Raw genomic sequence first — 288,358 nt, 5'->3', positions numbered from 1 at the left:
ACCGTAGCAAGAATGGGGAAAAGTAGTGATCTAACGGACTTCAAATAGCATGGTAGTAGTTGCAAGACGTGCTGGACAAAGCATCTCTGGAACTGTAGTTCTCCTGAACTTTTCACGCACTACAGTTTCAAGCGTGTATCGAGAATGGTGCAACGAACAGAAAACATCCTCTCAACGGCACTCCTGTGGAAGAAAATCGCTTATTGATGAGAGAGGTCATAGGAGGATGGCTAGAATAGTGCAAGCAAACAGATGGGCCACAATGTCGCACATCATATCAGAATACAAGGTTGTATTCTGACGTGATGTGTGCAGAACAAAATATCGCAACGGACCACTAGTCGCGAATGGGCTACAACAGCCGACGGCCAAATCGCGTACCTTTGTTATCAATGAAGAAGAGAGCACGCCTCCTGTGGGCACAGCAACACTAGCATTTAACTATCGAGGATTGGAAAACGGTCTGACGAGTTGAAGCTCCTGGTGCATCATGTTGATGGAAGGCTCAGAATTTGGCGAAAACAACATGAATCCATGGACCCGTCATGTCTGACGTGCAAGGTAATTGGAGTAGCGTTATGGTGTGGGGAATGTTTTCTTGGCACGCGTTTGGTCTATTGATACCCATACATTCACGTCTGAATGCCACATCGTACCTAAACATCGTTGCTGACCAAGTGCATCCGTTCATGTTGACAGTTTATCCTCAGTTAGATGGTTACTTCTAACAAGATAATGCGCCGTTGCACAAAGCCCGAATCACTATGGAATGGTTCCAGGAACACAACAATGACTTTTCTTTGCTGCAGTGGCCCGCACAGTCCGTGGATCTCAATCCTATTGGACATCTTTGGGATGAGCTGGAAAGGGCTGTTTGCTACAGGCCTACATCTCCGTCGAATCTCAAGGAACTGCGTGACACACTGATGTCTGCATGGTACTCCACCCCTGCACAGCGTTTTCAGCATCTTGTTCAATGCATGCCTAGAGGAATTCAGGCTGTTTTGAAGGCTAAAGGTTGTTCAGGCAAGACAGGATCTCTGCCCATGGATCACATGGTGGTGTAGCTATATTGATTGACAGTAAAATCCCATCCAGACGTATTCCTGTCCAAAGCACTTTAGAAGTAGTTGCAGTACGCCTCGCTCTTGGCACAACGCTTACTCTCGTATCTATATATATCTCACCAAATCAGAACTGCCCGATAACTGAACTAGATGATCTTATCTTACAACTACCTTCTCCTTTCTGCATATTGGGTGATTTTAATGCGCATCACCAGTTATGGGGATCTTTACATACAGACAACCGGGGACGCACGATAGAGGCTTTTCTTTTAAAGCATAATATCACACTGCTGAACACAGGCTCCGACACCTATGTCCATTTTCCAACAGGCTCAACTTCTGCTATAGATCTGTCCTTATGCTCACCAATGTTATTTCCAGATTTCGATTGGAGAGTTTCAGAAAATCCATTAAACAGTGATCATTTTCCTATAATCTGTAAGCTCTGCACAAGAAGAAACTTACCAGTAAGTAGTCGAACCAAGTGGAAATTCTCAAAAGCTGATTGGAATAAATATGCATCAAGCGTTACACTAGATGATGATATTATCCATCATCACTCCATAGATGACGCCGTTAAACACATCACAGAAGAAATGCTGGCGGCAGCTGCTATAGCCATTCCTAAAACTTCAATTAAAGGATTCAAACACAAAAATTACTGGTGGAATTCGGCGTGTAACACTGCTAAGGCGGAAAAGAACAAGGCATGGAATCAGTTCCGAAAAAATCCAACCACTGCCAATCTGATTATCTACAAGAAACTTAAAGCCCAGGCCCGATACATCCGGCGAAAAGCTAAAAAAGAGTCTTGGATTCGTTTTGCCTCATCTGTCACTAAAGACTCAAGTGCAGGACTGATCTGGCGGAAAATAAGATGCCTTACCGGAAAGTCTCCATCAATTCTCTCCTCTATCATTGTCTATAAAGGACAAGAGGTAACCCTTCCCGAGAATATTGCAAACATCCTCGCGGAATCCTTTGCTCACCATTCTGCATCAACCTCATATGATCCAACTTTCTTAAAATGCAAATCAGTAGCTGAAAAATATAAAATAAATTTCAGAACGAAGTCAGCCCTCTCTTATAATGAACCACTTACCATATATGAATTAGAAGAATCTCTAAAAAAATCTGTCAATAGTGCATCTGGTCCAGACGGCATATTCTACTTAATGATAAAAAATCTAAATGAGAAATCTCGTTACTCTCTCCTAAAACTTTTCAACCGGATATTTGTCGCAAATTACTTTCCCCTATCTTGGCGCCATTCTGTAGTCCTACCCATTCCAAAACCAGGAAAAGACCAATCAGACCCACATAATTATAGACCAATCTCACTTACTAGCTGCTTAGGTAAGACCATGGAAAAAATGGTACATCGTCGCCTCACCTGGTATCTGGAAACTCAAACTACGGTGAACAACGATCAGTTTGGATTTCGTAAAAACAGATCTACCTTAGACCTCATGATAAAGGCTGAGGCAAATGTGCGAAATACATTCATAAAAAACGAACATTTGGTTATGGTGAGCTTAGATATAGCGAAAGCCTTTGAAACTACGTGGCGTCATGGCATCCTTTGTGACCTGCATGCCCTAGGATTAAAAGGACATTTACCAGCATTCATTCAGAGCTTTCTTGAATATCGAACTCTCCAGGTCTGTTATCGAGGTACACTCTCCAAAATCTACATACAGGAAGAAGGAGTCCCACAAGGGTCAGTCCTTAGTGCCACACTCTTCGCAGTTAGAATACACACTCTAACAACAACCATACCGAATTCAGTAGAAACTTATCTTTATGCCGATGACCTCACTATATCCAGTCACTCACAAAATATGTACTCTATCGAAAGGAAACTCCAACTATCAATAAATAAAATACAAACGTGGATGTCACAAAATGGTTACAGACTGTCACCAGAGAAAACTGTCGCTATACACTTCTGCAAGAAACGAAAACTGCACCCTGATCCTGAATTGCGCCTGGGAAACCATGCTATTCCAGTTAATGATAATATTAGATTTTTAGGATTAATATTAGATAAAAAATTAAACTTCCTGAAACACATACAGCATGTACGAACTATTTGTTTGAAGAAAATGAATATTCTTAGAGTGCTTTCTGCGATGTCATGGGGAGCTGACCGACTCTCCCTCCTTCACCTGTATAAAACTATAATCCGATCCAGACTAGATTATGGCGCACCCGTATATGACTCAGCTAGAAAATCAGCTTTACAGTCCCTAAATACCATTCAACATAATGCACTTAGAATAGCCCTAGGTGCCTTCCGAACGTCGCCAGTCCAGAGTCTTTATATTGATGCACATGAACCTCCATTATCGTTTCGGAGACAGATGCTGCTGCTTACGTACGCTGCCAAACTTCGGAGTATGCCCTCACATCCCATCTGGCCTTACATGTTTGCTCCGTCTTTCCAAAATTTATACAGAAATAAACCAAATGAAAATAAACCTGCTGGAATCAGATTGAAAGATGTTGTACAGAATTGGAGTGTCCCACTCGACAATATCCACCCAGACACGGAAGACATTGAGCCTCCATGGTCCAATTTTACACCTTTAATCGATGAATACTTTCAAAAGTGGGGAAAACAGGCGTTGCACAATCACAATATACAGCAGCTACATTCAACTCATGCATCAGCAAACACTCACTGTTTTCAAATTTATACTGATGGATCAAAATCTGATAAAGATGTAGGTGCTGCAGTAGTTCTTCCAACTTGTGCAATCTCCGAAAAACTTTTCCCAAGTTGTAGTATTTACACCGCTGAACTCCATGCAATAAAAATGGCTATCAAACACGTCAACAACAGGTCTAATGAAGAAATTATAATCTATACCGATTCCTTGAGTGCAGTAACGTCTTTACAACATAAATTTCCGAACTCTCATCCTATTCTGAAAGAAATCAGAGCTCAGCTAATTAATCTCGCAAAACATAACACAGAGGTAAGGTTCTGCTGGATTCCTGGGCATGCTGGAATCCAGGGAAATGAGAAAGCAGATCAAGCAGCAAAAAACCCAGTCAACCCCGTATCTTCACTTGCCTCGATTCCTTATATGGACTGTAAACTTATCATAAAACAGTTATGTATTGACCAATGGACATCAGTATGGCAGCAGCAAACCCACAATAAACTTTTCCAAATCAAGAAAAAGCCACAATACTGGAAATCTAGTTCACGACTACACAGAAGAGAAGAGGTTGTCCTTGCAAGGACACGCATCGGGCATACCTATCTCACCCACCTCCATCTGTTGACAGGGGATGAACCTCCTCACTGTCGCCATTGTTCCGCCCTACTTACAGTGAAACACATTCTCCTCGAGTGTCCTTACAATCATGCTGCCCGATTAACAAATTTTAAATCGGTTTTAACCCAAAACAATTCATTAGAGATGAACCATATTCTCGGTGATGACGCAAATCTATCCGATTTATTTAGTTTTTTAAAACAAATTCATTTATTTGAACTTGTGTGACGTACGACTGAAAAAAAAAAAAAAAAAAAAATTTTTTTTTGCACAATTACTGTGACAGGCACAATTTGGCCTTAGTTGCCCTTGTGCCAATAAACTTCCATTTAAACAACAACAACAACAACAAGGCTAAAGGAGACTCAACATGCTGCTAGGTAGGTGTACCTAATAAAGTAGCAGCACAGTGTATATATACATTGTCTGTATATGTTGTGAATATATACACTTAATGATCAATGAATTATGACCTAATACCGTGCAGGGCCACACACACATAACAGCCGCTATTTACCTGGGTAAGCATTTACTTCACAATGTCTGAAGACGTCCATAGGAATCTGCAGTCATGCTGTCTGCAAATCCCTGCAGATCCACAGTGTCGGAATAGATGACCACTGCGTGCCCATACGCCTCACTCCCCGTTCCAAAACATCCCACTGGTGGGATGTTTCGGAAGCCAGGCAAATTTGGAAGCCAATCAAGATGGATGATATCGTTTTGGAAGATTCAGTTTCTGTCCGGAAAAAAACAGTGTGCACTTGGTCTCCTAAAAGCTTCCGGTATGTATGTGTTTGTGTTGTGTCTGCTCGGATAACACATTGGCATTGTCACCACCCTACCCACACAGGGTGGAAAAGACCCGGGTTCAAATGCCGTCAATGACGCGAGGAACTTTTATGTGCACTTTTCACTCAGTGGCTAAATTAGTCGGTCTCGGGGATAGATAGAAAGATTTTTTCCTATGAAAACTCGCGTTTTATTTCCAGCAAAACAGGCAAATCGACCATTGTTGCTGCTAACCCAAGACCCATCCCTGGGCGGGATGATTCTTAGGGGCCATCCAACTAGGAGTGGCACCGACGCCGCTCCATGGTTCGGCGTGGGATCAAATTAGGATCCATTTCACTGAATTCTGTTTTTATTTTCCATCACATCACCTTTTGCTAGTCCACAGTCTTTCCCTTGGGTGCAACTCATTGTCCCTGGGCATATCACAAGATGCTTTTCTGCTGACGTTCGATTACACACCAACGTGAGTTTAGAGCCTTGACTATCTTACTGGCCCAGAATCCTCTCCTGGGCTGGATTTCCGTCTCCAGAAACAATTCTTTAGTGAAGACTTTTGCTGACGTTCCATCAACGTAGGACTAGGAACTGCTGACTGTCTGGCCCGGCTCCTCCTGCCAGTGGTCGGATGCTGGGAGGCCCCTTTCGGTGATCGAACCTCTCAGTAACGAAGCCAATCAAACAACACACTACTCACACAACTCACACTCCCACATTGATCGCTTTGCTGTGCAGCCTTACAGAGTAATTAACGCGGATTTCTGGGAAACCACAAGAACCAACAATAACAATAACACTGTGTCCAATATATTTGCTTCTGTTCTGTGGTGTCAGGAGTCTACCATGACTAAATCAATAACGGTCGAACAACCAGCCAAATATCACACGTGTGTTCGACCCACGTGGTGAGCATCGTGTTTCGTCTCGTAACACGGCAGCGAGGCAGCACAGGGCCAAACTGACCACGTAGTACCATCCATGTAGGAACAGCAAGAGTAATGTCCACTTGGACATACTAGTCCAAGTGGACATTAGTCTTGTACATTAGACTAGACAGTAGTCTATTTAATGTACAAGACCACGACTAATGGACATTAGCCTGTCTAGTCTAATGTCCACGACTAATGGACATTAGACTAGACAGTAGTGTCCTGTGTCGAGCGGCACCGGGGTCTCCCCCAACTCCGCGTAATAATTCTGTGTTCACTGTAAAGGCCAAAATGTGAAAGTGTAGTGTTGTTCGTTTGGCCGTTTAGCCACGGGGGTCCCTATTAGGTATTAGGTATGTTCGGGGTCTGACGGCACCTGGGATTTCTCCCATCTCCGCGTATGTTCTCTGTATCGGACAAGCCAGAGATTTAAAAGTGTGTGGGACATTTAAAAAAAAAAAAATATTATTTTAGGGTTGCCCGTAATTAAATACATTAACCCGTATTTGTGTCTGTAAATTGCGTATGTTCTATGGTTGATTTGCCTGTTTTGCTGGACGAAAAAACCCCAGTTACTGGGGAGAAAAACCTTGCTATCTCCGCCTGAGACCAACTAACTCAGCCACGGAGTGAAAAAAGTCCATTAAAGTTCCTCTCGTCATCGACGGGATTCGAACCTAGGCCTTTTCCACCCGGTGTGGGGAGGACGGTGACGATACCACTGTGCTACCCACGCAGACAGTGTGTGAGACATGTATTTGTATTGTATGTATTTATTTGTCTTGGGCGGCACCTGGAACGTTAGTTCATCTCCGCCTCGTTAACTTATACAACTATACAAAGATTAAATACTGTACAAAAGAAAACCTCAACAGATTGAGGTAAACACAGATAATTTCAAAGTAAACAATGAAAGTAATCTTATGCATATTAACATATGAAAAAAAAAAAAAAAAAAACCAGGTTCAAAGAAAATAATTAAGGATAACAGTACCATTCAACCGACAAAACTTCAAAACTTTGCAGAAGCCCAGAAGCAGGCGCAAACCTTAAAAACAGTTAAGGTTAAATCCAGTAAGTCCTGCAGTCATTAGTAGCAAAGTCACAGTCAATCACCAATAACAAAGTCACAGTCAGTTAACAGCCATCCGAGCAAAGGAGCACAGGAATTTTCATCGCCTAATTGAGTTATAGTTGTAGGACACTTGTAGAGGTTCAAAAAAAAAAAAAAAAAAAAAAAAACACAACACACACACACACAGAGCACAAGTCCAGAGTTGTAGATCTTGTTGAGAAAATGGACGTCATTGCAGTGAAGGTGAAGAGTCTTGAGCTGAATTTGAAACATTCGCATGTGTAGTCATTGCAGAAAGGATTGCGAGCCTTTTATTGAAGGTTGCCTTAGCAAAATCCTGAAGAGCGCGGTAACTGGTGGCATTTGATACAAAATTAGGTTCCAATCCTGATGAAAAGTTGGGAATTGCATTCTGCAGAATTCACACGTGTGTTCGACCCACGTGTGGGTCGAACACACGTGTGGGGACAAGAGTACAACACGTGCCCCCACGTGTCCCCACGTGTGGGGACAAGAGTACAACACGTGCTGCCAATCTTCCACACCGCCACAATGGCAGAGTTCCGTAGGAGATAAGCGAAATTTAAACAATTTCTTATTTAATGATCCGTGTCCTGATATCAAATAGGAGGTAAACAAGTCAAGGCTAAACCAGACTGTAGATTTTTTATCCGTAAGAGAGTCAACTTCAGGAAAAAACTTACGCGTTACACTGCCCAGTGTTGTGCCATCCCACCTACTCTGCCACAAGTTGATCAACTCTTTCCAAATTCTTTGTCGTTCAGCTTTAACATCGACTTGAGTGTTAATATACCCGCCACAGGGAGGCCGGCCGGGTGTACTCTGACTGGTCTTGCCACTTACTTTCCTGGGATTTCAGTGGCTAGGACCAAAAAAAAAAAAAAAAAAAAAACGAGGTTGATATTTAACAAGTTAGTATTAATAGTATGCGACGTGGGGCTGTGTGGTGAAAGTGAGTTTTAAAAACCAAATAGGTTCGGGCAAGAATTTTGATGTTTTCTTTTGATTTTGAAATGTAGGGCTAAACGCTGTGCAAGACAAAAGTTTGAGGGGAGGATGAAGACTGGGGGGAAGAAATTGGAAATAAGGGGCCGACAGAGTAGATGGTCCCTTCAGGTAGTGAGGCATGCCCGTGCCCCAACAGAGTGAGAAAATTGGGGAAACGAAGAGAGGCAAGCCTCTCCTTCCCCCCCCCTCCCCAGGAGTTCTGGAAGAAAGATCCGCTCAAGAGAGTGCGGATTTGGGTCGCCAATAGGCTGTCCCGGCAGGAGAGTGCTACCGTATGTCGTCCCATCAGTTTGCAGGCCCTAAAAAGCTGGCCGTTGAGTCTCATCTAGGTGGGACACTAATAGGGAGTTAAATCTGAGATGTCATCCTTCCAGACTGCATGTGGTCTGGGTCCTATTTTCTGGTCATTATCTTGGGGTCAAAATCAAGTCTACTGGCTGTCATTATGGGGTTTTATCCCTTCCGTGATGTTTGCTAGTCCTCACACTACCTTTTGTCATTATGTAGTGGGTCTATGCTGCAAGGTCTTGGGGCAGTGTCCCTTTGTTCTGATGTCACGACTATTTAAAGGTGTTTTTCGCTTCCATTGGCGGTAATCATGATTCTTGTGGTTAGACAATATACTGTCACTTGTCTTTTCCCAGTATATTTTGTAGTCAGTCCAATGTCTGTATAGTCGGCTCCTCTGTGTCGTCTCGCTGCTATTTGCAGGTTTGTTTTTGTCTCATTCCGTTAAGGACTTCTGTATATAGCGGTTAGTGTTTGGCGCCTGGTAAATAATCCCTGGGCAAAATCAGTTAAGGCTAAATCTTCTTCTTGTGTATCTAGTAGATGTGACTCAAGATCCCTCGGTAGATATTTGGTATTTGATATGTTGAGGGTCTTACGGCTCCTGGGATTTCTCCCATCTCCGCGGTGTTCTCTGTATCGAGTGACAGTACCCTGTCAAGCCAGAGATTTAAAGTGTGTGGATCGTGTATAGTGTAGTCTCTTGTGCCCATTGTTCATCTGGCTTATTGGCCATCGGGCCCCTGATGGGACCCGACGTTTCCCATACCGCGCCACGTGGAGGCTAGCCAGGTGTTACCAGTAAGGAATCAGTACTCTGGCAGGTCCTGCAACCTACTTTCCTCAGATTTCGATGGCTAGGACCTATAAAAAAAAAAAAAATTGCTTTAATCGCTGTTGATGCTTTGTTTGGTCATAAAGATTTGCCTTAAGAGCAAGAATGGATTGTACGCTGGATGAGTTTTATTTTTGGCCGAAAAGGGTCGAACAAGCAATTTTGGTGTAGTTACAATTTTGACATGTGGGGCTGTGCACTGTGACGGTAGACAGATTTGGGTGGGGAGAAGGAAGGCTGGAGGGTAGAAAAGAAGAAAAGGACCGATAGAGAAGGTGGCCCCCAAATGTTCAGTGGGCATGCCCATGCCACACCAAAGGGAAAGTGGGTTTTGCAGGGAGAGGAGGAGACAGGGGTGTCCCCCTGCTGGGAAAAGGAGATAAAGCAGGCCCGGAAAGGTGTCGGATCTGGGTCGCCATTTGGCTAGTTGGCAGCAGGGCTGCAATCTAAGTCGTTCACTTTGACTCTCGGTAGATAGTGAACTCTAGTTATTAGTCTGCATCTAAGGTCTTCGTATTGGGCACACTCAAACATAATGTGCACTCAGCTTTCTTGTTCCCCGCAAGTACAACGCGGATCCTCCACTATTCCCAATGCTGTAAGCTTTGCATTGAAAGCCCCATGACCTGTAAGGAGATAGGTCGTGTAAAGTCCGGGTTGCAGCCAGGTTGGAAGAATGGGGTATACTCTGTCTACGTCCGGGATGAACTTTTTGGTGATATTCCCTTTTGTTTGTCCAGCGGTATTGCCAGGTTTGTTTTAGGTATTTCTGCAGCCTGGTCGTTTCAGCCTTGTGGGTTGCATTGTTATCCACTGTGTAGTCTAGGTAGGTGCAAGGGATTCTTTTGGTTACGGGGTCCCTATTGGGACCCAAAGTTTCCCGTCACTCACCACGTGGAGGTAGGCCAGGCAGTAGAAGAGAGGCAATGGTACTCTGGTAGGGCCCCGCAGAGTCACCTAAGCTTTCCATGGCGGATCCTAAAAAAAAATTATTATAGCCTTGCACAGAGATATAGTGCAAGAAGAAAGTAAATCTGGGAGAAAGCGTAGCGGCCGTAGAGAAGGCAGCCGCCCGAGGGTGGAGCTTTGGGTAAAACAAGTGACACGCCAGGAAGAAGTTTTTTTGTTAATTAGACCCTTGTCAGTCTCTGTCCATCTGGCCTGCCAGGTCTGTAGACGCTTGGCTGTAGTTAGTTTTTTCTCAGTCTTGCTGTCATTGAGGGCGTTGATGATAAACCCAACGATGGAGGTTGGTAAATACCTTGACAGGCAGTAATAAAGTCCTGGACGGATGATCTCTAGATTGAGCGGAAGGACACACTCAAAGACCTGCATGGTCGCAGAGCTGACCGTGCAGCAGGCCCTGGTGGTGGTAGAATATATCGCTGGTTTTTAGCATGTGCTTTTTGCGTTTAATGCAGCTCGGTGAAACCAGACCTCAGAGCCATATGTAATGATTGGTAGAAAGATGGATTTGTAGAGAAACTTAAGCGTGCGGCGGTTCAACCCCCAGTCTGACCGGCTAACCCGAACAAGAAGGGTTGTATAATAATAATAAACCCGAAGAAGAAGGGCCTGACCTTGATTTGGAAAAAAGAAAGGTGTGAGAAAAAGGTAAACTTGGAGTCCAAAATGATGTCAGGCGTTTAAGTCCGGTGACCGGTTGATTGGTAGTTCTTTGGATTCTGTGGAGGTCTTGTTGTCAGCAGGGATCCCTTAAGGAATATGGACTACTTTTACTGTGGAGAGATACGTAGCTTATGGAGTTCGGGCCATTCGTGCAAAATCCGAATAGCGTGATTTGCGATGAATTCAAGAGATGCTCTTGAGTCTGCAGCGACCAATATGGTGAGGTCGTTGGCAAATGCCTGGGTGGTAACAGGGCCCAGGTCAAGAGAAAGGAGCTCATCTAAAACAATGTTCCTGAGGAAAGGGCCTAGAACCAAGCCCCGGGGAGGCATCCTCTGTGGACAGAGTGTGTGAGGCTTATGTATGGAGTGGAAATTGTGATCTTCCGGTTATTCCGATATATTTGGATACACCTGTACAGGTTGAGTGAGTATGTGCTTCCGCAATTTTCGTATGATGCTCGACCATTAGAGCATATCAAATGCCCCAGAGAAATCTATTGCTTGCAATTACCAGGTAGCATTTATGTTTTGTTGTTGTGGCTGCACTGTCCATATGGACTATGGGCCGGACATTAGCTGCTGCAGGTTATAGTAGTCGACGTGGACACCAATGCTCACTGCGAGACACAAGAAACTGCGCCTTGCACGAGCACTTCACCATCAACACTGGACTACCGACATGTGCAAATCTGTCACCTGGTCTATTGAATCCCGTTTCCAATTCTATTATGCTGATGGCGCATCAGCATTAAGAGAAAGCAACATGAAGCCATTCCACCTGGATGTACTGCTCATGTTTGGCAGGCAGGAGGCGGTGGGGAGTGGTATTATGGTTTTGGACACTGTTTTAATGGCATGCCTGGGTCCTTTGATCATCATTTGTCAACAGCTTGATGGAGACGCATACCTATCTATATAGATAAGCGTTCCCATCGGCGACGATATCTTCGCCGACCAAGTACAACCCTTCATGATGACAATGTATCCATACAACTCCGGCATCTGTCAATAGGACAAGGCCCAATGCCATAGGGCCTTGAATGTTGCTAACTGTTTCAGGAACATGACAATGAATTCTCCTTCCTTCCATGGCCTCCCAACTCGCCTGACCCAATGAGCATGTTTAGGACTTACTGCAAAAGGACAATCGGTACTACGACCATCCACCTGACAACTTGCGGGATTTACTGGACGCATTGTGCACCATGGGTAGCACCATCGCAGGACACTGCAACACCTTTCGAGTCCATTCCAAGGGATGTACCGAGTGCATTATGGATAAAAGGTGGCCCCACGAGATATCAGGTAGGTGTTGCTAATACAAATCGAACTTAGTGTATAATTGCTTTTATTTTGAATATTTGTGTAACTTATGATCGATAGTAATAATTCTGTGGGAAATTTTATTATTGTCCTTTTCTGCTAATTACGAACTGCTTATAATTTTGCAATTTTTGTCTGCGAGCTTTATGACTCGATGTATTTTATTTATATATACGCATTCACATACCTTTAATATTACGATTGCACTATTTTCAATTAATTCGAATTTAAATAAATGATACGTTTATACTCTGTACGACCGTGGCATCCAATGGAATTAAAAACTTCACTGTTTTATTGCGGCTGTTAATATTACAAAGACCAGAGCCACCAACGGGCCGCGCAGTTTTTGCGTTATCGCACAGGGTTGATAAAGTAATGTACGTGTTCTTTTGTCAGATTATTAACCCAAGACTTTAGTCTACCCATTTTTGGGTGGACCTCAGGTACCAACACACACTCAGGTAGTGTTATTATATTTTGCTCCTCGAACTTCATATTCCATAAAGTAAAGATCAGTGAGCAATTTATCTTTAATTGGAAGTTTGGCGCTTACTTTGCTGCTTTATTCGAAGTTGGCCAGACAGTTTTTATGTTAGGAATTTATCGCGCCATGCTTAGTATTTGCATAATTATGAATTTTTCGCTAGACTGAACACGAATTCTCCTTTGCCACGTGGAGGCATTAGTGATCGCCGTAACAGTATTCTGCAGAGAAGAATGGGCCGCTGGTAAACGTGTATAAACGAGGTCGTATACAAACCGCATGTACGTAATATCTCAACAAAAATGTAGAAGCGAATAACGAAGTTGAAAAAGGATTAAAGGCAAAACAGACATCACTATGGCATATGGGTTTCTGCCGAAGACGGTCTAAATATCTCATGAACAAAGAAAGATCGTGGAATTCACGAAAGTGGCTCAGGAGGGTTGATCTTCCTCAAGTTGATGAGTGCGTATTTAAGTGAAACAACTGTAGCTTGGCAACTATTTCACAGTGTAAACAGGAGCTACTCGAAGCGGTAGGAAACGTAGGGGAGTCATGTTCCCTTGTACAAAGAAAAAAAAAAAAAAAAAGTGAAATTGCTTTGAAAAAATGTAGTTTTGAAAGTGTAACAGGCAGTATCTTGGAACAACAGGTAATCATTGCTTTGATAAGTTTCCAATAGTAATTACATTTGCATAATTCACATTATGCAATTTTTAATTTATGTTTATGACATGCTTACTAAAAAAAAAAAAAAAAAAAAAAGCGGGGGTGGTGGGGAGATAATTTCAAGTTTGGATAATTCTAAGTAATTTTGGCGCCCCTTCAACTTTGAATTATTTAACGTGTGTGTATGTGTATATATATAACCGATATTAAATTAAAATGAAAACATATGCCAGTAGTATGGCAAAACTGTTGAGCGAAAATTCAAAGATAATGGTTAAATTAACATAAAGGTTAAATCAACGGGGAGGAGAAAGCGAAGGTAACAAGACTAAAATTGTAGCTGAAAGTCTCCGAATAAATTAGAAATTCAATTAAAAATCCAATTAAAAATAATTTCATTTAAACTTAAAGCCAATTTATATAAAATTTAGCGGCATCCCCAGTAAGGTGCTAGTTCCAAGATACGTGAAATATCACCAATAGAGACTAAACAAACTACGAAAATGTTTAGATTGGACTGCAGGAAGTTTTATTTTAGCCAGCGAGTTATAAATTACTGGAATAAGTTGCCTTCATGGGTGGTAGAGGCCGACAGTTTGGGGAAATTCAAAGGTCATCTGGATAGTACTTTCGGGTAAGGGAAGCGCATAGGATGATAGGATTAATTTCCTTTTTATTTAATTTTTAATTTCATTTTATTATTTTTATTTATTTATTAATTATTATTATTTATTTATTTATTTAATTTTTGTTTTTATCATTGTTTTGTTCGGATTTTTTTTTTTTTTTTTTTTTTTTTTTTGGCTGGTGCAGCATAAGCCATAGGCTTTCTTGCACCATACGGCCGTTACTAATACTAAATAAAACAAAGGAACAAAAATAGGACTGTCCGTTATGCCCCATATCGGCAGAGGACCACGAGGACAATAATGGTTATGGAATCGCTGCATTTCAATCGCTAGACAAATCTAGCGATTAAATTTTAAATGGAATGATTTTTAATTGAATTTCTAAATTATTCGGAGACTTTCGGCTACAATTTTAGTCTTGTTACCTTTACTATCCCCTCCCCGTTGATTTAACCTTTATGTTAATTTAACTATTATGGTTGAATTTTCGCTCAACAGTTTTGCCATACTACTGGCATATGTTTTAATTTTAAACTTAATATCAGTTATGCATTTTCGTATTTATTTATTTTCTTTATTTTTATAATTTTCTAACTGTCATTATTCAAATATATATATATATATATATATATATATATATATATATATATACACACACATAGATAACTGTGTCTATGTATCTGAGCATCATTCCTATTAATAAATCAGATAAATAATTTCTATTAGTCTTAGAAAAATGAGTTCATGATGCCTTTTAGCAGAATATTCTACCGATAAGTTGTAAATAAAATGGCTGTGCATTGCTGAGAAGTTCATTGGGTTGGCCTTTTATGGCGATGTTTTTTTGTGGCGATTTTTATCGTAAAACTTCAGATTATGGGTACACCTTCAGGAGGAAGTGGCTTCTTTTGCTTGAGTCCGTCCCGAATTACTGGAGTAAACTAACCTAACCTTTTTTTTACTAGCCAAAAATGAGTCTATCGAAAAACTCGCACTTCTTTTGCTTGAATCCATCCCGAATTTAGCCATGCCAGCAACGCGTGACAAAGTGTAACTATAATCTGGAGTTCAGTCTTCGTGGTATGCGTTAAAAAAAAAAAAATAAATAAATTGTTACGCTAGTGCAGATTTGGGGCCATACTCCAATATACGGTGCCCCCTTGTAATTGGTTGTCAGAACGGGGGGAAAGCAGTGATTGACAGGTTTTGATCCCGCCTACTGACTGCGTCCCCTCTTCGTTTCACGTGGATGTCACGTGACACGACGTCACTGGAGCGCTAAATGCGAAATTCGTTGCGTATATTCTTTCTTTTGAATGTTGTTTTTTAGTGCGTACGGAGGTGAGTTGTTACTTCTTCATTTTCTGGTTATTGCCTCGTGGTTTTCAGTTTGTCGTTATCCCGTTCCATCCTGCTGGTAAACTGTTTCTTTGTTTATTGCTGCTGTGAGGTGAGTTTAGTTTGTCTTGTATTTCTGTGTTATTTTCACGTATTATTAACGTAGTATTGTGTCCGTTGCGGTTTTTTTTTTTTTAAAAAGAAAAAATTCTATGTTGCCGTTTTGTGCTTATGCAAAGAGCAATTTTATTGTTCGTTGCACGTGTTAATTCAGATGTATTAGTGGCCATACAAAAAAAATGTATATTGGGAATTACGTTTTTAATTAATTGTCTTTCGTTTGTGTTTAATTAAAAATGGTAGGTTACCTTTTTCGGGACTTCGCCAGTTATTTGTCGAAAATTGGTCGTTTGCTGCGTCTCATTATATATTTTTTCGTTTTGAAGAACGTTTTTCAATTGGGAATTACGTTTTTAATTGTCTTTCGTTTGTGTTTAATTAAAAATGGTAGGTTACCTTTTTGCGGCACTATGCCAGTTATTTGTCGAAAATTGGTCGTTTGCTGCGTCTCATTATTTCTTTTTCGTTTTGAAGAACGTTTTTCAATTGGAATTACGTTTTTAATTGTCTTTCGTAACCTACCATTTTTAATTAAAAATGGTAGGTTACCTTTTTGCGGGCTTCGCCAGTTATTTGTCGAAAATTGGTCGTTTGCTGCGTCTCTGTTTTGAAGAACGTTTTTCAATTGGGAATTACGTTTTTAATTGTCTTTCGTTTGTGTTTAATTAAAAATGGTAGGTTACCTTTTTGCGGGACTTCGCCAGTTATTTGTCGAAAATTGGTCGTTTGCTGCGTCTCATTATTTTTTTTTTCGTTTTGAAGAACGAAATTAGTGTGTTTAATTTGCAATTATTTTGGCTGCTGCTCCGAAAAAATTACTGTTGCCGATAATTTCGTTATTTTTCGGTTCCGCCATACTGTTATGTCGCGTGACATTCGCCACGTGCAGTTGTCGAGAAGAAGAGGGGGAACGCAGTGAGTGGGCGGAGTTACGAACCGTACGTCACTGCTTTTCCCTTCTTCTTCTCGACGTAATTGTCAAAGGGGCACCGTGTTCTGGAGTATTACCCAGATTTGGATCTGATAGTACAACAGGTCCAAGTAGATTAGTTTTTACCAAAGCAGATTGATAAAACGTCTGAAGAGACTCGCGCATGGTATGACAACTAAAGTGGCGGGGAATGGAGTTGACAGAAAGAAGTGTGTACGAAAACCTTAAATCATGACGCGTGTACAAGAAGCAATTACTCATAATTTTGTCATATCTGAGAAAAATCACCTTATTTACCCCAGGGGCTTACATCTGGTGAGTATGGGCTTGGCACACCCAGGGACCTGAGCTGGATATCATCATTCTTCTCTTTCTTGATGATTTCCTGCTACTTCTTTCTCCAAGGTAATTCAGAAATTTTTTTTTCGGCTGGTGCAGTATAAGCCTCAGGCTTCCTTGCACAATATTTTGATTAGTGTATTTGTTTAGCCCTTTTTTGATTTTATTTGTGTATTATTACCCATTGTTCTGTATGTTTAAAACAATAAATATAAGTTACAGCTATCCGTGACTTCGTTGACAAAGATAAATCACTCTCCATTTGTGGCCATTTCGATCATTTGTGGACGACAATTCAGGAATTATTCGTGACATCTGGTTCACCGATATTCCGACTTCCACCTAAATAAAGAGGTCGGCAAAGAAAAATGCATCCGCAGAACAGGGAAGATTCCTAACTTTTCATGCAAACACTTAACATATAGAAAACATGTTACTGCATGATGTGGACGGCCACCTACAGTAAAATGCGATTCTGCTGTTTCGCGAATCTTTTCCCCATAGCTATCTGGCATCAATAACTTTGAAGTAGGGTGGTCCTTGATGCCGCACTCCCCTCTGGCGAAAAATAAATGTTTCTTGTAACTACATTAGAATCCGACATAAGCAACCAAAAGGGTCTTGTCAATTGTTCTGTATACCCAAAAGCTAAACAAAAAGAATATTAAATAGTAGCAAATACTCTGACAAGCATTATTGAAATTAATAATCGGTGTGATTTTTCAGCCTTTCTTTCCATCACTTCCGAATTCATCTTGTACATAAAGAGGAGTGTGAAAAACCCATTTAAGGGCTTTAGAATATACGCAAGACGATATTTGTACGTTCTTCGATGAAAAGAGGCAGATCACCATTCCTATTTAGTTTCCTGTTGTCCTTAAATGTATTAGACTAGTGTATTTCTTTAAAATTATTGCATAATATAATGTATTACTTACCACTCCCCCCCCCCACTAAACTAATTTAGCCTGTACCCAAGTACGCCCTTCGTGACAGCTTGCTCGGCACGATACATCGCTGTTTACCAAGCGTTTGGAGAGGCAGACTCAACTGAGAGAAATTTGTATTCTTTAATCGCAGCTATAGGTAGCCGAACTCAGGCAGAGGAAGTAATTTTTTTTGTTGAATTATTCTTTGTTTTTCTGCCCACACATGCAAATTGGTCCATAATTATACATACGGATATAAGCGAATAGTTTGGGTGACGTTAAGGTAATTTGATTATTTTTTTTGTACCGTATTTTTATTTCCATTTAGAAATTTGTATAAAATTAATTTAATTTAAATTTTAACCTACAGAAGATTAAAATTACTGTTTTTGAATAAATGCTAATGTCGGGGGGGGGGGGAGAGAGAGAGAGAGAGAGAGAGAGAGAGAGAGAGAGAGAGAGAGAGCTAGCTAGCTAGCTAGCTAGCATCGTCATAATTTCAGATTACGGGAAATCATTTCAAGAGAAAGATGGTGGTAAGCAGACTGTGAATATCATTGTGGAAGTGTTAAAGTAGAAGACACTTGCCCGACAGGTTGACTATTGCGTTCGGAAGTGCAAGTGATGTTAATTTTTTTTATTGTTCTTAGTACTAGCGTCAAAAACTGATCCCATTAAATATATAAATATTTTTACTATAAAGTTAATATAATTATAGAAATAGTTATAGTCGTTTTCGTATGATTTGTTTTGTATTGTGTCGCGTGCATTGAGGCTTCTCGCAGTACTTTAATTATTCTCAGCTCTTTTATTTTAAGTGCACTACTTTACTCGTACGTAAAACAAAGTCATAAAATAGAAAATTATCAATAATCGTTTTGCTATTCATCATGTGATATGTATACATATTAAATGATTGAGGCTAATTATGAGGTGAAACGTTTTAGAAGCGTTTTTGTTATATTACTTTTGTGTTTTTATTATTTCATGTTTTTTTTTTTGTTTTTTTTTTTTGTTTTTTTAATATTTAAGCATTTTATGGCTTGTATTCCTCGGTATCTGTTTAAAACACTTGTGACATTGTCCTGTAAGCTTTTGGAAAATGCACAGAATCCAAATGACTGTTTAGCTTCACTTCTGTTCTTTGTCAATAATCGTTTGCTATTCTTCCTCTCTCTCTCTCTCTCTCTCTCTCTCACACAAATTATTTCTCTTTTGGTTTCTTTTAAATGCTTCCCGTTAGTCACAGAAATACGACAGGAATGACGCTGCCATCCTCACAAGAAACCGACATTCTAAATGTGGTACTCCTAACGTGCCATCTGTAAAGGTTTGTACAGTTGAAAGATGCACTTTAATATCTTCTTATTTTCTTACCGTCACACTGCTCTCTTTCTGTAAAGATGCAGCTGTAGACTCTTGTGTACCTATTCTTGGTACCAATTAGGCACGAGGCACCATTCATTAGGACCACACAGGGACGCACTAGGAGGTCATGAACGATAGCGCCGTCAACAGCTAGCAATGGCAATTACGAAAGTCTGGTTGTGGTCTTATTAACAAGAAGAGTAAATCCCCCTCCCCTTTCCCCCAATGTCACTTCCTCTACATTGGAGAGACAGCTTTGGCTACAAATAACACACCAGCATCGCCATCCACTTGCAGCTCGTGGTGAAGGATGCTGCATTACATCTACCTAATTAACCGCGGACTGTCAACATTAACAATCTATTGTGAGGTTCGTTGGGTTGGCCTTTTATGGCGATGTTTTTTCATGGCGATTTTTATGAGACTATTTAAATGTGCATATTAAGGCAATTTTGAGAGGAAGGCCCGAGAAATTAGCATATGAAGAGAAACCGTCTACTTGGGGAGTCTCGAGCTCTACTCTTTTAAATTGTATTTTAAACCCACTTTATGGGAAACTCAGTTACATTTGCTAACTGGGATTCAAATTCGTTGAAACATGGTAAATTCCCCCTCCCACACAAAATTAGAACGAAGATTTTCCAAAATGGCTGCGTGATGTTCATTCATTAAAAACTTGAGATCCAAAACATCAGGATTTTTGTCATTCCCAATTTGGAAGAGTAGACCAGAAGAACAAGTAGCTGACCAGTGGCACTCATTAAATCGACCACGTTTTCTTGTAGAAACTGTGTACTTGATCACTCCCCTTGTAATGCGACCACCGGATGAAACTAGAAATCTACCGTCTTTAAAGCACTTTCAAGGGAAACAGCGCCTTGAATAACTTAGCACTGGACCTTAATCTGAAAGCCAGTTTCGGTATATGATGCGTTTTCTTTAACTTAGATATGTCAGTGACGATGTTGCAAAAATTAATGAGCAAATTGATTTATATAAACAGCGACATTGATGTTACTGTAAAATAATTTAGAAGAGTAGTTGTGGCAATAGACTATCACACAGGGTGGAAAATACTCTAGTTTGAATCCTGATGATACGAGGAATTTTTATGGGCCTTTTTCACAACGTGACTGAGTTATTCCGTTTCAGGCGATGGTAGCATGGCTTTTTCTTCCGAAAACTCGGAAATTTGTTTTTGTCCAGCAACAGAATCACGGGACATTTTACGGACAATATATACAAAGGAGCAATATGGCTTTAATCCTGATGCACCTTAAACCTTACAACAAACAACAGAATATCATTTTCGATTTATGCAATTTTGAGGAGAAAACTCATGTTTACATGAGAGATGAGTGGTTGTGCTACTTTTCACACATGTGGGACGGTGTGGGTTTGATTCTCCTTATCAGAATCCTTCGTGTAGAATAGCTAGAGACTTTTAATACCTTCCTATCAAAGAGCAGCGGAGTTGGTTGGTTAGGGAGGATGCGCAGAGTGTTTTCTCCCAGTAACTCTGGCTTTTCAACCAATAAACAGCTATAGCAAAGAATACAGTATAGATGCAGTTTATATAAATTACATACTGATGCTTTCAAACAGTAATTTCTCCTGTATTAACCGGAAAAGAATCCACGCTAGTCTTTCAAATAACTGAATATAAATAAATAAATCTTTATTTGTCCTACCAAATTTAAAATATAGGTGTACATTGGTAAGTGACAAATTCCCTTCACGGCAGACAATGCCAGGGGATTATCATAAAATGCGAATAAAAGAATGTCTAAAATATACAAGAAAGGTTAAATATACACGAAAAGATTACATTTAAGATTACATTTAAACTACATTCCTCTTCACTACATTTCTGTCTAGAGTCCTGGCAATTGTAATACAAAAGTTCATCTTAACATCACATCCACTGATCAACTTGTGCGAGATATACATTATTCAAGTGCGTACACACAGTTCGACAGAAATTCACACAACTACTAGGCAACAGTAGCCTCAGCGAGCCACACTGCGGTTTGTTTCCTATATTTCGGGTCTTCTATGAGCCTTAGTAGGTCAATTCCGATATGTGTTAGGCACTGAATTGATTCTAACGCACTGGCGGGTATAAACCTGTCGGCCATCTTCAGTCTGTTGGTCTTCATTCTCAAGGATTTTGTGCCTCTCAATGCAGATGGCGGGATGTGCCACTCACAAAGCTGCCAGAAGCACGGTGATGATATCGTACCAGTCATCATTTTGATTGTAGTTATTAATAGTTTCCAGGAAATGATGTCTGGTAAACGCTGCAGTTTAAGCTGTTCAGAGAGCTGCGTGGTCCTTAACTGTTGAGGGAGGTGGTGCTTATGGTTTGCCCACTTCAGCAGCCAGAATTCACTCGCATATATTCTCCTAATGTGGGTAGGGGTGGCTGACGCCCACAATTCAGCGCCATACAAAATGGCTGAATACACTGTGGTTCTTAAATATCGTGCGGTTGTTGCAGTCTGTTTCACGTGCAAGAGGTGCTGTTTTGTTGCCCAACGTAAGTAGTTCATTTTCTTTACAGTCAGGTCAATATGAGAGTTGAACGTAAGTTTCGTATCAAATGTTACTCCCAGATCTCTATGCGTCTCAACAACTGGGATAGGTTTGCCATTAAGTTTCGGGTGTACGAGCGTAGGCGATATTTTGAGCGAGTACACCATGATTACAGTCTTCTGCGGATTTAGGGCCAAGCCAAATTTGTCCAAGTACACGAATAAGTTCAGAAGCTTATAATTAATCTGCTCACACAATGCCCTGTTGTTCATGGACGGTTGGATGGGTGTTAGGATCTTAATGTCATCTGCATAAGTGCATACATCATCCCTACCGTTGCAGAACGGGATCATCATGGCGGTAAAGAGGAGTCCTGATAAAACTCCACCCTGTGGAACTCCTGCATGGAGTTGGCGTTGGAGGATCTGATTATCTGTGCGGTAATAAATGGACCGACAAGTAAGTAGGGCCTGTAGGAACTTCAGCAAATTTCCTTTTATTTGGAAGGCGTGTTGGAGCAGATTAAGTAAGGCATGTACATCCAGACTATCGAAAGCTGCTTTTATATCGGCATAAATTATTGCGATTTCCTTTCTGGCTTGGAAAGCATTTAGTATCGTGGCCTGAACTGTGAGGAGGTTAGTTATTGTTGATCTTGCAGTCATTGAATAATGAATTTGTTGAGGCTGCCCAGCCAGTATCTGATTCGACAACTTTGGCAACAGAGCTTTCTCCAGTACTTTTAACAGGGTAGATGCAGTAGATATTGGCCTATAGTGCTCCACAAAGTTAGGCTTTGTAATTTTCGGCATTGGAATTACAGCGTACTTATTCCAGTTCTCAGGGAAAACTCTGCAAGCAAGGATAGAGGTATAAATTGCTTGGAGTGGTTCAATTAGGTAAGGACTAAGACACTTTACCATGAAGTGGGGGTCTCCATCAACTCCAGCTGTGTTAGTTGGCCTGAGGGAGTTAATACTCTGTATTAGTGCTTCTTTAGTTATAGGAACAGACTCTATCTCATTGTCAACTAATTGATCCCACTCAAACTCCCTGACTTGAGACTCATGATATATGCTGGAGAATCTGCTGATGTGGTCCATCCACGCTTCTTTGTCAAGCCCCTGATTTGTGTCACTTTTATGTGTGCAACGAGGTAGCTTTCCCCTGTCAAGTGTGTCTCGGTTGTAAAGATTCTTGCTTTATAATGCCTCCTGAAAGCAATCGAAAATCATAACGATTATGAATACCTTTAGAAAATCACCGGTACAACGAAGGCTAGTCAAACGCCGAAGGTTTTTATACAACTTTACGTGGCACAAAAAGTCATCAGACTTTCATCAATTAAATGAAAGAGACGAACAAGAAGAAAACTGGGCCAAGGAAGTCCACTGTCAGATTCATCAAAATATGACCCCTAGTTGACATTGACTGCTCATTAGAAACCACGGAAGGAATGTCACGCCACACAACCGAAACTTTAATACTCTACTGCCATGGATAGGCTCCCATCGACTCAGACTACTGTACATGCAATTGACTTCCTCATGCAGGAGTGCCAACCGACCAATAGTTTCTGTTCCACTGGTCACGCATCATTGTGAAGTTAGCAGGGATTTGGACAAATAAAACCAACTTGAGTTCAAGTTTAGCTCGTAATCTGACTTCCAAGAAGTCTCCAATATCTCGTGCGTGAATATAATCTGCAACAGTTTTTCTTCGTGTTTATATGGCATAATGGACGTCTAAGTTGTTACAAGCGAATCTCCTCACTATATATATGATGGATCAGAGAATCCATCATATATATATATATATATATAGGCCAAGAATGCATCACATCCCTTGGAAAGATTAATTTTAGTTGAAAGTCCTGTCTGTTTGCACGCCTGGAGAAGAGCATGAGGGATGAAAGAGTTCGTTCTAAACCATCGACTCCTGCTCTTCTGATCTTAACACAATTGGGAATGTGTATAGCCTGGTGTGGCCGCTATTATTGCCGTACTGGTGCCATTTATGACTCTTCAGCGGTAAGAAAATGCGTTCGACGAAAGGTAGCATACTAGAACCCATCTTCACGACGTCAAATTACTACTTATATTCCAATTTTCTTTTCTTTTATACAATCCTCCGATTTTCGAAAATTGGACTGGATTTTTGACTTCAGTAAGAGGAAACTGAACTTAATGTAATAATCTGAGAATTAAATTAATTTTTTTGCAAAATGATTATATCAAATTTTAAATGTGTAAATACATCTCAAATTTGTTTGAAACTGGAAATATAGTTTCAGTATTTTCAAGATGAAAAATTCCTTACAGTAAATATGATTGACCTTTAGCTATCTGTAATACCACCTTTTTTCAAAGGTGGTTCATAAACGAATAAAGTCTTATCCATATTTCTCCATTAAGGAACGTAAGGATGCAAAACAGTTCTGGTGACAGCTCTGGGTGAAGGAGTAACCATTGTCTATAGAAGAAAGGCAAATCTAGTTTAATCTATAATTGCAGAGTATACAAAAGGTAAGTGCCAAGCTCTGTTTCTTAGAGCGTTGTTGAAACGTTTTTATTGAATTATAACATTAAGCCAGACGAAAATTTTATCACATTTTAAAGCTCAGTACGCGTTAATTTTTTTTTCATAATAGTAAGCGTATATATATATGGTGCAGAGCCTTCGATGAAAGTCGTGATTGATACCGTGGCAAATAAAATTCATGCTATGCGACAGAGAACGTCTGTAAATATCTTTTAATAAAAATAAATTCTATCTTAATTGATTTTCGAGGGATTATTTTACAAGTTATTCATGGATAATGTAAAGTACAATATTGTCAAAAATGCAGAGGTCAACAGTCTAAAGCAGTGATCGGCAACCTATGACCTGCTGATTAGGTGACCCCTCCAGCATTACTTGGTTAACCCGTAGCCGAACATTTTAATTCATTAAAAAATAAATTAAAAAAAAATCAACGAAGCAATATTTGAACAAATATATCGGTAAAATAGAATTTGAAAAAAAAATTCCATAATTTAAAATTACACGCTCCAATGTTTTCATCCATAATTAATCCTGAGGAAATCAATGAAATGGATGTTGCACGTGCACTTCAGTACTTTTAATTTTTAGGAATTGACAATTTACAGATTGAATTAATAGAATTTAAAAGTTCGTCCTTATGGATAACTAAAATTATTGTACCATAAATTTAAAAAAAAGATTACAATCAATTAAAATTGATATCTGAATGCTGGACTTCTCTTCCACCAAAGTTGATTTTGTGGAAGAGAAGTCTTTTCTATATGATTTTAAAAAAAAAAATTCAATCGCCATTCTGTCTGCATTTGGTTCTTCCTATATGTGCGAACAAATATTTTATCAAATTAAATGTGTTAAATGCATTATGAAGCAGGCTAACAAGAGACAATCAGAATCGTGTGTGCGGTTAAAAGCAAAATACCAAACAATTTAGTATACTTTTCTAAAGAAATTCAGCATCAAAGATACCATTAAAAATTCTTACACCTCGTTACTAAAAATTATATTTAAAAATGTGTGATTAAATATAATTATTAATACATGTTAAGCGCATTTAGAATTTAATTTAAAAATAAAAAAAGATTCGCGAATTATTTTTTATTTATTAATTGCATTCTACATAGTTTTCATTACCGATCGACTGTTATGACCCATCCAAAAAATTCGAAAAGCGAGTGTGACCCGCGGTAGTCAAAATTGCCGACCACTGGTCTAAAAACACTTTTCCACAAAAAAAAAAAAAAAAAAAAACCATCCCCGCACAGCCTTGTAGAATATCCTATAGTTCGTCGTTGAACTTCAATCATGCTAGCCATGGCTCGCACTGGCACTCTCCTTTTGAGTTATTGATCTCCACCCTATTCTCTGCGGTTTCTCTCTTGAACTATTCTTTTTTTTTTCTTTCTTGTGTACAGTTTTTCTTTTTTTTTTTATATTGTAGCTGACCGTGGTATGTTTACGAGAAACAGAGTGGGATTATTATTTTGAGAGTGCGGATAAGTGAATTAGTTAGCATAACTGTTAACTGAAGTTTGGCCCGCTTCTACGTGGCAGGAAAGGAAATTGGATGAAACACCTGGGCTAAGTGGCCAATCGTAAAAAACGTGCCACTGATTGGTCTTTACCGTCCACGGTACTTTCATACTGACACGGCGGGTGTCTTTTAGGACATAACCATTTACATGAATGAATGAACGAATAAACTTCCTCTATCAGTGTTTCGGAAGATGAAAATATTGTTCGAAGACCAATGCATGCCATCACTTTCCGAATGGCAGCACCACTAGAAATAGAACTTGCCCTTTGTTTAACTTCGTGCATTATGGCCTCTGCAGGTGTCATGAAACACTAAAAACCAACCAACACGAAATAACCAACCGATCAACCAATTTTCATCTCTGAAACGTTTTTACTCAATTAACTAACTAATAAATGAATTAGTTAGCACGACTGTTAACTTATACTTCCTATTATATATGATAAATATGATATGATACTTCCTATAGGAAGTATCATTTATTTAGTTCCCCTACTCAGCTGTACATTCTGCCGATACCCTCCCGAAACTCGAGATCCTCATTTCGCAGAAGATGAGGGAGGAACGGGAGTTTCCTCCAACCGTCATTTTCCTCCTTCCATTCATTCATCTTAACGATCATTGAATTATTGATTCATCATCACATAGTTCTCCCCCTATGCTAATTTGCTTAGGTTCTGTTTTTTTTTCCTTTCAAGGATAGTTTATACAATGTAATACACCACTTCATATAAACAATTTCTGCTTGTAATGTTCCTTAACAACGCTTTAGACACTGCAAGTGCTGCCATGTGATTATTTTGGGCGTATCTCTTCGATACTTTTTTTTCTGTTCCTTTTTATTTCTGAACTGTGTATGAGAGATATGAAATTTGTGACATCATTTGAATTATCGAGGCGTGGTGATGGAGACGGAAGCTGTAAAGAAGGAAGAAAGAAGTCTGATTTCTTAATATTCGCGATACAATTAGCGCCACGAAAATCGTAGAAGAGGAAATTGGAGCTATGTTATGATAGCTGGGAACGAGGTTAAATTATAGCGAGTGGATCTTCTCAGCCAACAATTAAGCTGTTTATTAGGTATTGGGTTACTTGATTTACTTAGAATTATCAAAGGCTTCTTAGAATTCACAGAGATATATTTCTTTCGAGAGTGACCCTATAAATCGATCATATCACCCCATGGCTGTGACAGATCTAACCTCATGGGAGTTTTTCCGGGTGGCCCGCCCAGTGAGACACAACCTCGACCCTGCTGTGCCTCTTCACCTTATTTTTATTTTTTCCCCTTCTTTTTTTCGTACAACAGGGAAGGTTATCGTCTTGAAGATGGAATACGATTCTCCCAGTCTATCTGTCGCTAGTGTTCATCTTTTAGTAACGCGACGGTTTTTATGTTCATTTCTGACTTTTTTCCCTTCTTGGCAAACTATTTCTGCTTTACACTTTCTCGTCTTGAACAATACACAACTCCACCCTGTGAGCTACTTAAGAGATTTGCCAAGAATAATTTTTTTTTTTTTTTATAATTAAATTTGGTCACACGAGGAAAGAAATAGATATCCTGTCCGTTCTGTAGGAGTTTGAACTCATGCGATGTGAAAATGATAACATTACTTGAACCATAAGTTTATATTGTGTATGTGTGGGGGGGAGAGATAACATTAGAAATAATATAATTAACTTGATCGACGATATGCTATACAAGTAATATATCTTTTGTATAGTCTGTATTTGTATGGAGAGAGAGTGAATAACAATATAACATCTTTTGTGTTGCTTATCAAAAAAACCAAATTGGTTATCTCTGGTTGTTTGATTCATGCTTGTTTATTTAAGAATGCCTTAAATTTAAGTTAAGATAGAAAGAAGGCATCCATTAAATTAAAATAAAAAAGATGGAAAATCTCTAAAGCACCGAAATTTGTTAACTTTCGTTCTTTCTTCTGATAAGACCTCGATTTCAATGAAACAGTGACTTAGAAACTTGCTGGATCTTCTTCGTTTGTAGAATATCCATTATATGTGTTATTATGAAGAAATCCATTTAAGGAACAACGAACATCTTCGGTGATTCATTAGTGGTTACACTGAGATAAAGATACTTTCTTGGATGGTCGTGTTATTTTCTAGATTGATTCTGCGCTAGTTGTTGTTCAAAACAAAAATCAACTTTATTTAAAAATATACACATTTTTAAAGTAATTAAAGGAAAAAAGAATTTTACATTGGAAAATAAGTATGCATATTTTGTCAAATCGTGGATAAAATTTGCAACGCAATTGAAGAAATCAGACTGAAGACTAGTTCACCAGTTTTGTTTATGAGCCTGTAAATATCAATACGTAGTTTGGTTTTATTGCTATTTTGTTAAACATCAATAAAAATGCTTTTAAAATACTGAAGCTCAGTAGATACTCAGTTTCAGAGTTCATTTACCAAAGTAATGTAAATACAAAGTTCCGACAAAAGAAATAAAAACAAGGTTTATTTCAAGGGATGGACAACCCTGTATGAGATCCCTGCTGTACTTTGTGGTGATTATTTATTACTACCTACTGAATTTCATATTATCACTTAACTATCGTGCCCTCGTTATTTCATCTTAAATATTATCATATTAAATATCTAATTTTGGCTATTATGTATTCACTGCAATAATGGTCAGTTATTGACACCGTACGTTTAGCTCATCAGTAACAAATTCTTTAAAATAAAATCTAATTTATAAACCGAGAATAAATAAGTTATAAAACAAACATGAATTTTTACAAGCTCTTAATGGAGTCCATGATTTGGCAATTGAAATTGAGCAGCACGAGCTCGAATCGGGAAATTGTGAGCCAATGCTCGTGTGATCTCTGTGAAAAGGAATTCGATATCTCTGTCAGTAATATCGAATGTTAAGAGCTAACGTTCGATATTACTGACAAAAACAGAAACGAAGTTTGAGAATCTAATGTTGTTATATAAATGGAGCTCCGCATTAGTCCCGGTGACAGGGAAATGATTTAAGGCAGAAGGAAAATTGTGCGCGCAGATGCTCTAAGCAGCCAAAAATAATACAGAATGCTAAATGTGTTTTAAGGATCGCCAAGTCTTTTCGATCACGATCAGACAACGCCAGCGCTAAATGATCACCTCCTGAAATAGGAAGGCCATAATGACGATCTCGTAAAAGGAGGTCCAGGTTGGAGATTCCTACCGATCTTTAAAAAAACAGAATTTAAAATTGTTTTATTGCATTGATCATTTGCGAACAGATTGTTGTTATCTATGTTTAGAAGGGGTTCTGAAAATATAAGCGTGGTTTGTATGACGATAATCTTATAACTTTATAATTTGAGAAATCGGTGCTTCTTATTAGGATTTCATGTCCTCTGCAAAATATTCGTTGATCCTAAGGCCGATTTTTCTAATTAGTCCCAATTATATTAGAGAAAATGAACACATACCCAATGACTTTTGCTTAATTTGGAAATGTAAGTTCGTATCTCATGATCAAATGCCAAAATCTCATCAGAAATGTCACTTAAACTTCAGATTGTTTCTTTTAAAAAGATAATGGGATTTCTAAAAGAGAAAAGATTTGTTCCCACTATTCTTGCTTCATAGTGGATTCAAAAAAAAAATCACCCGAGATCAAATAGACCTTCTGAGACTCAAACATTCTTACACCGATCTATCCTTTCTGTGTTTGTGCTTGTGAGTACTGCCATACTTTATAAAATGTGTTAATTTTTAAGGGTGTCCTAACACCGATAGTTTTATTTCAAATTAAAAGCTTAATTTATAAAAATAATAATAATTTATTTATTCCTATATACCGGTGAAATACCACCACTTTGCTTATTGGAGGCTTGAAGTGGTGAAACCCATGTTTAGTCTCTAGAGCAAAGTTTTCGGCACTCCCCCCCCTTCCCCCATACTTCTCCTTCAACCCATGCATGGTACTAAGTACTATAGGTTTTGATACCTTTCGTGTTTGGGGTTTTCATAAAAAAAAAAAAAAAAAAGTCCCACTTTTTTTGGGAGATGACAGCAAAAAAAAATTTTTTTTCTCAAACGTATTTAAAAAAAGAATTAACCGATTCTTCTGATAACCATTACTCATTCTTACATAAATATAGCGGTGGTCGCTTAATTTTGTAAAAAAAACACCATTGATAGTTTCTCGATCTTTTATAAAATAACTTAAGGTCGAATGTATTGAAGAGGTTGGGGCCTCTTGATTTGTCAAGAGGTTGGAGACTCGCAATGGCTGAGTTTAAAGCTGAGTCGATTTGTCAATCGAAACCGGTTTACTGTTTAAACCGGTTGCGATTGACAAATCAACTCAGCTTTAACAGATTCAGGTTGCAATCCAATCGATGACGAGATGCGTTTTGAAGCTGAGATAAGTGTCAGCTGTTCTCAAACGGAGTAAGGCTTTTCTAGAATTTTTTTTTTTTAATGATTCTTTATACCACAAGTAAAAAAGTAGCGTCTAGGAATGCATGTTAAATTGACTCTATAGGAGAAATTACACAATGGAAACATCACAATATACATCACAGGTCAGTCTTAAATATCATCATTATAATATATCGATTACTTTCTAATCGTCGACATTTAGTCAAATTGTGTTTTATTCTTATCGTCTCTTTCCTAATGTATTAGCTAAAAATCCGGAATTAGTGCGAGAACTCTGACACATGAGTCATGATGCAGTGTTATTTCGAAGCGGTATCTGTTGATTTGAATCTGTTGGATTCAAAATGTAACCAAAGTAAAATGGTACAATTTATATGGAGGATTTTTTTAACTGATTTAATTGTAACATTTCCGCGATCACTTTAATCGAGTTTGTATATTATTTTAGCAAACATGTAGTTTCATATATCCACATTTCGTATTTGGGTTTGTTCATAAAGAAACGCAGCCACTGAAGTAAACTTTCTTCATTTCTTTCTAGTTCCAATCATTAAGTAGAATGAGTGGTAGGCATCAAATAATATTCATTTTGTAAAATTATTAATATTTTATTTCCAAACGAAAGTCTCTTTACAGATGTGCAGCTAAGAGGACACTGGTTACATGAGTTAACATGGCTACACGAATGAAAAATACCATACTATATACAGTTTCTGTACAGAGTAGTCATGCAGGTTAATAAATCAGACTCGTTAAGGCTACTCTCTGGTTTATATACATAAATACATCAATGCGTGCAATGTAGCTTCACAGACATAATCTCACCCAGCGCTTAACGAGGGCATGCATATTTGCTAGAGTGGAAGGTTTGTAGGTTTTGTCGTTGCACAGCTTCTGGAAGTCTATGGATAACATGTTAAATATTTCAATAGAGTTAAATGGAAACACAGTCCAGGGAGGTCATGTTATGCAGCTTAGATCTGTATGGGAGAGCATTGGTACGGCTTCTATTCCGTCCTTACAATGGCAATGATCTCCCAGATATCAGGCAAATTTAGTTTTCCGGACAGGAGCTGAGCGAAGATAACGAGGTTCCTAAAGATGATGGGATACCTCCATGGTAGCAAATTTAGATTGGAGAACATGACAGATTTTGAAATAGCAGGTGGTAGACCTGCAATCTTATTCAGCCATTTTAAAATCCAGTATTCGAGAGATAAGAACCTGGTTTGGAATGATGGGGTGTCGAAGACCATATAGTAGAGGCATAAAAGGGAATATGGATTATGCAACGAAGAATATAGTTGCTGATAAGATGCGAATTATGAAAGGTAGAGATCTGTTTCACAGCCCATATAACTGAATATATGTTTTTCCGAGTGGCATTAAAATGAGTTAAGAACGTAAGCTCTTTGTCCCAGGTAATGCCCAAATCGTTATGTTGATTGAATTTTTATGATATTCACATGATTGACATTTCTCTTCTTGGTGAGAGTAAGTTGAGCAGGTTTCTCTTTGTTTCTGGAGAGCCCAATCGCATAAAGGTAATTTTCAAGTTCTTGTAGCTGTCGGTTGAAGGTCACAGTGGTACACTGGAGAGCCTGGAGGCATTTTGCGACAATAAAAAACTTTTACATCATCGGCGTATGGGGTAAAGTTCGCATCATTTGCGAGAAAGGGTTCTAAAGATGCGGCGTAGAGGATGGCAAAGAGAACACCTTCTTGGGTGAGCTCCTCTGGAGCAGACAATTCAGTGATGAGGGTCCTGGACTGTAGGAGCTTCTTGAGAGGATCTAATATGTGGCTAGAAAATTCGAAGTAATCGGATAAAATGGCGCGTAGTGAAAGAATGAACAAGTTGTCAAAAGTCGCCTTAATAGCGAGGAACAACTACATTTAGAGCTGGATGGAATCCGATTTGCAGTTTCGCGAAAGGGATTTCGTATTCTTTAATGTGACGATAAGCGATGAACGTTACATTGCATCGTGTATTGTACCTATGTCATACTTGGAATCCGTGTTTCATTGGGTAGCTTATTTCGAGGGGCTGGTTTTTTTTTTTTTTTTTTTTTAGCTAGTTTCGAGTCTGACCACCGGACTTTAGTGAGCTTGATATCTTGTTTATGGAGCTTTGTAAATCGTCTTCATTCACTGCAAGAACTACAGGTCTCACTTGAGTTCACAGTAAATAGCACATCAACAGATGCAATACGAATTCCGTAATATCATATGCCCTGTGCACCTAAGTGAGAAATACTGGTATAATGGCCACCATTTTCAATATTTCTGCAATATGCATCAAGTAATTTTGGGTCAGTTTCTTCTATGGGTTGCGTTTATTTCTGAACGTTCTATGCAATATACTTTTTTTTTTTTTTTTTGTCTGTTTTCATACTGGATCTTAGTGTAAGTCATATGTTACTTAAAGTATCTTATCATAACACCATTATTATTACATAATGTGACATTTATATAATTATAATATGTAGTAGTGGTGGGTTTTATTTATACAGGTGTATTCATGATTGTGGTATCTGAGCGGGTTACCTCGTTTAACGATATCTCATTATAACGACATATGAAAATCTTCACCAAGGCGACATCCCTCACTTTGTTATAACGACACCTTAAGAAATAATTTGAGTAAAGTGTCTGCCTGGCAACCCAAAGGTCTCGGGTTCGAATCCCGTCTCGGGCTTGGATCAGAGCATTGCATCTTGAGAGGTGCATTATGGCCACAGAAGCCGATGCGCTAACAAAGAAAGGGGAAAAGAATTTCCAGTAATATGAAAAACAAGGCGTTCTTCCAAATATCAGGGCTGCACGTTGCGGAAAGATATAAATGAATATTTTATCGGATTGTTTACCGCCGAACTCTAACGTCATTTAGAATAGAAGGCAGAACGTGTGCTGTTTTACTCATTTTGTGTTTACTTGATTTATTTGATTTCTTTTTTAATCTGTTTAATATGAGCCGAAAACTCTCATGGAACTAGAAGGTGTTCTCTTCCGGGATCAAGAGAACGAATCTGTTTCTTCGAATTTTCCTAATCTGTCTGAAATCCATTTTCACAAAGGGATCCTCTTCTAAATTTATTAACGATGAAACTTTCAAGGTTTTATTGTTGTTTTAGTAAATGCTTCACCAACAATTCACGATCTTTCATTTGCAGTACATTGACTTTTGCTAGTTCTGCGTAGCAGCTTAGTCAGTACGATACATCGCCGACTGCCACTCGTTTGCAGTCGATGAGTGGAAAAATTTCAGTCACCGACGAATTCGAAACAACCAGAAATCCCTACTTTTTCCGACTTCAGATGGAGTGAATATGCAAATTGGCTAGTGATAGCCGCATCTTTTTTTTGTACTTAAGTAGCGTACGTCACTAGTCACGTGATGCACAGGTCAGCTTTTAAATTCTAATCTTAGATGTAGTTTATTTTGCATAGTGATTGCATGTAGCACCAAGCACACTCTGGTGTCACTATTTGGAACTATTCTAATTTCTTATTTATTTTTGAACTTTTCGTTTTGACGAATTCTGTTTATCGTTATTCCAAAAAAATTGTAACGAAAAATCGCTATGAGAAAAGCGTTACGGAAGTGACGTCATCTTCAGCTTCCGCCAGAAGCGAATTATTGTAACTTGTATTGTTGCCATACTTGTATGATGGCAACAATAATTTATCTTCTACTGGACAAAATTTAATGAAATTTTCCACGGAGCTTCATCTTAGCTCTGTACTAGAGGTTAAAAAAAAAAATCCCACACCGACCAAAGTCGAGTTCAGTGGAGCTCATCATAACTTTCAAACCTCTGAAAATTGTAGCAGTTTTTCCAGAATAGTGGAAAATATGAACATGTGATCAAGGAAATTTTCTCACGTAATAAACGGGAGAATGTGGACATGTAGCACACCGTGGGAAAGATAAGGAATTTAGAAACAGAAATATTAAGGTTTTAAGATACAAAAAAACTTTCGGAAACTGAGAAATTTGTTAATTCAAAACGCATTTGGTTTCAAGTCACCTGGTGTTTTCAGATTGAATGTAATTTTTTTCTTTACAATTAAACTCTGAGGCTGCACATTTCATAAATGTTCTGCACATTTATGAAAACATTGTTCACCTTGGACATGTCATCAGATCTTTCGATAAATACTACACGTAATGGAACAACTACAGATGGTGTATTTAGTCGAACTAAAATCTCTTCAATGTAAAAATTATATATCCTACTTTAGCGATCACAGACCAGTACTTTCAGTAACAGATATGTAATTATTATTAATAAAATAAAAACATTATATTGTTATCCACGAATTTTTTTAATATCTGAAAATTAAAACGTTTTTAACGCCTGCTGCTGTCTCTTAAATGCAAAACACGTTAAATATGCTACGGCAGGACACATTATATACCTGGTACAGATTTTTTTTTCTTAGATACTGCCTAATTCGAATTTGTTCTCTGGGCGATTCATGGTGTATCATGGTATATCTACAGAAGGTCAAATTGACGCAATTTAATTATCACTTCTTAACTTTAATTATAACCCCTGTCACGTAGAGGTTACGTGTTTCAAAGTAGTTGTTTGAAGCAAGGAAAGGAAAACAAAAAAAAGCATCTTTTTGTTCTTTATCGAATTCATGAATCTGAAGACTTTTACTTGTTAACTTACCTACCGCCGTTTTAAAACCATAATGAATAAACAGATATAAAATTTGTTACTAACGGCCCCCAAGCGTGCACTGATAACCATATGTATGTATATTGCGTGTGTAGAAACATGTGTTCTCGAGCCGATTTGCATGATATGTGGAATGAAAACCCCGGAATAACTCACGTGGAAAACTCCATTCCTCCACCTGTAAACGGCTAACTACAACTTCGACAACACATACAACCTCGATTGAAGAGGACTTTAGAAATTCCTCTAGTCGTCGACGGGAAGCGAACACCGGCCTCTTCAAACGAGTGAAAGGCGACGATGTATTGTCTCGACTAAGCTGCTACGAGGGACTAACTATAACGAACAGAAGCAACTTCCAACCCGTTGTAATGGAATAGCTAGGAGAGAAGTCAAGAGGAGAAGTGTTCGAGTTTGATCGTGGTTATAGCCTATGCGACTACTAAATATGGTAATGGTCTTGTATTTTCTCTCTCCCCCTCTACTAGAAACTACCTTCTGATCCTGTGTGGTAGTCCCGAATTATAAACAGAAAATGGGTTTTTTTTTTTTTTTTTAATTTTTATCCGCTTTGGTAACTTTCGGGTCTAGGCTGAGTCGAGCCATAAAGGGATCAAGAATATACTTGTATAAAATCTCTTCGCCAAACTGATTCCAATATTACAAAAACAGTAGAATGGAGTACGAAACGTCAACAAAATTGAATAAAGTAGATGAATAATAATTAAATAAAGTATCGAAAGCGGTATGAATGTCTTCGTTTTCTTTGTTAGTTTATAAAGAGAGGAAAGAAGCACTTTTTTTTTTTTCCAATCACAGTATCAAATGTGCTTGTATCACTTTGGATAAGAGTCTTTTCAGAATCACCGGAATGTACTCTCACAGAGCTCAAAGCCATACATCGACGCTACACCAAATATTGTATATCAAAGGAAAATTTATTTTCTGTCAACCCCACCTCGTCTCGGAGGAGCCACAGAATTACTTGAAAATGAACAATAAGAAATTACTGCAGTAGTCTGTCAACAACATAGAACAGTTTTTTGTTTTTTTTTAACCAAAAATTTGTAAGATTAATCAAAAGAATCGCAGCTGAAGAAGCAAAGTTGAAGATGCTGGTTTGTCCTGATCGAATCCTTGCGCGGCATAATTACAGAGTGGTTCTAAGATTGCAAAAGTGTTGTTACCAGCTCATGTGCTGACTGGAATAGAGGGGTGCCACGAGTACACCTGTGCACGTGTCACTTTCGTACGTTTAAGTGAGCAGATTGAAGTACACCCTCCAGGCTGAAGGAACTAAATTGAAAACCAAATTACTACTTCCTCACGATGATCGCCGAACACTCCCCTTTCAAGCTTAACTTCCCCCCGTGACTGTTGAGTGACAGTTGAAAGAGAAGCAAGACAGTTCTCTCTATCTGTTAGGGGAAATTTCAACCGTCTTACAAATAGCTTTAATGATCACTTATTAGCAAATACTCATATCCCGCAGTGTCCTTTATGTGAAGAGACACTGGCAAAGAAACCTGACACGTGATATGTGTTTGTCTCTACAACAGTATTTAGGGACTTCATACGTGGTGAGTTGCCACAGATTTCCCCCCTACTTTGACCAGTTTCAACAGGAGATGCTACTAATTTGGCACTCTCTGTAGGTATACGTAATTTCTAGAGGAACATGTAAAATTCCAGTCACACTGTCATTCGGGTGAAATCCCTGCTGACAGAGGTGGTTTGGATACTGTCAGGTACGAAACGTTAAAGGTGTTCATTATGTTGTCAATAGTAGGAAGAGCATTTTTAGAAAAATAAGAATGACTGGCTAACGTTTGTCACGAATACATAAATGATAGGCCTATATGCACAGACATGCATTAAGGAGGAAACCGTGGATGAATTTAAAGACAAACAATACTTGATAATGCTGTCAAATGTTGTAGGGGTGGGGGGGAAGGATCCCCTTACGCATATCGGTGGTGTTGTTGTCTTTACTGGCATTTTTCTACATAAGTGAAAACTGGCATTCATCATCCTACAATAAATATAGCAAGAAAATTACGAATTCCGCTATCTGCAAGAATCAAGTGGATTCAACGCTAGTATGTATATATATTAATTCCCATCTTCCTCACAAATAGCTTTAATGAATGCTTATTAGAAAATATTGCTTTCCGCCTAGCACTGTTGCTGTGATGAACACCCTTTCTGTGTACGATAAATATTTGTTCATTGTTGAGAAGCTCCCAACACAACATGCTTTTTGTGTGTATGAGTATATTTTTTTAATGTACACGTTTTGTGCTTTTAATGATGAATATTATGTATATGCCGAATAATGTGGATAAACACTTTATTATGTGGATAATATGGATAAACATTGTATGAAAAAACAGTAATAATAAATTGAATATTTGATTGTTTACTGCAATCAAATATTCCTGTTCTCGTCATCGACCAGAACAGCAGAGATCATCTTACACTGCTTACTTGTGGTAACACTTCGTTTTGATTCAAGCAGATGCCGAGAAATCCCAGAGACTGATATATTCAAGAGAAAACTGTGCACGAATCGCTGTATCATACAAGGACATTTTTGTTTCTTTCTATCCACTTTCAGAAACAACAGGAGAAGGAATGTATAGATCTACCACTCAAATGCTATCAGATTTTAAACTTGATTTGTGTGCCACTAGGTGGGAAGTAGAGTTCAGTGTTAAATTTAAGAGTTAAATTTAACACTGAATTCATTTGTGCATCTGAAGCGAATTTCTAATAGCAGAAATAGAACATTTTAGCTCTTTGATTACCCTTTGCATGTGGAATGATATTTTATTAAAAATCAATATGGTAAGCAAATCAGTGCAGGGTTCTGACATGGACATTAGGCACTACAGTCATGCTTATAAAGAATTGTACAGAATTTCTAAGGCAATAGAAAACCTCTGGTTATGTAGAAGCCGTCATTAGCAAAATATTTGGCAGAAAGATTGAATGTAAAATGCGAATTTAGAAATACCCGATTCGCCAATCACTACAAGAAAGAGAAGAAAAATTATTTCAGAACCAACGCAATCATGTCCCTGACAGAATGAATGGGTACCTTTTTTAATAATTCATGTCCCATGATGAATTATTAAAAAGGTGCAAAAAAAAAAAAAAAACTTGAAATAAAACTTAAGTGATATCAATGAATGGGACGTAAATAGTGAAGAGTTGTGCCAAGAAATTGAGTCGTTGTGGTACTTTTGCCTGAAAATGTACCTGATAATGCTTTAGCTATTTCTAAGTTTATAAATCCAAACAAAATACAAGATGTGCAAACTTATGGATTGCATTGTGAATTATGCTAATCATTGTTATAAATGTGACAAGTGGTCAGAAGTTTCAGTAAACTAAAGTTAATTAAAACATACCTGCGATCGTCCATGACAGAGACAAGGTTCAATTCGCTGGCAATTCTGTCTATCGAAAATGACGCAGTAGCAAAATTGCATTTGTCAGAAATTAATAACTTTGCTGACATGAAATATAGGAAGAAGATAAATGTTATTGATTTCAGTTGATTAAAGCATTAATTAATGGAAATATTAATGTTTCAATTTTATTGTATTAAAATTTCATGTTTATGTAAATTGTGAGATCAAAGTTCATTATGTTATTGCAAATTTGTGGCTTAAAATAAATTGAATTAAAATTTCTTGTGAATTTCTTAACCTAAGAAGGAGGAGGGCGCATAAAACCTTTTTGCTCAATGCTTCAGGCCGGCCCTGTCAGATAGAGAGAGATTCTCTCCGGAATAAATGAACCGCTTTTTTTTTTTTTTTTTTTTTTTTTAATCTATTTTTTTTTTTTTTTTTAATCTAAAGTTGCAAAGTTCCAACTTAAGTTTTGGTCTTTGGCCGATTAAGCCCATCGACCTGTTTTACATTTTGTTTAATGTACTGATTTTGAGTTACATTTTTACATAATTTATTCACCTGTATTCTCTCTAAAAATCTTCATAATCGAATTAATTTAATTGCATGTAAGAACTGTATTGTTTCCAAGACTGCAAATGGTCAGTGTTACGTGGGTTATGTACCACGTGCGCTGCGTACAAACAAATTAACAAAATACGCCGTTTCTCTTTGATTGGAAGGAACTGCTGCTATACCAATTTTTAACGATTGCCTTTGCATAAATCAATAAAATTGATTCATTTCTAAATCAGTGTATTCATATCAGTTCTTAATTGTACAACTGTACAGTGTTTCATGCAGCTGTAGGATGCAATAAAATCAAAGTTCCCTATACTTTTATGCTGATGAAAAGTGGTATAAGTATAACACTTTCTTAGCTAGATAACATTGGATCTTCTGACGCATATCGGTGTTGTCTTTACTGACATTTGTCCACATCGGTGAACATTGTCTGGCTCTCGATTTCGAGGAAGTAATGAGTGGATATCTGTTGGAAGCTACAGAGGAGAGTTGTTTGGTACGTAATTTGGGAGGTTACTGACTATTCATTCGTACGAGTGGCTTTCGTTCCTGTTGGTGCGAACTGCACTTAGAATCAAAATCACGGCCGTTACTAAGCGTGGTCTTCTTCCGATGTGGGGTAATAATCCTCGGAACCGCATCCATCAACAGTATATATATCTCCGGACGGCAGCCGATTATAGAACCAGTAAACGTAATAGGCTACAGATAGTGCCAGGAGACTACGATCCGAACACATCCACGAGCACCGGTTCGCGTCTCGGACATCTCGACGATTGCACCCAAGGGGGATATAATTAAAGTGCGCGACGGGCTTCCCTTCACAACCAATTACATCGAATTAAGCTCTCGGCCATATACTCTCCCTTCGGGACCGTTCCCACTGCCTATGCGGTTGTCATAGGAACACAGCCGTGAAAGTGCGTGGAGGAAAAAAAGACGACTCCCCTGTAAAGGGCTTTAAATTAAGTTTTTACAGTCTTTTTTATGCACGTGCGTGCAGTCTTCTGCTGATTGGATGTAATGTCGTTTATGGCTCGGTGTTGTTTAATGGCATCTACGAGTCTTTAAAAAATGCGCCTGATTTTACAGCAGACCGAGGAACAAACTTAATTTGCATACATATACAAGAAGAATTCTTTTTTTTTTTTTTGAAAAGCAATCTTTCTTCGGAACAGATGCCACTTCGCGATTAAAAGTGTAACGCTTACGCAGTAATATTATGCAGCATTGAGTACAAGCGGGAAGATCCCATATCATGTGACTCCTCGCTAAGCACGATTTCATCTTCTTAGATGAAGATATATGCAATGTTTTTCTGCTGAGAGAGAGAGAGCGCGCGCGCTTTTCCTTAACTGATTTTTACAAATGATTTCTTAAATGAGATTTCATATAAGAGAAGCGAAAATCTTTCAAAATGTCATACAAGGAAACACAGCCGAAAATGATTTTTCCTTTCCTTCTTTAATCTCCCTAATCTTTTTGTAGCGTTAATGCAATGATTTTTATGCTCACAGCGGTAAAAAAGCCTTCGTAACGAGTTGCATTGGTATTGCACTACTTTCAAATAGAATACAGACAGACAGACAGCGATGCTCTAACAGTTACGCCGGTTCGTTATTTTTGAGAGGAACCTCACAGATACAGCGCTGACACAGTAGGATTTGTTTTCGTTGATGTGTACTGTAGCTGAAAGTGTTTTCACAGTTGGCAATAGAAGTAGCAGCCATTATGCACCTCGAAAATGCGGTTTCAACGTGATTTGTACAATAGCGCTTGACTGGCGTAGGTGTACCTAGTGCTGAAGCGAGTTCAGCTGACGAGAAACTAGCTGAATGCAGTGGTAATACCGCTCCATACTGAAAATTCACCAGAACTCAGACTTCTTAGGTTTGACTAGGAACACAGTTTTTCCAGCCACCATGATAAGATGCACGATAAATTGTCCTACTGATTTTGTATCGACCAATAAAGTTAATAAAGATAAATGAAAGCTTGTTGTTTCCAATACATGGCGCCTCTGTAGCCAGGTGGGAAGGAGCAGCAGTGCGCAGCACACGCTTTCTTGATTAGACCGGGGTTCGAGCCGGTCACCACTAAATACGGAAGATGCGGAAAAGTCAGGGAATGACCACCGCATATTCCCGGAACAATATGGCCTTAGTTGCTAATGCTCCTAAAAAAAAAAAAAAAAAAAAAAAAATCAAAATCGTATTGCAGTTGGTATTTCAGTTACAATTGTTTCCATCTGTACTTCACCATCTCTACCACTTCCGCATTCAGAACTTGATAGCCTGATTTCTCAACTCCAATTTGTCTCTTTGGTGACTTTAATGGACATCATCCATTCTGGGGGTCTATTGCAATGGATAGAAGAGGCAAATTGATGGAGGAATTTATGAACAATAATTGTCTTAATTTATTAAATTCTGGATCTCCTACTTACATACACCTACCAACAGGCTCTGCTTCTGCAATAGACTTATCAATTTGTTCACCATCTATTTTTCCAATCATGGCATGGTTGGTATTAACCGATCCCTTTAACAGTGATCACTTTCCAATTATTTGCTCACTACAAACAAGGGTAACTCCAAATCCTGTTCAACGATCCAACTGGCAGTTTAAAAAGGCAAACTGGGGTGGGTATTCTGCCCAAATACTCTTAGACAGATTTTACTCAAAGACAACATATTGATGAAATAAATACTTATATAACCAATCAGATTCTGACTGCACCTAATGCTTCCATTCCAAAATCCACGCCTTATCGCAAACACAGAAATCACTGGTGGAATACAGATTGTTTAATTGCCAAACAGGGAAAAAACCGCGCTTGGAATAATTTCCACAAGTATCCCATCTCTAGTAACCTAATTGCTTTTAAAAGACTAAAAGCAAAAGCTAGACAAGTTAGGCGGAAAGCGAAACGGGATTCATGGATTTCTTTTGCCTCAACCATCACCAAAGACACGGGTCATCTGGAAAAGAATACAGGCATTAAATGGCAAATTTGCTCGGCTGCCCTCTCCGATACTTCATTGGAAAGGGAAAGGCATTTATACTCCTGAAGAAGTTGCAAATGCATTAGCAGAATCATTTTCAAAAATTTCAGCTTCTGCCACCTATGCGTCCACCTTCCAGAACATCAAAGCAGGTGCAGAACCGTATAAAATCAACTTCTTCACGCGCCGCTCACTGCCGTACAACCAGCCGTTTACATTAAAAGAACTTCAAGAATCATTAAACAGATCTTCCAATAGCGCTGCAGGTCCAGATGGAGTTCATTACATTATGCTAAAGCACTTACTTGGGGAAGACTTGAGAACCCTATTAATTTTTTATAATCGGATCTTCTCTGAAAATGCCTATCCTTCATGGCGCCATTCGTTCGTTATCGCCTTACCAAAACCAGGAAAAGATCCTTCCTGTGTTGAGAATTACAGGCCAATATCTCTAACGAGCTGCATGGGAAAAATTTTCGAAAGGATGATTCATACTAGACTCACCTACATCCTCGAGTCAGAGAATTCTCCTTCCAGAACAACAGTATGGCTTTCGGAAGAATAGATCGAGGCTGGACGTGCTTATCAAAGCCGACTCTCATATCTTCAATGCCTTTGTCATGAAACAACATCTAGTCATGGTCAATTTAGATCTTGAAAAGGCATTTGATACTACATGGTGTCATGGTATTATTAGGGACCTTTACCATCTGGGGCTTCGGGGCCATTTGCCGGAAATAATTCAATTTCCTGCAATTGCATTCTTTTCAGCTCCGATATAAAAACGTACTCTCCACATCGCACATTCAGGAAGAGGGAGTCCTGCAGGGATCAATACTTAGTCCACCACTGTTTTCAATCCGAGTTAGCAGCATGACACATGATATCCCAAAAATTGTTCAAACTTATATGTATGCAGATGATCCTACCATTTCATGTCAATCTTAAAGTATGAATACCATTGAATGGCAGCTACAACTTGCCATAACTAAAATAGAATCCTGGACTTCACGGAACGGTTACAGACTCTCAGAAAAGAAATGCACTGTCACTCACTTTTGCAAGAAGCGAGCTCTCCCTCCCGAACATACAATTAAACAATACTCCAATCCCGCTTGTTTATACCGTTAAATTTCTTGGACTAATATTAGACAGCAAAGTAAATTTCCAAGCCCATATCACTTATTTGAGAACTTCATATATGAAGCATTTGAATATACTTCGATCGGTTTCGTCGATGTCATGGGGAGCTGATCGATATACTTTACTGCATCTTTATAGAAGTTTAATCCTTTCACGGCTAGATTGTGGTTGTTCAGTGTATGACCCTGCCCGAAACACTACTTTAAAATGGCTAAATGTGATCCACCACAGTGCTCTGAGGGCTGCGCTAGGAACTTTCGGGACTTCTCCGATCCGAAGTCATTATATTGAAGCACATGATCCCCCATTACACCTGCGCAGAAAAACACTACTGCTTCACTACACTGCTAAGATCCGGAGTCTACCATCGCACCCAAGCTGGGAGTATCTTTATAATACTCGTTGGGAAGCTTTTTTTTTATGTGAACCCCAAACACGAGAGGTATTAGAACCTATAGTACTTAGTACCGTGCTTGGGTTGGAGGTTGAGAAGACGAAAGAAGATATTTGTTGACATTGGACTTGAATTTCTGTAGATTGTAATTTTCAGGAAATACGTATGAAGGAAGGTTGTTCCAGAAAACGGCAGTTGAATGAATAAATGAGGAAGATGAAAAGTTGGTTCTGTGGGTTTGGAGTTGGACAGTAAATGGATGTTGGCTGGTGGCGGCACGTGTTCGGACTGTTTTGAAAGAGAGAGCGGGAATTATAGAAGCCAATTCAGAAGAACAGTGCCCATGGAAGTATCTGTAGAAGAGGCATGCAACACAAACAGTATGTCGATGAGACAGTGAGTGGAAAGGCTCTGTTAGAGATGAATCATTAATTAACCTAACTGCCCTCTTCTGAATGGAATCAAGAAGCCTGAGAGAGGTTTTGGGGGCACCACCCCAGATGTGGAAACAATATTCCATGGCAGGGCGGATTTGCGATTTATACAGAGTGAGCAGCTGTTCGGCGTTCCATTATGTAACGCCGAGAGCGAAAGAGAAAACCAAGTTTTTTAGATGCAGAGGAAGCAATATTTGTAATGTGCTTGTGCCAAGAGAGATTAGAAGTCAGAGTAATCCCCAAAAGAAATATATCATTTTGCCTAGAAATCGGAGTGTCACTAAAGATAAGCATAGGAGCAGAAGAATCCTTTTTACGAGTTATAAGACAAGACTGAGTTTTAGAAGGGTTGAAATCAACTAAGTTGTCTTTGCCCCACTGGAGAATTACCTGAAGATCGGCATTTAAGGAATTGGTAGCAGATTTTCGAGAAGTTGAAGCTGATTGAGCAGGACAAGGTTTCTCAAAATGGAAAGTTGAATGCAATGTGCTATCATCGGCAAACTATGGATAGGACTTCCAGTCAATGGAAGAAGGTCATTGATATACAAGAGAGGCGCCTCCGTAGCCAGGTGGGAAGGAGCAGCAGTGCGTAGCACATGCTTCTTGATTAGACCGGGGTTCGAGCCCGTCACCACCAAATACGGAGGATGCGGAAAGGTCAGGGAATGACCACCGCATATCCCAGAGCAATATGGCCTTAGTTGCTAATGCTCCCTAAAAAAAAAAAAAAAAAAAAAAAAATATACAAGAGGAAAAGAGTGGGGGAAAGAACTGAACCTTGGGGGACACCGGCATTAGTGGAGAAGCCTTCCATGAGAGCAAGCCAAATGAAAATAGACCTGTTTCGCTCAGGATCAAAGAGCTTGTTTACGGTTAATGTCCAATTAAGTGAAATATTTGAAGGCAACTGCACCTGTTCCACCTTGGACGTATGTGCCTGCCTCTCAAGATATACACTTCCTCCAGTGGGGGAAAAATATACCTCATGCAATATCATACAGTTACATTCAGCTCATGCTACTATGAATAGCCATGCCTGCCTGTAAAATTTATACAGATGGCTCCAAAACTGACAGCATGGTAGGTGCTGCGGCAGTTTTTCCATTATGTACAATTTCATCCACACTACCGCTAGCTTGCAGCGTCTTCACAGCTGAATTGTATGCCATTAAGTTAGCGCTTAGTAAGATTATTGAGCTTTCCATCTCATCTGTCATAATTTACACAGACTCCCTGAGTGCTGTCTCTGCCATAAGGAAGAATTTCTCCTCATCTCATCCTACATTGAAACAGATTCATTCCCAGCTATTTTCTTGCAGTATGTCCAATCAGGCAATCAGTTTTTGCTGGATCCCTAGGCATTCCGGAAAATGAAAGTGCTGACTTTGCCGCTAAACATCCTCAGGTTCCTAACTCTGATTATAAGTCTATCATACGCAAAGCGTGCTACCATAAATGGTCACAGACCTGGAAATATGACACGAACAATAAACTTTACCAGATAAAAGAAGATCCAAAGCTGTGGCTGTCTAGTTTCCGAGGAAACGGATGAGAGGAAGTGGTACTGGCAAGACTCAGAATCGGACACACCCATCGTACTCATCTCTTTCTATTATTGGGAGAAAACCCACCACAGTGCTCATCCTGTCAGACGGAACTTACGGTCCGTCATTTTCTGGTTGATTGTCCCTTACATTCAGCCATCCGGTCAAACACTTTTCAATCACTCTCCACGTTGAGTACATCACCTGATTTATCTCATTTTTAGGAAATGAAGCGAATATTGCTGAACTTTTATTATATTTAAAACATATTGGCTTGTACAGAAGCACATAATTTAACCTCTCTAACGATATGCTTGTAAATTAACGATGAACAGACACAACTTGGCCTTTGTAGCCCTTGTGTCGTTAAACCAAATAACAATAACAACCACCACACCCTTACAATGTTCTCCTGCAGCTGAATTTTACTTGGCTTCTGAGCAATTTTAGACAACATTATGCACCAGAAATTTTCAAGAGGGTTCAAATCTGGATTGTTGCCACAACCGTCTAACATTGTAATGCCAGCATTTTTGAGGTATGACTGCACTTTAAGAGAGAAAAACGAGGGAAAACATTGTATGTTTTAAGCCTTCTGAGATAAGAAGAAAAACTCATCAAATCTAAATAGCATAAAACCTACCAATTTTTCTGTGTGGCAAGGTGCTGAAGACAAGATACCCATGGTTACTATTAGTAACCATGGGTATCTTGTCTTCTTTAAATCAATTTTTTTGGTTACTGGATGTAATATTCATCAACGATCACATTCATTCACTTAGCCCAGACTTTTGACCACAATTCTGCTAGTGATTCACATAATACTTTAAAAACCTTTTTACAGTTTTTAAAATACAAGAAAATTCAGCCACTCCTTTAACAGAATTTCCTTAACCCCTAACAAATGCTATATGCTATGTTGAAAAATGCAGTTTTGGACGTCTGTGTGATAATCCTTAATAACGGGTTTCAGGCACTCCTCCAAGATAGCAGTGTAGGTTTCTGCATTCACCGTTCCGTTAATAAACTTAATTCGTCCAACCCCTTTGCTTGTTATGCATCCCCAGCCCATCTGACCGGCGGGGAACTGTGCAGTCAGGATGTTATCCTCCGATTTTCGTCTTCTGACATATCGCTTCCCACCTGAGCCATGGAGGTTGAATTTCGATTCGAATTCGCCAGAAAAAATGACGGTGTCCCATTGCTCTTTTGTCCATGAAACATGCGTTTTAACCCAAGCAAGTCGCTTCTTCTCATTTGTTGGGTCAACAAAGGCTTCTACTTGGGCCGATAGGTATGCAGATCACATTCTGAAAGCTGTCTTTGGATAGTTCGAGCACTTGTTTCAACACCAGAGGCCATATCAAAGTCCAGTTTTAGATCAGGAGTACTAGCATGGCGATTACGAAGGCATAGCTGTTTCAGATATCGACCTTGGGAAGGCGTAGTCACTCTCTTACAGCCTGATCCAGGTCTCCTCTTCACATCACCGGTTTCACGCTTTAATTGCAGCACCCGGGATACTGTTCACTGGTGGCAGCCTATTTTATCAGCGATTGCACGCGTAGAAACCCTTCCTGGGGCAGAGCAACAGCTACTTTTTTTCTTTTTTTTTTCCCCCTTAGTGTGAACTGAATATATGAAGCCATGCTTACACCTCTGCAAAACAGGATACTAATGAGCGTGTATACCCTTCCAACGCCGTATTTATAGAAACGGCTGATGCAATTACCTTGCAATTACTGTCTGATTCAATATAGGCGTTATCTGACGCAATACCTTTTGCTTTGCGACAAACAATGACTGTAATCAAACAATATCTTATACGTTTCACTACAAACGTTACTTTTTTCTTTTTTTAAAGGTGATGCGGTTTTTTTTTTTGTCCGCCATTGTATATAAGTAGCTGTTTAGGTTGCCAATGATGTGGGGTAAAATCTGTCTCAAAAAAAAAAAAAACCCCTTCGATTTAACGGACGTTCGGCAATATTGGACACCCTCTTTCCCCTATTAGTCGTAAAATCAAGGGGTTTGTTTTAATTGTATGTAGAATTTTTAATAATTATATACTTTATGGTGTTCTCGCTTGATTATTGTCTCAAGATGCCTATACCTAACTGCTGTTTTCAGCTAATGTGTAACCAGTCAGATGTAGCGTAATGTTCTATCGACTAGTTCACTTTCCTTCAAGTTATATGTAAATTGAAGAAAACTGGACTAAGTATATTATATTTGCGTTTATGTTTTAAGATTTATAAATTTAATTTTCGCCTAATTTCTCTCTCTCTCTCTCTCTCTCTCTCTCTCTCTCTGTGGAAAAGTTATTTCTCGTCCTCGGTTTAGTCTAAACACGTAATCAATACGATTCTGAAATGGACGTAAATCGATTTTATTTTATGAATTAAAAACAACAACAAAAAAAAAAGGTTTTGTTGATATTCGCTTTTTGTTAGGCGCGTTTTGATGTACAATGGAACTTTGGCGAGCCTCTTCTCGCAAGTTATAGCAAATTAAATAATATTCAGGAGAATTATTTAAAAAAAAAAACTTGGATGGAAGGAAGCAATTTTATGAAGTTAAGTAAAAAACCAAACGTGCAATAATAAATTCTTTCTGAGGAAAATGTAGATGAAACTGAAACGCATTGGATATTTCGATAGATAATTTAGGACAATTCAATATGCAACGGCTCTTTTTTTTTTTTTTTGTATTTGGTCAAATTTTTTTTTTGAATTTTATGTTCTAGTCTGACTAAGTTTTACCGTTTGTATTTTACGATTTCTAAATTAATTTTGCGTAATTATTTTTTGTCTCAATGGGTAAAGATGCTCCTCGTCTTGGTTTGGCTTAAAAACGTCACTGGTTTACTTCTGAAACGAGCGGGGGGGAAAAAAGAAGAAACTAACTTGAACGCAACTCAATTATCTCGTAGTTTTTCATTCCATAGAATTGAACGTGTATGTTGGACTAACATCACAGACACATTTGGGTTGGTTTTTTTTTTTAATAAACCAGTTTACGTTCGTTTCAGGACACCGTTGCGATTTTTTTTAGACTAAACCGAAGACTGGAGGAGTGGAGAGTTTCCCATCTGCGAAGAAAGTATCTCATTAGGCAAAATTTTAATTTAGATACTGTATTCTAAAATCTAAACAGAAATAATTAGTTAAATTTTTATTCGATATCAAATTCAAAAAGTTCAACCCAAAAACAACAAAAAAAAAAAAAAATCCAGCCGAAAAATAGCTTTGTCCTAAAGTAAACTGGCAGACCCCAATGTCACTTAATTGAAACACCCTGTCCGTTGACGACAAAGCGTTTTTAATATACATTCACATTAAATAAATATTTTTTATTACCTACAATGTTTGTACGGAGCAATATGGCCTTAGTTGCTAATGCTCCTAAAAAAAACAAATGACAACAATGTTTGTATTATCAATTTATTTCTTACCGTATATTATAAATAATATTTCGAATTTACTTGATTTTTCTATTTGAACTTATCGTTATTTAAGAATATGTACTTCATTTCCTTTAAAAAACTGAATAATATACTATAATAATCTACGTAATACTCGGGCTAAAATATATTCATAGTGGGATTGTGAAAACTATTCCCGCTAATTTTGGGGTGCAGCACAATGCAGTTTGTATACCAACTAGGGGCGCAGGTTATGCTGATACAGGACCATGATCATTAATAGTGGTCAATTGAGCTTGTCGGTGTCGTCATGACATCACATGGCATTACCGTATTTCCAAATGACACGCGTCGTGTGTTTGATATAAAAAGTATGGTAATATTCTTTACCATATTTTTTTGCCATTATTTCTGAACAGTTTTTTTTTTTTTTTTTTTCATGTTAAGCGTATTAAATAGCTTTCTCATAAAGTGCGCGTGCAGAAAAAAAAAAAAAATCTAATGAGACGTACTTTGTTGTCGACGTCTTTGTATTAATTTATACAAGTATGAAGTATATCATATTTCTCGTAATGTCCCTTTTGGCTATTTAACTGAGAATTAACGATAAGTTCTTATTTCTAAGAACTTATCGATATTAGAAATTCTCAGATAATAATCATATTTAAACTGATAATATTATTAATTACACTGAGTAATGATTCAATAAGAGATAGCAGTTTTATTCCTTGCAAGTGAAGCTTTCGATTATGGTGACTTTTTCAAAGTTCGTCAGTTAAAAGTGCTCTGTCGGCAAAGCGTGTTTTTCATGGAGTGTTCCACACGCACAAAAGCCTGTTCTTGTAATAATCCAATTTAGGACTCATAACTCTCCATCCACATTCCACCGGAAGTGAAGTTCCGTCGGCCATTACGGAGGCAGAAGCAGAAAGGCGGAAGAAGCAATAAACGACAAAGGCAGTATTCATTCTACCAGCTCTGCCGTTTCCACAACTACTCTTGCCGACTGGCTTCCAAATAACAGCAACTTCCGGCTAAAGAGGTCGCTAGTCACCACAACCGGAAGAACGGAAGTTTTCCGAAGGAGGGTTATGTGAATTTTCGATTAGAGCCTTCTTGTTTTGTTGGCAATTCAGAGAGCGATAGGGCAGGATCGGAAGCCAGCGGACGACCAGTTAGCAGTGTTGTCGGGACTATCGCTACTATTGGATTATCTGCAGCTCGCGCTGATTATCTGGCTTCTTGCGGCTTGCACGAGGGTAATGAGGCGTGCACACGAGCTGTGATAACGTCATGGCTCTGTGCACATGGCGGGCTTGTGGTGAAACAACCTCAAGAGACAAGCGCGAAAGGGTTTTATATTTTCTTTGTCTTTAGGCAAATACCATTATACGATCGCATTAAAACTATCTGTACTTGGGGGGAAGGATAACATCCCTGATGTGTTTGGAACTTAGACATTAAAATATTAATACAACTTCGCATTGCAAAAAAGGTTATTCATATTTACTTAAATGGTGTAACACTAACTCATTCCATATTCTGATGACAAAATAGCACTATATGTGAAGACTATAAATCCTTCTCTCACCGAACTTGGGATATTTTGCTGGATTCCTTCTTTTGTTCGAAAAAAACAAAAGGACATCTGAATAAACAATAAAACATTTGTTGATTGCTAAATGCGCAGTTGTTTTTACAATGTTCTACCTCGGAAATGGCGCAGTGCAGTCAATACTCCTATATCAGCCCACTCTACACTAAAGTATTCTTTAATTTTTGATCACTTGGTGTATGTATAAATGTATCACGAATGGAAAAGATCTATAAAAAGAGAGACAAAAAAAATTCTATTCGCTTAAACCATCTCAATTACAACTGCGAGCGTAAAGGATACAAAGCAGCTACGGCCGACATCTTCGTACTAAAGACCCATTAATATATGTCATTTGACCACCTTAATCACTTCATTACACAACTAGGACTTAATGGTCGCCCCCCTCGCCTTTTAAACGTGTCCTAGAATTATCAGAGCGGTCTAGTGAAGGAGAAAGCTGCTGACTTGCTTGACATTAAAATTGCACTCGTTTTGAAGTCCCTTTTGTGAACTCCCCCCCTCGTTCCCAACTTCGCTTCAGCGCGTGTAGAAACAGACGCACAAACACACCAATCATAAGGGCAGATTCTAAAAACCCTGTCTCCAGTGATAATCTCCCAGCCAAGTATGACAAATATCCTCTGTCACAGATACTCATTATTACCGGCCCAGGCTGTCTCAGTTTTAAGATTAAGATGTTTATACTCTCCTGAAGGGCACATATTCTAGAGATCCCCACATCAAGTGCTGTTTGCTCTCACTGATTATAGTACCGACGACAATCGCATACTTTCGGGTAGGGGAGTGGGGGGTTGGCTATTAGTTCCATTTTATTGCGTGACTTTTCTTACTTCACACACTCGACCAACATACTTATTACCAAGTGGAAGAGAGAAAGAAAGAAAAGAGAGAGAAGAAAAAAAAAGCACACACATAAAAAACATACCTTACACAGGTGGTTCCTTATAAAAGTTTCGTCGCATCTTCAAATTGTCTATTTATCCTGTTTCTTTTTTTTTATCTTGTGTATATTTATCTTTCCTTTATTAATACGCTCTATTTTGGGTGATAAGATGAACTGCACAAAACATCTATAATTAGTGATAGATATCGTCACAAGGTGTTGTCTTAAGAAGCAGGTGATGTGGATAAACCTAACCCCCTGTATCCATGCAAATCGATATCAATCACTAGTCACTCACTCGAAAGGGATATTTTGAAACATTGGATATAATCACTATCCCTGCCACGCCCATGCAGCTGGTCTGATGAGTGAAAATGATTTTAAGTAGATACTCGTTATGTCGCAAGTGCGTTTCCAAGGCACTGTTAATACAAAATAAATATAGTTTCTTATAAAATTATTTCCAACAAAAAAACTCTTCCCTCGTTTATACTGACTGATTATAATCGAGTGAAGATTGGGTTGCGTGCTTGTAGTTGTTATTTATTTTTTTCTTTCTCTCCCTGAAACTCTGGGTTTCTTCTCCAGTTAAACAAGAAAACTGTCTATAAAATAAACGCATTTTACACACAAAATGCAGTCATAATAAAAGCAATAATAACGTTTCGTGGCTTTTGCTGCCTTGGCGCAAATTAGAAAGAAAGAAATTGTGTACTAAACGAATATTAGGTACACATAAAAAATCTCTTCGCGGTGTAAATTTAATTAAAATATTCCAAGAACATTTTGCAATTACTTTAGTTTTTAATGTGCTCAATACTACGAATTTGGCCACCTAGTTGCTCTGCAATCGGATTAGGTAGTTTACTAGTGTGACTGTTGTGGTGTATTGCGATACATCCGTTATCTCACACACACAGTGTATTTAAACTGAATTCAATCTTCAGATTTGCCAAACAGCGAGTTGCTGTGGAAGATATATTCGTTCGTACATGTCATGTTTATTATCATTATTTTTCACAGTAAATTAAAATATTTTCTTCTAATAATCGACAGAGTTAACCTGTAAACTCAACTGAGAAAGTGATTGATCGAGCTTCTTGTAAATCGCTGCACTAATAATGTTCTGGGCACAGCGGAGCCCCATTTCTGATGGGAAAGACCGAAGGTTTCGGATGTCTTTTAGAAGGGAATGACAATTCTGAGCAAACGCGATACTTCAGGGCGTTCAGAAGTACGTGCGAGCGAGGGCAATTCAAGGCACGTATGCTATACAAATTATACGTCAGCCTTCACCTCTTTCTTAAAGTCCCCCAGACCTCCCCTCCCGAAAGTCTAAACAACTCTAAAATCGGCATCTATATATGGCTGTGGCCATTTCGCGACAAAGTTCTCCACTCGAGCATAACCGAAAAGCGTCCGTTGTTTCCGGCTGTCAGGCCGCTACCAACCGCTTCTCCCGCCTTGGTCTGGAGTTCATCGTTTTCTCGTTAGCTGTGTATCAGTCGTGGCCCTTTTCACTCGTACCGATTGACTTGACAACCGCAGTGTCCGGAATGGTTGACACCGCAACGACACAATAGCTCGTCCTTGGCATGGCCGACAGGATGATAAATAAACACCTATTGTGGGTCAGGTGCCTGAAACGTCAGGGGTTCACCGAAGGACAGCTGCGATGGGGAGGCTGTCAGAGAAAAAAAAAAAACAGATCGTTCTTAGCACGGTCCAGTACACGCACAGCTACGAATACAGCGTCGGGCATCTCTAATATTGTATGGCCGCCAATTTTGCGGCTTTTCCATACATTGGTCAATCTGTTTCTGCCCAAATTTGTCATTTCCTCCCCTTTTCTACTTCCCTCCCTCTTAGAATTTGCGGCCCCCCTCTCGTCGCTCTGCCAACTGACTTTTGCTCTTCCCATGTCGTTGACAATTCAATCGTGTTATCGGTAAGCTTTGGAGGAGGTGGAGGGGGACCCTGATCAAGTGAGATCATCTTATTGCGGTATTTAGTGAAAGGAACCCAGCTGCGAGAAGTCTTTACACAATAGAGTTCTTCTAGAACTGCTCGAGACGTGTGCAGATTTTTCTACCTAAAAGAATGGTTAAATAAATTGAAAAATTCCCACAAAATTTCAGCCGAAGTACACTAATTTTATTCCTTGTTCACGGGGTCTCATTTTTTTGTTTTCTATTAACAATTTTAAGCTTACAGATATTTTAAGCAAATGGAAGTATACTCTTAAATATTAAATCATACCTATCAATAATTATGAATTGTGACTTTTCAGTTAAGGAGGTTCTAACAAGCTGCGAAAAATTTGTCGCGTCGCGGTCATGTATATTCGCAATAAACATCTCTTCCTTCCCCCCCCTCCCAGGAGAGAAGGAAAAGAAAAGACCTACCCACGAAATGTGCTTTTGTTTTGATCTGTGAATAAATGTATCGGAGTGAGTCTGAGTTCACAAAGATATTAGAAGGTGTAGTGCCCCATCCTAGATTTATTTTGGCACGTTCGGCGCCCACTCCGACTCTACTATTAGACATGCATTTTTAAACCAGCCACTGCTTTATTTTAAAAGTAAGGCAGAAATACTTCAGATCGCCATTTATTCGAAACTATATAGTTTGGAACTCCAAGGAATTTACGAGCCATTATTCACTTTTTAAACCTTAAAACATATGCAATATATAGACAAAAATTAAACATCTCAGACCCTTATTAAAAAATATATATATATATATAAATATATATGGTAGCAATATACAACCGTTAAGAAGCAAAATAAGCAGAGAAAGGAAAAGAAAATAACAAAAATTAGCGTATGTCTAATGCTCCAAAACGTGCAGTGCAGCTGTAAAGGAAGCAACAGGATATAAATAATGTGTGGTTTGTAAAATATATAAAGTGTCTGGGGAAATGAAAAGTACACAAGGTGCCTGAACGAAGAAGTTTAAGGGATAGTGGAAGTGAAGTAGTGGTTAGACGGGAGGAAGAATTTGAAAAACCTAGTACAAATATGAACTGGGACTAAGGAAGCAAATAAATAGCATTATATTCAGATGATACATAGCCAGGAAATTCGTCAGGGGATTACTCCCCTGATGAATTTCCTGGATGAATGTATCAGGCACTGCGTTTCCAAACTTGTCTGTAGTATTAGAAAAAAGGGAAAAAGCAAATATGCAGCATTTATCGTAATACTCTTGTAAAAATAAAGTTAATAATGTAAATTAAAATAAATACAAATTTACAAAAGTGTAATGCGAAATACAATACAAATGTGAAGTGCGGAAGGGATGAAAGGTAATTAAATTAATGCGCTAGAAAATTAAAAATTCAAATATAAAGCAGAGAAATTTGATCGAAAAAGTGTAGACAAACAAATGGTAAAATTCTTGGGGAGGGGAAGGGAAGAAAAAGATGGTCAAAAGAATTCGAAAATAGTGACAGGATTGAGGATCCTCAATCCTATCGCCATTTTTCGACTTCTTTCTGGGGTTCCCCTCCCCCATTCGCCGCTTTGTCATCTTGTGGTGAGGTAAGCGCCATCGCTGGCCGTTTGTGTGTAGATGGAATATGTGAAGGTGCAACTTTTTTTTTTTTTTTTTGTGTTGAGTGGCCGGCGTCAGGCGATTTAGCAACCAGCGGGCGACAAACATGAGTTTGATTGCTCGCTGTCTCACATCTCTAACTGCGCAGAGGCAGGCCAGATTCACCTTTTAGCTCCTGCTGGGAGTCCCCCAGAACTGATGGTCTGGGGAAGCCCATGGAAATATAGAAAGGAGAGTGGATGTATAGAAGGGAGAAGATGGGGAAGGAGGAATGGGGAAATATAGTGATAGAAAGATGGAGATGATAGAGGCATCCCCATAGTAGTAGTTGTTAGTTAGTGATAGTCGAGCACTGGACAGTAGGTCTAGGAATCCCACCCCTCAGTAGGGGTCAGCAGGCAGTGAAGATCCCAGCCCAGTTAGGGGTCAGCAGCATAGATCCTGCTCCAGGCAGTAGTCAGCAGAGGATCCCATCCTCGGAAGATCAGGGTCTGCAATGTTTTCTGCCAAGGTGTGGTTCTGTAGGCCAAATGAAGAGTGTCCATCACTGGATATCACTATGAATAAAGTTAGGTAAGTCACAGTCGAAGGGTTGGTCCCATTAATTTGTCTGATTAATCTGATCTTGTTAGTTTACATGTCAGGATGTCAGTGGCGCTGCTCTTGAGTAATAGTTGTCCTACGCTTGAAGAGTAGGAATGCCCATTCGCTGGGTAACAAAAAGAGTGGACATAAAAAAATAAATAAATAAAAAAATGGAAGGTTAACGTTACCATCTATCTTCCATCGTACACCAATAGAAGTAAATTTTAACGCGGCTGTCATTAGCGGTGCTCAGAGCATATTGAGGATTGAAATGGATAGCAAGTGGAAATAACAAAGCAGTCTTAACCTTGCAGTCGTTGCAAAAGACCTGAAAGAGTTCGCCGTTAGTTGAAAATAATCTTCAACCAACTTCTGTATGTTCCTAAGCATACACAACTTTTTACTTATTGTTTTCAGTAATTTTTCCCAGAGTAAACTGAGAACTTGCGCGGTCCGCGATATATACTGTCTGTTACTGATTTTAAATCGTATTAACCTGAGAACTGACTGGTGCCAATGCTACGAAGCTTTAAATTACTTCCCCCCCCCCCATGAGCTCTATAAATATCTAGTCTTACATAAACGAACTGCATAAATAACTACAATTATTTTTGAAAACTTCGTTATTAGTTCTGAAATAGTAAACATTAAAATCGGAAGAAGGTAATCTCTCAGAAGAGTTGACCATATGCGTAATATTCAAATTTTCGCGCTTCATGCTCGCTAAATTTGAAATAAATAAATAAATAAATAAATAAATATACATATAATTAAAACAAAATTGGAACAAACTGGGTTCACGGTATGAAATGAAGGTGTTTATAAATGTAGAATGATATTACGTAAAGTAAATTTAACAGAACCGATTTTTTAAATTTAATAGAATTAATGCATCGAACCCAATTAAACGTTACATCCGACTGTTTGTTATTGGCAATTCTTGGCTCTATTGCTTAAAGCTTTACGCATTTTTTATCTAGTTCTCCGTATTTTGTGACGTTTCGCGTGATTAACTTTTTTTTTTTTTCTGTAAAATAGAGGGGGAGCGAGTTCATGTTCATATTTTTATGTCTATAATAATTTTTCTTTTAATTTATCAGATTAATGCATTTTTAACTAAATGAGGGAAAAAACACTTCATTTTTAAATACTTATATTTTATTAATAAATAAAAGCATACATGCAATAAGTAATACAACCCATTAGGAATACAATCCAAGCATAATCCAAAACAACCGAATTTTTCTTTTCATATTACAAAGGCCATAAAAAAACACGCACTTTTTTTTTTTTTAACTCTTGCAAAAAAAAAATAACCTGTTTTAAGTTAGATTTATGGATGCCATTAGCGTCACTAGTGTCACAGCAGTTAGGAAATTCGGAATCTTAGTATTCTTCTTATTCCATACTTTACTTTCATATATTTACAGACGACAAAAGACACAAATAAAAGTCCTTTATATCAATCTCAATGGATAATTACCTCCTCCTTACCCGACTTCTTCAGAAAAGGCTGACAAGATCTCCTGTCAACTTTGTTTCTTTTGAAAACACAAATCAGTAACGTACGTGTTTCTTACATGCGTAATGAATAATTTTTGCAGGTTCTTATCAGAGGTTTGTCCTCATATAGTCTTGAATATGTGTTATTTTCCATCTGATAAGGTTTATTATTACTGAGGTCTTCTTTTTAGAAGCCAAACTTTAAAAAAAAAAAAAAGTTACCATTTTAAGAGCCAAGATATTACTACAAGGGTGATCATTCAGAAATGTCGTCAAGAACAAATACAATAAGACGTCAGCCTATCATGCATTCAAATTACTCGTGTTTTATGGTCGGTGTTTTTTTCTGCGAGAAAAAACTAGAGGACACTCGTCCGAGAGTGACTAATTCGACCACGGTGTAAGGGGGAAAAGTTTCAAAAGTTCCTCCCTTCTTAATAGGCAATGAAAATCAAACTTAGGCCTTTTCCAGAGGAGAGGGAGGGCTTTACTGACAATAGGTGCATATTATGCACTGGAGAATTCCAATGATGCATATCCATTAATGATATCTGAATAACCAGATAAGATCCCCGAAAACTTAAGTCGAATTTAATTTCACGAATAAATATTTATGAATCCTTTGAACCTATTTAAAATTTTCTTGCGTGCAGCGCTCCCAAGAATATTTAAAATATAAATTCGGAGGTTAGAATCTCATCCCGCATTAGAAGACGAAGAGAGTAACTTGTACTTTGACTTCGGTGATGAAGCAATTGTGGTTTTTTTTTTTTTTAAGGAGCATTAGCAACTAAGGCCATATGCGGTGGTCATTTCCTGACCTTTCCGCATCCTCCGTATTTGGTGGTAACGGGCTCGAACCCCGGTCTAATCAAGAAGCAATTGGGTAATATACAAAGAAGCAGGTGACGTATTAAACAAATGTAGGAAACAATTTTAAAGGTTTCCTTTGTTCTGCACATCTTCGGGTTTGCTTTAACACAGGACTCTTGTAACGCAAGTTTTTTTTTTGCAACTATAACTTTGGATTCGCGGACAAATTTCGATCTCGTTGCCACATTATACTTGCACATGTGTCATATAGTTCCCTCCAAGAAACTCGTGTTTTTTTTTTTTTCTCCTGCAATAACACAGACCACCCGACCACGAGATGCAAAATAATTTACAACTACTATATTCTCGCCTTATGGTCTTAGTTGCAACAACGCGTAATCATCATAGTGATCGGTTATTCTAAACCTACCCCTATTCGAAAATGTTAACACTAGCAATGCTAATATTAGGCAATAAAAATGAGATTAAATATATTATTTGCCAAAAGTTTATAAAACGTATACAAACACCAGTTCTCGTTAACTCTGCCATTCGGTTTTCATGATTAATTACGAATGTTTTCGAATAGTAACCGGCAATGGACAGCTTACCATTAAAAGAGAAAAAAAAAAAAAAAAAAAAAAAAAAACCGAAACGCTTTAAGCAGTGAACTCGTGAACCGGAACGACGCTTTGGAATAAACGCAGAAGCAAAGCCACGAGGCATCGATACATTCTTTCAACTGCGTGATTCTGTGTTTGTTAAGTCTATCCCTCAGGACATTTTCATCTCTTAAGATAAAAAAAAAACTAAGCCATGTAAATCCCCCCCCACCTCCGAGAAAGATCAACGTTCATACACCACCAAAAAATAAAGTTCTTCTTGGTGGGGAAAAAACAGCCATCTTAACTGCTACATTAGCTCCAGCGCTGTATATATAGTCAAGCCCCTAGGTGTAGCTAACATTGTGAGTAAAATTGAAGAGGCCTATGGTACCGGGTTCCATAGATAAATAATTTAGTTCAACAGGTAAGAACAATAACTAAGTTTAATAATGTAAGTAATTAACAGAAACTTTCGAGATTGAGTATCCCTTCGTCAGCTGTGAGAATACATACATAAAACATTACAAATGGATTCTGCAGAGCGTGGTCGTGTTGAGTAAAAGAGACCATGCACGAGGATGTGTACGAATGCTAAAGCATTTCCTGGGCAGAACTAGGGTGATTGTTGTTAATGCAGGGTGCATACATGGGCTGAGTGCCAGCGTTTTTCATTTTGTAACACTACAGACTCCATGATTGGGTGTAGCCGCACGCCTCAACATGACCACGCTCTGCACATTCCATTTGTAAAGTCTTGTGTGTATTCTCACAGCTGACGAAGGGATACTTAATCTCGAAAGCTTACGTTAATTACTCATATTATTAAACTTAGTTATTGTTCTTACCTGTTGAACTGAATTCTTTATTTATTATATGAGTATACGTTATCAAGTTAAGTTATAACTTTGTTAACACGATCTACCTCACCAGAAATACTGAAAATGCGCATATGGTCATACAATCTAAATCGATGTATGGGGGTGGTTATGGATCCTGTTGTTTTAATTACCTTCGTTACTTACATTCCAAAATTAGTTCTTAAGTTAAATTATATTCTTACCTGATAATAAATGTTTGGCTACATTGGATTTGGATATATAGATACATTTTTGAATTTATCTTTATCTGCTGCTTAAATGCATTGAACTCTACACAAAGTTGGGGTGGGACAAGAGATTTACTTCAACTTAGCGAACTAATTTCAGTTTAAAACAATTTTAGGAAATAGCATGCTTTTAGTACGCGACTAAGTTGCTATAGTTTTTATGCGATTTTCTATTGACGTGGCCCCTTCCTCCCCTGATCGACTCTTCCCTCCTTTGATAATATATCATAAATCAACCATGAAGTTATGAATATTTGGCTGTTAAGCTTTATTCATTCAAAATGGAAAAGAAATAAGTTTTTGGCTTAATTTTCAGTTTAAACTCATCCACTCCCTATCTAAATTACTGTTTTGAAGACTGGTATCTTGAAGGATAGTCTAACGAATATTGCCTTGACGTCCACGATGATGGTCCCTGATAAAGTCTTCAAATGACATGCCGTAATGAGTGTTCTGGTGTACCAAAATCCCTATTTTTGACCCATGATTTCATGAAAACCAGCTGACCTCGGATTTTCCTTTATTGCGTATCCGGAAATTTTCGTATATGCTCGAAACAAGAGGTTTCAAAACGTTCGCTAAGATACCGTAACTGGTGATAGCTCACTCTAAATTTTTCTTTGTGGGAGGCTGAAGATCAGCGCCTCTATTCAACCTAAACAAAATTACTCAAATTTTATTATTATTTTTTTATTTTGTTTTTTTTTTTTTGTTTTAATTGGGTCATTTTTGGGACGGGCAACAGATCGGCGGCCACCCCATAATATCTGGAGTAGGAAGGGTGATCAATTTGCTCTACCGTTCTGGTAGAAATAATGACTGCAAAGAAAACATTTTTATTTTTCAACATGGTCTCTTGCAACACTAATACACTTCATCCAACGATGTCCCAATAATTAAAATTCCTGCCAAAAAAAAAAAAACCTTGTGATTGGCTATCCATCCAGGTGTCCACAGCATCTATCATAGCTGAATCACTTGCAAATTTCCTACCCCGAAGGTTTAGATTTAGGAATAGAGAAAAGTCACTGAGCCAAATTCGGTAATTGGGTGGATATCTTTATGAATATCATCAGAGACATGCACGTAATAACACATTTAAGAAGAACTTAACTAATACCTCTCGTCATTTACACTTATTCTGAATAGCAGTGTACTCTTCTAAAGTAAGTCGTTGAAACAGGGGATATAAGTTATTTCAAATACTCCCAGAAATTCGTAAATGGAGTTCTGCACCTAATTTATTAACTAGTCAGTAGCTGAAGATCCTGCAACTAGAACGTAAATATGTTTCCGTGGATCAATATGAAGGAGAATCTTCGATTATAGGACCGTGTCATCGGCAAAAAAAAAAAATTCTCTAACTTTATTTTATGGATTTTGCTGCTTAAATATTTTTAAGAAGCCAATTCATAAACTTTTTGCTGCGTTTTATGGGTAGCTCTTTTATATCAAATATTTTTGTATAATCATACGTCTTTGATAAAACAACTTCCAACCTTCAAAAGAGGATGTACAGCCAGGCCTGTTTATTTCACGTGTATAATGAATCAATTCCAAGTCCCTTTGATTTATAGCTTAAGACTTTAGAGTTTAAGAAGATTCGAAAACAGTCGGCGTTCAGTAACCGTATGTTTAACAGCACTCCCAAATGTTTTAAACATGTACCGAGAACACCAAGTATTTGGTATAAAAAGCAAAAGTAATCACGAAATGTGATATAGGCTAATAATAAAATATTTAAAATCCGTTTAGCTCTTTATCAACAATAATTAGGTAGTTGAAATGTTTTCTAATAAATCGAATTACCCGCAAAGAACAGAAAATTCATCTTTCCTTGCAACCCGATGTTGAGGAGTCTCTTTTGCAGCGGTTCTTTGAAGCTGAAACCAGTGCGCGAATCAATTCTAAAACCAAACGCTCCTGATCTCGGGTGCAAAGTTTACACCGGAAACTGACTGGTTTCAGCGATTCTAAGAGCAACACCGCACACACAGTAAAATGTATCACTGGCGAAATCAGCTGAAACAGAACCAAACTATGTTAATCAGCGGATTTAAAACTTTGAGGGCATCAAAAGTGGTTATTTTTTTATCGGGAATTTATAGCGCTAATGAAACAGGACTGTTTTTATCAGATGTTATCTTCTAAGACCATTTCCGAAGTGATAGGCATGAAGGGATTAAATCAAGCAAACAAACGCATTATGTTTCTTTTTGATTTAATATTTAATACGGTGTACTTTCGGAAAATAATGGAAAGAGAAACATTTGATGCATTTTGTGTATAGAAGAGCTGAAGGTTTAAGTCGTCCATCACAGCGTCACTGGTAATGCTGCTTTGAACGACTGGTAACTGCAGTTGACAACGAGTTTGTAAGCTCCATTGCAGATGTTAAAATCGCGGCTTTGTTTCTAGAACGAAACAAATGTTCCATGGACGATAGTGAAGACGGATCGCCAGAAGTCGTATATAATATTGTTTCTACTGCAGTAGCTGTCTCAAGTTTTAGATGCCTTTGAAACGTTTTTGATGTTGCAAAGAATGTACTCCCAAAAAGTGTACTAGGTAGTATGAATTTTTCTTAAACTTAATTGTAAGATGTCGTGAAAAGAGAAACAAAAAGAATGCAGATTAGATTATTGATTCATTTAAAAAAATAGGTGAGATTTGAACGTACTTAATTGAAATTTCGCGTTTTTGCAATTGATTTTTTTTTTTTTTTTTTTTTAAATCATGCTATATTGGATTTAATCCGTATTGTTGAACTTTAAGAACGAATTATTATAACATAAAAAGCAGTAGGGTAGCTAACCTTTTTCGGGCCCGGAGGCAAAGAACATGTTCGGGCCCATTAATGAAAATTGCAAAAAGAGGAGACAGCCAAAGACGCCGGGCCCGAAGGCAATTGCCTTGCCTGCCTACATTTGTAGCTATGCCACTGATAAAAAGTTATTATATTAATAACTTTGTTTTTATCAACTCTGTTTTTGGTTCTTGATGGTGTTCGATTGTATTCGAATTAGAATTCTTGTGTGTGCCCAAAACTAAAAAATAAATTGATAAATTCAGTAAAATTATTTAATTTTAATTTATCTAACTGTAAGGAGCTCAGCAGCTTTACTCTCTTACCTTCAGATATAATATCTAAATGCTATAAAACTAAGAAATACAGTATCAAAGTAATAACAGTACTAAAATTATTACAATATTTCACAACGCGGCAAACAGCGGGACGAGTTCCTCTAAATTACAGCCAATATCACGGCATTGTAGGCATCTTCGTAATTACTAAAGGTAGTCACTGCTTTTATTTACTGCAGTTTAATTATCATTCCTAAACTGAGTTTTTCCACAGCAGTTACCACACAATGCATTAAGCCTAAATTTATCTCTTTCCTGGTGAGTATTACTCGTAATTAATGCATGGGATATCAAGGTTCTCGGTGAAACAAAAAATCTCAGGGGAAACTCCCAATGCCAGAGGTGAGATTGATGGAGCTTAATGAACTTGAATCAGTTAATTGTTTACTCTGCGTTTCGAGTAAATCTGTAGTTAATAACGATAGAACAGTTAGACATTTGAAGAAGAAAATAAGGCAGACCATTTAGACTACTAAATGAGGGGGATTTTAATTGACACACAGTTAATTTCTCCTCTTAATTATATATCGTTTAGTTAACTGGTTCTTCGTCATAATGAAATTCGGTGCCATAATATCAAGTGGTTGTGGAATATTACTTTGCTCATTCTAAAGTGCTCTCGGTTACAAATTTACGCTCGCTCCTGACTACGGACAGCTTAAATAGTATGTATATATAATGTTGCATCCAATTTGAATTTATTGGAATAATTTCGCCATCCTAATTCCATTGGCATACTGACTACAACAATATAGATTATGCGTTGAATAGCAGATGGAATCACTCATAAACTAGTCATAAAGATATTTAACCGTACTACGTAAACCATATCTGTGTATTTTATAGCAGAAATCCTTTTCCTGGTGGGGAATTGCCTCTTCTGACCTCCAAAAATACATGCAATTTGAAAAGATATTTTGTGATAGTATTTTTAATTTGCCATGAGGCAAATTAAAAATAACAGGAGGATTTTTTTTTCTTTTAAGTGCAGTGTAGACGAACAAGTTGGTGCAAAGCATCATTTTAGTTCGTAGTAAATCGCCGAAGTAGATGAAATGGCATCATTTTTGTTACATCCCATGTTGTGAATGCCTTCACAAAGGGTTTCCTGGTATTGCACTACCTCGAATAAGCAACACTTCTCCAGTAGAGAAGACTAATATTACTTATTCTTGGCAGATACCACCATCCAGACTACACCGTTTGTAGGCACCCCTGTGATACAATGAATGACAACCCAATTAGAAGTTTAACTCCACAATATGAGTGAAGTTTTGCTGGATTCCAGCACATTCAGGCATAAAAGGGAATGAAGTGGCTGATATATCTGCCAAAAGTCCAAGTTCAGACATAACTTCTGTCCCTATTCCAGCGTCCGATTATAATATCTTAATTCAAGCAGCATGCCATGCACAGTGGACAGAATTATGGCATAACCAAACGAATAACAAACTTTTCCAGCTGAAACAAAACCCAAAGTTCTGGCACTCCAGCAATCAGACAGTGCGGCGGGAAGAAGTGGTACTCACACGAATGAGAATAGGACACACCCATCTGACTCACCTCCATCTACTAATGGGCGATGATCCTCCTCAGTATCCACACTGCTTAGAATATCTAACAGTCAAACACATTCTGATTGACTGTCCACAGTATCAACAACATCGAGCTGCAATACTTCAAAATCTGGCTAATTGTTCAGAACCATTGACATTACATCATATCGTTGGAGAGGACCCAAATGTTAACAAACTTTTCTGCTTTTTAAAACAAATTGGAGTATCATCTTTTATAAATAGGCTACAGAACTGAAACTAATTTAAACTGGATTATTTTTTAATATTCCTACGAATAGGCGCACTATAGCCATAGCAGCTAATGCGCCAATAAACACCCATACCACACACACACTCCACAATATGAGAGATGCCTGACGGTGTGCGATAGTGAAATATGACTATTGCATGTAGTACAATACGAGGCAATTCTTTGTGAAGGCATTCGCAATATGAAAAGTAACAAAAACGATGCCATTTTATATACTTCGGTGATTTAATTTACTACGATCTAAAATGATGCTTTGCACTAACTTGTTCCTCTAGTAAATTTCCCATAGTCTGAGGCGTTCAGCGATAAATCCTTTTCAGTCGAATTATTTCAACGATAAGGTCCTCCGTTCACAATCTCCAAGTGCATTCTGAAGTGTACCCGTTGACAGTTCGTCATTTTACGGATTTATCATCCGCAATGGCACGAATGGAAAGAGAGAGTCGCATGGTAATTTTAAAGATCATTTTACCTTCGGAATGGACCAACTTCGGAATCTAAAGAGAAAAGTTTCTGTCAAATATTTTGTACGTATTTAAATAGGTGCTATTTTTGAAATAGTATTTCGATGCCTTTGCATTAACTGGGCCAAACTACTCGTCTTTTATTGTGAACCTCCTTTCTACAATTATTTAGCAGAGTTAGTATAGATTTCTTAATCCTAACTTAAACAATGAATGGAGCAAAATTAGGAATAATTGTTCTTCAGTAGATATTTCATTTATCTTTATTTGCTATTTCCTTTTAATGATTTCTTTTTATAAATAATTGCGATCTCTCCCCATTTGAACCTATACTTTTAATACAGAAAAGAATTGCTTAGAAATATAATATAGTGTTGAAGGGATAGTTATTCCTTGAACGTTGAAATTTTAAACTAATGTCCCAATCTCGTGTTATCCAGATTAGTGAGATTGTCGATTTTTGCTCATTAATATCTGCTGCAAGTTATTCTCCGAAGTATAACAAGATATAAAGATAGGAAATATCCTTTTTCGTTTTTCTCTAATATGAAATATATTTGAACGAACCGTACTCGAAATGCGTGCCTCCTTTGATTACGAAACTTTCATATATTACTAAACTTCCAACAAGGGAAGGTCGCGGACTACATTTGTTTCATCGCTGATGACAATAAAACATCCAATTATTGCTTTTCGTAGTTACAATCACCGTTCAAACCTCCCGTCTGGCAGGAATTATATACGTACGAACGATGACCTAATCTCCGTGCATTCCCCTATCTATTTAAAAAGCCTATCCACTGAGGACAGATAAACAATGACTGGATTGATGTAACAAACGCGCATGTGCGTGGAGTGAGTGTGTGCCCATTGTCGCCTTAGTAACCTGATACAGCCAATAAAAGGGTCTTACATGTTATAATAAAGTAAGCGAACCAATAAAGCCTCCTACGGAAGCGCAAAACGGCAACGGGAAATGTCATAGGTTATTTTTGCTCGTGCCGCAAGCACATATGACGAAGGGATAGGCAAGCATTTATTGAGCTTTGTTGCCATGGAGAATTGAGACATTTATCTGCAGGAAATGGAGGACCATATTTGAGAGCAAACAAAGGAAGGGACTGTTATAGCCGCATGATTAATGCTTGTAGAGAATTTCTAAAAGCCTTTTTTCTTTCAGATCATTAAATCAGGGTAGAAAAAAGCTATAAAGACCGTCATGAAATATAAATGAAACAAACTGAGCTCATCGAAGAAATTTCGGATTATTTCAGGTTCAAACCATATAATGAAATTAGAGAATTGAATGCAAAGGTAAACAGAAGACTGTAAATATAAATTGAGAAAACTGAGAGGAATTTGTTTGAAGTTATTCGAGTAAACACTTTATTAATCAACAAGAAAGAGGATTTTTGATTCAGTTATTGTAATGATGGATTTTGAAAGAGGAAAAGGAACTAGGAATCACATGAAACTGTAGTTGAAAACCATTTTTTTTTTTTTAATTCTAGAAGTGGTTTCCAAACGATGGTAACTGCATGCTGTAATAATGCATGCAACACCGTTTCACCGCAGTGTGGATCAGCAGCGCGTGTCTGCTACTCTTGAAGGGGTAATGAAGTGTCGCGATCAATCGGAGGCGTCCAAACAAATGATTCTGCGTCATTAAAATCAGACTGAAGCATGAATATTAAACAAAAACTAATTAAATATTTTACAGAATTCTGATCTTACTATAAGAGTCAACTTTCCAATAAAATCTAAATCATTGAATTGTGGGGTTTTGGTATCTCTATTTTTCATTGTAAAGACTTTCTCATTTATAAGTCTTATGATTATTAATTTTTATTAACAATCAAGTTTTCTAAAGCAGACTTAAGGTTTTCTACCTTAGAATATTCCAAATTATTTAATTACTTATTTCAACGCTATTAAAGGATTATACGAGTATGTGGTTATTGTACAATAACGCGATACTTCTCATGCTTCAGGAGAAGCTGTAGTTTTATTCAGATTTACACTAAACATATTGAAGCCTGTGCCTATCACTACTTCAGCATCTGTTGAAAAACGATAGTTATTATAATAGATGCTTCTCTGCCTTCGAGACAATATTTAAAGTAGAAAGTATGAAAAATAATGTGAAAGTTGAACTAGCAATAATCTACAAGGGAATAACGGTAGAGAAGGACACCCCTGGATGGAGTTAACTGCACCCAGTAGTGTCCACTCACTACCGTTATTCCCTTGGATGCAGTTATATAACTGCATCCAAGTGAAAATACTATGATTTGCTACAAAAGCAAGCTTAATTCGATATGTTTGTGAACTTTAATGTGACCAAATCGATTGAGTAATTTGGCGCTTTTGTGTATCGAAAAAAGGACTTCTGGTAAACTTTATTTTGATTAAATAAGTGACGCTTTTTCAGAAGCAAAAGTTCGAAAAATGTTTGTAGCAATCAAATGGCACTAAGTTTTTATAACAAACTGCTGCTACCAACTTCCCTGATTAAGTGCGTACGATGGACTGCTCAAACGTTCCGGAACGTCAATAAAAATAGTTTACTGTTGTTACGCGTCCTTCTACAAGAGAACGATTATTCTATTACCAAAAGCATATCTTAAACCCTGTTTCGTTATCTCTTCCAGTACATTTTTCAGTTTTTACCGAAACCCATAAAGATCATTAAATCACCTTGAAAGAGTTTAAATGTTTGTCTCAGAAACTAAAAAAATATATTACAGGGAGCTTATCTAAGGAATTCGAGCATTGAAAAAGGGTTACGAAACCTACTTCGTAACCAGGAATCGTTAGACGAAGGGCGGGTGCGGATGAGGCCGTAACCAACTGCAGAGTGCCATTTCCTTTAGGCTCGTGGCAGTGACAGCCTACTACAGAGACCTCAGGGATCCTTTGTGAAGGTACTGATTGAATTTCGTTACCCTATGGAACTTGTGTTTTAAAATCCGCTGTACTAGTAAAACACAGAAAGCCTAATGATTACCGAACATGATCTTTTCTGGAAGGTACGTAAAATAGCATCGAAGTGGGTAGTCGAACGGAATCTGCTTCAAACTGCTCACAAATATACTCACTCACTTACTATCAGTTTATTAACACAAGGTTCACCCCCTGTACAGCAAGTGGGCTAGGAGGGTGTATACACTGACTATATCTGGAGACTTGGCTTGTTGAAGTAGATGGGAAAATACTCAAGATACAAAATTAAGCACTTATCGGTCCGATTATCCTCAAGATCTTCACTACCAGTGGGCAATTACCTGGATCATAGTGTATTAGGAGGTGGTGGTAGACACTGAAATAGTTCTGAGTGCAGAGTACAAAATTTGTCAGAGATATGAAGAACGTTGCTCGCAGTTATCAGGGTGACTGCGTGGTTAAGGAAAAGATCACTAATGCATAAAATGAGAGCAGTAAGAGAAAAAAAGGACACTTTCGGTTGCCCCAGCATTAGTCGAAACATTTTCAGAAGAAAGTGACACCCCCTTTCATTTGAGCAGTCAGTCAGAATATTAGTTATTAATTACCAAAGAGAGAAGATACCTCCTGCTAGAATGGGAACTTTAAGACCATTGTTGAATTTTGAGAATGTTTCCAATTAAAATATATTAAAGAATAAACAAGGCGATAATGATGTAAAATAGAAAGGAAAGTTTAAAACGAAGCCACCGAAATCTCTGCTTAAATGAACAGAAATTTCTTTCAAGCATACAGGATTTTCAGGCGAGTTAGCTTATTTGCATAAACATCTATTATCTTCACCATGTCTGTCTCTCCGTCTGTCAGTCCGCATGTAACAACTCTACACACAGTGAACGGATTTTCATGAAATTTTATATTTAGCTCGTTTAGAAATATTTGTCTGCCATTCCAAATTGCATTAAATGCAGACAGAATAGAAATCCGCTATTATTTTATCATTTTTTTCCATACAATTTGTATGTAAAAAAAACTAAATATAAATTCACGGATTAAATGAATTTTAATGCAGTAGTGATAACTTTAAACAGTCCGTGCACATTTCGCGTGTATTGTTATGTAAGACTCGTGAACATAGTGTCGCTTGTGAAGAGATGCGTGGTACACTGAGTGATCATTGAATTATGACTACCTATCTAACGCAGTGTTGGGCCACCGTTTGCACCGATAAAAGCCAGTATTTGCCTAGTCATCGACTCCACTAGATGTCTGAAGACGGTAGGGATTTGCAGCCATGCTGCACAAAATGCTATCCACAGCGTCAGAATAGATGACGGTTGCGTGTTCATGTGCCTCACTTCCCATTCTAAAACATCCCACGGGTGTTCTAATAATTGAAGTCAGCTTCACTGTTTCCTGGAACCACTTGTGCACAGTGCGTGCCCGATGACACGGCTCAATATCGCCACAGAAAATCCCGTTTCTGTCGAAAAAAAAAAAAAAATGCAGCATGGAAAATGTACATATGGTCTCCTAAGACATCTGGTAGGTTTCATCGGTGAAACTTTGGTCCGCACTAGGGGTCCTAGTTCTTGCCAACAGAACATGTCCCATATTAAGCAACCACCGCCACTTGCCTGGATAGTGGGCCCCTTGCACGACAGGTGTTGCTTGCAGCAACACTGTCCATCGGTGTGTTGCACCAGGTATTTGGACGCATCCGACCAGCACACTCGTTTCCAGTCTTGCCGTGTCCAATCAGCATGTTGTTGACATCAAACATTCGTTGATGATCAGCGGTGAGGAGAGGGTGTCTCTTGGGTCGCCAGCTGTGGAATTCCATATGTCTGAGTACGCGGCGCACCGTCATTTTGGATATGGTTCTTACATTCTCCATATTGTGTTGCAATGTCAACTCTGTGACCTGCCATTGATCCCGTACAACGCACACTTCACTCACCACGAACCTTGAGTAATCCTTTGTAATTCTGCCGTCGGGAGGTGGTTTGACCCGTTCGACACCTTTCTTTGTGCACCTTAACCACTGGGACGTGAGCAATCGAAAGACATCCATTTTCCGATATGGAAGCACCTAAAGCACGAGTTCCAAAATCACGTTCTTTTGAAACTCCATGATATATTTACTCCTCCCATAGCTGCTTCTTTTATCACTTTGACTTGCACATCCAGATGCAAATTACCACTTCTCTAGCGTCCGAAGCTGTTCGGCTTTTTATACCGCTAGCTATGCGGCATAGTCCACGATGGGGTGGTCATAATTCAGTGATCATTCAGTGTATGTAGAGAAAAAAAAGTGATGGGAGGATAGCAATAAATATCAGACAATTGTAATTAAACTGAATGGCTAAGTGTCAAGAACTATAGGGTTATATCAAGTGTTCTGTAAGGTTATAATCTTAATAATTAATTGAATAGGTGTATGTAGATAATTATTTATTTGTCACTTCAGAGTTAATCAGCAAAAGGGAAAAAAATCAGTTAATTTTCAGAAAAAAAAAAAAAAAATAGAATGGGCCTAAATGTAACACACTGCGTACGTTACTAAACAAGAAAAGTTCATTCGATATAACACTTTTGCAATGTTTCGTTGGTTCTTGGAAAACTTTTGAGATCAATAAAAGCCTCCCTTGCCCCACCGTACTTTCCACAAAAATCTATTCACATAAATGAAAGTATACTCTAGAGAGTCTAGACGAAATGTCGGATCGAGGCAAAATTTTCAACTTTTGTTCTGTTGGTCCTTAGAAAAATTTCAGATCCAGTCCCCCCCCCCCCCCCCCAACAACAAAAACGGCATTTGTTTTCGCATTAATCGATAAGAAAAATGCAGATTGCTGCCAAATTTCCAGCGTATATTATATTGGCCTCGGGGATGGTTCTAAGTTTAATTCCGATTTCATAACTTTCCCTCCCCAGTTTCCCCCATAGAAATATTATTGTAAATTTGGAACAGGTTTGATTCTTTTCAAAATCTGTTTACTTAGAATATTTTAGTAATCTTCATAAAGTTATGTCGATGAGTTGTATTATTTTGTTATAAATCATGATTATTACTACAATATTTTCTAACGCGCCTGAAATGTAACACTGCATAAATTAGTTTTTTCCCTTTTAATTTACACTAAATTCTGATTGCTCGCTAAAATTTTATACTGTCTACTTCTTGAAACGGCAGGATATACTAGGGGATGTGAACTCATTAGATAGGCCTGACGTAGCCGAGTAGTCAGAAGCAAGAGTGCTATAGCACGCGTTCCTTGAGTGGACCGGGGTTCAAGCCCGTGATTACTAAATACGATAAATATTTGTAGTGACGATTTATTGTAAACTCTACTGACTTGGTTGTCGTGCCGGAGTATAAACAGAAAATTTAATTTTTTTCTAATTTTAAATAATGAGCAAAACGGACTTAATATAGAAATATTCAGCAGAGTGCCAAATCCTAGAATGCAAAGACAAACCTCCTTGAACACAAAGGCAAAATATATGCATGGAATAATTTTATTCTCACATATCTGTTCACAGTCAACTTGGAGCTGGTTAAAAGTAAAGCATATTATATAAACACTTGGATGGTTGATTTTGGTTATCCAAGGTGTTAGGATATTTCCACCCTACTGTGGAAATAGCGTTAGAGTGATTCGTATATACCTATTAGTATACTCCCAGAGTGAGTTAGTATTAAGATAGTTAAATTTTACTAGAGGTCCATTCTACGGATCCTCTGGAAAAATAAGATCAGAGGATCGATCAAATGGAAGGGGAGTGGATACTTTGAAAATGATAAATAACGTTCCTAGGGAACGGTGCTCCACATCATCAAAGCATACAGGTTATACTACTACTGCGAATATACATCCAACAGCGTGCTGTATCAAAAGTGAAAAACTTTCTATTTTTGGCGTAAGGTTGAAAATGGCGAGTTGATAGTTCCAAAGTAGTTTTCGATTCGGGACTTTTTCGATGATTTGTCTCTCATCCGATTTTTATATAGAAACATGCTTTAAATAAAGAAGTCAACATTTCAGCGGTAAGGTGTTGGGTTTACTTTGGAATATTTAAATACCTACCAGGGGACTTCGCTTATAAGTTAAATTGGAAAATGGGCAAATACTTCTGTCCTTGTGCCATGTTGGGTTGATCAAGGTAGTATTGTGCGTTGAGCCGAAATATTTCTTATGAATCTTTCAATGACGTAACAAAATAGCGATAATTTTTTTTTTATATTGTACTGACACATTAATGCTGACAGCTTCAGGGCATGCAAACATCAAAAACATATTTTTAATGTAATGGTGCTCACTATCTACCAGTTTTATTTTTTAATGAAATAGTTTCCAAATACGAAAGATGCGGCGATATTGAACCAGATTTTCAATTTGACATTATTTGTCAAGAGAAATGAAGTTTGAATTTTTCATGCTTTATCATTGACTGTGAAATCTTTATGTAACATCTCTTCGTGAGAAAGGAACAAGTTCTTAATTTTCAGGCAATGACCAGCTTCATTCACTTTTCTTTGAAAGAATTGTTTCTGAGCACGTCTTACAATTTATTAATAACGTTTTAAGTAATTATTTTTTACGCATATAAAATATATTCTCATATTTACTAAAGTTCTTAATATTTAAGGAGGATTTGTATTAATTCTATAACAACTGATATTCATATATCAAGCACTTATTTTTTTTTAACTTTCATTATTTTCTGCTTAATCAAGAATCATACCAACTTCCCTGAAGTTCGGTGTATTCTTCGATCGGTTTGTTTGTGGTAAAAACCGAATTTTTGGGATTAAAAACGCAGTATTCGCCATAGAATAAGTAAACTCAACTACGGTGTGAAGAAAATCCCATGGTTCTTCCTGCCTCGTCGTTGTTATCAAACTTATTCCCTTTCTACACAGTGTAGAAGAACATCCTTTCTCCTTAATTTTCGAATCAAGACAACTGGAATATTCATTCATTACCGCATCATGAAAGGACAGTAGTTTTAGCCACGTGGGTGCGTAAAGTGTTGTTCAAAAGAGCTCAGCGATAAACTCATTTTGTAATAAAATGAGCCAAACGAATATATTGTGTTTATTTCATTTATGGAAGATTAATTTTTATGCACAAAAATAATTAACCTCATTTGCTCAAGTAATTCTTTTCTAATTGAAATATCGAAAGTGTGTTATTTAGGGAATTTGTCACGAGACGGAAAACCTCACTTATCAGATGATATACATTAAAATGCAATACATTATAAAGAATGAATTTGCATCGCTCTTATCCGTGCCTATAATAAATACGATTTTGGAGTGACGGTCATCAATCCAATTCTGTTTTATTTCATTATATTCACATTTTAAATACTGAATGTTTACAAATAGCAGCATGGGCCTATAAGATGCTTAGAAATATATACAATACAAGTTATTCAAGTTATGAAATGAAGAACGTTTATGGGACTTTTTCACTCCGTGGCCGAGTTCGTTGGTTTCAGGCAGTTGGACAGAAAGGTTTTTTTTCCATCGGAAACTGCTATTTTTCGTTCATCAAAACAGGAAAATCGACCAGGTAACACACGCAATTTATGGACATATATTAGACATGGGCAGATGAGTTAGTTCATGGGTAGCCCTAATACGACACTTCATACAGAGCCGTTTCAACCAACGATATGCTGACTTGTTTTGCAATGTTGTGCAATAACACAGTACTTAATGCGTATTTGTGGGAACCATAGATAAATCAAGCTTATGCTAACAAGAAAGTTGTGCTTATTTATTATTTTTTAAAGGGGGTCCAAGAAATGTTAACTTGCTGTTTACGGTAAAGTAGGTATATCATTATTTTAATTGTTATTTTTATGATTTAAGTTAAAATACATTGTATACTTTTATAAAGTACTGAATAATGGACAACAAATCACAAAACTTTCATTTCTTCGTAAGGTGGGAAATAATATGGCGTATCTAGAAAGCTGCATAAAATTATACGTAAGGACTGCAGCACGCAACGCACATATCGACCTGCCTGGTTCACAACCATCATAATTGGTTCTTGGAACGTTGGGTAGCCATGTTGAGGAGCGAGTGACGAATCACACTCTTTTCCGATGACTATGTACTGTTTTCGAAGGCACTAAAAGTCGTCTAAAATTAAGGTCGACTTGAAATAAGGCACGTTCTTAGTGCTAGAAAGGCGCAAATTAATATAATAAAGTTTTTAATAGCAAACGCGTTACCATAGGTACTGTTTGCAGAAATAACTAATTTGCTATGCTAAGCAGTATTATGTAAACTTTTAAAAGAAAAACCAGAAATAATTTAATTAAAACGTAAACAGTTGTTATTATAAATACAGATTTTACTCTATTAATATTCCACTACTCGAGATGACTTAAGAAAAAAAAAAAGTATTTACTTATGGTGAATATTATGACAAAAAAAAAAGTTCTTGTTTTTTTTTTTTTTTTATACTCCTACGCGACCAGTGAAGGAGTCACTGAAGTAACAGGTCAGTGAAGTTTACAATAAACCAACAATACAAACATTAATCGTATTTAGCAGTCACGGGCTTGAACCCCTATCCACTCAAAGAAGTGCCGGCCGGGCTAGCCGAGTGGGTAAAGTACCTGCCCGGCAACCCAAAGGTCGCGGGTTCGATTCCCGCCTCGGGCTTGGATCAAAGTACTGCAAAAACCTTGGGAGGTGCAATATGGCCACAGAAGCCGATGCGCCAACAACTACCAAATCAAAAAAAAACCACTCAAAGAAATCCTGCGATTGCACTCTTGCTTCCAATAAACTGGAACAAGTTGGAATTAATGGTAAGATCCTTCGTTGGATCAAGGGCTGGCTGGCTGAAAGAGATAAGAGACAGAAGTCGTAAATGTAGATACCTCAGTATGGACCGGTGTAGCAATTGGGGCCTCAGGGATCAGTGTTGGGGCAACTTCTGCTTCTTATTTCCCTTAACGACATTAATGAGGGAGTGTAGGGGGAAGTTGTCAAAGACTACTGATGATTTAAAGGTAGGAAGAGTAGTTAACGACCAGAACAAGACCATTTTGCTTCAAAATGACTTAGATCGGTTACTCAAATAATCTGAAAATGGCAACTGAAGTTTAATGCTTCTAAATGTAAAGTTCTGAACCTAGAGAACCGAAATCTAGGAGTTAAAGGTTAAGGAGTTTAGAGGGAAGGGTATTAGAGGTTATACGTGTAACTGTATAATTTTTCCTGTATATCTTAGATATACAGGAAAATGGCATCCTTTCCTCAACTTCGCAAGTTTTATAAATCTTTATTGCAATTATAATATGGCCAATAGCCCAGGGGTTTTACATCGAGAAAGCTGAATTAAGGCTGGAGGGCTCACATCGAAATCCTGAGTCTAGTCTTCTGGTTTAAATTTGCCAAATATTACATATATCAGGCCTGACGTAGCCGAGTGGTCAGGAGCGCGAGTGCGGTAGCACAAGCTCTTTGAGTGGACCGGCGTTCGAGCCCGTGACTACTAAATACGATTAACAATTTGTATTGATTTATTTATTGTAAACTCTACTGACCTGGTGGTCGTGCCAGAGTTATAAACAAGAACATTTTTTTTTTTTTCTAATTTAGAGAAGTAGACAAAGATGAAGCGTGTCACAAGTTTGAAAAAAGGATGTCATTGTCCCTTTACATAAGAAGATAGTGAAAAACATTTAGAATGTTTATTCATGGAATATTATGGAACATTAGAATGTTATTTTATATTATTCATGGAACATCAGAGTATTTTCAGGTCTGGAGGCCACTATGAAGAAAGACACCTTCATATGGACATCGATTAGCATTCCTCACCAATTTAATTGTCACTCTCTGAACCCTTTCTAGAAATTCTTCGTGCATCAGGGCCTTTTACGCCTCTGTCAGGATTCCGTAAAATGAATGAATGAGGTAAGTAAAATTAAGAAGAACCAGGGGTACAAATGCAATAGTTTGGGGAGAAACGAAAGGCTGGATCTCATGAAGATCCAGATGAAGAACCTTTGGGCAGTATGTTGTAGATCAATGGAATGAATTGCCTGCAACAGCGGTCGAGGTGGATAGTCTGATAAAGTTCAAAGCGGAATTGGACAGAATTTTTTGGCAAACAGGAAAGGCGTGAATGATGTTTTTTTTTTTGGCATTGCAGAATAAGTTCTCTTCCTTGCATTATTTAACCTTATAACACTGAAGTGCTGTTATCATATGAGCTTGGATTATCGGTCGTCGTTTCTGGAACAGTGAATGTCATGCAGTACTTGGATAATTTTGTTCTTCCAAATACTGGTAGAGCTATAATGGTCCCTTCTGTTTCAGCATGACAGTGCACAATATCATACTACATAGACCGCAGTGACTGAATTTAAGGACATTTGAGGGCATTACAAAAGCTTCATTGGCCTTCTCAAAACCCTTTCTTTACCCTTATATTTTTAAGTTGAGCTGGAACATTAACTTCGGGCGAGGGCAACGGTTGCTGAACTGGCAGGTGTGTGTGTTGAAGGGGGAATAAATCCAAATACTGCCTAAATATTACTAAATACCTGAAATTAATGAGACTTGAGTTCTTCAAGAGTAGTTTTAAAGTTCGACTTCGACAGAAAGGTAGATATTCCTGATTACTTTGTATAAAGTTTTTTGGGCTACTTTGACTTTAGGGAGGCGTCAGCTGACGCATAATCATTATGTAGTCGAAAAGGGAATAAGAAATGGAACCTTATTTTCACGAAGCACTAATATTCCTACTTTAGACCCACCCAAAAGCGAATTAGAAACTAACTTTTCAAGTAATAATCAGCTGAATTTTTTTTTAATAAATTGGATATAGGTAAAACAAAATATTGGTAAGAATGTGAAGCTAGGAAAGAGAAAAAGATGCCGCTGCTGAATTTTTATCGTTAGTCTCTAGCGAATCGCTAAAAATACTTCTGAAGTAACCCGGAGTAAACACACAGTTATCAGTAAAGTTGAGAGCTATTAAGGCCCCGATATACTCGGATAAATCTCTTTAACTTAAGTGAAATCAGCAGTATAGCTTTCACTTTTTTTATCTTACCTTGTTGGATTTCAGCTCATTTGGAAATCCCAGCAAATGAACACCATGACCAAGCCGCAAAACGTTCAACAAAAACCGATGTCTCTCGATTACAGATTTATTATTATGAAATATACAAATATATGTCAAATCCAATAGATGCAAATGTCGCAGACCCACACAAATAATAAACTCGTGCAGATAAAGCAAAAACCATGACTGTTTGAAATTGAGTATCCGGCTAAATAGAAGAGAGGAAGTCATCCTTGCGAAGTCACACCTGTCCAACTCATCCACACAGTATCACTCCTACAATAAAACATTCTCATGAACTAGATAGATTGTACTTTTAGTTGCTAGAGGCGCATCCTCCGTGATCCCATTATATCCACAGGAACTCAGAGTACTGCAATACATAACAAGATGTCAGTCTGAAAGAATATTTCATGTTTCTGATGCGAATTGGTCTCTGTACTTTTTATAATTGACATTTGTAAATTTATTTCGCCTTGAAAGTCTAGGCACTACACGTTTTGACAGGTCGTCTACCAATGAATTTACACTTGGTGTTTCTATCAATTAGTTTTCATCTAAGAAAGGGACTGTCATATAACTGTTGGTCACTGGAAAAAGATTGATGCGAGTTACAAAGAGGAAAAGAAGCGTCTATGGACAGAATTGGTAACAATAACATTGGAGGAATTGTATAAAAGAAGCGGTAACGAAATAAAATTTCTGATGGTAAATACTAATGGTAAACAGTGGGCAATTTGATTTAATCGCAGTCTCCATCCAACTTATCTTCTGACTGGACATGGTTCCTGTTTTCAAAATTAAGGGAATTTGGAATCACTGAGGGTAATCTATGTACTTGCGGATTCCCGGAAGATTGGAATCATATTTTATATGAATGTGTTGAGTATTGTGAGGGGACAATTAATCGAAGAAGCCCCTAATTTCCACTCCCTTACTCCTGGATGTGAACAATTTTTAGTACAAAAGATTTTTACGCACTTCCGAATTTTTCGGTCTAACTATTCAGAAGAAGGAGAATCTTGTTGCAGTTGGGGAAGTATGAGCCAGATTACTGAATGACAGTGAAAAGGGAATAACGTTGCTGCATTAGAACGGAATAGTATTATGGTAGATAGTCGACGGAGGATGAGTGGTATCGTTCTAGTGGGAGACTTCCCGTGAACACTATGGCTTCTAAAAAACTTCACAATATATCCTCCAGATGCCTCTTCCGCTAACAGGTGATTCAGAGCAGTTATTGAGAAGACCGCTGACGCTTTTTTTTTTAGCAAGATTGTATCGAAGAAATTGGGCTCTAGTTGGAGGGTTAGACCACCACTAGAGGTTTGAGGAAAGTTAACTTTCCTCAAACCCTTCATTGTGACCAAAACTCCTGCTTTAGATATCTATTTCCTGGATTGGATTTCTAATCATTTTGAATCTTCATGAACGTACAAGTGTTAATTGGAACCTTGGAGATCATCATAACCTTATGTTGAGACTTCAGTCTTTGGATACCTTCGTGGTATTGCACTGAGAACGAATTTCCCTCTGAGGGGATCTTAGATAATTGTACATCAATAATAATAATAATAAATAATAATAATAAAAAGTAAGTATGGTGTTGCTAATAGTAAAAGAAAATTATATTTCGGACGGCTGAATTGCGTCATAGGGGGCTTACAAGATAAAGACTAAAATAATGTTGCTGTAATTTTGCTATTGCGTGGATTCGAACACACAACTACTATACAGTATATGATGTCATTATGACAACTCTGCAATCATTGTCTAAAATGAATTTTCAGTTGAGAAAAGACGTGTATGTGTGTGAAGCAAAATTATATGTAAATGTGTCATTTAAAAGCCTAAATAAGGTTATTTGAAAATAAAATGTTTCCTGAAATCATATGACCGAGGGATGCTTATTTATTGTTATCATTTTCAAATAATTATTTCATTGTAAATCTCTTTGCAGTATGTGATGTCTGTACAGATATCCTAGTGTAATTTGATTTATAATTCCATGAAATGGTCTTCGCTTGGTAGTTTATCTTTTCCACAGCATGTATGAGCTTGTCGTTTTCAAGAGAGAGAAGTGTGGCATTTTTCGTCCACCAAGAGGACAATTCGACCACAAAATAAACGAAATTTACAGACACAACCTACTGACCCCTCAGACTTAGTTGCTTTGGCGTTTAACACACACACCGTGTGAGAGACAGACGCAGTCCACCTTGGACAGTTGGTAATGATTAGATGCATGTTTGTCGATAAAGATATAATAAAATGTATCTGCCTCGAATCAGATTTGCGAAACTCAAAGAAAGTTTAGTGTCTTTCTTATCTAGCTGGAGTGTCTGCGAAATAGTCCGCTTTATCAGTGACTCGATAAAGTTTCGTGTGCCATGAAGCCAAATGGGTGATGACCCGAAATTGTCTGATTCATGATTCACGACTCCTGTTACCTTAGCTATATCTTCCGTACGTGAGCGATGTTCAAACGCCCATATCTTAACGGTACTCGGTTCATTTTATGTTTCCAGAGTTGTGGGAGTCGAGACGCTAAATTCTCAATACGGAATTATCGGATGTTTTATTGCTCCGTCACGAGAGAATTGCTTAACCTCTTTAATGCACTGGCTGCTAGTAAAACAGATTTTAATAGGGATGAGAGTGGAACTGAACACCTTCTGTAGATTAGCGAGGCACACATGAGGGGGATGGGGGGTCAAAGTAATATCGTTGCAGCGATCATTTTGACTGCGTGTCAAAGCCTTAGCTGTTTCTCCTATTACGTAATCAACACCCACACTTTCTCTGCATAAAACTGCGCACATTTATTCCAGTGATTATGGTTCCCTTCTGAGACTGAGCTTGTTACTTTCCCTTCTCTCAGGTCTTGTTAACTGCTGGGTGAACCTCGCTCTCCGTGAGTGATGGCAAGCATTACACAAACAAGTATTTCAGAAGGCGTATGCACGTGGTCATATAGTGTGCCCACCTTTTAGTTATTTTTTTTTTTATTTTTCGCTGCCAGTTGTCAGGCGAGCTCTATAGCTCTTTAGTGGGCTGTGGCTCTTTTTTTTTTTCTTTGTTTCTTAAACAAAAAAAAAAAAAAGGCCTTGGACGTTACATGTTCTCCATCATTTGATGTCTCCAGAGGTAATGTGACGTTCGCATTGCTTTCATTTAAAGCACTGCATTTTTATCAGCCAAGTTGATAGCTGATAAACAACCTAGAAACCTGGCACATATAGGAAGATGGATCCTCAAAGTTCTATTAAATTGCGTGATGTAAAATGCAACCTTACTCACAAGTGAGTATCTGTTCTTGCGTGTCTTGTTTCAGAAGAGAAATAGTATCCCGAATCCCATTGCAGTTTGAATCTCGTGAATTTAGGTATTCATTAAATACATACTCTTTCACTTCACGGTAAAAACCACTTAGTAATTTTGTCCGAGGTGTGCTCATGTTACGATTTTCGGAGAGGAGGGTCCACACGAATGTTCATATTTTCCAACCTTAACCACTGGCGGAGTATACGTGATATAAGTCGCTTCTAATATCATAGAGAAGTTAGCATGGCTGGTCAAAGAGTAGTCTGATTGTTGTATTTTCTATCTTATTTTTTATTTTTACTCGATTAATTTAATTGTAGAAATTAAAATACAAAAGCCGTTCCGTAATTGATAAAGCGCAAGAGGTATTTAAGTTCATAAATCTACACATACTTCTTCACTTCAGCTTTTGAATCCCCAATTTGTTTTCAATTTAAAAATTAAATCTTTTACAAGTTATGTGATAACTATCAAGTTGGACTCGGAATTTGATAAAAAGTAGTTCTTTTTTTTCTATCACAAGCTGTACTACTTGACGTAATTCCTTAATGTCTGTAACGTTTGGCCAGCTTTTCTCTAATGAAACATTACATAATTAAAAAAAAAAATTCTCCTTATTCTCAGGGACTGACACATATATACAGTGGATTAAAAAATTAGAAGGAATACAAAAACGTCTCTGTTCACCTTGGACAGAACCATGTTCGTTAAATAAGTTTTATAGGGAAGTTGTACTTTCATCCCTTGTTGAAATGACTGAAATACAGCAAATATCTTTTTACTCCTATACTTTTATTCGAACGTGAAATAGAGAAGACAAGGTCGACTTTTTTCATATTGTTTGAATCATGACAGGCCTATTCCTTCATAAATTAATCCGTATATTCACTTAAAAAATTAGATAGGAGAAAACTGTGGCTATTTGTTGAAACATTCTGAAATATTGTTTACAGCAGGATAGAGGAAACTACGAATCATCAGAGTTCATGTGACCCAAGAAACGTTTCCATTCGTTCTTAAAAAGAAAAATGTATAATGAGGGTTGGGCCTTGTATAAAGTAGGAGAAAAGAATCATGTTATACTCCTCTATTCGATAACCTGATTTGGGAGTAATCCTTCCTGCTGGTGATCTTTGATTCCCAGTAGCAGAAACCACACACACACACAGGACAACACTGACAACACTTGCTCTAATAATATCTCCCTATTTTACAGTTTAGATTTAGCTTTTCTTCTTTATTTTAGTGTGCTCAATGGAACTTGCATATCGCACCGTTCTTTCTTTCCTAATTGTTAAATATCGTAAAAGCAATTTCCCAATTGGCTTTTGGTATCGTTAAAGACTGTCATCAGGACCCCGCTCCTTCCGAATGTTTAATCAAAAGAAAAAAAAAATGGACTGTAATAACAGTAAAAATATGCATATTTGCAAAACCAAATGCTAGTTAACGATGTGGAACAGTTATCTTTTAAGGGCACAAGGTATTCTTCTCCACATTGGTACTAATGATATTAAGAAAAAACGATCCAATGATTTAACAAGTATAAGGCCATGTTGCGGAAAAGCCACTAGTTAGGATTAAATTTAAAAGTGCCTGGAAATTTTCCAAACCTGATAAAAGGGAGTGTATGATGAGGACCTTGTCACTCAACTCTTTTTAAAGGAATGGGGTTGGCACCCTCTCCATTTAAAGTCTATCCTATCTCGTAAAAACGGTCTTTGTTAACAGTATGACTGGATATTCTTTGAATAGAAAGGGTGCAAGACTGTCTATTAATGATATTCAGGCAGCATTTTGTGGAAGGAAAACTACTAGCTTGGGTGGGGAAGGATACACAGACAACGATTTAACACTTTAACAGCAATCGCAAGCAAAAGCGAAATTGATTCTTGCAGTTCTCCTATTGGGTCATGCATCAACCCAAAAAGTTTTGAGAGATTAGAAGGTTTGCTGGGAGTCGTCATGGAACAAGCAAAAATATCAGTTGTGTTAGGGTTAATAAGAGCAAAGACAGGCACAAATGTACTTGCTTTACACTAATGCTAGAAGTACTGTAAATAATTGACGAGTTTGAAGTACTGATTTTTTTCTCAAATACAGGCGGCATAGAGACAGTAGAAACGTGGTGCCGCTCAGACATAGGGGATGCAGAATTTGAATATGATGATACAGTGTATACAGAAAGGAAAGACAGGAAAAGAGGCGGAGAAATCAAGCTCGGTTTTTCGTCCGACAAACAAGCACATCGACCACACAATGAACGTAATTCACTGGCACAGCACAGACGCTTCACGGTTTTAGTTGCTTCGGAGCTTACCAGAACCTTGAATCAGACTAACATTCGAACTTGGTTTTATTCCAGCCGATTTACTGGAAAAGCAGCTAACAGCAGGGTGTGCCACTTGTTGGAGAGGAGAGGTCAGGGTTCGAGTCCTGTCATAGGCCGGAAAAATTTCTAAATTCGTCTTCAGGCTGGGCTGTAGTTAGTTAGCCGATCTCAGGAAGAGGAAGTAAAGTTTTCAGCCAGAAAAACATGCAAAATTAGTACGTTAACCCACGCACACTTGCATAAATACTGAGGTGCAGCATCGTCTGAGTCGCTTATGTGCCCAGAACAGGCTCGATCATGCAGTGTGACAATTTGCGTACACGAAAATTTGCTTTGATATTGCAGTGCGAAAATTTAATCGTTATCGTGCTCCGGTTTGTTTATACGTTTACTGCGCGTTATCATTTGCGTCTATTACGCCAAGATTACTGTAAGCCTTAAAGCAACCAAGTATCACTTATTCTAAGTGATACCCTACATAAAGAAACAAGCCAATATTCTGAATTGTTTGGGTGTTCAGTAGCATTTTTCTAGATTTGAAGTGCTGTTTTTACCTTTCGCTGAGACGATGTTAATAGCCAGTGCTGTCTCTCTTTCCGGAAAGGGTGCAAACCGCCATTTTAGTAGCAAAGATACGTTGCGATGGAATAAAATGCACGCAACAAGAAGATACACAAAGTAACTTTCTGAGGGGATGTCTTCTTTTATAAATGTTAAGAAAAGTAATATATTAATCGTCACTTTTAAACACGCTCGTTTTCTTCCTTAATCCATTTCTTTTTCTTTACCCATTCGTCGTTCGCGATCCACACTAGTTTTTTTTCTCGTTGTCTCTCATCTCGCCCTTTCTTTTTTTTTTTTTTGTCAAGTGATTTTCCTGTATGCATCATGATTAACATTTGGCTTTTCTAAAAGCTGATAAAGAAGTACAAAACTCCGAAAGTACTTGTGCATATTCTTGTATATTTTATCGTTTTTTTGAATTTCTGTTTTTTTTTATTCTGTGAGTTTTTAGTTTATTTTTATGTTATCAGTAACTTTTTTAATAAAGCTTCTCCTTCGGTGTCGTCAGTTGTGACAAGATTTATTTTGGTACGCCGGTTTAGTCATTTGGGTTTAAAAAATGGATCGAATAAGACTTAGCTATCATTTGAGGACATTAATAATCAGGAACATTAATAACAGGAAAAAAAATGTATGGAAGTAATCAGATAGCATGCATAAAATCCTTCGGATCGTACGACAGATGTTATTAGCTTTAATAAAATCATTACGTTGTTATGACATTAAGATGAAATTATTTATTGTGAAAAATGGATATAATTATTTGTCTGATTGAAAACAAGAGCTCTCTTGTTAAAATCCATTTCAAAGAGAAGATTTAAACGGCACTTTCCTTGATGCTTGGCCTGATAGATGTGCAAATTCGCTGATGAGCAGATGTGCAGCAACCTGCAGTACATTCAGATCACAAGGCGGTATGAAGTATTGGCAGTCGGTTTATGCTAAAGTCCAAGTTTAAATTCAGATCATCTTCTCGAGGGAACACACAGAAGGAAATGAATTTTTGTTCGTGGCACGTCTTAACTAGTTCCGCATCAATGGCATAATGATATGTTAGAGAATGTCAGCAGAATCTGTAAGCATAAAATGCGGTAATAAAGAAGTTCATTATGTGGACCGGCCAGCGGAAGCAGATGAGTAACACGCCTGCTGTTTGAAAGGGACGGAACGAACTTAGTGACCAGTGGTTAGTGTTTGAGCTTTACTGATTTCAACATTCTCTAAATCACAAAATTAGCCTTCCTTTGAGCTAGTGAGGATACATTATAAAACAGTGGTCAGCCTGAGTAATTCGCAATTAACTAACCAGTGGATAGCGCCAGTTGGAGACACCAGTGGTGTCTCCAATGCCACCTGCTTATCGAGGCTTCGTTTCAAACAAAAATAAAATAAATAAATTTTTCTGTTTATACTCCGGCACGACAACCAAGTCAGTAGAGTTTACAATAAATCGTCAATGCAAATATTTATCGTATTTAGTAGTCACGGGCTTGAACCTGGGTCCACTCAAGGAACGCGTGCTATGCACTCTCGCTCCTGACCACTGGGCTACGTCAGGCTGCCGAGTGTAAAATTAAGCTTGAATTAAAGGGGTTTCTCACAAAAATACATTACTCACTTTTTAAACCCAAGGATTTGTTCGTCTTCTGTATCAGACGATAATAGTTCATAGAGGGTTTACTTGTGAAGTCCTCAAATTAAGTTTCAATATTGTCAATCTAATATAGAAAATTCGCTGCTATATTGAGGCGTTGTTTACCGAGAAAGCAGTTTACAGTACTGTACTAAACAAGCAAGAAAGTGGCTCGGTTACATAATCAGTCTCCCATGTATAACAGCATCAGAGTACGTCACTTGCTCCTATGCCCGTAAGGTGTGGTTTATTTGACCATCTGCATAAGGGAGTACCTCTATACGCTTACCGCTTTCTTTATAGTTCACTGCGCAGTGCAATAAAATGCAACTTTCTTTAAAAGAAAGCGCTGAAATAATTGAATTAAAAAGTAGACAGTGGTTCTTCCGTATCGAAAGGAGACTGCAAAAAAATTCGAGTTGTACGGTGAACTTTAGGACGATTTTAAAGGGGAAAACAGTCTACTTATCCACCGGAATATGCAGTCTTTATTTATTTTTTATACAAACATTTAAAAATATTAAAATCCAAACAGACGTGGAGATCTTAGAAGACCAGAAGGGCAGGCGTAAGAGGGAAATGGACCACTGGCAAGCGATACAGATATAAGATTTTTAAAACTCGAGTATGATAAGGAAGTGGGGGGGGGGAATGGAAACTGACATCTTTATGTAAAAAGTGGTCACGCAATTCGTTTTCAGAAGCCGTAGCTGAGTGATTGAACTTAAAGGCTTGACTGCAACTTTAGCAGTCAAGCTTATGCGACTGCTAAAGACTGGTATTCTTGTAGTCTCTCTATATAGTGGACTTCTCTGACACCTACGAGTATGTGGTCGAACGGAGCATAAACAGAACTTCCTCTTTTTTAATGAAACCTTTATTGGCAAATTTTTACTTTTTTTTTTAAATTGTTTTTTTATTTATGAAATCTACCAGACGAGAGCCACGTTTAGTGATGTCTGTGTACAGCTGATACAGCTTTAATTATGTTCGCCGGGTCCACTTAAGTCATTGTCCAGTACATTGTCAAATAAGATCATGGTTAAAAAAAAAAAGCTTGGAGCATGTTTCTGTTCTAAACTATTATCGAGAATTTCTATAATGGGTAACTACTGAAATGTTTGCAGCCCTTTGAAACCTGGACTTGAGAGTGAGGACTCTGATTTCAGGAACAGATTTTATTGATCGCTGGTATAAAATTAGATAGGATTTTTATCACAGTTAAATTGACTCTTAGTCATTGATTTTTCGCACGTTCTATTTAAGCTACTTAACACCTAATGCATATACACTGTAAATGTTATATATCCAGTATGCCTGTTACCTTTTCAATTACAGTATCTGTTTCTTACATTAGTCGAAATCCTGTGTTGAAAAATCCCGCGCGCCAGATCATCATGGCGTCTATGATAACCAGGAGCCCTAGGTCACTTTTTTGCAATATTCTATCTAATTTTTTTTTTTTTAAATAGGGCTAAATACATAAAGAAAGAACGCCACCGTGAAACCTGTCTTACAATTAACCTGCGTCGTAAATGCAAATAGAGGTTGTATGTTATTGGGGGATTGGTATCTAGTTATCCATCGATTTAAAATTAGTAGTAAACACCAAAGAAGTAGTTTACTATTCTGTGAGGGTATCACACTGGGTGGGTATTCTCCCAGGTATATCAATCTGGGCTTACGATGGTGGGACTGTTAGTAACCCTGGGTATAACCCCAATCCTGAAATACGGCACCTGGTATACTGGAGATGACCACTGAGACACCAACCAATGTAAACAGATGTCGAAGTGCTGCATCCAGACCACACGGAGAAATGCTGTCCCTCTTATCAGACAATACTGTGGTGTGGTAGATACTCATCAACCGGTGCAATGCACCACCCTTTACTTGCTGGAAGTGGTTGAACCCAATTTAGTCTCAAAGCAAAACTCCAGCAACCCCAACTCCCATCAATTCCCTCATGCAGTATGATTGATGTCTTTTGAGTTTATGATGGACATCTTGGCGAGATCCAATCTTCCTTACATTTTGAAGGTACAACTCTAAAATTTATCAGGCAGGCCTGCCACTAGATAGCTCAGGGGGCTAAATCTATTGGTAGCCCTCTAGCAGGCTTCCGGATCAGCTAGTGTATAATCTCTACCAGATAGTGACTGGAGGAAGTCCGAGTAGTGTGATGCAGAGACATTGTCGAGGCGACGTTATGTCAAGAAGCTGGGTGTATTCTTGTTGTGTGTACGCCATGCCGAAATTTTCATTTCTTCGTACAATGTGTCCTCCCAACTTTTTCTTACTACTGAATATATCGTGAATAGTCAAACTAATAAAACAAACATTTGTATAAATAGTAATATTTGTAAAGTTCCAATCTCAATGATGTCTGTTTCCACTTAGTCTGACAAACCCCACAGTGATTTTTCTGACAAACTCATTTATCGGTTGATTCAACCACTACTCTTTTCAGTTGTCCTATTTATTCACTGTATGATTTATGATTCTTTTCGCTTCAAAGGTGGTACTTGTGCATATGCCCTTTCAGATCTTCCTAATCAGAGACTCAGCAATTTGTAATCTCCTATTTTCGATCTTCTCCGTTTAAAATCTCTCTACCCCCCATTCTGTCAAATTCATCTGTTGGCTCTATCGTTATCCCAACTCCATTAACCACTTGGAACTTCCCTTGACTTCCTCTCGTTGAAACTTTACTTTCTCCGGTCCAGTTTTCCTAACAGTGAGGAAATTTCCCTTAGTGATTTTAATATTCACAACTCCAGATGACGTCCGTTTTTATAGTCACAAATTCAGCTGGTCGAGATGCTTCAGGTTTTAACGATTACTAATGATCTCGCAGAGGCTGTTCATTTACCTACCAGAAAAACAGCGAACAGTGCTGTTTGTTTTTTTTTTTTTTCCTCGCAAGCAATTCTATGTACACGGTTGAGGCGCGTTGTCCTCTTAGGCACTTCGAATCAACTTGGTGAAGGTCTCTTCCCCAGTGGAGTCTTTCTCTCCTGACTATTCACAACCACGTGTTGTTCAGCATTATGAGAATGAAAAATGGGATGATCTGCGAGATTTCTTTCCTTTTCTTTGGTTAGATTACTCTTTCAAGTCTTTCTGATATCAACATTTGCTCTGATCGTTTCAGTGAAATTATTCTTGTAGGGAAAAAAATCCGTTATTGCACACTCCATCTAGAAATCTCCTTTATTTAAACCTTTTTTCCAATAAATGTGCTAAAGCCGTTCAAGGTAAAATGTTGCAGATTAGAATTGCCTTGCATCCAAATCTCCAGGTTCATTTTCTGTCCACACCAAAGCTTACAACAATTGTAGGGTTTTAGGAGCATCAGCGACTAAGGGGTCCTGCTCCGTGTATACTGTCTGTAAATTGCGTGTCTGAGGTAGATTTTGATTTGTGTTTACTGGGCGAAAAATTAGTTCCGGGAGAAAAACCCATGCTACATTCGCCTGTGACCTCAGCCATATTGTGAAAAAGGCCCATAAAAATTTCTCCCGTCATCCACAGAAGCCGAACTCGGGGTTTTTTTCCATCCGGTGTACTCCTTGTCCAAATTGTACTCCAGTATTCTGGTATCTTTCCAAAGCTATTGGCCGCAACTTTTGCCTATCTTTATTCCTAACGTTGTCAAAACCGAATGGTTCTATTGCCACCTGAGCTAAAGATAATGCTAACCTGCTGGTATCCTACTCTTCTTTTTACATGTGTATTGATAATCTGGGTAAACCACCTCTTATCATTTGGAGTACACTCCATTCAATTGCCTCCTATTGTATTCCGTCAAAAGGATGCCGAAAAATTTTGAATGGTCTTGATACCAAGAAAGCGCCAGGTCCTGATTATTTCTCCACTTGTTCACAAAACGTGTTTTCCTTAGCTTACTCTTGTTCAGTATCGCATTTTCACACTTTCTTATTCCACTGATGACTTATTCCTTCTACTTGGAAATTTGCCCATATCCGGCCAGTTCCTATAAAAGGGTGATAAATCCCTCCCATACAATAATTGACCCATTGCACTTCTACTTTTTTAAAGTAATGTACATCTATAAACCACTCACTGATCAGATAGGTTTCTATCTAGAAACCTATCTGATCAGTGATCGCCAGTATGGATTCCGATAGTATCGATCCACCGGTGATATTATTGGCCTATGTTACCCATCCATGAACAAATTCAATGGAAATGTTTGGTGAAACTCAAGCAGTTGCTGTTGATACTTCAACGTGTGTTTGGCACATAACTATAATCTAAATAAGCTTTCATCTTGTAGTTTACTTTTTTTTTTTTTTTCTTTTTTGGTAATTGGGCCATCCAGCTTTTTTTCTGACCGATCACTTCGGGAGTTGGTAGATGGCCCTATCTTCTAACAGTTAACTCATATACAAGAGGAAAAAGTAGTAGAAAATTACTTTGGGAACACCTGTGTTAACTCCGTTAACACAGGTGTTCCCAAAGTAATTTTCTACTACTTTTTCCTCTTGTATATGAACTATCCATAGTTTTGCTGCTGATGATAGCACATTGCATTCTACCTTCAGTTTGAGAAAACTTTCTCTGCACAAACAGCTTCAACTTCTCGAATATCCGCTACCAGTTCCTTAAATGCCGATGTCCAGGTAATTCTCCAGTGGGGCAAAGACAATTTATTTGATTTAAATCTTTCTAAAACAAAGTCCTGTCTTACATCTTGCAAAAAGGATTCTTACGCTTAACTTCGATGACACTCAGATTTGAAGACAAAATCACATATCTCTATTAGGGATTACCTTGACTTTTAATCTCTCTTGGCTTAAGCACATCACAAATATTCCTTCCTCTGCATCTAAAAAGCTGGATTTTCTTTCGCTGCAGGCCTTACTTTTCTTCCAAAACAGCTGCTCACTCTCACGCATCTTAGTCTCTCCACTGTCTCATAGATATTCTATTGCATGCCCTTTCTGTAGATACTTCCTTATGCAGTGTTCTTTTGAAATGGCTTCTGTAATTCCCGCCCTCTTTTCCAAACCACTCCGAACACGTGCCGCAACCAGTCAGCATCTTTTTACTGTCCAACTCTAAATTCACAGAACCAACTTTTCTTCTTCCTCCTCATTTACTCCTTGAACTTCCGTTTCTGCAACAAACCCCCCCTTATACCCATTTCCTGAAAAAAAAAAAAAAATTACAATCTACAGAAATTAAAGTCTAACGTAAACAAGCATCTTCTTTCAGCTTATTGACCTTCATGCGCGGTACTAAGTACTATTGGGTTCTAATACCTCTGGTGCTTAGGGTTTTCTTGAAAAAGTGGGTAATGACATGCATTCCAATCGAGGCCTGATTATGCGCTCATTTTATCATTGGAATCCATAGGTTAGTAGTATTGGAAAATTCAATAGGTATCAAACTCCCAACATACAGAACTAACTTTTTTTTTTCCTTTTCTCATTTTTCCGTTATACTTCTGTTCCTTTGGAAAATCCTTCTTTCACATATATTTCTTGGAAATTAGTCTACAGATTGAAGTCTGTCAAAAGACTTGACATCTTCTGCCTTCTCATGTCTTTTTTTCGTGATTGAGAATTTTATAAAAATAAGTATTATTTCAAAGTTCCGTTGAATCTATCTGTATTCGCAACAGTAATGGAAGTTTATTTCAATTCATGTACAGTCGAACGAACTCTGCAGCATAATGTGTGCTAAAAAACACAAAATTGATAGTAACAAATTTAGTCATCGAAAAGGAAAAGTTCGAAGACATTTGTCATCGGAAACGGTCACTGAATGACAACATCTGCAGATGTAAATCTATATATTATTTTCAATCAGTAGAAGTGTCCTTTATATGCAGATGGATGAATCAGTCGTGTACCTAAAATTCAATCTCAGTACCTTAGCCTCAAGATATGCATCTTTTTTTGAAATATGAGATGGCAATTCGAACGCATTGAACTCTTTTATTGGAGATGATTTTATTGCATTGGTTCGAGCGGAAATCAAAAAATATTAATAAATCATTCGGCAACAGAACAATTGAAATAAAGCATTTAAAAACACAAATGCACTCTCCAGTATTTGTTAATAAAATGGCTCAAACGTTTTATATGTAAACCATTTTATCGTATTCTGTGCTGTTCCTAATAACAAACCCGTTAAGTGACATCGATGGGAGGGCGGGGGTGTTATACAAGCTTTATTGGTTCTGTCTTGCTTTTAAGAGTATAATAAAGATCTGAGTTATATAATTTATAAATAAGATTTTACATGGTAATTACCTGCGTTATAATCACTATAATAATACATTTAATCCCAGGGAGAATGACTATTAATATGCCGGCAGTCAGGACTGTGCAAACCCAGTTGCATCGTTGGTTTTGTGGATCCTATCTTTTGTTATAACTAAACTATAACAATTTAAAAAAAAAAAAATCTTTTTCAGGGAGTGGGATCTGCTGGGGCCAGTTTCAATATTTCTGTTTCTAGCCATGATATTTTAATATTTAAATACCATAGCTGTATTCGAGACATTTATTATTTATACTCCGTTAACGTTCAAAATCAAGTGAAAAACTTTAATATGGATAGGTTTGTTCCTTTACAGGCAAATAGAGACACTCCCTCCCCCTTTCCTTGATTTTGGATTGAATATTTAAGAAACCATTGATCATATTGCAAATCATTACTCCTAGATACGTGTTGGGACGGGAAAAAAAAAGAAAAAATGAAAACAATATAATAATGAAGTCTCCATTTTACCGTACGCCAGCGGTTCTCAATCTTCTTTGTTGACTTATCACTTTAAAAAGAATTCGAAAGTTATTGAACCACCACAGTAGAAAGTCAAATAACGTTAGTGTTATGTATTTGTATTTTAAATTTTTTATGGGTTCGCGTACCATCTGGAAAACGTGTGCTCCACCATCTTTTTGAACAATTGGTTCCCAGGTTCATTGTGAATAAAGAGTACTCTTGTTGTCCATCTTATATGGGCTTATAAGAAATACCTAAATGTATTTGCCTCATATGATTTCCACGGCTGCAGTATCAGGAGTCTTAAGATCAATCATTAATGGATCGTGATAGCTTAAGATAATATTAAAGGTGCCCTATGCCACGATTATGCAACATCAGGAATTTCGAAGTTATCGCTTACTGCTTGTCTAATTTGTGCCGAAATTATTCTTTCTTGCAGTCTTAATTGAGCTAACAAAATTTTTCTTACACGCGAACGTTACTGGTCTGCGTTAATTAGCGAATCGCTAATCGTTGTTCACGCAAAACATGATCCCCCACTTCGCATAAATCATCAGCTGAAGGTTAAAGAATACGTCGGCAGAGGGAGGCCGCGCAAGTTTTGCTTGTTGTTGCGCGTTTCTGTTTAATGTGTTTAAGTCGCTGAATACACTAAATTACAGCATCAGCTGCTTTGTGCGCGCGCATTTAATACTCTTTCCGTGATGTTTGTTCAGCTGACCCGCTTCTGTTCATTACTTCCTAGATTAAACAAGGCCGCAACAATTAACTGTTAGAGCCGCACTGTAAAGGGGGCGTGTTTTATGGCTGTGCGATGTGTAATGAAGTGGAACCTATTACGATAACCCATTAAATAATGGGACAATTTTGCCGTAATTAGTGAAACGTTGATGGCTCATAAATAAGGCCATTAGTGTCCATAATTAATGACCTGGGTGGTTGCAGGCTGCAGAAACGACGCTCAAGAAGAGAGAGGAAATTAGAACACTTATGAGATAAGAATCTCCGCTCAGCGTTTCCATAGTGCCATCATGTGCCGCAAAGACCGTGACTGCACTAAACACACCGTGAAGACAACGTGCACCTAAACATTTGTTGTTTCTCGGCTATTTCTCGAAACGCGGACACAAATTCACCCACGTGGTCAGCGAGAACAATTGATATCTGCTGATGCACGGAGTGAATGGATGGGAGTGGTGGATGGGGGGCAAGGAACTTGTTTCATTGCGTGATTAATGTAAATTATGTGCAGTTTAGCGTAGCGAAATTTCGTTCCCTGAACAACGGTCATTGGCAATTTGCCCAAACTATTTGAAGTTCAGCCAATGCGCAGAAAAGCTGCGTAAGTGAATGAAAGCACTTCAGTGAAAAAGCCAAATGAAGATAATTTATATCGTTGAATGGAAATGCTAGTTGGTTTATTTCGAATGCATTTCTAGTCAGGATCCTTGGATTTGACTCGCTAATAGCACCCGACCTTGAGACTGACTAACTCAAGATACTGAGGGGAAATCCACAACTACCGACAGCTGGTCTCGAACCCCTCACACTCCACTCAGTACAGCCTAGCGCTCTTGATAACATGGCTATCATTCGCTCTTCATCAGCACCCCATAGTAGTGGATGCTGATGAAGAGCGAATAATAAAATACTGATTAAGATGGGTTTTTTATGATATAATTCACAAAACAAATTGTGTATTCACAGGTCGTAGAATCTCCATATAGGATATTACTTTTACCACTGTGCGGTGTGACTGCTAATGAACTACTTCAGGTAGCAGCTGGCCAAATATCCAGTAAGACATTAAATAGCATGAGAGGATAAAAAAGAACAAAAACATTTATGTGGAGACTTGGATTACTTGATTATCATTATAGAACTTTATTTTTATGCACTCACTTATCCATTAAATGTGAAAATAAGTACGAATTTTGTTTTCAGATCATTGAAGGTATGAAAAATTATAGTGCCAATTAAATAGGTTTTAATTTAATTCATTAAATTGAAACCATTTTAATTCAATTTAATTCATTAAATTGAAACCAGATTAAAATTAAAACCAATTCAAAGCAAATACTTTGAATTGGTTTTAATTCTTGTTGGACATATTTCAAAATTGAATTGAAATATGTTCAACAAGAATCATCATGATTAACTTTTCTTAATGGCCTCGGATGCATATCCTTTCTGTGGCTATGTGATACTTAACAAGATACAGCTCATTGTGCTACTTAATACTTTATTTTTTGTTTAATGGTTGGTTATTTTAATTTAATAACATTAATATCAAATTAGCAAGAACGCGATTGGAAAGGTTTTCCTTTTTCCTCCTTTCCCTTGTTGTTTTGCTAACCTTTAAACACCGCTTGGCTATCAAGTTCAAGAACATTCGAGAGTATACAATGGACTGTAAGATCCTAGATCTAATTCTCAATAAAGAGCTAACTATATAAAAACCTTGAAAGTGGGGGAATTAATAATAGGCAGTAATCACAACACCATAAAATGGATTGCATCGAAAGAAAGCTGTATAGTCAGAAGTAGAGGCTAGAGATTCGATTTCAAGAGAGAGGGGACTATGAGATGTTTCTCGGGCTCGATTAACTGGAGTGGCTACTGGATGTTGTCGGATACAAATACGATATGGGACATATTGAAAGCTTTATCCTTGAAACCACGAACGTACCAGTGGTCAAATTTCATAAACGTAAGATGCCAAAATGAATGACAGGTGAGGTTAAGAGTTCGATTCAGCAAAAGAAGCAAGAATGGAACAGATATTCCAAGGTAAGCTGTCAAAGTTTACTATAATGATTTCAAGATGGGAAGGGCGGTTACAATTCTGAGCCAAGCCATATGACTTCAAAAAGACTTGGGTCGGTTGAATAGATGGTCCGAAAAAAATGCAATTAAATTCTAAATGTAGTATTATTTAATTTGATAATCTAAATCATGGAGGCAAGTATAAACTAGGAGGAGAGAAGCTAAAGGTGGTTCAAGATAAAAAAAAAAAGATTTGGCATGGAATTTTCCATATCGCGTTGAATATTCCATGTCATGCATTATATATAAACAGACTGCTAGGAAAGCGCATGGTGTTTGTGATTTATAGCGCCTTTGCTATAACTAATAACATAATCGCCTTTACAAGGCGATAGTTAGACTGCCTTTAAGGCGCATTATGGCCTCAGTTGCCGAAGCGCCATTAAACACCAAACCAACCAACAGCCTTTAGAGTAATGCATTGAGGTCTGGAGACCCCCTCCCCATTTTTCACACACACAGACACCCCTCTTGTGGAGAAGGTTCAGAGAAGGCCGATGAGATTGATGAATGGCAAAGCGATGTAGATATGGAGAAAAGTTTAGGTTAAACTCCGGACCGCAAAGTTTGGCAACTAAACGCCTAAAGGGAGATCTAATTGAGATGTATAAGGGTTATTAGGAAGGGTTATTAATAATGTATTCACCATTCTGAATGAGACAACGAACCAGGGGACAAAAATATAAAATCTTGTGGAATAACAGATGATTGGCTCTCGTGAAATTTATTTAATGGGCAGCGAATTATCAACATTAGAAGAAGTTTCCAGAGTGCTGGGGGCAGAGAGTCTGACTAAGCTTAAAGCAGAATTGGATGATTACTTTTTTGGATTGGGAATAGTATAAATATTTCGTTTTATTTGAATTTTTTTTGCCCAAAAATGATGTTCTAAGTTCGTTAACGAAATATAGTCTCTCAGTTATATGTCCAAAATCCATGAGAATCAGTCTCAGCACGACATTGTTTGCAGTTTGAATCAATAGCATAACAGAATTTTTTAAATACGTCGAAACATTATATATTTCCATTAATAAAATTGAATATTGGATGCCGCATAATATCTTCAACCTCTCATCGCAGAAAGCTCATGCACTGAGAGAGACGAGAGAGAGAGAGATGAGAGAGAGAGAGAGAGAGAGAGAGAGAGAAGAGAGCAGAGAGAGAGAGGAGAGAGAGAGAGGAGAGAGAGAGAGAGAGAGAGAGAGAGAGAGAGAGAGAGAGAGAGAGAGAGAGAGAGAGAGGAGGTTCAACTTCGCCTGGAAAGCCACCCAATATCAATTTCTATATCTAGAGGAGAATAAAAATGCTCTTATTAAATTATACAGAAATTCCGAAGCTTTCCTCCTCTTCTCATTGGCCATATCGTTTTTGATCCATAACAAATGGTTAACTGAGGTATAATGAAGTCAAAACAAGCAGGAGTCAGATTAAAGGAACTAATGACATAGAATTGGAATATTCGTCTTGATAACATATTTCAAACCACCGAACGTAGAATTCCGGGTTTTACAGATTTCACGCAAGCTGGAAAACCCGGAATAGGCTGAGGTTAAAAATTTCTACCCCTCCACCAAACTATAATCTCGATTGAAGAGTTCTTTAGAAATTCCTCGAATCATCGATGGAACACCAAGCCACACATCTTCAAAGTGACAGTTTCGAAACCACGATACTGTTACAAAAATTACTTCCATTATAATTAAAACAATGTTCAGTTAAAAGTTCAGAACAGTTACGTGAAATCAGAGGAGTTTCAAGGTAGAGACAAGAATATTACTGTGTCGTGGTTTCACGTGTATTCGAACCCTCCACGTAACTGTGCACTTATTACTCAGCTACGGTTGTCCAAAGAAGTATTTAGCTGTTCATGGTATAGTAAATACGGGTAAATAAAATAGAGATTGTAATTTATCCTCATCACATAACGATTATCGATGTGATGAAGATAAATCGTCGAATATGCATCATGTCTCTCTGTTCATGCTTCTGTTTTATTTATCTCAAATGAGTAGCAAACATCGTCAGCGACCCTTCCCAAAGGTAAATGTAATTTAACAAATATCGTTTAATCAACAGTTAGACTGTTGATTAAACTTGTCGCACGAGTCGACCGCCTTTATCTCCCCTCCTCTTGCGACAACGGAGAATAATTTTCTCACCAGATTGCGACGTGCCGCGCTGCATGTGCGAGACGCCGTTCGCTTCAGGTGCCGCTGACCCTGCACGCGCAAGCGAGTCTGAAATTAGTGGGTAAATTAGATTTAAAAGTGGGATGTGGCTCACCCATCTAAAGCGGTGAATGGATTCGGTTACCACGGTTGTTCATCAATCAGTTTTCCTGCCTGCATAGCTGGAATCATCACGCTGTGGTTCTCGAAAATTCTCGATCGGTTCGCACTCTCCTTGAGAGGTGACAAGAGCACCGTTGACTTTACTCTTCGTCACTTATTAGTATTTAATGATGAGAGAAAATGCTGTGGCACATCTTTTCTGTAAATATTTCTTAACTTGATAGAAGCACGGTGAAAAGATACTGCACCATTGATGGAAGGAACTGCAAATAGAGATCTGTGCTGAAAGGAGCTGCCTAACATGATCGAGAACGATGCAACAGAGAGAGAGAGAGAGAAAGAGAGAGTAATCCAAATTTTTTATTATTTTTAATAAACCTCTTGCAAGACATCTCATGGATTGCTCAAGGAAAAGTAGGGATAAGAATGAAAATCGCACTTGAGTGCTCTACGAAAACTGTTCACGACGATGAGAAAATTAATCTGAAATCTTTTTGCCACAACCTGTGTGCCCATGTGGAACTAGCACGCACACGTTGTCACAAAAGTGTTCAATTTTTTGCTAACTGTTGCGCTAGTATTATCTACTGCGACAAAACAGGTTCGTATCAAGTTGTAAATTCGGTTAGTCGTGGTGGCAACGAAAATTAAATTTCATCTTCCTCGTGTTGATAGGATTTGCCTGTAAGTGACACAATTCAGAGACTGGTGATGACTTTATGCGGTTAAAATAAAAATAATATGTCCCTTTATATCTCAGGGCGACCACGGTCAGAGGAGTTCATAAGACACAGAATACAAGGAGCCTCCACTAGAAGCTGAGGTTTGAAATTTCTGCTGGAGAGCCATCAACATCTGCCTGATACAGATACGTTGACAAATGAATTACTGATAAGGATTACGCGCAAAGACAATAAATTGTATTTGTATCTTGAAAATACAGTATATTGGTGCTTTAATATTTTAAAATAATTTTCGCTGATTTGACTGTTTGCATGACAGGATAAAAATCCTTTGCTTTTCCCAAGTTAAAGGGCAACAAAAAAAATTAGCGATACCTTAAAAGCTTCGATTCTTCACTCCTTCCACAAATAACTCTCATAGATACTGTTTATGGTACTTACCTCGGATGGCTTTTTCTCGATATTTAGATTTATTTCATGTTAGTATAATTTTTGATCATTTTACATTGCACGGAAATAGAATTACTTATTCGATTACAGAATGTTGCGATGTGGTCGTTATGAAGAACCGCCATATTCGAATCCCATATAGCGTAAAAGCAAAAAAAAAAGTTTAGATTTCGCAGGAATATATATTTGTTTATGCTCTACCTTTAATCAGATCATCGGCACAAAAGAAGAATTTGGAATGTTCAACGTGGGTGTTGCACGTTGCCTTTTACTGGTACAGGAAGCTATCCTTGATATAACAGGAGTGATCAAAATGCCGTCAGGGTAAGGTTCGCGCGCGATTTAATCCGTCCAAGTAATGTGAATATCTTTTATAATCCGACGATTCGTAAGTTTCTTAGCTCTTGCTCGACGAAGAAGCTGGTAATTGGGTATGTTTCACATGAAAACGTAAACCAGTTAGAACAGGTTTTATAAGAATTGCTTACTGCTGCGTTTCTTCTTCTAAAGAAGTAAGAAATATAAATTTGTCAAGTTTTTCTTATTTGCAGGTTTAACAGCTCATCACAATGAGCTATTGCTTATGGTGGGAAAGGTTAGCGAAACTTGGTAATTGCCCAATACATTTTCAAATCGCTTGATGCTCATGTTCTAATATGAACACTGGCATTTATTAAAGACTGATTAGTTTTAATTTTTAGGCTGCTTTAACACAAGATATCTCCAATTGATAACTGTAACCGAATACTCTTAATTTCACTATTTTCGTTTAACGTTGTATTCATTCAAATATTTGTTTTTTATTCCAAAGCAATTAGAAAGATAAAAGAAAAATGTAAATTTTCAAATTACAAGAATCGAGAGGTTTTTCCTAAGAGCCTGTTCTATCTGTGGCCACCTTTTGTAATTTTTCCATTCAGCCCTGAATTAAAATGCAGATTGTCCAATCCTATCGCACAATAACATGACAACAACGAAAGTTTGACTCAGTTTCATTGAGGACAAAGAATGCTCAAGTATAACTTAGCCAACTCTGCAAGAGATGAAAGTAGAATTCTTATCAATTTATTTTTTACTACAAAAAGTGAATGAACAACTATCTCATGGTCGGACGCAAGAAAATAATAAAATTGTTAACTTCAGTTGCTTGGTCTCATTCTTTAGTCTGTGAAATCTCAGGTTTCTCTACTTCCAAATATGTCTACTGAACTTGTCAAGAAAGTTGCTGCCACAAGGCGTCTCTCCTTGTGTGGAGAGGCGCCTTGCTCAATATTTTGCTGATGCTGAGCATTGTTCATCCCAATGTGGGATCTCCTGACGTTTGTTCATTGCCCTTCGTGGGATTCTAATCCCATTTGCGGGTTAGGATTCTGCACATTGCCGATCCTACGTCGGACTGCTAATTCCAGTGTTCTAGAAATCATCAGATTTCCAGAGACATTTCTTGTCGCATATAGTGCATATAGTTCTAGTCCTAAGATCGTTCATCTTCTCCACTCTTCAGTCACAGTGTTACCTGATGTCGGTAATACTGTGATGTAAGTGTCTGACGGTAATAAGAGACTGTGCATTGCCAAGTCTCTTATTACTGTCTTCTTGAGCAGGATTGCTTCCCACTACTTGGATTTACATGTTTCAGGATGGGACACGTGATGACACTGAGAACCCTCCCTGTCTTGGTGCGGGATGGGATATAGAAGATTTGCTACTGCTTTGGAGTTAAGATCTTTAAATCCTCTCTGCAAGTTTCCCTAAAGTCTATTTTAACCTTCCAGATCCTGTTTCTCCTTACTGATGGCATCTGCATCCTGCTCTTGCTCTTATTACTATCGGCTTAACTAGTTTTATCCCCCTGGTTATTATCTGTTCGCCAGATTAGTGTAACGGCCCGCCTCCTAGTGGCTAGGGACGGGAACCACAGAACTACTTTCTGGGTGACAGTAGCTCCCTTGGATCCTAGTGGCCAGTCACACAGCAAAAACAACATATTTGCACTAATTGACAAAAACATACTCCACATTAATGACCGGCTTGGCAGAGTTTTACTTCCACTCAAAATTTACTGCAGTTATGAGGGAAACCTTTGGGTCCACCTGGACTTGAACACTGCCGAAAATGTGATTGTAAGAGTAAGAACGTGGCTCGATGTCACAAAAGCAAAAAAATACGCACAAATCTTCGTCTCATAGTAATTCAGTTCTGCAAGTTTTGTTTTCTTGTTTAAGCTCCTCTTAAAATACCAAATTAAATTGTTTCAAGCCTCAAGTGGAAACTGTTTTGTCCAACTCTGAACACCAGTTTTATCTGAAGTTTCAAAATGATTCATTATTTTTAAACTTTAGTTAGGTTCGTTATCTAAATAACACTTCGTTACAGGACATTTTATTGTTCGGAATAATATTTACATTAGTCTCTCAAATTCTTTATATCGTTTACTTTGTTACGTTACTATGAATACCAGAAGTAAGTGGCAGACTTCTTATAATCATTTAACGAGTAAACGATGGCTTTCTCTCCCATCAAAAGAGCAACTGTTTTCAACTGTGTATAATGTTTTGTGATTAATGATAACTACGGTATATAAAATCTAATTTAAAACAGCGGTGTTTATATGTTTAGTCCTAAGACATGCTGATGTTATCTTAGAACAAATGACAACTGCTTTGTAGAATTTGGTGATGTTTGGGAAAAAAAAAAAAAAATAGAAGGAATAAAACATTAAATCCTTTCTTGCCATTGCCATCTGAATTCCCTGATAACAGAGCAGGAATAAGAAGTAAAAATACTTACAAAAAGCACTGCTCGAGAGGATGGCGAATTGTCTCCCATTTGTTATCTTATGTTTCCATCATTTCTTTTCTCTGTCTTTCCACCTTAGTTTTCTTGTTTTGTGACGCACTGAAGGCAGAAATTAAAATGCACGAATCGTTATTCTGAAACTTTGTATCAGATAACAACGAGACAAGATGTACGTCTTCTCTTTGAGCGAGGATAGTCATTGCACGTGGCTCTCCTGTTTCTCCCGTAAACGCACGCGTAGTTCGGGCATCCGCACTCTTGACACAGACATTTGTCACTAGAGGGCGGTACTTGTCAAGATCCGCAGACTTCAGCCAATAAGGTGTCCTTGAGCTTTCGGCACACGGGGTGTGCAAATATCTTCAATTATTCTTTCCCGGCAGCAAATGGTACGTTTCAAGCGACGTGTTTAGCCCGCTATCGACCAATAAGACAGCGACATTACAACCAATAACGTCCTTAGTAGCGCAATTAGCCTATGAAAATGCCAGTTGAGCGGGTGCATTAGCGACCTCCATTCACTGGCCATAGAAGTGCACGAAACATGGAGGTAGCAAGTTGAAACAACTTACCGTTGGAGGCTTCCCCCCCGTTTTTTTATCGCCTCTACGGCCGGTGTGCTGTCGGTGTCACAACAATTACACGCTTTCTTTTAATGTGCGTAGACTTTTCTTAATTAGTGTGCCATCGAACGACTGCGGAAAACGGTGTCACGGAGGCTGACGACACCCTGCGCCTTTCCTTCTTTCCCCTTTTTTTCCCGAAAGACCCCAAGAAGGAAGGCGATAGTTGCCAACGCGAACTGTGCGCTTATGATACAGCATGATGCCACTCGCTCCGATACCAGTCCTACCCGTTCCCACGAAACCCAAACTTGGCTTCTCCATCGAGGCGCTGGTGGGGAAGGACGGCGACAAGCAGAGACACAGCCCAGAATCTATCGTCATCAGCACTCCAACAGCGGTGTCCCGGGACTGCCTGGACAGTTTCGAACCCAAGAACGCCTCTTCCCCGCCGTCACCTCACCTGAGAAGCACTCTTCCGCGATCTTCGGAACAACCGCTGGCGCCGGTGCCGACGTTCCCTGCCACGGTGCTGCCGGCCACATCACTCTCGGGACTGTCGGTGAGCAGTGCTAACGCCGCCAGCAATCCGTCTGGTCTTTACCTGGAGTCGGTGTGCGCCGTCAGAACGGGACTCTACTCGAGCGGTCAGCCAGAGCCGACGTCACCAACGTACTCCGCCGGCCCGCTGTCAGCGGTGGGAATCGGACACTGTCACTCCCAGTTTCAGCCAGTATCTCCGTTCCTCCTAGGTCGGGAAACGTATCCTCTGTACCCGTGGCTTCTCGCACGGCATCCTCGCTTCATCCCGCATAGGTTACCAGGTAGGTGACATTTAATCGTACGTAAATCGCAGCAGCGGCAGAAACTGCGGTTGCAATGACTTTGAGGGTTCGTAATTGCTGACTCCAAGTTAGGGCATTTTAAGATTTTAGAAATGCAGATGGTTTATTTCGTTCGTAGTTATAGAATACAGGAGTATAATCATCTGCTTGACTGTCGGCAACCGCCTCCGTTTATTTTCGTAGTAATGGGAGAGAAATCCTGAGCCATGCTAGCAACAAGTCTTCATCTTACTAGATAATGTGTAGTTAGTAGTAGTTTGCTTAATACAGCACGTTGCTGCTAGTTTAGCGGCCGTGTGATCAGTTATTGTTTCTATTGTGCGATGTTAAAACGATTATAATTTATTTATGAAAGGTAGCGTCAGAGATCTGCAAAAAATAATTCTTCTAATTATACAGGTCACAACTTTATGACCACCCTGCATAAAGTAAAAATACAAATCAATGAAGTCCAACTCTATTTCTGTGGTGGAAACATCTTTATTTCTACATAAAAATATAATATCCATTTTACACGTTCATTCATGAACGTGTAAAATAAGTTCCGTGCCAGAAACAGAACTAAACAGAATATACTTTATATATTTAAAGGAATTCTAAGTTTTTCATCCAAATAATTCGCAATTTATGACCACCTTGTATTGTTATTCCTTGGCTTGGATATTAAGAATTTGTGATAAGTCATTTAAAAAGCCCTTATTTTCATTATCAAGAATTGCGCAGACGAATGAATTGACATAATAACAGGGTGGCAGAGTTCAAAACAGCAAAAGTGAATTCCTAATTGCACGAATTTCCTCGAAACTTCGTGTTTCTGTTCATTTCCGCCGATGAAATTTTTTAGATGCTCTTAGGTTTCCGCTATCTCCTGGGTACCATCTCACGCTCTTGTTGAGTAACCTCCTCCTACCCGAGTGTTAGTTTGTTCGGCCCATATTCATCTCTCATTAGATTTGTCAATTAAATGCCTACATTAATTACAGGATATTCTAATGAATATCCTGTAATTAATGTGAAAGATAAACTGCAATTCTTATAGAAATTTATAATCGTAAAAGAATCGAACTTAAAATAAATAATTCTGTAAAAAAAAAATTGATGTTTGCTTTCATGTTAATGTAATACAGTTAATGTTAGTTTCGGCTTGTACACTGGCACCGTTAGTTTGAACAAAAACCAAAACTTTTTTCCAAGTTTTGTATTTCTAGCTTTGAAATTCAGTGTGGCAGAAGTCTGCTTCATTTTTGTACTATCGCTGGAAGCTGTTTCTTCGGAATTATTTATTACCTCTTCTTCAGTCCCACACTGTATTAATTGAGGTTTTAATGGCAAGTATTTATCAATCAAGAGCTGTCAAGGCACTGTAGAAAATGCTGTTCAAATGAGACACTTTTACTGAAGGCGATTTTAAGTGAACCGAGGATGCTGTAGTTTTAGAAATTTCGGGGCAGTTTCTGGATGGTATTTTAGTGCAGTGAATATCTCATTACATCCACTGATCTGACCTGCGACTCTGTTCTCTCCACTCGTTAGTTTGCCTGATATCTCTAGCTGTCCCTACTGCATCTTAAAAACATCGAGATTTCGATCAGAAGACAATGCAAAGATTTTGTCATCACTTGATAATGCTACATACCTATCACAGAAAGTACGTAGATGTTGTCAAGATCTACAATCTCCTTTCGACGAAGAGTACAAGATATGGTTGTTCTTGTATTCTCTATCTTTTAAGCTCCTCTGAACGTGTGGCCGTTCCGGAATATAAACAAAGCTTCTTAAGTAGCTAAGTGGTCAAGCATGAGAATGCAACAACGCACGCGTTTGAGTGGCAAGTCGTGTAACTGCTAAATACGGTTGAAATTTGATTCGGTCGAAATGATTAATTGTAAACTCTGACTTAGACGTCACACCAGAGTATAAACGGTACTTTTTTAATACGGCTGGCTTTGTTAGAATGTTCACTAAGAAAGAAGCAGAGCATGAATGAATTCAGAGGTGCATGTGCGATATGAAGTAGCACGTACATGAAAATAAGTGAAGAGATCTGAATGAAAATTTTCCTTTAACTCAAAATATTTTTGTTATATTTGTTTGTTTCTTTATCGGCTAATTAATATTTGGCTACATACAACAACACGTTACCGCGCTTTTCAGAGTTGAATCGTCTACTCTGAGACGGGGAAACGAAAGATTTTCTTCTCCCCTTTTATGAGCACGGAATGTGCTGCCTCACTTTGTCTTGAAAGTACTCGATTTAGCTTCAATTAACCAGCACTTTGGTACCCCATGGCGGCTGCTTGTCAAAGGAAATATTATCATAATTATGATAGTAAACTTCCATTCAGCAAGAACCACAAACCAGGAAGGGATTCTACTGCGGAATCTTTTAGTTGGACAGTTAAAAATAGGCTGTAAACTTTAGACAAAAAAAAAAAAAAAATTTGAGACTTCGATGGTTAAAGAAGATCCACTGAAAGGAGTCTGGCTAGGTTTTCAGCGGATCTCCTGAAACTGACTTACCCACAATCGCAAAGCTTGGAGATCTAACGTAGTCTATGCAACGAGATTTCCTCATTAAAAATCCTTAATTCTTTGACGAGTGTTTTAATCTTTCAAACAAACAAACAACAACAAAAAAAAAAAAAGTTCTTGTTATATTCCGACCTTGTGGGTCAGCAGAGCGTTTGTATTTAACGGTTACGTAGTCGAACTACGGTGAACTCAAATGCGTATAGCACTATTGCACTCCCGCATTCACCACTTAAATATTTCATCGTATTTTATTTTCAATATTTGATTCCAAAAACGTTTTGTGGATTTGTCACGAAAAGGAAATTTTACGGATTGCAAAGTCGAGTAGTGTCCAGCCAAGAAATTTCCTCAAAAGAGAAAGGCGAGTTTTTGCATCTTGTGAGCTTTTTCTCGCAACGCCAATCACTCCCTTCCACACGTGTGCACTTTTCATTCATTATTTTTGTTATTCTTTCATTCAGTATGAGAAGAAATGTCAACCTAATACTCACGTGAAAATACAATAGCGTTATTCAGGTCTCTCAAATGGTAGTGGCAGTAGTCTTTTCAATGAATTAACCAAAATTTAGGTTTCGAAAATGGCCTCCTACCTACAATAACGTAGCATTCGCACCTTATCGAAGTTGGTAATAGCACGTGTGTATATTCGAACTTTAATATGCTTTAAATATGCAATTCAGTTATTGCATACAGGAATTTAGATTTATTGAGACTGATTTAGAGCTGTCCACGTTCAAAAATTAATGATGTTTTTTTTTTCTGTGTATCGTATTAATGCATCATAATAGTACATATTTATCACATACTTTGTATTTTTGCGGGGTCTACATATTAAAAATCTCCGCGCCACATTCATTTAGAATTCAGAAAGGCATAGTGATAACATCTGCTCGCGGTTTCTAATTAGACGTTTTCACCTTTGAGTTTCAGTGGTGAGTGACGGAACACATTTAAACAAGAACAGAAATAAAAAGAAAAAAGAGGTTATGTTAGCAGGACTCATCAGAAACTGTTAAGCAATAATCAGTTGATCGTTGACCTAAATGAACTAGTTTTTGAGGTTAGCGATGAGTGACCCTTGGAACTTTGGTGGGAGCAAAAACATTTGCATAATTTTGCTGAGACATTGCACCCCTGATTTGTCGAATACTCAGAGCATTCTAAAATGGTGTCTTCGGATGATGGTTATTCTTCTGGCTGAAATGTAACGCCGCAGGCAAAAACGTGAATCTTGTATGTAGTATACCAAGAGAACAAGTGTAAGTGAACTTGATTCCTTCATTTTGTGTGTTATTATGCACGCATGAGGTTTTTAACGCTTCACGTGCGCTTAATAAACTCCTTAATATTCAGCATCAGTGCTGCTCAGCGTTTTTTCGGGACAGAACGGAAGGCTGTAATGAACTAAAAAGAACAGGTGTAGATACAAATGGTGCACGTGTATAATGTTACTCCCAACTACCACCACCATTTTTTTTTTTTTTTTTTTCTTCAGTGAAAGCATTTTGGGTGGAAAGAATGCGAGACTGGCAATAAAGATGAAATAAAATACTTCTTTAAACAGAGGGCTGTAACACAGGACGTTTAAAAGCGGTTACGATTTTTCAGCGGCTATTAACTCATTTTGTAATAATCTTACTTAGCCACCAGGTTTATGCTGCTTTATAAGTAATTTATAGAACCCAAAAATGGGAAATTCAATCCTATTAGTGACTTAATATTCCTTTAACGCAAACCCAATTGTGACTGTTAAGCGATCTCGTGAAAAGTGACCTTAGCTGTAAACGTTTATAACTTTTTCAAGCGAGATTCAGAGTTTTGTGATATGGATCTTTCAAATGGAAGCTTTTGTACAACGGTATGATAGAATGACAAAGTAAAATGTGAATTCGTATATTGTTTCTTGACTGGAAAAGTGAATGAACCATTGGTATGGAACATTTTTGATATTTCGAAATTTTATTACATCAAACTGGTAAAAGTCCGAATTCCTGGCTTTTAGGCGAATTTTAGCGAATGGTAAATCCTAGGATTTACCCTAGTTTAATCTTTTACAGTACCATATATACATATATTTAAGGCCGCCGTAGCCAAGAGTAGTCAGGCGCGAAGGTGCCTAAGGCGCCTCCGTAGCCAGGTGGGAAGGACAGCAGTGCGTAGCATACGCTTCTTGATTAGACCGGGGGTTAGAGCCAGTCACCACCAAATACGGAGGATGCGGAAAGGTCAAGGGAATGACCACCGCATATTCCCGGAGCAATATGGCCTTAGTTGCTAATGCTCCTAAAAACCAAATAACAAACAAACAAACATAAGCCTTAAGTGACCGTAGTTCAAGCCCTTGTGGATGCTAAATACGGTGCTGTTTCCTGTATTTTTCCTTGTGAATTCTTCTGACTGTGTGGTCGTCCGGAGTATAAACAGAAAATTTATTTATTATTATTATTTATTATTATTTTTTTTTATATCGTTAATCCTCAGGTTCATAAGTAGCCATTTATTTCCTTTGTGGACGTGCTTAGAGCTCTCGCGGATAACACAATGGCTAAGACTCGTTTCCCCACAAAACCCAGTGTTAGTTTATTTATCACATCATAGCCCAGTCAGTCAGTCTTTGGAGAGTGATGCATGGTTTCATTTCTATATAAGAGTAGGATTTTTTTCATTCCACAAACAGGCAAGCTGTCCATGACTGGAGTGAATGTTACAAAACACCAATGCTTCGTGCAATAGCGAATTTGGAGAGTTGGGTTTAGGAGCACATAGTTTTAGAAACCTTCAAAATAAAGTTGCAGGCTCCTTGGTCCAACGCTTATTGCGTTGATCCTGGGTTCCCTGCTATCTTCGGCCGTAACTTAGCATCACGCCTAGTTTTCGTAATCGTAGTTGACGTTGACTGGCTCATGTTCGCGTGACTGCTAAGTACGGTTAACGATTGGATTCTTGTCAAAATAATTAATTGTAAGCTTCTCACCGTGCTGGAGTATAACAATAACATAACCAATCAACATGCCCAGAATGAAAGGCATCGCTTAGGTCTTAGTTGTCAAATGGACACGTTCACAGTGATATTATCTCTCTCTCTCTCTCTCTCTCTCTCTCTCTCTCTCTCTCTCTCTCTCTCTCTCTCTCTCTCTCTCTCCCCCTCTCCAGTATTCGATTAGAACTCTGATAAAGGATCACACTATGCAGAAGAAATGTGGCTCTGAAGGATCGAAATGTTCTCCCACGAATCTTATTGGGGCTTTCCGCTACGTGTTTATTTATAGCAAAAGACAGGATAAGTGGTGAAAATAATGCAGGATCGGACTGATTTGTTTTGACCCAACGGCTCAAAACAATTTTGGAAACATCCGAATTATGTCGTGGTTATTGGGATATCATTAAAAAAATTTACTCTTAGTCCATGCGACAATCGTCAGCCGACCCGCCTGGGCCAGTTGACTACTGACTGAGAAACTGGAAAAAGACATGCTTGGTCTATCTCTTAAGCCACTGGTTCCCAAACTACTGAGATCTACGGACCCCTTCAAAAATCAAAAAGAAAAAAAAAAGTTTGGGGACCCCTATATATTTCTAGTTCATATATAGTGTGTGTATATGTATGAACAATTGGTTTTCTGAAGAGAAAATTCAAAGTTTTATATTTAAAACAACTCAACTTTATTTTTATTTTTACATAAATATATAATAATTACTTTGATAAATTTGCTATACATTGAACGGATAGTTCCAGAGGGTTCGTTTCGCAGGCCCCCTGGAACTGGTATACGGACTCACAAGGGTCCGTGGACCCCAATTTGGGAAATGCTGCCTTAAGCTATCATGGTTTCATAGGGTCTCGGTACCAAGGAATCTTAGAGTGAAAATCTCGAATTCAAATAAAAGAGCAGTTCATTAGGAAAATAACCAAAGTCCGTGAAGGCGAGAAATGGTAATCACTGCTGTCGTGGGAGAAGGTTTATTGAAATTATGCATAGTATTTTTTGGCCAGGAAAAAAAATGCTTTGGCAGAAACTGGAACAAATTGTGGTAGAGAAGCGGAAAATTGGTGTTGTGAGGTGGCGATGCGTGTAAACAATTGATGGACACTAGACGTGCCATACAACATTTAATACGGAAAACTTTTAGTTATATTTTGAAATTTAATTTTTTTTTTTTTTTTTTTTTTTCCACTACCGGTGTCAAACGGGATAAGGTCACTATGATGCTTAGCTTAGTCTCTCTGTTCTTAAATGAGATCATCAGGACAACTCGTGATAACTCCATAAAACTTTAAACAAAATAAATAAATAAATAGGTATGTTTTATGTACTCCAGGAGTATGGGATTAGCTTTAGCAATTCAATTCATGTGATATTTCATGAAGGCAGTAATAGAATTTTAATTTTACGTATAAATAAATCTTTATTTGTCCTACCAAATTTAAAATATAGGTGTACATTGGTAAGCGACAAATTCCCTTCACCGCAGACAATGCCAGGGGATTATCATAAAAAGATACTCTTAATTTATTTTCACATTACTCTTTAGTGAAATCAGTTAAATTAATTTTTTTGTGGAATATCCGATCAACACAAACGTCATAAGACTGGCATTTAAAAATCAATAAATAAAATGCTTTAATTCTTCAGTCAAAAGCATTCAGACTGAGAAGAAAGGTTGGTTATTTCATTCTGAACCGACTGCTCAGTTTATTGCTAATCTCACTCTTGAATGACTGACCAAAAATACAGTTGTGGTCAGTCATTGCCTCTGAAAGGCAGAATTGGCTTACTTTCAGAATCGTACGATCAATGCTAGCTCGGATCGAGTGCACTGTGTAAGGCTCGATAACTCTACAGTTTCACCGAGAGTATGGCCGTTCTAAGATTCTAAAGCAGCAACGTGAATGTCTTCCACCGAAGATGGAGCTACCATGGCTTAGTCGGTATATCGTACACCCGCTAATTGGAATTGTTCAGAATCCTCTCCCAGACTAATACAGCTATTTCTAGGCTTTTATATGGTACTGTTACTTTAGTAGACCAAAGAGGATAGGGTGTAAAGATTTCTACTGAATTTAAAAACTAGTCTTTCGGCACAAAGAATTGACTTCCTCGTGAATTCTGTAACTCAGCGGCAGGTTAAAGAAAAGCAAGGAGAGCTTTCTCGTGAGCGTCAGTGTTTAAGATGGTCGTCGTCGACACGATCCAAATCGTCTTATAGAAATAAGGCGCACTGAAATTTTTGAATTGCGCCCTGTGTAAATAGGATGCATTGGAAATCTTTTCATTTAATCTGTATGCCGCTTTAAGAATTATTTCTAATAAGCAGCTGTCATTTGCAGATTAAAAAGTGTGATAAAAAGGCAGATTTTTTTTTGGGGGGGGGCAAGTTCTTCTGACTTGTTTAAGCAAGTTGATTAACTTAATAGTTTAATGCTCAAATATCTTTATTCAGTACCATATTTACCTCTTCATATTTTCCCATCGGATAAGATCGAACCCAAACATGTAACAGACAGCGATGTACCAACCAGCAACTGAGGGGAGGGGGGGGGTCCATACAGTATTTGTACTGTACATATGTGGAATGTAGAAGGAAGTCAGAAGTCAGTCCCACTTTTGAAAAGAAAATTGAAATAATTTCCGTTTTATTTTTTATCATGTTCACCAAAGAACAGAAGAGAACTTACGCGAAAATTATTTATATAGGTAATTGCCGTTATATACGTGTTAACATTCGCTGTGGGGAAAAAAAAAAAAAAATCTTGTGAACGTTTCATACCGTTCACTCTCTCCAAGGATTAGATAAGCGAAATCACACGAAGCCAGCTAAATAAGAGCAACGCTTGTTTTCAGAGCGATTTATTCCATTACATGTTATTAAACAACTTCGTTGCAGGTTCAACTTTAGTTCTTTCGTTTAATTATTCAGGTTAGTAAGCTAGAATAAGTTTCTTAATATTGGATTTTGAATTTCCATAAGTAATATTTTTATAGAACTACATGGAAGCGCTCCATTCCACTCCTTAAAACAGTCTGACTTCGACTTTCTCCTACATCCCACATATATACAGTACAAATACTGTATGGACCCCCCCCCCCTTCAGTTGCTGGTTGGTACATCGCTGTCTGTTACTTGTTTGGGTTCGATTCTCGTCGATGACTGGAGAAATTTCTGAAATCCTCTTCATTTGAGGCTGTTGAGGTGTTTCAGCCCTCACAACATAGATTTAGGATCATTAGCGCAGGCGTAGAGGACCGTTAATACTAATATTTATTATTTATTTCAGTTTCCAATTAATACAGCTAGTAAACTAGCTCTGCGAACGCGCCACCCAAGAATTTTGAGAGGGGCGGGTGGTTAAGAAAATTAAAATAAAAATTCGTAATTATGCACGTTCGTGATGAAACTACTAATAGGTTTCCATAGGGATTGACCTCTCCGGAATGATGATAATTGTTTTTTACAGTATTCGGTTTCATTGAACACTCATCACAGTAAAGGAGTTTTCCTAGTTAGGCGATTTTTATCGTGCGGGTGGGGGGAGGGGGCGGAGCTCTGTGAGCAGTTCCTAAAAATGAGCTATCTAGTATCAGGCGGAGTGTTTTTACGAGGAATTTATTCAGCTTTATTGATGTCTTAAACAGACAAACCAGCTTTATAACACACCATTCACACCATCAACTATGTTGGCCTCCCCGCCTTCATAACTTAAGTTGTCATTGCGTTAATTTAGAATAGTATCATATGATATTGATATAATTGACGATATTCAACTTGCAGACCACTATTAGAACAAAGAATTAAAGAAATTTTTTGATTTATTTATTTTTTTATCATATACGTTGACAGCTAACAGTATCGTTTATACGAAAAAAAAGGGCGATTTAAAAGCTGCAGTTTTTGTTTAATCCTACTGGACATATTGTATTTCATATATTCCCCAGCTATAGATTGGATTTACCTAAATGGCGTTCTTTAATATGAGAATCCTTCCAGTGGAATAAGAATTCTCCTGTCAAGAATTTAGTTACGTTAAATGAAATTGAACGTTATTTAATAATAATAAAAAAAAAAAAAAAACTCAGTTTCATTTATTACCCCGCATTCACAAACCTTTAATCTGCGTTGTAGTGGGGTTACATGTTTAATTAATTCGTGATCTTAATTTTTATGGATCGGTCTGTTAATGATAATGAGTTGCCTGCTTTGGGCAGTTTTGAAAGTGTCTCTGTGTCTGTATATATATTTAGCATTGTGCTGAGAATTCCCTTATTTTTATTCCGTTTTGTGCTATTTGTTAACCGCAATGTTAATTGGATGGACCGCAATGTCATTGGATGGACTTATTAGTTAATATATTCAATAATTGATTATAACGGCTAAGGAAGATACGTTACGAGTGTTTTAATTCGTTTCAGTCGCCCCTCTTCTACATTATTTATAGGAGTGAATATAAATTGAATATTTAACTGAAATATACGATGGAAATGGAGAGGGATATACTGACCGACTTTTGTTTATCCTTATAAAAACAAATAAATAAACTGTTTACGCAGGGACGACCACATAGGTCAGAGGAGTTTACAAGATAAAGAGAAAATACAAGACTACCACAGTATTTCGCAGTCACACGAGCTTGAACCACTGGCATTCGAGCGCGTTTACTTAGGTACCCTCGCGCTTGGCTCGGCTGCGGGGGAGGTGAGGGGAACTTCCGTGGAATACATTATCCACAAAATAAATTTTAGCATAGGTCCTTTTGGCTGAAATTACCTTGTAGAAATTGTTAATTATCAGTAATATTTAAAGTTATAGTGCGTAGCTTCGATACACATTTTATCTGTTTTTATCACTATTGTACACAAATTACGTTTAGTTTAATTCAAATTTACAGAATAATAGTTTATTGTACAGTTTATGTTGAATAACTTATTTATTTTTTTTTTTTTTTTTTGGATATTTTAAACCTGTAGTGAAGGAAAATTATAATATTAATACTCCCAGACGTACAGCCATATCCTGGTAACAGACCAAAGCAAAACGATGATGTTATGAGTAGCAGATAAAATTATTTCGGTATTTTTTTATAACATTGGAACAATCATTAAGAATATTTAACAATATAATAACAGAAAAAAATGACTTGTAGTATCTCATAAAGGTGCAGTAAACCGAAATTGGTATTGGTGGTCTGTTAAAGATATGTTGCGTTGCTTAACCAGCCACTTACGCAACTTTATGTGGAATAAAATAATCAGCCATGTAAGTAAGAAAAATAATTACATCACTCATGTGAAGGGGGAAAAAAAAGATTTGGTTGCATGAAGAGGTATGTGTGATATACTTTTAGTACGTTGTGGTGAATGGGAACTGTCTGCCATTTCGCTTTCCTCTCCATTCATGTGATGTTCATGGCAGCATGAAATATTATTCATCTGACCAGCACGCTTCCTCGCCGCTATAAATTGTTCACTGGATACTTTCATGCCTCCCCATTAGCAGGCCCAAAAGCAGACGGATAAGTAGTTCATGACTAAATGAGTCACACGAAAGCGAAAGTTTGGGCAATTAAATGGCTGAAAGAGAAGATCGCACTTAGAAGATTTAATGTGGTCGTGGAGATTGACGGTAAGGGAGCTCAATGAGGTGTATCGGCCCTTTTCTTGATGTGACATATTGAGAGAAAAAAAGCGTGCACCAGTATGATTGCCCAAAGTCGAGATTATTGCAAACGTACTTTACTGTTATATTGTGGAGGGTAAAAACATGACACATCACACGTTAACCATCCTTTCACCTTAATTAACTACGACATCCGGAATCAAATGTCGCTATCATAGAAATGCCGTTGTTATCCTGTTAAATTTCACGTGCGTTTAATGAGTGCAGAGTGACGCAACACACGCCCATTTCCCCGTGAGACACTGCTTGCATTTAAGTATAGGAAGGTAACAAAGTTTGGCGTTTCTGTAAAATAAAGCTTGCCACAGATTTCCTTTTTAAGAGATATTCTGTTTATCAGAAAATCTACCAGGCTCAAACACACGAAGCAGCTTAAACATTTACTTGAAGATGAACGGACCCACCCATGGAAAAAAAAATATCTAGGTTTATAGTTACATTTTGTTTTAAGATATCATTTAGGAGAATCATCAATAATTGGGAAACGTGCTAATGCGTAAAATAAAAATGTAATCTTGGAACTCAGTGAGGTATCTGTCATGCATCACTATGATCGCCGATTGCGTGGGTTGAAGGTTAAGAAGTTACTTTTTGGCATTATACTTGAATTTCTGTAGATAGTAATTTTCAGGAAATACCACTCCTCATGGAGTTTTCTATAAATAATTTGCATCCTCGTGGAGGTTGAAAGGATAAATGAGGAAGAAGTAAAGTTGGTTCTGTGGGTGAGTTTGACGTTAGACAGTAAGTGGATGTTGACTGGTTGTGGCACGTGTGTCGGACTGGCTTGGAAGAGAGAAGAGGAATTATAGAGAAAACAGGGCCCATGTATAGAAAGGGCATGCAGCAGAAAGAGAACGCCTATAAGACAGGGAGTGAAGAGACATTGAGACGGATCATTAATTAACCAAACTGCCCTTTTTGAATATAGTCCAGAAGCTTGAGAGATGTTATGGGGACACCGTACCCGATGTCGGAACAATATGCCTGGTAGAGGAAATTTGAGGTTTGTACAGAGTGAATAGCTGTTTAGAAGAAAAGTAACACCGAGAGCTAAGGAGTCCTTTTTTTTTTTTTAGATAGGATCAGAAGAATTTATTTTGAGAGATATAAAACAGGACTGAGTATTAGATGGATTGAAATTAATTGTTATCTTTCTCTACTGGATAATTACCTAAAGATTAGCATCACCTAGTCACGTAAAACGGTCGACAATCCATAAGATGGGAACTTATTTAGAAGACCTTTATGCCATACACGAGCCTTTGAAATGTCAAGACCAACTGCTTGAGTTTTACCAAACTTTTCGATTGAATTTGTGCACAGATGGGTAACACAAGCCAAAATATCACCGGTGGATCTACCCTGGTGAAATCCATATTGGCAATCATTGATCAGACGGACGGTTTCAAGACAATTTAAGAGTTGTGGTAGTTAATGAATTTCTCCACTGCTTTAAAAACACAAACAGTAAAAGTAAGTAAAACAATTTGACGATAATTGAGTGAGAGGGATTTATCACTCTTCCTCTTTTTAGGAACTGGTTTCATATAGGAAAATTTAAGCAGTGGGACAGTGGAACAAGTAAAACGCCAATGGTGGAACAAGTAAAACGCCAATGGTGGAACAAGTAAAACGCCAATGGAAAAATGCGAGGCAGAACAGAAGTTTGTTTGTTGTTTGGTTTTTAGGAGCATTAGCAACTTGGCATATTGCTCCGGGAATATGCGGTGGTCATTCCCTTGACCTTTCCGCATCCTCCGTATTTGGTGGTGACGGGCTCGAACCCCGGTCTAATCAAGAAGCGTGTGCTACGCACTGCTGCTCCTTTCCACCTGGCTACGGAGGCGCCTCGGAACAGAAGTAAGCTCAGGAACATAAGTTTTGAGAGAAAGCGGAGAAACACCGTCTTGAGCTTTCTTGGCATCAAGTTTAAAATTCTTCCTTTTGACGGAAGACCACAGAAGGCATTGAGTGTAGTGTACTAGAAATAGTAAGAGGCGGTTCACAAGATCATCAATACAAGAGTTACAAGAAAAATAGAATGCAAGCAAGTCAGATTTATAGTTTTGATTAGATGGCAATAGAACTATCAGGTTTTAACAGAGGTGGGAATACAGATGGGTAAAAGTTGCGGCCAATAGAAATCCATTGCAAGAGACCAGAATGTTCAAACAGCGTTTGATCAAAAAGCAAGTTTTCTATTCTTAGCATGTTCAAAATCTATTTCGGGTTGATTAATCATTGCTTTACAATTGTTGTGAGCTTTGGTGCAGGCAGAAATTTTAACCTGAAGATTTGGATTCACAATTACGATATGCAACATTCTTATCTTGAACAGCCATAGCACATTTAATGGAAAATCAACGTGTATATATAAAGGATGAAATTTTAAAGTCGAGTAATCAAGAATTTTGTTCCTGCAAGAATAATTTCACTGACATGATCTGAGGACATTGACATCGGAAGATTTAAAACAATGATCCAACGATGGAAATATCGCAGAACATTCCATTTTGCATTCTTGTAATGATAAACAATATGAAGCTGAGAATGGCCACGAAAGAAAAGCTCCACTGGAGAAAAGGCCATCACCAAGTTGAGATCGGAAATGCCACCTACCTTGACCTATACTTAGAATAGTTGTTTCAAGGGAAAAAAAGGATTGTGTTGACTGTGTTGTTAAGTTTGTCTGGTGTTCTAGTAGGTAAATGAACAATTTGTGCATGGCCATTACTATTTTCAAAAGCCCGAGCAGTTGGACCAGCTTGGTCCGTGAAACTAGAAAACTGAAACCAGATTATGAACATTAAAATCGCCAAGGAAAATTCTCACTGTTAGGAAAATTGGACCGGAGAGAGTTGAATTTCAAAGAAAGGAAGTCAAATAGTTTCAAGTGATTAGAGGCAAAAGAAGAATTTGATAGAATGGAGTAGAGGGGTATTGTCAGAGGAGATTCCAAATTATTTGTCAGAGGAGATTCCAAATTATATGACAAGAAATATCAGAGCTGACAAAATGCATAAATACAACCTTTAATCGAAAGGAATCGTACAATGAATAATTTGAACAACTGAGATAAGTAGCGGTGAAATCAACTGATAATTGGGATTCTGTCAGAAAAAGTAAATTGGGCTTGGTAAACTGAAATGTCCAATCATTGAGATTGGAATTCAGACCATGTATATTTTTTAAATGAACAAAGAAGGGTGCAGTAGGTTTAGATCTTTTTGTAGATAAACATTTTTTTTTCTATTAATTTGACTTTTCATGTTGTATTCATCAGTAAGAAAGGTAGGGAGGACATGTATGAAATTTTTGAATATAGCATACATATTGGAAGAATAAAGCAATGGGACTACGCTTATCTCATATTCAAAATATGAGATAATTAAAAATCAACCTTCACAACGAGTTGCCGACATATTGCACTGCTTTGAATAAGTAACACTTCACCAGTAGAGAATACTAAAGTTGCTTATTCTCGGCGGATACCACCACCACCCAGACGGCACAGTTTGGAAGCTTGTTGGCTTATCGGTGGATGGGCGGGCAGGCAGGCAGGTACCCTGTTGTTGTAATAGTGACAACCCAGTTATGAAGTCCACAATATGAGAGATGCCTGATGGTGTGTAATAGTATAAACAAAGGCAATTATTTTGCATGAAGCAATTGGACGCTTAAGATTCACTATTGAACGGGTCAGTATTGATTCATAATATGAGATACAATTAAAACCATGCCAATTATCGATTTGAAAAGTTCACTACGAACAAAACATGGTGTAAAAGCACTAAGCCGTTCAGTATTGGAAGAATATACTCAGCTCTTTGACATGTGTGCCTTCGACAAGCCCCCCCTGCATACACACCACGCTGACTCCCTCTAGTCACGATTTGGCAGAGACGCAGCGAGATTATATACTAGCTGATTCGAATGTATCCCAGAGAGTTGGCAGTAAGTTCGGTCCGGTGGAGTCCACTGGATGGACTATCTAGCGGACGACCTGAGAACAGTTTTACAGCTGTACGCTCGAAATGTAAGAAAAATTGGATCTTTCCACGATCACGAACCCCTAGACATCGCTGGTCGCCTGTCAGTTATGGTATCATTCAAAAATTCAATTTTATCACTCTTTGGTCCCAATGATCGCGGGTTCGAATCCAGCCCCTGATTTGGATCACAGTATAATGCAAAAACTTTGGGAGGTGTATTATGGCCACAGAAGCCGATGCGCCAACAACTCTTTGGTCAGTGTGCCTTATTAACCATATGGTACACGGAAGCTTGAGGCTTTTGTGTGTGTGAGAGAGAGAGAGAGAGAGAGAGAGAGAGAGAGAGAGAGAGAGAGAGAGAGAGAGAGAGAGAGAGAGAGAGAGAGAGAGAGAGAGAGAGAGAGAGAGAGAAGAATGATGAGATTCATCTCAGGATTCATCTAAACTCACCAGATGTGAGGCGCTGGGGTTATGAAATTTTTGAATATGGCGTACACATTGGAAGAATATACCCAGCTCTTTGACAGAGATTAATTGAACTGTATTATATCTGTGCAAACAAATGAATATTAAAAAATATAATTTCTATAATCTGCTCTTGAAACAAGTATATGCCTTCTCCTTTAATTGAGAACCTGTTGTTAAGGTATGGTACGCCAAAGTATTCAAATTGCAGTTCCAAGTGAATGTTTTATTAATCATAACAGCAGTTGAGCATTGTTATACACCTCATGACCACTACCTCCTTTAATTTCAGTGTACTTTCCGTTTATTCAACACAATATCAGAATACTTACTGTAAGATTGTGGACTATAGCAATGATCATTTAGATTCACTTTTACCATTGTAGCGCTTTCGAGATTAACGATAGGGACAAATTCTAAATAAGTTTGGAACCCGGACGTAAGTAATCCGAAATACTCGGGGAAACTCCACTGTCAGCCATGTTCACATCCAACCTCGTCTTTCTACAGACCTATTGCATCTTACGATTCAACTACTATTCTGTAGGCAGCGGGGCTACTGTCGGAGTGCCCTTTACTTGAGCTATAGAAATATGGACTACATGTGGTTTGTGTCCACAGTTTTGTCCATGGTATGATGTATATATCATACCTCATAACGAACATTTTAAAGGTGTATAATAAAACCAAATACTCTTACGGTACTGACTTGAATGTTTTATATTACGTTTAAAAGTATAAAGGAGAATGGACAGATGTTTCTCCTTTTCAGACTTGCCATAGACACAGATTAATATGGTTTCAGTAGTTTAATTTTAGAGGGAAACGCAAAACGTGCTGGTGCCCCACAAACCATTTATAAAATAGTTTCTATAGAAATTTGACACTAATAAACAGCGAATTATAATAACTTAGTAAAGATATGGATGTGTGGTCTGAACTCACGTAATCCTAGACATGGCAATATTTTTGTATTCTGTTCTTGAATGCTCTAAATAAACCCTCTAATCCTATGTGGCCATCGTGCAGTATAAATTTAAAAAAAAAAATAAAATACACAGACACTGAAAATTGAAATAGTGGAGACCAGGGTCAGTATGGGGGGGACGACAAGATCAAAGCATCGAAGGAATATGGAAGCAAGATAAGGCAGAAGAATACTGCCTAAATGTGAGGCAATCACTGAGATTTTTTTTTTTTTGTGAATCCAAATTTTATACTTCAGTTTATTTTTTGCTTTAGTTTAATGAAATTAAAGTTCCTACAGGATGCCATACAAACTTTGCCAAAAGCGCTGCAATACGATAGTAATGCTAGTACTTGGGTGTGCGAGTAAGAACAAGAATAAAATCTAGTAGAATAAATTTAGAATGGAAGATGAAAGAAAAATAATTTTATCCGTAATTACAGGTTATTGCGCCCTCCCATTATTCTCACCCAGCCCATTCAGTTCTCTTTCAGAGGAAGACATGACAGCGAGGCAGGGGAGAGGGACAGAAATTAAACAAATAAATTGACATAGTTAAGTCTGGGACAAAAGACTCGCGCAATGAAAGCTATATAAAGCGTGTCAGTCCAATTCCCTTTTTGTACATAACACGAGTCAACTCGGTTTGTTAGTGCATCGATCTCGAATTCTGATGGTATTTCGCTACAAGCTGTCTTGGTATTGTCCTGCTCTAAATAAAAGCACCGGTCCAATGGAGAAGTATACTGCTCTTTATTTAAAGTGTATGCCACTACTCAAAACCCCCGGTTTCTACCCTTTTGAAGCTGATGCGGCTGAACTAGGGTACTGAAATTTCAACGTAGCTCACGGGGAGGAATTCAATCGTTTTTGAAATATAATCGGTAGGCGGGTAGGCATTAGGAAGACGTGAGAATCTCAGTGACAAGCCTGCCGTAGCCGAGTGGTCATACGCGCGGGTGCATAAGTACACGTGCCTTGAGTGACCGGGATTCAAGTCCGTTACTGCTAAATACGGTGCTGTGTCTTGTATTCTGTCTATCTTGTGAATTCCTCTGACCGTTTGGTCGTCCAGGAGTATAAACAGAGAATTTATTTATCCACAATATGTGAAGTCCGAGATTAGTGCAGTAAGTAAAGTAGACAAAGTGTAAAGGTCAAAGCCTCCAGCTATGAAAACCATATAAGGTCACCGTGCATGTTCTTCTGTACATAGCAAATATATCATAAAAAGCGGTGCCTTTTATTTAGGGTAGCGCAATGCCAAGGCAACTCGTGGCGGAGTGCCTCCATATTACGAAACTGATGCACTAAGCAAGAAACGAAGTTTGCTCATAGGGATACGCAGAAATAGGCCATGCCTGACACGCGCAATGATAAATAAATTGAATGAAAAAACTATCTAAAACTGAACGCCACAGATAATTGTATGTAAAGATGCAGATTAGTTGGAGGTATCACTTTGTCCTCCGTACAGATGTATCGTGGAGGAAAAGAAGAGGATGAGGATCTGCAGCGACCATACCGAGAACTACTTGTTACATTTAACGCTGTTTTAACAGCTGGGTATGATATAATGAAATAGACTCGCGCGGTGCAACCGAGCTTCTTGATATCCCATCGGGGTGATATTAGGCGATATTTATTACGGAACACGACGACATCAACTGATGACCATGCGAGGTACAGTCCCGAAGTTTAACGCGTCTCATACGAAACGATCGCTAGAGAAAATTAACATAATTTCCCAAAAGTTATCTTTAAAATTTCGCCAATTTATTGTGCCCCGGGAATTATTACCCACCTACTGTGTGCAAAAGTCTGGCGGGAAAAGAGATCGCGATCCGCCCTTTGGCCTCGATGCGAGCCTTCTGCACTATAGACCGTGCGCGAGCATCATGCAAGCCAACGTGCCATTTGCCAGATGTCTCGACAATTACGTCGAGAGTAATTGTTAGGTTCGGCACGTTAGGCTTTGTCACGTGCGTGTGGAACATGAAGCTCGCGTGAAGTGTGATGAAATTGATGAAGTTGTGAACATTTCGGCTGGGAGTGCCTCTGCGCCATCAGCAACAGTTCACAGATAACGGCGTTTAATCTATCACACTTTCCTACCGTACAGCACATGTATTGACCGCCGCAAAGTTCGCACAAAACTTGCGGCTGCTAACAGCGTTTGCAATCAGCGGTGATTGTCAGACACAATGCTGCCTCTGTGGCAGGTAGAGCGCGCTCTTATCCACTGCGCTCACGACAATGAAGAACGTGCGCCTGGTCGACGAAGGACATGGCCGGCGCTTTGCGAGAATTGTAGACTTCCCCCACGCGTGCTCCAGTGGAGAAATGTGTACGAAAAACATTCGCCGAAGCCGCAACCGCCATGTTCCGGTGGCAGACGAACAGTTGGAAACATCGAAGGAAACGGTCCGTAGCTGTCTGTCGCGTTAGCCCCGAACTCTGGTGTAGCCTGATAACGTTATTGTGACTCGTTTGTGTTCAGATGCGCAGGGTGGTGCCGTTAAATGTAGCCCAGAGGCGAGCGTAATATAATTGCGCGGGACATTTCCAAGTGTACCACCCTGTATATGTAGATTGCAGTTATTATGGTTATTTTGCGCGGCTGCTACGCTTTGTGCGAGTGTGTAAATAAGTATATTTAAACTAAGGCATCTTCGAAATGTGTAATTATGTTGATGTTCCTTTCCGGGTATGAGCAGATTGTGCTTACTGAATACCGGTACATGCGGGAACTGAGTTCAGAACATGCTCAGCTCTCGTGGGGAAATAAATAAATAAAAAGTATCAGTCGACACTTTAAAAGAATTTAAATATAATTTACGCGCTCTTTTAGAGATTTCTTCTTATTTTTCCTCCTGAAAACAATCTGGCCATATTCTAGGAAGGCATCTTTGGAGCATAGTCGGGATTTCTCAGTCATAGAACAAAATAGATATAAGTTTATAATATAAGAGCCTGGAGAAGAAAAGAAACCTGTTTGTAAAGAAACCTTCACTGCGATTGAATCAGTACGTTCGTTCCACTTGTTGAAAGAGCAAGGTAGCGCCTGTAAGCGATTTTCTTACTGAAAAATCATTGCAAATGTAGGCTCGGAATAGCAGTTAATCTGGTGACATTAGCAGTTTTTCACCTCTGGTTGCATTAAAAAAGTCAAAAGAGAATGATATGGAACAGCGAGACTCCTTAATTATCTTTAAGTTCTTTTGAATGTGTATGTTCTTTGAAAACGAATTAAATCCCAATTCTTAAAATTCTGCATTTCCAGGCTTCCATCAATTGGTTAAATGCAGGTGGTCAGAAATGTGAATTCCAATAAGATTATACAATATGTTATACCTCCCTGCGTTTCAATGACTGAGAATGCTGCAATGTTTAAATGTCGTATCAAAGGGCTTTCGCGCTCTTATAATCGGAGTTCGCCAAGGTTGTTTTCTATTGGATTGTCTTGATGAGCATGCTTTTTGAAAACAAATTTCAAATTATTATTTAAAGGTAGCAGAGTTTAATCTCCCATTCGTATCATATATTTGTCTGCATGAGTGCGTATATTCAGGGCCTGTTTCATTTTGTACGTGATGAATAAAACCGGAATAATTCAGAGGAAACTTTAACATCTTCGCCTGAGATCGGTAAACTAGGCCTCGGCTACAGAGGACTTCAGAAATTCCTCCATTAACTGGAATTGAACCCAGACCTCTGGGTTCAATTCCAGTTCTGGGTCCAAAGGAGTGCAGGTACCCCTGCTAACTAAAAGCCAGTTGCCACAGAAGAGTTCTTCATTCACTTATAGAGAGTATTGCCATCCTTATTGAAAGCATTCTTAATGACATTTATTTACATTACTTCACATAATGTGTAAGCTTAATGCATTTTGACATTAGTGGTGGGTATTTCGAACACTATCGTGACTTACCTTTCTTGCAGAAGTTTTAAACGTTTCCCATTTTCACAATGTTTTATAAGACTACGTTGCTTTACGAAGTAAATGGTAGTCGAGCATTCTGTTCTCTGGCCAAAGCTATTGAACGCAACTTCTGTCCATCTTATGGAATACCGTCTGTTTTATTGCAATTGGCAACCAGTTTTCTATCGACTGCGGGTGATTGTACATGGATCTTTCTTCTAATTTCTTCACTACTACTATTATTCAATTCTTCCTTGAATTTGGCCAAACTCTATGCCTCTGCCACACTTGCAGGCAACTTATTCCAACGTTCCACAACACGCTGCCAGAAGGTAAAATTCATATTGTCTAATCTACTGTTCTTTACTAATATTTTATAGTTGCGCCTCCCCCCCCCCCACCAGTTCTTCTCTCACTGATCACTGAGAATATTCCTTCTTACCTCATTTTACGAATCCTCTCAGGGCCTTATACATTTCAGTCAAATCTCTCCTTCCTCAGGAGCAGACACTCTCCCTGCAGACCTCTCTCTCTCTCTCTCTCTCTCTCTCTCTCTCTCTCTCTCTCTCTCTCGCAAAATTCCTATAAATTAGCTTAGACTCAAATTAGCAAGTCAGAATAGCTTAGGAGCCACCTAAACTATTCTGACATTTCTGGAAACGAAAATGCTGATGATGCCCCATGATGCAAACCCGCAACCTTCTCAAGTGCCCTTTGGAAAGCCAAATTCTTATAAATGGGAATCGAGCTTCAAGCGTAAGACAATAGGAAGTGACAGTACTGGTGGGTCTTCGTATAATCTATTCTTTCCTAACTTTTTCCAAAAGTTAGGAACGAATGGATTATACGAAAACCCACTTTGATGCTCTTACTCTGTAAGCCAACTAAAAGTCAAAAGTATACCCTTCTTGGGTGTCCATATCATTTCAGCACTTTTTAAAACTAATTTTAATCGACTATCAAACTTTCAGGAAGCGCTAAATCCGTCACACATCCTGGAAATGATGCTAACCTTTTGCATTCATCTGTGTGATCGAATTTAACCATATTCTGGACTTAAATGCATTCAAAAAAATTAATTTATGAACAGGCACAAATCTGCCAAAAGAGGCCCTTGTACTAAACCCGAAACAACGTCCTCTTATCCTAAATAGGAGCTTCTCTGATATTATTGTCACATACTTTGCGGTTCAACTCGGCTTCACTATTTTTTCCATTTGGCACTAATGTGATTTCAAAGTTGAGAAATGCTTGTACGGCTGGATTGTTGATAATACCACCATTTTGACCTTGCATGTCAAATTAATTTTCGGCATTTTTGAAATCATCTATAAGAACTCCTTTTTTTTTCGCTGTTAATACCTCTTCGCAAACAATTTTTCGTGCCCAGTTTTTTTGTAAACTTTACTCATCACTTCATCAGTGGTTTTATTTACATATTCGGTTACAGGCTGTGCGTGACGCTCGCAGCGTCAAGCATAGCTTGTAACCATCCGAATGTTTTTAATTCTGTTCAATTGTCTTTCAATCCTGTTGTCACCCATTTTGTGCCCACCTGTGTTAGCACAGGGGAATTTAAGAACAGTGTTCCCCACACCGGGTAGAAAGTTATCATTTCGAATCCCTTCAATGAAGTTTTTATGGGCTTTTTTTTCACAATGTGGCTGAGTTAGTCGATCTCAGGCGGAGGGGTTCATTGTTTTTCTCCCGGAATTTTTTTTTTCATCCAGCAAACAGGCAAATCGGGTCTATAGGCGTAATACAAACGCACTGGCCAAAAAAATTCGAACCTTTGTATTAAGGCAGTCAACCCCACGACAGAAGAAATGTGAATAAGTGAAAATATATGCAAAGAAAACTGACGTGTGATGGCGTGCTACCTAGTTGAGTACAAAAACTGCACAGGCTGTTTGATTGCAGCAATCTGAAACCAGAATGGGGAAAACGCGTGATCTCTCAGACTTTGTAAAAGGTCTTATCGTGGGTGCACGTTTAGGAGGATTCACGAAACGAAAGATATAACTGATTTCTCAAAAGCATCCACCTTAAAGATTTTTAATAACTTGAAAACAGACGGTTCTTTCGCATCTCAAAGGCGTAAATGTGGCAGAAAAATAATACTTCAAGAGTGTCGTGCTCTAAACAGGATTGTACGGAAAAATAAGACATCAGAAAATAATATCCGAATTCAACCCAGCCTAGAACTACCCTATTTCAACCCATACCATGCGCAAGAATTGAATAAATTTAGATATTGACAGATGCCTGCTTATTCGCGTCCTTTGTTCCAGAGAAAACAGAAAAATCGCTTACAGCGGTGCTGAGAACGACAGAGGAACAATGGAAGAACATAATGCCAGATGAATCGCAATACACTTAGTTTTTCCTTGATGGTAGGTAGAGAATGTGGCAAGAACCTCCCCAAACGATGGACTCTGCTTGCCTTGTTAAGACAACCCAAACATCTGGAGGTGGTATAAGGAATATTTTGTTGGCATAGGCTGAGTCCGTCGATCGATGGAGGGTCGAATGTTATCCATGGAATACCTGAATTTTGTATCGGATCTACTGCACTCTACAATGTAACCTTTTTATTCCGAAGGTGATGGCCACTCTCATGGATGACAGTGCATCGTGCAAGAATGGTTCGGAGAACATGACACGGATTACTATCGTCCCTGGTCCCCACATTCATCTGATCTCAATCCTATGTTGGAGAGAGCTATTCGGCAAAAAAGTTCTCTTCTTTTAACTTTGTCGCAGCTACGCAATATTTTGTTGGGAAAATGGTTAAACTAAAACACCTAATAGAATCCATGCCGCGCAGCACATTTGCTGTTATTCGAAATATCGAATAACAACAAATATCGAATCGGGGTGGCCCGATTCGATACTGAATAAAGGTTCGTATCTTTTGGCCTGTGTGTGCATAGGGGTCAATATGATCTAAAACCCTATAAAAAAACAATCATCCATTTTGACATACTTCTTTTGAAATATTTCTCAAGAGGAACGATTGTTTGATCTCCAGGAAATTCCTTTAAACACTTCCCATAATTCATTAGTGTAAAATAATAACTCCGGTTAATAGAGTTCAATAATTGCATGAGTCCACCGTAGTCCGCTTTCTATAATTCCCTAACATTTGACCTCCTAAATTTTCTTTAATACTACCCATTTTATGACATTATGATCACTGTCTGCTATCGGTTTCTGAACTGCCATATTTTTGACTGGCAAAATCATTGGTGAGAAGTATGTCAAGGATATTTTACCCCTTTTGCTTTTACTAATGTGTTGAATTAAATAGTAGTCATGGTTGATTCAAGAAACTATTCCACTGTGTGTATGGCATGTCCAGGACTTATAGACTATCTATAAGAAAAAAATGAAAGTCACCTATAATGACGCACTCGCTTATACTTGTGTAATCTAGTGGACAAGGAAAAAGTTGCCCAAAGAGATTATCGTTCTCTTCGGAATCGATTAGCATGTAACACATCCATACCTTTCCTTTCCCACACACCTTAATAGATTAAGGATATTTGATTCCCTTTGTGCTTTCTCCAACTTATTGAAATAGAGTAGTCATCTAGTTGATTAAAGAAACAAACTATTCCCTCTGTCTGCTACATCCCCACAATATCTATTCTATTAGAGGGAAGGCCGCATTTCAACGACTATCTTCCACTGAGTGACAATCATATCCATAGTTTTCTGATGATAACACTGCTTTCCACCTTTCTATTTGAGAAACCTTGTCCTGCACAAACAGCTTCAACTTCTTGAATATCTACTAACAATTCCTTGAATGCTGATCTTCAAGCAATTTTCTAATGGGGCGAAGAAAACTTGGTTAATTTCAATCCTTCTAAAACTCAGTCCTATCTTTTTTTCTCACAGAAAAATATTCTGCTCATATTTATTCTCAAAAAATGATGACACTCATTTCTAAACAAGGTCAAATATCTCTATTTAGGATTATCCCTCTTGTGCATTAGCACATCAAGAATATTTCTTCTCTTGCATCAAGAAACTGGGTTTCCTTTTTTGCTCTCGAAGTAAATAAAATAATAAATAAATGAAGCATTCTTCTTTGCGGACTGGTGCAAAATCAAATGACTGAGTTACAGTAATGAAATATATATGGACAAGTTTCTTTCACTGCCAAGTATCTCCCAAGTTTCGGAATTACACTATTTATAGACTTCATTCTGATTGCGTGTAATATCTCCAGACCTATACCTCTTCAGATAACCTCAAAATAGTCTGAAGAGATATAATTTGGGATCACTTTAACCCTCCTATATACATTCCACCAAATTTTCATGTCCACTTACTGATCTTGATCATATAGTAGCAAAACTTAGACCTCCACTTTGTATTTTGGGAGATCTGAATGGCCATCATCCATTAACGGGATCCCCTTAATGGAATCTTTACTTGATGATTACCAACTTACATTGCTAAATACAAGCTCATATAACCGTATCCATTTCCTAACAGGTCCAGAGAAGAGGCACTGTTCATCTATCAATCTATCTGTCCGTCGAAATTTGGAGTGGTCAGCGCTAACGACCCGCACAACAGTGATCACTTCCCTATTATCTGTAAAATGCAAACGTAGTTAACCTCTAAGCCCTCAAGTCGCATTACCAGTAACTTTTTTTAAAGCAGATTGGAATAATTAGACTTGTCCAGTTTGATTAGATAATTTTGTCCAAATTCATTGATGTTATGGTGGACATCACTGACCAGATATTAGCAGTTGCTGCTACTGCAGTAATACCAAAATCGCGAGCTAACAGACCACGAGTCTAGAACTCTTTGTCGAATAGAATGTTTCATTGCCAAAAGGCAAAAAGTTAAAGCTTGGAATCAATCCCGCAAAATGTCCCACTACGGATAACGTCATCAATTACAAGAGACTCGAAGCTGAAGCCCAACGAGTTACTAGGGAAGCTGAACAAGATTCTTGGGAAAAAATTGCTTCTGTTAATACCAAATACACGGTAACTGGAGATGAATACAAACTTTGAAAGAAATTTTCAAAAGGATCCCTTGTGATCCAAATTTGGAGGAATAGTCATCTATCTTCCCCTGCTAAAATAGCAGAAACCCTCTCCGATTCTTTCTCTGAAAAAGCTTCTATAGCATATGACTCATTTTCAGAATAATAAAGCTCATGCTGAACGGCGCAAGATCAATTTTACTACCACAGTTTCCTATAACAAATAACGGATACAGCAAATATTTTACAGAAGAACTGAGAGAATCCTTAAGTAATTCCTCTAGCCGAGCTGCCGGACCAGATAGCATATCTTACATCATGTTACAATACCTAAATCACAAAACCTTGAACTCCCTACTAATTTTATTTTCTACAACCAGATCGTTTGGGAAAACGGCTATCCATCATCTTGGTGTTATTCACTTATGTTAGCCTTTCCGAAGCCCGTAAAAGATCTCTCTTTGCCAAATAACTATAGGCCAATATCGCTTATTAGTTGCTTAGGCAACACTCTTTAAAAATGGTACGACGGTGGCTAATATACTAGGGGTGATCATTTAATTCGCGGACTGGTGCAAGAATGAATGAATGTTTACTAAGCGAACCTTCCATAACTGCCGCTTCAGGCGCTCTCCCTGATCGCTGCTGAGGAGATCAGGGTGTGCGCATGCCAATACTTGTCGAGCTAATGTTGCATGAAGAGTTTTTTTTTTTTTTTTTTAGCCGCGTGATACTGACGATCGTTTTGAAGCAGGTATCATGTCGGACATACAGATTGAACAGTGATATGTGATTCCTTATTGTATCAAACGGGCTTAAATGCACCGGAAACAGTTAAAGAGATAAATGAGACGTATGGTAATGAGTGTCTTGGCAGGACTGCCATATTCCGGGGTGCAGACAGAGAATTGCTATTACATGTATCTGTATACATCGTTAATCAGATTACAGCTAGGTTATAGTTCTCCAGTGTATTCCTCCGCCAGAAAGGGCATATTACAACATCTCAATACTGTCCAGCATAATGCACTTCGAACAGCCATTGAAGCTTTTAGAAATTTTCCAAGTGCAAAGTTCGTATATAGAAGCAAGAAAATCAGGAGACAAACCCTCTTACGTCTATTATGCAGCTAAAGTACAAAGTGTTGAGTTGCTGATGCGTGTAGTCTGTTGAGAAACCAGTCTGGCACCTTATTTGGTATTTCCAAATTAGTAACCAGAGGAATAATGTAATGGCTAGAGGAATAATGTAATAAATAATGTAATGGCTGCTGTATCTGAGAGAGAATTGTATATCTGTAATGTAAAAAGTAACGCTTTATAAATATGTGGATCAGAACAAAGCGACAGTAATCACACAAAATGTCATCGCTAAGGAAACTTTTCCTACCCTCGTTGAAGCTTTCGATTTTGAGGGCCTTGTATGCTGCAGCAGCGACGGTAACAGGTATTCTTGATTGCGCTGTAGCAAAATCTCCACAGGAGAGATTATTTCAGCATATAGCAACTGTGTCAAATTTTCTCGTTATACTTCTAACATTTTGACAAAATATCTTTCCTAGGATTACTTTCTTCTAAACAACTGCTTACTCTGCTCAAACTGAAATCCGTCTTGCCATCAATATCGTTCCCACATCTGTGTTGGTGACACCAAAACCTCTCCTCAGTTCTATTCAAAAGAGAACAGTCATGTTAATTAACAAAAAATGGCCAGTCTCTTACGAATACGCTCTCCACTCTGTTTCAGAGATGTTCAGTTTCTGCTGCATGCCTTTTCTATAGATATCTCCATGGATACTCTCCGTCCGAATTCCACAGCGCTCTCTTCCAAACCAATCCGAACACGCACTTCAACCACACAATTGCGATTGGAGGTATACAATGATCATCTGTTCACTGTCCAACTCCTAAATCACAAAACTAACTTTTATATTACTTTATCCTTTATACCTCTATTCTTTGCAAAAACCTTCAAGTTATTTCTGAAATTTATAGGCTACATTACCAGACTTTAATTCAACTCTAACGTCAATAGTGCAGGATATTGAATACTGTCGGTTGGAGTTTCCATAAAAATAAAATAAATAAGTTTTGATTTTATAACTTTGGATTCCCTTGAATAATTTTAAAATGTTTTATTAATTGCAAGTACTGATACGTTCAATGACTTAGGTGTCCTATTTCGATCTGACCTTCATTCCACTTTCCACGTTGAACACGTAGTATCTCAGACTTCTAAACTTCTTGGATTACTCAAGCATTCTTCCTATATTTTCAAGTTAATTCTTCTCTACAAGCAGCTTTTACTTCCATTTTGATTATTGTGATATTATTTGGTCCTCGCAACAGGAATATCTTTCTCACAGACTTTAGAGAATTCAAATTAAATTCATTCAATTCTTATACTATTGAAATCGCCTTGCCTTCCACCGTGGTAATTATGGAGCTCTTTGTGATCGCTTAAAAATCGATCCTCTTCACCCTGGACGACAACACCATGGGTCTCTTTTTGTCTACAATATCATAAACTCTATTATCGATTCTCCATCCCTTCTTGAACAAATACCATTACCTTTGAAGAAGTACCCCGTTTGAAATCTCGTTACAAAACTAATTTCTCACTGCCTGTTCCTCGTACTCAACACTTACTTGGTAGTCCTCTGTTTCGTTTCCTTCAGGTATTGAGTAATTGCAATACTGATTTTACACTTAATTCATCTTGCTCCTTACTCTGTTTTCTTAATCTAAATTTTGTACATATTTTAATTCTAATTTTTTATTTATTATAACTGTTTTATATCGATTCTGTAACTCTCAGTATTCTCACCATAATTTAAGGTGTGTGCGAGAAAGCTGTATATAAATAAATACAAAAATGAAATTTAATAATAAAAATAATTAGTTCTTACAAAAAAATAATGTAAACTTAACATTAATTTTTTTGTTGAATTAAGATATTGTGGAAAATACATTATAATAAATCTCAGGAAGTCAATGAAATGAATATCGATCAATTGCAGACTTTACTTCGATTATAAAATGTTGTTGAGAATCCATTTTGATTATCCTTTAGTTGTTCATAATCGCTGCTTTCAGGAGTTCATTGTAGTTGTTCTTTGGAAGGCTAGATTTTTATGTATGTTCTTTGGCATCATTGCGGTTGTTGACACGTCTATATCTCTTTGAGTTTCCAAGGTGTGCATACTCGTTGATCTTTTTCTCTTACATTTTCTGAAGGTTGCTGATGTTGGGCACCGTTATGTAAATTAGATGGGTAGTCATTTCCTTGTCAGTGAGAGCGTTTTTGCTCCAATAAAATTAATCGGTCATCTTGTCCGTTCTTATGGCTCGGTCCTAGTACATCTTTTGGGTAGAGGTCTTTAGTGTGGCCTGAGGTTCGTGCTTCCAATACGGTATACTTTAATCAACTGATGTTTATTTTCTAGCTTCTGATGGCGACTTGGTCGCTTATGTGAGTATATATTCTCCGGATGATCATCCGCCATCCTGCCGTGATGAGCTGGATTGTTTCTGGGTCAAGGCGGTATCGTCGACATATGTCATTCCGGACTCTTTAATATATTATCTGTAGTTCCTGGTGTTGATTAGCTAGTCTTGGATGCAGAGCATGAATGCTTCGGTCGGTCTCGGGTGAGAGCATCCCGTTGGTGTGCCATGCATTGGAAACCTAATCTGTGGAGTCTTTGATGGTGGTTATTGTAATGCCTGCCATACAAAACCTTTTTTGCCTATCTTTCTGTCTTCGTTTCTTCTCTCTGGGTGGATGAGTTCACCTCGTTAAGGTTGAGCGGGGTGTGCTACTTGTTTATCTTCCATATGGCCTAATATATTGGCGCCGTGTTTTTCTGGAAGTAAACTTTCAGGTTCTCTATAGCTTTATTCTGTTGTTCCATAAGGTCTGTCAAGCCCTTCTCAGTGTATCTCAATGGCCGCTTTTGGATAGTGTTGGCCGCTTCTTCATCGTCTTGGTCCTTCTCATGTTCTCCACGGCTCAATATTATTCCACTTTAAGTTCCCGAAGGAATACGTTAGTAAATAAATAGTACTCTTTAAAGTTATATCCGTACTTATCAGTATTAAACATGGTGGATTGTAATAATACTACTATTGCTGCTAATAATAATAATTATTATAAAACCTTTCTCCTTTATGAGAATCTTTCCGCCTTGTGACGGTACTGGTACCAAGTTCATGAGATAGTTGGTTGTGTCCAGTTATTATTATTATGTAGGTGATTGTGGCTCTTAATGTGTTCCCTTCTAGGTGATTGTGGCTTTTACTGTGTTAGTTTTTCTTTCAGCAGCCTTCTGAGTCTCTCCTTATTTCTCAGTTAGGCGGGCCTTGAGCTCCCTTGTTCCAGCTGTTCATCATCCCCAGGTATTTTTAGGTATCTCCTTTTGTCATGGCTTCTATCTATTTACAGGTCTTCAGCTTTCTGCCGATTAGTTTTCTCCGTTACAATCCACAGGTCTTGCATTTGTCTAGGACGAATTCTATCCTGACATCAGTGTTGAACTCTTTGGTGATCCGGAGTAGCTGTTGGAGTTGTTTCTCGGTTGCTGCGTAGAGCTTAATGGGGCCCCAGTTATATCAGGTGGATAGAGGATGTATAGGTTCTTCCACCATTTTTTAAAGTTATATCCGTACTTATTGGTATTAAACATGGTGGATTGTAATACTACTACTACTAATAACAATAATTATTATTATAAAAACCTATCTCCTTTAAGGGAATTTTCCGCCATGTGACGGTACTGGTACGAAGTTCATGAGATGGTTGATTGGTTGTGTCCAGTTATCTACTATTATTATTGTTAATACTGTTGGTCGAGGAACTCTGTTAAGTCCTACAGTTCATGAATGCAGCTTTCTGGAGTTTTATGTAAGTGTTCTCTGGGAGTCTGTTGATGCTAAGTTCTTATGGAGGCTGCTTGGCGCCATGCCAGTGGTTGACGGTGACTGCGATTGTTATTACTTCTTCCATATCCCACATATCTTTTGATTTCCTGTCCTAGGTCTGTGTACCTCCTGCTCTTTTCCGCGTAGGTTTTCTGGAGGTTGCTGGTGTTGAGGTCGGCAATGTCGATCATATAGGTATCCATTTCCTCCTTGTCGTTGCAGCTATGTCTTGTCTGTTATGGCACGATTCCAGCATAGTTTATGAGTAGGGGTCTCCAACACGACCTGAGGTTTCGTACTTGTAATACGATACACTTTCTTGGATAAAATGATGTTTTTGGTCGAACTTCTGATGTAGTATCCTGGGGACCTGGTCGTGCCTGAGAGTACTCCGTCTAGGTGATCACCCTGCATCCCCTGGTAAAATGCTAGATCGTTTCTGGGGCCAGTTAGCATCGCCCGCATGTGGCATCTGTCACTCCATATCCCTTAGCAATGTATTTCCTGAGGATCGTCGTGTTGATTACCTGGTGTTGGATGTCGATCTTGAATCCTTCAGTCTCGAAGAAGAGCCTCCCGTTCGTGAGCCATGCAATGGAAGCCATATTATCTATGTAGTCTTGATAGAGGTGATTGTAGTGTCTGCCATGGAGCACCTTCTTCGCATATCTTTGATTCTTCTGTATGTGTGACTGGGGTCTTCTTGAGTTTGTGTGCCGTATGTCTATCTCTTTTCTGGCTTTGTAGATTGGTGCTATGTTTTCCTAGAGATAAACATAGCACTAATTTTCTGCAGGTTCTTAATCAGTTTCCTCTCTTTTGTGAGGTCAATCAATCCACTTCCTCCTTTTCTGGCTATAGTCAGCTCTCGATGGCCGACTTAGAGTGGTGTTTACAGCTCTTGGTCATCATTATTCTGTTGAATCTCATAATCTCCTCTAGCTCGGTGTTGGTCCAATCTATGATCTCGAAGGAATACGTTTGTACTGTGACTTGGAAGTGTTTATGGCTGTTACTGCCATTTCAACTTTGATTTTTAGAAGGCTTCTCAGTCTGATGGTATTTCTCGGTGAGGCTGGCCTTGCTCTCAGTGTGTTTTAACTGGTGAGCCTGTATCATCCTCAGATATTTGTATCTCTCTCCCTCTGTGGTGGGTTCAATTTCTTCATCGGGTTTCAGCCGGTAGTTTCTGCTGACTGGATGTCCTTGATACAATTCGTGGATCTTGCATTTGTCTAGGCTAAATGCATCCTGGTGTTCTCCTCGATCATTCGGAGTAGCAATCGGACTTGATTCTCGGTTGTGGTATACGATAGTTTGCCATCCATCCATCTCTCTCTCTCTCTCTCACCCTCACCTTACGTACATATTTTGTCATCCATATCTCTCTCTCTCTCTCACCTTACGTACATATTTTGTCATCCATATCTCTCTCTCTCTCTCTCTCTCTCTCTCTCTCTCTCTCACCTTACGTACATATTTTGTCATCCATATCTCTCTCTCTCTCACCTTACGTACATATTTTGTCATCCATATCTCTCTCTCTCTCACCTTACGTACATATTTTGTCATCCATATCTCTCACTCTCACCTTACGTACATATTTTGTCGGCGCCTCCGTAGCCAGGTGGGAAGGAGCAGCAGCAGTGCGTAGCACACGCTTCTTGATTAGACCGGGGTTCGAGCCCGTGACCACCAAATACGGAGGATGCGGAAAGGCCAGGGAATGACCACCGCATATTCCCGGAGCAATATGGCCTTATTTGCTAATGCTCCTAAAAACCAAATAACAAACAAACAAACATTTTGTCATCCATCTCTCTCTCTCTCTCTCTCTCTCTCTCTCTCTCTCTCTCTCTCTCTCTCTCTCTCCCCCCCCCCCCACTCCCGATGTACATAGTTTGATGTCATCATTGTACATCAGGTGAGAGGATGTACAGGTTCTTCCTCTCTTCTTTTAGGATATATCCGTACTTCTGTTTATTGAGCACGGTGGACAGTGGATTAAGAACTACACAGAACCATAGTGGGCTCAGTGTATCTCCCTGGAAGAGTCCTCATCTGATGGAATCGATCTGAACTTGCTGTTCACGAAGTAAAAAAAAAAAAAAAAAAAATCTGTTTATACTCCGGCACGATAACCAAGTCAGTAGAGTTTACAATAAATCGTCAATACAAATATTTATCGTATTTAGTAGTCACTGTTTGAACCCCGGTCCAATCAAGGAACGCGTGCTATGCACTCTCGCTCCTGACCACTTGGCTACGTCAAGTAATGTTCTATTTCACCATGGTTATTTCTAGGAAGCATGTTAGTATCGGGTTGACTTTGCAGATCTTCAATGGCCTTGTACAGATTGCAATGCTTCTTCTAGGCTCTTCATAATTGCTTCAATGGTCAATTTCTCCTTGAAATCTTTGCTCATCTGCTACCTGGCTATGATGTTGCGCCTCTACAAAAGGCCTGATATCTTATTTATACAGCTGGCCAGGATCTTGTATATTGTTGGGAGCCAGTTGATCGGTTTGTACTTCTCCGAGTTGATGTCATTGCCCTTTGCTTTTAGGTTGGTGATTCCTTGGTCAGAGAACCTGGGATTCTGTCAGGGTGCCTTATCCTCTGAATGAACTGATCAATGTGCTTCTGTGGATGCAGCTGAAAAACTTGTACCAGTTGTAGGGCTTCCTGGTACTGGTAGACTGTACGTCTTTTCCCGAAAATTCCCATTCTGCCATCTCTTGTACATCCTCAGTTTTCTTCCAGGGAACACTGCCTTTTTGGTTAACTTTGCTTCTCCACCAGTTACCCCAGCGCTCCTCGAGTGCCTTCTGGTTGAGGGGGGGGGGTCCCCTTGCTTTCCTTTTCTTTTCCAATTTTCCTGTAACTGGCTTTCTGGTTTTCATCAAATATCCTGTTTTCTGTTTTACTCTCCCCATAACGGTAAAGTTGCTTGCTGAGTGTCGAGTTTCAGCTTGAAGGTGTCAAGGTATTCTTCGATCCTCTGGTTATAGGTCTCATACGGGCTGTGGACGTTGTCTTTCTTGAGGGTGGTCTTCACTTTTCAGATCAGCTTCTTACTTCTGTTTCCCCCCCCCCCTTGGTATTGGGCTAGTTGGACTTTTTTCACTCTTACCTTTTCTATATTGTGCCTTTTCCAGGTTGGTGGTTGTTGGTCACAGGTTTCTTTTCCTTTTATGGCTGCTACAGCGGCACGGCACAGTAAATAGCTACTTAGATAGCGTCATGTTACGTCGGTTGTCGTTGAGGTTATTCGGTATTATTTGCTGATTGAGGTGGTCTGTGCTTCGATATGGTGTGGGCCTTTGTAAGGTACACGCTCTCAAATACTGCAAGGGCTTTCTTTTGCTCTTTTATTCTTGTTATCGCGAACTCGTCTGTTTTCACTTCGGCTGCTCTGAGTTGTAGTTCTTGTTCTAGATGTTCCTACTACATTTCTGGTTCGGTTGTGTCCTTATTCTTTCTTTGTAGTTGATCGTTCACATCCTGCTTGAATCTCCCCCCCCCTCCCCCCAAGATTTAAGGAGCTATCAGGTTCTTCGTGACGGTGGTTCGTCTCTGATCTGCTATTCGCTGTTCAGTGACTTGAACAGTTGGGAATCCTTCCAACCACTTGATGTGTAATTTCATTCTGTACATTATGTTGGTCTCTCCCTTCGTTATTTCTTAGTATGCTCGCATGATGAAAAGATTCCTTTCCAGTCTCCACTTCATTCGTTGGCTTTTTCTTCCTTCATGGTTGTCTGTAGCAAATTTGTGATGGAAGGTCTTGCCCTTTCCTTGTGGTAGCCACACGGTCGACAGCACCACTTACTCCACTGTTTTTCTCAGAGACCGCCTCCGACTTATCGATATCTAAAGTTAGGAATGGTCCAGCACTGACTAAAGTAATAATTTTCACCTTACTGGACATATTTTTTAGAGATTGATTTCTTGTCTGTGTTCAGTTTTGGATTTATTGAAATTTCATTGAAGTGTCAAAACACTATTGTAAACATACCGTTATAAAGTAAAGCTTCTGCAAATTGATATAGAATTTCTCGTTAATTATTCACGGAGATTACTTCCGTGCATTCCAGTTCACAGCAAATAAGGTATCACTGTTATTCCATTAGTAGCTAATTTTCACTTCTGGTTGCTAAAATTTATATGAAGTAAATTAATAAGTACTAATTCTTGAATAGAGGGACTCAGTTATTTTTATAGATTTCTTTTAGTAGGAAAGTTGCTATTAATGCACACCACATCTGCAAATCCCATACCCTGGGAAATGATTATGCAGCCACATGCGAACGTTTACAAAATGAGGGATTTTTCAACTTTTATAAAATTAAAAGTTGCAATATTGTCCCACCGTGATATAATTGGCCACACACAATCGTGCAGTGTTTCGCGGTATATTTTGGCATTCACTGTCTCGCTGATTGAAAAATCCAGCGATTGCGGATAATATGATACCACACTACACTGTCACGTTTGGATTACCTTGAGCCTTTTCAACGCACGTGTTTCGGTTTTCTGATGCTCAATAATGGCAGTTTGTCGATTAACAAACCGACAACGTAAAACAGCCTAGTCTCTCCAAACACTTCAAATGGATGGCTCTGGCCACTTTTCGTTCCACTCCAATATAATGTCCGCAAAATCCATCATTCTGTCGCAGCCATGAGGAAACAATTGCCGAACTTAATGTGGCTTCCATGGTTTAAAAGACCTGTTCTTTCCCGAGTATGGTCGCAACTGCATAGCGGGAGAGTCGCTTTCACGAGTTCTTTCACGCATTGATTTACTTTGGACTTCAGAACATCTCAGTGACTGTTGCAATGTTCTCTGCGTCTGCAAGGTTGATGGCGTTCTCTTCTGTCCTTGACAAAGCCTGTTGGCATCTTCTAATGGCAATTTTTTTTTTATTGTTTGCATCCAGTGTTTCATGGACTTTACGTTTATCTCTCCACCACCTTTGAACTCTTGTAACGTATCCGCAAACCTCGTATCTGACTGCTATTTTTGCCTTCTCAAAACTGGAGACTTGATTTACTTGTAAAAGAAATTAACTTTTTAAACTTCAAGGAGGTACAATAAATCATTAAACGTTGGTCTCCTTAAAATCGATTAACAAATAGGGAAGACAACTTAAAAGTAGGGAGTCACTTATCAGACACTCCGTGCAACAATTTTTGGACTTAATACAAAATCAAAGTATAGTCTACTTAACCAGAATCCTAACGATTCTTAACTTAAACGCAGTTCACAATTTTTCACTGCACTGCAGCCCATCCTCGTCTTTGATTTTCAGGCTGTAGGCTAAGAGAGCTGGTTATTAATCGTAGCGAAGTAACTATTAGTTCCATTTGGGCAGCCGCTTACTAAACTGGAGTGATCACTTTCATTTTTTCGTGAATCTCGGTTACCGCAGGTTTATCAGGTTTAATGTTATATGAGCATTTGGGCAGAGTGAAATTAAATCACACAAAAGAAAATAGAGTTGTATTTTTTCCATCTCATATACATATTTTTTCAACTTTTCTATATAGTTAGTCGTTGTCTGGTTTTAGGAGCCTCAACGACTAAGGCCATATTGCTCCGTGTATATTGTCTGTAAATTTCGTGTTTTCTGAAGTCGGTTTTCTGGACGAAAAACCAGAGTTTCCGGGAGAAAAACTATGCTACCCTCGCCTGAGACCGACTAACTCAGCCACGTTGTGAAAAAAAGCCCATAAATTCCTCTAGTCATCGATGGGACTTGAACTCAGATCTTTCCCACCCGGTGTGAGGAGGGCGGTATGCAATCATACATTCTCACCCAATCTGAGCAGTCCCTATTTTATCATAGGCAAGCTTGATTTTTGAAGAAAATGTGAAGGTAATTTAAGAAATGTTTTATATAATACATAAACAGCGAGTGAAATGCCACACTTACTATTGTAAAGCTATAAATAATTTAGAATTATGTAAAGAAAAATGCTTTGTCATAGATATATTAACTTTAGATCTAATCAAAATGTCAGTGTATTTTTTGTAATTGATTTTGACCTTGATGAAGTATTATTAATCTGAAATAAATCATATATATACAATTTGTAATGCTACAGTAGTTTAGAAAATAGTTTAATTCGTCAATTTATGTGATCTTAATGTATTGCTGTTGTATATAATTAGTTATTATATAGATAGATATTCATTTATTGCTTAAATACACACAGCATTTCTAGCAGGGAGGCTAAAAATTCCGTAACCTTAGGGCAGATTATTTCACCATACATGGTGACAGTTTTCCTTCCGAAAAGGTTTTTTTTTCAAAAATCATCGTGTAGATCTTAATTTGTAATCTGCGCACTTTCCCGTTTAGTATTGAGTGAGAGATGACATCAGTCACTTTGTCATGTGACTACCAGATTAGTCTTTAAGGTCTTCGCGACTGTCATAACATTCCTGACGTGATTAGGGGATCGCTTCAAATTCATCTTTTAGGAAACCCTCCCGTATTCGTTTGATCTAAGCTCAGAAGACAGACTGAAAGGAAATGCTTGGACTATAGGATTAGTTTTCTGCTGGATGACACAATTGAGAGGGGGGGGGATAGACGAGTAGCATGTAGATCAAGTAAAGTACATTGCATTCACTTTGGGAAAAAAAAAACAATTAAATTTCGTATAATTTTATGAAATGCTATTCTACATTGCAGACACTATACAGTCAACTTGTCGTTTACTAAGAACCGTTCACTGGTTAATAAAATAACACGAATAAATTTGAACATTTTTAAAAAATAGGATAAAACTGTTTGTTTAAAAAAAGTATTAATATCGTATATATATATATATATATATATCTGTAATAAAGTAAAAATGAATTGTGATTTTAATTTATATAGAGTAAAATACTGGAATATGAGCCATTCCTCATAAACCACAGCATGATCAAGGCTTATTGTAAGCATAAAGTATTCGATGGATAGACAATTGAGTTAACCGAAGTACGATTTTTGTGTTAATTAATTAATCAATCTTCGTGCCGATATTGTTTCTATTTTGTACAGATATTTCATATGTTCTAAGTAATTGAATCGAATGTCAGTGGCTTCGATAATTTGAGAAAAAGTGTTTACTGTATTCAGACAGGTTACGACAAAAAAAAAAAAAAAAAAAAATCATACTTATGCTAATTACAAGAATATATAGGGTTTTCAGAGCGCCCTCTGGTTTTTGTTAATAGTTCCAAATCGTTTGAATAAAAGGGAATGATATACATTGTGTTGCCACTTTATTAGGTACACTAGTAGCGTTTTGAAGCCTCCTTTAGCCTTCAAAACAGCCTGAATTTGTCTAGGCATGTTTTGAACAAGATGCTGAACACGTTGTGCAGTACCATGCAGACATGAGTGCGTCACGCATTTCCTTGAGATTCGCCGGAGGCGTGTAGGCTTGCAGTGAACAGCCCTTTCTAGCTCATCCCAAAGATGCTCAATAGAATTGAGATTCGCGGAATGAGCCGATCACAGCAGCAAAGAAAAGTCATTGTCATGTTCCTGGAACCATTCCATAGTTATTCGGGACTTGAGCACCGGCGTATTATCCTACTGGAAGTAACCATCTGACTGAGGATAAACTGTCAACATGAATGGATGCACTTGATCAGCAACGATGTTTAGGTACGATGTGGCATTCAGACGTGAATCTATGGGTATCAATGGACCCAACGTATGCCAAGAAAACATTCCCCACACCATAACACTGCCCCCACCACCTTGCTCAGTAGTCATCAGATATGAGTCCATGGATTCATGTTTTCTCCAAATTCTGAGCCTTCCATCAACATGATGATGTACCAGGAACTTCCACTCGTCAGACCAAGCAACTGTTTTCCAATCCTCGATAGTTCAGTGCTGGTGTTTCTGTGCCCACAGGAGCTCTTCTTCATTGATAACAAAGGTACGCGATGTGGCCGTCCGCTGTTGTAGCCCATTCGCGACTAGTGGTCTGTTGCGATATTTTGTTCTGCCCACCCAGGTTGTATTCTAACGTGATATACGACATTGTGGCCCATCTGTTTGCTTGCACTATTCTAGCCATCCTCCTCTGACCTCTCATCAATAAGCGATTTTCTTCCACAGGAGTGCCGTTGAGAGGTTGTTTTCAGTTCGTTGCGCCATTCTCGATACTCCCTTGAAACTGTGGTGCGTGAAAAGTTCAGAACTGCAGTTTCAGAGATGCTTTGTCCAGCACGTCTTGCAACTACTACCATGCTATTCGAAGTCCGTTAGATCACTACTTTTTCCCATTCTTGCTACGGTTTGTACGCTTAACTGATGCTAGAAAGGTCGTTCTGCTTCATTTATATCCACAACTGTGGCCATATGACTTGCAACGTTGTGGGACAAATAATTTGTGCGCACATCAGGGGTGTACCTAATAAAGTGGTAGCACAGTGTATGTATATAGATATAAATATACGTAAAAATTATTACGTACATTGGTAATAAATAATGATAATGGGAAAATATGAATGTAGCTTTCTGAGGAGGTAGGTTTCAATGCACTTTAAATTTGGTACAAGTTGGTTGTGTGCTAATGTTGGATGAAGTCCTTTTATTTTTCATGCCTGGATTGTTACCTTGTTACTGCAAATGCGTGCAGCACAAAGATAATATTCCTATGGATTTTTAGAGGAATAGTAGTAGAGGCATGTGATGCAAGGAAGCAAGATCACGTTAGCACCAGCCAAAAAAAAAAAAAAAAAATCACAAATCCATTACCTCTAAAAGTTTGTCCGGTTCCTCCTTGAATTTATTTAAGCTTCCAACCTACACAACGATAGATGGAAGTTTGTTCCCGCAATCAACTACTCTCTGGCTAAAGGCAAATTTCCGCAAATATATTTTACAACTGTCTTTCCTCAATTTGAACCCCCTTAGGTTCGTAATCTGAACTAGGGAAGAATCCCATCAGAATTGAACAGATTGTTCAAGACCTTATACACCTCAATCAGATCGCCTCGCAGGTGCCTAGTCTCCGAATATTGCAATTTGCAGAGCTGAAGCCTTTATTGGTAATAGGACGCCGTCGTTCTCCTCATCAATCTTGTTACCCTTCTTTGTACTCGTTCTAGCAACTCTACATCCTTCCAAAAATGAGGCCTCCAGACCTGTACGCGGTACTCAAGGCGTGGCCTGACCATTGCCTTATACAAGGGGTTAATCTCCGCCTTTTCCCTACTAGCGAAATTTCTGTATATCATTGATAATACCCCATGACCTGTTCTAGCAGCTTGTCTGCACTGCTCAAAAAACTTCATATCTGACTGCACAATTACTCTCAGGTGTTTTTTTCATTTTCTACCACACAACTGATGCGTTTCTTTGGGGTTAATACTACCCACTTGTACTACCTTGCATTTGTCAATGTTAAACTTCAGTTGCCACTTCTCAGCCCCATCTGTCCAACTTTTCTAAATCCTGTTGCAATAGAACGCTGCCGCCATTACTGTTCTTAACAACCCTGGTAACCTTCGTGTCATCTGCATAATTGAACATTTTAAGCCTGATATACCTTCATCAATATGATTGATAAATATACAAAACAACAGTGGGCACCGAACCCTCGGGGACTCCACTAATAACATTAGGCCACGAAGAGCGGTGTCCATTGATTACCACTCTGTGTCGTCTCCCACTCAGCCACCCTTTTATTTTATTCAGTGGAGTAAGAATCTTCTACCGACTCAACATGAAACAACTCCATGCCAGCCATATTCAGAGCTATGTTGATTTCCTGTCAATATATATACTCATGGGTCCAAATTTCACTCAATCGTTGGAGCAGCAGTGTTTCCTTCTGCCATAATTTCAGCTTCCCTTCCACCTGAGCATAGTTACTTTTCTGCAGGACTACATGGAATAAAATTAGCTCTCGAAAATCTGAATCTTTACCCATCTTCAAAATATTTAATTTACACACTCTCTCAGCTCAATTAGAGCAATGCAAAATCTCTCCTATACGAATCACCCTGTTTTAAACCAAATCAGGAGGTTCCTGTCGAAAATAAATTGAACATCGTCAACAATCAGTGAACCTTTTTGGATTCCAGCACTTTATCCGTAAACTTTAGATTTGACATCAGTCCATATTCCAGCCTTTGACTATGATGTCATCCAAGCAGCAGCATGCCTTGCACAGTGGAAAGAGCTATGGCACACCCATAATAATAATACATTTTCCAGTTGAAACAGGACCCATAATTTTGGCATTCGATCATCCAGACAACGAGAAGGGAAGAAGTGGAAGGGAAGGCAAAAATAGAGCATGCTCATCTGACCCGTCTCCATCTACTTACAGGTGATTATCCTCATTGTCCCCACTGCTCAGCACAACTAACAATCAAACATATTCTTATTGAGTGACCTCACTATCAACAGGACAGAACAGCAGTCCTGCTTTCTTTAACAAATCTTCAAGAACCGATATCATAAACCATATTATTGGCGATCAGGCAAATATTAACGAAATTTCCAGCTTTCTGAAAAAAAATTGGAATATGTCATCGATTCTGAATAGGTTTCTAAAATGAAATTGAAGTGGCTTTAATTCTGATTATTTCCTAACATATCCCTATGGACAGGCGCACTATAGCCAGTGTGGCTTATGTGCCATTAAACACACACACACACACACACACACACACACACACACACGCGTACGTAGCAACTTTCCCTTAATGCCGTACTGCTCCAATTTGTACAGTAGTCTTCCATGCGCAATAGTATCAAAAGCTTTCCTGAAATCCAAGTATATGATATCAAAATTATTTTTTGCATCAAGTTCCTTTGTGACTGCATCATAATATCCAACCAATCAAATTTGTCCAAAAGACTTTCCTTTAACAAAACCCATGCTGTGGCTGAATTATTACTGCAGTCTTGTCTAGATGATACTGCAATGCTTCTTTAACCAGTAACTCAATTATTTTACCCGGAACAGAAGTTAAACTAAGAGGTATGTAATTACTCGTGTCAGTCTTTTATCTCCTTTGTGAATTGGGGATACATTTCCACATCTCCAATCTGTAGGGACCTCCTCCGAGTTCAAGGATGCTCTCATAATTATGGCTAAGGGTTTGCTTACTTCCTTTTCCGCCTCCTTTAATATAACTGGAAAGATCCCATCCACCCCAAGTGCCTTTCCTATGTTTAACTTCAATTTTTCCTCCACTTTGCTCTCAGTTATTATAAAATCGTTTACCTCTCTGTTAGAGTTTAATAAGCTTCTGTCCTCCACTTCCCTTTCCTCATGTGTGAATGTAGATGCAAAATACTGATTCTGTTTGTCAGCTATCCGAGCAATATCATCAACAGTCGATCCAATCCATCGATATCAAGTGGACCAATCTGATTCATCCCCTTCTTTCTAGAGTTTTTATATAAGTAAAGAAGTCCTTGCTGTTTTTCTTAGCATCATTCGCCAAAGATTTCTCGTAATCTGCCTTCACTTACCTAACCTCATTTGTGACTTGATTACAGACTAGCTTATATCTACATAAGCTTCTGTGTCGCCTGATAATTTGTATTAGATGAGTGACAAAAGGTATGAAATTTCAAACTTAAATCAATGAATAAATTTTCAAAAAAACTAAAATTTATTTCATTTCTATTATTGTAGTGGCAATGATGCAAGAAAGCAAAGCTTATAGCATCAGCCAAAAAAAAAAAAAAAAAAACTTGTCTCCAATAATTTGTTCACGTACTTCCTTCAATTTATTCGAACCATCCACTTCCACATCAACAGATTCGAGCCTGTTGCAACAATGAAGCACTCGTTGGCTGAAGGCAAACTTCCGAATATCTATCCTGCAACCATCCTTCCTCAACTTAAATTTATGCCCTCCCGTGTGTGTAGTAGTTATTTACAGTTAATAAATCATTTTGAATTTTTTCTGCGTTATTTCTAAATCCAGGAAGATAAAGTGTTCGAATTGCCCCTTCTTTTTAAATTTTATTTATTTCTTTATACACTTACTCGTCATTTACTACTTCTAGAGTCTTACATTAGTCTGTATACTTAGTCTTATATTTACAATATTATACATGTATTTACAGTCTTAGCCGTTCAGTATAATTACAGCTGTATAATTAATGTTATACAGTTTTAATTATACTGAACGGCTAAGTTTAGAGAACGTAAAACTACAGTTTTATTTTGTTTCTGTAAAGTTATAATCTTAGTAATTAATTGATAATGGGATAACTATGTTAAGTTCACTTCTGTTAATCAGATAAAAAGGAGTTCGATCAATTTAACGAAAAAAAGAACTAACGGGTCTGGAATGTGTAACGTATTGCGTACATTAACACTTTTTTTTCCTTCACATTTATATACCGTATATTATATAATGTTGTAGCTAAAGCACTGGATATTGCACTTGCAGTGAATCTGATTGGTTCCTTGTGAAAAACTGGTTATTTGTGATCCTGTATAAGAATGGCGGTAGTCCTATTATTTATTTATTTATTTATTTATTTATTTTATTTTATTTTTTTTTTTGTTTTAGCTCTTGCGCAGTTCCATTTTCAAAATTCTATTTGTGTTTGCAACTTTGTGTCATTCTAATTTCTTTCTTCCATGTGTATGTTCAAATAGAATACTTTGCATAAATAAAAAAATAAAAAAAAATTACGAGGCAATTCAGAATAAAACTGACAAAATATAACATAGCGGCCAATCATTTAATTTTTGACTGTCTTGTCAACGTTTGACAATGAAATTATTGCGAATCCTTAAATATTACTTTTGAGTTGGTAAATTTGATGCCATTTTCTTATTGTTGCGATCCTTGTATACTAATTTGTTTGAAAATGGCATTGATTGTGGTAATAATCCACATCACATTTAGTGAGCTTCAAAGGGCATGGACGCAAATGTGAAACAAAAGTGCACAGGGTTGTAGCAGAGTTCAGGTTGGCAGCCTGTTCGAAAAATTTGAAGCAAGATCGAAATTTAAACAGCTCATTAATTTTCTAGTTGGTCCTTCGTACGATGTTTAAATCGTCGGTGATTATGTGCCTGTTGGTAAGACCTACGAGGTTGACAAATTCGGGGTCGTTATACGTGCACGGTATTCTTTAATTTTCCGATGTATCTTCGCCCACCATTAGGCAAATCATTACGCTTAGTGGTGGGCAAGTCTGACTAACATTACAGTTCCATTTTGTTTGAGAACTGCCTAAGAATTTGTCCCTGTTTGGTCATAGCAGAATTTAACATATCTACCGTATATATTATCTTTATATATTACTTGCTCTATATTACTGTTTAGCTTCTAATTGTTCTATAGTTATATAATATTTTATATATAATTTTAATTAGTTGAGCCAATTTACTCCACTATCGTCATCTTTTTTATTTTAATTTTTTTATTATTTATTTATTTATCAAGGCTGCCCAAGCCTTGATAAATGGCACCCTGTGGTATTTCACTCTCTCCAAGTGGAAGTTGAATGCGTTTTGTTTTTTTTTTTTTCCCTGTCCAATTTGGACAGTCACAAAATAGAAATTCGTTGCTTCTGCTAGCGAAGAGGCCGAACAACATTGTAATAAATAAATTTTCTGTTTAATACTCGGGGACGACCAAATGGTCAGAGCAGTTCACAAGATAGACATAATACAAGAAACAGCACCGTATTCAGCAGTCATGGGCTTGAACTCCGGTCACTCAAGGCACGTTATACTACGCAAACAACACACTATTGATACTTGGCCTATTTTAGAGTTTTGTGTCACCACGGAATTGAACTGCAGTTCCAGGTGACGCCGTACATAACCCTATAAAAAATAGACATAAAAAAAAGAGGTAAACTACAGCCATCATCAATTCACTGTACGATGGAAGCTACCTCAATGATTCATTCATGTTGAGAGAAACGGACCATAATCTGCCACGGTGGTCCTGTGCAAGTTGGCAGATCGACCGTATTTAGCAAACAAGGGCTTGAACCCCTGTCTACTATATATATGTCGTATGTAGAAAGTGTGAAGAAGATGATTTTTCTTTAAATCTATTGAATCTACGGTATACACCAGAAGTGAACTCGAATAAATGGATAAGGAATGTAGCGATATATGGTAGGATGAGGCGACCAGGTAAGATATGGAGAGACAGATAGTTAGCAAGAAATTAAAAATAATAAATGAAAAGTCCCCAAAAATCGTATCTCGTGGTCATGAGATGTGACAATAGAATCCCGATTATCCGAAACAGCTGGGGCCAAGAATATTTCAAATAGCAACGAAGTACAATCCAAAAGCACCAAAGGAGTGCGTGTGGATGAGAATATCTCATGAAATGTTTTGACAACTTTCTTCTTCGATACGATGAATTAACAAAAATAAAAGAACATTAAAAACTAACCGTGGGTTAATTAGAGCAGCCAAACTGCCGCAAAGACGGCAAACTTCCGTCTATTTAGAACCATCGCTAGAGATAATATAGACGTCGGCCGTTATTAAAATATTGATATTAGTTCTAACCTGGCGGTAATAATCCTTATGTCCACAATAACTGCATCTCTCCGACTTTCAAAGCTACCGCCCAGTCCGCTCTTTAAAGAGCAATGTCGTGTCATCTCGGCTCACTAAACTATCGATCCCCAGTGGTTATTTTTTTTCTGAGACTTATGGGTGGACTTGATAGCTAATATCCTCTGCTAGAGTATATTGATGATAGAGCCTGCAGGAGGATTCCGATCTCTTTTTCCCTTTAAGAAGTCTGAGTTGGTAGCTTTAATCCAATTGGCTTGGCGATTTTTTTTTCTTCGTTTTCTGAAAGAAATAAAATCCCATGTCAAGAATGATTTTTCTATTTCCCGAAAGAAATTATTACGTTAAATAAAAATGCAATTATCTCGATATTTATTCTACATGAAATTACGAAAACACTGCCTGGAATGCACGGTACAGTCTAGTACCACGCGTTCCAGACTTAAATGGTACTAGACCATGATAAAAGGGTTTCGTAAATTATTGATTCTATTTGGTGTTACCCAATATACTCCCCCTTATAGTCAAAGTACACTTATCATTTTTCTTAGTTATTTCTTTTAAGGAGTAAAGTCATCGTTCGATATGCGCATGTTCATCTACAAGTACAACTGTATATTTAGGTACAGATTTCTGTCATATTGCGCAACCGAAGTCAAGAAATGTAAGACGTCTGTAAATAATATTCTGATATACAATATGTGGGACTGCATTTAAGATTATAAGCAACAAGCTATGCGAAATTCTGAAGTCACCAAAGCAAGCGACGCACTTTTCATCAGTTGCGATTTACTAATAAAATAAGTAATCTGACGCATGGAGCAGTACACGCGTTTCAGTTGACCGAGATTGGAAACCCCTAAATGCGATTAATGATAGCATTCACTGTCAAAATGGTTATTTGTAAACTGCTGTGATCTGTGGTCGTTCCAGAGTATAACTAGAATATAAAAATTTCTTTTACTTCTCTGTATGTAGATATGATTTATTTTTCGTTTTAATACAAATTTATAATACATCTTAGTCAAAATGGCAGCTAATAAAAAGTGCACAGATTGTTTTGGTGACGTCATTATTTCGCATAGGTACACGCGTACCTGTAAGCTTGTTCGATATTCATACTTAATGACTGAATATGGTTGATATTGTGCCCGTTGCTGGGATGTTCTGTTGTCGTATCCGCAGTATAACATTGGCCGATTGCGTAAGAATGCCACACTCTTGGAAGAGTTCCAAACGTCAAGACGAATGGTTTGATATGCTGCACGAGACTGGACGGCACTTACAAGCGATACTATTTTCCGATCAAACCAGTTCCCGAGCGCTTGTTAATTATTAAACGAAGTGGTCCTTAAAGATATCCCGTCTAAGTACGGAGTTAACAAGGTCTTACGTTGAGTGAGACCGAGTTTGTTTATTTACTTAGTGTCAGTAGGTGGCGTTTACAAAGTCCAGTCCTGGAAGAGAGGCGTCCTTCGTGTGCTTCCTCTGCACTCCCCCATTTGCTTTTCTCAGTTACTGTGAGGTAGTTTGGGTTATGTTCTAAGAACATTAAATAAATCACTCCTTAGGTGTTTAATCTTTCTTAATTTGTTCATTTCTTGTCTTAAGATAAGCGTGTTTTTTTTTGTTTTTGTAACAACGGTTCACTACTTGTGCTCCTTTTAGCCTTCTTCCATGAATGAAAGTAATCTCAGACTGATTACAAAAGGGTTTCTGGGAATTAAAATTGCATGGTGAAGACGGTCAGCGGTAGGTGTGAAAGAACTCGTGTTACAGCAGTGCATATTGAGCAATCCCCTTCTGAAGATCAGAATTGAAACAGCATAGCGCTACTTAGAAAAGGAATTTGCATTTAGCCTACTCCGTTTTTAGATGTATTTTGGATATATATATACACACGCCTATTGTCTTCACCATTACCCGAATGTAACAGTGTCAGAATATAACAGACGGTTCAAATGGACAGATTTTCATGAAATTTTTTTATTTGTCAACCCATTACAAATTTACAATTTTTTTATTTTTTTTATTAAAATCGGACAAACAGAAATATGGAAAAAAGATAAAATAATTTTATCTTTATCTTTTTTCCATGTAATTTGTATGTAAAAAAAAAAAAAAAAAAAAAAAATCATATTAAATGTAGTTTTAATGTTAATTTTAGAGTCCGTGCACGCTTCGCATGTATTATGTAACACTTGTGAATGGGGTGTAACTTGTGAAGCGACATATAATTATATAGGGAGAAAATACTTAAAAACAGAATATACTGGAAGAAAGTAATTATATTATACAGTTGTAATTGAATATGGCTAAGTCTAAAGAACGTAAAACTATAATGGTTCTATAAAATAATAATTTTGGAAATTAATTTATAAGTAGATAACTATATTTACTTTTCACTCTTGTACTAATCATATAAAAAATAAAATAAATTTTAATGAAAAAAAAATATCGAAATTGCGAACTTATTTATAATTGATCAGGACACAGAATCTGATATGCAGTCCAAACTTAAGTTGCCGAAACGTAAGCTCTATTTGTGTTTTGTCTGTAGAGGTGTGTGTTTACTGATCGATTTGCATGTACGGCTGAAAAACTCGTAATAACCCACAGGGAATTCTACTCCCTCCTCCTGAGATTGGCTAACTGAGGCCTCCGTTGAAGAATAGAAAATCCTCCAGTCGGTGGAAGTCGAACCCAACCTCTCTTGACGAATGAAGGGCGGCAGTGTATCGTGTAGACTAAATTAAAGCGCAGACGCTGTTCATTATGACATGGCATTATTTAAAAAAATGCAAAAGGAAAATATAAACGGAGAATTAATCCTGAACATTCGTAAATCGCTACAAAATCAAGCTGCTGTTGTATTCTCTATGTGCAAAATTTCATCTATCAAAGATGAAATATACCAAAAAGCAAAAATGTCAAAGGAGTCGCGCAAATGTACCTGCTTTCAAATAAAAGAAAAAATGTTTTCCATTTAACAATAGATCTTGTATGAATACGAGAGGAGAAGAGATTGGGGGGGGGGGGGAGTGCAACATCTTAGTGATTAGAGTTGTAATTTCATTCCATTTCATAAATTTTCATAACTACTGTTAAAAATCTCTCTCAATGTAATGTGGGATTTTAGCTTAAGGCTGTTTGTAGGACCTTTTTATTTGTTTGCTTATTGTGCATTGTTCTGAAAACTCAAAAGAAATCGAAACTATTAATGAATAACAAGCTTAATGTTGATATCTCTGCTTTGGAACTCAGTGCTATTAACTGATGGATTTATGCAAGCGATTCCATCGATTACTTCTTTCCTTCTGTTAACTCAATTTATAACCATGTTTAAATAAGAATATCGACACAAACAATTAGACTGAAATGAATATATTAAGGCATTTTCCATAAGAAGAAAATAAACGATGGAACTGAAATTAAAATGTATTGGAAAAGTAACTCCTATTATGTGTTCCAGAAGATCGCTTTTCTATCGTAGACTACTGCGAATCAAAGCGTCAGTGGGTGCCCCTATGCTATCTGTATAAATGATAATCAAAAATGAACAGCCATATAAAGACCAAGGATTTAAAACATAATGTGGCTATAGTCATCTGTAGCAAAAATAAGCAAACGGAAATAAAATTTCAACTCAACTTTTGTATTGACCCTAGCCAATCGGCATATCTAACCGATAAGCACATATGCTAATTAACTGAAACGATTTCTTTTATGCTTTTTAGTGAAAAGAATGCCTCTTTGGTAGCCGCACAGTTGGTATAATCACATTCTCCCCACACCGGGCAGAAAAGACCTGGGGTTTGAATCCCGCCAATAAAGCGAGGAATTTTTATAGGTCTTTATCACGACGTGGCTGCATTAGTTGGTCTCAGGTTGAGGGTAGCATGGTTTTCTCTCCCGGAAATTTGGATTTTTCGTCTTAAGTTGCTGGATGCGCCTAAACCCTACGATAACCATCCAATTAAAAGAATCAGTTTAAACAACGATAGATATAAATTAAATAACTGAGTAATAGCATAACATTAAACCAAATAGAGAGATAATCGGGCTTTAACCGTTTTGAAGAATTAAAAAAAAGAAAAAAAAATCCAGCGCACGAAAAAAAAAAAGAAGCTTGTTAAAGGCATTGTCTCAAACACAAGAATATAATCATTGCAATGCCCTGAAGTGGAAGTAGAAAACCAAACCACAATTTTTCTTTCTGCCTCTGTTTTTGCACCATCGGGGCACAAATTATAAAATAATTGCGCGTCCAACAGAGTCATCGTCCGACACGGCATACATTGAATGCACAGCAGCAACAGGGCAAAAAGGATCAAGCAGTACCAATCTGCGTATCGGTACCAAATAACTCGTCTGTCTAAAAGTAAATCAGCAAGGAGTGACCATCGAAGTGTATCGTTCATGAACAAATATACGTAAAAGATAAAAGCTCCATTTCACGAGCTAATGCTGAAGTTCTTTGTGCAGGAAGACATGAACACAGGTCGTCCATCTTCCCTGTATCTGAGTGGTTAAGGTCCATGGAGGATGTACTACTACATACGATGATGTTTTGGTATTCTTTCTGTATTGTGAACCCATCTGAACTTGTGGTTTGTCCGGCGTATAAACAGAAAATTTATTCATTTATTTAAAGAAGAATCTAAAGTAGACAAAACAAAACCTTCACTCTATTCAAAGTCGACAGATGAATCCACCGAACTTAAATTGCAGAGCTTATACGTATAATGGGATTGTCATCGGAACAGATGCTGTCATGGCTCTTTTGCACAAGTATGAACCAGTCTGTATCTGCTTAAAGGAGATAAAAAAATTCTTCTGTTACGTTTAAAATCCTACAAGACATGTACCAAAGGATGTGATATGATAAAATTATTTCTTGTGCTGGGTGATTTTTCGGGCGTCTCGATTCGCTAATGGAACAATCTTCACGTGGAGGAGCTGTTATTATTGTGAGGAATAACGCAGCAAATCTTGCACACTCTTATTCTCAACTTTCTCTCCTGTTTCAATATTAGGGAAACTTAATGGATATACTGCCCTGTTTGGGAGTAGTAATGTTAATATCGGGTCTTCAAACGCATGCTTAATGTAATGATCGCTCTTTGAAAAAAAAAAAAAAAAAAGAAGATACTAGTGCGTATTATAAATGTCAACTTATACGCCGAATATACTGTGTAACCCAAACTTGAATTGAAATAATAGTATGTGCATAGGATTGTAATAATATGAATTGATACCATATACGAGTATTTACAATTCAATTTGTTACATTTATATTTTGTACTTATATGTATGCTCCAACCGCTTTATTTACAATTTACTGTAGTAAACTGTAAAATGGTAGACAATGGTTATTAATACAGATTTTATTGCATTTTAACATTATTATAATGGGGGTATAATCATCTTCGCAGGCAAAATTTAAAACTCTATGATATACTTCCTCTGGCATTGATTTATGTGCTTTCCTTCTCCCCAAGAGTATTAACTTGGAAAATTAACAAAAACCCTCTTGGGTGTGATTATTTTCAAGTGCAGAACAACTAGTAAATCTCCTGGGGTGACATGCGAAAGTTCAATCAGGCATCGGGCCACCTGCCGTGTTTATCATCAATTAGCACACCTCTAACACTTTAGTTAGGAAACAACCAGTTTTGCAGTAATAAACACCACCAAATTCATTTTTATAAGCGCAACAGGCACAGTTCCAAAATTTTCTGCAAAATCCCCGTGCTTTTCAAAGCTGTGGCGGAACCTGACTGTACTGCATCTAGGAGAACAGAGAATAATGCTGGGGACCGCTTCGGTGGTAAACCACAGTGGAAAATATCTTAACCGTCAAATGTACTTATGTCAAAGCTCGTTTTGTTAGAGGTAGCGCGACTCATGGCTCCAATTTCTATAGCACAGTCGTAGAATTGGCTGTTGGGATGATCTTAAAAAGAAGGAAAACCCCTCCCATTCAATCCTTGAGCATAATAGATATGCAATTGCAAAACCACCTGGAATTTCAGATATACCGGATAGGAGATACCTTAAATTGCTTAACTAAAATTTAATTTTAAATTTTAATTAAACCTTTTAAAACTTATCTCAGCAAGAGCATCTTAGACAACTGACTTTTTGTTTTGAAGGAACGAGATGAAGATTGGGGAATTTTTTTTTTTATTCTATAAAAAAAAAAACTTCCTCGCCATCCTTTCGCTAAAGAAGGTGGTTTGCTACGATATGCTTAAATCATATGCGTGTAATATAACATGATATGCATATCATATGTTTAAATGGCTCCCACAGGAGTCTCTGAAATGATTAAGTCTTCTTTATAATCAAATTATTGCTTGAAGGACACTGTAAGGTCCCAGAATAAAGCAATTGTCTTAGCTTCTCCAAACTAGGAAAGAACTAGCATATTCTAATATCCAACTGGCTTTGCGAATAAATTTTTTTGAGATATACAAATCTATTTACATCTTATATACAATTTTAATGAAATTCAAGAATGAGGGAAAATAAAGAAATTGAATTTAATAAAGCAAAGTCGCACGCCAAACTTAGACCAGCTGGTTCGATTGGAAGTCCGTACCTAAGATTCATTTATAAATTGAGTATTTGGCATCAGTTATATATATATATATATATATATAGAAAATGCACGTGATATGCTTGGCTCTTTAATCCCTCTTCGTTTTTATTGATTTATTAACCAACATTATTTCTGTTTATAAAAAAAAAGAAAAAAAAAAAAGTTTTACAGTCTGAAAAACTTAATAGAAACTAAGGGTAAAACCTGTTTCTAACTGGACAGTTGAAATGCGTGTCGATCCCATCTTTGCCGGTCATTCAGTCAAGAGGAGAGCGCCCCTTAGAGATCTGTTCTAAGTGCATCCTTTGAAATTAGAGTTAACTTCATGGAATAGCTTTCTTCAACTCTGCTGCCAATTATATTGATGATTTTTAGCTAGTCATGTAACAAGAAAGTTACAGAAAGTGAAATGCAGTGTGCTTCTTTCCGAGAATTCACTGCCCAATGAATTTAAATGTTCTACACAGTGCCGTACCAAGGTATTTCGGCGAGAAAGATATTTAGGCGTCTCCTTTACTAAGGCTATCTATATTTCATGATTTATAAAATATGGCGCCCTGGGTAAGGCCCTGCTAGCTCGTGCCCTAATCCGGCACTGGTTCTACACAAAAAAACGACCTGTATGCACTTTTTCGGAAAGAAAGAGGAATTTCAAATGGAATCATTGGCTAGATTGACGTATCATTTAAGTTAAGTCGTATACTAAATTCCTGTGAATTTGACCGAGAATTAATCTTTCTTAAGCATATCTCTCAGCTATAAACGAATGTTTGAGAAGCATGACTATCCATCCCTCTACATCCTGGAGGTAGAGATCGCACCCTGTTTTGTTTGAACCGAGTGCACTTTAGATTTAATTATACAATGTTTCCAGGTGTGTGTCTCTTTCCCAGAAAGTGTCCATCACTAGCTGTGAATCCTATTCATTACTTGCTATTCGAATTCTTAACCTGTATATTGAAGCAAAAGAACTACCTTTATCACTTGGCGAATACAACATGCGCATAAATTGAAATCCCTATCTGATCACTCGTATGATCGCCTGTATTTGAATGATGCTGGGAAAACTTTTATATAATGCTGGCCCAATCGACCTGTTGGCAATCCAATTCGATAAGATATTTAATATCACTGAATATAATGTTATGAACTCCACCTACCGGATCATTCCTATCTGGAACGTGTTTTTCAATGGTCAACTTTTCTATTTGAATCGGAGGACTTTCTGTTTATCAGCAATTTTACGCCGCACATAAACGCAATATAGCCTAAGTAGCCCTTGTGCCGGAAATTCCCACAGCAGCAACAACAAAAACAACCCACATAGAGTTCATTTCTTCGATTTATAAGATGCTAATAAATCTGTAGTTGCTACTTTTTCTCAGATTGTGGGATCGAATCAGTTTCCCGGAAAGTATCTGCATATATCATAGAATTATGTTATAGAACCTGCGTTGAACCTAGTCAAATCAAACCTATTCAAATAGGTTCATATTTTAACCTAATCAAATAATATAAAAAGCATCATTTGTTATGCACAAGTCCACGAAGTGCCTTCCATATATTATCAGGTCTAAGATATTATTCGCATTCAACAGATTATCGGATTCAAAGGGAGTTAAAAAACAGAAGCTAATTTTTAAATGTTTCTGCAGAATCCCTATCGCTCTATGTTCGAGCAAAATGATTTGGCCAAATAAAGCTGCCAAAACATAACATCCCTAAGAAACGTTCGCTCAATAGTGCTGCATATTTGCAGACATTCCGATCAAACTATTTGTCAATACAGCAACTGAATGTTTTACACTCGCTCGGATTTTGGCAGACAGCGAAAATATCTTAAACTTCTGTTTTTAATTACTCTCGCCAAATTTGAACTCTTTTAGGATAAAGGCAGCTAATACAAGATGAGACAAAAAAAATTCTGGGACTGAACTGATATTTGGAAAAACGAAGCTTACATGCTATTTGGGTGGATCTCCTTCGAAGTAGTTTTCTTAACACTGTACACACAGATTCCAATGTTTCTGGAAGTATTCCTGATAAACTCCTTTTGGTAATAATTTGTGTATCGCGTTCTTTAGTCGTTGCAAATCTGTCTCAAACCTTTAATCAGTGTGTGTAGAGGCATTGCCATGATGCAAGCGCCATTTCTCTGAAGCTTCTCTTTTTCGGCTGCTTTCTCTGAGAAGCATCGCATAATTGCTGCAGACTGTTTTGTATTATTCTTTCTATTTCTCATTTGTTGTTTGACTATGCGGGACCCTGTGAGTAAAAAATTGCGATAACTATGATTTTCATATTTGATTGAGATTGCCTTGCTTTTTCCAGGCCTTGGCGAAGATGGAGTCTTCCGTTGAAAAGACTGGGTCTTTGTTTCAGGGTCATATATCCACGATTCGTCACCAGTTACGGTGGAAGAAGCAAAGTTGGGGATCAGCGGCAACATATTCCTGACATGTTCCTGATCAGTAAGGATCAATAAGAATGCGAGGCACAAAATTGGCTGAAGCGCATCGTATTCTCAAATCTTGTGTTAAAAATGATTGAACATTTTCATAAGAAATATCAGTTTCGCTAGCAACTTCGCGGATAGCTAAACGTCAATCATTTCTCTTCAGAACACGAGCGATTGCATCAACCGTTAACTTACACGGTAGCATCCGACAACACACAAAACAAATTATTCCAGATTAAACTGAAATTACAACAATGGGTTTACAAGCTTCAGATCATGCAGACAGGAATCAGTAGTCTCAATCAGACTCCAGATAGGCCACAGACATTACTTACTCTGAGCAGATAAACCCTCACAACGCTACAGATGTAATACAGCCCTAACCATTAAATACATCCTGCTAGAATGCAAAGCAAAGGATCATCAGATCGCCTAGACTACCAACCCATTCATTCTTGAAATCCTCTCTGAAAACAAAGAATATTCAAGATACTTTTTTAATTCCTCAGATTGATTAACATTTATCACTTCATTTCAAGAGTACATAATTTACTAACAGACAAGGTACTATCATTATGATACCCGCTAAAATCAGTGAGCTACAGTATTATAAGCCATAGTTGCTGATGCGCAGTAAAAATCCACTGACAGGGTTAACTTCCAAGATGTGTCACCAGGGTTTATGAAACGTTACCTTTTCGATAGTTCGCTGGCTATAAACAGCTGTCCTTCCTACACCTGAAGGAGTGAGCAGTGTAGATAGGCAAATATAGCTTAATAGGGTTCCCTGGATAAGCACTTTCTTACAACCATGTATAGGCCTTTGTTAATTTATCTCAGCATATTGATATTCGGTATGCCAATATGCACGCTTCAGTCTGCAGAAGCAGCTTCATATTTTGTTGTGTGAAGTGGCATTTTTAAACTTTCTACACGCATGTGTTTAAATGTGTATCCTGTAGGGAACAAACAGTTTTCTTTTTCTTAAACTACAGTGAGTTTCCTGCATTTGAAATTCCCGCTCTCTGAACAATCACTGTTTTGCATAAAATATCCACACGCTCTCTGACCCCCACCCCCTTCCTTCTTTCCTTCCTCTCCATTAGTTAGCGCTCAGAAATATTTTAAGATAAGTTTCCATGACTCTCGATGACTTTTTGAGATAAAACAACCGTCCAACGACCCTTTTTGGAGAGATAGCTGGGGAAAAAAGAAAAATGCTTCAAAGTTGTTAGAAAACTCGAGCAAGTAGACTCGCCATAAAAAAGACGAAAGTGAGGTGATTAGCTCAACGCTTAACGCTCGTTTTCTTTTCTTGCAAAAACTCGGTTGATATCCGAGATATGACAGCTGACTGAAATTCTATATATAGTGTCTCCTCAAGTGGCTTGAAGAAAGTTCTCACTAGAGCACCGATAATACTTTAAAAGGAATTGGTATCTCATTCCGCATTCTAATCTAGGCCATTCCAATAACTGTAAACTGATTTGCGAGTCAATTCCACGTTGTCTGTTGATGGCAAATATTTGGAATCCTTCTGCGAGTATTGGCAATCTGAAGAAAAAGATTAACGAATCAACAAGCTAAGAACAACAGTTGTATGAATAACTGCTCTTCACAACGACAGTGTAAAGAACTGAATAGGTTTTCTCATAAAGGAAAACCTTACTTGTATTCCGTATCGTTTTGCTTCCATGTCATTTCACGTCCTCTTTCTGTAAATCTTTGAGTGCACATAAAAGGTTAGTAGTGGTGGTGACTTATAGGCAGAGTTCGGCTCGTCGCATTTCGAACCTGTAAATATGTCGAAAATAAGCAGATATTTTTCTAACTTGTACGTGTCCTAACAGTTACTCGTTAAGTACAGTTTTGGAGTAAGTAGGCAGTGTATGCTACTTACCAACTAGCTTCTTTTGGTCTGTGGTTCTAGACATTCGCATTGTATTCAGCTGAAAACATCCAAACCTCAAACGAAATATTTCATTAAAAAAAAATGACTGTAGTGCTTAAAGTTAAATTTATTGAATTAATTCAATAAACTTAACCTCAAGTACTACAGGAAGATACTGTTACAATACCAATGCAATATACAAATAACTTTAAGTTGTATTAATAGTTCCAATTTTTTTTTTTTTTTTTTACTTCTGGTTTAAAGCTGTTACATTTAATTACAATACTCGGGACTTGCTGAAGAGAATTATTTCAACCATGGATCCTTCTGTGTAGGACGGCTTCAGAATGTTAGTTCAGCTTCGTCATTGTACACGGCTGTGATACTGAAACTCTGTAGAAAGGCCAGAAATGTGTGTAATGTTATATCTGCGCAGTGCGTGTTGTTTATAGCCAAATATTAAAATATGTTCAAAGCGAGTTTAGAATCGATCTTAAAAAAGCCCGCATCAGTTTTTATAAAATGCAAGACCAGTAGACGCCAGAATCGGGTGATCAGGAAGCCCAAATTCGGAAGGACAGCAAAACAAAAAATAATAATAATTAAATTAAAAAAAATGTTAAAGTAAATGTATATATGTAAATATAAATAAATCCATCAAGAGAGCCTATTCTGCATAGCTAGCAGCAGTTACTCACGGACCACTGTGAGTAAAACAGAACTGTAAAAGATTACGCAAGGTGGATGTTCGAGTTGGTAACGGGTGCAGCATGTTGTACGAGCTCAACGGTAGTTCATTGTGCAACATTTGATACTGAAATACAATATGGGGAATACAAGAAAAATATCCGAAGTGACGATGCGCCGCACAGCCGGACGTTCCACTGCAGACACCCTCTCCTGGCTGCGATGTCAACAACACGCTGGTTGGATACTGGAGGACTAGAAACAAGTGTGCTGGTTGGATGAGCCCAGATACCTGGTGCAACACGCCGACGGACGCCTTCGTGTATGGCACAAACAAAACGAGTCCTTGGACCCATGGTGTCTACTCTCCAGGCAGGTGGCGGTGGTTGCTTATTGCATTTTTCCGCTCAGAAACGGTAATGGACCGGATCATCGGGCCCAAACGAGTGCACAGTGCGGACACAAGATATCACCCATCTTGACGGGAAATACCTTGCGGTATAAGGCATCGCCCATCTTGATTGGCCCCCAAATTCGCCTGATTTCAATCCATTTGAACCGCGCAGTTGTGGAAACCTCCTGTTGCGCCTTACTCTGAACACTGACTAAACCAACTGAGCACCCGTGGGATGTTTTGGAACGGAAATGAAGCGTATGGACACGCAACCATCATCTATTCCGACACCGTGGAAAGTCTTGCAGGTAGCATGGCTGGATCTCTAAAGACGTCTTCAGACCTCTAGTTGGAGTCAATGCCTAGGCGAACGGTGGCCTAACACAGTATTGGGTAGGTGATCGCAATTCAGTGAACACACATATATACACAGTGTGTGTGTGTAAAAACTGTTGGCAGAGCCGCATTTTCGTCAGACAGGTGTCAGATGAATCTAGTTGTTTGTATAACTCCAACTTTTAAGAATTTGAAACCTGTAGACTACGTGACTGTTAAACCATAATGAACTCCTCCAAAGACCATCGAAACGTTAAAACACCCATGTTTTGCAAAGTCCACTTCAATTTAAATGACCAAACAGAATTATCTTGTACAGGCTGAGAAGATTCGTCACAGCAGAACGCATTTCTGAGTGGTAATATTGGGTATCTGCGAATTGCAAAATCGATATTTATTTTTTGAAGACGATGGAAATACTTTAATAGCGAATGCAGAGCTTTACCAAAAACAAGAAGAAATACCAGATCACGTTACAGTACTAGAGATCTGATGGCCTTTTTGCTCCAAAAATTTTGTTAAAGGATTAATTTAAAGGGAAAAAAAACTTAAACTAAACTGAGCAGTTAAAAATGCTAAAAGAAAGATCAAATATAGAATCAGCAATAGAAAAACAAGCTGCCAGAATGGCAGTTTGATTATTTTCATCAATGATACAGAATTTGAAACAGGTCTTTCTCATACTAAGAGAGAAAAAAAAATAATAAATAAAAACTCCAAATTGTATTTTTAATTCTCTGTATTGATCTTGTATCTTACGTCTAAAATATATTCCATTCATCAGTTAAATCAGTTAGTCATGAAATTAAACTGTGATTATCCATCTTATATCTGTTTCTGTAACACAATTCAAAATCATTCTAGTTTTTATTTTTAAAATATTTCACATCTTCATCGGTTTGGGAGGAGGGGGGGATGATTTGCCTAGTCACCTTCCCTGGAAAATTCAGTCATATGTATGAATAATTACTAAATTTTCTAATTGATCACCTTTCCCGTCCCTAGGAAAGTTCCTGGTGTTGCAACTACAATACATAGATATTTTTAAGGTTCCAATACTTCGATGATGATACAGAGAGTAAGGGAGGACGACGATGCCATGAAATTAAACTATTTAGGTATAAATTAAAGAAATGTCTTAAAGACGTTCACACTTCTTTCCACATACGGTAGGCACCTTTCCAAATCAGGGAAGTCGGAAGGAAATTTTATGGAGGAATCGCTTAAGTTAAAATGCAAAAATAAGTTAATTTTTGCGTTAAAATGTTTAATAATAACACTAAACGAGTGTAGGCTAGTTGAAGTTTGAGGTCCTTAGTAATGACCCGTTTCAATGGTCTGTATCAGAAACATGTTTCAATTTTGCAGACTTTTTTCCCCCATTCCAGATGTATCAGCCCGAAATGATACGTTGCTTGCTTTACTTTTATTTATGGTTTCCTTTACATGTTGTAGGTACACCAGCCAAGATGCTGAGTAAAACTGGAAAAGATAGTTCTCGCCTACAAAAGAGCACATCTGTTCTATAGTACTGATTTCGTATTGTGCATTTTGAAACTGCTAATTTTATTAGGGGGAGGGTCCAAATGACTGCTCGACCCTTCTGTTCGTGTAACGATACAACGTATGCAAAAATTCCATGAATGTGGTTTGGCTCTCCCCAAAGTTCATTGCGCCGTCAAGTTACCCCAACACCTAAGTACTCCACCCACCTCTGATATTTTTTGTATTCTCTCCAAATAGATGGCACCGACGCACTAGATTTCTGGACGTCTTTCACTTTATTGAGCGTAGGGGTGGGGGAGAAACCCATTAATGCATTACAATCATCTCAAGCAATTATTTTTTCACGGATAAAAAAAAAAAATGCTTGAGTCGATTGTAAATTACTCGCGAGTTCTTGAAATATTTTTGAAGTAAATTTTATAACAGTGTATACGAAGAAATGCATGCGTGTAAATGCATAAGGGCACAATCCAACCTATTTTGAACTCCTAAATGTACTTTCTTTAGGCTGTCGTCTTTCTTAAGTTGAAAGAAAGTTAGTTTTCAACACTAACTTAAGAAAGTTTCTTAAGTTAGTGTTGAAAATCGTCTTTCTTAAGACGATTTTCAACACTAATGAATGCTAGAGGTGCTTGACTTAATAAAGGTTAATGCGTTCCTTTATTTATTTTTATTATTGTTATTATTATTTTTCGAAAGAACGAAATGTATCCACCAATCGGATTCTCAGAGTCCACTACCTGTTTTCTCCTTTTTTCAGAAAATTACACGTGCAGCTTTTTGGCTTCCAAACTAGTGATCGTCCAATCTTCCGAACGACGTGACACGTTTGCACCTTTATTGCCAAAAATGCTCATTTGATTACACTACAATAGGGGAGAGGAGGGGAACTTATCGCCTTTACATCAGTTCTAGGCTGCTAGGCCTAGCGCATCGGGTCAAATCCCTGTTAAAAACCTGTTTACAGATGGCTTTAAATTATAATGGTCAGTCGTAGCAGGAACGCCTCCAAAGGTCGAGCTAAAATATACATTCCCTGTCTTCTCACGTGTTCTGTCCCTGAGCGGAATACTAAATACAAGATCCGGTAGGCGAATGAATCGGAGTAGCCAAACCCGTAACGCAAGCTAGAAGGGCTTGTGTCTTTCAGCCACCTACTGTTAATACGCCACAAGTGGAAATGACAATTTTTCTGAACATTGTCTTTTTCTGCGCGTTGTGCTAGTAATCATTTCTGTAATAGTTCAGTTGAAGTACCGATGCTATCTGTCGCATAATTTCACAGCACTTAACACATGTTCCTGGTAGCGTGCTTTACAAATGAATGAGACTCACGCCATTGTTCGGAATGATTCGAAGGCACGATCAGGCATTGTGATGTCAAGTGCTTATCGCGATGATTGTTGCACTTTATCGAAACAATAGCAATTTTGCTATAATTTCTATCCTTTTTTTTTGCTTCCCAGTTGCTACTTCTTTTAGAGAAGTATTGTTTTTCCTAAGATCCTATGTAAATGTGCAGAAAGCATATCTGTGATTATTCTAGTTGTATTCACAAATCATAACTGGCTATCACACGCTGTCAAACTTTTTCTGAACACACGATTCTTTATTACAGTTATTAGGAAACAAACAATTTTATTGTCAAATCCTTGGTACACATAAAAATGCTTATCAAAGCAAGACATTTCATGTACCCGTCCTGTTAACAATTTCAAAATTGTTCTGGAAATGAATTAGTATTTGATCTATAAACTATAAAAAAAATTATTTAGGTTAACAAGAACAAGTCCTTTGAGTTGAAACTAATTATATGGAGCAAATAATTCCTGACAATTGTTTTTCTCTTTATTACTAGAAAAGGTTCATCTGCATTTTATCAGCAGCTCATTTCGATGGATTGAAAGCGGAGAAAAATAGTTTCGTAATCAGAAACTGGAATTTTATATTCATTTTCCATAAATTCCTCTTATTTGAATTTATAAGCAAGAACAACGGCACGGCAAGTGCAATCGGCACAGAACACAACTGAGAAGAAAGCGAAAATAAAGTTGCTTGCTCTCCCTAAAGTAAAATGGCAAGTGGAAGGTATAAATAGTCCATATTCACAAAGAGTGCAAAATCAGTTGGCTATGGCTCCGTTATCTACTGTAAATATTATTGAACAACTGAACACGGTCTATTTTTCGATTTCGAGGAAATGTGTATCTTAATAAATAAGATTCACGTGAATTTGTACCATATATTCCAGCGTATAAGTCTACCTTATAAACTCCAAAAATATCGTCTTGACTTTTATGCCGGTTACAAAAAAAAATCCTAAAGTTGAATTGAAGGGTTAGAAAGAAATGGATTAATACCAGAAATGTGCAGAAGTCTTTGAAGTCAGTAAAGGAAGAGCGTTAAGGGTTTAGAAGAATGGGAATAGAGAACCTTGGAAACTTTTCTTTTTTTTTTTTGTCAAACAAAAAAAATAAATAAATAAAAGTGCTATTGTACCAGAGGTTGGCGAATAGGATTTCTATATGTTGACTTTGTTTTCAGGAAAGCCAGAGTGAACCTTAGAGATGCGATGCGGGAGTCATGGGAAGTGTGTGGATATTTATTACATATTTCAGTACGTCAGAGAAAAGTGCAATAGGCGAAAATATCCGCTATTTATTTATTTAGATTTATCGCACACAGACCCTAAATAAAGGTGAGAACACTAGGAGTTACAGAAAATACAAAATAGTAATAATCAATAGAAACTAGAATTAAAATATATATACACAATTTAGATTTAAAAAAAAGAGTAAGGAGCAAATTCTTATAGATAGATGGATTAAGAGTAAAATCAGTATTGTAATTATTCAATAAATGAAGGAAATGGAACAGACGACTACCAAATAAGTGTTGGGTACGAGGAACAGGCAGTGAGAAATTAATTTTATAACGATGTACAGTGAAAGGTACCTCGATTCGAGTTAGACCCATGGAGTTGTCGTCTGGAGTGAAGAGGAACGCTTCTGAAGCGACCACAAAGAGCTCCATAATTTCGACTGTGAAAGGCAATGTGATTTCGATAGCATAAGAATTTAATGACTTTAATTTGAATTCTCTCAAGTCTGTGAGAAAGATATTCCTATTGTGGGGACCAAATAATATCACAATAATCAAAATTGGGATTTATAAGCTGCTTGTAGAGAAGAATTATAACTTTGTCACCTTTGAAAACAGAGGAAGAACGCTTGATTAATCCGAGAAGTTTAGAAGTGTGAGATATTATGGTTATTAACGGTGAAGAGGGATGAAGGTCAGATCGAAATTGAGCATCTAAATCCCTGAACGTATCGGTACTCGCAATTAAAGAGTTTCTAATACAATAATAATCAGTAAGGACGGAGTGTCTAACTAAACGATTCGAGCGAAAGCGACATAACTTACATTTTAATGGGTTTAGAAACAAGTTATTTTTATTGAGCCAGAGTGACAGGGAATCAAAATAGAAATGGAGTTTATCGCTGTCGGTTGAAGAACAAATAACTTTGTAAAGTTTAATATAATCTGCATAGAGTTGCCACTCAACAAACTACGGACTGAAATACGGTTGATAGATCGTTAGTATAAAGAAGAGCGGACCCAAGGGTTAGCCTTGAGAAACACCTTGCGAAACAGTAAACGGGGTTGAAGTACCATCAATTATTACGGATAGTTTTCGATTTCTGAGCAGTAAATCTAGTAAAGGGAATCGTAGACCATAAGATGACAGCTTGAACGGCAAAAGATCGATGTGGACAGAGTCGAATGCATGTAAAATATCAAGGAAAAGGGAATCAATTTGATTTCCTTTGTCCAAATTAGTTTGTAGGAAATGAGAAACAAGACAAGATTTGAAATAGTTGATTTCCTGGGAAGAAAAGCATCATACTGATGATTATTAATAAAAGGTTGGAACTAAGATATAAAGTAGGAGTTCAAAAATTTTTGCAATTGTATTCAGTATAGTAATAGGTCGGTGGCTTAGCTTTATCACCCCTGTTTTTTATAAATCGGGATGATATAAGCCTCTTTGAACGATGAAGGGTAACAGCCATGAAGAAGACAGTAATTGAAGAGATTTTTAAGAACTGGACGAACTACTTTTCTTGAAGAAAAGAGCAGGGAGGGTATCGAGAAGTGAAATCTTTAAGCCGAGAAATGGCTGACTGGATGTCATCAGTAGTGAGAATTAATCTATCAAAACTGTCATTACTATTATATTCAAACGGATAACAGGGAATAGAACGTTACTGTTCGGAAGAAAGTTTCGAAAAGTGCATAGCAAAAATATTACCAATGCAAAAGAGGACAGTTGATAGAGATATGTGAATCATTAATTAGCATAGGAATTCTAGAGGATCTCGATAGCCGTTTGAGATAGGATCACAATGGTCTCTAATTGAAATTCCGAGTAAGTTCGGCTTCAACTGAGTGAAGATAATGAGACTATTGAGATTTAATAATGTTAAGATTATGTTAATTTAGTAATGTTAATTTAGATTAATGTTAAGAACATGACGCTTAAATGAAGAAAAGGAAAAGTAACTAAACTTAGTTTTGAGTTTTAAATACCTTTTGTGGAGGTAATTTTTGCGACGAATTAAATACACAAGCTTGTTCGACATCCTGTGAGGAAAGTCACTACGAACAGGTGAAGAGAATTTGATGGGAATGAACTCAGAAATTACAGAATGGACGATTAAGTACAAATAATCAACATGATCGATCGATTCAAAATTATGGATTGGAATCCAGTCAAGATTGCCCAGAAATCGATTTAACGAAGTCCAATCTGTGTGCATAAAGCTAAAAAAGTATCTGTCAAAGGAAGGTTCAGAAATAAAAGAAAGGAAATCTACGACAATAGGGAAGTGATCTGATCGGATAAAATTATCACACTTAGAAATTGAGAAGAGTTGATTCATGGGTAAAAACTAAATCAAGGTAAGAGAAGTTCCGAATGGGAAAGTTACAGATTTCAGTTAGGGCTTTACTAAGCCAAATGCTGCAAAATTGCTTAGTCAGTGAATTTGGTGAACGATTGACTTTGACCAAATGATGGGAAAGACAGCAACGCCACCACCCTTCGAGCCCGATCCAAACGATAGACAGAACAGGAGAGAGGTGAAATTTCACTGTCAAGTACGTGTGGTTTTAACCAGGTTTCAGTAAGGGCGACTGTTGCAGAAGGAAGAGAGACGAAAACCAGTGATATATTTTTTTTACAACACTTCTACAATTTACATAAAATAGTAACGATAATGGTGACGACCTTAATAAAATATCGGGAAGATAACTGCTAGTTAGTATGAGTAGGTCTGACAAGATGGGCAGCAGTGCCAGAAAAGGATCTGCATGGCTTAATAATAGCATCGACTGGCCAAATATCAGTATCTAATATACGTGTTTGCTCAGATGAATTACTTAAGATTAGAAACAACGCATAGTCTGGATAACTTCCTCACAGAGGTGTGAAGACCTAACTCAATGTTGAGAAAATCCTCAATATCTATGGAAGGAGCAAGCCGACTGACGAAAGACCGGGCCTGGCGAGGAACAGCTTGAAATCTCGAGCTCGTATTAGTTCCGAAGGCAAATAGGGGCGCTTTACTTCCGTTTAATGAAGAACAAGGTAGTTCAGCTGATAGTGTGGATTGTTTATTAGATAGACGCTGATTTACACAAAGCTTCAGATCATCAATGCGACTGACTAAACATCTTTTGGGACTATCATTTAAAAGTGAATTTGTGGGTCGAAGACTGTTCTCAGGCGCTGAGGACAAGAACTAACCTGTCAAAGCGATGGGCTGAGGTGCTTTTATACGGCCATTCACATTATTCGGCATGAGTATTCCAGAAGAGCAAGTAGAATCGAGAAATATATTTGAAGGCGGTAGTGAAGAACTTGACATTATCAGACAGAGGACTAGGTAACTGGGCAGCATCCAAAGACAGGTGAGCAACTTGACTGGAAGTAGCTTTACCATCCAAATGCAATGATAATGACGTGACAGGACTTACAGATTCAGCTGATTTGATGAGACTCACTGAAGGAAACCTGCTTACAATGTAAGATAGAAGGAACTGGAATAGGTTCTGGGCGATCATTCTGGATGGACTCTTTCACAATCAGAAGCATCAGCAATGGAAGATTGATTGATCGATAGTATTTGTTGGGTGAGGCTCAGGATCTACAGTCGTCCCACAGTTGAAGGATGATGTAAAGAACGAGCTTGGAACGCTACATTGTATGTCATGAAGTGGAGAAAGGCCTTTGCATTTCCCAGTGGGCATAGTGTTAGACTGTAGCAAAGAAGAATCTGAGGGGTGACAGTTTGTGCAGGAAGAGGATGAGACCGAAGCTTGCATAATTTCAGGATTGGCTGCTGGTTCGTTCCTGAGAGCCCTGGAAAGAAGAATTTTGCAGAGATACTCAATTCTGTTAAAGATGAGATTGTAGAGGCAGGAGGCCTATTAGAACTTGATACAGATTGAATATGAGACAACGACTGATTAGAGATTGGTGCTGAATGGGAGACACTCAGAGGGCCAACAGCAGATGAAGAAGTAAAGTAACACTTAAGGCAAATGTAAGATCCAGGGATCTGGTGTGTACGAACATCGTTGGGCAGAAAGTTGAGGCAAAGCTGACATGTATAGTTTTTACAGAGTGTGCACAGGACTTCAGTAATAACATTGTCAGAACAGTAGACACAAACACGATGAAATGACAGATGTACAGTCTTCAGTTCCAGTGGAACTGGAAATAAGTTGTGAGTAAGTCGAAGCGTCATGTGTAAAATCCGTACTGTGCATTTTTGAATAAGTTTCCTACTTTTTGTAGTAGACTATTCATTGATCACAAGAGATTACTTGTTACATCAATTTGCAGTTCGAGAAGGCTAGATAACAAAGAATTACTGCACTATAAGGATAGCATTTCAGATGACATTTTTGTTAGTTGATTTTACAAGCTTAGAAATTGTTTGCTGGATGCAGATTTATAGCCTCACAACGTTCTCCGACAGAATTAATTTCATTAAAAACAAGCTTCAGATCATCAATGCGACTGACTAAACATCTTTTGGAACTATCATTAGAAGTGATATCAGTATTAGATGAACGAAAATTGGAAGAGTAGGTGGAAGACTTAGGGATGGGAAGGCAGTCCCCCTCCATACTTCCAACGGTTGCGGGCTTTTCCAATTAGCTTGTGATTGGAGCGAATGCAGCTAAAACAGTAAAGTGCGAACAGATGCTACAACATAGGTATTCATCGCATATAATCACAGATAATACAAATCTGCGGCTCCATTTTATTCAAAATAATGATATAAGAAAATGTTCAATATGTACTGAAAAATACTATGCAGCCCAAACTATATTACTTTAACTTTATAATATTTCACACAAAGTGATTTGACAATTTCTAATAACTACAAATAAAATACAATCCAGGCATGTAAGTGATGTGGAACGCAACTAAGCCTAACGAATATAAATCCGGTGTAATCAAGATAAAATCACTTATCTGACGATCAGTAAAGCATTGATCACGAAGGCTGGGAGAAACAGTTGCTGTAGAAACAACTGTTACAGTGCAAAATCGGCTGTAAAATAATTAAACTGTAATTAATAATTCACAAAAGTCAAACGCAAACTGATGCAGAACACGACCACAGCGCCACCCTTCTCAAGAATTCAAGCACTATCAAAGTTATGATATAGGAGTTATTAGTAAGTATCGACAGCCATTTCATAAAATGCATAGTATTCAGGAGCTTATTGCTAAGAGCATGCACCCTGGTGCAACGCCACCTGGTAGTGCTGAAGGAAATTTCCACATTAAATCATATTTTCCTTCTCTTCGAGAAACAAAGTGCATTTCCTTCTCTCCGAGAAACAAAGTAACATTCCTTAAGGAATGTTACTTTGTTTCTCGGATATATAGGAATGTTACTTTCCTATATATCCTATAGTGTATATATAGAATTAATCCGTAATCTAGTGATTATCCTAGTAACATTCCTTAAGGAATGTTACTAGGATAATCACTAGATTACGGATTAATTCCTTTGGATTGGAGAAGTGCAAATGTCTCTGCTACCCATAAGGAAGGGGATAAATGAAGATGAGTAACTACAGGGCAAGCAAGTTTGGCTTCTGTGGTTTGTAAGAAAATGGAATCGGTGAGTAACGATACAATACAGAAAAGTCTCGATAAAAAGGATCTTAAGGGATCACAACATTAGTGTGTGAGGGGAAAGTCTTACCTAACAAATCTGTTAATTACCATATCGAGAAAACATCAAAATTTTCTCGATGGCGAAGGATGTTATTACCCCTGTAAAACGATGGCAAGAGAATTTGGAATATTGCTTTCAGATCTGGAGGCCTCACATAAAAATGACATAACTCCCATACGAGGTCCAAAGAAGAGTATCTGGTTGGTTGATTGTGCCGAGGGTTTTACGTATGAAGACTGTCTTAGTAGATGTGGGCTGTAGAGACTGAACACCTCACTGCTGACCCGATCGATGTGTTCTTGTTATTAAGTGAGGGATGTATATTCGTATTGGCAGGTGAAATTAGAATAAACGGGTAAAAATATAAAATTTGGTCGGAAAGGATAAGAGTTGATTTAATATACCTTCGGGCAACGTGTTGTTGCTGCTTCTCAGTAGCAAAGTGGACAGAAACAACTAAACAACACACACACTGTACTCATTTCTGGCCTTTTTACGGTTTTGTATATCATCACAGAGTAACAAGGCGGAGTTGAACTAACGTTTAGGGACGGCGTACAGTTCCACATGTTGTTGATCACTGAAATCAGTTGCTTTCCAAGGTAGTTGAAGTAAGGAATCTCATAGTTCAGGGTAGAAATGTTGGTTACTTTTTAGCAATGGGCAAATTGCTGATCGAGATATTATTTTTAAAAATGCAAAATACCTTCACTTTCCTCTGTACCTTTTTGGTCTGATTAATACTTAATGAAATAAATCAGAATATAGGCTGGTTACTGAAGTCACAATCTGTACTTTCGGTAAGTAATCGCAATTATTCAGCGTTTTGAATTTCCAATAAAACTTACAAATCAAACCTTATTTATCTTCATCCTCCCAAATGGATTGTATAAACTCGCACAGCTTTCAATCGCATCCCAAACGTAAATGACAAAAGGGCACTAACACCTTAGCAATTATAATAGGCATAATTAGATATCACAAAAACGAAGGATTAATTTTATTTTGATAGATAGCAATCAGGAAAAGATTCATACAGATTAATACAGCCTGTAAAATACAATCTTGACAAATATCATTCTGTGCACAAATATCTACAATGATCGAAATTATTTCAATAAATAAACTATTCTCCGAACCCAAAATGAAAGAAATATGCGAAATTTAATTTTTTTACGAGAGATTCTGAATAGTCTTAAATTAAATTATCCTTTTTTTATTTTTTGAGAACAGGTCTTTATACGATTTTTTTTTAACAGGTCCAGATGCACCAGGTTTCCTCCTTCATCCATTTCGAAAACCTAAGAGGATCCGAACAGCATTCTCACCATCGCAACTTCTTAAACTGGAACATGCCTTTGAAAAGAATCATTACGTTGTTGGAGCTGAAAGGAAACAGTTAGCACAAAGTTTGGGCCTCACAGAAACCCAGGTAAGTAGAAGTACTTGGCAAACACATATGATCAATGGTTTCTCTTTGTGGTTGAGCAACAATTCTTTAACGTGTACTGTTGTGTAGGTGCCTTTCCACTTTGAAGCTTCAGGAACTCTCGTTACCTTAAAAGCCATTCTATGTTCTTAATGTTGTTCGAGAGAGTGGCTAATGCGTGTTATTTCCCCCCTTTCTATTATTCACATCCCTGGTGCCGTAAACTTCAGACCCAAGTGGGAGAATGAAACTGGTTTAAAGAAGTAGCAGACTCTGTTGTCTACGAAGTCTAAAGATTATAATCTGTGTTTCTGCGGCGGAAATTTTCTGTACACTAATAAAAAAGCGTTTGTGTCTGTCCTACTTAAGGTAGTTATCTTTAACTAGCCCGCTAATTGCACCATTTAAATATAGCCAAAGACCCCTTATAGTTCAAAGTAGCCCTTTTATTGTGTTCCATCTTACAGTCACCCTTGGTGGTTCCCAAACTTAGCGACCTATTTTTCCCCCTAACAAATTCTAACTGCTGATAAACTGATAACGAACTAATTGCCGTAACCGTTGCGTCTTTTGTGATGAACGAAGGCCACAAAATGTTAACAAAAGCCATGATTATTTGGTCACTTAGAAGCGAAACAAGTATAACATTCAGGTGTAGCCAGGTGGAACGCCGAGCGGCTGTCATAGGTGCGGAAGTGACTATTATTAGCAATCCATAGGCAGCGTACCACAGAGATATTGTCCTTCTGCAATGGCATTCATTAAGAGATTTTTTAATGAACGTGGGTTGCTGGGCTTTCTTTGTTGTCTCTCAGCTTCTGCAGTTTCTCAGCGAGTGTTCAAAAGGGCTATTCATTAATGCCTCTTTTCGTTCTATGGTGGCATCTTCTTTAGCGACAATTACACTCTTAATGAATTTTAAAACCTCTAACTAAAATCGAAGTACCACCTGGTGGCCAGTTTTATTTTATTGTTATTATTATTATTATTTTTTTTATACAACTTCGTTTTGTTTCTTAAGTGGTTTACAAATATAAATAAGTAACCTTTGGGTTTAAGAATAGGTTCGCAGTCATTAAGAATAATTTTGGTTTTATAATTAAGCGAACACAACGAAATGTTTCCAAACTTGCTTATAAGGTGTACAAGGGATAAAACTGTCAGTCAGATACAGGTAATAATTTAAATGTTGCCCTAAATTTCCTTACAAACCTTCGTTTGTGATGTACACACGAAGAGTGCTCGAATACTCGCAATCCTGAAATGCATGTACGTTGAGATATAATTTAAGCACTTAGTGATAAGTGTCGGGAGGAGTTAAGTAATTTAAGACTTTCATTTACAGATCGGCTTTCTTGAAATATGACACTTCTTACTCTAATGCTTCTTTGCCGCACGCATTCCGTGATTGGAACAAAGTACTGAAGTAGCCTTTCCCGTGTGACCCTGTGCCATATTCCAAGGGCTTCCTTAAGTCTAACGAATTGCCTGCTAAAATGGGATACATAAGAAACATGTATATGAGTTAAGTGTCTTAATTATCAGTTTTTCTTCTGTGAATCGATTTATTTTTAAAGTAGCGTTATTTATTCAGTTGATCTTCAGTCTTAACCATAATTCTTGATAATTTAAAGAAATAAAACGTCTTATAAGGGACACAGATAAAATGCGAAGGCCTGGTACGTGTGCCTGAACTCATTTACCCACATGGATTATTCTCTCCAAAGTTTATTCAATCTGTGGTTAATAATAATTTAAACAAATTTTCTGTTTATACTACACAATTTCAGTAGAGTTCACATGATAGTGAATACCAGAACACTAATTTATATAGCGGTCACATGAGTTCGAGCCACGGCCAACTCAAACACACGTAGGACTGGTGTGCAAAACTTAAGGACCAGTCCGGTTTTCACCTGTAGCTTCTCATGTGAGTGGCCTGGATATGGGAAAAGCATACCAAAGGAACCTCGTGAGGTACAAAAATGATGAAGGAAACAACGCCGACACAAAATCGGAGACAAAACGGTACAGAGAGACATTATTCAAAAATGGCAACATAGCACTTTGCTGCCATGATACAGAGGCATCACTGCTAAAGATAGAACAAAGGGAAGAGATGGTCCTCAGTAGGAAATATGGCCACCCCTAATGTCGATGCAGGCTTTGCACCGGCTGTCCATACTTCGAACAATGTTGTTGATATGTTCTTCCGGTAACATCGTCCATTCCTCTGCCAGCGCCGTCTTCAGCTGGTGAACATTTTTGGTGGGTGTTGGACGTGACGCTAGGCATCTCCCTAGAGCGTCCCATATGTGTTCGATGGAATTGATTGGTGGGAACGGGCAGGCCAATCCATATGAACAATGTCCTCACTTTCCAAAAGCCTATCAACAGCTGCAGTGCGATGGGGGTGGCGTTATCATCCATAAACACGAACTTGGGGCCAATGGCACCTCGGAACAGACGCACACGAGGAAGGATTACTTCAGTACAGTAGTGTGCACCGGTTACAGTACTGCCTTCCAGTATCTAGAATTGTGTACGTCCATCCAAGATAACGCCTCCCCAGATTAGAACACCTCGACCGCCATATCGATCCCTTTCAGTGATGTTTACGGGGTGATACCGTGTGCCAACCTCTCGCCAGATTAGCTGAAGTCCAGAATCGCTGCTGAGACTGAATCTACTCTTATCAGTAAGGAGTACCTTATGCCATTGCGCTGCTGTCCAGTCCTTGTGTTCGATGCACCACTGTAAACGGTTTCTCCGATGGGCAGGTATTAAAGGGACACAAAACATACTGGCCGTCGGGCAAGCAGTCCACCTTTGTGAATTCGCCTGGTCACAGTAAACCGCGATATCCTGCGTCCTGTGCAGCTGGTTTGCAATGGATCCCGCTGTCTGGTGTCGGTTCCTCTTGGGCTGTAGGAGTGTATAGCTGTTCGAAGGACCACCACTTGTCCTTCGAACAGCTGTATCCGTCGTTCTGAAGGCCGACGATGATATGGGCGATATCAAACTCTGCAGCCACGCACTTCGACCTTCCTTGAGCTTCTCAATTATTCGACCCGGGTAAAGTCATCTAGATGTTGTCTATTGTCCATTTCGTTGTCTGTAGCACTGTATGAAACCGATCGAACGTCTGTAACAATCGTGCTCACCATTCGGTAATTTTCATATAACTGCTGACCTGCTGCTTTATCTGTTTGAGTCCTCATCATGATTCAAATTTTTGCATGTGCACCAGCTGTCTACCGAATGGTCACAGTTATACAAATCGCCACAGGCTGTTTCGTTTGATTTTTGTGGTTGTAACCTTTAGAAATAGGTGTTGGTCCTTAAGTTTTGCACATCAGTGTACTCGTGCTTTCACTACTCGGCTTTATTATACAGGAAATTTAATACTTTCCGGTGGCTGAATTAAAATCAGTTGCTACCTGAACAGCTGCTTTAGACGGTGTAAGTTATCCTCGTATAAATACAATGTACAGTTCTTTAAAAAACGAATTTTCTGTTCATACTCCGGGATGGCTACGTAGAGTAAGAGGAGTTTACAAGATAGACGCAATACAAGAATATCAAAGTATTTTTATGTGTTAGAACGCTGGTTAATAATTGGTTACTTATAATTGCTTGATGCCATAATCATAAACTGCCACCCGCACGAAAAGAAAAGGAAAAAACAAACTTTAAATAAAAAGTGAACATTCAGTGATTTTTCTTTTTTTTTAATACTCGAGAGAAATTCTGATTTTAAAACTAAATATTTTATTTAAAAAATAGACCTAGAATTATTAATATAATTCATAATTATAAATATTATTCATATTGTTAAAAAGTTTTTTTTTTTTATTCCTTTAAATTAAATAGTTTTGTTTTTTTTATATCTAAGTCTTAAATTTTCTCATCTCAAATCATAATAGATTTTACACAATTTCCAAAAGATAAATGATTCAAATAAAAATGCCTCACACCGTTATATGAGCAACTGAGATACATATTTGAATGCAGCTAATTATAAATAAATAATGCTGCTCTCACTGGCGTCACTTTTTAAATTACGATTCAACAACTAGAGAGATATCCCATATGAGAGAGTGCAAAACAGTAATATTTCTGCTACAAAGTGCATTAGATGCATGGAAACTTTCTTTCTGTGAAAACTTTTTCCACGCTGTATATTCACATATAGACATGGAGAGTCCGTGTTTTTTTTTTTTTTTTTTTTTTTTTTGTATGAGGTTTCGAAAAAGAATGAAAGGTTTCATAATAAAGACTAAAAAAAGAAAAGTCCGTGGTGAAGGAGTTCCTATTTCTAAGGCCAATCAAGAAGAAAATGGGCCTCATGGAGATAGAAATGAACAGCAGGTCTAAGAGCAGGTGTAACAACAAAAAAAAAAAGCATAGAGATATATACAACAGAAGAAAATTTAGGTTTCTGGACTAGACTACTAATGTAGACTGTGTAAAAGATGTATTTTAATTGGTTCAAATCAGTGGGTCTCAACAAGAGTCGCAGCCCCTTAAAGGTGACATTAAAACAAAAAAAAAAAAAACCTTCAAACGAAAGTAATTATTGTACTTCTCAGTGGCTCATGGAAATTCACGTTGTCACAAACTTCGCTTATAAACAATTTCTCCCCCCTGAAACAGAAGGTTCAGAAACACTCGTCTGTCTTCCTATTTAAATAATTCTCGATTATTTTTACTCTTAGGCAACCAAATTTTATTTGACCAAATAGATAAAAGATAGCTTCTTGGAAATGAAAATGGCTAAAACTGTAATTCAACTTCAAGTGCTACATTTCTCGTAGGATTGGCCTTTTCGTAAGCCAAAAGATGTTTGGACGAACGGCTGTAAATATGTTGCAGAATTTCGAAGAAAGAATTCGATGAGAATAAAAATGAAAGGGGACCGAACATTTGAATTTCTGTAAATATGGAGCCAAGCCTCAATGGCTTTGTGCTCTGTCTAAAAACTAAAAGTTGATCCACGTTATCATAGCAGACGTTCAGATATCAGAATAAATCGGGTTAGGCTAAGAATTTTCTGGAAAATCAACTCCCGCAGCACTTATCACATGTGTATGTGTCAGAAGTAGGCAGTGCAAAAGAAGAGGTGTGCATTGGATGCGACCCCACCCGAGCCAGTACAGAGGGAAATTCTCCCCAACCCCTTAACGTTTCTTAAATGGTTTTAACATAATTTAACAAAAGAAATCCCAAAAACCAACCGTACACCCGGGCTCCATGTTATGGAGTTATGATTCCAAGGTTCTGGTTAGAAGAAGCAGAGATATTAAAGTTCAAGCTTTGTTCTGAGTGGCCAGTTACATAGTTATTGAATTGCAGAACAATTAGAAACTGGAACTACTCAGCAGCTAGTAGTACAATAACTAGTACGACTCTCCTGGGTTATTTCTAGCTTATCAACTTCTCGACGTTCTCCATCTCGACAGAAGAATGGCCTAGTGGTGGGGATAGAAATCAGTGGCCTGTTTGAAAGATGTATTTGTGTTTCCCACGCAGGATAGAATAGGTAGTGTCCTTTGTGGGCGTGTCCAGTAATGCATCATCGGGCCATTCCTAGTTGACTACCGTATCTGCTTACCCTCTTCATCAAATTCCTGTTAAGTTGTTAGCAAATGCTTAAGAAAACTTGTTCAAGCTGTCAACACACCTGATCGATAACCTTTCACGTTTGACCCCAAATTTGGATAGGAGATATTTGCTATGAACAAGTGGGATGATACAATACAGACAGCAAGACTGGCCCAGGTGCTGCACTAATTATATTTATCGCTTTCACTACTGATTGCAGATGTATTATTAGTGAGCGAAATACTTGAAATACTCTTACCTCAAATTAAACATATCGGTCTGTCTGTTTACTGATGTTTATCTGTATGGATCCATCATGCTCTGTTCCTTTTTATTCAGCTTATCGAGCTAAATTTCCCATTATATAGTTAATGAATGTAATTTATAGTATGTCCTGATATTTAACTTTAGCTTTCACCCCCCCCCTTTATTTTATTCTTTTTTTCATCCCTCCTTTTTCTCTTTTCTCCCTCTTTCCCTTCATCTCCTTTTGTTCTCCAAATTTCTCTCCCTTCACGTACATACATACTTTCTAGAATACTGGCTCCTCGTGACTTTTGGTCCTTCACTTTAACATTATTTGCTTCCGTAGCATTTTGGCTGCATCACTTCGGGTTCGAATCCTGTCGATGACAGGCGGAAATTATTGAAGTTTTTAATTGCAGTCGAGTTGTCTGTCTCAGAGGTGCAAAGTATTTTTTGCTCTTTTTTTTTTATTTTTAGAGGATTATCCTGTTTTGTTTTTTTTTGTTATAAACAATTCTTGTTATAGAAAACTCATATATTCCTACAAACAACCAACTCGGCTATAAAACGCATGCAGTTTACAGATAGCTAACATTAAAAATTCATAACATGAGTTGTCTGGACGGTCATCCAAAACCCAGACTTTCTTCTATACAATTTATTAATTACGTCATTGTCAAATCAATATTAAATTTACTCTTCGATAGTCATGTTGACAGTCTTCTGTAGCAATTTAGTGCACATAATACATCGCTGCCCACCATTCCTTCGAGACGTCTAGTTTCAATTCCCGTGAATGACTGGAGGAATTTCTAAAGTCCTCTTCAATCGAGGCTGTAATTAGCAGATCTCACGGAGAGAAAGAGTACTGTTCTCTCTTGAGTTATTCTGGAATTTTCAGCTCATTCAGTATGCAAATCGGAACAAGCTCGGGTACCACTAAAATAACATGTATAGTATCTTATGTAAGACGGCACCTGAACGTCAGGTCATCTCCGCCTTTGTACACTGTTGATGATTACAGAAAGCACTGTAAAAGGCCAGAAATGTGCGTAATATTATGTTCGTGCAGTGTGTGTTGTTACTGGCCGTTTTATCGCCAGGCAGGCGATCACCTGGAAAGCCTGCCCAGTGTCCGTCTACACCATGGAGAGGTAGGCCACAACTACGTATGTATCGCGGTCGCCCTTCAAACCCTCTGGTTTACCAGCTTTTACTGCCCTAGTATCAGAGCGAAAAAAAAAAGAAAAAAAAAAAAATATATATATATATCTCGTCCCGCACTGGCCAAAGGCCTGTGCCAGCAGGAGTCTCCACTAGGAAGGCTATGAGGTATTCCGTAGTTGAGTGAGAAGGCGTCTCCGGCGATCAAAAGCATGACGAGCAAATTCCTGCAGGGTCTGGAAATTTTCTCTGGTGCCCAGAAAGTCCGGCTCATTTCCGGGGGCAGTGATACTAGTGGAGGGAAGAAGGTTCTGCCGTCTAGGTATTGATGGTAGTGGTATAAAATATGTTCCCAGTCTTCTGGGTCGCAACAAGAACAAAGAGGTGATTCAGCAAGATTGAAAGTTGTAAGTTTGGCATTAAGGGAGCCATGACCAGAGAGTAACTAGAGTGTACAGACCAGGATGAAACCATTTCTGAGTGGACTCTAAAGTGGCAAAGGTGACGTTAGGGATGAACTTTAAAGTAACAAGTCCCTTAGAAGTAGCGGACCATCTGTCTTGCCAACGCTGCACCAAAATATTCCAACAGCGTCCTTTTCTCTGCCTTGGGATCTGCAGTGACATCGATAGTAATACCAAGGAAAGTAACAGGGACAGCGTGCCTAATGTGAAGCGCAGGCTTCTACATTAGGCACGAAAGAAGCGTACAAAAGAACGATCGAGGGGCAGACAGCGGTTAAGGACCTGCAAAGCAGGGGTAGACACAGTCCTACAGGCCCTGCACATTGCTAAAAGCATTTTACGTTGAATGCTATGAAGTTTAGTGTGCACTGAAACCTTCTTAACATGCCAGAACCAGGCGGCCGCGCCATAGGAACAAATTGGTAAAAACACAGCTTTGTAATATAACCGTCGAGAACGAGAATTAAGACCCCACGATTGTTAGAGAGACGCAGAAGTGAGAAGGTAAGTTTTCGACTTTCTCTGAGAGATCCTCCAACTGTTTATTTTATTTATTTTTTAAATCTGTGCTGACGTTAAAACGAAAGAACATTAATTCTTAATGCATTTACATTAAAAAAAAAAAAAAAAAAGTCGCCGTAGCCTAGTGTGCAAACGCGAGAGTAGAGTGGAATGTGTTATAGTTGACAGAGGTTAAAGCACATTAACTGCTGTTCTTTGCAGTCATATAACTTGCGACCTTCCCTTAGCCTAAACAGAATATTTATTTATTTTATTATAGATAAATAATAATAAAATAAATTAATATTCCAATTCCTTTGACAAAACTCGGGCAAACTTGACGCAGCAGAAGTATCTTTCTGAATCCAACCCATCGGTGCGAGACCCCAAAATTCATTCACAGCCGTTGCAAAAAGCATCTTCATCCCCTGAAATTTCTAAGAGGCGTATTTTATCAATTCTCTCTCCTACCTTCATTGACTTTCCTATGTACAGAAAATATAAGATAAGAGTACTATATACGTTCCAGTGCACTATGAGCTACGTTACCGATGCACAGGGCCGTGCAAGGGTACTTGCTACCCGGATGCAAATGGGGTTAAGGGGCCTCGGTTATTAATGTTGATTCTTTGATGGCTCCCTCGATCGGGGACCCTGGTGCCATGCATCACGCATCCAATGTACCCCCATTTTCACGGCCCTGCCAATGCACACAAAAAAAAAAAAAAAAAAAAAAAAACAGCCGACCGACCAATATTCCAGCCCAGTTTTCGAATCAAATTTTTACATACACCCATACTTCATACTCTTGTCTGTTGTTGCAATATTCTTACATACATTTTTTGCAGTTGTTTTAGAAAGTGAGATTGTAATCTACAAGAAACAGCATTTTGGTGGCTCAGTGAGCTAATGCTTTTTCAGGGCAGATTTTAGAAACACAGTGAACATGTATGTAACTTTCAGCGCATATAATTACATATTTGGAATCCGCTCTGCCACCTTTATCAGCCAGATCTACTTTTAACAGTACTGTATAGTGAGCTTAAGCCGCGGCATTCGCTTCCCCAACTTATCCATCATCTTTCCATCTCTATTAAGCCCACTGCTCTCTGCTATCACAAAGCAACTCAGATTCTGTTCTCAGATGAGTTGCTATAACACCACGCAGTTCAGTGATGAACGTCTATTGCTGCCACACGCGTGACTTCTCGTGACATCAGATCTCTATTAGAAGCACCCAACAATCGAATGCCCATAAGTGTCCCTAGTGTATGTAAATTAAGCGCATTTACATACCTTATTACCTCGAACATTATAGCCAAGCTATTTTCTTGACCTACTGTTTGCTTTCAGTCGCTACGAGTTAGGTGGATCGTGGCAATGCACGCGCGCAGGTGTATTCACGGCAGCGACTTCATCAAATCCAATTACTGGCCGGAGGTAGAGAAAAATGTAGCTGTTCTCCGTTGCCCTCTCTTCATTAGCATTCAAGCAACGAAACCAAAGAAGAGTTGAATTGTGGAGGGGGGGGGAGAATAACCACTGGAGGCGTTAATTATACGTAGCGCCTATTACTAGCGACTGGAGCCTAGTGGATAAAGAACACGTACATGATCGGTCTTGAAAGCAGGGTTAATTTTATAGACCGGTAGCTCCCTTTGTTCGGTGATATAGTTGTGTGGGAAGGATGTGAATTGATGACCATCCCCAACAATTGCTTCCTGAACAATAGATCGAGGCTGGACTTGTGCCTATAATTGAGATAAGTCCGATAGTGTGCATTAAAAAATCAAGAGACTGTGAAGTAGGCTTAATCATTAGCGTAGCACATCACCAACAATAAAACAACGATATAATACTAATAGAAAACCTGTTATTAGTATTGCGCTGGAAAATATCTGTTATGCCCACAAATGGCCAGTGTTGATATTGATCGTCTTCAAATGGTTAATAGAGATACGTATTTAAGATTAAAATTCCATATACAAGTAGCGTGCTAGCCATTAAGGCATAAATGTTGGGACCAGACACTACCTGTTCCGCTTTTAGAGCACGACGAGTTAGACAACACAATACTCAAAAATTCTAGTGTCCAACCGCTTACGTGTACACCTGTTGCTGTTTCGCATCTCACCTGCTCACGAGTAATTTTAATTTTCGATTTGTTTTTTCGATGGAATTTTATAGTCTAAGTTTTGTTAAAAAGAGTAAGAGACGGGGCTAATTTGAAGAAGGGTTTCTCTTTCGGAAATAATTGCAGATGCCTAGACGACGAGTGGTATCGCGTGGCCTGACTGGCTCCAGATTTGAAAGAAAAAAAAAAAATTATTTGAAAAAAAAAAACTATTCTTTGTTTTTAAATCGTGCTTGAGCATAATTTTAATTAGCTTTAATTATTTCTTGATAGATTCCAATTTTATGTATTTATATTTTTTAATAATTTAAAATATTACATTACGTTTTTTAGCCAATGAAATTGCTCACTAGTTTAATGAAAAATTTTATTTGTAACATAAAAAGGAAAACATGAAACAATCTCTGCCAAATTTAAGTATCCGGTTGCATTTATTACTCGAAACTTTGGCATTACTGAAATACAACAAATTAAGCCAACATTTTCAAAAAAAACCTTTGAAATTATATTTCGATAAGAAAAAAATAAATTTCTGTTAATTCAAAATAATTACCATGACAACGCATATTATAAACATGAAATAGTAACATGACAATAATTCATATCCTTTTTTCTGAGGTTCTTATAAGATTCACTACATTTTTGTAACATTCAGTACACTTTTCTAAAAATAAGCAATACGTCGTTTTATTTTGTTTTATTTTATTCTATGTTTTTTTTCTAGTAGCATACTATTGTAATATCTTCCCAGATGTTACATACAGTGGAGTAATCTGATTTACTGTTCATCGCCAAAAACTTTAATCGGAATTTCTCTATTTTTCCTAATAATACCAACATAGGAGAGTGATTTTTATTTTTTTTTTGCCATCTAAAGGTTCTGAGGAAGCCTTTTGATATTAGAAAACGAAAGATTGTTATGAAAGGCATTACCACACAATGGATTAACGAAAAAGGTATCGCGTGGTTTCATAGTCCTTCCGCTCAGTTTATTCAAAATTAACTGTAAAGTAGTTTTAAATGAGGTATAAACGACAAAAAAAAAAAAGTAGCACGTACAAGTGATAAGGTTATTGTTAGAAAAGTACAAATAACTGCAACCACTAATTTGAAATCAGTGACTATCGAGCCATAAATATTTAAATATTTTTCTGCAGGACCTGTCGGGTTACGCGATACCACAACAGCAGCGTTTAGGACAGATGTGCGCTTTTAGAGTTCATTTTTAGTATCGTGGATTCCAAATGCTGTTGTCGTCGCGCTTTCTTTTTAATTTTTTTTTAATTACTGCACGGTATTGTTGTAAAGAACTGTTTATTGTTCGGAAATTTTGGTCCACTTCATATGAACAATATTAAGTGGACCAAAATTTGTCGTGTTATTTGTAAAAAGGTTTGCAGTCTGATTTTATATTCTTCGTGATGAAAAACTTTTAAAATAACTCCCTAGAGGAAACTAGACCTGCGCCTAAGATTGGCTAACTACACCCACGATTAAAGAGGCTTTTAATAATTCCTCCACTCTTGAGTTGAATCCACGATGAAAAAGGGAAGTCAGCAGTGCGTAGAATACCGTAATAAGATTTGATACCTGTTCCGTATAACAGTATGTAAGTTAGTACATAATCTTATATATATATATTATTTTTTTTTTTTTAATAGTGCACTATTAACTCTAACAGGGGATATTATAGTCATTTTTTGTCAAATCTACGTTCTTGCGATATAAATTTTAATAATAATAACAACAGAAAACTATAAACTTGTATAAAAGGTACAGAAGGAAGTCTCAATTCACTTTCGATAATCTTAAGTAGTGCTAATGAAACTACTGATATACGATTACTACTGATACACAACACTGATATATCAGTGTTGTGTTTTGGCAGCCATTACAAACAACAAACTGGTCAACCAGCGCGCGTCGTGCTCACTGCATAAGGCTTTCTGCGCAAGGCTTTACGCAAAATGGCCCCGCCCGCTTGCTATCCGCGGTGCCTTGTAACCAACGAGCCGATGTAGACCTTATGAAATACTTACGAGTACAGTACTCAGTACATCACGGCTCTGCTGACCTCGGCGAAACTTGTGCAATAATTAAGCTACGATTGCTATGGAATGATTATTTTGAGGTGATAGCGGCGTGCTGCTGTCTATTGCAACGTAAACTAAACGGAACCACCTCGAAAAACGAGATCGAACTGCACATCAAACACTGCTCACCTCGTGCATCGATGCCCAGAGACAGCAGATGTTTTTAATATTCCAGCAAGTTATTCTCATTTAATAAATTTGTTATAAACGTTGTGAAAACGGAAGAAGAATAACAGAAGTGGTGATTAAAGTATGTGCAGTGCATATATTTTATCCTCCTTGTTCATTGTTTACGCCGGATGACCACCAGAAAAGATTGCTTACACGAAATCACGAATACAATCGTTAATCGCACAGCAATCACTCTTTGAATGAACCGTGGTCTCAAGCGAGCCTGGTGCACGCAAAGAACGTATGCTATTGCACTTTTTCCCCTGATCACTCGGCAATGTCAGACCTCTTATTATCTAAGAACACTCACAACACGTATACTTCAAGAAACCAACTTATCTCCTTCAAAGAAAGCGCATCAATTCAAAAATGAAGTATTTAAATGCCGTTTAGCATATGGGCTTTAAAATATTATTCCCCCCTCCTCTTACTCCCGTTACTATAACATACATATGTTATAATAACGTAGCTCTCAAATGAAACTAAAATCCAGGTGGAGCAACACATGATTATCTGTTTATTTCCATAAGGAAATAAATAGATAATAATCAACTGTCATTCTGTATTCATAAAAGCTGGCCGTTCGATCCAAATTGGTTTTTATGTGAAATGAGAAGTCACTACGAATATTCTATATTTAGATATATTTATTTTCCTTTATTTTTTTTTTTTTTTTCGTTCAATTTTAAGAGTTTGGCAGAAACTGAACGTCAAGGATACTTAATTATACAAAAACTAATTTAGCCTAATTTACGTTTTAGGAATTTTTACATATTCTCATTGTTAGGATAATTGGGATTGACTGAGAGTCATCTTTCCAGCAATGGAGTTATACGAAATCATTGGAAAGATATTTGTGATCGTTATTTTATTTTTTTTTTTTTATTTAATTCAGGTAAAGTAAAGGTTACCTCGACAGCAATCAAATGCTAGGAGGGTAAACAAAACCGTAACATAGCAATACAATATATCTGTATTGGGTGATATAAAGATACAAAGGCGAAGCCAGAATATGTTCGACATAAACGCTCAAAATACATTTAGCGTCGGTCGAAGAAGAGTGCCAGGATGCTGTAGGCTGATTGACAGGATGAGCACAGATCATCCTCTAGTACAGATGGTGAAATGAAGGTCTAAAATTGCAAGATTGCGTAGGAATCTGCAAAACCCTTTGTTCTGTAGGCCTTGTCAATGCAAATTGCCCCAGGGTTGATTTTTAAGTCGATGAGAAGTCCAATCGTGTTTGCTGGGAACATATGACTGAGCGAGCTGATTTGGTTCAGGGCATTTCGGATCACAGATGTTTGCCACTTACTTATTCTTCTGTTATTCTTAGGCAGGATAATGCGGCTATTGATGCTGGGAGCGTCTAGTTTACCGGAAATATTGCGAGTGGTGATGATCTGCATCCAAGGGGTCATTCCATGCAGCGAATGTTGTATACCCCTAGAGATAGTAAGGGGATGTCCTGAAGTCCTATCGAGGGATCTAAGAAGCCAATACTCAATCCCCAAGAACTGCCGCAGGTAGGTTGGAAGGGCAAAGGACCAGATTTCCTGATGCATAGGGAGCCACCGGTACTACACAAGATTGAATGTACAGTAAGACCACCGTATCCATGTGGGATACTTGTTGTTATTTGGTTTTTAGAAGCATTAGCAACTAAGGCCATATTGTTCCGGGGATATGCGGTGATCATTCCCTGACCTTTCCGCATCCTCCATATTTGGTGGCTCACAGGCTCTAACCCCGGTCTAATCAAGAAGGGTGTGCTACGCACTGCTGCTCCTGCTCACATGTCTACGGAGGCGCCGCGGGGGATACGTTCCAAGACCTACCGTGGATGGCTGAAACCGCGGATATAAACGAACAACTGCTGACCCCATATATAACGTGATTTTCTTGTACGTACATACGTGTAATAAAGTTTAATTGATAAATTAAACACACAGTAAGACATTACCAACATTAAATACGGTAATAATAAAGTACAGCAGACTCTCGATTTACCGGGATTGGATTAACCGGGACACTTCAAGACTCCAAATAAAAAAAAAAAAAAAAAAAAAAAAATCAACCAGGAATCATAAAATTCAAGTAATAAACTAGAATAGTTATAAAGAGATTTTGCAAGTTGGTAACGCTGATTATAATCTCCATGGCCAATCCTGAAATACAGCACCTTGTATACAGGAGGTGACCACCCAGATACGAACAACGTAAGGAGGAGTCGAGGTGTAGCACCCAAATAAACGGAGGAATGCCACCACTCTGTGTTACCAGACAGTACTAATAAGCGACAAGAATTGGCGTTATAAGTCGTCATTGGGAGAGTAGTGTACCTATTATCTTGCAACCCCCGCTGTCTTCGCACTTCGCTCAAAACAAAAAAATAAATAAATAAAAATAGAGACCAAATTATTTAGTTTAATTTAGTGCGCCGCGTCGATTGTTGTTCCGTCACACCGCAAAAGGAAAAATTGTTTCGTTATTTGTCAGGTATGTCGGAATTTTTTTTTTTTTTTTAATAGTAACTTTTTTTTTTTTGTTTAGAAATCGGCGAAATGGTGGGCAAACGCAAGAGTTGTGCTTTGAAATTATTCAAAAGTTTTAAAATGGTGCATCCGTTAAATCTCTAAAGAACCATTATAATGTTGGTGACCAAACCATACGCGACATTGTAAAAATTAACGTTTTTTATAGCCGACCGGGCTAGCCGAGTGGGTAAAGTACCTGCCCGGCAACCCAAAGGTCGCGGGTTCGATTCTCGCCTCGGGCTTGGATCAAAGTACTGCAAAAACCTTGGGAGGTGCAATATGGCCACAGAAGCCGATGCGCCAACAACTATCAAATCAAAAAAAAAAAACAAAAAAAAACGTTTTTTACGGATTCGAAATCGTAAAAAACAAAAGGGAAGCATCGTATTTGGACACGCGAGTAGTACGTGTTAAGTGTTTACTTTTTTTTTTTTTTTTCTCTGTGATTAACCCCGAGCAACCAAATCAGCTTACTATTGCGGTAACTGACCAGTTCCTGTCGAGCTGTTCCGAAGGGCTGAGAAGAATTTATTCTTCTTACTCCCTTGAAGCGCTCCTGAAAAGACAGGTCCGAATCCCAGACTAAGCGTAGGTCCTTGTGAGAGTTGACAAGTTTAATTTGATGTCCATTAATGTGCATTGGATTTATTATTCTTTTTTGTAAACGTCATCCGGGCAACTTTTTCGGCATTTAGTTCAAGACCAATGTATTGAAGAAATGTGCTTATCTCAGATATTTGTTTTGTTGCAGCTTTTTGGATAGAGAGCGCTTGCTCCGGCTAATGCAAATGAATGAAAAGCTTCAGATCGTCTGCGTACGATATCATGTTTTGGAAAGTTGTTAGTAAAGGTTCAAAAGCTTCTGCGAACAGCATTGTTGACAAAACGCCACCCAGTGGAACCCCTCTGGATTGATTAATTGCTATGAAGCAGTAGCAAAGGAAGTGAATGCAAGAAATAATCCGCTGTCACGGTTCCACATGAAAGACTTCTGTACAAACTGGAGCAGTGTGGCATTAGATGCAAGCTACTGCTGTGGTGCAGTGGCAGAAGACAGACTGGTTATAAAGGGCACTGCCCTTGTTGGAATAATGCTATTTGAGTAGTCCCTTTGGGTTCAATGCTGTGCCCCTTGTTTTCAATATTTATTACCGATACTGATGAAGGCATGCCACGCTTATTGTCTGAGTTTGCAGATGATATAGATATCAACAGGGTGGTTAATGATAGAAAACGAGGCATTGCTACTCAATAAAAGCTATAAAAATTAGGCAGGTGGACTGCGAAGTGGCTGAGTTGGTTTAATTTATCTTACTGCAAATGAACAGCAGTAATCCCAAAGAAACATATCCATTTTTCGGTGATAGAGAACGAAAGAGACCTAGGGGTTACTGTACCGTCCAACATGAAGTTAGTATTAGTATTAGTAACGGCCGTATGGTGCAAGAAAGCCTATGGCTTATGCTGCACCAGCCAAAAAAAAAAATCGGAACAAAACAAGGATAAAAACAAAAATTAAATAAATAATAATAATTAATAAATAAATAAAAATAATAAAATGAAATAAAAAATAAATAAAAAGGAAATTAATCCTATCATCCTATGCGCTTCCCTTACCCGAAAGTACTATCCAGATGACCTTTGAATTTCCCCAAACTGTCGGCCTCTACCACCCATGAAGGCAACTTATTCCAGTAATTTATAACTCGCTGGCTAAAATAAAACTTTCTTCAGTCCAATCTAAACATTTCCCCCCGTAACTTGAATTTATGTCCCCTAGTTCTAGCATCATTTATAATCTTGAAAATTTTGTCCTCATTCATTTTACTGAGGATGCCTCTCAGAGCCTTAAACACCTCAATCAAATCTCCTCTAAGGTGCCTAGTTTCCAAACTCTGCAACCCACATATTCGAAGTCTTTCTTCATAAGGACGCCCTTTTGCCGATCTCACCAGGCGAGTTACCCTTCTTTGCACCCTTTCAAGAAGCTCGATGTCTTTCTTTAGGTGCGGTCTCCATACTTGAACACAGTATTCCAAGTGTGGTCTAACATAAGCCTTATATAATGGGATTATCACATCCCTATCTCTACTTGCAAAAGTTCGATAGATCATCGATAGGACACCATGGGCCTTCCTTACAACCTGTTTACAATGCTCAGAGAATTTCATATCTGACCGTATCGTAACACCCAAGTCCCTTTCCTCCAGTACTGGGTTTAGTTGAACTCCACCAAGTGAATAAGTTATTTTGGGATTACTGTTTCCCAGGTGTAATACCTTACACTTTGTTGGATTAAAGCACAGCTGCCATTTTTCTGACCATTCTTGAAGTCTATCTAGGTCTCTCTGAAGAAGCTCAGCTTGACAGTGATCATTAACTACTCTACCAATTTTAACATCATCTGCAAATTTAGACATCACGCCCTCTATCTCTTCATCAATGTCGTTTATGAAAATTAAAAACAACAGTGGTCCTAATACTGATCCTTGGGGAACCCCACTTCTTACATCAACCCAATCTGAGGAATAGCCATTTATCACAACCCTCTGCCTCCTGCCCTGAAGCCATCCTTCTATCCATCTAAGGATTTTCCCAGTGATTCCAACCTGTTCCAGCTTATAAAGCAACCGCTCATGTGGGACTGAGTCAAAAGCTTTGCTGAAATCTAAATAAACAATGTCGAAATTATTCCCTAAATCCAGCTCGTGAGTGACCCTTTCGAAATAGCGAACCAGATTTGTTAAACATGATTTTCCCTTTACAAAACCATGCTGAGTATCCTTGAGAATTTCAATTCGATCCAAATGATCCTGAATTCCACCCTTGATCATTGCCTCCATGATTTTTCCTACTACTGAAGTCAGACTGACAAGTCGATAATTTCCCACTTCACTTTTAGAGCCACCCTTATGTATGGGAGATACATTTGCACTTTTCCAATCCAAGGGAATCACCCCAGAGTCTAGTGATGCTCGCATAATTAGCTTCAGTGGTTCAGTGCACTCGCTTGCCGCCTCTCTTAAGATTATAGGGTATATTCCATCAACTCCAGGAGCCTTACTGGTCTGTAGGCTTGAAAGTTTTTTTTTTCATTAAATAATCTTGCGAAATTTCAATATCATTAATTACATATTTTTTAACTTCGCTCCCACGATTTCCCATTGCCACAAAAGGCTTCATTTGTAAATATCGATGCAAAATAACTGTTGAGTTCATCTGCAACGGCAGCTGGTGTATTTATTACTATCCCCTTTCCCTTACGTAAAGGTCCGATCTGGTTTGTCCTGCTCTTCTTGGCATTTATATATGTGAAGAATTCTTTATCCCCCCTCTTTGCTCTGTTTGCTAGTGTTTTCTCATAAACTGCCTTTGCCTGTCGAACCTTTTCTGTGGCTCTACTACACATCACCTTGTAGCTGTTATAGGCTTCAGTACTTTTTATTGCTCTGTAACCTTTCCATGCCACCTTTTTCTGCTCAAGTAATGTGGCAACTTCACTATTCATCCAACTTGGAAACCCTTCTCGTGGAGTATTTTTTTTAATGGTATATACGCATTCAAGTTTCCTGATTAGTTCAGGAAACTTGTTTAGGACAGTGGTTTAGACGAATTATAGCCATCGTTGCTAATGCGACTATAAAAACCATTGCCACTTTGCCCTTATTTGGTCCTTAAGGTTGTCATAAACATCCTCTCAGGTATGCCAAGCTGGGCTTGCTACCTAGGAATCTAAGATGCTGATAGACCTGATATTCGGGTGACATTAAAGTCAAATGGACCTAATTTCGACGAAATCCGATTGGTCTGTGACATCCAAATCTTCTGCTTGCACCATCACGATAGTAGGGCTGTTGGTAACGCTGATTATAATCTCCATGGCCAATCCTGAAATACAGCACCTTGTATACAGGAGGTGACCACCCAGATACGAACAACGTAAGGAGGAGTCGAGGTGTAGCACCCAAATAAACGGAGGAATGCAACCACTCTGTTACCAGACAGTACTAGCCGGTAGGTGAGTCTCATCAACCTGTGAAATACCACTACTATGCCTATTGGAGGCTTGTAGTGGTAAAACCCATGTTTAGTCTCCAGAGCAAAGCTCGGGCACCCCTAATCACTTGCATCATGGCGAGATACAATCTCCCTTACATTTCGATAATACAGCCCTCAGGTGGTGTTCGCAGGCCGGATACTAGATAGCCCAACGGATCGAACCTATTGGTAACTCTCTAGGAGGCTTCCGAACCAGCTAGTGTATAATCTCCCTGCCTCCACTCTGCCGGATAGTGAGTTCGAGTAGTGTCCTTCGGGGGGATTGTCGAGGCCACGTTATGTCAAGGAGCTGGGTACATTCTTGCCATGTATTCAAGGGGGTTAATGCCTTTGGACCATGTTTTGTTAGTAGTGAACAAATTCAACAGTAGGCATCGTTTTCATTTGCATCTCATATCGTGAATACCTTCAGAACGAGTGGCGAAAATTGCATTGCTTTCAATAAGTAACGCTTCACCAGTGGAGAAGACTGTCTTATTCTCAGCGGACACCACCACTAAGACTGCACCGTTTCGAGAGTTGACTGGCTTGTCATCGGTGGCTGGGCTAGTGTTGCAATAGTGACAACCCAGTTATGAAGTATGAGAGATGCCTGATTGTTTGTAATAGTATAAACTATTATTTTGTATAATTTCTTTTATGTAAACCCCTGACTTGTAGCTGTGAAGGGAGTTGTATACAGCAATGTGCCTTCTGTATATAATAGTTCTTCTAGTATAAACTAAGGGGATTATTTTGCATGAAGCATGGGACTATGCTTAAGATTCACTATTGAACGGGCTAGCGCTTTTGCACCATGTTTTATTCGTAGTGAACAAAGTCAATAATTGGCATCGTTTTAATTGTATTTCATGTGGTGAATACTTTCATAACGAGTGGCCGAGGTATTGCACTGTTTTGAATAAGCAACGCTTCACCAGTATGGAAGGATAATGTTACTTATTTTCAGCTGATGTCACCACCCAGACGGAACCTTTTCGAAGCTAATTGGCTTCTAATCGGTGGGTGGGTGCACTGGTGTTGCAATAGTGAAAACCCAGTTATGGAGTACACTGAATGGACGGAATTCATGGGATCCCTGGGCAACTCGACGCTGTCTACCCCTTGCTAGTGGACGAACCCAATGTTTGGCATGTATATAGGTACACTGCATCCACATAGACGGTAATTCGATGTAATCATGGATAAACGTCGTGAGTTAACCGACTTTAAAAGAGGGATGATAGTAGGTGCCCGACGCATGGGTCAATCTATCTCGGAGGTGGTACAGAAATTGCACTATCCCCGTTCGACGGTATCAAGAGTGTATCGGGAATACGCCATTTCCGTTTCAGTGCTGTCCACGATGAGATGGATAACATCTCATCGTGGACAGCACTGTGGATGTCAAGTGTTTTGGTGTCAAGCGGCACCAGGGGTTTCTTCCATTTCCGCGTTGCTTGCTGTGTGATAGGTGTGCCAGTTTGCTGGAAATGCCAGAGATTTAAAAGTGCATGGATATTGTACATGTGTAATGTTGTGTACCGTTGTTCATCTGGTCATTTAGCCGCTGTACCCCTGCTTGAGGCCCAACGTTGCACCACTTTCGCCCCATGGAGGCAGACCAGGTACAGCAGTATTATAATTATTTACGCTGGCAGGTCCTGCCACCTAATTTCCTGAGACTTCAGTGGCTAGGACCTAAAAAAAAAAAAAAAAAAGAGCATTTAATTAGTTTTATTTCAATTGCAAAACGTAATGTTGCTGGAATAGGAAAGGCCTAGAATGTGGGCGAAAGTTAATTCGAACGTATTTAAATTTTGTTGTGTGGGGCATTCGCTTGAATTAAGATAGGCATGGTAGTGTTCCTCACTTTGCAACACGAGCTCTTCTTGGTTTCTGAGTGTGAACTGAGTCTTTGTTATGAGGATGCGGTGCGGTTCTTCGTAGGCAGGACATTGATGTATGAGGTGGTCCCAGGTTTTCCTCTCCGCAGTGACATTGCGGTGAATCTCAGAGACCAAAGTCGTAGAGTTTCCTCCTGAAGTACCCATGACCAGTGAGGAGAAAGGTGTAAAGGCCGCCTGGAGTGAACCATTTAGGCTGGCTTCGGTATATCCGATGTACCTCTGGGAAGAATTTGTGTTATGGCTACTTTGGGGGAATCGGACCATCTGGCCTGCCAGGTATGCAACAGATGTTTCGTTAGACGCCTCTTTTCAGCACTTGTTTTTGTTGGATCGGTGGTGAAGCCAATGCAGGTGGCTGTTATCCCTTTGAACGGGTGGTGAAGCAGCCCACAGCGCACAATTTCCAGGTCCTGGGGAAGGTATCCATTGAAGACCTGGAGCGCGTGGGTGCTAACCGTACAACACGCTGTGGAGATAGCCAGGAGGATAGAGCGCTGTATGGTGTCTAGTTTTCTCCTGTTTACTGCAGTGATTGCTTTGTTGTACCACACACCTGCGGCACAAATCATAGCGGGGTTATTCCTGATTTTGGTACGTAGGTAATTGAGATGTGGGATGAATGACGTTCTTATCCAGGACTGTCCCGAGATATTTTAGTTCCATTTTTAGCTTTATGGTTGTTCTGTGGATTTTTATCTGTGGGGGCCTCCTAATATCCAAAGAGGATTTAACTCGTTTTTTCTGACGAAATTCTGAGCTGGTTCTCTTGGGTCCAGTGCAGCAGTGTTGAGATGGCTCGATTGTGGATGGAGAAAGGTGGTGGATGATCGTGGACGTCGACGTCTGTCTCACATTGTTTCAGCCTACCGGAGAGCGACAGTGGCACAAATCACCGCCGACTTCAACGAAGGAGGTGCAAGAAACATCTCCACCAAGACCATGAGGCGATCATTAGTCGCAATAGATTATGGGAATGGTCGAACCACTAGAGTCCCATTGCTAACACCACGACACAGGACTCTACGCATCAAATGGGTGAAAGAATATTGGCACTGGACCTTGGATGATTGGAGACGGTCCTCCTAGTCCGATGAGTCCCGTTTCCAGTTATTTCGAGCGGACGGCAAGGTGCGTATCTGCCCAAAACCGCAGGAAGCTATGCACTCAGTTCAACAAGGAACTGTTCGGGCAGGTTGGATGGTCGGTAATGGTCTGGGTCATGTTCAACTGGCACACGTTGGGACCTCTGGAACGTTCAGACGCATCTCTGAACGGTCCAGGTTACGTGTCCATCCTTGCAGACCATCAGCATCCCTTCATGGTCATCGTGCACACAGGGCAATGGACTCTTCCAGCAGGACAATGCACCTCCCTCACAGAGTCGTGGTGACTAGAACATGGTTCGAAAGCATTCCACAGATTTTAGCACCATGGAATAGCCTCCCCGTTCACCGGACATGAACTCTGTGCAGCATCTTTGGGATGCTGTGAAAAGGTCCGTTTGAGCTTTGGACGCGATGGACATTCTTGCCATGTGTATGCCATATCCAAAAATTTCGTTACTTCATACAGAATGTCCTGCCCAGCTTTCTACTACTGAAAACATCATGAATTGTAAAACTAATAGAACAAACTTATCTGCGAAAAGTCTAAACTTTCCAGTTCCTTGTTCATTTCACAAATATACATGATCTCAGTTCTAATTTTAATTATTCCTATTTCCATTTACAGTTTGCCAAACCCCATGTATTTCTTCAGACAGAATCTCAGTTATTGGTTGATTCAACAACTGCTCATCTCAAGTGTCCGAATTATTCAATCCGTGATTCCTTTCGCTTCAACGGTGGTACCATGATCATATGGTAATTTGGAATCTCCTCTTTTCAATATTCTCCAGCTTAAAATATCTATACCACATTCTGTTGCCTCCATCGTTCTTCCAACTCCACTAATCACTTGGAACTCTTTGACTTTCTGTGTTTGAAACTTGACTTTCTCTCCAGTACAAATTTCCTAACAGTGAGGTAATTTTCCTTGGTTGATTTTAATGTTCACAACTCCAGCTGGCTTCCGTTTTCTAGTCACACGGACCAAGCTGGTAGAGATGCCGAGGTTTTGCAATTAACGTTAGCATTAGTAGAGGCATATGATGCAAGAAAGCAAGCTTATGCAGCATCAGCCAAAAAAAAAAAAAAAAAAAACCCTCCCATTTAACCCCTCCATTCGTTCAAAATTGCTGTCCAGCTCATCCTTATATTTAGGCTGTTAGCTTCCACAACAAAAGCCTGTTCCACCAATCAACTACCCGCTAGCTAAAGGCAAATTTCCGCCCATCTATTCTACAACTATCTTTCCTTAATTTGAAACTGTGATCCTCAGGTTCTTAGTCTGAGCAAGAGGAAGAATCCTATCAGCATTCAGCTTGCTCAACCCATTCAAAGGCCTTGTACACCTCAATCAGATCACCTCGCAGGTGCCTACTCTCTAGGCGCTGCAATTTGCAGAACTTGAGCTTTTCTTGGTAAGAGCACCCCTTTGTTCCCCTCACCAGTCTTGTTGCCCTTCTTTGTACTCGTTCTAGCAACTCTACATCCAGTAGCGTAGCTACCCTTTTTCGGGCCAGGAGGCAAATAATATTTCGGGGGCCCCTACTTAATTAATGAAAATTACAAAAAGAGGAGACAGCCAAAGATGCCGGGCCCGGAGGCAATTGCCTTGCCTGCCTAAATGGTAGCTACGCCACTGGGCCCAACACCGAACCCTGGGAAACTCCACTAATAACATTTGTCCACGAAGAGCAGTGTCCATTGATTACCACTCTGTCGTCTCCCACTCTACCATCCCTTTTAACCATTGTAGCAACTTAACTTTAATGCCATACCTCTCCAATTTGTACAGCAGTCTTCCATGTGCTAATTACTAATGACCTCCCACAGATTGTTCATTAACTTATCAGAATACCAAACAATCTTAACCACACAGCCAACACGTTTGATCTTTTTTTTTTTTTAACAAACGACCGTTCTAAGTACACGGTCGAAGTGAGTGGTCCTTTAGGAACCTCAGATCACAACTTGGTGACTGTCTTCTCCAATGGAGCTTTTATCACATGGTTATTCCCAACCTCGTTTGTTTGGCATTACAATAATGAAAAATGGGTTGACCTGTGAGATTTCTTTTCTTCTTTTCCTTGGTCGGATTACTGTTTAAAAACTTCTGATGTCAACATTTGCTCAGCTCGTGTCAGTGAAATTATTCTCGTAGAGATGGAATCCTTTATACCACACACTACCTTAAAATCTCATTTATCTAAACATTGGTTTTCCAATAAATGTAGCCGACCGGGCTAGCCGAGTGGGTAAAGTACCTGCCCGGCAACCCAAAGGTCGCGGGTTCGATTCGCGCCTCGGGCTTGGATCAAAGTACTGCAAAAACCTTGGGAGGTGCAATATGGCCACAGAAGCCGATGCGCCAACAACTACCAAAAAAATCAAAATCAATCCAATAAATGTGCTAAGGCTATTCAAGATAAGAATGTTGTGTATCTCAATTGGCATTTATCCAAAACTCCAGGTTCATTTTCTGCCTACACCAGAACTCTGAAAAATTGATGAGAATAATGTATTAATTAGTCCAAACTAGATTTCGAACAGGCTACGAGTAGAATTTCCCTGCCATTCCCAGTACTCTCCGTTCAATACCTTCTGTCAAAAGGATGTGAGGATTTTGAACAATCTAGATGCTAAGAAAGCTCCAGGTTCTGATTGTATTTCAAAACCTGTGCTCCGGAGCTTACTCCAGTTCCATGTCGCATTTTTTAAAATTTCTTATTCCAAAGGTGTTTTTCCTTCTGCTTGCAAATTTGCTGATCTCAGCCATTTCCTAAAAATGGAGACAAATCCTTCCAATCATTATCGCTATTGCAATTACTTCTACTCTTTCTAAACTAATGGAGAAATCAATAAATACCAACTCTTAAACTATTTAGGAATTTTCAGTCTGATCAACAATTGGCGGTGTGATTTCTGTCAGTGTCGACCCACTGGTAATATTCTAGCTTATGTTACCCAGCTATGGATAAATTCAATGGAAGATTTTAGTGAAACTCAAGCAGTTTCCCCATGATATTTCAAAGTCTTTTTATCGTGTTTGGAATCTTCTAAATAAGAATCCACCTTATGGTTTTCCAACTTTTTTTTTTTTTTTTTGTAATTAGCTATCCAGTTTTCTCTCTGATCGCGTCCTTTGGGTGATAGATGACTCTGTCTTCTAATTAATCCACTAATGCTGGTGCTCCCCCAAGGTTCAGTTCTTTCTCCCACTCTTTTCCTTTTGTATATTTATGACCTTCTTCCACTCACAGGAAAACCTATCCATTATTTTGCTGACGATAAGCACATTACATTTCACCTTGCATTTTGAGAAACTTTGCCTTGTACAAAGAGTTTCAGTACCTCGAATATTCGCCATCAATTCATTAAATTCTGATCTTCAGATAATTCTCCAGAGTGGCAAAGATAACTTAATTGATTTCAATCCTTCTGAAACTCAATCCTGTCTCATGTACTTTTTCTGACAGAATATCAGTTATCGGTTGATTCAACTACTGCTCATCTCAGATGCCCAAATTATTCGCTGTATGATTCCTTTCGCCTCAAAGGTGGTACTTGTGCATATGTCCGTTCTGATATTCCCTGTCACAGACTTGGCAATTTGGAATCTCCTCTCTTTGATCTTCTCTGGCTTAAAATCTCTCTACCTCATTGTGTCAAATTCATCTGTTGTCTCTACCGTTCTCCCAACTCCACTAATCACTTGGAGCTCTTTGACTTCCTCTCTTTGCAACTTTACTTTCTCCAGATAAACTTTCCTAACAGTGAGGTAATTTTCCTTGGTGATTTTAATGTTCCCAACCCCAGCTGGCTTCCGTTTTCTAGTCACACCGACCCAGCTGATCGAGAGGCTGAGGCTTTTGCAATTACTAATGACCTTGCACAGATTGTTCATTTAGCATTAGCAGAGGCATATGATGCAAGAAAGCAAGCTTATTCAGCATCAGCCAAAAAAAAAAAAAAAAAAAAAAAAACCCACTCCCATTTCACCCCTCCGTTCGTTCGAAATACCTGTCCAGTTGAGCTTTAAATTTGTTTAGGCTATCAACTTCAACAACAAGTGATGGAAGTCGGTTCCACCAACCAAAGAATACCTACAATAATACCGGACAACCCTAATCATACAGCCAACACGCTTGATCTTTTTCTCACAAACAACCCTTCTAAATATAGAGTCGAAGTGAGAGGTCCTTTAGGCACTTCAGATCACAACTTGGTGATTCTCTTCTCTAATGGAGCCTTTCTCATGGCTATTCCCAACCTCGTGTTGTTTGGAATTACAACAATGCAAAATGGGATTACCTGCGAGATTTCTTTTCTTCGTTTCCTTTGTCGGATTACTGTTTCAAAACTTCTGATGTCAACGTTTGCTCAGATCGTGTCAGTGAAATTATTCTTGCGGGAATGGAATCCTTTATCCCACACTCCACTTTAAAATCTCGTCCTTTATCTAAACTTTGGTTTTCCAATAAATGTGCTAAGGCTGTTTAAGAAAAGAATGTGGCATATCGTAATAGGCTTGTTTCTAATTCTTCAGTTTCATTTTCTGCCTACACCAAAGCTCGCAACAATTGTAAAGCAGTTATTAATCAGTCCAAACTAGAGTTTGAGTAGGCTAAGAGTAGAAAACGTGCTTCTTGCCCTAATGGTAGCCGGGCATTCTGGTCTCTTGCCAAAGCTATTGGCCGCAACTTTTGCCCATCTCTGCTCCCACCTCTGTCTAAACCAGATGGTTCTGTTGTCACTTCAGCCAACGATAAAGCTGACCTGCTTGCATCCCATTTTTCTTCCAACTCGTGTATTAATGTGGTAAAACGCTTTCTACCATTCCCAACACGCTCCATTCAATGCCTCCTGTGGTCTTCCGTCAAAAGGATGTCAGAAGGATTTTTGACAAATCTTGATGCTAAGAAACTCCAGGTCCCGGTTTGTATTTCTCCACTTGTTCTCAAAACCTGTACTCCTGTCCTATTCTTTGCCGCCTTTTATTTACTTTCTTATTCCAAAGGTGTTTTTCCTTCTGCTTGCAAATTTGCTCATATCCAGCCAGTTCCTAAAAAGGGTGACAAATCCCTCCCATCCAATTATCGTCCCATTGCAATTACTTCTACTCTTTCTAAAGTAATGGAGAAATCAATTAACCGCCAACTCTTAAACTACCTAGAAACTTTCCGTCTGATCAACGATCGACAGTATGGACTCCGTCAGTGTCGATCGACTGGTAATATTCTGGCTTATGTTACCCATTTATGGACTAATTCAATGGAAAGGTTCGGGGAAACAGAAGTAGTTGCTCTTGACATCTCAAAGGCTTTTGATCGTGTTTAGCATAGCATAAAGGTTTTCTAAACAAGCTTCCATCTTATGGTTTGCCAACTGTTTTTAGTAATTGGTTATCCAGTTTTCTCTCTGATCGCTCACTGAGGGTGAGGTATATGGCTCTGTCTTCTAACTTTTCCACTAATTCCGGTGTCCCCCAAGGGTCAGTTCTTTCCCACACTCTTTCCTCTTGTATATTAATAACCTTCTTCAGTTGACTGGAAATCCTATCCATAGTTTTGTCAATGACAGTACGTTGCATTCCACTTTCCATTTTGAGAAACCTTGTCCTGCTCAATCAGCTTAAACTTCGAAAATCTGCTACCAATTCCTTAAATGCCGATCTTCAGGTAATTCTGCAGTGGGGCAAAGACAACTTAGTTGAAGGCGCCTCCGTAGCCAGGTGGGAAGGAGCAGCAGTGTGTAGCACACGCTTCTTGATTAGACCGGGGTTCGAGCCCGTCACCACCAAATACGGAGGATGCGGAAAGGTCAAGGGAATGACCACCGCATATTCCTGGAGCAATATGGCCTTAGTTGCTAATGCTCCTAAAAACCAAATAACAAACAACAACTTAGTTGATTTCAACCCTTCTAAAACTCAGTCTTGTCTTATATCTAGCAAAAAGGATTCTTCTGCTCCTATGCTTATCTTTAGTGACACTCCGATTTCTAGGCAAGATGATATATCTCTTTTGGGATTACCCTGACTTCTAATCTCGCTTGGCACAAGCACATTATTAATATTGCTTCCTCTGCATCTAAAAAACTTGGTTTTCTCTTTCGCTCTGGGCGTTACGTTTCTTCCAAACGGCTGCGCACTCTGTATAAATCGAAAATCCGCCCTGCCATGAAATATTGTTCCCACATCTGGGCTGATGCTACCAAAACCTCTCTCAGGCTTCTTGATTCCATTCAGAAGAGGGCTGTTAGGTTAATTAATGATTCATCTCTAACAGAGTCTCTCCACTCGCTGTCTCATAGACGTACTGTTTCTGCTGCATGCCTCTTCTACAGAAGCCTCTTCCACTTCCATGGGCACTATTCTTCTGAATTGGCTTCTATAATTCCCGCTCTCTTTCAAAACAGTCTGAAGACGTGCCGCCACCAGCCAACTTCCATTTACTGTCCAACTTCAAACTTACAGAACCAACTTTTCATCTTCCTCATTTATTCATTCAGCTGCTGTTTTCTGGAACAACCTTCCTTCATACGTATTTCCTGAAAAATTAGTCTACAGAAGTTCAAGTCCAATGTCAACATATCTTCTTTCTTCTTCTCAACCTCCAACCCAAGCACGGTACTAAGTACTATAGGTTCTAATACTTGTTTGGGGTTTACATAAAAATATATATCTCGCAAAAACCATTCTTCTCTTCTGCTTATCTTCGATAATACTGTGGCAATAAAATATCTCTACTGGGGGATTACCCCGACTTCCAATCATTCTTGTGCATAAGCACATTACGAATATTTCTTCCTCTGCTTCTAAAAACTGGGTTTTCTCTTTCGCTCTCGGCGTTACTTTTCTTCCAAACAGCTGTTCGTTCTGTATAAATCGCAAAACCGCCCTACCATGGAATTTTGTTCCCACATCTGGGGTGATGCCACCAGAACCTCTCCGAGGCTTCTAGATTCCATTCAAAAGAGGTAATTTCGGTTAATTAATGACACTTCTCTATCAAATTTTCTCCATTCTCTGTCTCATAGACGTTCTGTTTCTGCTGCATGCCTTTCTATAGATACTTCCATGGACACTGTTCTTCTGAATTGGCTTCTATAATTCCCAGTCTCTCTTCCAAAGCAGTCCGAACTACCGTGTATTAATAACCAGTCAACATCCATTTACTCCCTAACTCAACTCACAGAACCAACTTTTCTCCTTCCTCATTTATTCCTTCAACTTCCGTTTTCTGGAACAACCTTCCTTCATTCGTATTTCCTGAAAATTGCAATCTATAGAAATGTAAAGTCTAATGCCAACAAGTGTCTTTTCATTTATTCAACCAGTGCATAGTACTATAGGTTCTAATACCATACGTGTTCGGGGTTTTAATTGAAAAAAAATATATATATGAAGAAAAAAAAAAAATCCAAAAATATAAGATTGAAAACAGTGTCCCCTTTCCTTGGATATATTGACAGCAGAATGGATTCGACTGGTACTCTAGATCCATCATCCACCTTCCAAGTTGGCCTAATAACGCATCACAGTTCCATCTGTGACAGCCTTCGATGCAATCAAGTACCAGGGAAATCACATAATGTTCATGCAGTCTAGGTAAGACAATCACACTAGGCCAATATACATACGCACCATATGATAAACAAAATGAAAGGGGTACTCAATCTGATGTATAAGATGACAATGGAGACTGGATGTTCTCTTTTTTAAACAAGAATGCAGAAGTAGGCACGGAGTCCAGACGCCCCATTTTTCAAAGAAAAAGAAGAGTAAACCTAAAAGGAGAAAGCCGCTCATGAAAAGCAGATAAATTCATCTTCTGAAACAATGCAACAAATCATATAATAAAATTGCCAAAGATTACGCAGCAATACTATCTATCAATTTCTGTGATCTGTCGATATGATCCAGCAGCCTTTTTGCTTGCTCTTATTTAATTCCTCAGGTGATTCCCAAGGTCACGACTCACACATTGTCTTCGATACCGGCAGGACCAGCACTAGGGGTAGGCAAGTGAGGCATTTGCGACAGGCGCCGCTAGATGCGCTACTACATATATAACTAATATATATTAGTTACAAAGGCGCAGTTACAAAGTTTTGCCTCAGGTTCTACAAACGCTAGCACAGGATATAGGAAGGCAACAGACACTGAAATGTTCTAATTACTTTTTGTGTATCACCAATCATATCTGTTCCACTAAAAACCTGAAGAATTTTTAAAGCAAATAATGGATCCCAAGATTTTACCGTCTATTGTATGAAACAGCGGCGACGCTCTCCATTACTCTTTCCGCGTTACCAAATCCCTCCTCTGGAGCTTCCTGACTTAAATTCTTTCCGAAACACATGTGATCAGTAGTAAATCCAAAAAATTAACTATTTCAACTATAACTTGTTACACAATCCCTAGACCCTGGATTCTTAAATGAATATGGCTCGCCTCCCCTAGTGGAGATGAGGACATCTCCCTTAAATTGAATTTTCAGATTATATATTTGTCGTTATCATTCTTTTAGTACAGTGCAGCAATTTGTGGCTGTTGTAGGATAGCGTTTTTGGAATGGCTTTTGTTCGAATTCTGATGGTGAACAAAGGAACTTATTCATCTTTCTCAAGTGGAGTTGAGTTAACTGGTTACAGGTAGATGCACGGGTGTAGGATTTTCGCGATATTTATATCCTTCGAACAGACACTGGTTCGAGAACACACCCCAACTTGCACAATCGATAAACAGATGCCTCGGCACCAATCTCAAACAGCTTAATTTAAGTTAGCATATTTTGATATAATGAATGTAGATTCATGACAGTACATTTTTCTGCAGCATTTAGGCAGGTTTTAACTTTTTTAGGAGTACGAAAATCTATTAAACCGCAGTCTGTATTGCTCGAATGGCTGAACGGACAGATCAGAAATCCCAAAGTTTAGGCTTTGTGGTTCCTAATTTGTAACCACTGACTGGAAGACAAGCAGTATCAGTCGCACCCGCTGTTCGGTTGCTGTATAACGCTCATCGAACAGGATTTATTTTGCTTTATTCGACATCGAAATGCATCACTTGCTTATGCAAGTGATGCATTTCGCTGATACACCCGCCAGCTAAAAAGACATGCTGCATCTTTTTGACGTAACAACAGGTTAACACGACACCACCGTGACGCTTTTATTATTTCTTATGGTTTTCCTGAATATGAAATTTTAATGAGCCTGCATTTCTCTTATTCCTGAAAGTAGGTAGAGGTTTGTGCAAGAAAAAAGCTGATTAGCATTCGATCTGGATTTCTGAAGATGTTATTTTCATGAAATATATTATAAAAGACAAAGAAAGAACTGCTTCATAAAATAGAAGCGAAAAGTATGAATGAAGAGGAATAAAAGTTTATTCTGTGAGCTTGATATTCAGTAACGAAAAAATGTTGTCTAGATGTCAGGTGCCGCATCTAGACAACTCTTCCTTTTGGATTTAAAGGAGAAAACTATAATGTAAATGTGAAAGAATAATTGCAAGGGAAATATTGGTAGAAACGCTTTGCAGCAGCACAAGGCCTGTATGAAGAAAAGTAAGGTCATTGTTGTTCTGCTCAGAGTCAAGAGTCCATTCAGGTTGTTCGTGTTATTATTACGATATTTAAAGCGCACCAACATCCAAAGCCATATTGTGCCTCATTAGGTCTGTACCTAATGCAGCACAATAGTGTGTTCATGCCGAACTCCGCCTGAGATCGGTTAATTTCAGCCCCGAACAGGTCTTTAATAATTCCTCTAAGTCGAAATTCAAATGCAGGCCACTCCAAACGACTGAGTGTGAAACAAGTATACTGTTACGAATGAGACCATTACGGTGGTGAGAACAGTGTTCCACGTTAGAATAGATTCAGGATTTCTTAGTTTATAAGAGAAGTACCGCTAAAAGCCAATATGTATAAGTCTACTTGCAAATTGGTTGGGAAAAAGGGGACAAATTCTGGGTGGTCGTTGGGAGCGGACACCAGTTTGTAAAACAATTATCTTAAACCAAAAACTTAATATAAACAGTATCCTTCTCTGTTAATTCTGTTTAACAGAGCAGAGAAAATTTCGTGTTCATTCATTTTACTAACCCCTCTCAGAAATTTATAAGCCTCAATCAGGTCCGCTCTAAGGTGGCTGGTTGCCATACTCTGTAACCCACATAATCGAAGTCTTTCACCTCTAGCAGATCTCGCTGTACGAGTTTCCCATCGTCAAGAAGCTCGATATCTTTTTTTCCTGATGAGGTCTCCACAATATTCCAAATGTAGTCTTACAGTTGGATTATGACTTCCCTGTCTCTACAGGTAATTGTTTCATAAATCATCGACAGGACATGAGTTTTCCTGGCAGCCTGTTTACACTGCTTGGAAAACTTCATATCTGCCCGTATCACTAGAGGGATCCCTTTCTTCCTCTATTGTTTTTAATTCAACCCCACCAAGTGTTATAAGTTCATTTGGTATTGCTATTCCCCAAGTGTTGAGAGCCTGCATATTTTGGCATCGTGTCTTTTATCCCTTCTTAAATGCCATTCATGAAAATCCGAAACAGTGGTTCAAGACCTTATCTTTTGCGGACCCCACTTCTGCCATTACACCAATCTGATGAATATCCATTAATCACTACCTTCTGCCCTGCAGTCGCCTTCTAATTCATCTTAGAATCTTTCCAGAAATCTCAATATGTTCTGACTTATACAGTAACCTTTCGTGAGGGACTGAATCAAATGCCTTGCTAAAATCCAAATAAACTATGTCGAAATTGTTCCCTACATCCAGCTCATTAGTAAATGTCAATTAGCTTACCAGGTTAGTTAAAGATGATTTTCGCTTAACAAAACCATGTTTTGTCTCCTTCATATTACCGTTTCTTCCTAAATGCCCCTGGGCTGCACTCTTAATCCTTTCCTCCAAGATTATCCCTGCTACTGAATCCAGGCTAAGCGATCTGTAGTAACCGACTTCGTCCTTGAACTGCCTTTATGTATGTATTGGTGATACACTGGCACTTTTCCAATTCAACAGAAAACCACCCCCCCCCCCTCTTCCCCGAGTCCAATGATGACTTCATAATTAACTTCAATGGTTCACTCTCTGGCTGCCTCCAACAAAATTACTGGATAAATTTTACCAACTGCAGGAGCTTCACTTGCATTTAGGCTCGAAATTTTTTCTAATAAAAAGTCATCTGTAATTTCGAAATCACCAATTTCATATAGCTCGGCCTCACCAGCACAGCCTCTCCTCAGCATATGAAGGGTCTTTCGTCAGTGAAGACAGATGCGAAGTATCTATTCAATTCATCAGCAACGTCAGTTGGGTTATCTAAAATTTTGTTCCCCATTGGGAGTTCCCTTCCTACTTATTTCAATTAATTGGGGGAAGAGTGAAGTCCCCCATAAGGAATTCATACCTTGCTTTCCCATTCTATCTCAATGTAGTGATTCTCGTCATACTCTTCACAATCATCTGGTTTGTAGATTACTTCCACTTTCATTATGCCTTTGCTTCCAACTAAGTCACGCCGCACAGATTTTATGCTGGCAGGCGTAAGTTCTGACTCGGCAAAAATTACTTTTCGTGCTCAGGCTGCTTTTGATAAGAAGCATGACCCCTCCCCCATTCCATATTCCCTGTCTTTGCTAAATGGCGCATAGGGGGGAAACCCTGGTTACCGCCAATTAGTCAATCATACTTTGCCTTTCCTAAATACATTATACATACCGTAGTGGAACTCGTCATCCCCAATTTCCGGGTTGCACCATGTTTCTGTTAGCCCTATTATATCACAATTTCTTGTCATAACCAGGAGTTCGAATTCACTTTTTTTTTTCTTTTTTTTTTTAACAACACTCGTGACACTACTCTAAACACAGTTAAGATACACCCCTTGAAGTTACTTGGTATGTTCCCCTAGCTTTATCTTTTCGCTCATTTAAAATGTTGCCATCATCAGAATATATTGCAGCAAACGAACAAGAATTCTCGATGTGTGCCAGCATTACTTTTGCCCATATAATCAGAAAAACGCGGGTGTATCCTTCTCCCCCCATAACTAGCAACCTCCCTGAACACTTAAGGTATCCTCACTGACACCGGCACCACCTTTGTTTAAATGAATAGTCTCTACAAAACAAATTCCTTCTACGTACAAGTGCAGGCTAGCTGATGAAAATTTCCTTCCTAGTGCCTTGTAGACTCAAGTCCTGAGTTAATCTACAAGGCTTTCGGCATATAGTCCCTCTTATCATGTCGGTGCGGAATTGCCGAGACATTGTAACCTAACTCACGGCATTTTTTCAACGTGGTCCTGTATTATCAAACAAATTGTCAGGTCTTGTTTGTCTAACATTCTTAGGCCCCACATGAATAATAATGCTCTTTGACACCTCACCTTAAATTCTGAAAATAATCAGTTAGTAACATCAATTGTTGCTCCTGGAAAACCCCCTTGTTCATCTATCTTTATTACAAAAAGTGTTATCCTTTTTCCTAGCAATAGAATCTAAAACATAATCTCCATCCAGAACAGTATGCACCTGACTATTATTCCACGATCCGAATCGGGTGTTCATACTTGATGTATTACGAGATACTTGAGTCCATGACAAGTTTCCAGTTACATTTGTTTCTAGGACAGGCACCCATTTCCCTCGACGTGGGCACCTGTACGTGGTGAGGGGACTCCCAGTTGGCCTTCCAGATGCTAATCTGGAAGGCCAACAGCATCATTGGGATCTAACGCCCATACATTGGTTCCAGGGTTACATCGTTGGAATCCGGCATGTGCAGACGTGCATCGCTACCCGTGGAAACTCGGGAAGGCGGCCCAGCCTTAATGCACCACTTCGGCCCCTGCTTCGACAAGATGGGTCATCCCGGACCGACTCGACTGGGATCAATCGGCGGGTGGTTCTTACTGCTAGGGTTAACTGTGTTCCAATAAGTCTCCCTCCCTTTGGTCCTGGAACGGAATAAAGTCTTATCGGAAACGTGGGTATGTTGCTCCTAAGCGAACTTGGCGTTCCATTCGTGTACGCAGTACCTGCTAGTTCACGAGTGGGCGTCCCCTCGTAGGGCTCCGTGGTGTATGAGGTACTTAGAGTAGCGGAAATTTTTATCTTACTCCTATGAGTAATGTGAATCCTACTTCTTCTGGGGTCCCAACAAGGCCCCTATCTAATCGATCATCAGATGATAATGACACCAATTCTGTTAAAAAAAAGCCAGAACTGAGGAGAAAACGCCATCTGTGACACCTCTTTTCCTCATTCTCCATTCCACCGGAGAGCAGTCGATTGGGAAAATGTCACCCTTATTTATCCAAAAAGGATTAGAAGGGATGGCAGGATCACCTAAATCCGTAAAACGGCTGCGTTCTGGAGCTATTTTACTCGAAGCATCAAATACAATGCATGCTGAAAAAATTTTGAAAGCCGCATATATAGGAGGATTACCCATCATCGTAACCCCTCACAAAACTAAACTCGTCATATCAGAGTGGGATTTTCGCGTTTCTGAAGAAGAGATCTGCTATGAATTAAAAGACCAAGGAATGGCAGCTGTCAAGCGAATATTCATGCGAAAGGATGGGAATCCCGTCCCTACCCGAGTTCTCATCCTAACATTTAACACCCCTCTGCCTCAAAGTTCCGTCAAGGCAGGGTACTTAAACTGCCCAGTGAGGATTTACGTTCCAAACCCACTGAGGTGTTTTAAATGTCAAAAGTACGGCCACTCACAAACAGCTTGTCGTGGTAACCCTGCCTGTGCTCGATGTGGTTCTAAAGATCACGAGAGCAAGGAATATCTAGCTCCTAAGCCTAATTGTACTAACTGTCAAGGAGAGCACCCTGCATACTCTCGAGTATGCCAGCGGTGGAAGGACGAAAAGGAGATTGAAAAATTAAAAACATAGCTGAACATCTCCTACCCAGAGGCCAGAAAACGCATCCAACCAGTAAATAGCAGGAAGCCTTCATACTCCCAGAAAGTGTCTGGTAAGAGTACCATCGGGACCCAAAGGACTCTTTCACTCCCATTGCTCGCTATTTATTGAGTTCACTAAAGCCCACCAAAAAATCTTAGTCAGCTGCCACTCCAATATCGGTACTTCCCAGTGCTCCAGCATTACCAACAGCGAGCACTAAATTAATATCACAGAAAAGTGAACTGCCCACTTCAGGGCAAGAAATAATGGATTTCGAAATCAAGGAAGTACATGATGTCAGTCTTGGAACTCTTTGCGGAGGAAGAAATGAACATAGAACAGCGTCCATACTTCCCCAGGAAAGATAAATCCAAGACTGACAAAATTAAGCCCTCAGCACCTCGGAAGCTGCCTGACGGACCCACCAAGCCAAACTAATGGCTAAATTCCTACAGTGGAATTGCCGTGGATTCCGGCAAAATATTTGGTATTAGATATGTTGAGGGTCTAACGGTTCCTCAAGCCAGAGAATATACGCCGAGATGGGATTTCTCTCATCTCCGCGTATGTTCTCTGGCTTGACCGATACAGATTTAAAAGTGTGTGGGATATGTATTGTGTTGTGCCCATTGTTCATCCGGCCTGTTAGCCGCCGGGCGCCCCTAGTGGGGTCCGACGTTACCAATACCAGCCACGTGGAGGCCAGCCGGGTATTACCAGTGATTTAATCAGTACTCTGGCAGGTCCTGCCACCTACTTTCCGGGGATTTCAGTGGCTAGGACCAAAATAAATAAAATAAAAGTTAGGAAAATGAATAGTCGCGAGGATGTATTGTTGCGAGTTTGGGGCTTTGCTTTAGAAGCACTGTTTGGGGTTTTACGCTGAAGGGTTTGATAAAGCCTCATTGGATCGTTAAAGAATTTTGGTGTAGCTTAAAATTTTGATATAGGGCTTATCGCTGTGTGAAATAACAGATTTGATTTGGATGGGTAGGCAGAAGGTTGGGGGGAAATTGGAAGCAGAGGTGTCGATAGGGAAGGTGACCCCCGTTTTTCAGTGGGCATGCCCATTCCTCGCTAGAGGGAAAAAGGGTTGGTAAGGGAGCGTGTCTCTCCTCCCCGCCACTGATTAGGGTTTTAAAGAGATCTCGCAGGTGCGAGATTTGATAGCCAGATGGCACTCTAGTTCTGATGTCATTCCAGTTTTTTTTTTTTTTTCATTTTCAGAAACTTCATCGTTGTGGCGCGTTTGTATCAAGTCCGAGGTGGTCGGTCCGCAGGATTCTTGCTTTGGTCTCTCCCAGGAGGAGTAGCCCTGTGCAGGTCTCTTGAGGCTCAAATGTCTATTTCTTCATACTGAGATTTTATTCTTTTGGTCTTGCTTTGACTCTTCTTTGTCTCTTCTTTATTTTTAGTTCGTCTATGTCATTTGGTTTGTGATATATCCATTGGGTGTTATTGCCCTCCCGAGGATCAGGTTGCATTGCAATAATTGTTTTCCTTCTTGTGAATAATTCTATTGCAAGTTAGTTGGTGCTCTATACTCTTCCTGAGTGTCCAATAGTCGGGACTCTTGGTGGATTGGGTTATACTGAATTCTTACAATAAGACTTGCTCTTATGTCTTCATAGTTGTCGCAGTCATGCATGACGTGTACCCATGCTTGTGCTTTTGGGTACATTTTTGTTACTAGGGGAAGAAATTTGTGTTATTGCTCCTTTGGTGGTGTCATTCCACCTTATCTGCCAAATGTGAGTTAGGTGCGCATCAAATCTTTTTTGTTCCTGCTTCCAATCACTGGTAACATTGAGGGTTAAGCTGTTAGTTGTGATTGGTATTGGGTATGTTGAGGGTCTAACGGCTCCTCGGATTTCTCCCATCTCCGCGTACGTTCTCTGTATCGAATGACAGTGTCCTTGTCAATGCCAGAAGTTTGACACTGTGTGGATCATGTAGAATATACATTTGTGCCCATTGTTCATATGGCCTGTCAGCCTCCGGGCCCCTAGTGGGGCCCGACGTTACCACATCTAGCGATGATAAGACTAATTGTACTCTGGCAAGACTAATGATAAGACTAATTGTACTCTAATAAGACTAATTGCACTCTGGCAAGTCTTGCCATTTACTTTCTTGAGATTTCAGTGGCTAGGACCTAAAAAAAAAAAAAAAAAAAAAAAAATATTCGCCGTTTGCTTAATAATACGATTTGTTTAAACATAGAGTGGAGATTTTGCTGAATGAGTTTCTCTAGAGGTCTAATAGTTCGGGCAGTAATTTTAGTGTATTAGATTTGGACCTATGGGGTAATACGCTGTACAGGAAAAGTTTTGGGAGGGAAGGCAGAAGACTGGGGGGTAGAAGTAGAAGAAAGGGACTGATAGGGAAAGCAGTCCCTCGTTTTTCAGTCGGCATGCCCATGCCGCACCAGAAGGAAAAGTGGGGTGGCAGGAGGGGGAGTAGACAGCGAAAGCGTCGCCCCCCTTCTCCTGAGAAAGGGGGAAAAAGCAGACTGGAACAGATGTCCAGCCCCGTTTGTCAGATGGCCTTCCTCGGCTTTCAGGACAACCTTCCAAGGTTCAGAGGATGTCCGTTCCAGTACTTATATTTAGGTAGTCCTTTCAGGATCACCACACCACCGGAGTACTCAGTGGTGCACGCGGAAAGAGACCGTTTGTCGTTTTCATTTAATCATTGCGGTTTTCTCATTTTGTCTAGTCCAGTTTTCTGGTTGTTGTCTTCTCTGGTTTCACATTGGGAGGGTTGGCGAGAACATAGGCATTTTGTTGCGTTGTTCTGTATCACCATTTTTATGTCACTCTGTTTAAGGTGATGAGTGTTCTTCACCTGATGAAGAGTTGCTGAGCAAAGTTTGTTAGTGCTCCACATTCTTTATTGTAGTCATTAACCTACATCGCAGGTCTTCATAGTTTGGGCAGTTATACGTGACGTGTGTCCAACTCTCCACTTCACCATACACGCATCTTTGGTCTTCTTTCAATCCCATCTGGGCCAGTTTTTCTTTGAAAGCGCCATGGCCTGTCAGTACATATGATGTATGAAGTCTTGATTTGAACCAAGTGGGCGTTTGCAGGAATATTTTCCACAGGTCCGGGATGAATTTTTTGTTGATGCAGCCTTGGTGGCTTCAGTCCAACGACGTTGCCAGATCCGTGTGAGGTGGTTCTGAAGCCTATTCTTTTCCTCTTTGCATGGATGGCGTGCTGTTGTTAACTGTGTAATCTAGGAAGGTGCAGGGGAGTCCCTTCACTATATGCTATTTGATTCCACTGTTTGCAATTACCAAGTCTAGGGGTACGACCCCTGCCAGAATCTGCAGGGCGTTAGTGCTTGTGGTGCTAGGCTCGCGTGATAGTGAGCAACACAGTTCTTTGGATTGCAACCAGGGTCCTCCGATTTACAACCATTGCTGTTTTGGTGTACCAAGCCGGAGCTGCGTACAAGATGGCTGGGAGGAAGACTGTTTTATTACACAGGTTGAGAGTATGTTTTGATAACCCCCAGTCCCGTCGTGCGATTTTTCTAGTAGGCTAGCGTAACTTTATTTTTGTGCGAATGTAGGATAGGTGATGCTTGAAGGAAAGATTGTTATCAAGAACAACGCCAAGGTATTTCATTTTGTCGGTTAAGCCAATGTCTTGGTGTCAATCTTAATTTGGGGTGGCCTGCGGATGTCAAGTCTGCCCTTGAGTAGAATGGCTGTAGTCTTTTCCGACGATACTTTTAAGTCATGAATCCTAGCCCAGTTTTCGAACTTAGTCATGGCCTGGTTTGATTTTTCCTCAAGCTGGGCCCTGTCATTCCCAGCAACCATCAGGATCAAATCATCCGCAAAGGCCTGGGAAAGCACGCACTGCAAGTCACGGGTGAGGAACTCATCAAGGATAATGTTCCACAAGAGAGGCCCCAGGACCATCCCCTGCGGACCTGTTGGTGAATTTTACCATATGGTGCAGTAACCTGGATTCTTCTGTTGTCAAAGTATGATTTAATGGTACCAAAGAGGTTCCCAGGCAGCTGAGCCCTTCTGAGACTCGCCAGAACGCTCGGCCACCATAAGGTGTCAAACGCCCCAGCAAAGTCCACGGAAATCGCTAAGAAATATTTCTCTTGGCATTCAGTAGTAGAACTGATGAGATGACGCAGGGCTTCGGTAGTGGACGATCCTGGCTTAAATCCATATTGCATTTGGGCGGTCAAGTTTGCTGTTTGATAGTGGTGGCTTATTCTTGAGTGCAGCAACCTCTCGAAGAGTTTACTAGCAACTGGTAGGAGAGCAATGGGTCTGTAAGAACTTGGTAGTATAGGTGGCTTTGTGGGATTTTTCAATATTTGTTTAACTCCAGCAACCTTCCAAGGGGTGGAAAAGGTACTGGCATTCAGACAACTATTGTATAATTGGAGTAGTAACTGCCGAGCGTATTCTACCACTTTTTTAATTATTTCTGGCTCCAGGAGATCGGGACTGGGGCATTTTTTATTTCTAATTTGTGTTGCAGCCAAGTTCAATTCCTCCAGAGTGAAAGGTGATTCCTGCTGTCCGCTGGCATATGCGTCATTCTCAGCACAGATGGAAATTTGTTAGGCAGAGTTGGTGTTGCTGGTTCAGGATAGGTAAGCTTCCAGTATGTTGCTCACCGATTGACGCCAGTTTGTTGTCAGAGTTCCTTGTGGAATCTGTGTTGTGGTAATAACTTCTCCCCAGGGGAGCTTGTTGGTGGTGATTTTATACACCATTCCCCAGGGTTTCCTGTTTCCAATTTCAGTAACTAGATTTTCCAAGGTTTTGCGTTTGCTTTGGACTATTTCGCTAGTATACTTATTTCTCGCCATTCTGTATATATTCCTTAATGCCTCCACTTCAGCTGGCGGCCAAGTTCGTCTCGCTCTCTGTAATGAGTTTTTCATTTTCTGATGACATCTCGTTTAAGGTTTTGGATCTCTTGGGTCCACCATGGGACCAGTCCTGGGGTTTGTTTTCTCCTCTGAATGGTCTTTTGGCTTGCATCCGTAATGGCCTTTCTGACGCTTCTTTGAATCTCATTGAGATCTGTCAGGCGTTGTATTTGCTCCATTTGCCTAGCAGCCGCGGGAATAAGGACTTCTTTGAAACATTCCCAGTTCGCCTTTTTAACCGCAAAGCATGTCTCCATTTGTCTGGGAATTTGGTTGCGCTACAGGTTCCTTTGTAGGTGATAAGTAATTACTCTGTGGTCGGAGGTCGTCTACGAGTCCTGGACCCACCAGTTTAGTGTAGCCCGCCAGACTTCCAGTGGCTAGGATAACATCGATAGTCGACTACCACAGAGTGTTGCAAAATGTTGCCAGTTGGTGCGGCCTGTTTATTATGACCAGTTGCGAGGTTGAGATGTATTCTTGCAAGATTTGGCCGTTTCGGGTTCCGGTCAGGCTGTGCCAGGTCGGGGGGAGCGACAATTTGCATCAGCTCCAACCAATATTTTTTGACCCGAGAGCAGATTGAGCATTTATTACAGATATCTGATGGTAAAGGTGATTTCTTCTCCCCGTCTGCAGTAAAGTGAGACCGCATAAAAAGGGCCCAGTGGTGTCAATACTTGGGCACAAGCTGCCCAGGGGGTGCATAGCTGAGTTATTTTCGTGACGGTGTAGTTCGGGTTTCTTACTGCTATGGCTGCCCACGGCGTTTCTTCCTCTGTCTGTACGATTTTATAATTGATTGAATATCCACACACTCGGTTTTTGTGTGTGTAAGATTCTTGCAAAAGCAACGTTTGCTCCTTCCTCATCAGCCTTGATTCTGAGCTGCTCTGCGACAGCCCTTACTCTCTTTGCGTTAAGCTACATTAATTGAACTCTGGTTGTGTTATCTGCGTATACGCAGATAGTGTATATCTACACTTCTACACTATGTGTATAGTGTTTACTGCGTCTCTCCATAATGTTTATTGCGTCTCTCGGTTCTGAGTTGGTAGAGACTCTTGGTTTTGAGGTAAATGGGACATTTTGGATCCCTTACTGAATGTGAACACTAACTTTTCAGACTTACAGTTTATGCATGTTGGATTTTGTTCTCTGTTTGGGCATGTCTTGTATTCGTGGCTTTACTGGAGCAGTGGCCACAGGTGGGGGTATCCTGATTACAAGTGTGGGTGGTGTGGCCAAACCTGCAGCACCGAAAGCATTTTGGCACAGTGACGTCCTCCCGGAAACGGTGGGAGCCCCACTCGATGTAAATTCTATTCTGGTGCTTAAGTCTCTGTCAGGCGGCTGAGGCCAATTCAATAACCCCGTTTCTGTTAGATCCCGCATTTGGTTTTGTGAAGTATCTGGGCATCTTCCCTGGCCTCCGTTTCAATAATAATACCTACATTTCTGGTTTTTCGTATGGATTTTATCTGTGTGGTTTTTAAGTCCTTCAGTTCTCTCATGACTGTGGATTTTATTTCTTCGCTGGTCTTAGCTTTCTCAGTATTTTCATCATCAGCGGGTCTGAGGACGACCAGGTTCGGTGTCTTCAGTAGTGGTTGGCTCTTCCTTTGTGGGACGCTTGTTGTTTGCTGCGGTTGGTTTTGATTTATCCTCAGCGCATCGGCATAGGTGGGCGCACGCTGTAGCATTTGTTTTGCCCCACATTCCATGTAGGCTTGCAGCCTCGCTGCAGTTCTCTCACTTTCAAGGTGAGAGAACTGCATCTTGTTAAATATTGTGACGATTTGTTCTCTCACTCCTGCTCGATTGCTCCTTAAAAATGCTTTCAGGCTGAGTGCCTTTTCGTGTATTGTTCGCTCTGGGAGAGCAGGGTCCAGAGAGGTCTCCTGTTTGTCCTGCTTATCATCTGAGGAATCGTTCAAGATTGGTGTTTTCTCCACTGTGTTCCTCGATTCCGTCTGCGACCTCGTTTCCCTTTCGCCTTTTGGCCCAATTTGCTTCATGCCTTTTCTCTTTGCTTGTGGGGTCCCAGTTTGGTTATCTTCATGTCTTCTTGGCGATCCAAAATTTTTATGTTCCCCCCCCCCCCCCTTGTAGTTGGGATTCTTTTGTTGATTTCTGTTTTCCTGCTTTCCGGATAAGCGAGATTTATCCGGAAAAGTGAATTTTTCCAGTTGCTATGGTAGGAGGGATCTAAATGTGACCGAACATCTCAAATCTCAAGTCTGTGGCACTGTTTGCTGCCGTCTAATGCAAAATTTAAGTTTTTGAGCTATTCCCCTCGGGGAAGGATTAATCAAATCAAGATATTTACCCGGTTTAGGGTTTATACTTGTTTATCAAGTGGGTAGGATGTCAACGGCCAATGGCTAACCTTCCTGCCGATCACGTGACCAAGTTGTTTTAATGTAGGCTGGTGAAGGAGCTATGGCACCCAACGATGAACATAATTAGATCACACAAAAACAAAATCACCCAGGATTTTAAAATATGAAGATATATCATTATGTAAATTATATAGGTAGTAATCGGAGCTCGAGTACACAACTTTTCTATCTTCTGTAACAATATTAAGCAATAAAAAGACTTGTTAATTCACCAATGCCTTCAATGTCCGAACCTATATGGCGTACGTGAGCGGCATAATGCGGAAATTTTAAATAGTTCCATAGATAACAAACGCCTTAGAAATTCGGGTAAATATTAATACCAATAGACTCACCACAGCTAGAATCCTCAGGTCGTCACGAAAATCCAATTTGGTCACTTTTAACCACTTTTAAAAGTTAAAAGGGAGCACAGATACCAAGCGTCTGACCGGAATCAAGCCAGCGCCCTGTCTCAGTTGTGATTGGTATTGCCTTTTTGTAATAATACATTAATCCAGTTCTTACTACTTCTAAGTCAAGGGGAAATGCACAAGCAATGACCTGAAGCGCCGCCGTACTAGTTGTACTTTTTGGATTTTGTCAAAGTTAGTAATATGTTCCTTTTATTGTTTTTAGGATTTTCCTATTTGTTACAGTGCTGGTCTTCGTCATCCATACGGGTGAGCCGTAGACTCACCCGGTTTAAATAAGGCTTTATAATGTATAAGGAAAGGGTCCTCTTGTTTAGTCCCCAGTCCTTTCGCGTTATTCTTAGTAAGAGTCCAGGACTAATAGATTAACAGTAGCCACTGGCAGAGGTGGAAGTGATTCTTGCACTGCTTCTATTGAAATGAGCAGAAGCCTGGAAAACAAGATGCAGGATATTTCAGAGACTGCTGGTAGTCATTGCGGTACAAGTAAACAGATGGGTTGTGTTAGGGTAGCTAAGAATAGAAACAGGTGCATGTATACCTGCGTGTACACCAATGCTAGGAGTTTGGTAAATAAATTTGATGAATTTGAGGTATTGCTCAAAACATCAAAGGCAGATATTGTTGGGATATCAGAGACGTGGTGTCACACAGATATAAGTAATGCGGAACTGGAATTTGGGGAATACAATGTGTATAGAAAGGATAGACAGGACAGGAGGGGAGGAGGCGTTATGCTATTAATTAAGAAACACAAAGTCCAAGGAAGTGAAGCCAGTCGACATCGGTGGACAGGGCAGTGTCGAGTCAGTTTGGTGTGACATAAGCATGGGGAAATCAAAATTGAGAGTAGGAGTGTGCTATAGGCCTAATGACTCTGATGAGTATAATAAGATATTGTACAGGGAAATAGTGGGCCAGTAAATCAGAGAGTCTTATAATGGGGGATTTTAATTTCCCAGATATTGACTGGAATTTGTGGGTTGGTCACTCGCACACTAGCAAGGCTTTTGCGGATTTATTGGATGATTGTTTTCTACATCAGCATGTTCGTGAGGCAACAAGAGAGAGCAATACTCTTGATCTGATTATCAGTAGTGATTCTTCATGCATTAAGAAGCTGCAGATAAATGAACCACTAGGTGGCAGTGATCACTGTGTTGAAGTGGGATTTACTCAAGGAGGTAACTACCATCAGAGGTAAAGGGAAGGGTTTTTGTTTTCGTAAAGGCGACTATGATGGTCTGAGACAGTATTTAAATTCTATACAGTGGGACCAACTGATGATGTTACCAACAGCAAACTCAAAATGGGAAGCATTCAAGGAACTAATCTTGGAGGCTACCAGGCTTTACATACTAACTAAGAAATATTGTTCAAGGTTTAGGCCTAAATGGTTGTCAGATGAATTAATGAGACATGTGGCAGAGAAGAAAAATGCATGGGATACATACAAATTAATGGGTGACATGGAAGCCTATGATAGATATAAGTTGGTCTGTAACCAAGTCACAAAGGAGATTAGGCTGGCAAAGGCAGACTACGAAAAATCCTTGGCAAAGGATGCAAAGAAAAACAGAAAAGAGTTCTTTACATATTTGAACTCAAGAAGGAAAGGGATGAATCAGATTGGTCCACTGGATATTGATGGTTCAACAGTTGAGGATCCTGCTCAGGTGGCTAACAATCTAAACGAGTATTTTGCATCTACATTCACGCATGAGAAGTTATTCAGGAAGGAGAATGATGTAGGTAAAGTAAACATTGGCAGTGAGCTGGATGATTTTGTAATAACTGAGAGGAAAGTGGAGGAGAGATTGTTGAGGATAAACATAAAAAAAGGCACCTGGGGTGGATGGGATCTATCCAGTTATATTAAAGGAGGCAGCAAAGGACAAGGCGTCTCCGCAGCCAGGTGGGAAGGAGCAGCAGTGCGTAGCACACACGCTTCTTGATTAGACCGGGGTTCGAGCCTGTCACCACCAAATACGGAGGATTTGGAAAGGTCAGGGAATGACCATCGCATATTCCCGGAGCAATATGGTCTTAGTTGCTAATGCTCCTAAAAACCAAATAACAACAACAGCAGCAAAGGAAGTATGCAAACCCCTAGCCATAATTATGAGAGCTTCTTTGGACTCAGGGGAGGTACCCATAGACTGGAGATGTGCAAATGTAACCCCAATTCACAAAGGAGGATCAAAGGCTGACACAAGTAATTATAGACCTGTTAGTTTAACTTCTGTTCCAGGTAAATTAATGGAGGCACTGGTTAAAGAAGCACTGCAGGATCATCTAGACAAGAATTCAGTTATAGCTCAGACGCAGCATGGTTTTGTTAAGGGCAGGTCTTGCCTGACCAATTTGATTGGATACTATGATGTAGTCACAAAAGAACTGGATGCAGGGAATAACTTTGATATTATATATTTGGATCTTGGAAAGGCTTTTGATACTGTTGCACATGGAAGACTGCTGCACAAATTGGAGCAGTGTGGCATTGGAGGCAAATTGCTGCTATGGATAAGGGGTTGGTTGAGTGGCAGAAGACAGAGAGTGGTAATCAATGGACACTGCTCAACGTGAACTAATGTTATTAGTGGAGTTCCTCAAGGTTCAGTGTTGGGTCCGTTGTTGTTTTCGATGTTCATGAATGATATTGATGATGGGATATCAAGTTTAATGTCCAAGTTTGCAAATGATACAAAGGTTGGCAGGGTCGTTAAGGACACTACTGACGCTATGCTGCTGCAACAGGATCTGGAAAGGTTGAACAGATGGGCTGAGAGGTGGCAAATGAAGTTTAACATTGACAAATGGAAAGTACTACATATGGGAAACAGTAACCCCAGAGCAACGTATCAACTCTGCGGTACTACACTGACAGTGGTGGAGAATGAAAAGGACCTGGGGGTAATTGTGCAGGCAGATATGAAGTTCTCTGAGCAGTGCAGACGAGCTGCAAGAGTAGCTCATGGTGTCTTGTCAATGATATACAGGAATTTTTCTAGCAGCGATAAGGAGGTGATTATTCACTTGTATAAGGCAATGGTTAGGCCACATCTTGAGTACTGTATACAGGTCTGGAGGCCTCATTTCAAGAAGGATGTAGAACTGCTGGAACGGGTACAGAGAAGGGCAACAAGATTAGTGAATGGAACAAAGGGTTGCTCTTACGAAGAAAGGCTTAAGTTTTGCGAATTACAGAGTCTGGAGACTAGGCACCGGCGAGGTGATCTGATAGAGGTGTATAAGGCTTTGAATGGTTTGAGCATGCTCAATGCCAATGGGATTCTTCATCTTGCTCAGAATAATCACCTCAGAGGGCATAAATTCAAATTGAGGAAGGACGGATGTCGGATAGATGTGCGGAAATTTGCCTTTGGCCAGCGGGTGGTTGGTTGGTGGAACCGACTTCCATCACTTGTTGTTGAAGTTGATAGCCTAAACAAATTTAAAGCTCAACTGGACAGGTATTTCGAACGAACAGAGGGGTGAAATGGGAGTGGGGTTTTTTTTTTTTTTTTTTTTTTGGCTGATGCTGAATAAGCTTGCTTTCTTGCATCATATGCCTCTACTAATGCTAATGCTATTTTCGTATTTTCTTCCTGAGGTAATTTAGATGGGGTTTAAATGAGAGATTGCTATCTATAATTACCCCTAGGTACTTTATCTGGTTGGTTAGTCTGACTGTGGTACCTTCTATTTTGATTTGTGGCGGCCTGTTTAAATGAAGCTTTCCTCTAAGGACGGACGGAGCTGTCTTTTCCGGTGTTATTTTTAGATTGTTTATTTTGGCCCACTCCTGTAGGGTTTGGAGTGTTTTGTTTGCTTGCTTTTCCAGGTTTGGTCTTGAGTCCGCTGCTGTGGATAAGATCAAATCGTAAATAAATAAATTTTCTGTTTATACTCCGGGACGACCAAACAGGCTTGAATCCCGGTCACTCAAGGCATGTATACTTATGCACCATCACGCCTGACCACTAGGCAATGGCTGCCTTCTATCAGCAAAGGCCTGTGCCTCCACGTCTCCCAGGTCCTTGCAGAGAAAGTCATCTAGAACAATGTTCCACAGGAGCAGCCCCAGGACCGATCCCTGGAGGCAGCTCCTGCGGACAAGACGAGTGAGCCTATCATAAAGCGTGAGGATGTGCACTTCCCTGTTCGTAAGATAGGATTTTAGGCTGTCAAAGATTTTGTGGCAAAGATGCAGCACGGAACCTTGCCAGGACGCTCGGCCACCAGAGGGTGTCGAACGCCCCAGCAAAGTCCACTGCAATCACTAGAAAATACTTGCTGATGCATTGTCTGGCTTTGTTGAAGAGATCCAGAATCGCATCTGTGGTTGAAGAACCCTGTTTAAAGCGATATTGTTTTGGAGTGCTGAGATTTGCTTCTGTGTAATAGCGTTCGATTCTCTTGTGCCTTTCGTAAATCTTGCTAACTGTCGGTAGCAGGTCTATCGGGCTATACGATGTTGGTAACTCCAGTGGTTTTGTTGGGCTTTTTGGTATCAATTTTAGTATAGCTGTTTTCCATTGAGTTGGGAAGGGGGCTTTTGCCAAGCAGCAGTTAGTCGCAGAAGGAGTTTGGAACATATTCTGCTGTCTTTATAATCATTTCTAGTTCGATTAGATCTGAACCTAGACATCGCTTGTTTTTTGTTCTGCTCGTTGCCTCTTGTATCTTTTCCAGGGTTCTCTTTGGCTGTTTGCATATTGTGCGTTTGTTTGGCATAATTCTGTCTGCTCCAATGTCATCTCTGTTGGTGGTTCTTGTATGATTGTTGCAAGAATTGTTACTGAGTCTTTCCATGTTGTGGTCATCGTGCCTTGCGGCGTTTTGGTTGCTGTTGTCACTTCGCCTCTGGGGGAGCCTGCTGGTTGTGATTTTGTACACTACTCCCCAGGGGTAAATGTTTCCTGTTGTTTGGACAAAGTTATGCCAACTTTCTCTTTTCTATTTTGTCTGTATACTGGTTTTTGAGTCGACGATATCGGTTTCTCAATTACACGACTTCCGCTGCCGGCCACGTTCTTCTTGCCCTTTGGAATTATTTTTGTTTCGCTTGTACTATCTTTTTCAGTCTTTGGAGCTCTGGTGTCCACTCTGGTGTTGGGTACTCTTTTTTTTTTCATGGCTACTTCGGCTACCGTGGTAATCATTTCGGTCACTTCTCTTTGCAGTATTTCCGGGTTTTCCACTTCAGGAGCCAGATTTCTGTGCGTTTCCATGTAGAGTTGCTCCTGGTGATGAAGATTCCCTTTAAATATGTCCCAGTTAGCTTTGTGAACATTGAATCTACCCTGCATCTGCCTTATTGGTGTTCTTTGCATGCTTCTTTTTATGGAGTATGTAATTGTCCTATGGTCAGATGTTGACTAATCATTTTGGACTGTCCAGTCTGTGATATAATTCTCTATTTCTTGTTACCATAGTGACGTCTATGGTTGCCTCCCAAAGCGTATTGCAGAATGTTGGGAGACAGAAGGGTTGGTAAATAATATTGAATATCGAGTTTGTTATGAAGTCTTCCAACTTCTGTCCATTAGCCGTTCCTCTGCGGTCGGGGGTGCGGCTATGCCGCGGTGGTGATCTGCAGTTCACGTCTGCCCCATAATTATCTTGTGTCCGGCTAAGATTGATTGTATGTCTCTAAGTACGCTGTCGCAAAGTCAATTTCTATGCCAGGTCTACAGTACAGAGCTATGAGGTAAATGGTTCCAATCGAGGTGATTAACTGGGCACAGGGTGCCCAAGGCCTGCAAGAGCTGCTGGATTTTTGTAACAGTTATAACCGTATTCCTTACGATTATTGCGCCCGAGGCGTATCCTCTGTGCAATGCACAATTTTTTAAGGTATGGGGTATCCTCTCACCTGTTTTTGGTGGGTGTACGTTCCCGTACAATTATGAGGTCAGTGTTTTCCTCGTCTGCTTTCTTTCTGATCTGCTCGAGCACGCTGCGCATTAAGCTGTTGTATTTTTAGAATCCCGGTGTTGAAGGTTTTTTAGGGATTGGTATAACTCCTTGGTTCTGATGTATGTTGGACATTTCGGGACTCTTAAGGGTGCGCATGCTCTAATTTAAGGCTTTTACAGTTGGCACGGACAGGTTCGCTAGCTTTATTTGGGCAGTTTCTAAACTCGTGCATTTTTTTCGGAGCAATGGCCGCAGGTCGGTTCCCTCTGGTAGCAGTTGCGTGTCGTATGGCCAAACTTACAGCAGCGAAAGCACTTTGGAATGGCCACGTGCTCCCTATAACGCAGACAGCTCCACTCGATGAAGTTTCTTGATTGTGCCTTGATCGCTTGCCAGACAACTGGAGCCAGCTCGACTGTGCAGTTGCTGTCAATTCCATTTCTTGCTTTTGTTTTAAATTTTGGTATTATAAGATTTTTGGCCTCTTGGTCTGGGATCTCATGTTTTAGATTCTTTTTGTAGATCTCTTGTGCTAACTGTTCAGCTGTCATCTCGGAGTCAACGTCAAACATGACTATGGAAGGACCCTTTTTCTTCGGGATCCCCGCCCTTAACCCGAGCGTTGTTATTTTGGTATTTGTTAGGATCTATTCGGCTTCTTCTTTACTTGTCGTTTCTATTACTATCCCCGGGTTTCTCGTTTTTCTTATTGATTTAATCCTTGTGTTTTCAAAATCTCTCTTCATGTGTGTCAATTACCTTTTTGCTTAATTTGTTTACTGCTGTTGTTTTCCTCCGCTGTGGGACGTAGGATTACTTGATTTGGTGTTTGTAATAGCGTTTTCCTTTTCTGAGTCTGGACATTGGTCGAATTTTCTGTCTCTGGCGGTGTGTTCCTCAGCGCATTGGCATAGGATGGGGCGCGCAGTTGCATTTGAATGCCTCCATCAGCCTTGTATGTTTCCAGAGCTGCAATATCTTTCTGATGTTCTGCATTGGTTTGCAGTAGAATTGTCTCCAGCTTTGTCCATTGTAGGACTATTTTAGCTCTAATCTCAGATGAAATTCTACTGCTGTTGTCTTTCATTATGGTTTCTAGTGCTGCTCTGAGTACCAGCATTTGATCGAGTACTGTTCCCTGCGGGAAGGTCGGTCAAGGGGGAGGATCCTTTCTCCCCTTATTTTTGCTTTTGGGCTCCCTTAGCCTCTCTGGTGCTTCTTGTTTCTCGGTCTGATTTACCCGAAATAAGTTTTGGTTTTATTCTTTTGTCCTTTGTGTTGATTCTTCTGGGTTTTCTGCCCTCTCATTAATATCTGTCTTGATCCGTGTCTTGTCAGTAAGGTATCTGGCTGGGTTTGATTTCTGTTGCTCATTATTTCTGTGTCTTCTGCTTCCGAAATATACGTGAAATACGTATATTTCGGATTACCGAGTTATGATTTAACGAGTTTAAGAGTTTTTATCCGTTTTGTAGGGACTACGAGAGCTTTCGAACGTCACCTTTCACAAGTCCGTGAGTAAATTTGGAGAAGCGCAATGAGGTTTTGAAGTTTTGGGCTATCCCAAGGTCACATGGGGGGGGTGTAGCCGGATGTGAAAATGCTCCTATAGATTCAGGAATACTGAAATGGTGCAGTTTGGTTGAGCTGGGGTGACGCCGATCAAATTGTAGTTATTTCGGTGTGGGAGCAACGGAAGAAAAGTTGCAACTCGCCCATGTAATGTCTATTGGTAAGGGAGGGGGGGAACTTGAAGACACATTTATTTCACTATATTGTTTACAAGGTCATAGAGTTGAGAGAGCACAATCCTACGCTATAGTAGCACACGGGGGGGGGGGGGGGATACTAATCCCTAGTCTAAGTGTGATTCAGGCGTGGTCACCGTATGTTGTCACGTGGTCACTCTCCAATTCTAAGACAATGCCGCTTTTAACGGCAGACCCATTGTCGTTAGCGTTGGATAAAGAACGCAAATAGAATCTCACTTCTACCCAAAGAAAGTTCAAACAAAACTCACCAAGGTGTTCCAGTTCCATAATGGCTTTGATCCAACACAAATCCAGAGGTTTGGCACTAACTTTAAACTAGTAAACCAGGTCACAATTTACGGAGCTGTTACACACACGTGCACGTTTGAAAGCGGCCATTTTAACATCCCGGGCAATTGATGACATCAAGGCACTCCTACAAAAAGCACAAACCAGCTTGCTTTTGCATACAGGAAACTTATTTAAAGACAAATGATGACCCCGCCATGTATAGTATTACCATCATAAGGATTGAATTGTGGATGGTCCTGCTCATGGAGGAGTCGCAATCCTCGTCGGCAACAGATCGCATTTCAGCCTTTGCAGCTTACAGCTAGCATTTGAAGCTGTAGCAACTCGCCTTACAGTGGGGTTCTTATTAACTGTCTGCTCTGTTTATTTGCCACCTGGGATTTGACATCCCCCAGAAACACCTTGATGATCTTATCATGCAACTTCCTTACCCTTTAATTCTTAAGGATTTCAATGGACATAACACTCTGTGTGGTGGCGCTAACATCAATGAAAGGGGATGAGTCATAGAGCATTTGCTCACTGACAATGACCGCCTCTCCTAAAAGTGGAAATAAACACGACCTTCCACATGCCTACCCGTACATTCGCTGCCATTGATTTTTCTATCTGCTCCCCTTCTCTCCTTCCTTCCTTCCTTCACTTACTTGGGAGATGGAAGAAAACCCATATGGAAGCGATCACTTCCCCGTGATAACCACCATAACTAGTGGTAGACCTTGTCTGCCATTTAGTTTACAGGAGTGGAAGATTGATTATGCTGAATGGAAGGTGGATGTCAAGATTTGCCTTTCAACATCTGGCAAATCTTGACATCGTTACAGTCAGTCAGGAGCCAATCAATGATGCAGTCATGTATGTCACAGAAACAATTTTCCAAACAGCTGCAATTGCAATCCTAAATACATCCAGCCGGTTCGCACTTTTTCCCAAACCTTGGTGGAATCAGAATGCACAGCAGTGAAAAATAAGCACAAAATAAAGCTTGGGAGATATTCCGCCGATATCCCACGACTGAAAATTTAATATCATTTGCACGTTCTAAAGCACGTTATGTCCGTCGTCAGAGCCAAAGGAAATCTTGGATCCGGTTTACATCATCCATAACTCAGGTGGGTGGCTCAAATGTAATCTGGGATAAGATCAGGAAAATGAAGGGGAAATATCCACCAAGCCCTTCAGTGATCCTCGAAGACAATGGATGTCCAATTGCACATCGAACTGCAGTTGCAAACACTCTAGGGGAAACTTTTGCAAAAACCTCTCCAATAACATCATCCCTCCCACAGTTTTTGGCCCCGAAAGAGAAATATCCATTAAAATTCTCTTCGAAAGGGCTATAACCATATAACAAGTCCTTTACACAGGGAGAGTTAAATTCAGCACTATTTCTCACGCGTGCCAATGCTGTTGGGCCAGGTGACATTCACTACGAAATGATAAAACACCCTTCACCACAATCTAAGGATCACCTTGTAATTTTATTTAATAGAATTTTTATTAATAAACAATTTCCGGATTCCTGGAGGAAGGCAATCGTTCTTGCCTTCCCAAAATCAAGAAAGGATCCTAGAAATCCAAGTAACTATCGTCCTATTGCTCTGACAAGCTGTTTGTGCAAGGTCCTGGAAAGAATGGTTAATTCTCGCCTCATATGGTAATTAGAAACATATGGTCTGCTTTCCAGGACGTTTCGGAATCTAAGAAACAGATCCACTTTGGATCACTTAATCCGACTTGAAACTTACATTCGTGAAGCTTTTATTAAATCCGAGCATCTGGTAGCAGTTTTCTTTGATATTGAAAAGTGTACGACACAGCCTGGCGATTTGGCATATCAAAAGACCTCATTAACTTTGGTCTTAGGGGTAATCTACCACTTTTTATCAAAAACTTTTTCTATTCGACAATTTAAAGTCCGTTTAGAATCCACACTCTCTCGAGTATTTTGTCAGGGGGAGGGTGTCCCACAAGGATTCGTCCTAAGTGTCACGCTTTTCGCAATCAAAATAAATTATTACCGAACAACTTCCACCCACTGTAAACAATGCCGTCTATGTTGACGATTTTGCTTTTTTTGTCATTCATGCAATATTGAGGGTCATTGAAAGGCAACTGCAAAAAACTATTGATCACCTTACATCTTGGTCATTGGCTAATGGGTTCAAATTTTTATCGCAGAAGACCACTTCTGTGATACTTCTTTGTGTACACTTCTGTCGCAAACGTAATCTTCATCCTGATGCAGAATTAAGGCCTGGGCAAAACAACATCCCAGTTGTAGCAAAAGTCAAATTTCTTGTACTTATTTTCGACAAGAAGCTGACATTTCTACATGTTCGTCAGCTTAGGACAAGATGTGCTAAAGGGCTTAACATCCTTCGTGCCCTTTCTCAACTTCATGGAGCACAGATCGTTCTACCTTTCATGCCTACTGAGCCCTTGTCCGTTCCAAACTTGATTATGGGTGTCAGGTTTATGGTTTTGCTAGAGATGTGTACTTCGGTGGTTAGATCCAGTCCACCATCAGGCCATTCGGGCCGCCTCCGTAGCTAGGTGGAAAGGAGCAGCAGTGCGTAGCACACGCTTCTTGATTAGACCGGGGTTTGAGTTTTTCTTAATAAACTGGTTTGAGCCAGTCACCACCAAATACGGAGGATGTGGAAAGGTCAAGGGAATGACCACCGCATATTCCCGGAGCAATATGGCCTTAGCTGCTAATGCTCCTAAAAACCAAATAAACAAACAACGAACAGGCCTTTCGGACAGCCACAGGAGCATTTCGCACTTCATTGTAGCATTTGTTGTTCTGGCGCCGTTAAAAAATGACACCACCACCACCATTACAAACAACAAGGAAATCAATCGTAAGAAATTTTCTACCAGATAAATAGGGCATAGTATACTAAGCCAAAATGTGAATCGTTTTATTTACCAAATGAAGTCCAGTTTCGGGGAAGGGAGCTGGCTCCTCTTGCATGACTATGCTAGGAAGCATTCTGCCCTAATTAACAAAGTTTTTGGCAAGTGATTATGGAGCTAAATTACTTCCATTATTCTTATGGCCTACTTGTTCCAAAAATCAACACAGTCTTGAAAGTAGGATGATGATGTGACCGTGTAGAGGAGTATCTATGCGTTTAAAATTACTTCCAACAGCTCTTCGAGCAATCTCATAAGTGTGTAACTGTTAAAAGCAATTACTTTTGAAAAGTATTATTTTTTTAATTCTAACATCTGGTTTCCTTTAAATTCACACCAGAACTTAATTGTCTAACCTTGTATATATTTATTCTGGTTGTTAATAGGTAATATTGTTATTTGTTTTGTACAATCTGTTAGTCATAGTACGAACTATTATTCATAGAATCGTTAGATTTAATTAAAAACCTTAATTCTTTCTATTCATTATGGGCTAATTTCATGCTTCATTTCCATATATATATACTTTATTTCTGCATTTCTCATACGTCTTCTTAATGTCATTATCACTCTCTATCGTTTTGTGCGATATGGTAGAGTTCGGAAGTAATAAAATCGATTCCATGTCCAGCCCTACTCCTTTGTAAGTTGAGCACAACTATCATTTTACTTGATGACTCGTCAGTAACGTGGAACTCATCTCTTCCTCGATTAAAAATTAACACCGCTCGAGCAACCCGCGTTCTTCTTAATTACACCTTATTAATTTCACAAGAGAAAACACGAGTTAATCTCATTAGCGAGTTCCCGTCTGTTAATTAGGAACCAATTAGGTTTCTTCTGAAAATAAAGAGTCCTATTAGATAATACAGCGGACTTAATTAATTACTGACTGTTCTCAATTACAAAAAGTCTTTAATTAGAACGCTGTTAAGGGTGTCGGTTATTGATTGCGGCTTAGACTTTTGCATGCTTCTTAGCAGGTACATGGGAACCTCAGATAGTGATCACATTAATGAAGTAGAACATCTCAAGATATTGACAACGTAAAGAAAAGGGACGATGAAAGCAAGGGAGTTAAATGAAAATAGAGGGCGAAGTTAAGTAGCTTGCTAGAAGAGAATAGATAAAAATTAAAAAGAAATGCGATGCAGAAATAGATGGAAAAGATTGGAAATATGGTGGCATCATTAATTAGGTAGACGGTGGGGGAAGAAACAGCTGAAACGAGTGGCATGCATAAATATATAAATAAATTTAAGAAATTTATTTAGAATTATTAGAGAAACTATAAAATAGCCTGAAAGTGGACGAATTTGTTAAATATCCATCCCATAATTATATTGTACAGTTACTGTTTCGCTAAATGCTAAAAAAAGTTAAAATATTTTGTCTTATGTTTTTAACATTAAGCTTTGTTGAACATTGTTAAACATTTTTTTTTAATTTGAACTGATGTTTTAAGAACACAGTATTGTAGGCATGTGTACAGCTTGTCGCGCCTTTTTAGCAAATAAGCAAGAAGTCAATAATTCTGGATTATTCATGATGATCATGAATAATCAATTCTAGAATTCATAATCAGGAATTCTAAGTAATAATTTCCCCCTTTTTTGTCCTGAAAGCTAAGCTCCTGAACTTCAGATTTCTGTAACTACTGTTTTCCGCATCCTTTGGAGGAGTTCGAGACTGTCTGGATGAAATGAACACTTCCTTTGTCGAGTTAGACTTCCTAAGGCAGGCATGGCTTAAATTAACTGAAACAAAATTACTGTATAATTATTTCTTTTATAAAGATCAATTCAAAATGAATTGAACACTTTTTCAAAAATTTATTACTCAGTAAATAGGTACATAAACATGTACTCAAAATCAATTTGTAAAGGAACTATTTCTAATAATCTTACAAATGCTCAGTATGCACTCCTCTTGTCACACGGCACGCATCAATCCTGTAGGCTAATTCATCCTAGACCCAATTTTTGAAAGTATTCACTTATTTTAGCATCAGTGTGTGTGTGCGTGCGCGCGCGCACACACTAAATTAAATGTTTTTTAGATGTCATAAAATCGTAACTATACTGAAGGTTTCTAATAAAAAACGTCGTTGTAGCGTTATTTTGGACAACGTAAAACAATTTATCTCTGAAATATAAAAAAAAAAAAAATATATATATATATACACTGTATATATATAATTTAAAAAAACATTTAACAGTAGTCGCGTGGCGCATATCTTCTTATGATTATTCCCTTCCAGCATGCGTTGCATTGATTCTCTTCGCTGGCCTAAAGAGATATTTGCATGGTTTTTTCATCCCAGAAACCAGTTTTTTTTTTTTTTTTTTTTTTTTTTAACCAGTAACCACTTATGCAATATATACAATTTATCGTAAACGACAAAAATGTGTTATTTCTGGCACATATATTTCAGAATTGGCTCGATATGTTCTCTCGATGCGCGACCACCCTATTTCCGACCCAGTCTAGTAGGTCGAATCAATGACATTCCAATTACATTCATCCTAAAATCACATCAACTCTCAGCGAGACCATAAATACAAGATGCAGTTGTGAGAAAAACAAATTCAAGATGGACACTGACGATACACCCAACAAAGATGGAACAGTGCTTGATCTGCACGCAGATGAATTGAATACGGGATGTCCTTCTATTCTAAACAACAATGTAGAATATGAGCTTCCTCCTATTTTAAATGAAGAATAAACTGAAAGCTACCATCACAAATAAACCACACATAAAAAGCAGACCTACCCAACTCTCTCGCTTCTGCAAAACAGTTCTTAATTCTATTACTACTTAAAAAAAACTAAATTATGCAGTGCATCAGGCATTGGAATTACGTAAGTGTGTGTAGAAAGACTGATGCTGGCAGTGAGGTTAATCTCTTTATGATCCCGTAGCGGGGAGTTTGAAAAACTAACTTTAACTCCGCAGGTTATTTCTAACTTCAAAAATCAACCGCTTCTTTCTGCAAGAGTCCAGAAGTCTTTTAAACTTAAGAATCTCAAGATATAGTTTATATTCAAACCTCCTTGGAAGCAGATGCTGTTCATATTATGCTCGGAATTGCTGTAGCTATTTTTCTATATATCTTTCAACAAATGAAATCCCCTCTTCCCACGTGGACATCAGTTTTTGAGCCATAATGTGAAAACATTACACACGGCACCCCGCCAGCCTTCCATTTTGGTATTCGTTACAATCTGGTATTCACGTACCTTAGTACAACTTTTCCCGTAATAACTGGAAGAATGATGATGCTCTGACTTCTTGACCGCTCAGTGATTAAGCAATTAAAAATGATCTATAGTGTTTTATTAAAAACACATTAGCTTCTAGTTATTCAAGCAGTACACTAGTCTAGAAGAAAAACATACCTTTCTGCATTTCTCTTTTATTATTAATTGCTAATTGAACTAATTTCCCAGCTGTTTGTCACTGCTTGGCATTGTTCCGACGTGGCAGGGATGGAAACCTCGAAGTTTAAGTAACCCTCCAGGACTAAACGGAGCAACTATGGACTTCACAAACCAGATACCATCTCAGTCTGTGAGTCATTCACCACTGTGCTGTTAGGTTGATTCTCACCCATCTATTGACAAAATGCAAAAGAAATAAACGAACGAAGAGTTCTTTTTTTCATTCTTGCTGATCCACTCACTAACAGACCATCCTTCAGCAAACTGTTTCTGTTTGTTATGCAAAGATGTCCGGACAACATAACTTAGTCCCCAAACATGGTTTGCCTTCTGAAATCTGGCGATCTGTTGGTATAATCATGCATCATCAGAGCTACTTATGGAAAAACTGCTTCAGAGCTATTTATGTAAACTACAATTCTTTGTCGTATTCCCATCAAATTTGTTCCTCATTACACACTGAATAAAAAAGGGGTTATGTTAGGGTTAGCAAAGAGCAATTTCATCCACCCACGAGCTCCATAAATTGTGTGCTTTCTGCTTGGTTTGCTCATTCTGCTGGACAAAAAACCAGAGTTTCCGGGAGGAAAAACCTAGCTCTCCTCGCGTGAGACTGACTAATTCAGCCACGGAATGAAAAAAGTGCATAAAAGTTTCTCGCGTCATTGACAATATTCGAACCCAGGCCTTTACCGCCCGGCGTGAAGAAGGCAGTATTATAACAACTGGGCCACCCGCTAAGTAATGTGTGCAATACAATATTTAACGGAATTGTCGTGGTCTCCGAAGTAATATCGATGACATTAAAGATCTTTCACATACATATAATACTGCCACTGTATTTTTACAAGAAACTAACCTAACCTCGCAAATATTTCAATAAAGCATTATATGTCGAATAAACACAAAGGAGGAGGAGGAGGAGGAGTAGCCATTTTAGGGTCATAGAAATTCCTCGAAACATATCCAGCTCAAAACATAAAGCAGTTGCAGCACACATCACGATAGGAATTGCACTTATGTCAGCATTTTTGTCTTCCACCAAATGATCCCCACTGTACATCAAGAATTAGAAACCCTAGTGAAACAGTTGAGTTTCTTTTTTTTTTTTTTTCCTTTTTTCGATTACTAGGAGATTTCAATGGAAACCGCTCTTTATGGGGATCTCTTCACCTAGACAAAATGGGGCAAATGATAGAAAGGCTTTTCGATGGAAAAAACTATCTTTTCATACTTATGTGCAGTTAGCAACAGGGGTAAGTTAAGCAATATAACTCATCTGCTCATCAAGCTTGTTTCAGCTTTTCGATTGGTCAGTTTCAAATGATCCATACAACAGTGATCCATTTATTTGCAGAATATTAATGAGTGAATATACTACAAAATACGAATGGAAACAAATGGAAATTTCCCAAATATAAATGGATAAAATATAAGTCCCATGAAGCTTTAGGTCAAGAAGCCATAACGTCCTCAGATATTGAAATCGCAATTACGTAAGTCACGAAACGCGTACTTTCCGTAGCAGGGATTGCCATTTCACAGGCATCCGATAAATATCGTAAACAGACTCGTAGAATGAAGAAGGCGACATGGCAAGAAAAGAGAAAAATAAGGTTTTAAATCAATTCCCAAGATTCTCTACTATTTCCAATCCCATAATATATATAAAAAAAAAAAAAAAAGGAATGTAGGCATAATAGAGGCAAAAGCTAAAGTCCTTTATATCAAGTGAAATGCCAGAATGACTCCTGGATGTCATTTACCGGTAAGATTACAAAAAAAAAAAAAAAAGACAGTTCTAATGCAGTCTGGAATAAAATCGCACATATTTGAGAAGTGTTTGAGAATATTTTAACAAGAAACCTGCAAATATTTGAGAAGTACAATATATAATTAAACCAGAAATAATTACAAATTCACTAGGGGACACTTTCAGGACCATCATATGTGTCAGTCGTCCAAAAACATAAAACGCAATCTAATGATACAAACTTTAGCAGAAAATTCAATTATGGCATTCCGATACAAGTATGAGTTATGAAACTGAAAAGAAAAGGGTAGAATGTAATTATATAATTAAATTTTACATTTACTTTATAGAGAATATTATTATATATTACTATTTTCAAGTAATCATGAAAAATCCAGCAAATAAAGGTTCATTTACATGGTGTTAGACCATAAATATCACGAAAAGAAAAAAAAAAATTGAAAATGTACAAATCAAGATGGAATGCAAAGAGCACTAATAAATTTTGATGTGTTAAAGTTAACTATAAATCATTAGGTGTAGCCGGTCCCTCCAAATCGTATTTTGTTTTTTCCGAAGAAATCAAATTTTCTCTTTAGTAAAGGTCCTGTATTTTTATTGCCTTCATGCCTTGAAATTTTCATTGCAATTAAAGTTTCCTTTTAAATAATTTTATTTCTTTTACCAAATGATTGAAAAACCAATCTGAAGTAAGTTTGAAATCATATCATTCAATTTTCGACTAGTAAAGATCCCTGTTCTGCATAAATAAAATGAATACGTAAAAAAAAAAAAAAAAACAGTACGCATTATAGAGATTCGTGAATTAGTCAAATCCTAATTAAAGTGTTATAGAAAATTATTATTATTTATTCAAGTAAAGGAAAAGTTACATCCACTCATAGACCGCAAACATAATAACCAATTTAACAATACAGTATATACATAGAGAAGTACAAAAGATACATAGATCCAGTCAAATTATTTACAACAGGCTAAGACAAATGTGTTCTAAATAAATTCAGCATCCATACAAGCATGATGCTGGGGTGACAGCAAGTTGTAGAAGTCTGTCAGGAACAGGAGACGGAGCGCAGATCATCTTCAAACACAGAAGCCTACGGAGGAGTCCTGAAACATCTAAAATTGCAACATTACGTAGATATCAGCAAAAGCCTTTGGACCTGTAGATCTTGTCCACGCAAATCGCCTCTGGATTTTTTTTAGGTTCGTTCAAGAGTCCAATCGTGTTTGCTGGAAACATGACTGAGCGAGCTTATTTGATTGAGGGCAGGTGGGATCTTAGTTTGTTGGTTAGTTGTTCTGGGCAGAATGGTGAGGCTATTCGGGTAGACTAGATGCTGGGAGCATCTAGTCTACCCGAAATGAGCTTGGAGATGGTAACTATTGCGAGTAGTGATTTTTTTTATACTACATAGAGATACCCCCAGAGATAGTAAGGGGATGCTCAAGCCCGAAAAAACTGCTGTAGGTAGGTTGGAGGGGCAGAGGACCAGATTTCCGATGCGTAGAGAGCCACCGGTACAACACACGTTTGAACAAATCTAGTTATCAGCTTATAGCCATAACCAACCAGTTCCTGTCGAACAGACCAAAGGTCTGTGAAGAATTTGTTTCTTCCTTCCTTGAAGTGCTTCGAAAAAGACAGGTTCGAATCCCAGACCAAAACGAGGTCCTTTTGGAGAGATCAAGTTTGTTTTGATGTCCATTTATAGAGATGTGCATTTGGTTTATTCTTTTTCCTCTTTGTGAACGTCATCCGGGCAGATTATTCGGCATTTAGCACGAATTCAATGTAATTCAGAGAGGTGTTTATCTCAGATATTTGTTTTGTCGCAGCTCTTTGGACTGAGAGCGCTTGCTCTAGCTGATCCGAATGAATGAAGAGATTCCGATCATCGGCGTACAATATATGGACATGTGTTGTGTCTTACGCAAGGCGGCCCTTAAACGTTAGTTCATCTCAGCCATGGTTCTCTGTGATGGTATACAAAACTCTGCACAATGGCCAGAAATGAGTGTAGTGCTATGTTTGCATTGCGTGTGTTGTTTAGCTGTTTCGGGCCGCTTTGCTACCAGGAAGCAGCGATCACCAGGAAGGCTGCTTCCCAGTACTTCACGCCACGAGGAGGCGGGCCCAACTATACATGTACTAAACTAAATGTAATATTTCCAGCCCCCATAGGAATAAGCGCAAGTCCTACAGGTGCAGAAGACTAGTATAATCACGTATGGTGGTGAATACCATAAAGAATCCCGTATCCACTGCAGAAAGTGTAATAGCAATGGATGCCAGCAGTTTCCATTCCCAGGAAGCCCAAATCTGGGTACAGGCAGTTTAAAATTCCGTCTCTAATAAACTGGAGACCAGCGAATCCTGTCTCTAAGGGATTAAAAAACCTGCTCCCAAAGGAGTAGCATAATTAACAATTCTAGGAAAGAAAATTTAATGGACAAAATATTATTACGTTTAAATAAAAATAAATAGCAAAAAATAAAACAATAAATAAAATAATAAATTTAATTAGATAAAATGTTAAAATAATAAAATAATTATTATTAAATAAATAAAATAATGAAAAAAAAGAGAAAAAGTAGTTTTGTTGATTAGGAAGTCAACTCAGTAATCAGCGTCGTCGTCTGTTGAAAATCTGTGTAGCAAATTCCTGTAGAGCTGAAAGAAGGCATTTTGATTTGCAATAAGATATCTTTCATTTCCAGGAGAGAAATTATGCATTGTACTAGATAATGGTTGTCTTAAACCTTGGTAAACTGGGCAGAAGAATAAGACATGACTCCAGTCTTCGGAGGCGCCGCAGAAACAGGTATCTGAAGTTGCTAGATTGAATTGAGGACGAGCGTTCAAAGAACCGTGGCCAATTAAAATGTATGATGTGAGAAGGCTTGGGTAGAACCAAAACTGATTACTTTTCGAGTAGTGAATTTAATATCAGGTATAAAACATCTGGTCACTGCTCCTTTGGTTGAGGAATTCCATCTCGCTTATATTTTCTTTTATGAAGCTCAGTCCAACATTTCGCTTTCTAAATCTTTGGATCGGTAGTGGGATCATGGGTCAAATCGGAAAACGTCAGAGAATATCCTTTGCGAATATAATAAACAAAGCCTGTGCAAGCCTGCGATGACTTGCATAGATGAGGTTGAAACTGTTCTACAAGTTTTCAGGAGAGCTAGCAAAAAGGTTCGTTGGACACTGTCTAGTTTGTTTTGAACTGTAATAAGTTTGGTTCTGTGAAACCATATGCTGGTTGCATATGTAACGATTGGAATAAACACTGTAGTATAGAATTCTTAAGGTTCCTTTTTAAACCCCAGTCCTGCCGAGAGATTTTGAATAACATGGCTGTAAAAAGTTCACTTTTTTTGAAAGATTCTGGATGTGTGGTAAGAATGACAATTTTTCATCAGAAATGATACCAAGATGCTTATGAGTGTTGACAAGTGGCAGAGATACACCATTAAACTTGGCAACTGGAGGTCTAGTATGGTCTATTTTTCCGTGAAATATCATCATCCTGGTTTTAGATGGTGACACTCTTAATTTATTTTTCAGAGTCGAATCCAGCAAGTTATCCGAGTACAGAATTAGCCCGTTGTTCCAATTGGGATCTGGAGTTACCATGTACAAAGATGGAGAGATCGTCGGCAAAGACAATCATTTGCACATCGGTCGGGTTGGAGGGAGAAGACGTCCAATCATCAAGGACGAGGTTCCACACAAGGGGGACCAAAACTACTGATGTTTGGTTTGGATGTAGACGTACTGTCTACATCCAAACCAAACATCAGTCGGTATCTAAAGCTGTACGTTCAGCAACATTCCTTTTTAAACAAAAGGAAGAGATGTCTAGAACAACGAGCGATTCTAAGGCGCCGTAAGACACTCTCCCACTAAATATTGTCGAAGGCGCCTTCAAAATCAATAAAAACTGCCAGTGTATATTTGTAAGTAGAGCTAGCAATTAACTTTTTCATTTCAAAAAGCACATTTCACAACTGCAACCAGGCTTAAATCCATACTGAAGAGAGGAAGATAGATTACTTTCCAAAAGAAGTTGATTACATCAGTATGCTATGAATTTTTCTAGTAACTTGCCTAAGTGGCATAATAAAGCGATAGGCCTGATGATTTAGGATCACCTGGTGTTGGAATTATTTTAATTAGAGCAGACTTCCAAATAACAGAGAAATTCCCAGTTTCAAGAGTTTCAAAAGATGGTTTGGCATAATAGAGAAGAATCTGTTTATGAAAATGGTTTCCAGTAGATCAGTTTCTAGGCATTTGTTATTACTCATAGTAGAAACTAGATTTTTAAGCTCTTCCATAGAAAATAAAGGAGTAGAAATGGGAGAATCATATTGCTCATTTTCTTTCCTAACTCCAGAGTGGTAGGCAGAATCAAGAGTTCTATCATCATTGGGAGGGAAAATTCTCAAGTATTTGATTGGCAGTTTGCGTCCAGTTCATAGTTTCAGTATTATTTGAGATTACTGTATTAAAGATATCACCAGGAGTTAATTTATTTCTACTGATTTTATACATAAGACACCACGGATCTTGGTTTCCAGTCGTATTTACCAAATTCTGCCACGATTTGACCTTACTATTATATATTGCTTTAGTATATATCCTCTTCTCATTTTTATAATTTAAATGTAACCTATTGACCTCAAGTAAAGGCTGTCTATTTCGGTTTGCTCTTTCATAAAGGCGCCTAGCGTGATGAACTTTGCGACGTTGAATTGTTAGCTCATTTGTCCACCACGAGGTACATTTTGTACGGAAAGCTTTCCTTTTGGTAGATTTTGTTATTGCTATAAATATAGTGTTTTTAACAAATTTGGGAATTGATTATCGTCAAGATGGCCCGCAGTCTGTAGAATCAGATGAGATCGTTTTGGAAATTTTACCAGCAGAGGTTCCAAAGTAGTTGCAAACAGTGCTGTTGTCAAAACGCCACCCTGTGGAATCCCGCTGAAAGCAGTAAAGGATCGAGAGAGACCATTGTGCTCTACAAGGAGCCGTCTTTCCTGCAAAATTGAGTACAGTGAGAAGATCACTGTACTCAATTTTGCAGGAAGGCTATCGGAGATCCTGAAGTACTTCAGGATGTTTAGCAAAGAAGTGATGGAAATCTTATCATATGCAGATTTAACGTTAAGAAAAATTGTCGAGCTGCGTTCGAGAATTCAAAGCTTCCTGTATGTGAAAGAGTTTGAAGGAGATTGGTGGTAGTAGATCTTCCAGATACCACAGTGTGTGAAGGTGGCAAGGTCTGTGACGGAAACAGTGCTCAATAAGTTGAGTTAGGATTGCCTTTTCAAAAACTTTAAAAAAGCGAAGAGCCCACTGAGATCGGACGAAACTCCTTCGCAATTTTTGGCCTCTAATTCTTCGGAATGCGTTTGACGCAGTAGTGAGTCCAAATCTGGGGCACCGATGAGGTTCGCAAAATATCATTAAAGATGTGTAAAAGAGTCCACAATGAAGACACAGGACATTTTAATGATAACTTCGTTTGGTATCTCGTTTACTACTTTCATCAGATTCTCCTTCGTGACGTTAAGTGTAGACAGGGGAGTCAAATCACGTAATGGGATGGAAAAATGGGAGGAATTGATTTTCTTTACGCAACTTTCATCAAAAGTATTATCGGCCCACTCAATGAAAAGGATTTCATCCATCTGAATATCTTTGTAATGCATTGCAAATGGCCACTTTGAAAATACTAACCTATTAGCTGTGTATCTATTCTTGGCGTGTCGTTTCTGCTTCATAAAAAATGCACTTTTCTTTTTAAAGCTAATGAAATCACTTAAACTAGTACTCTTCCATTTCCTGAAGGCACGTTGCTTATCCAAAGAAGCGGGCTTTGGGTCTCTTGAGAACCATGGTTTTGTCCATTTAGAGATTCTGATGGTTTTTGAAGCTCCTTGAATTGCCATTGCCGTCAGGATTGAAGCAAGACCATTAGTGGTTTCTTCGATCGGCAGGGTAGAAAGTGCTTCCCAGGTGGTTGAGGTGAGAAAACTCAATAACATCTTGCTTGATGAAATTAACTGAGAAAATGGTTTTGTTTAGGACATCACCACCTTTGGGATGCATCGCCGGGAACGTAAAAGCAGACATGATTGGTTTGTGGTCTGAATTAAAAGTGAAAGTCGGTTTGTATGACCTGACGTATCGCGGCTTGTATCTCTTCCAAGTTCTACTACCTGTATCCAGGTGTAAAAGCAGCTTTTAAAAAAGTCTGTGTGGTTGATTCTCTGCTCTTTCAGAAGCATAAAAAAGAAGAGATTTTTGTAAGTTCTCAGAAAAGAAAATTGAATCTAAATGAAAAGTTGGAAAGAAAACCTGTTGAAAACGAAGTATGGATTTCTTTATAAGAATATTATTAATATTTTTTAGGAAATATCAAGTGGGCTAAAAGTACGAACTATTTGTTAAGTTAAAAACATGTTCATTAAATTCATAGAGGTGGGTTGTAATGTAATCTTAACTTCATTTCTTACCCTCACGATTGGGTTTTTCAGCTCCGAGATTATCAGGAAAATTCTCTGAGTTAATGTTAGTGACGAACAAATGCTGTTGAATGTTACAACGTGGGACTTGCCTCAAAGAACGACAAAAAAATGCGCTTTCAGAATAAAAGATGCGGAGTTTACAAATCTAGTCAGGACAAATAAAGAAAAAAAGTCAATTCGCATTCATTTGTAATTTTTTTTTTAATTTCCTTCAAGAATGATTATTAGTTATTATAATACAAAATTCTCGTTATGTTAAAATATAATTTAATTTATATTGTTTTATTTCTTCCGAATTAGTAAAACTTCCTTACGTGATTGGAAAAATAAAAAAAAAGAGACCATTTTCGAAATAAGAATAGGTGAATATAGAAAATCGCGTATTAAGAATAAAACAACTTTTTAAAAGTTTAAATTATCAGCTTGTGCGCAATTATTAATAGCTTTTGGAGAGTTGCCGTCTGTACTTCTCGAGTTAGAGAAGGAACACTTCAACAAAGTTTTTTCCTTCTCTAACTCGAGAGAGAGATAAATGAAATGGATTGGAAATTTGAGTTTATTTTCTATTCTGTTATGTTCTTCCGAGAGTGCAAGTCTAAATACTAAAGGTTTTAAATCTTAAGTAATCATTGTAGCTTCTGTTGACCTATTTGGCCTCTTCGTTAGTGGAAGGAATCAGCGATTCCGCAGGAAAGGTCTTCTGTTTAAAGGCCGCTCGCAGAGCTCGTTTGAACAGCAGGTGAAGAGACTAACTACCTTGCATGTCATGTACTAAACTTGGCATCACTTCTACCTTCCACCCTCTAACCCCCTTTGCGTGCAAACGACTGTGTTGAGAGCTAAAATTGCTCACTCGATTATCTGTGTAATTTATACTTTCGACTGCGAAACACCTGTAGTCGTGTTCAAGGAATGTGGGACTGCCATATTCCAGTCCATTACATCACCCTCATGCCATTTCTTTAGATGAGAGGCCTACCTCTCTCTCTCTCTCTCTCATCGTATGTGTGTGGGTTTTGCATTTTCAAAGAAATCAAACTGAACACTAAGTTTAGATCAATCTTTTCTTGCAGTTTCCTTGTCTGTGAAAAAATTGTGTGAGAGAGAGCTGAGGAAACCAGCAGAGTATTTTTACGTTTCAGAAAAGTCCGAGCAAGAAAATACCCAGAAAGGGTGACATGACGATCTTCAGTGGAAGGGGAAGACTCCTTCACATGTCCCATGCTTCATTCCACGTGGTGTGACCTCATTTACCCGAAGCAATAAATATTCAGTCATTCGAAACCGCTAGATACCACCCACAGTGTAAATTCCCATAACATTTGCCGGCATGTATCGTCTCCTGTTTGAAAGCTTCACTTCTGCGGCCACCATAGTAGTGGATTCTTTTATTCTTACTGCTCGTCCTCTACGAATGATAAAATATTTATATTTGATTTTTATTGCAGTAACGTACACTTGCCTTTCAAAACAGGATAAAGAATTTACATGGAGGACACAGAGTTAGTAGACCTGCCTAGCTCGGTAAACACGGAAATAATCGAATTCCGCCTATTCTTTCTTGGCGTAAGGTTTCGGCTGGTTGTTCTGCTGAGTGTGTAGAACTCAGGTTCAGTAAAATTCCTCCTGTATTCTATGAGCTTTCCCCTCGTTAACAGCATGTCAGTTAAAAAGGGCATCTATGCACATAGAGCTGGTTTTAAGAGTTCTGTTTTATAGAGATTTGAAAGGTTGATGTCCAGTGTCCCATAAAACTGTCCGATCATTGTCTGTAGGATCCTCTAAATTACCCAAATAGTCCAAAAGTAAAACTTGAAGGAATGGATATGATATAAATTATCCAGGAAGAAGAGGAAGGAAAAAGCAACAGCAGAAAGATCAGAATGTGGTTTATATTTGAAAAATATTAAGCTATATTTTTATACGAAGTAATATTAAAATATTATTTCGTATACTTAAAATTAGAATAACGTGATTAACATTCAGTTCTTTTCGGAAAGGCGTATTTATTATTAGCTTCTTTCAACAAACAAATTGTATGAAATGTTAACGTTAAACAGAGTTGAACGGTAGGTTTTGCCTTCAGAACTCCGGAACACTTAACCAACAATCTCAATGCAGATTGAACTTTGAAAGAAAACATCAGATTTCATATTTTTCCCTTGCCATTACAGAAGGGGGAAAGAAAAGAAAAGCTTATCCCCCAAGTATTTCTTTTGTGTTAGAAAGAGTCGCATAGATAGAAACCATGGCCGCCGTGACAAAGAGATCAAGCCAACAGTATAGAGGTACTCAGTGAATCGAAAAATATATGGTGATGCTCCTGTATTATTTCTATCTTGTGAACTTATCTGACCTTATGTATTCGTTTCCGTAGTACAAAGAGAAAATTTATTTATTTAGAAAATAGGGGACAGCTGATCTCTCTCTCTCTCTCTCTCTCTCCCCCTGGCGCATTATAGCCTAAGTTGCTGATGCGCCAATAAAACTCAACTAACTAACTAACTAACTCTCTCCCCCCCCTTGTTTCTTTCGCAGTTCCATGGTCCAAGAACGTTGAGCTAGGGTAACCGGCCTCCGTAGAAATGTAATGTTCGCTGGTGTGATGTGGATCTTGTGAGCAACAGGTTTTCAATGAAAATCCATGCCGTGTAACCCCTTCTGGCCCATAGATGCACTTACGAAAACTCCATGAATATCTTAAGCTCTAACGACACCTTCTTCAGGAATAGGCGATTCGTGTCCTTTCTTCCATCTTTTCACATTGGCTAGGTTGAATTTTAGAAGTTCAACGTTAGTGATTGTCGCACGCATTGACAAATTTCTGAAGTGGCACTTGATGATTAATCCTCTGAAACTTCGAAAGCGTCTTGCCCGACTCATGTATTATACTTGTTCGATGTCCCTGCTATTGCTGCTCTTACTCGCATACTTCTCAATCTCTTCACTACATTAGTAGGAGATATTTTAATATTGTGGTATGCTGATGTACATTTATGTTTCGTTATTCTACATAGGCTGTAAACAAAGAGTAAATTACATTATGTTAGTTTAACTATTAGGATTAAATTCAAATACTGAACAGTATTTATGTTTCTCTGCTTCATATAAACTCAAATTTAAATTGGTAGAGTGTTACAGAGTTAGAAATACAAAAAATAATAAAAACACAAGTTCAAGATAAAGAATTACGCTTAATCTTGAAAGCTTCAATCTCCCTTTTGAAACCTTAGTTTATTGATGAACAAAAATCCCAGCATTTAACTGAAATCTGGGCAGCGAGAACTTTACATCCAAAACTCATTCTTTGAAATGTACTACAGCTGTTTTTCCAGCCCTGATATGTTCCCGGAAGGAGTTTTAGTAATGAAATACAGACTTCCAAGAAACCCGAACAAGAAGACGATTATAGTTAATAATCTGATCTTAATGAGTGCGACTCTCTTAAATTCAATTTTAACTTAGTTGCCTAAGTTTTTTATTTCCTTGATGTGGATAATTAAAACTATTTGACGACGATATCTGTGAATCAATTTGGCTCCTTATCAGTTTGTTCAGCGGGCAGAAATTCAGAAGCGTACGTTATCATTTAAGTGAAAATAAGTTATAAATTTGATACAGATCAATAAGTTACTGTTGGTATGACAAGTTATAGATCTATTAGAATATCTTGTCTATTATAATATTTATCTATTCGAATACCTTATAGTCCTCTAAGGTTTTTATAACATAATGTGTAATATTACATTTTTGGTAATGTTTCTTAAACTTATTTTAATAAAAACATTTTCTGTTTATACTCCGGGACGACCACACCATGAGAGAGAGAGAGAGAGAGAGAGAGAGAGATGCACACTCGCATCTGATATCAAACCAAGGCGTTTGGATTCTTTCTTAGCAGGATGGCTAAATAATAGTCTAAAGCCAAAAATAAATAAATAAAATATATGTTATTTTTTGTCATGACTCAATATTGCTCCTAAAGCCCACTTCATTAAACTATATAAATGTTTATATACAGTATATAATCAAGGGATTTGGGGGTGCGAGATTACTTATGATTTCCTTATTCACACAGCGTGATCCACCTATAGCTAATAAGAAATCGTTCTTTCCATTAGTAATTAGTCTCTTCTGGCCCAATCACATACCACCACTCATACTAATCCAGCCTCGCATCATATCTGAATGATATATTTTTTGTAAATGTTTTGCGATCTGCAAAGAATTATTATATGTTATATAATAACAAATAAATTATGGTATAAATACTTTCACTGTAAAATTTAATATTGTGCATACAACCCTGATAATTACTATAATAAAAATTGCTACTGGAAGCCTGCTGCTGCTGTTCAAGATCTAAATGGGAAGCCAAAAGTGCCCATTGTTTCATTTATATTTGACTACTTATGCTGGTGTTCGCGTATTGCTTTTACCGATTATATTTATTTTATTAAGTTGTTGACTTACTGTGTATCTATTTACGTATATATTCCTATACGTATCTATTTATTGAAACGCCCATAGGGAACAATCGTGCGATTTGTATACCACCTTATTACAGTTGTTAGTTGGCCACGATTGTTATGGAATTGATGAGCAAAAATTGCCATTTTATTTTTGCTTTCCTGCATAGTTCTTATATTTATAATCTACGAAACATTGAAATGCCGATTTAATAATGGAACGGTACACTTATATTTGGTGTTGCGCTTTAAATCGCAGTTGAAGTAGGGTTGCTCGAGTCACAACTCAGAATGTGAAATGTAAATAAATAACAAATCGAAAAACTTTCTGGGAAAAAAAAAACAAAATTACAAGAATAATAGTTATTTTTTTTATTTATTATTTTTTTCCAGTCTCGAGAGAGGAAATTTGTTCTAAACTGACGAAAGAGTAAGAAACGGTCCGTTGACTGCTTCCTGCTCTGAGACCAACGCTGTTTTTGACCACCTGTGGTTTCCGAGTAATTAGAGAAAAGTTTTCCGTCATTTGCCTTTCCGTTTCTTTTGACGTCTCCAAAAGTGTCTTGACCGTTGCTTTCATCTTCATAAATCGCCCACTTCGGTCACCGCTTTAGCCATTAGGTCTAATAAATTTCTTCCGTCCGAGTGACATCAGCAGTTGTGTTTATTTTGTTCTCCAGGCTTTACGAGCCACAAGGGCATGTACACTTGTTAAGGGATAGAAGTAAGAAGGGGGATATGTGGCTGGACTATGTCTAGCAATAGTCACTTCTTTACACTTGGGTCTTCCTCTGGCGTACGTGTGTGTCGCGAGACGTTGAACATCGCTTCGCTAGCAGACACGAAGGCAGCCATTAGTCAGATACACAACGCGATAACCCCAAGGGGTGTTTTAAACAACGTATACAGTTCATCTTATCGATAATTTAAGATTTTTCAAGCCTATCAGTGACTGTTATTTAAGGCTTCAGTGGGCACCGATCGTCTATGTCAGCAATATACTGCGCTTGTTTAAATAGCAGAGCGTGTTGATCCCACTACTCAGAGTTCCACTTTTAAAACGCGGTGCAGTAATGCGCGCTATTACAGGAAGTATGTAAGAGAAGTAGAAATGGAGTCTTAAATATTTTTTCTGTTCCACGTTCCTATGAATATGAATGCATATGTGAATTGCTTTGTGAATTATATCTTATAAAGGGGTCTGCAATTATTTTAATATGGCAGAGAATGTCTCTGGAACTGAAAACTGCTGAGGCATTTAGTTATTCTCTAATTTCGGTATAAATTTTCAATCGAGATTACACAAGTGCCATAATTTGTAACCCTTTGAAATTTGACATACATCCTCTGTGTTTAGCTGGATTCAGTTGCACGTTTCTTCATGTAGAACTAACAAGATTTTTGTGTATTAAAATAGAATTTTTTAGAAATGTTTGGATATAAATGAATTCCAAATGTCTTCTGCGCGATTATAATAGTCATTCTACCACACCGGATGTAAAACGCCTGACTTCGAATATTCAATGACCTGGGGAATTTTTATGCGCTTTTTTACCCATAAAGTGGCTGAGTTAGTCGGTCTCAGGCGAGAGCTGCGTGGATTTTTCTCCTGGAAACTGAGTACACATAGTTTTAAGCACAATATTACTGTCGCCTCATAGCCTTAGTTGCTTTTGTGCTTAACAAACACCTAACCTTGTGCTGGGTGCATTATTTGTTTAAAATAAATAATAATAATAAAAACAGTGTGAAAAAAAAAGTATAAACACATGTTAAATAAATCAGTCGTCTACTGAAAAGATTGGCACTCTGCTAACTGCCAGTACTGATTATATTTCATTTGTGCCTTAAATGAGTTTTAATGCAATGGCCTCAGTCTTTATTTAACTGGACTCATAAAATGAGTGTCATTTAATAAAAACTGAGGTTAATTATATTCAATATATACACTTCCGATTCAAAATGTTCTTGTAGATTTAAAACAAAATCAAATTAAATGGTTTGCTACCTGTCTGTAAATCGAACAACGCTGTAGTATAGACATAACATTTTCTTCTGCAGTTAAAGATCTTCCTTTCGCTAGAGCAGAGTCAGTGCTGGGATTGGGTCGGCGATTGAGGCACCAGCGTCGTGCTCAATGTTGGAAGTGGTGGAATAGGGATGGATTGATTTGGTATTTTAAGTTCTTATAGTATAGTTAACTGGGGAGGAGGGGCATACATCCGAATTGCTGCCTGAGTGCAGAGGAGCGTACTTTTGATCTTGCAATAAAATTTCATTTGTCTAGTTTCGCAAAAGGTATAAAAAATGAAATGAATGATAAACATGGATTAAGAGAACACTTTTTATGGTGTATGTTCCATAAATACCAAATCTTAATTGTGCACTAAGTAACTATTTTTTTATTTCTGTTTACATTTAGAAACTGTTAAACACAACGAGCAGATACGAGTACGCAAAATCAACACATCCTGTTTTTAATTTTATTTGATGTGTCAAGCGCTTCTTTGCCATCCTTCTCCGAAATAAACGTACCATTCTACATGAATGAAGAACCATAAGCCGGATTTTATAATAAAATTAACCTTTAGTTCTACTTGTTTTATACTCATACTAATCAATTTACTCATATCTGTCTTATATTCATACTAATCAACCAAACACCCAAGTGAGACGTCTTTCAGTGAAAGGTGATTTTACTTTGAACTAGCGCCTTGCAAGAGCTTTTTTTTGCTAAACATCAAGCAACCCTGCTGTCTGCTTTCAAATGCCTGCGGATGTTTAGAATATCTGTGGGTGGAAGTATCAGCGGGTTTATGAAAATTCTCTCGAAGAGTACTTGATACTAAGCGCTAGCGCATGCATTTTAATAGCTTGATTCAAATGAAAACTTTAAGCCTTCTTCTCTCCTCTCCTCTCTTCTCTTCTCTTAGAAATGTCTTCTGTGGAGCATCTTGGGATCAGCATGACACTTTAAAAATTAATATTCAGAGTAAAAAATATATATATACATAATACGATGTCGTCCTAGAGGAACTTAAAGCTTTCAGCTGGATTAAAATTCAACTACTTTTCCTTGTTGGTAATGTTCGGGGGTATTTCGTCTAAAAATGCATTAAAGGTATAGAGAAATAAGCGTATGTACTCTTTATAAAATACAGAAAAATTAAGTCTGCACTTAAGTAGCCTCATCATATAGAATACTGAAATAAAAACTGATATTACTGTAAATTACTAGAACTTAATTTATAAACAATTTATTAGTTAATAAGCAATAGCTAATATTAGCTATTGTTTAATACGCAGTTCTGTTTTTTCTAATCGACAGCTTTTAGTTTTACAAGCAGCAAACTAGAGCCCAGAAAGAATTTTTTATTTTTGTTACTAAATCACTGACGATCCCAACGAGTGATTTTTACAATCGATACCACCGGCTGGTGGTATCGATTGTAAAATTGTATAAATTTCATTCTGTACAACGTTAACCCCATTTTTTCCGGGTCATTAAGTAACAAACAGAATAGTAAAAATCAAGCATCGTGTTTTTATTCTCAGAAAGTGTTGGCAAGCAAATTAGAATTCTGTTGTAGTAACTGAAGCTTTTGTTTGTCTGTTTGCAACCTTCGGTTCGAAGTGAGTAACAGTTGAGAAAAATTTACGAACTGTTACACAAGAATTCCTCCATAATCCTTAAAAATGATGTTAATTACAGAAATTTTAAGTCCAGATCGCAGTGTGAGGTATGTTACGTACACCATCCTCCAACACGCACTGGACCGCATCATCTCTGTGTACTACTATGACGTATAGCGTTTCGGCACTTATCACTCGTTTGGAGAGAGGTCTCGATTCTATTCCCGTTGACTACAAAAGGTTGGTGATGTTGTAGGATATTAGGCGCTTCAACTCTTAATATCCTACAACATATTGCGCCGTATATACAGTACTGACCACATTGCGCCCTATATATAGTACTGCGTTTGCCTGAAAACCTGAGTTTCCTGGACACCTACTAACCACGAAAACCTGAGTTTCCTGGACACCTACTAATTGAGTCGCATTCTAAAAAATAAAAAAAAAAACAAAAAAAACGATACAGGGACTTTTTATGACAAATTCCTCGCATCATTGATTGGATCCAACTTCAGGTCTTTCTCACCCGATGTGGGGAGGACATTGATTACATCAACTATGCCACCCTCGAGGACTCCCCACTGAGGGACTATGGTGATTATATCAACTGTTCTACCTGCGAGGGCTACGACTTGAAGAATTTCTAAAAATCCTTTTAATCAAGGCCAATCTCAGGCTAAGGAATTTGAATTTTCCCGAGTTTTTAAGCTCGTAAAATATGAAGACCCGGCTCTGTGTGTGTGCGTGCGTGCGTGCGTGCGCGCGCGCACACACACACACACACACACACACATACACTACGTAGTGAGGAGGCGGGGGATATCTCGGTGATGCTGGTCCTCTAGATAACATTACTGGGATCCAGCGCCCGCAATTTAGATTCCATTGGAGTGCTTGAACTGTGTTGCGAACAGTGGAAGTTAGGAAAGGTGGGGGGATCTAATGCGTGTGGGGCTGAGTTTGAACGTGCCACTTTGCCGTTACCTCAAGATAGGAAATTCTAAGATGGTTCCCCAGGATCAATCGAGAGTGAGTCCACCTGTAAAAGCCAAATGTTCCGATGTCTGCATTGTTCGAGAGACGGGATTCAGGCTGGAGTAAATATGGGTGTGATGCTTAGGTATCTATCCGTGGCGTTCCACTCTCCAGTGCATTTATTGCTTTCCTACCTTTGTACCAGAATGACAACGGTTCATGTTAAAAAGTACTGTGAGTAGAACAGTGGTTTGAGAAGAGTCATGTGGTCGCCCTTCTGTTTCCTCCCTAGAGCTCGTATCTAAATTTGTAAGAACAGTTGAGAACTAAAACAAATCATTCCAGTTGAAGTAGCTATACCCTTAGGTCAAGAACGCAGCAAGATTCCGGTCTCCATATGCCAAAACCTTGTGTAAAGTGTGCCCCAGATGGGTTTTGATGTTTTCTTTATATTCCTCCATTACCACATAAATCAGAGAAGATTCTTCTAATTCGACATTTCACTAGAATATTACCAGCAATAATATTGATACTGTTGGCTCTTTTCGCTTGGTTTCTTCCAATACACAGTGCATGATAATGTATATTTCGTTACATTAGTAAAAATGTAATGAGGTGCGACTGGGCTAAAAACGAATGAGAGAGGGGGGGGGATTGATCGGTTGATAATTCGAAAACAGCCATGAAATGAACAAGGAAAAACGCACAAATCAGAAAAAAAATTACTGCTCAGTTTTATAATACTCATCTATTTGTACAAAAGGAACGAAATGATTGATCAAGTTTTGACGTTTCCAATAACAATGTAAAAGGAAGACAGCAGTAGTGATTTGCAACGTGATATATAGAGGCAGGAAAGGGAATGATGGACAGAAACACAAACTATGTCACAATATTGCCTCGCTCCTCCAGCCGATCAGATAAAGATAGCCAGCAGGAGGCTGAAATCCAATCTACAACGTGTAGGCGTGGACCACCTTTTTTTGAACTATAGTACGTAAACATTTGAGTCGGCTGGGTCACCAATATGTACTGCTTGTCGCCGCGCGTGTAGACATCTTTACGGCTTCTACGTAAATAGGCCGAGTGTAATAATGCGAGGTCGTAGAAGTTTTTAAAAGATATGAAAATGTAATTTAGGAGGCAATTTAAAGAGCATTGGGAAATCAAAGTAATAGAAGTTATTAAATAATCTTTTTTGATGCACCAGTTATCTTTAACTGTAATGGATGGTTTTCTTTCTCAGTAGTGCTTATCAGTCTCCTTCAGACAGCGCGAAATTCACCCAAACTTTCAGCATTTTTCGAAAAGAGTTTTCCTGAAAGGCGAGTTTTCTGTGTAGTTCTATCCTATAAGTCGCGATTACGAACCGACTGACAACTGCAAAAAGTTCAAATGCCAAAATCATTTCTACAAATTTGATGAAAACGTGAGTCTGCTTGAGACAAAAAAACAAATTCCATTAACACATTATCTGATTAGCATGACTAGAGTCCTTGGGTTCTTCTGACGCGTAACCATGGGATATTTAGGTACGGGATGTTAAGTACGTACTGCAACATGACAGTACTTAAGCCTCCCGGAAAGCAGTTTTAGTAGGGCGGAAGGATGGGCGAGAAAAATTGTAGGCATACGAACCGATATAACTGGCATGTCTTCTGTGGCTCTGTCACAGAAATCCACTTCATATGTCAGCGTCCGATAGAAGTGGCGACTTTGTTAATCCCGTACTCATAGTGAGACATTCTCTTGCTTCAGCTGCACGACTCTCCACTTCTGTGTTTTGATAAGGTTCTATTACCAAATGTTTGGCTCCCTGCTTCAGCTCTAATTCCAGGCCAAAAGCTTGGCGAGTAAAGAGCTGTCAGTAGTGTATTCACCATCGAGGGGACGTTCAACGTGTTTTAGAGACCATAGCGCCATCTATTGAATATTAAGAGCCCTTGACTTTGAGGTGACTAAAAGTAGGAGTCACTATAGAAACATCCGCTTTGCTCTCGTAGCTGTCTCTGATTCCATTGTGTGGCATATCGTAGGCAGCGTATTGTTGCTCAAAAGAGGTCATGAAAAGGGATCCGAACAGGGGTCCTGCTTCTCACAAAAGTGGACGAAAGATTACAGAAAAGCTTGTGTGTAAACGGGATTGAGTTGTAGAGAGTGGCCTGGAAATCCTAGTTTAAAGAAGATGGTGAATAAAATGTATTTTAGGGAAAGTCTCTGAATGTCTCCCACTCCTTTTCCCAAAGGTTGCGGAAGTCAACAAAGAATCTACGATGACAAGAAGTCAGAAAGCTGCCACTGCTTATGTTGAAGTCAATATTATGGGATGTGTAAGAGACATCCACTGTATTTGGCTTCCAAATTCTTTAAATTTTTCGACGGAGTTTTAACATTGAAATCCATAGGGCGATATTATAAAATATATTCGCGGTACTTATCGGAAAACACTTTAGTGCGCTTTATAACTGTATTCCAAAGATATGGAACTTTCTTATACGTTCAGATCACGCGCGTTTAACTGCGATTTCGTTCTCAAGGGTTTATATGAGTTTCTAAGTCAAGTATTCTTTTTTTTTTTTTTTTTTTTTTTTCTAGAGGGGCGAGAGCGAAATAGAAGTACATACTGTGCCAGGATATTTTGTTGGCTGGTCTGTGTCAGGGAGATTTTAATATATTTTTTTTTTCTCAAATATAAATAATTAAATCCGTTTTTCTTTATCAAAACATTAAACATATTCTTCTCTGCCGTCATCAGTCTTGTAGAAGGTACAAGATCAGTTATCTCTGATTCATTTAATAAATAACTTTTCTAATAATTATCAGAAAATTTAATATCACAACGTGAATTAACAACGTTTTAGTAATATGCTCCGCAGCAATGGGATTTAGTTTTAATAGTGGCATATGATGTAAGAAAGCAAGTGATAAAGCATCAGCCAAAAAAAAAAAAAAAAAACTTTCCGTATCTCCTGTCCAACCCGTCAATAAGTTATCTAGTTTCTTGAATTTATTCAAACTACTTCTACACCAACAGATGGAAAGTTGTTCCAACAATCAACCACTCGCTAGCCTCAGGCAAACCTCTGTACAATCTAACCTGCAACCATCCTTCCACAATTTCAATTTGACTTCTTGAAAGGGTTAAGGGTAGTCTTAACTTAATAAGACTATCCTTTCATACTCTTCTCACTGATCTCGTTGCCCTTCTCTGCAACCCTTCCAGCAGCTCTGCATGCTTCCTAAAATGAGGCCTCCCTTCAGACCTGTATGCAGTACTCAGTACTCATGCATCCTAACCTTGTGCAATAGGACATTCGCCTCCATTTCCCTGATGGCAAAGTTCCTGTATATCATTGACAAAACTCTATAAGCTGTCTGGCAGCATGCCTGCACTCTCAGATAACTTCATATCTGACTGCCCAGATCTTTTTCGTTTTCCATTACTATGAGGTCAATGCCACACAGTTGGTATATTAATCTGAAATTACTGCTACCCATAGAGTCCCATGCAGTTGTTAATGTTAAATTTCAAGTGCTATTTCTCAGCCTATCTGCCTAATATTTCTAGATCTTGTTGCAGTAGCATACCTTGATTACTGTTATTAACCACCTTGCCAACTTTGTCATCTGCAAACTTGGACAATAAGCCTGACATATCTTATCAATAAATATAGAAAGAATCAATAGGCCCAGTATTGAGCCCTGGGGAACTCCACTAATAACATTATCCGATGAAGAGCAGTGTCCATTAAAAAGTACACTTGTCTTTTCCCACTCAACCATCCCTTTATATTAACTTGCCCATAATACTACGCTCCTCCAATTTATATAGCAGTCTTTTATATTCAGAAGTATCAAAAGCTTTCTGAAATCTTATCAACAAAAACTCTAGGATGCTATTTTAAAATGTTGTTCCATCGTTAGGCTCTTGGGCCCAAGCTTCTTTGCAACACTGCTATAAATAGCTTATTCTTGTAGTAATTAAATAGGAATAACTCAATGAACGTGTCAGTATGCAAAAAAATAAAAAGGCACTTTTGACCAATATGGATTTAATCCAAACTACTGTTGTATGGTGTAATGGAAATTGTGTATTTGTGAAAAAAACAGTAAGTTGGTGAAACAACAGGAACACTAGTATGACGCAGTCATACTAGTATTCCTGTTTCCCTATACACATACGAAGTTATAGCACACCGAAGAACCACGTTGATAAAAGGTATCATTCATTTAACCCTTTCTCATTGTTCTACTGAGCGTTCTTGATTGAAATGACCCATGCGGTCTCTCGCGTGTTTATTAAGGAACATCCACTCTCCAATATTTAGCTGCATCATTTACCCCATACGGGTGGCCCATCGGTGCCGGATATAGCTTCCTTCCGTCTACCGGATGTGCATTAACGAAAGGAAAATGACCAGTGGTCGAACGTTTAACTCCAGTAGTTTATCGGATATTCTTCATTTTCTCTTTCGACCCCCCTTCCCCTAGTCGTACTACGAGCACTTCTGTGTGTGCCCAATTTTGTGTGGCGCTGCGTGTGATAGCAAAAGGCCTTGTGCCCAATCTAATTCAAGGGTTAAAGTGTATTGGGAGCATAAGTATTAGTGAAAGGGCGACGATTCGTCCGTCTATTGCCTAAAAATCGATTTTTCTTTCTTAAATCGGTTTGCTTCTTTTATGGAAATAAGAAACCAGAATTAGAGCGACGAATTGTCGCCCTATGTCAAATTAAGACAAAGGGGACAGCTATAAAATATCTTTCTGTCACGAACAGGATTCTAACCCAAATTTCTCCATTCAGCAAATACTTTAACAAAGAGGAATCACCAAGTTTTGTTATCTTCTGTTTTGTTTAACCTGATGTGAATGTAAATAAACTATATATATATATATATATATATATATATATATATTTTTTTTTTTTTTTTTTTTTTTTGGTAGTAATCTGAGCTGTATTTCACGTCAAATATAAATATATTTTCTTTAATATAAATTTAATTTTGCTTCTGAGTACAAAATGTCTATACCTCAGAAAAATGTGCTGTAGCCAGGGCAAATAATGTTAAACTTTTTAAATATGTTCATGATATTTATACTTTTTGATGCTTTTTAAGATAATAGTTATATATTAATATCGAGGTAAATAAATAATTGAATTTACTTTAGAGAATTAATTAAAAATTTTATGACTTAGAAATGGTATTCTCAATGTCTTAAATTTTAAAAATAAATGTCGCTCTAAGACGAGTGGTTTCCGGTCTCTACGTCGTAAACCAATGCCAATTATTATTATTATTAATACTTTAAATAACACCACTCAAGATACAAAAAAAAAAAAAAAAAGTTTGCATTAAATTTTAAAGGAGAGGAGAAAACGCAGTGAAATATATGAGAAGCCGATCCCTTAAATTTACACTAGAATTCTGCCCGTTCACCAATCCGAAAATTTGTGAACCACAGTAATGAGAAGTTCGTCCCCTTTGCCGCACGGCACACTTTATACCCTAGCTGCTATTACAATGTCACGATTACTATTTTCCCCCACCTTGTGAAAAATGCTAGTGTTCGACTCCCATCTAAGAGGGAAGTTCCTTCTCTCTTAGATGGAAGTCGCAGAGTTGCCAGCGAGCGTTGCACCGGTTTTTATTCCGGTTAAATAGTCAAACCGAGCATAAATGCCCATTTTACAGACAATGTCGTTACCCACCATGGCCGTGTGAGTGTGTTGTTATTGCCTTAGGCATGACCATTCATTTCTGTAGGTTATCTCTTCTACTTTGTTCAAATTAAGGCATAGGAAGTTAATCAAGCGCTGAACTTTCCACTATTAATCTGTGCCCATCCTTATCGTGAAGCTTTTTAAAAAAATGTTCTTTATATATTTCCATAAATATGTATAAACCTGTGTATGTATCGTTGCAGGTCAAGGTATGGTTCCAGAATAGAAGAACGAAGCACAAACGTCAGAAACAAGAAGAGGAACAAAGCGCCCGCCAGACGGAACAAAAATCTTCCTCTTCTTCCTCCTCCTCTGATTCCAAAGGTTCCCTTCATTTGACCGAAGACCGAACATCGCCACAATCGCCAAAAAGGAAGCTGTCTTCTTCTCATCTCGCAGACAAATGGGCGTCAGACCAGTCACGGGCTGATGACGTGGAGGTCGAAGTTCACAGTCGCAATGATTCTCCGGCAAGCAACTCTTGAACTCGTGTTAGCATGAAGTGGAACTTTCAAACTGACCGTTGTGTGTGTGCATTCGCTCCACGAAATAGCTACGTATGGACTTTTTTGTTCGTACAAGTAGCGTGACCGTTGTTTCGTAGTGCCTACTACAAACGGAGGAGGATGGCGCGGGTCTCCCCTCCTGTCTCACAGTGTTGATCTAATGTCTGAAGGTCCGAGTGAAACTCTGTAACAGTCAATACACAGTCATTGAATGCACTGTACAATGCGTATTATTCCTATTGTCAAAGAAGTAGTTTGTCTGTATACGATTCTAAGAAACAAGAAACGCTGGTTGACTGCAGCCAGTATGTACAACGTGACTTGTAAAATGCTTCTTGCGTTTCTAGATGACCCGCGAATACAACTTTTTTTTTCACCTTCTTTCTCACCGCATGTAGAAGTGCAAGAAAATGCTGAACGACAACAGCAGATGCACATCATGTTTTCACGCAAGATGTATGGAACTGGAAAGCAACACATCGCCATGAACTGTCTGTAAATATCGCACACTCAGCATCACAGTATTAAATGTACATTAGAACAGAACATAGGACTACAATTGTAAAGTATGGTATCCTATCTTTATATTACTCATAACTTTTGCTGAAAAACTGCTAGAGATGAAATTCTGAATGTATATTAATGAAATTCTTTTTGTGTGTGTGCGCGCGCGCGAAAGAGAGAGAGGTAGGTTCGTAAACCATGCAAGTTTTATTACAGTGAAGGCCTATGTTTAACAGACAAGTAGCGTGATCCTTGAGCTCGTTACTACCTGTACAAAGACCCGTTGAATGCCGTTTGACTAGTGCCACAATGCAAAGTTCCTATTATGCTATGCGATCCCTCAGAAAGAACTGCAAAAAGACAGTCAGTCCATACAAGTGTCATATTATAGTAATACTGAACATAAATAGGATTTTAATTGCAAAATTATTAATATAGAAGATAATCCTGTTTTTTTTTTTTTTTTTTTGACAGATTCTGATTGTTAGAAATGAATGTTGATTGAATTTACAAACGGACAGACCAGGTAGCAAATTGTTTATTCTGTGACAAATTACCGCAGTGTTTCTTATACTAAAGAAACGCAGCACGTAATTAAATTCCTACAAAGTACTCTGGCCTCAAAATGTTTGTTTGGACCATCCTACTAGTGTGTTAAAATAGGCGCTTTCGAACGTATCCCAACCTACAGACTCCGCCCTCCCCCACACTCATCCACACTTTACTGTATTGCCATTGAATAAACCCACTTGTTTATATTTAGCCTTAATTAGAAATTCGCTTCGGTCTACGCATTTTATTAAAAAGAAGGAATTATTGAAATCTGTTCCTCCAAGAAGTTTATTAAAAATCCCCCTGCAGACTATAATCACTGCTCATTGACAGTAGCCTTTTTTATAATTTTTTTATTTAGACAAGGGACAGAAGTCATAACTCAATAGAAACAAATACTCATATAGAAACTATACAGCAACACGGATTACTGTTCAAGTTGAAAGTCTGATTTCCAGGTAGATTCCATTCGTTCTTTTCCATACGCTTAATTTCTTTTAATTAAATACAAAGAGTCATGCAGATGATTTCACCTTAACCAGAATCGCCACTTATTTTTATTTGCTTAAACTTGTTTTCCATCGTATTTAGTTGTCACATTGATCATTCAAGTGTTGTTCTCTTCACTTCGTAATCAGGTTTACTTAGCGAAAAATATGCTTGTTCCCTAGGTTTTAATATTAATTCAAGGAGTTTGTGATGAATTTACAAAAGTCATTGTCACTTAATGTTTGTGAAGGTAACTTGAAGACGTGAATATCATTTTCCTTTGCTGTTACTTTTCTTCCTCAGAGTAAAAGTCAAAATTAGAGAATACCGGTTTGAAGAAATCTTTGTAATGGTGTCGTATTCCAGCGATTAAAAACCTTTTGGAATTAAACTGTACAGGAGGTTTATTTTATTTTAATGTGATCGTTTTAATTTATTTTCTGTAATTTTATAATCATGCAGTTATGTTCTCTAATACAAATGCTTATTGTTGGCTTCGACGAGTGCATTAAGTAGGAAAATTCAACTTCAAAAGAAAACTCAAAGATGAAATAAATATGGTGATGCCAGTTTGTAGAATCATGCGACTTTTAAAAATTCTACAAATTTGGTCATTGGTGGTTCAATGTCCTGAAGTTTAACCAGAAACAACCATGCTAATCTTCAGGTCTCGGTAGCCTCTGATTCATCTTGTTTTATTTTCGGTACGAAAGCGAATGGAAATTCTCTGTGTGGTGCTTCTTTCCCTCCTCACTCTTCTGTTTTTCAGACAAAAGCTATTTCGTATTAAATGTCTTGGAAGATAAAAAAACAAATACTGTAATAGCGTTTGTTAATATTAACAGTACGACATAAGAAAGTGAAGCATATGTAGCATTGGATGCTGAAGAAAGGAACAAAACGAATTATTAAAGTAACCTGTGTAACTTAATTCATTGTTTTTATTCATTTAATTTAAGCATTTGTCAAACCATATATATTTACATGTCTCTCAGTTAAATATATTTAGCTGGGAGTTTATTCCGGTAGCCAATGATACTCTTGTTAAAGGTTTCTTACATCTAGTCTCCGATCATTCTTCTTAATTTGAATCTACTCCCGAGTGTCATTTGCTCGAGAAAAAAAAAAAAAAAAAAAGATACCTTCATTGTGTTTAGTTTCTATAAAATTCATTTACCTCAATCAAGTTCCCGCATCGGATGGAAAAGACTAGTTCGAGTCCCGTCAATGACGCGAGGAATTTTTATGGATCTTTTTCACAGTGTGGTTACGTTAGTTGGTCTCAGGCGAGGGTAGCATAGTTTTTTTTTTTTTTTTTTTACTCAAGGAATCTCGGAATTTTTGTCAAGCAAGGAAAATCAACCACAGAACACGTGCAATTTACAGACATATTACATATGCCCTAATATAGCCTGAGTTGCTGATGCTTCTAAAACACTGCAACAACCAACCAACCTCAATAAAGTGACCATTTAGATTCTTTGTTTCAAGACATTAATTCATTGAATTTGAGTACCTTCCAATACGAAAATTCCGTTGTATCCGCAATTAGTCTCATTGCTCTTGTCTGTAGCTTATCCAGCAGGTCCACATTCTTTTAAAACTTGGTTTCCAAATCTGCATGCAATATTCAATACACTGCCTAACCTTGCAGTCATAAAACAAAATAACCCCGTAATTGTTTCTGCTGGCAAAGTTCCTCTTAATTAATAGAACCCCAGTGCAGCCTGTCTGCACTGATGAGAAATCCACTTACCCTACCTCTTCCGATACCTCTGTTTGTTAATTTTTAGGTTATAAATTAACCGTGCTTGTCATCCAAATCCATGAATTTGCATTTACCAATACACTACTATGATTACATATTATACTAAACTTTAATAAACCTGATTATTGCTGCTGGCTACTTTGTCATATCGTCGTCATTATCACTAATGTATATTAGAACAAATAGGGAACTTAACTGACATTCGTGACATTTTCCCGTGCAGATAGCAATGGCAATTTATAGCTGTTTCTTCTACAAATTAACCATTAATTTATCCACAGCAACAATTTACTGGCACTGCAGTATCACATTCACGTCGAACTCTTTTGAAAGCACTGCGGATTTTTAGGCACACCGTGTGATATTTATTCTTTGTATCCAGTTGTTTTTTTGACAAAGTCATGTTATCTTATCAGATCGGTTAAACACTTTAACCCATTAAAAAAAACTATGCTGTGTTTTCTTTTATTATTCTATTTCTGTAAAGATGATTCCAAGGATACTACGTTATCATAGCTTAAAAATGCTGTGACCTCTTGCCTCTTCCATTAATATAAATGGATAGATACCATCAACCCCTGGTGCCTTGCTCACTCTAAACGTAATAATAATAATTTTTCCCAGTTCCATTTCAATGATCATAAAACTGATCGTAAATATAGTTCAGTTGTCACGATTGGTATTAGTTATGCTAGTTTCATAGGGTTTAAAAACATGTTCGCACATTAATAGTGACACGGTTGTATACTTATTGAATTATCATTTGGAGTCATCGGTAAGATCTACTAGTGCTCGCGTATAAGAAATCTTACACTTTACCAAACTACAAACATTGCCATATCCCAGTATACATTTCGCAGCCGACGTCGCACCTTTCACACTTCTTAAATCGCTTCCGGAATGGCCCACTGTTTCCTGAAATAACTTTTTTAAATTAACAGAACCAAGCATTAGAGACTATTGTACAAAGAAAAGTCCTTCGATGTTTGTGTGTACATCTGTGTTTTATTTTTCATAAGTGCTGAAACTTTTTTGCCAACTGAATTCTAAAGTTGAAAATAAAACGATGTGAATAGGTGTGAGTAACTGTGTGTATTTGCTTCTTTAGTCATTGAAATTGAACGTGCAGGAGGCCTTAGATGCTTATGAATTATTCAAACACTCGTACAATGATTATAACGAGTTTGTTGACCAAGAGAATGCGAACACATTTTGGCCTTACGTTAACTTCAGAATAGAATTATAAAGTCTATAATCCTATTGCAACTTTAGTTCTCTAAGTGGTACTGTAATGAGTTACTTTTTTGCTCTGCTTAAATAAAACTGAAATAATCATAATAGTTTGGTAGTTGCTATTGTATTCAGTTCCCGTTGATGCCTTTGTCCCAAATAGCAGTTTAATGGACTTTGAGTCTCATAATAAATTAAAACTGTAAGTTGTGATTTAAAACTGTCTGTCATTCGTTTCATTTGTTTTAACAGAACGTAAGAGATGGATTATTGTTGTAAACTTGAATATTTATTACAAATAAAGCAGCACTCTAAGTATGGAGAGATTTTATTTTCATGACTATTTTATTATTATTTAAGTAACAAGACATAAATACATGTGGGATATACAGAATGTTGAAAACCACACACAACAGACAAAATATTAGTCACTGCGTAATCTCTTAATTTCTCAATTAATAATGTGTAACCCTCTTTTAGCACAATTTTTTCAAATAGAGCCAATTTTGTCAATTATATACAAGATATATATATATATATATATATATATATATATAGATATATATATATATATATTTTTTTTTTTTTTTTTTTGCAATATACAAGATTATTTACAAGCGTAGATACAAGATGGAGTGGTATCACGATATAAAATTTATGCAAGGTTTGGCTAACTCAGTGAAACTGTTCAGAAGGGGGGGGGGCAAATTGCAGATGATTCGGAGAATGGTCTTTCTGAACAAATAAGTCAAAGTCGAAATAGATTTGTAGTTTGAACCAATTACTCTTGTTTTCTTCACTAAAATGCTACAGAATACTTTGAGGTCTAAGTGCATTCACTACCGATAATAAAATTGATGTAGTAGAAACGTAAATTAGACATCGCGTAAGTATCAAATTACTAATATTTGATAAAAAAAAAAAAAAAACTTCCAAGAGACATTTGAGGAAATATCCCAAACTTTAACTGCTTTAACGTCAGATTTAGGTGTTTGCAGTGAACAAGGCGTTGCTTGAACTGAATATTTTGCTTAGGACGGTCGTAAAAATCAAGCGCGAAACGTATCAATCAAAGGGGAGGTTCCATATGTAGATGCATTTTGAGTTAACAGTGGTTCAAGTCTGCATACTAAATATGGCGTGATCTCGTATTCTCTCCATTCTGTGAACTCCTCTAACCCTACGTGGCCCTTCCTTCCTTCTTTAGCAAAAACAGAATTTATTTTATTTTTATCCGTTAATGGAAGCGATTTCTTCTCAAGTTATTGTAATATGCAACTTACAGCAAAAACACATTTTTAATGTCAAGCACAAACAAAAGGTATAAATGCTTTAGTATCTCAGTACAGTACTTAGGCTATGGGTTGAAAGCTGAGAAGATTGAAGATATTGATATTACACTTGAATTTGCCCACGAGTGCCAAGCGTTTCAGTGGCCAAGCGATTCTTGCGTGTTTATAGTGTTTTTCTTCCCAGCGACAGTTTTTTTTTTTTTTTCTCGTATTAATAAAATTTTCTGTTAAGTAGCTCTACTTTTTTAAAAGTACTAAGAAGAGAGCCCAGAAGAAGGCAAGTACATTTTTCTTTAATTTAGCTAGTCGTATTAACTTACTAACCTCTACGCTTGGCCACCAAGCGGCACTGCTCCTGCCTCCCCGTGGCGGGGTCGGTAACCTGGGTGGTAAAGGCAATCCCCCAGGGCCAAAAGGAGCGATCACGGGTAAAAATAATTATCCGAACTTACGAGCTCAAGTGCAGAAATTTCTAACACTGACTATGACTTAAGTCAACCTGAAAGACTGCGAAGAAAAGCAGAATGTCATGACGATTTGGAAATTTCCTGGTGATTCATTCCCTATCCGCCCAATCTGTTGGTAAGTTATCATCATTCTTAATTCAGAAAACCTTCGAGTCTATTGCTAGGCGGCGTCTCCGTAGTCAGGTAGGAAGGAGCAGCAGTGCGTAGCACACGCTTCTTGATTAGACCGGGGTTCGAGCCAGTCGCCACCAAATACGGAGAATGCGGAAAGGTCAGGGAATGACCACCGCATATCCCGGAACAATATGGCCTTATTTGCTAATGCTCCTAAAAACCAAATAACAAACATCTATTGCTGGATCACCAAAAATGGTTAGAAGACTGCAATCCGGAGACCTTCTGATTGAAACAGCCACCTCAAATCATTCTGAGCGGCTGTTAAAAGCATTTGGTGGGTGGACAGTATCAATCACTCCCCACAAAACACTAAATTCCTCAAAAGGTGTCATCAGCGAATGGAATCTAATTACAGTCTCCGAAGAAGAACTACTCCAAGAACTCAGCAGTCAGAAAGTAATAAATGTGAAACAGATCATGACGAAAAAAGATGGAAATCTCACTCCATCTAGATTCATCATTCTGACATTTAGCACTCCAGATCTATCCTCGATAAAGCTGGTTATTTAAACTGTCGGATTCGACCTTACATCCCGAATCCTGTTCATTACTTTAAATGTCAGAAATACGGTCATTCCCAGCAGGCTTGTCGAGGGGAAGCCATATGTCCCATCTGTGGCTCTAAAGATCACACCCAAGCGGATTGCTCAGTCAAAACCCCTATTTGTCCAAACTTCTAAGGAAGCCATCCAGTCTTTTCCAAATTTTGTAAGCTATGGATAACAGGAAAAATACAAAATTGAAAAAGTGACGTTTCCTGAGGCACGTAAAAAAGTTATGTCGACCATGCCTAGTGGTCGTTCTTATGCAGCTCGCACTCGAAACTTTTTGTTTCTAGTGCAGCTCAAATGGATGTATCAGTTCAGCCTAACATCTCTAGCGAATTGGCTTAAATCTACGCTTTCAACCTCTAAAAAAGATAATCTTCCAAAAAAAACTAGGGGAGCCACAAATACTCCCAATCAGCATCCCTACTCATACCCCACCGGTCCCATTTGAAAAATAACAAAATCTGAAATCTCCCACCAACAGCATGGATGTAGATAAGCTGCTAGATAATGAGGAGCCCATTCTAGAACTCCATGCAGATGACACCATGGATATTGGACGCCCCACATTCCCAAAAAAAGACCGGAAAAAATGTCCCGTGTACAAAAAAACAGTCAGATGAATCACCCTCAGGTAAACCTAAATAATGCATAACATTATACAATGGAATTGCAGAGGACTAAGTAATTCTGATGACTTAAGAGATTTAATAGCTCACTTCAATCCCATAGGTGTATGCTTAAAGGAAACATTCTTATCACCTCAAGTTTTGCCAAAATTTTCAAGTTATACCATTTACAGACGAGATAGGAACTCAGAATCACCTGCACGTACAGGAGTAGCTATTCTTGTTAACGCTAACATACTATCAGGCCGATCCAATTGAGAACTACCCTAGAAGCTGTGGCAGCTTGCATTGCAGTTGGTACCTAATTTACCATTGTTTCCATTTAATTTCCGCCATCTACACCACTTCTGCTTTCAGAACTTGACAACCTCATTGCACAACTCCCAGCTCCAGTTTGTCTTTTTGGCGACTTTAATGGACACCATCCATTGTTGGGGTCCGCCACAATGGATAGAAGAGGCAAATTGATGGAGGAATTCATTAATAATAATCTTAATTTATTAAATTCTGGATCTCCTACCTACGTCCACTTACCAACCAGATCTGCTTCCGCAATAGACTTGTCAATTTGTTCACCATCCATATTTCTAATCATGACATGGTCGGTATTAACTAATCTCTTTAACAGTGATAACTTTCCAATTATTTGCTCGCTACAAACAGGGGCAATTCCAAATCCCGATCAACGATCCACTTGGCAGTTTAAAAAGGCAAACTGGGGTGGCTATTCTGCCCAAATACTCTTAGACAGATTTTATGTTCAAAGATAACATATTGATGAGGTAAACACTTACATAACCAATCAGATTCTGACTGCAGCTAAGGCCTCCATTCCAAAATCCAATTTTGGCAATTTTTTTAATTTCCAAACAGGGAAAAAAACCGTGCTTGAATAATTTCGGCAAATATCCCACCACTAGTAACATAATTGCTTTTAAAAGACTGAAAGCAAAAGTTAGACAAGTTAGGCGGAAAGCAAAACGGTATTCATGGATTGCTTTTGCTTCAACCATCACCAAAGACACGGATACACGGTCATCTGGCGTTAAATGACAAATTTGTTTGGCTGTCCTCTCCGATACTTCATTGGAAAGGGAAAGACATTTCTACTCCTGAAGAAATTGCAAATGCACTAGCAGAATCATTTGAAAAAATCTCAGCTTTTGCCACCTATGCATCTACCTTCCAGAACATCAAAGCAGGTGCAAAACGGTGTGAAATATACTTCTTGGCGCGCCGCTCATTTCCGTTCAACCAACCGTTTACATTAATAGAACTTCAAGAATCATTAAACAAATCTTCCAATAGCGCTGCAGGTCCAGATGGAATTCATTACGTTATGCTAAAGCATTTACTTGAAGACTTGAGAACCCTATTAATTTTTTTATAATCGGATCTTCTCTGAAAATGCCTATCCTTCTTTATGGCGCTATTCGGTCATTATCGCCTTACCAAGGAAAAAAATCCTTGCTGTGTTCAAAATTACAAGCCAATATCTCTTACGAGCTGCATGGAAAAAATTTCGAAAGAATGGTTCATACTAGGCTCACATCCTGGAGTCAAAATCTCCTTCCAGATCATCAGGCTTTGGAAAAAAATAGATATACCTTAGATGTGCTCATTAAAGCCGAATCTCATATCCGCAACGTCATGAAAAAACCTATAGTCATGATCAATTTAGATCTTGAAAGGGCATTTGAAGGTCCATAAAAATACCATAAAAGGTCCATAATAATACCATAAAAGGTCCATAATAATACCATGACGTCATGGTATTATTATGGACCTTTACCATCTGGGGCTTAGGGGCCATTTGCCGTAAATAATTCAATTTCCTGCAATTGCGTTCTTTTCAGGTCCGATATAAAAACGTACTCTCTGCATCTCACATTCAGGAAGAGGGAATCCCGCAGGGATCAATACTTAGTCTAACAGTGTTTTCAATCCGAGTTAGCAGTATGACACGAGTAATCCGAAAAACTGTTCAAACTTATATATATGCAGATGACCTTACCATTTCCTATCAGTCTCAAAGTATGAATATCATCAAACGGCAGCTCCAACTTGCCATAACCAAAATAGAATCCTGGACTTCATGGAATGGCTACCGACTATCAGAAGAGAAATGCACTGTTACTCACTTTTACAAGAAACAAGCCCTCCATCTCGAAGCTGAACTACAAATAAACAATACTCCAATCCCGCTTGTTAATACCGTTAAATTTCTTTGACTACTATTAGACCTCAAACTAAATTTCCAAGCACACATCACCTATTTGAGATAAAGCATAAAGATAGAGATCTTGTATAAAGCATTTGAATATACTTCGATCGGTCTCATCTATGTCATGGGAAGCTGATCGGTATACTTTGCTGCATCTTTATAGAAGTTTAATCCGTTCACGGCTAGATTATGGTTGTCCAGTGTATGACTCTGCCAGGCGCACTACTTTAAAACGGCTAAATATGATCCATCGCAGTGCTCCGACGACTGCGCTGGGACCTTTCAGGACTTCTCCGATCCAAAGTCTATATATTGAAGCGCATGATCCCCCATTACACCTGCGTAGAAAAACACTACTGCTCCACTACGCTGCTATGGTCCAGAGTCTGCCATCGCACCCAAGTTGGGAGTACCTTTATAACACTCGTTGGGAATCCTTCTATGAGAACAAGCCAAATGAAAATAAACCTGCCTCGCTCAGGATCAAAGAGCTTGTTCAGACTTCGAATGTCAATTAAAATGAAATTTTCCAAGACACAACTACATATGTTTCTCTTTGGACATATGTGTCTGTCCCTCAAGATATGCACTTCCTCCAGTGAGGTAAAAATATTATACCTCCCTGCAATATCAAACAGTTACATTCAGCTATTATGAACAACCATGCCTGTAAAATGTATACGGATGGTCCCAAAACTGAGAGTATGGTAGATGCTGCGACAGTTTTTCCTTTATGTACAAATTCAGCCACACTACCGCTTGCTTGCAGCGTCTTCACAGCTGAATTATGTGCCATTAAGTTAACGCTTAGTAATATTTATTTATTTTATTATTGAGCTTTCCATCTCATCTGCCGCAATTTACACAGATTCTCTTAGTGCTGTTTCTGCCATAAGGAAGAATTTCTCCTCTTCTCGTCCTACAATGAAATAGATTCATTCCCAGCTATTCGCTTGCAGTGTGTCCAAGCAGTCAATGAGATTTTGCTGGATCCCTGGCCATTCTGGCATTCCGGGAAATGAAAGTGCTGATTTTGCCGCTAAACACCCTCAACCCACTCTCCCACAACATCCTCAAGTTCCTTACATTGACTATAAGTCTGTCATATGCATGGCGTGCTACGATAAATGGACACAGATCTGGAAAATTAACACGAAAAATAAACTTTACCATATAAAAGAAGATCCAAAGCTGAGACTGTCTGGCTTCCGACGAAACAGACGAGAACAAGTGGTAATGGCAAGAACGAGAATTGGACACACTCATCATACTCATCTGTTCTTATTATTGGGAGTAAACCCAACTCAGTGCCCATCCTGTCAGACGCAACTTACGGTCCGTCATTTTCTGGTTGATTGTCCCATACATTTAAATATTCGGTCAAACACTTTCAGTCACTCTCCATATGAATATGTTACATGATTTATCTAATTTCTTAGGAAATGAAGAAAATATTAAAGAACTTTTAATGTATCTAAAACATATTGCACTGTACAGAAGCATATAATTTACCATGTCTAACGATATGCTTCTTGTGAATAACCAACGAACAGACACTATTTGGCCTTAGTAGGCCAAATGGTCTGTTCGTTGGTTATTCATTAATACCGACAACGACAACACTTGAATTTCTGTAAATTTTAATTTTCAGGCAGCATTTGTGAATGATAGGTGTTCCAGAGAACTGTAGTATAAGTGAAGAGGAAAAGTTCTTCTGTGAGTTCGAAATTGAACAGCAAACGTTTTGAAGAGTGGGAAAATTACAATGTCAATTCAGAAGAACAGTTTCCATGGAAGTGTCTATAGAAAAAGAACGCAGCAGAAACTAAAAGTATATGAGTCAGACAGTGGGTAGACTTTGTGAGACATGGGCCAATAATTTACCTCATAACTGTCTTTTGAATGGAGTTCAGAAGCTTGAGGTTTGGAAGCATCGTTACAGATGCCAGAACAATGTTCCATGGCAGAGCGGATTTCAGATTTGTACAGAGTGAGTAGTTGTTTTGAAGAAAAGTTACACCGAGAGCGAAAAGAAAACCCAGTTTTTTTTTTTTGATGCAATAGAAAAATATGTGATGCGCTTATGCCAAGAAAGATTAGAACTGTGGATAATCTCTAAGAGAGATGTATGATCTTGTCTAAAAAATTGACTGTCACTGAAGATGAGCATAGGAGCAGCAGGCGCTCTCGCTCGCTCGCTCGCTCTCTCTCTCTCTTTTTGCAGAAATAAGACAGGACTGAGTTTTCTTCACCCTACTGGAGAATTACCTGAGGATCAACATTTAAGGATTTGGTGGAGGATATTCGAGAAGTTCAGACTGGAAGGCGGAATGTAATGTGTTATCATCAGAAAGACTGGAAAGTATTTCCAATGGAAGATGGTAAAGTGTGTAAAGTAAAGAATGCTGATGTGAAACGGCACCAGGGGTTTCCCCCATCTCCGCGTTGCTTTCATTGTAGGTGAAACAGTTCACTGGGAAGGCCAGAGATTTAAAACGTGTATGGATATTGTAAATGTGTAATGTCAAATACCGTTGTTATGGAAGATGGTTATTAATATTCAAGAGGAAAAGATTTAAAGAAAGAACTGAATATTGAGCAACAACAGCATTAGTGGAGAAGTTAGAAGACTGAGAGGTGTATACTTGTCAGAAAGAAAACCGGATACCGAATTGCAAAAATGGATGTTTCCGTTTGGTTGATAGATATTTTCATTACTTTGAAAAGAGTAGAGGTAAGTGCAATTGAGCCATAATTGGAAGGGAGGGATTTATTATCCCTTTCAGGAACTGGCTGGATATGAGCAAATTTCTAAGCAGAAAGTAATACTGCGGAATAAGAAAATGCAAAATGGCGACACCAGAACGGAAGCAAGCTCACGAGCATAGGTTTCTAATGGAGAAATTCCATCAGAATCTGGAGCTGTCTTGTCATTGAGATTGTCCATAGTTCTAATATCCTTCTTTCGAAAGAACATGGGAGGCATTAAGTTCAATTTATTCGGCATGCGAGGTTTACCAAGATCTTGGCTACAAGTTAGAAGAAAAATAGGATGCTTTGAAATTAGCTTTAATCTTTAGCTGAGGATGCAATGAACCATCAGGCTGTAAAAGAAATAGGAACATTGACGGATTCTGGTCCTCTACCAATAGCTTTGACAAGCTAAAGCTCGGGGTTGGTTGAGCTTCCTGACAGAGGCCAAAGTGTAAAAAAAAAAATCGCGTGTGTACCCTATACACACGAAAGATGTGTTATGTGTAAACATCTTTGACGACACCTACTAAATTTCGAACAGCTATAACCGAAATCATGAACGATGTAATTTATGATCACGCCCGCTACTTACTCTACCGAATCAACGTTTGGAAGAAATTAAGCCAATAGCTAATTACCCATTTGATTGTAGCCATTTGTTGAATAATACAATCGCAACAATACAAGTATTTGTGTTATTACACTCATATTATCATGTTTGACCACGTTACCCTGTCATGCTTTGTCGCAAATTACACATGGAGCACTACGGGATCTGCAAGGAACGACAGTATACACGCATAATACAATATCTAAACTATGATTTGACTCAGATTCTCAACGAGTATGAGAGCGAAATGGTAACACTGTACATTTCATTTCGTAATGAGGAAACAGAGATACTGTCAGAGATGAAATATGTTAAGATCTACGACGACAGTAAAGAGCTAATACTAGATCGTAAATTGTATGAATTGGACATTCGCAAAACGATTGAAATATGTAAGACGATGTGTCAAGACAACGACGACGTTGACCCTGACGAAGCCTGCTATAATGACTGAATAGCCTTGTAACGCGATTGCGAGAAGAAGACTCCTTCGAATCTTTTACAGTCATTCGAACAGCGAGATGAATGAGGAACCAAAGTTCGCCACTCTAAACCGACTCAGCACAATTGCACAGAAACGCGAAAACTTGATGGCAACGAGGACTTCTGCAACTTAATGAGAATGACCAATGACAAGAAAAAGATTCTACTGATACATGTAATTTGGAGTCTGTTATCTCCCAATCGCGAACCGATTCAAATATTCTTGATCGGCCCAGCTGGTTGAAGAAAAACGTTTAGGATTCGCCTCTTGATTGAAATATACAACCGCTTCAGTAATTCAGACGGGTACTGTAACGCCTACATTACATGCGCTTCAACTAGTACGGCTGAAACGCATGTACTGTAACGCGCTACATTACATGCGCTTCAAATGGTAAGAGAGAATGTGAAGATAGAGGTATTGAGAAGTCGGGTCCAACAGAGGGAGAAAAGAGGGGGTGGACTGATTGTAAAGTGCATTTAGTATCAAACGGCACCAGGTGTTCCATCTCCGCATTGCTTTCATTGTGGGTGTGTCAGTTCACTGTAAAGGCCAGAGAAGAACAACATAAGGTATATGTTTAATGTTGTTCTTCTGGCCATTTAGCTGATGGGACCCAAATTTGCCTACACTTGGCCTCGTGGGAGGCAGACCAGGTACCCAGTAGCTCTATATTTTACTCTGGCAGGCCCTGCCACCTAGTTTCCTGATGTTTCAGTTGTTATAGCCAATGTAAAAAAAAAAAAAGGGGGGGGGACTCTAGAATTGGAAAGCCAAATATCGTTGATCGCGGTTCAGTTTTGCGTGAGTAAATTTTGACGTGTGGGACGTACGCTCGTGTATAGATAGAGTAGGGGAAGGAGACTGAAGGCTGGGGGAAAGAGAAATATGGGGACGACAGAGAAGATGCCCCCCAGGTGGTCAGTGAGGCATGCCCATGCCTCACTAGGAGAAAAGAGGAGCAGCAGGGAGGGGTAGACAGTTGTCTCCCCCTGCCAGGGAATGTGAATTAAAACAGGCCAGGCTAGGGCCTGGTTCGGATTGCCAATTGGCGCGTTGTTAACAAGGTTCATTGTCCTACGTTGGTAGTTGGTCTGAATCTTGTGGTTGTCACGTCAGGGCGAATGTCATACTTCAGGCGATTGTTGGTCACATTCAGGAGGTGTTGTCCACTATTATTATAGGTCCACTTCCTTGGGATACGGTATTAGGTTTTATTTTCATCGTTGTCTATGTCTTGTTACTGCTGCTGCTGCTCTTCTTCTCTTGAAGAGGTCTTGCGCATACTTTGTGATCTTGTTCTCCTCACAGGAGTCCAGTAGGTGTTTTTCCCAGTCCTTGAGTATGTAAGCAAGCTATGTGCTGAAGATTCTGCGTAGGTAGGTCCACATAATTTGGGTATTGGTGCATCAGGTGATTCCATGTCTCTCTTTCCCCACATAAGCGTTCTGGGTCCTCAAGCAGTCCGAGTACTACAAGTTTATCGTTGAAGGGTTCATGGCCCGTTAGAAAATATGTTGAGTATAGGTCCTGATTGGAACCAGTGTGGTGATCTCGGATAGAATTTGTCGACATTGGGTAGGAACTTTCCCGTTATCTCTCCTTTGATTGAGGTTGTCCAAACGGTTTTGCCATTCCTGTATCAGACGAATCGCAGTCGATTCCCATGAATGAAACCCATGAATGTCGTTGAAACTCCTTTTTACAAGTGATAGAGCAGGTCGCATCACAATCTCCGGGTCCAGGGGAGGTTCCCCGCATGGACCTGCAGTGCCTGTGTACTGACAGTGTTACATGCTCGGGTCATTGCTAGGAGTATTGGTCTTTGGATTGAGTCCAGGAGCCTTTTGTTTACTGCCATCATTGTTTTATGGTACTAGATGGCTGCCGCGTAGAAAATCATTGGTAGGAAGGGTTGCTTTGTAGTATAGGGAGAGTAATCTCCTATTCAAGCAATTTGACTGCTTGAGGCCCAGCAGATAGCGATTAGTCGGCTTTCTTGCTTGGAATCATTGGCTATGTCAAGTTGTAGTTTTAATATCTGTGTCGGAATTCCTTTCTTGAGACGAGTGAATAACCCTCTTCTAATAACTTCATGATGTGGTGGAAACCAGTTATAACTTGCAGGGCTGGGGTGCTGACAGTGCAGTACGCCCTGCAGATGGACAGCAACATGAATCTTTGGATGGTGTCTAATTTAGGTTTATACCTCTCCATGGGAGTTGTAGTACACCAGACCGTAGCTCATGGCAAAATATCGGCACCACCACCACTTTTTATTATGGCCGTGTATCTGATGCATCTTATCATGGACGTGTTTTTTATTTTTTTCTGACAGATAATTGAGGTGGGCATGGAAGGACGGCAATTTGAATTTCCAAGTACTTGACCTCCGGATATAGGCGGATTGGCACGTTATTTAACTTTATTGTGGGTGGTCTTTGGATTTGCAATTTCCCTTTTAACAGGATTGATTTTGTCTTTTCACACGAGATCTTCAGAATGTTGCTGGCTGTCTAAATCTGGAGTTTGCGTTGTGCGGCGTTGACTTTGAATTCAAGGTTGCTTTTGTGCTTTCGTAATTAAAACAAGGTCCGTTGCAAAAAATGTGTGGGTGCAAACCCGCCCAAGTCCATCCCCAGGAACTCGTCCATGACGATCGATCATATAAAAGGCCCAAGGACCGATCCATGGGGGAATCCTCAGGGAATTTGTCTGACAAGGAGCTGGTGTTTGTTGATTACCTGTACACTTCGGTTGCTTAGATAGGACTACAAGCAGCTGTATAAGTTTCTGGAAATCCTTGCACTCTTCGAAAAACACTGGGCCACTATAGGCGGTCAAAAGCCCCGGCAAAGTCCATCAACACAGCTAGGGAGTAATTTGAGGTAGATTGCGTGGCTTGATTAATTAAGCTATGTATGGCGTCCTCAGTACAGAACTCTGTCTTGAAGCCAAATTGGTGCGGTGAGGCTAGATAGTCAACGTAGGAGGTGGTGATTCCAAGCAATAGGAGGCGTTTCTGTGGGTCTGTCGAGAGTTGGGAACATCTACTCTTTGAATGTACTATCTACGAGGACCAGAGACAACAACTCCAGGCAGCAATTTTGGGATTTTCTCCTGACCAAGTAGAACTCCATGTCCATTCCAAAAGGAACTTAGGTGCACTACAGCACTTTGCGGCAGAGGTATTCAAGCGTAGAAGGAGGATCATCCTAGAAGCTTCTGCAATTCAATAACTAGTTATTTATTTTTATTATTTTTTACTCTCTCTCTTCTTCTCATAATCTGCTAGCACTAGTAGCCCTAGCACTCTCCTGATAGCCTTTTCCTATCCACCCCGTGTGGGATAATTATTTAAAAGAAAAAAAAAATCCCTCTTTCTTTATTTTTTATTTATTTGTTATTTTTTTTTCCCTTTAACATCATTCTGCTTACTGACATCCTGGCTCTATTCCTTTCCTTGACCAGATTGTGGGATTTAAATCTTTTTTTTTTTTTTTTTTTTTTTTTTTCGCGTTCTGACCTGGGCTGGGGCTCCCCAGACCAGAAAAGCTCCTCTCTCACACAATTTTTTTTTTAAATTTAGTTTTTTTATTTATTTTTTTATTTTTTATTATTATTTATTTATTTATTTATTATTTATTTGTTTGCATTGTTGTTCTAGCTATCCATCCTGGATTGGGACTTTCCTGGGCCGGAATAGTCCTTCTCCTCTTTACTCCTTCCCTCTCTTCATCTTATACAAGTTTTTCTTTCTTCCCTGGGAACTCTTTCCCCAGGGAGGAGGGCTTGCAGATAGTAGGGGAGGCCTTGTCCTTCTTCTGCTAGGGACGAGTACCTGGAGGAATCGTCCAGGTGATCACTCCTTCCAGGTAGCCAATAGGCCAAAACACAACATCACGCTACAGAACACACACACATAAGCTCACAAACACAGTTTTTCTTTCCTATCACTTTCTCCCGTGCGGGATGAAAAGCTTTTTCTTTTTTTTTTTTTTTTTCTCTCTCCCCTTCCTTTTCATCTATCTTCATCCAATCTGGGATATTCCTGTGTGGATTTGGTTTGAAAAAAAGGGAAAAAAAAATATATATATTATTTATTTTTATAAGACACACACCGGCCTTACCTTTACAGAGTCTATAAAAACTGAACAGAGCAACGAGGCGGAGATGAACTTCTGTTCTAGGAGCCGCCCATATAAAAACACAAAAATAAAAAAAAATAAAAAAATAGGAGGCGTTCTTGTAATTTGGCTAGCACAGAGAGAAGAGCGACTGTTTTGTAGGAGGCAGGGTTTGGGAAGACTTGTTGGGGCTCTTTAAGATCAGCTTAAGAGGGGCTGATTTCCAGGAGTCGGGGAAGATTCCGTTCGCAAGGCATTTGTTGAAGAGGCTAAGAAGCTTGTTGGGGTAGTTTTCAATGAACCTTTTTGACCACCTCTTTTGACAACTTTTTTGTCCACCTCTCGCAGATCATTACTTCTCCCCTTGGCAACCTATTCGTTATAACATGGAACACAATGCCCCAAGGGTCTGTTGTGTTCCCTTGAGGACACGAGAGTGTGCCAGCATTCCTTTTTACATTTGCGGATCATATTTATATATGTATTCCTCATGATTTAATATTCTTCGCGCGCTGCCGCTACCTCCCTGGGGAGGGAGTTGGGTGACACGCAATCTTTGGAATATCTTTCTTACTTGGTGCACTCTCCTCCTGAGATCTCTCAGTTCGGGGTTCCACCAGGGTATAGTCGTCTTCGTGGTATAGAAAGATCACGTGCATGTCTAATAGTCGTGGTGATGTTTCTTACACAGTCATCCTGCAAAAGAGTAGCTGCAAGGAATTGTCATCCAGAAGCCTCGCAGGGAGTTTCGCCTGGAATCGCATCCAATCAGGTTTCTTAATTATAACGGGCCGTATCTGTAAGGATTAGTGCAGCACGATTTACAGAACAAAAGAGAGAGAATGTTATTGCTCTGTGGTCAGACGTGGTCCAGGATTCCTTGACCGTCCAACTTGCAAGGATGTTGGTATTGCAATAGTAATATCAGTTGTGCTCTCCCAGAGGAGACCACTATAGGTACTTAGATATCCAGGGCGGTTTATAACCCGTCTTCTTCTATCGACCCCTTTGTTCTCTTTTCCTACCCCCAGTCGCCGCCTCCCCTCCCAAACACATTCTCCTTACAGTGTACTGCCCCACGAGTCTAAATTTAAATAACATCAAAATTCCTGCCCCTTTTAGGCTCTTAGAATTTATCATTTTAGCGAACAACTCCATCTGGCGTTTCTAATAACTACTTACTAAACAAAAAAAACAACCCAACCTTGATAATTTTATCTTTATTTTATTTTATTTAGGTCCTAGCCACCGAAATCTCAGGAAAATAGGTGGCGGAACGTACCAAAGTAATATATTAACAACTGGTACACCTGGCTAGCCTCCCCGTGGCGAAGTATGGAAAGGCTGGATCCCACTAGGGGTCCGGCGGCTAATAAGTCAAATGAACAATGCGCACAGCATACTCCACAACACATGATCCACACACTTTTAAATCTCTGGCTTTGACAGCGTACTGTCCTCGATACAATGAACATACGCGGAGATGGGAGAAGGCCCTGGTGCCGTTAGACCCGAAAATACTTCATACCCGTTTAACCCGTTTAGAGATTTAAAAGTGTACGGATTTTGTAAGGGTACAATCAGTATCATTTTTGAAAATCAGAAATAGATGGGATGCAAGACCACACTTGTTGCGCTATTTCACCCTGAAAACTGACCCTTATGAAAACCCCCCTGTCTCTTATCTTTCAGGAAGACTTCAATCCAACGTAGGATCTCACCAGTAATTCCAGCTCCTTGTTCCAGTTTATACAGGGTGTCTCAAAAATATTGGTACAAACGTTTAGGGGAGGTAGGTGACATCTAAAGGAATGTGAATCGCCTAGGAACCCATAACCAGAAACGTCACCGTAAGTCGGTACACGGCGCTGTTCATCAGTTTGCGAGAGGGAAAATTTCTGGTTTACTCATTCAAAGCAGTAGTCGCCGCACGAAGAGCATGCATCGATATACGAACTGTGAGCTGGCAGACATGCACCTAGTGTACGGATTAGCAGAGGGCAATGGACGGCTCAACGAATTTATGGAGAACGCTTCCCAGACAGACATGTACCGGACCACCGTTTGTTTGCGCGTGTGCATCAAACTTTGTGCGATTATGGGTCATTTAGAGGTAACAGGAGTAGTGCGCGCAGACCACGTTAGACGCGAACTCCCGCCATGGAAGAAAGTGTGTTGAATGCCGTCTGTAATAATCATATTACTAGCACACGTGCCGTTGCCTCTGCTTTAGGAGTGTCTCGTTGCAGTGTACAGCGTGTCTGGCACTACGATTCCTTAAACCCCTTTCATCTCCAAAGGGTTCAGTTACTGCTCCCCCAAGATCATCCTGCACGTGTGGCTTTTGCGCAGTGGTTTCTCCAAGAAAGTGTTCAAGACTTGAATTTTCCAGCCTATGTTTTGTTCACGGATGATGATTCTTATTTCACTCGGGAAGGCTTATTCAATCAGCACAATGCTCATGTGTGGGCTCACGACAACCCACACGGTGTGCGCCCGTGTGGGTTGTCGCTTCGCAATAAATGTGTGGACAGGTATGGTCGGTGACTGCTTAGTTAGCCCATACCAGTTACAACTCCGCTAAATATCGGATCTTTCTTGAACAAGTTCTACCAGGGTTTTTTTTTTTTTTTTTTTTGGTAGTTGTTGGCGCATAAGCTTCTGTGGCCATAATGCACCTTCCAAGGTTTTTGCAGTACTTTGATCCAAGCCCGAGGCGAGAATCGAACACGCGACCTTTGGGTTGCCAGGCAGGCACTTTACCCATCCGGCTAGCCCGGTCGGCCTACCAGGGTTACTTGACGATGTTCTAGCAAATGTGAGACGCAACATTTGGTTTCAACATGACGGGGCGCCTGTCCATTATGGAAGGCGTGAACCATTTGAACAGGCGTTTTTGGCGTCGATGGATTGGCCGTGTTGGACCTGTTGCCTAGCCCCCACGCTCACCTGATGTATCGAGCCTTGATTTCTTTCTGTGGGGGGGGGGGGGGCTCAAATCTATCGTGCATGAATCGCCTGTGGAGACGGAAATGAATCTCGTGGCGAGACTCGTCTGCGCTGCTGCTACTGTCAAAGAAACTCCAGGTGTGTTCGACCGTGTCCGCCAATCCATGCTGCATCGGTGTCACGCATGCATCGCGTCTCATGGGGGAACCTTCGAGCATCTGTTGTAACATCATGAAATGCATCCATCTCGTACTCCATTGTTAATATTATGTCAAATAAATGTTTGCTACTAATTACTGTCTTGTGTCATTTCTGCTTCTTGTGCCTCTGCTACTACTTTCCCGTGACGTTTCCGGTTATGGGTTCCTATGCAATTCACATTCCTGTAGATGTTACCTACCTCCCCTAAACGTTTGTACCAATATTTTTGAGACACCCTGTATACTGAAGTCACAGACTAGCTGATGAAGAGGCACTTCGCTTTGAAAGCTACTATATATTTTAGCTCTTTTATCTTATTGAATTTTAACGCTTTTTTTTATTTATGTTTTATCTTATCTATAAATTATATTTTTATTTTAATAAATTTATTTTAACCAGTTAGTCGGTCGTCGCAAGAAACTTTGATGATATAATGCAACTCGACGCACAAGGCCTGTTTTCTAATGAAGGAAGAATTTTTTTATTTTTTTTTTTTTATTTTTCTCTTTGAGAGGACTGGCTGAGTGTAGCATACGGAACGCCTTTATTCGAAAAGAACATCTTGTCATGGTGTGTCTGGATATTGATAAACGTTTGATACCACCTGGCGCTATGGTATTCTGCTAGACCTTTATGCCATAGGACTCAGAGGTCGACTCCCAATGATCATAGAGAGTCACCTTAAAAATAGAACTTTTCAAGTGAGTAATGCCGTTTCGCAAGCCCTTGTCCAAAGAGAAGGTGTACCGCAGGGATCGGCACTCAGTGCTACATTGTTTGCACTTAGAATAAACAATTTAGCGCAGAACATTTGCAAGGTCATCAGCATCTTTATGTCAATGATTTTGCAATATTTTGCCATTCACAGATTATGCATTCCATTCAAAGACACCCGCAGCTTTCAGTAAACAAAATAGTGTCATGGACTTCACATAATGGTTATCGTCTGTCTGCAACCAAAACTGAAGCCATTCACTTTTGTAAAAAACGCCAACTACCTACAGAACCTGAATTATCACTGGGAAATCAACCGATACCAATTACCAACAATATCCGATTCTTGGGCATGATCCTTGACATCAAACTGACATTCCAGAAACACATACTACAAACACGAACTGATTGTATGAAAAACTGAATATACTTAAAGTCATCTCATCTATGACATGGGGAGCTAATCGCTGTACTCCCTCCACCTATACTGGACCTTAATCAGATCTCGATCAGATTATGGTGCCCCTGTTTATGATTCTGCCCGAAAGGCTCTGTTAGCTTGTTTCAACACAATACAACATAGTGCACTCAGGATTGCTCTTGGGTGTTCAGGACTTCGCCGGTCCAAAGCGGAGGAGCAAAAAAATATAGAGGCCAATGAACCTCCACTCCACCTTCGGAGAAAATGATGCTCTTCAATTATGCGGTTAAAATAAACAGCCTTCCATCTCATCCTATCTGGTCATACCTCTATGATCCTCAATGGGTAAACCGTTTTAGAAATAAGCCTCTTGGAAAGAAACCTACAGGAATCCGTCTACGAGAACTCATTCAGCAATGGAATATGCATTTGACCAATTCTCATCAAGACAGAGAAATTGTACAACCTCAATGGAAATTGTGTGATGACTTCTTCCGACGTTGGGGGGAAACACTTCCTGAACAATCACACCATTCAGAAACCAAACAGATACAGCTCATTCCTTGGCAAATGAAGGAAACCCAGCAAATTTATACTGACGGCTCCAAAAATGACAGCTGTGGGAACTGCTGTGATGCTACCAACATCAACAGTCTCTCTTTCATTAGTTTCATTGCCACAAGAATGCAGCATTTTCACGCAGAGCGTTATACCATTAAGATGGATTTGACTTTACTTGCTAATGGTTTCATTCCGAAGACATTCCAGAAACACATGTCACTCAAAGAGTCTGTATAATCTATACAGACTCTTTGAGTGACAGCCCTCCAAGGCAATTCTCGCTCTCCACATCCATTTATAAATCAAATAAGAACTAAAATAACAGCATTTCATAACAATAGGCAGACTTACTTTTTGTTGGATTCCAGGGCACACTGCAATACTAGAAAATAAGCGTGTAGATAAGGCAGCAAGAAATCCCACTGCCAATGACCATATCCAGATTCCTTACATAAACCAATCATACGCCGAATTCGCAATGAAAAATGGAGAGAAATTTGGCATAACCAGTTAAATAACAAGTTACGAAATATAAAACAGAATCCGCAGCTATGGAAATCTAGTTTCCGCTCAAACAGACACGAAGAGGTTGTGCTTGCCAGAGCACGTATCGGTCATGCCCACCTTACGCATCTATATTTATTGCAAGGAAATAATCCCCCACTGTGATTCACCACTAACCGTAAAGCATATTCTTATAGAGTGTACTCACTATCAGTATGCCAGAACCACATCATCCCGATCTTTATCTAATTTAAACGAGTCTCTTCGAATTAGACTTATTATTGGGAACATCTCCAATTTACCTGAGTTTTTCCGCTATCTAAAACAGATTAATATATTATGGTCATCTAAACTCTTTTTATTAATCGGTACACTGTTTCTCCACAGGAACGGGCGCAATTTGGCCATAGTAGCCGTTGCGCAAAAAATAAAATTAAATAAATAAAAAAAGTAACCAACAACAGTTGCAGATAATGCCGAAATTTGTCCTTAAAATTCCATGTTGAAATTATATATTCTCTCTAAAATTTCTACGTTGTTATTAAGAATATTTGTTTTAAAACTGCATTACTTGCTTGATGGATTTCCGATCGCATTTAGTGAATAACGTCCCACATCTAAAATTTTGCAGTTGTTAACGTTATATCTTAAGCCTGTTCTTTTATTTCAGTCTGAATGCAAATTAAAAATACAAAATAATTAACCATGGTCTCCTAAGATATGCTTCATCTTGTTATTAAATTATATTTATTCGCCTGTACTAAAAATATTATACTTAATATGGTATGTCAATTCACGACTATGTTTAGACTGTCTACTTCCTTTTTTTTTTTTTTTTATAAAGCATTAAAAGTTCAAACGGACGAGTCTGTTTGAGATGATTTAATGAAATGAAATTCTCTGCGTTGTTCTATCCTGAAGCCTGCTATTGGTTCTTTGTACAAAATTTATAACCTTCAACTGACCTTCTGTACGTTCTAGATATCATTCAGCAAAAACCTAATCTAAGGTTTAATAACTCGGATGCCTTAGTAATCAAAATGATTTTAGGGCGAGTTTTTGCACAGCTGTTTTATTGGATGAAATATTTACTTGTGTTGTAGAAGACCATTATTTAAGCAACAGAAATATTCAGATATGCTGCAAGTCATTAGGCATGCAATTACCGTAAAAGACTTTATCATTCAGAACAATACTTAATTTTTCTCTAGGTGGTCATGGAACAGAAGGTTAAATTTGAAATATTTTATAATGCCCACCTTACTCAAGGCTGTTCCTTATTACCTTCAACAGGAACTGGAATAGAAGCAGGGGGAAACGCACAGCGAAGAGACAATTAAATGCTGCTATCTCTCAACTGATACCTCCAACTTTGCTGGCGAACCTGATAGACGAAGCTGATAGGAAAAATTAGTTTCAAGATTCAATAGTCGAGGCCCGAGTAGCTAAAGGGGAAGTTAGATTTTGTTTAAGCAGCATTATGGTACTAAATGTTAGGAGTGTTCTCAGAGATAAGGGATGAATGTGGCGTAATGATTAAGGTGCTCGTGAAGCATCCTGCTGATGACACTTCGAAGATAAGCCAGATGGAAGGAGGGCAAGAGGAGGGGGGGATAAGATAGGTTGTGTCCAAATTGCATAAAATATGGGGTGTCTGTAAGGTCAGTTAAACGCATGCTTATCTTTCAAAATGCTGTAGAAAGACAACAATGTCGAACACATAGAGTTGCATGAATTTAATACCTAAGAAGATTAATAGATAAGCATACAATTATTGCCTTTGTTATATATTTTTTTTCTTTTGTTTGCAGTCTTATCGTAAACATATTAAACATACTTGCAGCCATGTGATAATACAACAGGAAATGCTCTAGCAAGTGTGAATGAGGGTGTAGAATATAGACTCGCATAAATATGCTACATAAACAAATTAGAATGAATAGAAAAGGAAAATAGGAACTGGATGCAAGCCCAAGGATCTATCCTAAAAATCTTGCACGACACAGATTGTTTTTCGTTATGTTTTGTTTTTGTTTTGCACCAGAGAATTCAATACTATGAAGCATATGTATGTAGTGTCCGTAATCTTCGTTCATTCTATAGCTGGTTTGCTTACTTCACTGAATAATAAATCCGAGTTTCCTGGAAGAATACCATCCCACGTCTGAAACCGCCTAACTGCGTCACGGTGTGGAAGAGTCCATAAATCTTCTGCCTTGAAGGAATTTCATCTCGGGCCTTTTTAATAAATAATAAATAAATTTTCTGTTTATACTCCGGGACGACCAAACGGTTCAGAGGAGTTTACAAGATACACAGAACACAAGAAACAGCACCGTATTCAGCAGTCACGGGCTTGAACCCCGGTCACTCAAGGCACGTGTACTTATGCACCCGCGCGCCTGACCACTAGGGTACGGACCATGGAAGGACTGGAAAATCTTAGAGGAAGGGATCTGTGCTCTTTGAGAGTCCCTCATCCTTCCCTCAGAGCGACTCCAACTCTGTGCCCACATCTCAGCCGGCTCCACCTATCCGATAGGTTTCTGCCATATCAGCTACTTTCATGTGCCCAGTCTTTGGATGCTGATCTTAATAAGTTTTCTTGTGATAAGGAGTACAGACGCCGCATCCTTAAATTGTAGTTCCCTGTCCCTGATCCTTCTCCTTGAGGCTCGAAGGAGAATTAATGCCGCAATCCAGCAATATGACATGACGATGGCTTACCAACCAACCTTGCAGTTTTCAACCTATGTATTCTTTGTACATTGTGATGTTTATAATTGTATTATACTTTGAGTGTTGAGCTGTATTTACTTTTATTCGTTCACATATGCATTTTTATATTTAATTTAGTAATTTCTTCTTCTTATATATTGTAATATTACTGTTAACCCCTGGCCTTGTGGCCGTGAAGGGCTTATTGCAATGTATCCATTGTGTTACTATTGTTATTGCAATAAAGATTTCTACTATATTTAGCTAGAGACAGTATCCCAATTTCTCAGACCCATCCAACACAGTTCTGCAAGCGCGTACTACAGCTCTTCGACCTTTAACTAGGCGTGTATATAATTCGACAGTACGCAGCTTATTATTATCTTCTTAAAATTTCTGTTTCCTTAGCATAAACACGCATTGAAGATTTCATCGAAGGACTTGCCAATGTGCTTCTAACATTTGAAGTCTTTCTTCTCGTTTGTGTTAGAAATATCTATACAATCTTCTGTGGATGATTGTAGAGATATTTCTCTACAATCATCCGAAAGAAAGTTTTCTGGAACACATCTCCAAGGAACAGTACAAAAGCTGAATGTTTACCTCACTTAATGACTAAGATAATACAAGCACACCGCTACTACTATGAGACACATGCAAGCCGGATGTTGACCTCTACTTCGCACAGTGGTCCACAAATATCATTCAATAGCTACACATTAAGCATGTTTTAGAACACATCGAAAATTTATTATTTATACAGCCTGTTCTATGTCCTACTTGCACGTAAGTGCAGCAGCAAAATCTCCTCCGAATTGAATGCAGCATATTTTTTGTAAAACTTACTTAGATATCACAAACCTCTACTTTTAACAATAATTTGTTCTGGCTCCTCAGCTATACAGGACAAACAGCACCTTCACGTCTTTTCCTACAAGGAAATTGATATAATCAATCGCTGTCAAAAATAATCCACAGAAGTAACATTTTGTTGGACCCCAGGGCACTGAGGAATTCCAGCAATTGAAATAATAGATTGAGCTGCTAAATTAGCAACATAGGCGCCACATATAAGAAAAAAACTATACTGATTATGAACCTCTTAAAAAAAAAGAGTGAGAGAAGATGAACAGACCAGTTATGGAGAAATCAGATCCATACCAAATTACGTGGAATAAAACTTAATCCACGAATATGAAACTATTATTACCCCCACTATTGCCCATTATCACTCATCTTACCCATTATCACTCATCCTATCCACAGTTACCCAATTTACTCGCTCTTGAATGCCATCGTTTTACAAATTCCAGATTGCTTTGTTTTTGGTGCTTTAGTAATAATCTGAATTTATGTAATCTCCATCACATACTCAGCATATCTAGTGGAATGATTTTCCTTTTTTACGATAAATCTGCTTTAATGATCACATCTGACTAAAAATGAGATACGTATAAATACTTAAATGAGGCATACCTTTGCTTTAGATACCCTTGTTTCTTCACACAATTAATCAACCATCTTATTCTTTTCGAAAATGTCGCAGACAGTAACAATCTGGAAAATCCAAAATTTGCGAATAAGGAAACATCGTTGCGTTTACTTCGTTGACTTCGGAGAAACTTTCTTTGAAAGCAAGCCTATCTCTTTGCAGTTCCTTGAGAATTGAATTAAATTTCTTCTCAGATATGATGTGAATATTTTTTTGCCGCGAACTGTACAAAATATTTGAATGTTACTCAATACTTAAATTAAAATTTGAGTATCCTTATCATGCTACTAATCCCCACGAGAACAGCTACTGTAAATTAATCAACCTTCCAAAGGAGCCAACCTAATAGAGAATAACAGTGTATGAAATGAAACTTTGTAATTATCATAAGCGTCATTTTATGTACGACAAAAAATGTAAGTCCGTGACCCTTCACAGACTTACATTTCTACAAAGTTTGAGAGTTAGCATAAAAATTTTTAAGTGCTCATGACCACACGAACAGCTCATATTTCTCTAATTTACAAAATCTTTAGGCCCCGGGCGCCAAGCGAATTCGAGGTCAAGCGATATTTCTGGGCTCCATAGAGTGACCTTCAAAAGCGACTAAAGTTATTTCTAAGTTCCTACTTTTCTCTTAGCAATCTTATTTTTCAAACCGTTCTATACTTGAAAAGCCACAAGTTAGAACACAGAAAGGAAACCCACCTTTCTTTATTTATCCATATATTTCTAGTTCAGTAACCAACTAACACTTAAACTGTTTGGCCTCCTAGCGGCACTGCTCCTGCCTCCCCATGGCGGGACCGGCAACCTTGTCAGATAAGTCCTATTGCCAAGGGCTAAAAGGAGCAATCATGGCAAATACAGTAGACATGGAAAACGAATACCTAAAGAGACAGAAGACTGACCAGATGGAGCACCCCTACCCATCTTTCTTAATATTCCATTCTTTAAGTAGTCAGCCTATGAGTAAATTGTCTCCCTTTGTCATACAGAAACATCTGGAGGGTATTGCAGGATCTCCCAAGACAGTGAAGAGACTACAATCAGGAGACTTACTTATAGAAACCACGAAACAAACACATTCTGAAAAGCTTTTACAACTAACAAGCTTTGCTGGAATTCCTGTAAAAATATCTCCTCATGCAACCCTAAATTCATCTAAGGGTGTCATATCTAGTTGGGATTTATTAAATGCCACAGAGGAGGAAATAACCCAAGAACTGCAGGGACAAAATGTAATTGAAGCAAAAAAGAATAATGACTAAAAAAGATAATCAACTGGCACCTACCAGATATATTATTCTTACCTTCAATACGCCCAACTTACCCTCATCTGTAAAAGCAGGTTATTTATTTTGTCACATTCGCCTCTATATTCCCAACCCTTTAAGATGCTATAAATGCCAAAAGTATGGCCATTCTCAAACTGTATGTAGAGGAATTCCTATCTGCCCCAACTGTGGATCCTCAGACCACATCCAAAATGATTGCACAGCTACAAAATGACCTATCCAAATTGCAAAGGTGACCGTCCTGCAAATTCCAAGACATGTGAAAAGTGGAAAACAGAGAAAAAATAGTAAAATACGAGGTTGAGAACAAAGGTAGTTACCAAGAAGCGAGAAAACTAGTTGCATCAACTATAAACCAAAATATTACCTATGCAAATGCTGTAAAAAAATATCAAGCAGTCTCCGTTCAAACTGATGTCACAGTCCCTACTAATAAATCAATTTCTAATTGGACTAGAAATATCCTCTCTGAGTTACACCCACGCAAGTAACAATCCAAGGCCACAGACCAAGCAAATAATACTTATCTGACAATACCAGCGGCACCTCCTCCTCCAGTGATTGCTACCACATCTCGTATTACAAACTCAAATACTATGAAAAATATTTAGGACACAACCATGGACACAAATGGCACACCTATACAGGAAGATCCTATTTTAGAAATCCATGCCGAAGAAGAAGAAATAGACACTGGTCGGCCAGGTTTCCTAAAAAAAAAGACAAACAGAAATTGGAACGTCATAAACCTTCAAAAAGCAGTCAGAATCAGCTCCATTAACTAAAAACAAATAATACCTTGTATTTTACAATGGAACACGTCTGGATTATGGAGCTTCCATGTACGACTCTGCCAGAGCGAGTGCAATGCGCTGGCTTGATCCAGTTTGACACAGTGCTTTGAGAATTGCACTTTGGTGCTTTCAGCACATTGCCAGCACACAGTGTCTACATTGATGCTCATGAGCCCCCACTAAGTTTACGTAGGAAAGCACTGTTACTGTTACAGAAAATTACTGAAGTATGCTGTTACGATACAAAGTTGGGCGTCACATCTCATTCAGTCATGCCTATTCAATCCACCGTTAGAAAACCTCTACAGAAATAAACCTAGCATAGTAAAGCCAGATGGTCTTCGCCTTCTTGAACTGATGCAGGTTTGGAATGTTTCCATCCATTCCGCCCAACAGATAGAAACTTGCACTCAACCACCATGGGATCCTCCTCCTATACAGCCCAACTCTGCCAATGGAGAAAAGAATGTTTTACCAGCATCCACTGTCAAACAACTTCATGCAGTTCACAGTCAACGATATATATATTGTTTTTTCCCCAATTTATACAGATGGGTCTAAATCTGATTCAAATGTTGGAGCAGCCGCAATGTTTCCAAATATCATTATTTCAGCGTCCCTCCCATCTGAATTCAGTATATTCTCAGCTGAGTTATAGACAGTTAAACTAACCTTAGAAAATCTCTGTTCTGACTGTCCTTTAAAAGCTGTTATTTATACTGATTCCCTCAGGTCAATCAAGGCATTGTGTTATTCCTCAGATAAAGTTCACCCTGTTATAAAAGAAATTAGAAAATTATTACTGCAGATTGAAGAACCCCATCAAAGGGTCACTTTCTGTTGGATTCCGACCCATTCTGGTATTTTGGGCAATGAACTGGCCGATCAAGCTGCAAAAAATCCATTCACCCTCGATTTAATCAATATCCGTGTTCCAGCATCAGACTATACATTGATCATTAATGCTGCATGACAATCAGAATGGACAGACCTCTGGCACTCTCACACTAATAATAAACTTATTCAGTTTAAACAGGATCCGAAAATTTGGCGCTCCAGTGTCCATACATCAAGACGAGAAGAAGTAATCCTTTCAAGAGCAAGAGTAGGTTACACCCATCTGACCCACCACCATTTGCTCACTGGAGATGATCCACCACAGTGTCCACATTGTTCTATAACTCTGACTGTGAAACGTATTCTTATTGATTTCCACTACTATAAACAAGACAGAACTTCAACCTTGCTATCACTGGTTAATATTCGTACACCAATAACTCTTGAAAATCTCATTGGTGATAAGGCAAATATTTTTGAATTTTTTGACTTCCTCAGGCAAACTGGGCTTTTTAATCAGTTCTGATTTCAGAATTTTTTCTGACTTTATGAAAATGTCTCATCTCTTTATATAATAAATGAATAGGCACATTATAGCCGTAGCAGTTATGTGCCATTAAACCTTCATAACAACAACAAAATCTTTAAAAAAAAAGGAGGAAAAAAAAAAAAAACAGGTCGTAACAGAACTCAAGGTGACCTAGTCGAATGAAGGAATTTTAAAACAAGGGAAACAATTACCACATAAAACTTAAAAAATATTGGATAGAAATTTAATACTTTCATTTTTCATTTTTATTTTAAGTTTTAAACAGCGTGCTAGTCATACTGCTTGGTTCCTTCTATTCGTATTAAATAATTAATATCTCATTATTCTTTTATTTTATTTATCTTCCGTTTGTAGTAGATTAGCAATAAATGGTATGTTCTATAAAAATAAAAGTGCTTGATTTCCTAAAATTTTATATTTCAGGTTACCTTTTTCAAGATCTAAAAGTTTTAGATTGTGGATTTATTGCGAATCTGGGAGTGATGATTTCATATATGAAGTCAAATTTGTTTGCTACCCCCACCTTCCAATTTATTTTTATTTACTGCGTCTGCACAATCTTGACTTATTTATGGTTTGCACGTCATCGTTTTATATGTTTAAGAAATGTAATCATTTCTAAAAGTCTCTCTGGAAATAGCACGTTTCTCAGTGAACTCGGCTCTCCTCTCTTCAAGAAGCCGCACAAAGACGTACAAAGAAACCTGGAAAATGGCAAGCACGAGTGAGGTTTTGACACAGTTAGTGCTCTAACAGCAGGAACGTGCGAAGCTCAAGCACCCCTTAAGATAATAAGATGGCTGTAAAGGCCTATTTTGTCCTCATCAGTTAGAAAAATCGTCCGACCGTCAGCGTTTGTGCCGCTGGAGCGGCAGTGAGCCGTACTTCAACACCTACCCTGTCTATGTTGTACTGTCGTAAGTGATAGCCCCACGTGGTTATTAGAGCCACATCTAAACACACATGATGCTTATCTGCCTCGGTCATGAGCCTATAATAGGCCTATTTACAATAAAAACAGGCGCGACTGCCTTCACGCCTGAGGTTTCCGTGAGTATCGAGGTGTGGGGGCAGGGAACATTCACCTCCCTCTCACGAAATGCTTACAAGTCCTTTAGTCTTTCATGACTCTTGAACACCTTGTTATTAGAGGAGTAGGTATGAAAGGGGGCGGGATTGGCCCATGAACTCGCTTTGTAAAGTTTGCGCAAGGTGGCCGGTCAAACGATTTGCACTCTCTTTCTCTGACCTTTCGCATTTCTAGTTCTCATGCACATTGTGGTTCTTTGTTTTCATTTCTCATGGCGTAACTCCCCCCCCTCACATTTCTCTCTTTGTCTCTGTAAAGCTGTTTTATTCCTTCATCTTTGTTTATAAGCTGTGTTTTTATTTGTTTAATTAATTCAACTTTCTGACTTTCAGTTTAGTTTTATTACGTCAATTATTCAAATAATGAGTTAGGAGCAAAACGAAACGATAAGAAATGAATCCAATGATAGAACTCAAAATACTGTTTCTTGGGAAACGATTACAATCAAACCTTTGTCGGGAAATTATGAAAAATTTTAAACTAAGCAAACAATCGCACAAGGCATAAGGCTACGCTTGACAATTCATTATTGAACTGTTAGTGATACTTCACAATATTTCGTTCGTAGTGAACTACAAAGTAGTATAATGAATGGCATCGATTTAATTGTATCTCATAATTAAACTGTAACATTAATTGTATCTGTAACGTACACCATCAGGCATCTCTCATATTGTGGTGTTATACTTCATAACTGTGTTGACATGATTGCAACCCCAGGGTACTTGCCCACCCACCAACGAGAAGCCAACAAGCTTCGAAACGGTGCCGTCTGAGGGAGCTTGATGCTGCCCAAGTTACCAAGAATAGGTAACAACAGTCTTGCCTAATGGGAGAGCGTTGCCTATTCGAGGGATTTATGAGTGAGGAGTAACTGACCCTTTTCTCTTTCGACAGCATTTCTTCTTCCTCTCCTACTATCACTTTCCTCTACCTTTTTGCTTTCCTACGTCTAATAGAGACAGAAGTGGATAACGTATACCTATACCTTTTTGCAGGCTGTGCCGTCTGGGTGGTGGTGGTGCCCACTGAGAATAAGTAACAACAGTCTTCTGTATTAATGAAGCGACTGGAATCACTGTTACATTGATCTCAATTTATCTTCCACCTAATCGTCCATATTCTATTCAAAAAATTGAAGACCTTGTGTTGTAACTACCAGTTCCATTCTGTCTACTAGGCGACTTTAATGCTCACCACCCATTATGGGGTTCCTCCAGCTTAGACAGGCGTGGAAATATTGTTGAAAAATGTTGATAGACAGACAGGATTTAACATTGTTGAATACTGGCTCTCCTACCTATGTTCATTTTCCTACCGGATCAACATCCGCAATAGACCTTTCCATTTGCTCTCCAGTGCTCTATCCAAGTATCGAGTGGGTAACTCTTAACGACCCTCACAACAGCAATCATTTCCCAATAATATGCAAAGTTCAAACTTCCTGTTCATTACCAAGAGATAATCCAGTAAAATGGAAATTTCCATAGGCTGACTGGATAAAATACAGCAGGCTTGTCTCGTTCGACAACCATATCACACAGTGCTCTTCTATCAACCGTGTTACTGAACATATAACAAACCAAATTCTAACAGCTGCAACCACTGCCATTCCACAATACCATGTCAGGAAAAGGTGAAAATTAAATTATCCGTGGAACGAAGAGTGCAACAATGCAAAAAAATAGAAAACCAAAGCTTGGAATCAATTCCACAAACATCTAACCACTTCCAATCTTATTAATTATAAGCGACTTAGAGCAAGAGCCAGTTATATCAGACAGAAAGCAAAAAAAGAATCTTGGATTAAATTCGCTTCCTCAGTTAATAAAAATACAGACATCAGACTGATCTGGAATAAGATAAAATTGTTAAATGGCAAAATTCCTCCAACGTCTACTCCACTAATTAACTGGAATGGACAGGAATACCCCTGCAGAAATCCCCTCGACGTGGGCACCTATATGCGGTGAGGGGATTGAAGCAAAAAGAATAATGACTAAAAAATATATGACCTCCTAAAAAATATATAAAAAAATAATGACCTCCCAGTGATGCTGCTGGGCTTCCGATTAGCATCACTGGGATCTAACGCCCATAACCTTGGTTCCAGGGTTACATCTTTGGAATCCGGCGTGTGCAATCGTGCGCCGCGTCCTGTGGAAACTCGGAAAGGGGGATGCTGGTGGTTGAGGGGCCCAGCCTTGATACACCACTTTGGCCCCTGCTTCGACAAGACGGGTGGTCCCGGACCAGCCCGACTGGGATCAGTCGGCTGGTGGTTCTTACTGTTTGGGTCAACTGCGTTCCAATAAGTCTCCCTCCCTCCCTTTGGTCCTGGGACGGGATGAAGACTTATTGGATACGTGGGTATCAAGAAGAAAATAGGTCTGACATTGCCTGCAAGAAACGCAATAGGGAACTGCAGCCAAAGCGGATGGCGTTCCCACGATGCCATTAGAGAATAGCGTTTCCACAGATATGACAGCCATATCAAATACCGATCAAACTTACCAATACAAACGTGAATCTGAACACCTGTATGCAGAAACTGTAACTGACGAAGTCTTTTCCCTTAGGTCCGGCCCGGAAGCTCTCATGGCCAAGCCGACAAACTGGATTACATCAGCGACTCGCAGAGATATAATAAAGATATGGAGCCAGATGGAACGCATCCTTTTTGACCTTCTCGTCAACAACCAGCGGCTCAAAGCCAAAGTGGAAACCTATCAGGAAGAGCGTGGAAATGAAATGCTATAGCGCACCCGCTCTTATGCAGATGCGCTGAGGAATCCTTCAAAAAAGATTACTGAAGCACACAAGCCAACCCAGTTAAAGAAAACGCTACTAAAGGAGCAACATCTCGTTTTATTAAAACCAACAGAAGACAGCCCCATGGAATCGAGTGAAGCTGTCAAGACGGCTGTTGTACAAAATTAGCAAGCGACTTAAAGAACACCCGTATCAAATCAATAAGAAAAACCAGGAACATCGGAGTAATAATTGAGACTGCAACGCGACACGAAGCCCAGACAATACTGTACAATCCAAAAATTTCCACCATGGGACTCACAGCTGAGACACCCAAAAAAGAAAGGCCCAGCAATTATTGTTTTCCTCATCAATAAAAACCTCAAACCGGAACAAGTGGCTGAAGAAATATATTGTAGAAACCTTCAAGGTGAAAGCGAATTTACCAGCTTCGAAGATGCGATACAGCCAAAGTACCAGACCAAAGGAAAATCCTCCCAGAATGTAAACTGGGTCATTGACATCTCGGCACAAGCTTGGCAAGTAATTAAGCAGCAGGACAGGGTGTACCTCGAGTGGACCAGCCATTGGTTCAAAGAACACATAGTCGTCCCAATGTGCTTTCGCTGTTGCAGGTTCGGCCATACTACACACACACATGTTCACAGGTCGATTCCAGGTGTGGGCACTGTGCCCAGAAAGGGCATAACTTTAACACCTGCCCTAACAAAACTGAAGAACCGGTTTGCGCCAACTGTGAACTAGCAAAAATGGATTACAAGCATTCGATAAGGGATAACAAATGCCCGGTTTATCTGAAAGCAAGAAGCACACAACAACAAAAAAATTAACTATGGCCCCCATATAAGACATATAACTGTACAATCATGAAATTTATGCAGCTAAATGCTCAGCGAGAGCGTGCTGTCGTGGGCCAAATAAGAATAAAGGCTGACGAAGACAATACAGACATCCTGTTCATCCAAGAGCCCTATACAAATGTAAGAAAAGTAAGGGGATATCCGCTTACGTACAAAATTATACACTCAAAAGAAGACACTCCGTGGGCGGTTATCCTTGTTAGGAATCCGCACATAACTGCCACCAAAATCCACACCCTCTGTACCCCATGAGCGCTGTGTTCCCAGCTTATAGGACCTATGGGATCGTTCCACGTCATCTCATTGTATTGTCGTCCAGGCGGAGATGCCTCCCCTGCCATCATGTATCTGCAAGCAGTGCAAGCCCTCCTCCCAGATGGGAAGATTCTTCTCTGTGCCGACGTCAACTGCCGTTCTGCAATGTGGCACAGCAACTCGGAAGACCGCCCGGGCAATCACAACGGCCGGCAACTCGAGAACTTTCTCGCTATATCCTCTCTTGTAATCCTTAACAAGCCTAACAAGATGCCTACCTTCAGTAATACCCTATGGGAATCCACAATAGACAACTC

General features: G+C 38.7%; 1 protein-coding gene across 1 annotated transcript; it reads left to right on the top strand.

The window, feature by feature from the left end:
* Positions 1-101,206: 101,206 nt before the first annotated feature.
* LOC150085726 (homeobox protein EMX1-like) lies at positions 101,207-252,149 on the top strand. Its single transcript, XM_090374665.1, has 4 exons — positions 101,207-101,916; positions 105,093-105,095; positions 170,372-170,544; positions 251,868-252,149. The coding sequence occupies exons 1-4, from the start codon at positions 101,352-101,354 to the stop codon at positions 252,147-252,149; spliced, it is 1,023 nt and encodes a 340-aa protein (XP_090230791.1). The 5' UTR covers positions 101,207-101,351.
* The last annotated feature ends 36,209 nt before the right edge of the window (positions 252,150-288,358 follow it).

This window comes from Mastigoproctus giganteus, chromosome 5, assembly GCF_048544385.1.
Source record: "Mastigoproctus giganteus isolate SK-2022 chromosome 5, ASM4854438v1, whole genome shotgun sequence".
Classification (NCBI taxonomy): domain Eukaryota; kingdom Metazoa; phylum Arthropoda; class Arachnida; order Uropygi; family Thelyphonidae; genus Mastigoproctus; species Mastigoproctus giganteus.
Note: the sequence above shows the minus strand (reverse complement) of the source record. Positions and strands in the feature narration are given on the sequence as shown.

What these genes read in the sequence shown, in the direction of transcription:
- LOC150085726 (XM_090374665.1), top strand. Translation starts at nt 101,352, where the DNA reads ATGATGCCACTCGCTCCGATACCAGTCCTACCCGTTCCCACGAAACCC. An exon ending in TGGGCCTCACAGAAACCCAG is followed by an intron (nt 170,545 to 251,867) that starts GTAAGTAGAAGT and finishes GTATCGTTGCAG; the next exon opens with GTCAAGGTATGGTTCCAGAA.